This window comes from Monodelphis domestica, chromosome 7 (genome assembly GCF_027887165.1).
Source record: "Monodelphis domestica isolate mMonDom1 chromosome 7, mMonDom1.pri, whole genome shotgun sequence".
In the NCBI taxonomy this organism is placed as follows: Eukaryota; Metazoa; Chordata; class Mammalia; order Didelphimorphia; family Didelphidae; genus Monodelphis; species Monodelphis domestica.
The window spans coordinates 50052705-50341062 of record NC_077233.1 but is presented as its reverse complement, the minus strand read 5'-3'; the positions used below and the strand labels follow the sequence as shown (position 1 = coordinate 50341062).

The 288358-nt window shown below is 35.9% G+C and overlaps 1 pseudogene; it reads left to right on the top strand.

Moving 5' to 3' along the window:
- The first annotated feature begins 64671 nt into the window (after positions 1–64671).
- Positions 64672–263240, top strand: LOC130455585 (NEDD4-binding protein 2-like 2; annotated as a pseudogene).
- Positions 263241–288358: the final 25118 nt, after the last annotated feature.

Genomic DNA, 288358 nt, shown 5'->3' with positions numbered 1-288358 from the left:
AGAAAGAACACTATCTACATTCAGAGGAAGAACTATGGCAATAGCAACACAAAAGAAAAACAACTGCTTGATTACATGGGTTGATGGGAATAAGATTGGGGATATAGACTTTATTTATTTATTTTTTAAAATCCTTACCTTCCATCTTGGAATCAATACTTTATATTGCTTCCATGGCAGAAAAGTGGTAAGGGTAGGCAATGAGGGTCAAGTGACTTGCCCAGGGTCACATGGCTAGGAAGTGGCTGAGGCCAGATTTGAACCTAGCACCTCCTGTCTCTAGTCCTGCCTCTCAATCCACTGAGCCACCCAACTGACCCCTGGGGATATAGACTTTAAATGATCACCCTAGTGCAAATATTTAAATTTGTTTAGCACTGCAAAGAGGTGCAGTGTTAGTAGGTTCTACCTCTCATCCTATGATGTTGTAAACTCTTATCAAAGGATTCACAGATTTCTGACTGATTTAGTTGAAAGGGTAGAGCTCTCTAAGTGTCTTGTGAACTCCCCAACCTAGTGACAAGTAGAGGTGTTCAATTTGGTTGATTAAATTTAAAAGGAGACAAGGGGAGATTCAATTCAATCTTCACACTCTTAACTGTTTCCCCTTAAAGGCAGCTGTAAATTATGGAATTTTTTAATGGAAACAATAATTGATTATTTTGAGGTCATCATGACATTTTCCTCTTTGGGGATACAAGAAGCTTATAGAATATATTCATGGAAAAATACCAACAATAACATTTTTTAAGGTGAAAACTGCCATATACCCCAAAGAATATTTTATCTACCCCCAGCTTTTTTCCCCCTCACTGATAATGAATCTTCCTACCAAAATAAGATATCGTTTCCCTGACCATCGGAAGACAATTCAGCCAACTCCAGGGACATCATTCAAAATCATAGGATAAGAAACTCAATCATGGAAAAGCACTCTCTACCATGCCTTCCCATCCAATAGGATCATAACTCCCTTGTAGAGCAACCTCTTTCTGCTAAATGGACCTATATCTGTGTCCCTTCAATATAGAATAGTCCTCACATGAGTTACATTCTATATTAATGTTGAGTTAGCTTGAGTTGTCTTTTAGGTCACTTTTTTCTCTTTCTCCTTTCTCCCTTTCCCCTTTGCTTACAATAAAGCTTTGTATTGAACTGACTTATATTATTATATGGTATTTTCAGAATTTAAACTCATTGAGGGGTAGTTTTCCCTGATAATTCTGACTAGCTTATAAGCCTATCCTTAGCTATAAATTGAATTCCAGGGAAGGATTTATTCTATTAATAGTCACATCTACCCTAGGGGAGGGGGACACTGTGAGCCCAGTTGTAGATGACATGAAATTTGCTTGAACCATAGAGTGCATGAAAGAGATAAATGTCTAGTAAACCTGGAAAGGTAGCCTAGTATTAAATTGTGAAGTAATATTTAATGCATCGTGATATTGACTTACATTTGCATTATTCTTTCTTATTTATGAAGAACTATAGAACCACATAGAGCCATAGAACCATGAAGGGCCATAGAATTCTGTGACCTAGATAGATTAAAATGATTGTCTAAATTTTAAAGTTGAGGAAACAGATTCAGAACGATTTGGAGTCAGATAACTTAGGTCTAAGTCTGGCTGTGTTTACTTTTGGAAAACTCCTTCCCTTTTCTGGACTTTATTTGTAAAAAGATGTGTAACTAGATAATCCATAGGATCCAGAAGGGTTAAATAATTTGCCCAAGGTCACATAAGTAGTAAGTATTAAATTTGGGACTCATCCCAGGTCTTTTGATGCCAAGGCCACTATTAATTCCATGCTGCCATGCTGCTTCTCCATGGAATCCATCAAAAAAGAGAAATCATCTTCGCTTATGCACAACACTGATTATCTTAATTAGTGCAGGGAATGGAGAGTTTAATGTGCCTCCTGGCAAAATCTGAAGGAAGGAGAATATTTATTCCTACCTGGGACTTTGGCAAGCCCTGAATTTATCACATAGTGGCACATCCCTTTCTTTTTCTGCATGATGTGCTCTTATCTCTATAGTTTCTGTCATAAAAAATAATGCTGATTTTACAATTTAACTGCTATGTTCACATCCTAAAATTAAGAATCTCTTTATTTCTACATTGGTGGATGTAACTAATTAGGACAACTTTTACTAAGGAGGAGTGATGGAGGTCATCAGTGACTCATAAAAGGGTATCAACCAATCAATAAACATTTATAAAATATCTACTAAGTATCATGGGTTATGCTAATCACTGGGATTACAAAATGACAATTCATTCCATCAAGGTAGTCTAATGGGAGAGACAACATGAAACAAATACATATATATATATATATATATGTATATGATATGTATGATATATATATGTTATATATATATATATATATATCTCAAACCATATAAAAGGTAAATAGAAAGTAATTAATAGAGGGAAGACATGATAACTAAAAGGAGTTAGGTAAATTTTGTGTTTCTTTTTTTTGTAGAAGGTAGGATTCTAATTAGAACTTAGAAGAAGTTAGGGATGTTGGTAGGCAAAAAAGAAGAGGGAGAATATTCTAAGCATAGAAGACAGCCCAAGAGAATGACCAGAAAAATAAAGATGGAATATCTTGTTTGTGAAGCATCCAATAGGTCATTATCACTAGATCAAAGAGTAGATATAGGATAGTAAGGTGTAAGAAAACTGGAAAGATAGGAGGAGCTAGATTATTAAGGGCTTTGAATGGCAAATTGAGGCATTTCGTTTTTATCTTGGAAGCAATAGGATAACCCTGGAGTTTATTGGGTTGTGATAGTGGTGAGGGGGTTCAATATGATCAAACCTTCATTTTATGAAAATCACTTTAGTGGCAGAAAGAAGGATGAATAAGTTGTGAAGAAACTTAGACATCTTCAAACTCCCTCACTTTATAAAAGAGGAAAAGATATCTCAGAGAAGTGGAGTTATTTATCAAGATCACACATCACATGAAGAACTGACCTAGGACTAGACTCCAGGATTTATGATCCTAAGTCCTCTGTTCTTTCCACTATCTCATGAAAAATTTCTAAATAGAATAACTGTACACCAATGTAAATTTCTATTTTTCTATTTTTATAACTCTTTTTGGTTTGATTATGGCCTCACTTAGGTAAATTATATGATATTTTAACTTCATCACTGTTGCCCTCATTACAGATATTACAGCATGTTACACACATCCATTGGTTTCCATTCAGTACAACTATTACTGATAGAAAATTTTAAATGCTCCTTAAAGTTTCTACCTAGTGGCTTAAGGGGACTAGAGTCAAGATGGTGGCTTAAAGCTGAAACCACTCCAATAATCCTTCTAAAAATCTTTTAACAGTGCTTCAAAAAGACAGAGACAAAAAACCAATAGAAAGATGGAGTGAGGGGGTTCTCCTACTGAATAAAACCTGAAAGATAGGAAGAGAGATTCTATTTTCATGGGAGCTTTATGGGATAAGGGAAAACTAGAAGCAAAACTACACACAGAAGAGTGCTGGCTGACTACCACCCCACCTACTATGCCAGATTCTGAGACTAGGCAAAGACCAACTTTGGGATCCTGGGACTGTACACCACCAACAGAGCACACCCGACCACAGACCCACCCCCTTGAAGTTCCAGGTCCTAGAACTAGACTACAGTGAGATCCCAAAGTCTGTAAAGCTTGTCCCTTTCAAGCCTTCTGTGTCCTGAAGTCATTATTCCCAGGGGAAAATAGATCCAACTACTGAGATCTGCAAGTGATTAGAAGAGGTGACAAAATAAGTGGTTTTCAAAACTCCCAGTTCAAATGAGCAAACAGCAAAAGAAGCACCTGACCCTAAAAATTATCTATGGCAACAAAGAGAAAAGGAAAGAATCAACAGGGTACAGTGAGATTTAAGCATCCACATGCAAAACTTCAAAGAAAAATGGGAATTGGTCTCAGGTTCTAGAAGAACTCAATCAGTAATTAAAAAATCAAATAAGACAGGTTGAAGAAAAATGGAAAAAAGAAAGGAAAGTAATACAAAAAGAAAACAATAGCCTAAAAAGCAAAATTGATCAACTGGAAAAAGAGGCACAAGTGTTCAATGAAGAAAAGAGTTCCATGAAAAGTAGAATGGACCAAATGAAAAATGAGGATCGAAGTGTCATGGAAGAAATTAATTTTTTAAAAATTAGAATTGGGCAAATCAAAGCTAATGACTTCATAAGATATCAATAAACAATTAAACAAAATCAAAAAAAAATGAAAAAATAGAAGAAAATATGAAATATTTCACAGAAGAAACAGCTGACCTGGAAAACAGATCCAGGAGAGACAATTTAAGAAATTGCAGAGTATTTGAAAGTCATTATTAAAAAAAAATCCACTTCATATTACAAAAAAAATTATCAAAGAAAACTGCCTTGATATTATTGAACAATAGGGTAAAACAGAAATTGAAAGAATCCACAGATCACCTCCTACAATAAATCCCCAAATGACAGCTCCCAGGAAAGTGATAGCCAAATTCAAGAGTTCCCTGGCCAAGGAGAAAATACTGCAAATAGCCAAGAAGAAATAATTCAATTTTCATGGAGTCCTGGTCAGGATTACATAAATCTGACAGCTTCCACAATGAAGGGCTAGAAGGTTTGGAATATGATATTCCAAAAGGCAAGGGAAGTAGGTTTACAACCAAGAATCACCTACCCATCAAAACTGATTATATTCTTTCAGGGGAAAGTATGGTCATTTAACAAAATATATGATTTCCAAGCATTCCTGAAAAACACCAGATTTATCCAGAAAATTTTATTTCTACATACAAAATACAAGAGAAGTATAAAAAGGTAAATAAGAAAGAGAAAAAATTTAAGGGCTTCAGTGAGCACAAATGGTTTATATTCCTATATAGACAGATGCTATCTGGAACTCTTAAAAATTGTTATCATTATCATAGTAGTTAAAAGAAGTATACGTAGACAGAGGGTATCAAAATAAGCTGTTTAGGATGATTCATAAAAAAATTCCAAAACATCTAGGGGTGAAAAAGAGGATTATAGTAAGATAAATGGGAAGAGAGAAGTAAGATGGGTGTCAATTACATCACAGAGGTGCAGTGAGGAAAAACTATTACAGTGGAGGGGAGGATGAAGGTGTTAAAGGGTAATACTTAAACCTTATTCTCATTGGAATTGGCTCCAAGAGGGAAGAACAACCAGATTCATTGAGGTATAGAAACCTATCTTACCCTAGAGAGAATAAGGAGGGGAATAATACAGGGAGTGGTGGGGAGGGAAGTAATATAATAATAAATAATATAAGAGATGGAAAATTTGGGAAATAGTGATTAAAAGATTCTATACAGAAGTAGGAGGAGAATAAGAAGGGTGGTGGTGGGAGGGGGAATAATATAATTGAGGGAAAACTGGGAGAGCAATTAAAATAAAAAATTCATGCCAAGGGAAAGAGTGAAATAAGAAAGGGCAGGATTAAAAGAGGACATCAGGATGGAGGGGAATATATAGTGGGAGTCTCTCGGTGACCAAGAATGACTATTGTCTTTGTGCAGTTTCATCTATGGTGTACCCTCATGTGGCTTTGGAGTCCAAAGGCTGAGGTGCAGAGTTTGTGGCACATGGGGCATGGCACACCAGTTGTTATGGGAGGTACGGTTGTGGCCTGGTGTCGGCGTTCACGTGCAGTGCCGAGACGTCGACGTTGTTCATCTTCAAAGGTGGTGGCGGCATGGTGAATGTGGGTTTGCCAGCTGCTTCTGTCAGAGGCAGCAAGTTCTAGTTGCTTTGGTGTAATGCCAGCCCACTTCAAGTTGGACTTTAGCTCATCCTTGAATCTTTTCTTTGGTCGACCTTGTTTCCTGAGTCCAGCTGACAGCTCACCATAGAATACCTGTCTTGGTATTCGCTGTGGGTCCATGCAGATGACGTGTCCAGACCATCGTAGCTGGGTTTTGAGGACCATGACTTCGATGCTGATGGAGTTGGCTCTGTCAAGGACTTCCTGGTTGGTGATTCAGTCCTGCCATCGGATCTTCATGACTGACCGGAGAGAGCGTTGGTGGAATTGCTCCAACTGCTTCATGTGCTTCCTGTACAGTGTCCATGTCTCGCAACCATACAGGAGTGAGCTGAGGACCACTGCATTATACACATTGAGCTTCATCACAGTGCTTACACCTCTGTGTTGGAGGACTTCGGAGCGCAGCCACCCAAGTGTCTGGCTGGCCTTTTGGATCCTGGCATTAATCTCGTGGTCTAGGGACCCGTCGTTGGCGATGGTGCTGCCCAGGTACTTGAAAGTGTTGACGTTAGAAAGCTGTGTGCCGTCGATTGTAATGCATGGCTGGTTCGTTGGCCTCCCTGGTGCAGGTTGGAACAGCACCTCTGTTTTGCTGAGGCTGATAGTCAGGCCAAACAGTTTTGTTGTGGTGGAGAACCTGTCCACAATGGTTTGGAGATGATTTTCTTGGTGGGCCATGAGAGCACAGTCATCTGCGAAGAGAGCTTCCAGGATGAGTCTCTCTGTTGTCTTTGTTTTTGCAGTCAGGCGGCGAAAGTCGAATAGTGAGCCATCCAGTCGGTATTTGATGTAGACGCCCAGGTCTAGATCCATCACAGCATGTCGTAATACTTGGGTGAAAAATAGGTTGAATAGTACCGGAGCGAGGACACAGCCTTGTTTCACGCCTTTGGAGATGTTGAAGCGATCGGAAGTCTCTCCACCAGATAGAACTTCCCCTGTCATGTCAACATGAAAGAGCTGGATCAGTTTGACGAATTTTGCTGGGCAACCGAGCTTGCTGAGGATCACCTACAATGCATCCCTGTTCACTGTGTCGAACGCCTTTGTCAGGTCTATGAAGACAATATAGAGACTCAGGTTCTGCTCAAGGCATTTTTCCTGCATTTGCCTCACCTTGAAGACCATGTCGATGGTGCTGCGATCTGGTTGGAAGCCACATTGTGATTCAGGCAGGTTCTGCTCTGAAACAGATGACAGGAGTCTGTTGAGTATAACACGGGCAAGGATCTTTCAGGTAGTGGAGAGTAATGAGATGATTCTGTAGTTGTCACAGGCTGATCGTGTGCCTTTGTTCTTGCATAGGGCTACGATGGAGGCATCTCTGAGTTCTGGGGGCATGTCTTCCTCTTCCCATATGCTGGTCAGCACTATGTGGAATGCCTGGAGCGCCTTTCCATTTAAGGCCTTGTACACCTCGGTTGGGATCCCGTCTTTACTGGGTGCCTTACCTGCACTCATTTGTTTAATGGCCTTTTGGACTTCCTCTATTGAAGGAGGGACATCAAGTTGTTCAATGGAGCGGTTTTGGGGGATCTGGTCAAGGACGCTTTGGTGGACTGAAGAGGGTCGGTTGAGAAGCTGACTGAAGTGTTCTTTCCACCTGTTGCTGATGCCTTTTTTATCTTTTATGAGAGTGTCACCATCCGAGGATAGCAAGGGAGTGGTGGTGGGTTTTAATGGCCCACAGACAGTCTTAAGGGCATTGAAAAATTGTTTGTAGTTTTTCGTATTAGCAAAACACTGGATTTCTTCTGCTTTTTTTTTTCCCCACCATCTGTCTTGCATCTTCCTGATCTCACGCTGCGCCGTGGCTTGGAGAGACTTGAATCTGTCCTCTTTAGGAGTAGAGTTTGGGTTATTTTGCCACTCCATAAAGGCTTTGTTCTTTTTGCTCAATAGGTCTTCAATAGCAGTGTTGTTCTCGTCCAACCATTCCTGGTGGTTGCGTTGTTTCAGGCCTAGGGCTGCCTTTGATGTTTCCTTTATTGCATCTCTGAACTGGTTCCATTTCTCGGTTGAGCTTCCAGTGAGTGGTCCCTTGGAAGACAGCTTGTTGTCCAGGCAGGCCTGGAATGTTTGCAAATAAGATGGATCTCTAAGATGACTCACATTGTAAAATGCGCTAACTGTCTGGGTGCTTTTTGGATGGCGAGGCACAATCTGCATTTGAAGAGTTGTTCTAACCAATCGGTGGTCTGTCCAGCATTGGCTCTGGTGATCTTTACATCCTGGATGTCTCGCTAGCGTACAATGATGTAGTCAATGAGATGCCACTGTTTTGATATTGGGTGCATCCACATTGTTTTATATTTGTTCACCATTCTGAACACAGTGTTCGTGATGGTGAGTTCAAACTGAGCATTTGCTGAGTAGCAGTAGGCCATTGTTGTTCATTTTGCCCATGCCATGTTTGCCGAGCACTCCTTTCCATCTTTCATGGTCCTGGCCAATGCGGGCGTTGAAGTCTCCCAGTAGTATCAGCTTGTCATTTGTGGGCACTGAGTGCAGGACGGCACTCAGGTCAGAGTAGAACTGCTCGATGGTCTCCTCTGTGCTGGTCAGTGTTGGGGCATATGCGCTGATGATTGTGGCATACCGGTCTTTGCTGAGAGGCAAATGGATCTTCATGAGCCTCTCGCTGATGCCCACAGGCAAGTCTGGCAGCTGTTTGAGCAAACTGGTCTTGATGGCCAGGCCAACACCATGGATTCTGTCTTCATTTGAGGCTCTACCTTTCCAGAAGAAGGTGAATACATAGAAGAAGGGGAATATATAGATAGTAATCATAACTGTGAATGTAATTAGAATAAAAGCATCCATAAAATGGAAGCAGATAACAGAGTGGATTAAGAACCAGAATCCTATCATATGTTGTTAACAAAAAAAAAAAAACACATACACACATACACACACATTTGAGCCAGATGGACAGGCAGAGTAAAAGTAAGAGGCTGGAGCAGAATATATTGGTTTTCAACCTTTCCTGTATTGATTTCTTTTATTTTTCCCTCACCTTCACTATATCACTGGTTCAGTTTCTGTTCATATATTTCAAATCATTTGTCCAATTCTTGTTAAAACACTGTCAGTGAGGAGGAATTCCAAGTGATTTGGAATGACCTCCAGGAATTGATGCAGAGTGAGAGGAGCAGAACCAGGAGAACATTGTACACAGAGATACACTGTGGTACAATCAAATGTAATGGACTTCTCCTTTAGTGACAATGCAGTGATCCTGAACAACCCAGAAGGATCTATGAGAAAGAACACTATCCACATTTAGAGGAAAAACTGTGGGAGTAGAAAAACAGAAGAAAAACAAATGCTTGATCACATGGGTTGAGGGGGTTATGATTGGGGATGTAGACTAAATGAACATCCTAGTGCAAACATCAACAACATGGAAATAGGTTCTGATCAAGAACACATGTACTATCCAGTGGAATTGCATGTTGGCTACAGGAAGGGTGGGGGGAGGGGAAGGAGGGAAAGAATATGATTCTTGTAACCAAGGAATAATGTTCTAAATTGACCAAATAAAATAAAAAAAAAACACTGTCAGTTATTTTTTAGTCATGTCTGACTCTTCATGACCCCATTTTTTTTTGTTTTTTTTTTTTTTTGTTCTGGCAAAGATACTGGGCTGATTTGTCATTCTTCACCAACTGATTTTACAGATGAGGAAACTAAGGCAAATGGAATTAAGTAATTTGCCCAGGGTCACACAACTAATAAGTATCTGCAGCCAGATTAGAACTGATGAAGATGAATTTCACTCACTCCATGCAGAGTACTCTATCCATTTCACCATCTAGCTTCTCATTTGCTCTGTACAGTTCTTAATTGTTACTATATTGCAGCTTGATCACATGCCATGTATCTCTCCATTATCCTGTGGGTGATCTACAACTTTAATTCAATTCTTTGGAAGCTATGGCATTCCATGATTTGTCATAGAGTATCTTCAGAAGAATACTGATGAATACACACACTCAAGCAGTTTATAAATCAAGTATATATTTCCTTCAGGGAGAATATTGGTATCATTAGAAGTGCTAGACAATTTTCCATAGATACCCCAGGCTGTTTTTTCTTCCTATTCAATGATGATTCCAGTTAATTTAACATTTACAATGTTATCAGAGATGGACAGTATTTATAGACTAGCTTTATTAGATTGTTCATCCAAATGTTTACCAACATCTAGAAAAAGGCATTCCTCATACATTTCCTTTTCCCCATGTGAATAGTTAAATTCTTTGGAGTAACTATGGATCTAATAAAAGAAAATTTGTGGTGTCCTATGGCTTGATGTAATTACTACAATATCATCCTCCAAGAGGAATATTTAAAGGAACACATCACCTACAGGGATTGGGAACAGATCTGTGCTTTTATTGACATTGGAAACTCCTGGAAAGGACCTTCCCTCTGCTAGTTTCCTTTTCTCTACAAATTATACAAGTAGCTCCCAATTACCTGAGAAGTAGTTGATATATTTGAATTTGTACTATTTGAAGTTATAATTAAATATAAAATATGTTCAATCTATCCCAGTGGAAATTTGCAGAGGAGTCAAATAATGCAACCATTGGGATTCATTTATTTGCACTAATTGAGGATTTAGTTGTATTCTTAGAAAGATTCCCATAGCACTGAGAGAAGATGTGACTTGGCTGGGCCTTCTTAATTTTGGTTTTGTTGTTGTTTGTGTGTGTGTGTGTGTGTGTGTGTGTGTGTGTGTGTGTGTGCATGTGTGTGCATGTGTTTATGCATCTATGTGTTTTAAATTATATTTGCTTACCATAAATTCTGTTTTAGGAGATGACCAACTGTCTTAACGAGTTATGTTAATTATTGATTTTTCAAATATATCAAAGCCAACTCCACCCACTCCTATATATGATTCTTTAAAAACCTGGAAGTTATCCTATTCAGCTACCACTTCTCTGTTACTTCCCAATTTCATTTATGATGAAAATAATTAGATGGCTATGACTCATTTCCTCTCATAATTTAATTACCTGTTGATCATTGTACAAAGAGCCCACATTTTGAGAATAAATAGCTGAGTTAATGTTCATGGTCAATCTAAATATCAATTGTCACCACTTGAGAATTAATGATGACAATATATCCATAGTTAAGTACATAGCTTGGGAAATTCAAGTAGTTTTATTTATTAAGAGCATGCCATCAAGTTGGATCTCTTCACTTCAGTAAATGAGCATTCGTTTTGAAATTAGTGATCTAAACATTCACAGAAGTCATTGCTTTTTGCCAACTGTTTTTTTGGCTCATTCTGGATATAAGTCAGTATTTATTTGTTGATTATAACAGGTGGTGGATCTCCTTAAGACGTTCTCATTGATGTAGCTTTTTAATTCAATCCCTGAGCTCTCAGGGTCCTTGGAGAGCCATTATTTCATCCCAAAATGGATCCCAAAGAAGAAAAGTTATTTGTCTGAAATTACACAACTACTCAGGGGTAGAATGGAATGTCTTGACTCCTTGCAAAGAATCACAAGATCACAAATGTGCAGCTGAGAGAGACCTCAGGTGCCATCTTGTCCAACCCACTTATTAGAAATGTAAGAAAGCTGCATTCCTACAGAGCAAAATTGATGTGTCCTAAGTCAACTAACAAATGGCAGAATTGAACATCCAGAATCTCCACACAGAATCATAAGTTTACAAATCCAGTGCTGGTGGGACCTAAGAGGTCACCTAGTTCAACCCTCCTTATTAGATACATAAGGAAACCAAGTCTTAGAAAAGGAAACTGATTTATCTGAGGTCCTACAACTAGTCAACAGTATAATGTAGTGTCCTGACTCCAAGTACCAGTGTTCTTTTTACTATATCATTCTGCTTTTTCTATTTGATATATTCACATTTTCTGGTTATCTTTAGTTCTCACTCTGTTGTTGTCCAGTTCTTCTGTCATGTTGGACTATTTGTAACCCCACATGGGGTTTTCTTAGCAAAGATATTGACGTGACTTGTCATTTCCTTCTCCAGTGGATTAAGGAAAACAGAAGTTAAGTGACTTATCTAGAGTCTCATAGATAGTGAATGTCTGAAGCCAGATTTGAATTCAAGCCTTCCTGATTCCAGGCCAGTACTGTATCCACTGAACCATCTAGCTGCCTCCATTTATCCTTTTGCCAAAGTTTTAATAAAAATAATAATATATGTATTAATAGAGTTGTTTTTTATAACAGTGTTCACATTTTGAACAGGACAGACATGGACACAGTTAATGATCTCTAGATAGAATGATTTTGAGAGTTTAATTTGTAAAAGCAGGAAAACCTACTTTCAGCAGTCATCTGTTACTTTTTGACTGCCAAGAATAAAGAGATATCAGTTACTCCAAAAATACTGAATCATTTAGTGAGTAGTATTGCACTGGGCCAAATTTTATTTGACATCATAATCCAAATAGTCTTCACATTTCATTGACAAATTCTAAAAAATGGCCCCTTTTTCCTTCCCCATTTGTGGATCCAGATTCAGTCAGGGAAATACTATTATGGGTGTCTTCTGCAGTAATGAGGAATATGTGAGTGTGTTGTGGGTGTCTTGTGCCACTTCACATCAGAAAAATGTGTCAGATTTTGCTGAAAAGGGCTGGCTGAAGTGAACACAGCTTCAATGTTTATGTTGACCAAACTGACAAATAGTCTGACCTGATTAGTGTTCTGAGGTACAACAGAGAATTCTCTATGTTTTTTGAAGCCAGAAATGTACCAGTCACACCAAATTAAATAAGCATGGCCTATTGTCATATGACATGAGGTCAGCCTTTACTTTTATACTTAACTTTACCATCAAAATGCTGTGTGACCTTAGAAAGTTTTCTTAACTGCTCTGTTTCCTTATTTCCTCAAATATAAAATGAAGATGATTTCTCAGGTCTACCAGCTCTAAAATTCTTTGAATCTCCTAACTTGGCTTAGAAAGCATTCCATTTTCAATAGTTTCCATTGCATCAATATATTACAAATGAAGGAAAATAGGCCATTTCCAATACTCTGAAAATGAAGGGGCCACAGATAACACAAGAAAGGCCCAAACATAGTTGTTTTTGAGAAATCATATTAAATATGCAAAGTATTATTTGACAGAATAAATTTAAGAAAAATACTAAAACAAGTAAATCTGGTGATGGGAAGATCACTGACCTTCCTTTTTCTCCATGGTAGGGATATTTCTCTCAGGGTTTTGCTACTGGAGCCAGAACCTACAATAAAACACAGCCAACAGTCACATCCCTCATTTGCACATTTAAAGAGAGATTATGGTCTTACAGAAGGGAATTACAGATATTGCTAGCACTATCTGCTGGCCAGTTCTCTCCAGTCATCTCTCCCTTCTCTCCTCATTCTTTTCTAGAGACCTTGAACTCTATTCAAGTTGTGGAGTTGTGGAAGAAAAGCTCCCCCCCCCCCATTCCACTTGTCCAAGAGCTGATATCATCTCAGTTTCTTCTCTTCCCAAACCAGGATGAACTACAAAACTCAAGTCATTTTGAGGCCAGTCAACTGCCCTTTCAGGAGATATTACACATGAGAAACACAAAAGAAGTAGGGATTGGGCTCTCTGATCATAGGGCAGGTACAGTAGAGACAGAATCAAATAAGCAAGCATTTTCATTGGGAAGGCCTTGGGCTAAGCCAAACATAAGCCAGAGCAGGAAGGAACTTCAGAGTTCATCTGGTCCAAACCACTTTCCAAGTAGGGAAACTCATTTGGGAGTTTCAGGGCATACTGGGAAAAGTTAGACCCATGAAGGCCAAGTGACTCACGATGGGGCACATAGCTGGTAAACATCATAAGTAGCAACTGAAATCAGGTTCTTTGACTCTAGTGCTGATATCTTTCCCACTCTATCACATGGATGTGACTCTATCAATACATAATTTTAACACTGAAGGCAACTAGATCCCTTAAAACAATAAAGTGCAAGTTCCACCCGCAATATATGGAGTCAGAGCATCTGGATTCTGATCCCACCTTACTTTACGTTAAATTCAGTGACCTGGATTAAAGCATGTTACCCCTGAGTCCCTCTTCCGTAATCTATAAAAAATGTGTTTAGATGAATAATGTCTAAGGTGTCTTCTAGCTCAAATGTTACTATCTCATCAGAGTTGTTATCAGTTTGAGGAAATACTTAGTTTATTAACACAAAGAAGGAGGTGAGGGTGAGAATCTCTAGTGGCAGGCATAGTTCCTTTCTCTTGTGATGACTGTCCCCCTGTCTTGCCTATTAGCCATTTGGCAGCATGGACCACGATTGCCCCAGCTGCTCTTCTCAGGTCTTTTTGCTATGGCACCCATTTCCTAATCTGTCTTCTTCAACAAGGTCCAGAAGGGTGAATTTTTAGCATCCTTTAAATGGACTCCCACCCAGCCACTGCACAAATACCCATCTGATGAAACTGTTTTTTGCATTATACTGACTTAAATTCCATGGAGACTGTATATAATTAATTATTTATTAGTAAAAATTAGAGAGATTAGAGAGAGAAAGAGAGAAAGATCCCCAAACTACCCTAACTAAGAAAAATGCTTCTGTGCTTTCCTGGCTCCTGCTTCCAGTCTCAAGCAGAGAAATAAATGCTCCAGACAAGGGACCAAGTCTTGTGTCCAGCCAGAGAGAGAGAGAAGGAGGGAGAGAGAGAGACAGAGAGAGAGAGACAGAGACAGAGACAGACAGAGAGAGAGAGACAGAGAGAGACCGAGAGAGACACACACAAAGAGACATAGAGAGACAGAAAGAGAGAGGCAGAGAGAGAGGCAGAGAGAGAGACAGACAGAGAGAGAGACAGAGACAGAGAGAGAGAGGCAGAGAGAGATAGACAGAGAGAGTGCTGAGAGAAAGTGACCCCAATACTTCTCCCTACCCTTTCTTATAAGGCCCCTGATGTCACTCCTTCTGCCTCTCTAATGGACTAGTCTTAACTTCAGTCCAAGTACCACGTCCTGACTTCCAGACATGTCACCCATGGCATGGGGACTTCTGCCAGCCCCTTTCAGCAGTCAAGTCTCCAGGTACTCCCCTGGCACTTTAGTAACATGATTCACTGGAGTCTTGACTCGATGTACACGCACAGGTAAGGACTTACGTTTTATATTAATTTCATGCAACACCCCTGCACCCTCCCCAAATCCAACATCAAATTTAGCCCAGGGAAGATTTTATTTCTTTATGACTCTGGGTCTTCTGTTTTTCTCACCTTGTCTAATTACTACCTCCGCTCCCACCCCCTGCCACCCCGCCCAATATATTGGAAAGCAAAATACTTCAATAATTGTCTCCAATTTCCCTATCCCAAGACAATGTCAGACCACAATCAAGGGGGCATATGCCTTTTCATGCTTTGTGCTTGACAGCGTTAGCTAATAGGACTTCAATTCACACTTGTGTAACAGAAAACAAAATAATATGGATGTGATACATCTGCTACAGACCAAAAATGAGACATAGAGTCACACCTCCACATGCCCTACACTTGTTACCTGCAGGGCCCATTTCCTCTGCTCTTTGAGAGTCAGGAGAGTCCTACACATAGTGGTAGCACACATGCTGTAGAGCATGGGATGCTAATATAGCCATCAACCCCAGCCACCCATTTCTCCATGTCTGAGCAAGAGAAGCCATAAAGCTCATACCTGGAGCCCTTGAGCTGGGACTGACAGGATTCCAATTAACATTTTATCAGCTCCACTTCTCAGCTAAAGGTTTGGCACCTTTCCTTGAAGAGAAAGGGAGGTCTCTAATTGCTGAACAGATGCACTCACCAGCTGCTTGCTCCACGTGGATGTCAGCACCTTCGAGCCTTGGAGAGAGGTCAGACTGAGGCTGGGGTGTCACCCTACTCAGATTAGATATTATAATTTAGAGACTGGGCATGCCACCAAGGCTGTGGGGGTTGTGTATGCTCCAGGTGAGCTTGGTCCTGCATTGGAAAGAGAAAATACATGACCTGCTTCCCTCATCACTGGTCCTTTTCATGGAGGTGAAAGAGAATCCTTATTGGAAGGTTGGAGAAGAGTAGTGAGAAGGTGAGAGAGAAAGGGTATCTAAATAAGGTTTAGAAAAAAGAATTGGCATTTGAGGGGATGATTGACAGGTGCCACAAGGGACAGAGTGGCTTTGGGGAGCAATTTACAAGATATGACAAGATGGAGGAGAGGGATTAATGGTCAGAAGAGAAGAATGTTTCTTTACTCAGAACCCCAAAGTCACATTTACTGGCTCCTCTACTATTCTCTGCTCAAGTGATAGGTCGTGTGAGCTATGGGAGATTAAATTGGGTCTTTACTATCATCAGAAATGAAGTGTGACAGGTTGGAAGAATTTATCGAGTGCCTACTGTGTACAGCATTCATAATGGATACTGTGGGAAGAGATTGCTGCAAGCCAATATTTATAGTTCATTTCATGTGCACATGTTTCAAATCCCTAACTAGATTAGAATCTCCCTAGGCACACACCACAAACGAAAGATGCCAGCAACTGTGAGATAATAAAATCTAATATAATCCAAACCATCTCTGCTTCATGGGTATATCATTTTCCCATCAGATGTTAGAGTCTGGGCAAGTTGATCTCTTGAGGGATCTTCTTCTGTCATGATTTTTCAGTAGGTATTGAAGAGATATAGAGTCAAAAGAGTGACCTGAGTGAAATTTGATTTAGTCAAATAGGGTTTCCCAGAGGAAGAAAAGATTGTGATTCTAAAAGGAAATATGTCTTTTGATTTTCAATCATACTAATTGCCACTGATTCTTCCCTCCTGTGGCTCCCCATCTCCCTCCCACTCCCCACTGCAATGAGCCTTCTCTTGTAATAAAGAAAAAAAAAGAAGTTAAGCAAAGACATTTACCACAGTTGCTACTATTTGTGACATTCCTCCCCTATAACCCCACTCCTCTTCAATGAGAGCATGACTTCATCTTTTTTCCAGAGCAGATTTTTCATTGACATTACAGTCAGTTCTGAAAGAAACCGCTCCAGGATACTGATCAGACAGAGGAATGCCTTCTTATTGAGGTGGTAGGAAAAAGCTCTGCTCTGATTCTCCCAATTGTTGGCACCCTAGCTTCCTAACTGCCTTGTGTTTAATCTTTAAATATTTCTCCTCTATATACACATATGTGTAACGTCTCTCCCAACAGAATGAAAGCTCCTTGAGAAAAGGAAATTTTTCATTGTTTACATTTGTGACTTAAAGACAGTTAAATTGTAGAGAGTTGCCCAAAGTAAAGGGAAGTTAAATGAATCATTTAAAGTTATACAGGTAGTGAGTGGCAAAGACTTGGTTCAGACCCAGTTCTTCCCGACTCCAGTCCTCGTACTCTATTCATAAAACCTTTAGCACATAACTGATTATTTGAATGATGCCCTCAAAAGGATAAAACTGCCATATTAACTTGATACTCCAGGACACAGCTTTCCATATATGACAGAGGCATAAGGTATTCGTAGGTGTTATGGGGTCTTGCACACATACCTCACCCTCATGAACTTTTTATTGTATCCCTTTTCTGCAGCCAATAACAGTACATGACCCAGATTCCAAAATAGACCAGAAAGTGCAATTCAGGTCTGTCAATGATATTGATGTCCTCTTTTTTGGCTTATCCTTTAACTGAGTCCCCTTGCTGAGTGTTTAAGGGTACCTCCACGTATCAGGCACATTCATTGTTAGACTGTTAGAAACTATCTGAATCACTATTATAATGAATCTTTTTTGGTTTTCTATTAATACTTCTCCTTCAGAGAGTCCTCCTCTGATCCTTCTTCATATCATAAAAGTGATCCTTGCTTCCTGAAGGCTATATCAGTGATAAGCAAGCTTTTCCAGGTACCGTCCTGATGGAAAGTATCTAAGTATGGTCCCAGTGAAAGAAACAGCAATGGTGTATGGGGCAAACTGAGCTAAGTGAAGTGGGGCTAAATTACCTACTAGTAAATAAATAGAGCACTTGGTAATGTATTAGTCAGCCTTGGTAATACTTCATACAAAGAAGTGTACAAAGTGGTCCTTTGTTGAATGAGACTCTTCCTTAGCTTTTTCATTGACAGAGGAAAAATATCACAAAGGGAGTAGAAGCTGTGTATGAATATAAATGCTAGTATTATTACTCTAAATGGGAGGTCTCTGTCTAATGATCAAAGGGTGAATGAACTACTGAGGTCCAGAAGGGACTGAAATCACATTAATCTTAACATTCTCACTAGAAATAAAGGTAGAAGTAAATTGCAGTTAAATTAAAGGACATCTTAGAGCAGTGATGGTGAACTTGGTACAAACGGAGTGCAGGGCCCCACCCTTATTCCATCCCTCAAACCAAGTGATGTACCCACCCCACCCCCCCAGAGACCAAGTGCCATACCTCACTCTCTCCACCTTACCTCCTGGGTCCCCCTTACCCAAGACAGGGTGGGAGGAAGCACTCCCATTGGGCTTCTGTCCAGAAGGGTGGGTAAAATGAGGAATGTCCCCAGGTGCATGGAAAGGGAGAGAGGAAAAACTCTGTCCCAAGTCCCTCTGATTTTTTTAGTAATTAACTCTGGTGGGAAACTGCAGGTGTGCCCATACAGAGGGTTCTGTGTGCCTCTTTTGGCATGCATAGCATAGGTTTGCCATCACTGTCTTAGAGGATGTATTTGAAGAAGCAGATAAAGGACTGGGTAAATTTGACTTAATCACACATTTAAAGGCAAAACAAAGCATCATTTCATGGAACATTTGGACAGCTTCAATTTTAATCATCAACTATTATAAGTACTTATAAAAACAAAACTTTGGAAGATTTTAGATTATGTGCCAAATCTGTTATAAGGATGAAGGGAAGAGAAATTCTATGGACAATTAAATGAAATTCCCTAAATAATATCAACTGTAATATTTATTTGGAAAAGGAAATAGGATTGGGAAAAATGGGGATACATGGGAGGAGTTAAGGGGAGAGAGGGAATATTGCTTGGTGAGGCAAGGGAGGGAGATGCCCCCTGCTGAGAGGAAACAGCAGGGGTCCAATAAGGACGGTTTGTTGTTGAATGACTGAACTGATGTTCAACTCCCTCTATGACCAGAAAAGATAGTCCACTTATCTGACTGCGAATTTAAATAACATAAAGTTTAATAACTAGTTGGGATTGCAGTTTTTCTCAGTTTCAGACCTGAGGCCAGGCCCCAGAGGCTGGCAGAGAGTTTGTCCCACTCCTGTCTACTCTCCTGGTTCTAATTCAGAATCTTAGCAGTACACAGAAAGCAAACAAGAACAATTCTAACCTTTAGAAGCCTGTGTCTTTGGGCTGAACCAAGAAGAGCATGCCACTCCAGACTGGGCTGAACAAACTCCCCTCTCCTCCAACACCAGGATGCAAGACCCCCTGCAGGAAGGAAGTGCTAGTCACAAGACCCAACTGCCACTCCCAGTTGGGCCCTTCCCCCACAAACTGTCAGTCTTGTTTCCTTTCCACACAATGTATAATTTGATGCATTTGCATATGGCTGTTGTGAAGATCAAATGAGATAATATATAAAGTGCTTTGAAAATCATTAAGTGCTATATAAATATTATTACTATCATTATAATTTTTAAGTGTTACTATGTAATGTTACATATAGCTGGATAAACCTGAAGACAAAAAAAAGTAGAAATTATTCAGGCATAAAAAATAAAAGAATCAAAGGGCTCTTATATCAGGCTGATTGCTCATCTTATACATTTTGAAGAGTTTCCTTGAAAAAAAATTTAGAAGATTTGGACAATAGGAACATCAAACAGAGATACACACACACACACACACACACACACACACACACACACACACAAACACAAATCAATGCAGCTTATTATATTTAATAAAAAAGGAAGAAATGCCACATTCCCTGTGTAACTAAGTATATAGCTAGATCAACAATTAGCTAAAAATACTAAAAGAAAAAAAGAACAAATATGAAAAAATGATGATTTTCAATGGAATCTCTGTGGTGAACTTATGTGAAGACATAGATATCAGTAGTACAAGACTGATAGTCATGAATGGTCTATGATGTACACAATTGTTGGTGGTATTAATAATTTTGAGTGTATAAATATTTGGGAGTGATATAAACTTTTTTCATTACCTTATCAATAAAATAAATAACAGATATTTTATATGTATAATTTATTTACAAATTACATAAATGTGGTCATGCTAATATATTATATAAATTGTAATATACAAATTGAAATTAAAGAAAAGATGAGGTTAAATTGAAATTTATATAATCTTTGGAAAATGTTATTTATTTAGTCAATTTCGAACATTTTTCCTTGGTTACAAGAATCATATTCTTTCCCTCTCCTCCCCCAATACCTTCCTGTAGTCCATGTGCAGTTCCACTGGGTTTTACATGTGTCCTTGATCAATATCAATTTCCATGTTGTTGATGTTTGCACTAGGTTGATCATTTAGAGTCTACATGCCCAATCATATCCCCATCGACAAATGTAATCAAACAGTTGTTTTTCTTCTGTGTTTCTACTTCCACAATTTTTCCTCTGATTGTGGATAGTGTTTTTTCTTTAAAATCCCTTCTAGTTGTTCTTGATCACTGCATTGCCACTAATGGAGAAGTCCATTACATTCTATTATACCACAGTGTATCAGTCTCTGTATATAATGTTATCCTGGTTCTGCTTCTCTCACACTGTATCAATTCCTGGAGGTCAGTCCAGTTCACATGGAATTCCTCAAGTTCATTATTCCTTTAAGCGCAATACTAAGTGGATGTAGAAAAATCTATTGGGCATCAACTGAGAAAAATAAAGCAGGAGTTACAATCATGATATCTGACAAAGCCCAAGCAAAAACAGATCCAGTTAAAAGAGATAGGGAAGGTAATTACATCCTGATAAAAGCCAGAATACACAATGAGGAAATATCAGTAGTCAACATGTATGCACCAAATGGAAAAGCATCCAAATTTCTAAAGGAGAAACTAGTGGAGCTCAAGGATGAAATAGATAGAAAAACTATACTAGTGAAAGATCTGAACTTTCCTCTGTCAGAACTACATAAATCAAACCAAAAAATAAATAAGAAAGAGGTAAGAGAAGTGAATGAAATCTTAGAAAAATTAGAGTTAGTAGATATGTAAAGAAAAATAAATAGGGGAAAAAAGGAATACACCTTCTTTTGTGTACATTCACAAAGATTGACCATGTAATAGGGCATAAAAGCATTGCAAACAAGTGCAAAAGAGCAGAAATAATAAATGCAATCTTTCCAGATCATAATGCAATAAAAATACTAATTAGCAAGGGTTTGTGGAGAGGCAAATAAAAAATTAATTGGAAATTAAATAATATAATTCTCCAAAACTGGTTAAAGAACAAATGATAGAAACAATTAATAATTTCATTGAAGAAAATGACAATGATGAGACATCCTTTCAAAATCTATGAGATGCAGCCAAAGCATTACTTAGGAAGAAATTTATATCCTTGAGTTCATATATTACCAAATTAGGGAGGGCAGAAGTCAATTAATTGGGCATGCAAATTAAAAAAAAAAACTAGAAAATGATCAAATTAAAAATCTTCAGATGAAAAGTAAATTAGAGATCCTAAAAATTAAAGGAGAAATCAATAAAACCAAAAGTCAAAGAACTATTGATTTAATAAATAAGACTAGAAGCTGGTACTTTGAAAAAACAAACAAAATAGACAAAGTACTGGTCAATCTAATTTAAAAAAGGAAAGAAGAAAACCAAACAGTATCAAAGATGAAAAGGTAGACCTCATCTCTAATGAAGAGGAAATTGAGGCAATCCTTAAAAAAGATTATGCCCAATTATATGATGATAAATATGGCAATCTAAGTGATAGGGATGAATGTTTACAAAAATATGAATTGCCTAGGTTAACAGAAGAAATAGAATACCTAAATAACCCCATATGAGAAAAAGAAATTGAACAAGCCATCAAAAAACTCCCTAAGAAAAAAATCCTCAGGACCAGACAGATTCACAAATGAATTCTATCAAATATTCAAAGAACAATTAATCCCCCTATTATACAAACTATTTGACAGAATAAGCAAAGAAGGAGTTGTACCAAATTTCTATTATGACACAAATATGGTACTGATTCCAAAACCAGGCAGGCCAAAAACAGAGAAAGAAAACTATAAACCAATTTCCTTAATGAATATAGATGAAAAAACCTTAAATAGAATACTAACAAAAAGTCTCCAGCAAATGATCACGAGGGTTATTCATTATGATAAGGTAGGATTTGTACCAGTAATGCAATGATGACTCAATATTAGGAAAACCATGCAAACTAACAAAAATCACATGATTATCTCAATAGATGCAGTAAAAGCCTTTGACAAAATACAACATTCATTCCTATTGAAAACATTAGAAAGCATAGGAATAGAAGGGCCTTTCCTAAAAATAATAAGCAGTATATATCTAAAACCATCAGCAAACTTCATCTGCAATGGGAATAAACTAGAAGCCTTCCCAGTATGTTCAGGAAGGGAAACAAGGATGCCCATTATCACCTCTATTATTTAACTTTGTACTAGAAACACTAGCAGTAGTAATTAAAGAAGAAAAATAAATTGAAGGTATTAAAATAGTCAATAAGGAGACCAAGCTATCACTCTTTGCAGATGATATGATGTTCTACTTAAAGAATCCTAGAGAATCAGCTAAGAAGCTAGTCAAAATAATCAACAACTTTAGCAAAATTGCAGGATACAAAATAAACCCACACAAGTCATCAGCATTTCTATATATTTCCAACACATCTCAGCAGCAAGAATTAGAAAGAGAAATTCCATTTAAAATCACCCTAAACAATATAAAATACCTAGGAATCTGTCTGCAGAGACAAAGGAACTATATGAGCACAAGTATAAAACATTCTCATCACAATTAAAGCTAGAACTAAATAATTGGAAAAACATTAATTGCTCATGGGTAGGATGAGATAATATAATAAAAATGACAGTTCTACCCAAATTAAGTTACTTATTTAGTCCCGTACCTATTGAACTTCCAAAAGAATTTTTTTACTGAATTAGGAAAAAAAAAACATAACAAAGTTTATTTGGAAGAACAAAGGATGAAGAACATCCAAGAAAATAATGAAAAAAAATGTGAAGGAAGTTGGTCTTGCAGTACCAGATCATCAAAACAAAATGGTACTGGCTAAGAGACAGAAAAGGAGGGTCTGTGGAATAGACTTGGGGTAAATGACCTCAGCAAGATAGTCTATGATAATCCGCTCTTGGAACAAAAATTCACTATTTGATAAAAACTGCTGGGAAAATTGGAAGACAATATGGAAGAGATTGGTTTTGGATAAACATCTCACATCCTACACCAAGATAAACCTAGCATGGGTGAATGGCTTGAATATAAAAAAGGAAACTATAAGCAAATTAGGTGAAAATGGAATAGTATACTTGTCAGATCTTTGGGAAAGGAAAGCTTTTAAGACCAAGCAAGAGTCAGAAAAAAATTACAAAATGTAAAATAAATAATTCTGATTACATTAAAATAAAATGGTTTTGTACAAACAAAACCAATGCAATTTATACATATATACATATACATATAAGGGAAACAACAAATTGGGAAAATTCTTTATAACAAAAATCTCTTACAAATGTCTAATTACTCAAATTTATAAAGAACTTAATCAATTGTACAAAAAATCAAGACATTCCCCAATGGATCAATGGGCAAGGGACATGAATAGGCAATTTTCAGATAAAGAAATCAAAACTATTAATACACACATGAAAAAGTGTTCTAAATCTCTTATAATCAGAGACATGCAAATCAAAACAACTCTGAGGTACCACCTTACACCTAGCATACTGGCTAACATGACAGCAAAGGAACATAATGAATGTTGGAGGGGATGGATGCTACAAAGTTGGGATATTAATGCATTGCTGGTGTAGTTGTAAATACAAATAGCTCCTTTCTCCTTTTTCTTTGATATTTTTGGGATATAAACCTAATAATGGTATTGCTAGGTCATTGGATATACAGAGTTCTATAGCCTTTTGGATCATAGTTCAGAAATATTTTCAGAATGGTTGGACCAGTTCACAACTTCACCAACAGTTCATTAGTGTTTCAATTTTTCTACATCACCTCTCTCATTTGTCATCTCTCTTCTTTTGTCTTATTAACCAATTTGATAAGTGTAATGTAGCATCTTAGTTACTTTAATTTGCATTTCTCTAATCAGTAATGATTTAGAGCATTTTAATGTGACTATTAATAGCTTTTGAAAGCTACCTTTAATTATTTTCCATTTGAAAATAATTCATATTTTTAAAAATAAATTTGACTTAGTTTCTTGTATATTTGAGAAATGAGACATCTTTTAGAAAAAACTTGTAAAATATTTTTCTCTCAATTTCCTGCTTTCTTTCTAATTTTGATTCCATTTATTTTGGTTATACAAAAACTTTTAAATTTCATGTGACCAATTATCTATTTTCTTACCTGTAAACTTTTTTTTATTCTCGTTTGTTAATGAATTCTTCCCTTATCCAAAGATGTGAAAGGTAAAATTTTTCATGTTCCTCTAATTTATTTCTGATATCATTCTTTATGTATAAATTATTTATACATTTTCACTTTATCTTGGTATATGTTTTGAGGTGTTGGTTTGTTTCTAAATTTTGTCAAACTGTTGTCTAGTTTCCCCAGTAATTTTTGTCAAGTGGTGAGTTCTTGCCCCCGAAATCATAGATCTTTAAATTTATCAAACATTAGCTCACTATGATCATTTACTACTGTGTACTGTGCTTGTAATCTTTTTCACTGAACACTTCTTTATATCTAAACCACTACTTGATTGTAAGAATACTTCTTTATAATATCGTTTGAAATATGATGCTACCAGATGGCCTTCCTTCACATTTTAAACATTTATTCTCTTGATATTCTTGACATTTTGTTTTTCTGGATGAATTTTCTTCACATTTTTTCAAGTTCTAGAAAATATTTCTTTGGTAGTTTTATTGGTATGGGAATGAAAAAGTAAATTGCCTTTGGTAGAATTGTCATCTTCATAATATAGACTTGGCCTGCCCATTAACAATATTTCTTCAATTATTTAGAGCAGTCTCTCTTTGAGGAGAAAGTATTTTTGTAGTTTTTTTTTTCATATAGTTCATGAGTCTGTCATTTTAAGTAGATGCCTAATAATGTGATATTTGGTGGTTATATTAAATAGAAATTTACTTTGTGTTTCTTTGTACTAGATTTTGTTGGTAGTTTATAGAACTGATTTTTATGGGTTTTAGTATATATCCTTAAACTTTGCTAAAGTTGTTAATTGTTTCAAATGATTTTTTAGTTGATTCCATAGGGTTATCTAAGTATGCCATCATATCATCTCCAAAGAGTGATAATTTTTGTTTCCTCATTGTCTATTTGATTCCTTCAGTGACTTTTTCTTGTCTTGTTATAGCTATCATTTCTAATACAATAATGAAAAAGAATGTTCATAATAGGCATCCTTACTTCTCTCTTGATTTTACTGAGAAGGCTTCAAGTTTATCTCTTTTACAAGTAATATTTGCTTTTGATGTTAAATAGATACTACTTCTTGTTTTATGAAAGATTACATTAATTCTTCTTTTTATGGTGTTTTTAAGTAGATATATTTCTTCAAAAGGTTTTTTGTACCTATTTGAAATAATTATTTTATTTTTGTTGGTTTTTTATTGACAGAAAATTATGCTGATAATTTTCCTAATATTGAAACAAACTTGCATTTCTGATATAAATCCTATCTGGTCATAGTATAAGATTTTTAAAAATAAGTTTTTGAAATCTCTTTGACATTATTTAATTTAAAATTTTTGCATTAATATCCATTAGATAAATTGACCTGATTTAGATATAAAATATTATTTATTTCTTAAAAGAAATCGAATGACACTTCTTTACCCATTTTTTACAGATAATTCATATAGCATTAGTGCTATCTTTTTTTTTAATGTTTGGTAGAATTCAGTTGTAAATCCTTTTAGTCCTGGAGATTTTTCCCAAGAGAGCTCATTTATGACTTGTTCAATTTCTTGAAATGTATTTTCTACAAGAATAATTGGTATTTGAGATGATGATGATGATGATAGGTATCATCTATATAATGCTTTAAGGCTTAAAAAGTGCTTTGCAAATATCTCATTCCCCTTCCCCTCCAACCCTCACAACCCTGTGAGATAGGTACTTTTATAATCCCTATTGTAAAGATGAGGAAACTTATGAAAGTAGATGTTAAGTGACTTACTCAAGATCACAAAGCTACTAAGTACCTGAAGGTGGATAGTGGTACTAAAATCTTGGGTCCCACAATGATGAACTATGACACAAAGCAGGATTTGTTCTTGAGTATCTGGGTTATGTTAACATCAGGGGAAAGGAGGCATGCAGAAAAAGATAACTGGATTTGTAGTCTGACAACATTGATTCTTATTCTGATTTTCCATTCTTTTACTTTAATTTATGCCCTGGAAAACTGACTTACCTCCCTGGAGTCATGACTTTTCTTCCTGTAAAATGAAACAGTTTGATTTCACTATCTCTAAATAACATTCTAAGAGACTAGGAGTTAACTCCTTCCATGTATGATATTTGCCTCTTGGTGAAAAATGACTCAACTCAGAGGAGCAGAACTAATAAGAGGAGATAACTATACTCTTCCAGGCCTTCTTTGATAGTAGAAATCAGCAGGTGCCTGAGTTCTTCCCCTCTTGGCTGATTTCAGGAGACTGGATGTCAGCTTCCCACTCTTTCAGAGAAATAGTAATGATGGGTTTATACTTTATAGTCCTAGCCTCAGATAAGCTATATTTTAAAATCATGTTTATTTCTTTAGCAAAGACACCAGAAGCAGTTGAAAAATACATAGCACTTATTGCTTATGTTTGTTGACTACTTATTATCTAAATTGTTTGCAAAGAAACTGACTGACTGTTCCCCTGGTTAACTTCCCTGGTAAATCATGGATCATTCCTCTTAAAGGTTGGATGGGGAATTTAAATGCTGTAGGGCCATTATGGCCCTTTGCCAAGAGAAGCCAGAATATAATTTGCGTGTCTAGATGGGCAAATCATCATGGCAAATAATGGATACAACAAAGCTATATATCACCCAGGTGCCCCCTCCCATTTTGAAACTGGCTATTGACCCTAAATTAATTCAGGAAGAAGTGTCTAATCAAAGAGGTGGAGCAGCATAATACACAGATGCAAATATGAAATTTGATATACGTATTTAAATCTTGTCTGAAGATTTGTGGACCAGAAAAGAAAATCATGCATTATAAAGTCAGCACCAGGTCAAATGATTAGTTGCTAGGTTAATCAAAAGGAGGGACATTTTCCCAAATTTGATTTGAACATATTCCCCCTATTCATCCTCCATATTGCTCCTTTTCCTATTATTTGCATTAAGATCATAAATATTTCCCTTCCTTTCTCTTTTCTTCCCCCTTCCCCTCCCTTCCCTTCCTTTCCTTTCCCTTTCTTTTCTCCTTTCTCCATCTCTCCCTTCCTTTTATCATTCCTTCTTTCCTCCTTCTCTCCCTTCTTCCATCCCTTTCTTTCTTCTTTTTCCCCTTCTTTTATCTATCCTCCCCCGGCCAAAACATCATTGGCTACTGATAGGTCAATCTTAAAGTTATTTGACATAGAAACATTGATCTGATCCCTTTCTGACCTAAATGCAAAGTGGATGGAGAGCTAGGCCTGGAGTTGGCAAGACCTAAGGTCCAATTTGGCCTCAGACACTATGTGCCCCTGGGAAAATGACTTAATGTCTATTTGCCTCATGTTACTCAACTGTGAGTGAGAGTGATATTAGCATTTTCCTCTCTGGGTTGTTGTGAGGATTAAAGGAAATCATGTTTGTAAGTGCTTAGTTAGCACAGCATCTAGCAAAAAGTAGTCCCTTAATACATTCATATTTCCTTGCTGTTCCCTTTCCCACCTCCACCAAGCTGGGCCAGTTCATCTTTTCTTAAGTCGCCTAGTAGTACCAGACTCCTCAAGACTCATCCTATCAGTACCCAATGTAGTAAAGATGTCGAATCAAATTCAGCCCTGCTGTAGCTCAAATCTCTCAAACTCCAGAGACCAACTAGCTTCAGTCTATCCACTAGCAGAGGTTAAAAGTTTGTACCACCATGCCAAGCTTTTAAATAATTCTTTAGCATGTACCAATATTACCTTTGAATGGCTGCACTGGGGCATGGCATCACTCATGACAGCATTATTCATGAGCCAAATGATTCCTGACTCAAAGAGCACACTCGGGCATTAACCATGGAGCAGAAGGAAGCAGAAATGACAGCAGCCCTTCTTCTTGTCCAGGAGGCACAGTTTCTTAATTGCCTTTCCTTGGAGAAATGGATTAAAAAAAAAAAAAAACAGGAGTGAGTCATCTCTAGACTAGCACGCTGGCACAGTGAAGTAAAGCTTTGCTTATTGCAACCTATAGGTTTCTAAGTCTAGAGCCTAACTTGAACTTGTAGGGTGAGTGGGGGTTGAGGGGAGGCTGAAATATTGCCATTTTGTTGGCCTTACTCACCAATGGTCTCTGAAAAAGAAGTCTATGAACTAATCCCATGGGGTGAATAAGGCAGAAAGATAACTCGTAACAAGAGAAGAGAAAAATGTGGAATTTATAAGATAAAGTGAGTACCTGATATGAATAAATGAATGGATGGATGAATAAGCTTATCTTGAGTGCCCCTACCTTTGTAATACTGTTCTTAGAAAATGATTCCATGTTGTGCTTTGGATCTGTAATCAAAAGATATTCTATTCCTGACTGAATGTATAGTCAATTAAAACTAATTTCCATTTTAGTTATGTCCAAAAAAATATTTCTCTCATTTTGCATTCCAGATCCCTCACCTCTCCAAGGCGAGTAGCATGGTTCTTCAAAGGTTCTCCGGAATCTCATTATGCTAATAAAAATTTAGTTCAATAGTATTCTATCACATTTCTATATAATAACCTGATCATCCTTACCCATTTTACAGATATCTCCCTCCCACCCAGGTTCCTGTCTTTTCCCACACCAAAAAGAGTTAGACTCATTTTTGGTATGCATTTTATTTTTTTTCTTTATCCTAGGACTAATCTCTCCCTTAATTAACTCTTCCTCTAATTCCCCCATCCCCAATTTCCCCCTTCTTCCTATTTCCCTATTGAGTGAAATGCATTTCTTTTCTGTATCCTTTCTTTTGACCACTTTAAATGGATGAGGTTCAAGTGTCAACTTGTTGCCCCATAAATCCACCCATCTTGTTTTTATAACAACTATTTATTTACGTGTAGACCCTGATAAAGTAAAATAATTTCCCCTAAACTTCCCCTCCCTTGCTCTCCCCCAGCATTTTCCTCTTTGCAGAACCACTCCCAGGCCTCATCTAATGGGACTCCCTCCCTCTGACAATGATGTGATTTAGAGGGAATACATGTATCATCTTCCCACATTTAATGTAAGCAGTTAATCCTTGCTTAGTCCTTTAACATCCCTCCATCGTGTTGACTTTTTTAGATTTTTCTTCACTCACATGCTTGAACTGTGAAGTTTCTCTGTACCTTTAGTTCAGACCTTTTATCCCATGTAGTCTTTTATACAGTTTTCCTGACTACATGATACATGGCTATAACTCTCTATTCCCTTTGTTTTTAAGTTCCTTGTTCCTTTATAAATAGTGGCTGGTCTTTTCCCTTTGTAAAAGCATTAGCTTCTCTCTGATAATCCTGTCTAGGACTCCTCTTCTTTGTAGCCATTGTAAAACCAATCAACTATACTATCCCCTATCAGTTCCCTTAAAGGGCATATAAATTCCCCAAATTCTTTTATTCTTTGGAGCTGCCAATCTGAGCATGATCGGGGAATTCCTAGGGATTGGTAGCCAGAATGTCCAGTCTTGGGGCTCTGTGTGGGTTGGGAGCTCACAACTCTGTGTGGAGGCCTTGAGGAAAGTATCAAACCCTTCTCCTTGATTAAAGATATGGTTTTTCTGACTATTTAATAGTTCTGTGTTTTTTCTAGTTTAACAGAGGGGAGAATCTACTTGTTGCTACTGTGGTCTGAGCTCTAGACGTTCTAGACTTTGTATTGGTTCTGTGCAAGAGTAGTTTGCTGATGAATTCTACCCTTAGGAGTTGACTGGAAAGCTCTATTGTTCTGTGAAGATGGGATTAACTCTCCCCTGCACATTTTTAGATTCATTCACCAGAAGCTTATATACCCCATTTATGCTTAAGTGGGGGAAGTCTGTGACCCAAAAGAGGATGATGAATCAGAACCCACTGACTGCATTCTGTGTAGTCCTAAGAAAATTTATAGACTATAATTGGTCCATGTAAAGTAGAGGGAAGGCAGAGGAAGTGATGAAAGGAAGGGTCTTTAAAAATGGCAAGAACTTCCTGTGACCAGGTTTTTCACCTTGGAACTTGACTTGAAGGAACTTGGGGGCCGTGGACTACTCTTGAATTTTCCTTTAGGACTACCACATGGCTGACTCCTTTTATTGTTTCTTTTTTTTTTTCTGGAGGTAAGAGTCTCCAGAGAGGCCCTTCCTTTTGGAGGAGGTCTCCTGGCTATAATCCTTGACTAATTTACCTCTGGGCCCCCTTTGCTGGGCCTCTTAAGCCCTGCCTGGTTTGGACTAGGCCAGAGTAAATATCTACTCTCTCTGATTTTCTTACTTTCATTCTTTTTCCTTTTGTAAATAAATTATCATAAAAAATAATTTGGAATTGGTAATACTTCCTGGTGATCACATTCTTAAACATATTATCCAACCCTTTAATTTTAACCCCTTACATTCTGGCCCTTACAGTTTCAGACTGCCAGAATTCTACCTCTCCTTTCGTCTGGCATGCCCAACTTGTTTTTTTCTCTATAGTATAGTGTAAGATTAAAATTATATCCAATAATGACAAGTATTATATGTTATAAAATTTGTTAATAATCACTTGAAGTAGAAGAAATAAAAAGACAAAAGTAAAAACCTGAGTAAAAAGAACTTTTCCCAGCTACATTCACAGGAAAAGAGAAATAGGAAGGGTTACACACGAACTTTATCTCCAAAAGTTAGGATGTAAGTTGCAAACGAAAGTGGGATGCTGGGAATTGGAGTTCTGGGGAGCAGATTCCAATTTTACAATAGGCTATATGCTGCATATGAGACTTTGTTCTAAGATTGGACTCTACATCGCACCACTGCTGCTACTTGCTTCTGAACTTCTTCCTTTCTCAGTACATTCTGCAGTCCTTCACTTTGCACATCCCTTCCTCTCACATCACCAGATCTGGACCTAGAATTGGTCACAAAGTGACAAAGATTTCAGTTTGTATATCTACTTCTTGTGCTGATGAACAGCGTTTCCCTGATCGTTGGAGTTCTCCATGTGTGGTTTACTGCTGGTTCGACTCTGTCCTCAGCATTTTCTTTCTTTTTTGTCTCCCTTTGCCAAGCTGAGGTAGACAAAGGAAACACTGTGACTTTTTCCTGAACATCCCCAACAGAATTTGATATAATGTATTTCTAGATCTGTTTGGGGGAATTTGTGGAGAAAGTTGATCCACCAACTGCTTCCTTTGACTCCATCATCTTCCAGTCCAGTCCAGAACTAATTTTCAAGGCTATACAGGTAGTGTGTACTTGAGTTACTCTTCAAACTCTGGTTTTCTGACTTCAATAGCTAAAGTGAGAGTGGATAGAACTCTGGTATCTGGTGTTAAGAAATCTGAGTTTAGATTTAGCTTTAGACTCTTATCAGCTTGACAAATCAATCAATCAATCTATGCCTGTCTAAATTTCTCATTTATTAAATGAGGATAATTAAAGTAAATGCTTCCTAGGATTGTTGTGAGGATAAAATGTGATGACATTTATAAAGTATTTTGCAAACTTTAAAAGTGCTATACAAATGCTAGCTATGATTATTAACTATTATGTAATTCTGTGTTCTTCCTACTCTATCTTCCTACTTCTTAATAAAGATCTACTTTCTTTGCATATACATGTATTGATTTGTATAACAGGATACACACAATCTAAGATAGTACTATAGTGACAAAGAAAATAAATGATTTCAAGTCAATGGGGTGAAAAATGATAAAAAATGGACTTCTTTCCCTTGGCTGTGATAACCCATTCCCATTATACTTCATTTAACAATCCAATGTTACATGTAATCTTGAGAATATTAACCTGAAAGAAGCAAAAGAGGATGGCAGTTTCATGTTAAATGCCTTCAAAACTGAAATGAGAATCAGTGAAACAGATCACATGGTTATAACCAGAGGATTCTTGGAGAACTTGTCTCTTCTCCAATTTTTTGCAAAAGAAACACCCAATCAAATCATATCAACAGAGATTGTTAGAGTAGTGAAGGACCTTAATTATCATGTAATGATTCTGTTATTTCATGGAGGAGGAAAGTAAGTACCAGAAAGAGGATTCAAAAATGAATTGAGGTGTTTACAAATCATTCAAGGAAAGAGATGATATAAGAGCTCCTTCTGTGACAAGAACATACTTCCTGTTTATAAGCAAATAGCTTAGAAGGGACCTAGTCTTACCTATACCTGAGTGAAAAATTCTCATCAAACACTTGTTTGGTTTCTAGAAAATCTCCTGCAGTCCATTTTATTTTCAAATAATTCTGACAGTTAAAACAGTTATATTTGTGAAAAAATAAATTATTTCAAATACTTACAGGATCTATCCATTTCTTCTAATTCTGCCTTCTGGAATAAAGTACAAAATATTTACTTACTTGTCCAAGGGACAATATTAAAATAATTGTTTGCAACTGATTTCTAAATCCATGTTCCTTCCTTTCTTGGCTAAGAATTCACACATCTCTCAATGAGATTTTCATATGAAGTGATCTTGAGACCCTTCTTTGATCTTGGTCTCACTAGACATCCTCTAATTTACCACTGACATTTCTAAAATGGGGCACCCAGAGCTAAATACAGTGCCACCTGCCTCAAGCGTGGTTTATGCCATTTGATTTGGCTTTAACATTTGCAAGTTAAAACTCTCTTTTTGTATACATATTCAAATTCCAAAATAGAGCTGTGAGGATATTGATATAGATATGACCTGCAGTGGTGCATATGACAACCCAACCATGTCTGTTCATACAGTGCCTTTTTCCAAGTTTTCCCACACCCTTGAAAATCAAAGCAGATACATTTATTTCATGTGGATTAACATCAGTGAATTTAAATAATTCTCTTTTCCTATTCATTTCCTCTGAGATTATCTTCCATCCACACTGAATATATTTTGCAGATACATAATTATTCATATATTTTCTCCTCCATGAGAATAAGAACTTCTTGAGAGCAGTGAAATCCTTTCTCTTTCTTTTCTCTTCCTTCCTTCCTTCCTTCCTTCCTTCCTTCCTTCCTTCCTTCCTTCCTTCCTTCCTTCCTTCCTTCCTTCCTTCCTTCCTTCCTTCCTTCCTTCCTTCCTTCCTTCCTTCCTTCCTTCCTTCCTCCCTCCTTCCCCCCTCCCTCCCTCCCTCCCTTCCTTCCTTCCTTCCTTCCTTCCTTCCTTCCTTCTTCTTTCTTTCTTTCTTTCTTTCTTTCTTTCTTTCTTTCTTTCTTTCTTTCTTTCTTTCTTTCTTTCTTTCTTTCTTTCTTTCTTTCTTTCTTTCTTTCTTTCTTTCTTTCTTTCTTTCTTTCTTTCTTTCTTTCTTTCTTTCTTTCTTTCTTTCTTTCTTTCTTTCTTTCTTTCTTCCTTTCTTTCTTTCTTTCTTTCTTCCTTCCTTCCTTCCTTCCTTCCTTCCTTTCTTTCTTTCTTTCTTTCTTTCTTTCTTTCTTTCTTTCTTTCTTTCTTTCTTTCTTTCTTTCTTTCTTTCTTTCTTTCTTTCTTTCTTTCTTTCTTTCTTTCTTTCTTTCTTTCTTTCTTCCTTCCTTCCTTCCTTCCTTCCTTTCTTTCTTTCTTTCTTTCTTTCTTTCTTTCTTTCTTTCTTTCTTTCTTTCTTTCTTTCTTTCTTTCTTTCTTTCTTTCTTTCTTTCTTTCTTTCTTTCTTTCTTTCTTTCTTTCTTTCTTTCTTTCTTTCTTTCTCTCTTTCTCTCTTTCTTTCTCTCTCTTTCTTTCTCTCTCTCTTTCTCTCTCTCTCTCTTTCTTTCTCTCTCTCTCTTTCTTTCTCTCTCTCTTTCTTTCTTTCTCTCTTTCTTTCTTCCTTTCTTTCTTTTTCTCTCTCTCTCCCTTCCTTTCCTATAGAATTTAAAGTTCTAGGATTTTGCTTGTACTTCATTTTGATTCTTTAAAGTCTCCTTTCTCCCCAAAGAGAAAGCATGCATGACTATACCTGGCTTCTAGGGTTTCTTCTCTTTGATTAAAGAAATCTAATATAATGTTGTGATTTTCCTGGAACTTAATGATTTCTACCACTACAACTTTTTTGTAAAAGCCATTTTCAGAATTGTACCTTTTCCTGGTTCTTCCATCTCTTAAAGGGTGAAATGATCACAAATAATGCATTGGATAGATGAGAAATCAGGACATTTATTAGATTATTATAATAATATGTGCAAAAGCTGATGTTTGCCAGGCTTAGAACAACAAGAAAAATTAAAATTTCCGTGGTGGAAAGTAATCAGAAAAGAAATGCACAACAAAATCTAGATACAATGAAAATGAAAAATATTTTTATCAATTCAGGGATCTAATAAGCAACTACAACAGGAGACACAAGGTCATTGGTAAATTGTATTATTTGTGCATGGAAGCTTATTTTTAAAAGTAATCATTTTAAAATGTATCTTCAGTTGTTTTATTAAATTTGCTATAATTTACTTTCTTTTTGGAAAACAAAAGTAATAGTCTACACAAAAGTTTTTAAAAGATCATACACTGTCATAGTCCTCTGAGTGAGGATGGTAACAGATGGAAGATATGGTTTGAACTCCACACATTATCTCAGTGAATCAACAAACATTTTTAAACACCTACCATGAGATAGGCCCTATGCTAAGCAATAAAAAGAGGTGAAAGACAGTCCCTGTTTTCAAATATATCACAATATAAAGGTAGAAACAATAAGCAATCATATATATATATACATATATATATATATATACATAAACAAACTATATATGAGATAAATAAGAATTATGAGAGAGAGGGCTGCTGGGTAGCTCAGTGGATTGAGAGCCAGGCCCAGAGATAGGAGGTCCTAGGTTCAAATCTGGCCTCAGACACTTCCCAGCTGTGTGTCCCTGGGCAAGTCACTTAACCAATACGTTGTATTGATTCCAAGACAGAAGATAAGGGTTTAAAAAAAAAGAATTATGAGAGAGAAGGCACTAGACTTGAGATGCTTAAAAAGTCTTTGTGTAAAAGATGAGATTTTAGTTGGGACTTAAAGGAAGTTATGGAAGGCATTAGGAGGAGATGAGGAGGAACATTCTTGGTATCAGGAGATAGTCTGAGAAAATATATAGAACTAAGGGATGAAGTGTCTTGTTCATGGAATAGTAGTCCAGCATTGCCACTGAATTAAAGAGATCATGGAAGGAGGAAAGACTGTGAATATGGGGTAGGGGGGATATCTGGAAGAAATGGGATTTGCCAAATAGTCTCAATATTATTTCTGAGGGAAAAAATGGTCCCACCTCTCCCACCATGCCAGTCAAAGTTTTCATCAAATCTTGATGAATATATGCCCCCAAAACAATATAACTATCCATATTCTTTGATCCAGAAAGACCGCTACCAGGTTTGTATTCCAAAGAGATCATAGAAAAATGAAAATGTTTATATGTATAAAATATTTCAAGCAGTTCTTTTTGTGGTGGGAACAATTGGAAATAAAGGGGATGTCCATTATTTGGGGAATAACTGAACAATCTGCAATATATGGTTGTGATGGAATAGTATTGTGCTATAAGAAATGATGAGCAGGTTGAATTAAAAATATGGAAAGACCTTCATGAACTGATACAAAGGGGAGTGAGCAGAACCAGGAGAACATTGTACACAGTAAGTGCAATATTATAATGATGATCAACTATGAAAAGGCAGCCACTGTGATCAATACAATGATGCAAGATAATTCCAAAGGACTCAGAAAAAAATGTTTTCCACCTCCAGAGCTAGAACTAATAAACTTGAATGCAAATGGAGGCATTCTTTTTTCTCTTTGTTTTTCTCACTTTTTTTGGCAACATGGCTAGTATGAAAATAGGTTATGAATGACTTTGCATGTTTAAGTGATATCACATTTCTTGTCTTCTCAATGGAAAGGGGAGGGGATGGAAGAAGGGAGAGAATTTGGAACTCCAAAAAAATAAAGAACACTAAAATAAATAAAAAATTCATATTTTTAAAAGATTGTGGTTAAACCTTAAGTGTAGAATTAAGTGAAAAGAGTGTATTTTCTCAAGGGGACTTCATTAACTGGATTTTAGGGATGAGAATTGTTTAGGTTTTCATAGAATCAAAATAATAGGCTTAGAGAAGAGTTATGAGAGCCTGGAGAGTTCAACCTCTTTTTTTTTAATTCATGAAGAAACTGAGGTATATATCAGGTAAGTGACATACTGTTAATCATATAATGGAAGTTTTTGTTGGCCTTTTATGGTTGATTTAGTCTCTCCCCCCCCCCCCATCCATCCATCATCCTGGTGGAGTTGAAGATCTTAGAGGGGATAAGGTCAAAACTTGGGTTATCTCCCTCCTCTTCCTGAGAGAAGATCCTTTCCCCCAAGGATTATCTTATTACTGTACCTGATTGTTTCTTTACATATTTTTCAAAATAATTCTTAATTATTGATATTTTTTTACATTAAAGTTCCCAGGAATCTATTTCCTTACCACCTTCTCCTTGGGCCATAAAAGACATCATTTGACAAAATATAAATTTAAAACTCTGTCTTGCTTGTTTCTGTTCATTAGTTCTTTATCTGGAGGTGGACATACACAAGTTATTCTTCAAACAATCGTGTTGCTGTATATAATGGTCCCTTGGTTCTGCTCATTTTGTTCTTCATAATTTTATGTAGGTCTTTTCTCATTTAAAAAATTAACTTGATCATCATTTTTTAGAATACAGTATTTATCACAATCATATGCCACAACTTGTTTAGTCATTGCTAATTGATGAGGTCCTCTCAATTTCCAGTTTTGACACAACCCAGAGAGAACTACTACAAATACTTACAGCAGATAAGCTCTTTTCCTTTTTCCCAAATCATTTTGGGAAACCAAACTGAATGGTATTCCTGAATACTTTATGGTTATTATGTTTAACACAGGTGAATGAGTAGGAGCATGCTTTACAATGTGATAACTAATATTAGAATAATTGCACCTTTGTAGTTGTTCAGTTCTGCCTTTTTTGTGGTTCCAAGGACCATATTCTTCTCATGGTTTTCTTGGCAAAAATAGCAATCATTTGTCATTTTCTTCTCTAGTATATTAAGGAAAACAGAGGTTAAATGACTTGTCCAGGGTCACACAGTTAATACGCATCAGAGGCAACATTTGAACAAAGGTCTTCTTGACTCTAGGCCCTGTGTTCTATCCATCAAGCTATTTACTATTCCTAATTATTTCAATAAACATATGAAACATTATTTCTTTCCATCACCATCATGGCAATGGAATAAACAAGGAAAGAATATTCCCCCTCAGTAATGATATGAATCTTTATATTCTTAAAGCAGAAAATGAATGGCTTCAGTACTTCAGTTCCCATAGTGACAGGCTTAATTTTCCCTTAGAGTTTTCTCTAAGTATCACATACAGAAAGTTGGATCTGTAAGGAAGCTTTTCATAAATTTGCATGCACAAAGAAATGAGCCATTAGGACATCAAGTTCACTTTCCAAAAACTGCTTTAACAACTGTCCTCTCTCTTTCCTGGCCACTTAAAGGAAGTTTCTTTAAAAATACATCTGGTTGAAATCTGCCACTAATTTCCTTTGCCTTTATACATTCCATGAAAGGGTTCGTATATGTTTTTGGCCTTGGTGATGATCTTTTATTTACCTGCAGATAGATTTAATGGACTTAGCATCAGGAAGACCTGGGTTCAACTTGAACTTCTAACATGTATTGCTTCTAAGATTAAAAACAAGTTTCAAATCTTTTGAGCCTCAGTTCTCTCATCTGTAAAATGGGAATTTTAAGAACTGTAGTGTGTACCTCCCTAAGGTATAATGGTCAATTTAAAAAATGCTTTTTAGATCCTGAGATGAATAACAATAATTTGACCTGTTGTATGATAATGTTACATATACTAAGATATACAATCATACAATGTAAATACATATGTAACCAAATACTTTTATTAAATTGCCAAAACAACCCCACAATTAGGTATTTTGCCTATTTTTCAATAGTGTATAAACCACTAAGTATCCCCAGCACTTATCCACCTCCAGAGAAAGAACTGTTGGAGTCAGATGGATGTGGTTCAAAGCATACTCTCTTTCACATCAGTGTATTTATAGTTTTATTTGGGGGTTTTAGTTTTGTATGAGTGTGCTCTTACAATAATGACCAATATGAAAATATTTTACATGATAATAAAGATTTAATTTAATTTTTAAAAGTATCCCCAGATACTGTCCCAGGACTTATTCTATCTGACTTTTACCAAAATATGAGAACCAGGCAAAGAATAGCATTAATTTCTGAAATAATTTTAAGTGTCCTTTAGGTTTCTGTCTTGGGCATCCTTCACATATTGCTCTAGGCTACTACACTTGTATTGATTGAATTGCCGTATTTTAGCTGATAATTCTCAAATCAACTTATCTTGCCCCAAACTCTTTTGCTGACCTCCAGTCTCACATCTCCAACATTTTTTCAGATATCTTGAACTGGGTTTCCAATAAATATCTTAATCTCAATATGTCTAAAGTAGAACTTTTCTTTTCTTCTAGACCCTCTCCCCCTTTTTGCCTGTCCCAATGCTGTAAAAGGAAACACTGTGCACCAAATCCCTTACTTTTGCAACCCAGAAGTCATTGTGGATTCCCCACTATTTCTCACCTCCTGCCATGTTTCATTTTTTGCAAAGATCTGTTGATTTCACTTTTCCAACATTTCTTAAATATTCTCTCTTTTTTTCTTCTGATCCTATCATCATTCTACTTCAGGTCCTTCTCATCTCATTGCTTGATTACTGCAATAGTTTCCTGGTGGTTCTGCCTGTCTCACCCCATTCCAATTCAGATTACATTCAGTAACTGACATAGTTTTCCCAAAGTGAAAGTCTGGCTACTGACTTCTGGCTTCCTTTAAGTACCAACTAAATCACCCCCTACTACAGTAAGACTTCCCCAACCCTTCTTAATTCCATGTCTTTCCCCTCTAACTCCTGTTAATTATTTCCCATTTATCTTGTATATAACTTGTTTTAAGTATATTTGTTTGCATGTTGTTGTCCCCATTAGATTACAGACTCCTTGAAGTCAGGGTTATCAGTTGTTTTGTTTTGTTTAGTGTCCTCAGTGCTTATTAGTAAATTTCCTGGCACTTTGTAAGTACTTAATAAATGTTGACTGAATGTATATGGTTTATGTCAGTGATGGTGCACCTATGGAATCGGTGCCAAAGATAGCATTTAGAGCACTCTCTGTAGACACATGCTCTCACCCCAGAGTTCGTTAGTAGAAAGGCAGAGAGTCTTGGACTGAGCTGCTCCCTTCCCCTTCTCCACCATGCCTCATGACATTTTTTTTCACATCATTCATCCCTCTGCCTAAGAGCCCAATGAGAGCACACAAGTGGTAAGGTGGTCTGCTCACAGGTGGCAGAACTGGAGGGGAGCAGAGGACTCAAGCCACTCCCCTCTCCATCTCTACACTTGCTGAGAATCTTCCTCACTTCACCCACCCTACTACCCAGTACCCCAATGGAAGTGCTTTCTTTCTCCCTCTCCTGTATATAGTAAGAAGTGGGGCAAGGCACACTCAACACTCAGTGATGGAGCAGAGCATGGCACTGGTCTCTAAAAGAGTCACCATCACTGCTATAGATTATATAATGAAATTAATAGAAAATGTGTCACTTATTTGTAGGTTACAAAAAATGTTCTTCCATTGAATACCTAGAATGAAACAATCAAGTGGTCAGTTATATATTAAAACCTTCATAAATTAAAATTAATAAAATAATAAATAGAATTTATTATATAACACAAATAATTACATAAATTTAACTAAAATTATATACAATATATAAATATATATTTATAAATGTTATACTTAAATTATATTGAAATAAATAAAAATGATAAAGAATAAAATAATTAAGACCTAAACTATAAATCCTTCCCAAATATTCTTGAGAATTCAATAGATAAACAGGTGAACTAGAACAGTATCAATATGACAACTTCTCCATCATTACCTTGTGCTGTTCTGAGGCTCAGTGTTTATCGATCTTGTAGAATGGTAAATCATGTAGAATGGTGAATTGGACCATCATCTTGTAAAACTCCTTCTTTCTCATATTTCTTACATCTGGAAACCCCCATTTGAAAGTACAGGCCCTCCTTTGAGCCACTCATCAAATGCTACCTTTAAGAAAATTCTGACCTTTCAAAAAATGTGTCTTTGCTCCATATGCAATGGAGAGTATTGATTAACTTTAATCATCAGGGAGCTTCCCACTGATCTGATAACAGTGTGTTTTTTGTGCTGCTTCTTTCTTATAATTGATGCAATCCAACCTCCATGTGTTTTTTGAACAACATGTCAAGGTACAATATGAATTTTCACCTTCAAAGGTTTCAATTTGGAAAAATGACACTTAGAAATGTACACTGAATTAACTTAGGTGCCACCAGCAATAGCAAGTGTACATCATATTATAAGATAAATAGAAGCAATGTGATGTTGGGTCCTGGATCTGTGGAGGACTACTTCAAAGTCCCAGACTCTCATTTAATAATGGAGCTCTATGGATCAATGCAAAGTTGCCTTTAAGCAGACTCAGTTTGTCGGCTATTCCCTGGGATTTCTCCTTTTCCTTACCATTCACTAGAGACTTAGAACCAAGCCAAATTGTAGATTAGATCTGTCAAGGCTTTGTCAACAGAGTCCCTGGCACCACCACAGGGATTATTTTCTGAAGCAGAGCTCTCAATCATTTTGGAAACTACACAGGCAGAGCACACCTGTCTCTAGAATTTGGCTCTAAAATTCCTAGGGAGAGCCATAGTTCCTAATTCTGGACTCACTGGTCCAGCGCTCTATAACTTAGATCACTCACATATGTCCTAACTATAACAAGTATCCAGAGGACAACTTCTCTCTGTTACTCAGATGTCTGTACCTGAGCGCAATCACCAAGACTTGCAAGTGAATTCACACCTCTTCTGCTGTCAGACACACTCCCTACATCACAGATAGCTCTGACAAAAATCCCCACCCACACATCATACCCAAAGACACATTCACTGTCCATATTAAGCAACTTCCAACATCTCAAATCCACTCTCTACAACTCTTCTCAAATTCAATGAATATCAGCTGCCAGGACTCATCTCAATATCCTTCTCATTCCAGCAACCCATTATGCCATTGGTGGCAGTAAACTTATGTAACTCAGTCCAAAGTTACCCTCCCACAAACCTAACCAATGAAATAAAAGAGGAATCATTCAACATCTCATCTTCAGTTTCCTTGTTTGTACAATAAACATGTTGGACTAGGGCAGAGGTTCTTAGATTTTGTTGTTTCATATTGTGTCATAGACCCTTTTGGCAATCTATTAAAGTCTATGGACATCTTTCTCAGAATAATGTTTTTAAATTCATAAATTCTAGAGAATAAAAAATGAAGCCAATAATATTGAGATTATCTATCTATCTATCTATCTATCTATCTATCTATCCAACTGTCCATCAATTTATCTATCTATCTATTTATCTGTCTGTCTGTCTGTCTGTCTATCTATCATCTTTCTACAATACATGAACTCTTGGGTTCCTGCTAGATTAAAACAATTGTTCTTCAATAGTTAACTGACTGATATCTAACACTTTTCACCAAATGGAAGGTCTCAACATTAGTTACGTAGCCTTTTTCATTAAAAAAAGGGAATTCATGGATGGCTTTTTTGAAGAAATCTCCTATGAAAAGGCAAAAAAAAGAAAAGAGTCTGGTAGCAAATTTATGGAGGAACTGAAGGTACACATGGAAATACCAGACCATTTGCAGCTGGTACTGCATAACATTGACATGAGTATCTCAGTTCTAGATGGAATTTTTCAAAATAAAGATGTCAGCTTAGGGAAAGGATGATGGAAATAATTGCTGTGAATGTGCATCTACTGGAAAGCACTGCACTCTTATTATTTATTTTTTTTTCTTGTTTGGTACCACAAACACCTTGTGTCTTTGTGGATGTCTTTTTTCATGTACACTGTTAGAGTTAAGCTGTCAGGATTGTCAGATTGTGGAAAGTGTGCAGTGTAAGGCTTTTTAGTACTCGATGATGCATGAATCCAAATTATACAACATGAATAAATCCTTTCTGGGGGATATGTAAATAAATGCATAAATGCCTTTAATATTTAATTCACTTGTTCCTAATAATATTTGTTTGCATAGGAGATAATAAAGTTTAACAATTTCTAACCTCGTAAATGAGGATAATCCCTAAGAGCTGATATTAATATGGAATTCTTTAGGAAGTAGTTATCTCAGTTTCTAAGTATAAATATCTTGCCCTATTTTTGTCTTGAAAAAATGATTTTATAGGTACTTTAACATTCTTTAAGGGAGGCGAATATCCCTTTCATCACTGGAAAGAGACTACTTCAGGGCCTTAGATAATTTTTGGAACTCCTATGACTATTATAATACATAACTTTTCTTTAGAATATCAAGCAAAATATTGTGAAAAAATACAAATGAGGGGGCCATAGGGACCACATCTCAAATGTTTTTATACATCTGTGGTAATCAGATCTAACTGATATAGTTATTTTTTAAGTAGATCAATGTAATGGAAGAGATAAGCAAAAAATAATAAATCAAAAATAGTATCCCCTATTGGCAGTAATTACATTAAAAATAATGCCTTACAGAAAAATAAGATCAAAATGAATTTATAACTTGATTACAAAAAGTTACATTACACACACACACACATGCACACATGTATATACATACAACCTTTCTCAGTTTTAGACAAACCATTTTACTTGCAAAGAAACAAAATGCTTTCTTTTAAAGAAGAGAAATGATGAGAAGAAAGACAAACACCAAGGGTCTGAGGCCCTGGAGATTTTCTGAGCTTCTAAGACATCTGAGGAAGATCAGTGGATTTTGTCAGACACTAGAGAGAATTCCAGTTTTCAAAAACCAATAATAATGGGACTTGCAGGTATATGAAGGCAAGGATTTAAGAGAGGTTCTGAGATGGTGGCTGATAGCCTCCCTAGTTTCACCTACATCTTTCATTCTCACCCTCAGATTGATCTGCAAGGCCTTAAGGAACATTCCATCGAATAAGGAAAGTAGGACTAGTAATCAGTGGTAATATTAATTAATTAATATGATAACCACCGTAGTAATCAGTAGTAATAAATATTGTCAGATGCCTTCAATGAGGATGAAAACAGGACCAAAATCAGCTAACTGTACTGATGGCAAATTAATTAACTTGAAAAGGCTACAAGCCAAGACTAAATTGGAGGAATGATTGTGCATTCAATGAGGCCTCTGAGAATGAGACATAACAGAGCATGTATCACTTCTCTGTTGTTTGTGATAATTTTATCCTGACAATTAGTATGAAGAAAACAGAGGCTCTGCACTAGACAGGATGACAATATTTATATGTGGAACCATCCATTATGGCAAAAGGAAAAATTTTGAATAGATCATTTACCTTGGCAATATACTTTCTAGGGATGTCCACGTTGATGGTGACATTTATGTTCCCATTGCCAGAACTATCTCAGCATTTGCAATGCATGCCCACATCAAAGAAGGTGTTGTGATCTCTGAGTAAAGTAGAATTATAGTAGATCAAAGAAACATGATATGCACAGATTTGGATATCTCCATCCCAAATACTCAGCTGAGATATTTGTGCCAAAACTGTAATAGATAATTCCAAACTCTTATTGGTCTGACCAGCCACAGACATCCAGAGTTTCTACTGATCCTGGTTCTCTTTATGTATGAAGGACAACAACCAGCCAATCAACCAACCAACCACCAACCAAATTGTAGTAGTAATATTATTATTATTAATAGTAGTAGTAGTAGTAGTAGAAGTAGTAGTAGTAAGTAGCATTTAAATAGTGCATACCATGTACCAGACACTATGCTAAGTACTTTATAATTTTATCCTCAAACTAACCCTGGGAGAAAGATGCTATTATTATCCCCATTTCACAATGTTCTCCTGACTCATAGGCTTATACAGTCTCATGTCCAATACTTGCTCAGTACCTTACTTTATGCTCCAAATTGCTCAGTCCATCCAGCCACTAATGTCCTTATAGACATCATTTAGTTGACCTTTCTTCCACATCCATTTGGCATTCAGAAATTAATTCCACAATGCTGTCCATTGTCTATATCTACATCCAATTGCATTCATCTCCAGTAGTAAATTTTTTTAAGAATACTGTACTTCAGAGAACAATGTTTATTTTCATTGTTAAAAGAGAAGAGAGGAGAGGGAAAATGATAGGAAAATTGAAACCTGAAAGCATTTTAAATTCACTATAGCAACTGGAAAATGACAGGAAATACATCATACCATTGTACATTTGAGGGAACTGAGCCAGAAGTTAAATCATTTGCCCCTTGCCCTGGGTCAGAGGCCTAGTGAGTATTTAAGGCTGCATTTGAATTCAGTCTTCTTGACTGAATTCATAGATAGAGCACACACAGTGCTCTATCCATTGCACCATCTCCATCCCAGACAGTTCCTTTGTGATTCTGTTGGATACTGAAGCAGTTTGAAAGGACAACAAATAATAATAGGAAATTTGAAAGGAATATGATATCCTTGCATAACTGGCTGATGTTAGGTATTTCTCATTAGGACTATTGCAATAGCCTCCCAATTGGTGATATTACCATTAATTCCCCCCCCTCTATAATCCAGACTCTATCCAGTTACCAAATTTATATTTCTAAATCACTACACTAATAAGAGAAATAATAACAAAACCAGATCTTCTCTTTCTATTCTTATTTCATATTATTCCTCATTATACATTCTCTATTCCAATCATGTCATCCTAGGATTTTTATCTTTCCTTTTAAATGCTTCCCCCACACTGCCCACCACATTGAGAACAGTGTGGAGGCAAAGGACTGGAAATTGAAGAAACACCCATTTATTGAGGTATGGCTCAGCAAATTGTGATGGAATAATACTGCCCCATAAAAATGATGAGCAGGTAAATATTGGAAAATCATGGATAGGTTTACATGGAATTATGAAGAGTAAAATGATCAAAGCCAAGGGAACATTATATATAGCAACAGAAATATTGTTTGAAGAATGACTTGTGCATGTCTGCCCCAGAGAAATAACTAATACAGCTCCTGTTATTGGGAGACCCCAAGATGGCTGAGTCCACTCAGAGCTGTATATGCCTCTGAGTTGAAAATCTCAGAGCCCCACAAGCAGGATCTTCAGGTAAAACTTCTCTTAGGCAATGTTGGTAAAGCAGTAGGTATAGCTAGATCTCCTATAAGATGTTCTCTCCAGCGAAACAAGAACCTCCAAAGTGTGACAAGGAAATCACTTTAAAAGACTGATATATATTAATTTAAGGTCACCAAGGAATTCAGCTATGTAATTCCTAAATGGAAACTCAAGTCAGCAGTCAACCTTTTATGGAGTTTTTAATTACAAACAGGAGGAAGAAAGGTATTAGAGAGAGAGAGAGAGAGAGAGAGAGAGAGAGAGAGAGAGAGAGAGAGAGAGAGAGAGAGAGAGAGAGATTGAGAGAGAGAGAGAGAGAGAGAGAGAGAGAGAGAAGGGAATAGGGCTTAAATACCCCCTCTGTTTAGGCTGGGCCAAAAGGCCCAAGCCCTTAGATAGCTGAGGCAAAGAAAAGAGATCAGTCCCTATCACTCATGTGACCAAAATGGAGAAACAGTCTCAGGGGCCTCCACCTCCAGCCTCCTTCAGAGCAAGCCCTCCTCTCAGAGCAACCTCTCAGAGCAAAACCTCTCAAACCACCCCCTAGTCCTCATACCCCGCTATCTTTAAGGAAACCATCTAAGTTCCCTCCCCTCATTTCTCACATCTACCAATCACTATCCATGTCTTCCATGTGCCAATGGTGGCTCTAGCTTAACCCAGGACCACCCAGAGGTCTGCCCCTTTGCACATGTCTGTTGAAAGTCATATTCTCAAATAATTAAATTTTGATCTATGCCGCAGCCCTTCCTAAATCCTTTTACTCTGAGTAGGGTGGAGATTGTATTTTCTAAGACCTGGTTCTGTCATTCCAAGTATCTCTATTGTATTAATTCTAAAATCAATCATGACTCAAAGAACTTCCTGTTCTATGCTTAAGCATAGGTCAAAGCCCTTTCCATTGTTCAGCAAAAGGTTTCTGTCCTAAAGCAGTCCCAAGTAGGGAGGAGAAGGATCCTCCCATGCCAAGGGGGTTCACATTCCAATAGAGTTCTTACTATCAGTAGGAAATTTTTTCCAAGTATGGAACTTTCCAATGGTGAAATTTCCAACATTCACAAGTCTAAGAAATTTTAAGGTTTACAAAAGGCAGTTCACAGATTTCTTCTCCCACAAAAGGTAAGTTAGGAAAAGCCCAGAAGAAAGCAGCCTTCCTCTCCCAGCTTAAGACAGGAAGTGACAGTTGCTCCCTCAAACAGTTTCTTTCCTCCAGCTCCCTGTAAATTCCAAGATCCCTTCCAGGATTCTTAGAATGGGCTCATTCTAATAGCTCTGAAGACAGCATCCAATATTCTTAACCTTAATCTTAACCTTATCAAAATTTATCTTTCTATAATCCTATTCTTATAATACATAATTATATCTTTTTGTTAAATGATGCCTTCTCTTATTAGGGGAGGGAAAGGAGAGAGGGAGTTTATGAGTATTTTAATGTAACAAATAAATAAATAAATTTAAATAATAATGGCAATTAGACATAGGAAATGTGATTGTATGCAGCCCTAGAGGAGTATCTAAGACCATCTCTAAATCTCAACCTTCTGTGGAGTTGAGAAGCAGAATACAATTAGGAGTCAAGTCAAGTGGACCCATGTTTCCAATCCAGGAGCAACTTGAGGACATTCTAAGAGTCTATATGTACACATACATTTGTATGATTCAATGTCAATAACCCTCTAGAAGGAATACCTTCATTGGAAAATTGAAGTAGGTGATGTCTGAAGATTTCCTCCTTTTAGATATTCTGAATGTAGGAATCCTGACCATCTCCTTTACTTACAGAAAGGAAGTCTCATTAAATGAAATTCCTTCCCTCAGGACACACAGCTATTTATCTCAGAGTCAGTGACAGTAACAAGGTATGCTTAATCCTGGGGATTTTTTGCCAATCTTAGTTATTTTTTTAATTCATTTTTTATATGATGATAATGATAATGGTACCTAAATTTTACATAGCACTTACTATGTGGTGTGTAAGGGGTAGGCAGAGAGGATTAACATCTTTGATCTTTGGGCTTGGTAGGCCCTTCTCAGGGCTAATTCTTAGGTGTCTACCTTTCACCCAATTCTCATCTGTGGCTCCAAAAAAATGTAGTGTGCACAGTTGCCATATACTTGTTAAACTACCCCAATCATATAAAGACAGCTTTCAGTGGAATGGGCAGATTAAAACAATTTGTTCCAATGGCCATGAAGAAAGCAAAAGCAGGTTCTTTCGAATGCTCAGAGGTAGGTCAGACATCAAAGATGCCAAGGTGATCCACTGCACTCCCAGGACATCACCACTCGATTTGACTTTTGTCTTCCAATTGGACCTAAATGACTTTAAAAAAGAGTGAAATCAGCTACTTTGTGCAACTCTGCCTCACTTAAATCCAATTCACATGCAAATCAGAATATCATCCCATGATGCCATTAATCTTCTTCAAGAATGAAGGACAAACAACTATGTGCTAGGCATAGTTCTAAGTGATTTATAATTATTATTTCACTTGCTCCTCCCCACAACCCAGGGAACTGGGTACTTTTCTTACCCCTGATACTGAGGCAAATGGAGGATAAATAACTTGCTCAGGGCAAATAAGTGTCTGACACTATATTTGAACTCAGATCTTCTTGACCCCAGGCAAAGTACTATACCATTTAAGGACCTAGGAGCCATATTTTATTTTTAAAAACTCAGATTATAAGAGCAATATGAATTGGAAGGAATTTCATCTCAGATGGTAGAAATGGAGGTCTACATATAATGTAGTATAATTCCAACAGAAATGATATCATAAAAATTTAAATGGTTCAGGGTGAATTGACAAATGTTAATTATGATATTAAAAGAAGAGTCCAATAAACTTTTTTTAAATTAAAATAAGCTAACAAGAAATGATCCAACTAAAACACACACACACACACACACACACACACACACACATATATATATATATATACATATACACATTATGAGATTTGATCATTTCTCACAAAAAGTCCAATTTCAAAAGGGTTTTTGGATAATGGTGTTTCCTACACATTATTGGTTTTGAGTTGGCCATTTATAGAATTAGAATAGAAACAGCCTGGTCTTACAGCATTTATGTTTTAATTGGGTCAAAGATTCTGACATCTATTTTAATCTAATTAAATGTACTGAAATACACAGAGCACCTTAAACTGAAGAGCAAAGTAATTATAACAAAACATTTGACTTTGATATTCTTGTGATAGTCAACTGTCCAAGATTTTAAATTATAGGGAGGTAGCAATCTGCACTGGTAGAGAAAGTTCCCTTAGCTGATGTTAATTAAATCACAGGTTTTGTGAAAAAAAAAAAAAAAACTAGTAATTATTTTGAAAAAAGTGAATTGGATGGTAATTTTTTTCTTCTTCATCCTTCTCCTCCTCCTCCTCCTCCTCATCATCATATTGACAGCTCATTGAACCAAAAAGTGCTCATTAATAACTATTGGCACTTAATCACTAGAGGCAATTTGAGCTTCCATTTCTGCATCTGTGAAATGTTGAGGAATATATACTTATGCTATCTAATTTATGAAATTGTGTTTTGAAAACTATAAAGTGGCATACAAATTTGAGATTTAGTGGTGACTATACCCCCCTGAGTCATCTCTGGTGGTACATCAAAGGACTCTGTCTTTGACTTTCTCCTCTTCAAAATTTTTATCCATACTACCAACTCACAGAATGTAATTTCTGATATTTGACCTACATAATGCAAGTGAACTTATTCACATTATGCAAAAGAGGAAGTTGAGCTGAAAGAGCTAAAGTGATAATACATGGAGCCAAAATATCAAGGTTTTGCTGCTGAGATTTGAATATGTTTCCTTTGCCCTCACCCCCATCCCATGCCCAGGGCTGTTTCTAATCACTGAGTTGGATGTAGACATTCCAGAAGAGGGCAAGAAGAATGGTAGGAGGAGCAAAAACAAATTCAAACAAAGTGGTTGAATGAAAATCAACATATAAAAAGGCCTATTTCAGTGGAAAAAAAAAAACTAAATCAAGAGTTGGCCAATCTGTTATTTTCACTAATTATGTAATATTAATTTAATAAATTTATTCTTATTTTCTTAACCTATAAAATGAAATAACTGGTCTAAATGAAATCTTAGGTTCCTCTTGGGGCTAGTTGTCTGTGGTTCCAAGATTTTATGAGGGAGTAGATTAATTACACTTCACAGTGTGGGAAATGGTATGGGTTGAAAAAAAACATTAGAGATCATTTCAGAATTCCTGAATTTGAGTCCTAGATTTGCACACCATTACCTATATATCTGACACTTCATCTCCTTGAGATATGGTATCCTATGTGTAAAATGAAAATAATAATTATCACCCAACTTATGGTTTTGTTGAGAGGAAATTGCTTTGTAAATCTTAAAGACCTATACCCCAGGGATCTACTACTATGAAGGATGCTTTGGTGAAAAATAAGACTCTCCCAATAATGGGAACTGCCCAGTGATAGAATAAGTCTCCCTATGCATTAGTGAGCTTGTGTGCTCTAGTGTGTTCAAGCAAAGTCCAGTTGTATTCTAAGGCACATTCTAAATTGTAGCTGTCCAATTCCTTTCTACTTTTGTGAAAATATACTTAACTCTATTCTAGCTATTATCAGAGTATAGGTCTAGACTATGTATCCATTTTCCTATACACAGACTTGGTGACTACACAGGAGTAAACCAATGAAGTTAGCATAAGTTCATTTTCTAAATTCTAAGGAAAATCTTATTTTTTTTTTATTAGAGAACAAAATCTTTTTATGTTTGTATTGTATCTCAGGACCTAGCACAGAGTTTAATAAATAGTAGACACTCAATAAAATGAATAAATGGTTGTTGATTTGAATTTCAACAACTATCTTAAACTGGAAAAAATAATGGTATTAAATTGGCCAGATTGCTTAGTTTTTTTTGAGATTTTGAACAAAGACTTAATATAAACAAGAACTTCCAGAAGTCGCTGAATAAGTAATAGATATTTTCTTTGTGTTCTCTAAAATAAGATGAAATAAGCTACAGAAGGGTGTTTTCCCATGAGTTTTACCCAATTCTAAAGATAAATTGCCCTTAAGTGAAAAAAATCATCTATGAGGTATAAAACTAATAGTTCTTTTTTTTTTTCTGTGTCATTTAAAAGATGAAAGTGCTATGTGTTAATTATCTTTTTACCTCCTTACTTCTTATTGTAGATTATTATGTCAGCACATGAAATCAAGGTGATACTGTAATGCAGCCTGTTAAACTTTACAGGAAATCTGCAGTCATCACTCTATTTCTGCCCAAGGCCCTCATTAAATGAACTTATCCTAACTTAGTTGATTTACTCCTGTATAATCACCAAATCTGTTAATGGGAAAATTGATAAATAGTCCAGCCCTATTCCAAGATAATACCTAGAAGAGGGTTAAGGAGATTTTCACAAAAGTAGAAAGGAGTTGGACAGCTTCAGATAGTATAAAAATATTTGTACTTAGGTAAAAGCAGTGAAAGTCTTGCAGAAGGACACTGAAATTTAGAGAGGACAAACAACCAACAAATGGTCTCTTTAGCAGTACTATTAGGTTAACTAATCCTACTTTCTGATCAACTTAATTGCTTAAATTATATCTTTATTTACTTTCACAATGATGACTTGAGAATGAGATCAATGTTGTTCCCCCAAGAATGCATATTCTTTAATCCTAGGTGCCAACATTGTTAAATAAGGAGTTCAACATATCTTTTATCATAATTCAGAATTGACCACAGAGATGAGTCACAATTATATAACCATTTGGTAAAATTTGAGGGGCTTTCATATGCCTTCCCTTCAAAATAGCTCATGCATACATACTAATGTATGAAATTCCACCAGTAAGGATGCATTATTTGGCATAAGTCTATAATCATTTATTTTAATTAAAATACTCAAAACCATGATGTCACTTTAATCTCACACCAAAATAATTTTAACTTTACTTTTCATGTAAGTTCTGAATGTCATATTGGCAGAAAATTATCTAAACTTAAGATTCCTAATTTTCATTTATTAGAATTAAGAGGAATTGGCAGAGGAACTATTCTTCTGTGTGGACTGTTATTACAAACCTCCTACTCCCCTGGTACTTTGCTTCATTCTTGAAGGCAAAAGTTGAATGTGACACACATTTGTCAAATACCAATTAGTAGGTGAGAGGCAGTGTTACAGAAAAAAATAAGAATTTACCTTGTGGGAGATCCAGGGAGTAGCCAAGATGGTAGAGTAGAGGAAACACCTAAGATTTCCCAATATTCTTCTCCAGAAAACCCTAAGATAACACTTCAAGGTCTCTATGCCAAAAAGATAAAAGTATATATACAAAAAATATTTATAGCTGCTCTTTTTGTGGTGGCAAAGAACTGGAAATGTAAGTGATATCCTTAAAATAAGGAAAAGCTGAAAAAATTGTGGTATATGATGGTGATAGAATAATATCAGACTATCAGCAATGATAAATAGATTCATTGCAGAAAGAGCTATGTGAACTGATTCATAGTGAAATAGGCAGAACCAGAACATTATATACAGTAACTACAATACTGTGGAACAATCAAATGTAACAGAGTACTATTAATAGCAATACAAGGATCCAGGACAATTCTGAGGGACTTATGAAAAAGAATGCTATCCTCTTCCAGAGAAAGAAATGTTGGGATAGGAATTCAGATGAAAACATATGATTTGTCACTTATTTATTTGAGCATATGTTTTAGGGCTTTGGTTTTATAACATCACTTATAAAAATGAATGATATAGAAATGTTTTATGTGATAATATATATACATATAGCCCAGATTGAATTGCTTGTCAGCTCCAGGAAGGGGAATAAAAGAAGTGAGGGAGAAAATATGGATCATATAACTTCAGAAAACATATGTAGAAATTTATTATTAAAATAAAAAATAACAATAAATCTTATATGAAAAAATAGTAAAATAACACCTCAAATAGAATTCTGGAGCAGCATATCCAACTGCTAAGAAAGAGACTTCAAGGGACTCCTGTGCTAACACTGAGTAAAAAAAAGGGCATTGTTGGGAAACTCTAATACCCATATCCAATTCTGAATCATAGTTCTAGGGTCGAGAGGAGTCCGTACTGTCTGAAGGGAACAGTGGCCCTGAGGAGGAATATTGTTTTTGGTCACAAGGGAAGTGTCTCAATTTTTTTCCTAGATCAGATGCAATGGAAGCACCAAAAATTTTAAAACCCTCAGAATTATCTCTGAAAACATAATTGTAAAAAAGCCTAAAGCTTAATAAAAGAATTGAAAATTGAAAGCTTAATAAAAGAAGCACAAACATATAGGGGAAAATAATAATTTGAAAAGCAGATATGGCCAAGGCCAAATGGAAAAAATACAAAAGCTAACTGAAGAAAATTATTTCCTAAAAATGGAATCCAGCAAGTGAAAGCTAATGACTGTCAGATATTAAGAAATAATATTATGTGGAAAGGTGGTGACTCAGTAGCTAGAGATTCAGGTCTGGAGATGGGAGATTTTGCAATCAAATTTGGCCTCACACACTTCCTAACTGCCAACACACTTAACTAAAATTGCCTAGTCCTGACTTTTCTTCTGCCTTATTATTGATATCAATTCAAAGAGAGAAGGAAAGAATTTCTTTTTTAAAGAAACACTAAAACAATGTCAAATTAGTGGGAAAAAAGAATATTTGGAAAATGTAAAACATATCATCAGTAAAACAACTAACCTAGAAAACAGGTTGAGAACAGAGAATTAAAGAATTATTGAACTATCTAAAAGCCAAGAATAAAGAAAAAGTCTGGACATTATATTTTAAGAAAATAAAATGAAAATTGCTCTGATATTCAGATTTTGGAAGATAAATTGGAATTGGAAAGAACTCAACAATTATCACCCAAAACAGACCCCCAAATAAAAACTCCCAGAAATATTATAACTAAATTCTAGAGCTGCCATTTTAAAGATAAAATACATCAAGCATTCAGAAATAAACCATTAAAATAAAATGGAGCCACAGTCATTATAACACAAGATTTAGTAATCACCACCTTAATGGATTCAAGAACTTGGGATGAGCTATTCTGGAAGAATACAACCAAGGATAGTATACACAGTATAATTTTTCATGGGAAAATGTATATTTAATGAAGCAGAGGCCTCAAGTATTCCTGATAAAAAGAACAAAAATATAGAAATTTTGACTTTTAAATTCAATACTCAACAGAAACACAAAAAGGTAAACATGAAAGAGAAATCAGAATGGACTCAGTAAGGTTAAACTATTTATATATCCCTACACCAAAAGATAAAACATGTAACTCTTGAGAATTTTATCATTATTAGGTCAGTAAAAAAGACTATACATAGAGATCACAGGAATTTGTTAATTATGTTGAGATGATCTAAACAAAATGGGCATGTGGAAAAGAGAAATGCACTGGGGAAAAATAGAAGGGAGAACACAAATGGGGGGAAATTATCTTACAAAAGGGACACCAAAGGAAGATTTTCACAATGAAATAGAAAATTATGGTCTCAAATTTTATCTCTCACCACTAGATGAATAGAGTCACAAAATGAACAAGAAATAAGTTAAAGAGGTGAAAAGACTTTTATAAAATTGAGATATAAATTACTGGACAAAATTGAATGGGAATGGAAAAGAGGATACTGCTTTTTAAACTTTATATTGCAGAACCCCCCAAAAAAGTTGACCATGCATTAGGGTCACAACCTCACAACCAAATGAAGAAAAGCAAAAAATATTAAATCTTCCCTTCTCAGACAATAATGCAATAAAAATTACATTCAGTAAAAGTCTTTGGAAATACAGATTAATAATGATTTGTTTTTATTCAATTTTCTTAAACATATAATTTCTATTTATATAATTTATAATAAATATATAATTTAATTTAATTAAATATATAAATTTTAAGTGATCTAATCCTAAAAAAAGTGGATCAAAGAACAAATCATACAGTCAATAATTTAAGAGAATGATGCAAATGAGACAATATACTAAAATTTGTGAGATGCAAACTAAACAATACTTAGGGGAAATTTTATATCTCTAAATGCATAAATTGGTGAAAGAGAAGGAGTAGAGCAATAAATAATAGGAAAAAAAAACAAATTTTAATCCCCAATTAAATGCCAAAACAAAATATTGAAAATCAAAAGACATCAAAAAATTAAAAGTTTAAAATGTTATCTAATAGATAAGTCTGGGAGATTTTTTTTTATTAAAACAAAACAATAATATAGATAAATAATTGGTGAATTTGATGTGAAAAAGAAAGAAGAAAACCAAATTACTAGATGACAGTCTAAGTTAAATGGATGAATATTTACAAAAATATAAATTTCTCAGATTAACAGAAAAATAAATAAAAAACTTAAATAATACTATCATAAAAAAAGAAATAAAGAAATTCACAAATAGATCCTGTAAGGAAAAACATCTCTAATATCAGATTTACAAGTGAATTGTAACACAAATTTGAGAAATAATTAATCCCAATATTATAAATAGATACATGATTTGATAAAAAAGGGTCCTACTAAATTCCTTTTATGAAATAGACATGGTTTTGATAAATAAAAGAGGGGTGAAGGAAACAGGGGAAAGAAAGAAAGCAATAGATCAAATTCTTTTATGAATAAGGAAGTAAGCATTTTATATAATATTCCAGCAAAAAATTAAAACACTTCTAAGGTACCATGTCATACCTATCAGATTGGTTTATATTTTAGGAAAGGAAAATAATAAATGTTGGAGATGGTGTAGGAAAATTGGCACATTAATGAACTGCTGGTGAAGTTGTGAACTAATCCTGGATTATTTCTGGATTATAATTTGGAATTATGTTCAAAGGTCTTTAAATTCATTCACATCTTTTGATCAAACAATAACACTACTAGGTCTATATTGTAAAGAGCTTTTTTAAAGGAAGAAAGGATCTATTTGTACAAAAATGATTATAGCAGTTCTTTTTGTGGTAGCAAAGAATTGGAAATTGAGCGGATGTTTGTCAATTGGGAAATAGCTGAACAAGTTGGGATACATGATTGTAATGGATGATTTAGCAAAATTCTGGAAAGACTTACATGAACTGATACAAAGTGAAGTGAACAAAACCAGAACATTGTTCATAGTCACAGCAATATTGTATGATGGACAATTAAGAATGTGTATAAAGTATTTATATCAGCTTATTTTGTGTGTTGGCAAAGAATAAGAAACTGAGGGGATGCCCACCAATTGGGAAATAGCTAACAAGTTGTATGAGATTGTGATATGATAAAATGATGCATAGTATGGAAAAAGCTTTTATAAATTAGTAAGATTTATATGAACTGACGCAAAGTGTAGAAGAACCAGGAGAACTTTGTGCATAGTAACAGTGATATAATAATGACCAATTGTAAAAGATTTAGCTGCTCTGATCAAGACAATCCAAGACAACTGAAAAGGACTCAGAATGAAAAATACTCTCCACCCCCATAGAAAAAAGTGATAAATCCTTTTTTTTAAATTTTCTTTATGTTTTTGAACTTTTTTCAACATGTCCAGCATGTGTTTTCCCTGACTTCAAATGTATAATCAATGTACTATTGCTTGCCTTTTCAATAAATGAGAAAGGACAGGCAGGAAGGAAGAAAATTCACAACTTAAAATAAAAAAGAATATTAAAATGACTAATAAGTTTATTTTTTAAAAGAATTGGTTTTTGAATAAAGACAGTATAAATTCTGGTCTTTCACATATTGTTGTGTGACTAGTCCAGTCATTTAATCTTTTAATGCTCCAAAACAATGATCTAAAACTCTTCCAGATGAATAAAGTTTTCTGCCAGAAATTTCATCACAGCAATGAATTGTCACAGGCCCTGACACTCTCTCCCTGCTCCCCCCCCCCACTCCTGAAAGTAGCTGTTATTCAGGAAATAAAAGCATATACAAACATCATAAATTATTTACATACACTAAAAAGAAAACTAAAATTAGAGAACCTCCCTCAAAACCATAAAGAACTTTTTTTTTCCCTACAATCAGGAGACATATAGCAATAAGTTCTCATATGGACCCATTGACTGGAAGTAGATCTTAAGATGGATACCATTACAAATATGGACACTATCCATTAGTTATTTTTTTTCTTCCCACTTTGAACCCTCAATACTGATTTTCTCTGTATGTTTAACCCATACCTGGTTTCCCTTTCTACCCAGGGTAAACCTGCCTGTTCTGATCCCAATATTACTTTTTGTAATCTGTAACATATCTGTTCTCTGGTTTAAATTAATGCACTAAAGTCTGATGCCATTCTTACTCTTATTACTTAGACTCAATTCTTAGTCCTAACTTGTCCTTTCCCTATGGACTTAAATGCAGCTTGTTAGTTAGGTGTAGCGCCAAATTTCCCTCAGCACTGGTCCAGTCAAATAGTTTTGTGATCTACCCTATTCTATTCCCATTGAGAACCAATTTGTTACAAATTTGATGTTGCTTACTAGGAAAATAAAAATAGCAAAAAGTTTTGGTTCCTTATCAGGAAATTGGAATGTAAGTCACTTAACTGGATGACTTAATTGACAAGGTGAGCAAGGGGGAGGGAGAAAGATGTGGTTGCAAGGCAAAGATATATAGAGGTTCAGTTGCTGCTGTCCCTGGTACAGGGAAACCTTTTAGCACAGACCTTTCTATTCATTAAGTTGGAATAAAAAAAAAGACAGTAAAGTATGTTCTTGTTTAAAACCCTAGTAATGAGTCATTCATCCTTTAGGCAGGCTCAAACCTTCCTGGTGCTTCATCTCATTTACTGAAGTCATTTACCTGTCATTGGCCTTCCTTTAATTCAGCCTTTATGAAGTAATGTGTTTTCAAACCCTTGGTGAAAAGAGCTTAGGAGAGACAAAGATGCATTACAGAATCAGAGTGCAAATCACTAGTTCTTGAAACATAATAGAGAAGATCTTTTCTCTATGTTAATTACTTTATCATGCACTAAAGGTACATGATTGAAGTCAGAGAACAGTCCCAAGTCATCAATGAATATGGAAGTATTCTCCTTTTAATAATGAAATTAAGAAAATAATTTATTGACTGTTTAATGGAGAGAAGCAGAGAGGAGAGGAGGGAAGGGGAGAGGGAAGGGGAAAGGTAGGGAGAAGGAGAAAGGACAGGATAAAGGGAGAGGAAAGAAGGAGGGAAGAGAGAAAAAGAGAAGAGGGAAGTGGGGAAGGAAAGAGTAGAGGAGGATTTGGGAGTGAAGAGGAGAAAAGAGATGAGGAAAGGAGATGATAGGAGGAAAGAAAAGGAGAAAAGAGAAAAAGAGAAGAGGGGACTTTGAGATACACCTCCAGTTAGTAACTGTAGAGAAGTAGAGAATGTATAATGTAGAAAATAAAGTAGAGAATGATAATGATCCAATAAAAGGAGATAAAATGCTCAGATCAAAAAAGGACAGTACCATAAAAGCCAGTGGCATAAGTAGCAATCAAGAGGGAGGGGCTAATAGACAATGTGAAGAGTGTTAAGGATGAGGATTAAGCAAAAGTGACTGGACCTAGAATATATCAGGTGCTGCTTGGTTATTTTCACTTTGTGCTCTAGGACCTAGGGCAGTGATTGCAAACATTTTAGAGATTGCATGTCATTCCTCACCCCCAAGACCACTTGCCATGCCCTTTCCTACCCCTTACCTCACACAGGGAGTGAGAAAGCACTCCCATTGGGCTGCTGGGCAGAGGGGCAAATGAAATTAAAAAATGTTATCAGGCACAGTGGAGAAGGGGAAGGGAGCAAATCCACCCTCTGCCTTTCTAGTAATGGACTCAGGTTGGAGGAGTAGAGTGTTCCCAGAGAGAGTGCTCTGTTAAATTTTTGGTGCCCATGCCTTAGGTTGGCCATCACAGGCCTAGGGTATCTCAAGTACCATTTCTCTGTGCCCTAGAATTCTCCTATGCTATCATGTTTTTGTAAGTAACACAAAAATGTAAGGTATTCAGATTCCTTTGTAGTTGGAACATTGATTAGTTGAGGCATGATGCAAACTGAAAGGAGATTACAGTGTCTAATTTAATTTATGAAAAATATTTGCACAGGCATTATATATGAAGAGGAAGACTGGGCAACTGTTAAGATAATCTGATCATTGTAAATCAATGGAGATTATTCAAGTGAAATAAAATAATAGCAGGATTCTCCTTCCCTCAAGCCCCTTACCTTTCATCTCTCCTTTAACTATGCCTGAAATCCACCAAGATTACTTTTATAGTAAGAGACATCCATGCCATAAGGAAGGAAAAAAATTCATTAAGCCAAGAAATGTGTACTGAATGAGGAAGCCAACAGCCTTCCAAGCTTCTATCGCAATCCTCAATGTCAGCACATTATAGTTAAGAACTCCAAAGCTACACATCCAGATATCTATTTCCTTCTGGCCTTTACCCACAGTTCTTTTCTTTAATAAGGCTTGTGACGAAAACTTAATTTGGTTTAAAGTATATGGTTTGTACATGTGATGTATCGCATATTCCAAACATAGGGCCAGGTTTGTTTTAGGAAATGAAGATTAATAAGGAGCAGCTGGCACATTAATCACCTTTGCTGGGTAGGAAAAAAAGCACACATTTAGAGAAAAATGTGTAGTCTCATAAAATATGTGTGAAGCAGTAAACCTCTGATTCCAAATTAGTTAAGTTTCTAAAGGCCATAAACCATTTTTAGTACTGCTTCTATCTTTCCAAAATATCCATTTGGGACTTTTCTAGTCTGTTCACAGAATCTCCTCAACTGCATTCTACTAAAAACAATCTAAATTTTCTCCTGTTTGTACAATGTGTGTCTATATTAATAAAGCTAATCTTACACTATAATTCCTTTCTTTTGACAGTATCAACATAAGACTATAATTGCTAAAGTGTTACAATAATAACAATTCTACCAGTATTACTAATAGCATCTTTCTTGTACCAAGTACATTTGTGTCCTGCTGTGCCATTTTCAGATAGTGTACATACAAGTCATCAAATTCTCAATTTACTTTTCAAGAAATTCTTCTTCAGTAGGCTGATTTTAAACATCATATAAAATTGGAAACTTTGGCTCCATAGAGAACATCTCTTCAGCAAGTCCTGATGCATCTTCTTTATATGAGATAGGATGTAAGATGGCTGTGGAAATGGCAGAGAGACTATCAGAACAAAGTCTAGAGCAAATCTAAATCCACTGTTATTGTTGCACATCATTTAGTTTTAAAATTAGCAGTGGGGAAATAAGGATTAGTTGTGAGTATAAAAAATAGGCAATTCTCATGATTTAAAGTAGGAAATTTAGCATGAACAAAGTCAGTGCAGCATTACACATTGGAAAGATTACTGGATTTGAAAATCTTCCCCTGACTTTTATTACTTGAGTGACCTCATTAATCTTATTATCTTCTACGAAAGAAAAATGCCATATGGGAAAAAAAGTTTTGGTCAAATATCTAAGATAAAGGTCTTATATTTAAAATATTGAGAATTAAGACAACTATATAAGAATAAGAATTTTCTAATTCTTGAAAACAATAGAAAACAAATAGGCTGAAGAAGAGTTGGTTTACCTAAATAATTAATGAAATAGTAAGACAGAATCTAGCCTCCCTTAATTAATTCATGTTGCCTCATCCAGAGAAAAATTACTTCTTTAGTTACTAAAAGGATGGATAGATGTGATTGGTATGCCAAAGTTAAGATTTTTTCTCTACATTAAAATAATCTGAAGAACAGGAAGTATTACTATATTGGAAAGAAGCAATGTTCTGACCTAAAAAAAGAACAAAGACTAAAAGAGAAGATATCTGGGAAAGTGATAATTCAGTTTAACCATTTGATTCAATGTCATGTGGGAAGAGAATTTAACTTCTTTTTTCCCCAAAGCTAAATGGCAAAATCAAGAGGAGTGGGTGGAAAATTGTGGCAAAGCAAATTAAAATTAATTCTTATGACAGGAAAAAAAATCTTGGGAATTAGAGGAGTACATAAATAGAATAGTTTGCCTTAGAAGACAATGGGTTCTCCTTCATTGAATAACTTCATAAAAATTATAAATAATGGGTATAGATTCCTTTAAGGTTTAAATTGCCTGCAAGTTCTTTCCCAAATCTAAAAATTTGTTATTCTGAAAGAATTAAAACCTATTTGCAAGTATGTAAAAATGATTCCCAACTACTAAAAAGGAGAAAAGCAAATTAAAATAATCCTGAGGTTTAATTTCATACCCAGAAAATTTACAATGATGCCAAAAAGGAATCATTCTGATTTTTTCCTCTTTTTTTTTCATTTAAATCCTTACCTTCCATCTTGGAGTCAATACTGTGTATTGGCTCCAAGGCAGAAGAGTGGTAAGGGCTAGGCAATGGGGGTCAAGTGACTTGCCCAGGGTCACACAGCTGGGAAGTGTCTGAGGCCAGATTTGAACCTAGGACCTCCCGTCTCTAGGCCTGGCTCTCAATCCACTAAGCTACCCAGCTGCCCCCTTTTTTCCTCTTTTTTCTTTAAATAAGACTATTTTTGTATAGAGTGACATTTTGAGAAAATGAAGGAGAAGAACACTATAAAAATAATGGTGATATAAAAACTGAAAATCAATAATAAATATATTTTTAAAATATTATTTTATAATTTTTAAAAGCATATTTTTAAAGCATCAGTAAAATAAACATTCACAATAACACTAGAGGTGATCACAGTTGCAACATCTTCATTATCATCTACATGGTTTCCCCATACCTAGTATCTTTCCCCTTCTACACATTTCATTTTTCAATTACAGAACCATTTGAAGAGGACTTCAGGAAAACTGGTTCAAAAAGAGGAAGCAACTACCATGTGATAAAGTGAACTTTCTATCACTTTAATCTTAAATCAGAGGATAAATAGTCAATTTTGGGGGAAATCATGAACAGGGCATTCATGTAACATGAAGAATTAAACCAAGTAATCTCTATAACCTTCTAAGTGTATTCCAGCTAGCAGGGTCTTAGCTAAATATCTGATTGTATGATCTAATAATATTGGTCCTCAATGAATGGATTATATATATATATATATATATATGTATTTATATATAAATACACCTGTTTCAACTCTAGTCTACTCCTTTTCTTGCTATGTTTTTCAAGATTGCTGGATGTTCATTCTAAAGAAGGTACAAGTCTGTGCTAGAGCCAGCTGGTTCATGAAAGCCAACTGGAAAATTTTGGTGCTAGAATTTACACCTTGGAACACAGAAAACATAAATTAAGGCTTCATTTATTATTTTTGATTGTCCACACTTAAGATAGTGATGAAAAAAAAGTTGGTCATTCAGATTAAGCTTGTAAGTGTAGAATGCATGCTGTTTTATTTCATTTTGGAGAGCCAATTATCAGCACTGCAACTGAAGTACTTGAGGTCCAAAAGATGGTTTTCCCAAATAAAGGAGAGACTGATCTTAGGGAGTTGGCACACTTGGTATTTCTATTGTCCTGGGCCAATCTAATCAAAGGAGAAAGAACTAATGAATAGAAATAAGCAAGATAAAGTTTCATTTATGCATGCATCTTTTTGTGAAATGATGCCTTCTCTAATGGGGAAGGAAAAAAGGGGAGAGAGTGACCTGAGTTTTTAATATAATAAATAAACTTACATTAAAAATAATCAATGACCTTGAATAAATTGGTACATGATTAAAAAGCAAACAATAAACTGGGGAGAAAATCTCTCTGAGAAAAGTTTTATTTCTCAATTAGAGAATTGAGTCAAATCTAAAAGAATACAAAGCACTCCCCCATTAACAAATGGTCAAAGGATATGAGCAGACAGTTCTCAGATGAAGAAATAGAAATTATCTTTAGTTATATGAAAAAAAAAAGTTCCAAATCACTATTTATTAGAGAACTAAAAACTAAAAGAACTCTGAGGTACCACATCACACCACTCAGACTAACATGACAAAAAAAAAAATGAAAATGACAGATACTAGAGGGGATGTGGAAAAACTGGAACATTAAAACACTTCTAGTCGAGCTGCTAACCAATAAAATCATTCTGGAGAGCATGCCCAAAGGGTCATAAAACTATGCTTATCCTTTGACCCAGTAACACTACTACTAGGTCTGTATCCATAGAGATCAAATATAGGGGAGGAAAAGAACCTACTTGGATAAAAAAAAAAAACCATTTATAGCAGTTTTTCTTGTGGTAGCAAAGAACCAGAAATTGAAGGGATATCCATCAATTCGGGAATGTTTGAACAAGTTGTGGTATATTATTTTAAGGGCACATTTTTGCACCATAAGAAATGTCAAACAAGGTGATCACAAAAAACCTAGAAAGACTTATATGAAGTAATGCAAAGTGAAGTGAACAGAACCAGGAGAACATTGTACACAGTAACAGCAATAAAGTACAGATCAACTTCGAATGACAACTATTCTCAGCAATGCAAGGATTCAGCACAACTCCAAGGGACTCACGATAAAAAATGGCTATCCATTACTATTTGGGGAACTGACAAAGTCTGAGTACAGATTGAACTACACCATTCATCACTTTGTTTCCTCTATGAATTTTTTTCTAATGTAGCTGTGTCTTTTTTCACAATATAATGACATGAAAATGTGTTATATAATAAGATATGTACAATCTGTATATTACTTGCCATCTTGGGGAAAGGGGAGGAGTGGCAGAAAGGCAGAGAATGTAGATCATGAAATGTCAGAAAATGATTATTAAAAATTGTACCAACATATAATCTTGAGAAAAAAAAACTTAACAAAACAACTGATGGAGCCTGCATGCAGATTGATGCAAACTATTATTTTTCACATTATTATTTTTGTGTTTTTTATGTTTTCTTCTACAATATGACTAATGAGACCATGTATAAACCACACCAAATTGACTACCATCTTGGGAAGTGGTGGGGAAAGTGAGGGAGAGAATTTAGAACTCAAAATTTTAGAAAACAAATATTAAAAATGATTTTTACATGAAATTAGGAAAAATAAAATATTTTGAAAATAATATATCACATAAGATATAGAAAAAGACCCACCTGTAAAAAGAAGTAGGGGAAATGCCTTCTAGCTGCTCCTTTTTTTATAATTTCATATCATTAGGTATTGATGGTTTGGGGGGTTATTTTTTTTTCCATCTATATTGTAATCATTATGCGAATGGATTTTCCAGTTGTCTTTGCTTCACTTTGAATTAGTTCACGCACATAGGATCTTAATATGTGGTCACAAACTTATGTGAGAGCATTTTGAGGTAGAAGGGACATTAAAGAAACCATCTAGTCCTTTCCATTTTATAAATTAGGAAGCTGAGTTCCAGAAAAGATGGATGACTTGTACAAAATGCCCAAAATAGAAAATGGAAGACCCAATACTTTCACTCCAGACATTCTTACTTTAGATTCCAAGTTCTTTAAACAAATTAGGCATGAGGGTAAGCCATAATTAAAATGAAATAGGGTTTGAAAGTGAGTAGCAGGTCTTTGTTGTACACTTATTGACTCAGTTTTCAAGTTTAAGCATAAGGAAATGGGAACGATATTGAATTTGAAGTAAGGGAACTCAATTCAAAATAACTTTATGCTACTTGGCAAGTCTTATTTCCCACTCTAGATTTCAATTTTCTCATCTGGAAAGTAAGAGCCTTGACCAAATGACTTCTGAGGATCCTTTTGATTCTAATATATAGTTCTAGGATCTCTTCCTGTCAGTGTTCAGGGAGGCAGTAGAATGTTTCTACATGAATTAGCTTTTGTGTTTCAGAACTCTAGGGTCAAACTGGGCTCAACCACTTATCATAAAGAGCAACGTCTACAAGCTCCAGGTAGTTTAGATTTAAAATTGTTTCTGGTGCCTGGCTGTCTGTGTACTCTAGGAACATACTTTTTCTCATCTTACTGGAGAGAGAATTTCTTATTTGGTTTCTATTTTTCTTCCTCCAGCCCCAGTAGGATAAATGTCAACCTTTATTCTGAAGCAAGTACAGGACACTTTTCACATGAATGAGTTGACAGAAGGATATAACCCTAGGGATGGCCACCATGTTGCAGGTTCTGAGACAAATTAAACACAAAATAGAGGTGAAGATAGCATTTTGGAGTGATGTTACAGCCATTAGAAAATTGAAAATGGAAATGGAAAATTCAAGCTGCGGACAATGTCCCTTTGCTGCTGCAGAATGCCGGACCATTGTGAGGGCTGAAGGTAGCACCTATTATATCAAATGTTTGGGGTATGAAAGGAATATCAAGAAGGACTTTAATGTTGGGCAGCTACTTGGCACAGTAGCCAGAATGCCTGACATAAAGCCTGGAAAACCTGGTTTCAAAGCCCACTTTAGATATTTTTAAGTGACCATAAGCCAGTCTCTGTCACACTTCTGTCAGCCTCAGTTTTCTCATTTTTAAAATGAGAGATAATAGCTAGCATCTATGTTGTAGGATTATTGCAATGATAAAAAAATATAAGATAGTATTTTTAAACTACTTGGAAAAGACTTGAATCACCATATAAATGTCAAATATTATCAGCATCCTGACTGACTGGTCTTTAGCAATGAGGAGCTCAGTGAAGTTCTGAATATTGACACAAGTTCATTTCACTATTGTTCTATTCACACTTGTCACATGAATGATGATCAATCACATTTGGGATCTTCCCGAGGCCCTTCCTGGTTTTCAAATGCAAGGTGACCTCCCAGAAACCATTCTTTTCTGATAATTTCCAACAATATTTCTGGTTTCTCTTGCCTGAGATTTCAATAGCCTCATGTTGGGGAGAGAAAAAAGGTTTAGGAGGCTGAAATAGAGAACCTTATTCAATAGAAGGAATGAATATGATGACTTGGATGACTTATCAGCTTTTCTACCAAGATGGAAATGAACTGAAAAGAGAACAAAGAAAGTGAAAACCTCTTGTATGTCTAGACACTTTTAACAGAAGAGATAACTATTGAGTTTCCTGTCATGTAGGCTATATTAGTTTTTTCCCCTATAAAATGAAATATAATTATTCTTTTTCTTAAATTGCCTTCTTTCTTAGAATCAATACTAAATATCGGTTCCAAGAGAGATAGCTATAAGGACTAGACAATCGGGATTAGGTAACTCTCTCAATGACACAGCTAGAAACTGTCTGCAGCCAGATTTGAACCCAGGACCTCCCATCTCCAGGCCTGGCTCTCTATCCATTGAGCTACTCAGGCACTCCTAAATATAATTATTCTTGAGCTTTAATCTTTTCACAAATGAATGTTTGTTGAAATGAATGTGAATAAAATGGTAATTGCTTGTTTTAACAAGCAAGATTTCTGTTCACACAAGTATAAAATTCAGTTCCCAAAGGTGACAAGAATTCAGGCATGGTCATGTGGGGTACTATGGCTAGTCAGAAGCACAGGAGATACATACAGCTGAATCAGGGCTACATCTTTGCTTAAAAGTACTTTCCACATGGGGATATGATTGGATATGTAGACTCTAAGCGATCACCCTAGTGTAAATATTAATAATATGGAAAAAGGTCTTGATCAATGACACATGTAATGGAATTGCTCACTGGCCACAGGAGAGGGTAGGAGGAGGGGAGGAAAAGAACATGAATCTTGTAACCATGGTGAAATATTCTAAATTAATTAATTAAACAAAAAATGAAAAAAAAACCTAAAAAATATTTTCCATGCTGCCAAGTCAATATATATTTACTAAATTTAACACTGAAATATTTATGATACAAAGTGTGCACTGCTCAGGCCTATTGACTTGCTTTCACAAATGAGTCTCGTCTTTTGTTCAAATTGGAGCCTAGATCGCCATATTGTCTTGAGTAAGGTTTGATTCAGAATAAGCATAAATATACCATTTATAGCTGATTTTCCTTCACAAAGCAGGCTTTTCCTTTGAAACATATATTCTCCCCCTAAAAATTTGACATTGTCGTGTTATTAACTTTATAGTCATGTAGACATGACCCCCTAATTTTGAATTCAGTTCAGGATAAAAAAGTACCCTATTCCTCTAATATCCAGACCCCAGCCTAACAGATATAGAAAATAAATATATGACTTAAATATCAGCCATGATTTTCTACTCTATTGGCATTTACTATAACAGCCACATCGTGTTTTCACCAGAAGCTCATACAAACTTTCTAGAGATGGAAAAAGAACATAGATTCATTGATGGATTATATAATTATCCTCATCCTCAATTGATCAGTTTGGTAAAGTTACATTTTTTTATTTGGATTTTGGATTTGGAGTTTGTTACTTAGAGTTGGTAAACTTGTTTTGTTTGTATAGAACAAATTCTACACATATATGTGTATATATTATACCTATGTCATGTGTGTTGTATATACAGATATATGCACATATGTGAAATTGCATAAACTTCATTTCTATTCATTTAAAACATTGAAAGAAGAGCTCTATAAGCTTTCCCAGGTTCTGCCCAAAGGGTCTATGAAACAAAAAGGCTATGAATTTTTGCCTCCAAATGAGAAATTCTAATTAGAGCACTAGCTTTGATATTACCAGATCATATTGAGTTTAGTTGAGGATAAACCACTACCCTGTTTCTCTAATATCCAGATCTCACAATCATACATGCACGCCTACAGGAAATAAATATATAACTGAAACTTTAATTAATGATTTTCTGCCTTCTCTCATTGAACAGATTAAATTCTTGTTACATAAATATAAAAGCACAAGAACTGATAAATAGAAACAAGAACAACATAGTTTTATAGATGCATATATTTATTTTTTAAATGATGACTTCTCTCATTTAGGGAGAGGACATAGGATGAGAGATATCTAGAAATCTAGTAATAAACAAATAAATAAAAATATAAAATATATTAAAGCACTGCTTGGGGCAAAATCATAGGCAACACCATTCATGTTCATTTTCCTTCTCCATATTGAAATTACTTTATTTGGGTTTGTATGTTCTTTACATATATTGGCAATTTCTCTATAAATCCTTTAGGAAGTAAGATCATTGAAGTCAGAGACACTTGTTTTGTCTTTGTATTGGCAATATAATATAGTATTTTAGACAGAATGGTTGCTGTCCTTCATACATGGCATCACAGTCAAAAACTGGACTTAATTGAGGCAGAGTTGTGCAAAGTCATCACCCTCATGCTCTTCCAGATTCATTGAGGTCTTGTGGCAAGGCAAAAGGCAGAATAACTGGGGATGGTTCAGGATAGAGTGGATGACCTTGGCTTCTTTGATGAATTGATTGATTCATGGAAGAAACTATTTCAATTTTGTATTGGCAAACCTGGTCTTCATCACAAGATCTTGTACATAGTAAGAAATTCATCAGTGTTAATTAAATGGAGTACTCAAAGATAAAATATCTCATGAATTTCTTATGATTAAAATCTCCATTTGAAATCACTAAAGCAGTATGGGAATTTTAGAAGGTGCATATGTGTAAGGGGAGACCAGAAACAAAAATTCAAATATAGTCATTTTTTTTCTGGCCTCCAAAGTGTAAAGTATAATTACAGAGTACCAGTTACAGCCAACAGTAAACCAGACAATGGAAGAGGCCACTTGGGAAGAGATGTAGCTATAATAAACCAAAGAACTGTGTGTAGCTATGAATTTCTCAGAAAGCTATCCTTGAGATAAACTGAAGATTTTTCTCCTTTAAACTGGTCCATTCACTCTACTATATATAACATGCAGACTTTTTACTCTTAGTGGAAAGGGAACCAACTAGTTGAGTGACTTTGGGAAAGTCATTTAGATTTATATATCAGTTTATTTTTCCAATGAGATGACAATAATGATCTCTGCTTTAAATCATAAATATGTTTGAAGAACGAGTTTTTGATTGTTAAAGCTTTCTGCCAAATAGAAATAATGTATGAGGCATTATCACTGCTTTGTCATTACCAAAAGCATATTATTGTACAGAATAAAAGATATAAAAGATGTTATTAAAGGAATGTGCAACAGAAGAAAAGGATAGAATGGTCACAAAGCTTCCTCCATTGGTATCCTCTCTATGTCAAGGGAAGAAGGAAAACCTTGATATGTAGTATGGATGATCCCCCTATGATCATGTATGGGAGAAAGTGGATTAGAGTCTCACAAAAGACAGTTAGAGTCATAGGATATGAGTTTGGATTCTAGTTTTATCATTTATTGAATGACCATTACAAACTGCATGAACTTTCTGAGTCACTATTTCCTTCTCTGTAAAATACGATCCTTATGGTAGGTCACCAGAAGTTCCCTTCTAGGTCTATATTTATGAGCCTATGAGGGCGAGGAGACATGTGAGTTAAGATTTATATTACTGGAGAGAAGATACATATCAATGTGACCAGTGATTCATGAAACGATTGAAATATTTTTAACTACTATTACACAAATGGGATAGCTAAAGAGTGGCAAAATGGAGAGAATGCCAGGCCAGGAGTCAGGAAGGTTGGAGTTCAAATCTAGCCTCAGATTCTAGCAGTCTGAGAAAGATTGAGTAAGTTACTTAACCCTGCTTACCTCAGTTTCTACATCTGGAAAATAATCTGGAAAATGAAATGGCAAATCACTCCAGAATTTTTGTCAAAAAAACCCTAAAAGGAATTACAAAGAGTTGGACATGACTGATACAACTGAACAAAAATTACACAAATGCTAAAATTCACATATGTGCAGTTGAAGAGGCAATATGAATTATTGGTAAGCAAAAAATAAAGTGCTTTCTGCTTTGAAATACTTAGAATATACAACTGAAGTAGAGGGTTTCTTGATATTATTGGGCTTTGTAACCTTGTTATAAATGTGCATTAGACCTATATTTATTTTTTAAGAGAAATATGCAAAAATATGTAGAACTATATATAAAATTAGATAGAAAAAGCAGTGAGGTAACCTGTCAATGTGAGTTAGAATATACATGTAGTGACTTTTGGATTTGAACCTTATCTATGAATGTCACACTTAAGAAACTGATTAATTGTTTTTTGTGTGATATAAAAAAGTTCAAAGAAAAACTATAAAGACAACAAAAGTTGCCTTCCCAGCCTCACCCTCTCCTCTTTTTTGCCATTCTTCTTCTGATTCTAGTTCATTATTAGGTTCTTTTCCATTCCATTTTCTCAGGCTATACCTCTGCATCTCACATTCTGCACAAAAGATTTAACAAAATACTTCCATTCTGATAAGATTAATGTCCCAAAACTTTATTTTTGCTTTTTTATTTTAATTTTCATAATAAAATTGGCATGCATCACTAGAACAATCAGTAGGATAAACTACTTCATCACATTGCAGAATTGCAGAACAGAAGGAAAGGATTGTTCATGAAATTGTGAATCTTCATTATATAGAGGACGTTTTGCTTTTCTCAAATCATATCTACACTACTAGAATGTTCAACCCAGAAATCATAGAGACTAAAGTCATTTTAGAGATTAGGAAACTAAAGCTTCTAGAGAAATGAGAAGATCATGCACAACTAACTTTCCGAAACCCCAAGACATCTTCAACAATAATTTAGTCTTTGCTCATAAGGTCTACCTCTGAAACTATCCTGATACCTGTAGCATTTTAATATAAAGGTGAGTTTGTGTAGGCATGCATATGTACACACAAAGTACAGCCACATAAACATGTATAACCTATACAAATACCTATAACTTTGTATGTATCCATAGCAATATACATGCATGTATAGATTACATGTATGTACTTCTTAGGGTTTGTTTCCCTGCAATGGGATCTCTGGGTCAAAGGTTGTAGAGATGACATAAATTCTCATTAAGCTATAATATCTTATTAGTCAATGTTATCAATCCAAAGTAGTTTGATTCAATTTATGAACTCTGTTAATTCCCTACTATATATAACGAGGTGGCACAGTGCATAATAAAGCCCTGGACTTGGATTCAGGAAGACTCAGGTTCACGAGTTCCAATACAAGCTCAGATGCTTATTATCTGTGTCCCTGGGCAAATCACTTAACCTTTCTTGCCTCAGTTTACTCATTTTTAAAATGAGGGAGAGAAGAATATTCCAAACCACTCTGATATTTCTGCCAAGAAAACCACAAATGGTGTCACAAAGAGTTAGACACAACTGACACGACCGAACAGAAACAACATGTGTAAAGAACTATGCGAGAAATTGGAATGAGATAACCAATAAGGCTCAGTAATGGATCAGCAATATTATTTGACATAGGAAATTCCAGGATGGGGAAATGCCTATTAAAGCAGATAGAATTCTCTGCAACTTATAGAATTAGAGTCTCCTGAGTCCCAGAGCACTAGTCATTAGGAATTTAAAGACAAAAAAAAATTAAATATCCTCTATCTTTAAGTAACTTACATTCTATTGGAGGGAAAAGCATGTAGACATGTTAAATAAATGCAAAATATATAAAAGTACATTAGAAGATCTTGGGGTGGGGCAGAAGTCATAAAAAACTCAGAGGGCATCAGGAGAACCTTTTTGTGAGGCAGCACTTGAGCTGAAACTTAAGGCAGGCTAGAGATTCCAAGAGCTGAGAATGAGAATGGAGAGCAGTGGTGGCATGGGGGAAGGACTAGATGGCAGATTTCTCAGCACATCAAAAGAGATATTTATTCATGTTTCCTTTAAAAGTTTCAAAAGGAAATCATCATTGAAAATCAGTAAGCATGTATATGCCATTTAAGATGACCTGAAATCCTACCTAATATAATTCCTCATGCAGAAACTTTGAGAAATATCAGATGTCTTGATTAGAGAACCTTCGACCCACATATCAATTTTGTACAATAGACTGTTATTACCTGGCAGATGGAAGATTGATCTCCTGAGCTTATCTGGGGGATGAGAGGTGACAGATAAGGGTTGTTGGCAGGAGGTCATCTCACCATCGCCTCTTTAGATGTCTGGAGCTGGCCTTCCCCACTGGATGGCGACACTGCTACAAAAACCAGAATTGAATGTCTGAGCTCAGCAAGTGAATTGGGAGAAGTGATGGCATTTCAATTTAGTGAGGGCTAAGATCACATCACTCTTTGTTAAACTGAGAATTTAAGGAAGTGACGCAGCTGCTTCTGAGTATCAATATGGTTTCTGGATCATTTAAGAATATTTAAATATTTACTTTTGAGCATTTATACCTGGATTATATAGATTTATGATAAATTGCTCCTCACATTTAAATTTTATTTTCAAGATTATTCAGAAAGTGTAATGAATGCGTTTCAGATTCCTTGTCCTGTAAGTTATCCTTAAATATACATAAATTAGGCAGCTACCTACATAACGTGAACTGAAAAGTAGATAAAAAACATTTCCTGTCCAAAGATTGCCACTCATTTGTCATTCAGTCTATAATTCTACACTTAGAGATTCATTCCTTTATTATAAAGTAAAACCACCTCTTTTAAATGGAGAACTCTCTTGGGAAGTGTAGCATATTAAGCTATGACTCGTTAATTTTATATTATAATAAATTATTACCTTTTCTCAAGGATTTCTGTGGTGACAGTTATCTAAGAACATAACAGTAATGGAATGGCATTTTGATGGAAGAAATGGGACAAAGATATAATTTGTTAGTATGTGACAGGCTGAGCTCTGGGATACCTCAGCAGGTAACTATGTGCCTTTGGAGTATGAAGAAATGTAATAGAAGTGGGAACACTTTAAGGGGCAGTGGAAAGATTCTGAAAGGTAAAGAAGAAATTGTTTTCTACTTAACAATTTTGACAAAGGCTAATTCTATTGTTATTTAATCATTTTATAAAAGAGTTTTTGTTTTTCATGTTTGTTTCTAAAGCAATGGGCCTTAGACATCAAAATGAAATGAAAACTATATTTCCAATGGGAGCAAAATCTTCCCTAGTTGCACTGCTGCCTACCAACCTTGTTTGTCTTTGTTAAAGGGGATGCTCTGAAGAATGAGAATTGGTTTTCTCTTTAATAGTGGCCAAATCACTTGATCAGGAACATCCCATCCCCTTCAAGTCCTTAACTTATTAGTCTGAAGTCCCTGTGGGGAATCATTCCTCCCTTTCATATGTGGTTCAATATCTCTTACAATTACCCTAAGACATTGAAATCTTCCTTTCTTCAAAAGATTTCTTCCTTTTTTCTAAGGAATGAAAAGAAGAGCCAAAAGATTTTGAAGAAAATCACTTCAGATTGTGGTTATGACAGTTTCCATATTTTCTTCCTGGTCTGACCATACTTGTTCTTTTCTTGGAGTCTCCTCTGGTAGTTTTTGAAGGATGAAGAAAGATTTAATCAGTTTCTAATATAACTGAAACTAATCTTCAATTATTGTTGAGTCCAACTCAAACTTGTTCCTGGTGAGTAAACCAAAAAGGATATACTCTCCTCAGTGACTTACCTATTTAATGAAACTATCTTAAAAGAGGAAGGAAAAACAAAATCAAGAAGCTGCCTGGACTATATAGATAGAGTTCACCTGAACTGGCATAACAAAGTGAAATATATTCTCTTGTATAAGTACTGTGAAGTCCCATAATATTCCTCTGGAAATGTATAATGCTGATTATATTTAAAAATTTAAAATAAATTAAATATGGGAATAATAACTGAAATGATGTAGTAGACAGTAGGCTTATGATCAGGAAAATCTGAGACTAATTCCCACTTTTGACACTTAATAACTGTGTGACCTTATGCCTGTTATGGCAAACCTATGTCAAGCATGTCAGAACAGACACATGTAGTCATTTTTGATGACACACAGCTGCATGAGAGCTCCTCAGGGCCCTGGAGCTGCCCAGTGATCCACACACCAGTAGCTGTGGCCATTGCAATGGCTATGCCCCAGCCTGGCCCAGGGTGGGGGGAAGGGCTACTCCACGGACTGTCCCTGGGGGCAGGAGGAGAGCAATGGGCAGCACATGTCATTTGGCTGGGGCACGTGGGGCTCCCATGAGGGCAGGGAGGAGGAGCACACATGCTCTGCTCTCTCTTGGAAGGAGTGCATAAGGACAGGCAGGCTGGGGTGGGGTGGGGCAGGGTGGGGCCAGACCTGAGGAAGACTGAGCAGGGCTCTAGCCCATGTGCAAAGGTGGAGTCCCTGGAACAGATTACCAGACACTTTTAGCACCCTGAAAAATATAGCAATGGCTTTACTCACAATTTTCCCCTCTACATACTTTTGTGAGACCTTATTCTCAGCATTTAATAATACCAAAACCAAAATAAGAAACAGATTGATAGATGAAGTTAGTAGTGCTTGCTTGGGTTTGAAGTGTACAAAATACCAACCTTCAATTGAAGATTTAGCCAATGAAATTCAGCAACAAAAAAGTCACTAATAGGCAGGTTAGTTAAAGAATTTCCCTTCCCCCTCACTTATCTTAGTTCAAGGTATCACACACAAGTTAAATAATTTCAAGACCAACAAAATAAACTGACTGAAAGATGCACAAAGATGTCACTAATGAGGTAAGTTAAATAATTAGTTTTTGGTTTATTAAATTGTTATATATTACAACTATACATTTTTATTATTTAAACTATAAATACTACAAAATTATGTTTTTTTTCTTGAAGTGACACACTACCCGAGTTATGTTTGATTTTTTGGCAAATCTTGACACACCAAGCTGAAAAGGTTGCCCACCACTACACTAAACAAAGCATATGCTATATGCTATATGCTATGGTACTATATGCTATATATATATATATATATACTATATACTATATGCTATATGCTATGGTTGAGCTGTTTTTCAGTCATATGCAACTCTTTCTGACTCTACTTGGGGTTTTCTTGGTGAAAGTAAGGTCTAGCCATTTCATGAGTTGCTCAACAGCTGAGAGGGCGATGCAGCAAAGCTCTGTGGAGTGCTTAGGGCGTGTTGGAGCACAGACAACATGACCATCCAATGCAGCTGAGGAAGTCTCCAGACGTAACAATTTTTTCGTGCCACTGGACCCAGGCTTCAAACGCCGAGAGAGTGGGATGGTCTCTGTGCATCGGCTTTTCCACTTATATCTCTTTCACGCCCAAGTATCTTTGTGCACACTCATCTATCCTAACCCCGTCCACCCTCTTCAAGACCTGCATCGATGGGGGAGTGGCAATGCAATAGGTGGAGGTGACCACTGGCAGTTGTAGTCACCATCATGTACGTAGGCGGCCCACGGACCAGTGGTCACTCGGCCCTGTGGGCAGCAGGGACGTTCAGCAGCATCCTGGGCTACTGAGCAGCCCTCTCTAGGATAGCACTGCTTACCCTAATCAAGGGAGGGGACTAGAAAAGGTGTCCCAAACATTGCCTGCCCTACAAACACCCAGTCAGCACACCGCGGCTGGCGGGTCATCCCCTTTAAGCGGTCAAAATCAAAGAAAAAATACAAAGACACTCCTACTAGGAGCATGGAACATCAGGACATTACTTGACAGAGAGAATACCCCAAGACCTGAGAGAACAGCTCTAATCGGTAAAGAACTGGCGCGATATAACATCGACATCGCAGCCTTAAGCGAAACACGCTTACCAGAAGAGGGATCACTCAGCGAACCCACCACTGGATACACCTTCTTCTGGAAAGGTAGAGCCTCAAATGAAGACAGAATCCACGGTGTTGGCCTGGCCATCAAGACCACTTTGCTCAAACAGCTGCTAGACTTGCCTGTGGGCATCAGTGAGAGGCTCATGAAGGTCTGTTTACCTCTCAGCAAAGACCGGTATGCCACAATAATCAGCCCATATGCCCCAACACTGACCAGCACAGAGGAGACCATTGAGCAGTTCTACTCTGACCTGAGTGCCTTCCTGCACTCAGTGACCACAAATGACAAGCTGATACTACTGGGAGACTTCAATGCCCGTGTTGGCCAGGAACATGAAAGATGGAAAGGAGTGCTCGGCAAACATGGCGTTGGCAAAATGAACAACAATGGCCTACTGCTACTCAGCAAATGCTCAGAGTTCGAACTCACCATCACGAACACTGTGTTCAGAATGGCGAACAAATATAAAACAACGTGGATGCACCCAAGATCAAAACAGTGGCATCTCATTGACTACATCATTGTACGCCAGCAAGACATCCAGGATGTACATATCACCAGAGCCATGAGAGGAGCTGAATGCTGGACAGACCACCAATTGGTTAGAGCGACTCTTCAAATGCGCATTGCTCCTCGCCATCCAAAACACACCCAGACAGTTCGCGTATTTTACAACGTGAGTCATCTTAAAGATCCATCTTATTTGCAAACATTCCAGTCCTGCCTGGACAACAAGCTGTCTGCCAAGGGACCACTCACTGGAAGCTCAACCGAGAAATGGAACCAGTTCAGAGACACAGTGAAGGAAACATCAAAGGCAGTCCTAGGCCCCAAACACCACAACCACCAGGACTGGTTCGACGAGAACAACACTGCTATTGAAGACCTATAGAGCAAGAAGAACAAAGCCTTTATGGAGTGGCAAAATAACCCAAACTCTGCTCCTAAAAAGGACAGATTCAAGTCTCTCCAAGCCATGGCGCAGCGTGAGATCACGAAGATACAAGACTGATGGTGGGAAAAAAAGGCAGAAGAAATCCAGCGGTTTGCTGATATGAAAAACTACAAACAATTTTTCAGTGCCCTCAAGACTGTCTATGGGCCATTAAAACCCACCACCACTCCCTTGCTATCCTCTGATGGTGACACTCTCATAAAAGATAAAAAAGGCATCAGCAACAGGTGGAAAGAACACTTCAGTCAGCTTCTCAACCGACCCTCTTCAGTTGACCAAAGCGCCCTTGACCAGATCCCCCAAAACTGCTCCATTGAACAACTTGATGTCCCTCCTTCAATAGAGGAAGTCCAAAAAGCCATTAAACAAATGAGTGCAGGCAAGGCACCCGGTAAAGACGGGATCCCAACCGAAGTGTACAAGGCCTTAAATGGAAAGGTGCTCCAGGCATTCCACATAGTGCTGACCAGCATATGGTACTGCAACGAAGCTCAAAGTGTACAACGCAGTGGTCCTCAGCTCGCTCCTGTACGGTTGTGAGACATGGACACTGTACCGGAAGCACATGAAACAGCTGGAGCAATTCCACCAACGCTCTCTCCGGTCAATCATGAGGATCCGATGGCAGGACCGAATCACCAACCAGGAAGTCCTCGACAGAGCCAACTCCACCAGCATCGAAGTCCTGGTCCTCAAAGCCCAGCTACGATGGTCTGGACACGTCATCCGCATGGACCCACAGCGAATACCAAGACAGGTATTCTATGGTGAACTGTCAGCTGGACTCAGGAAACAAGGCTGACCAAAGAGAAGATTCAAGGATCAGCTAAAGTCCAACTTGAAGTGGGCTGGCATGACACCAAAGCAACTAGAACTCGCTGCCTCTGACAGAAGCAGCTGGCGAACCCACATTCACCATGCTGCCACCACCTTTGAAGATGAACGACGCCGACGTCTTGCCGCTGCGCGTGAACGCGGACACCAGGCCACAACCGCACCTCCGTAACAACAGCCGTCCCAGGCCCCATGTGCCACAAACTGTGCGCCTCAGCCTTTGGACTCCAAAGCCACATGAGGGTACACTGTAGATGAAACTGCACAAAGACAATAGTCATTCTCTGTCACCGAGAGACTACCACTATTAGACACCGAATTCCTCCCAACCCCCATTCTTTTTTTTTTTTTAAACCCTACCTTCCATTTTGGAATCAATACTGTTTATTGGTTTTAAGGCAGAAGAGTGGTAAAGACTAGACAATGGGGGTCAAATGACTTGCCCATGGTCACCTAGTTGGGAAGTGTCAGGTCAGATTTGAACCCAGAACCTCCCAGAACCTAGGCCTGACTCTCAATTCACTGAGCCATCCAGCTGGCCTCCCCGCATTCTTTTAAAAATGAAGGATCATCTGTCTTCCTTTCCTTTGCTAAATGTAAGAATCCTCTAATACTATGTACTGTGCCTTCTTCTCTCTCTCTCTGTCTCTCTGTCCCTCTGTCTCTCTGTCTCTCTGTCTCTCACTGTCTCTCTCTCTGGCTCTGTCTCTCTCTCTCTCTCTCTCTCTCTCAACTTCTGCTGAAATTCTTCTGAACTTCAGGCCTAGATTACTAACTGCCTTCTGGATGTATCTACCTGGGTACTTCATAGATATCTCAAAATTAACAGATTCAAAATTTCATTCTTTTCTATTTCTTTCAGATTCAAATATTGCTCTAAACTTTCTTATTTATTTTTATGATAGCCCCACCATTCCAGTCATCAAAGTTTGAAAAGTTAGATACTAGTTTGTCTTTTCTCTCCCTCTTCCATAACTGCTGAAATTAAAAATTTTGCCAGCATTAGCTTCATATTGGATTTAGTGACATGTCCAAAGTCTGCTGCAGGAAATAAATGGCAAAACTGACATTTATGCTAGTTTTTATAATTCTAAATTCAAGGCTCTTTTTACTATTCCAATTTCAATAAGCCATTTATATTCTCTATCTCCCTACAAGATGACGATGTATCTCCTAATAGATTATGTATTTTCTAGTAGAATATAAATACTTTGAGGAAAATGATTTTTCCATTTTTGTCTTTGTAACTCCATTCTCTGGCCTAAGCACTTCACAAATACTACTTGAATAGAATAGAATTGAGATTTGATCCCAGGTTTCCTCATTCAAAGCACAAATGCTCCATCAAATTGGAGGCATTACCTTTGGAATGCGTGCTTCCATAGTGTGAAGATTGGATTTGGCTCTCTCTTGATTGTAACAATGAAGGTACTTAGCTCTTCCTTTATTGGGAAGACTGAATTGTAATCCCCAGTTTATTTTTAGATTTTAATCCCCAAAGTTTTAACTAAGTATTTAAAGTAGATCTACCCATTTTAACTACAAAAAGGTGTTAACTGACTACAAAAGGTGAACTAACCAAAAAAGGTGTTAAGTAACCACAAAAGGTATAACTAACTACAAAAGGTGTGAACACCCATTTCATATATTGAGTGGGCAGTGCTGGAGAGGAGCATCTGCTGTGATTGTTAGACATAAAATTAAGGGGAGGTGACACAGAAAAAAAAATCTTTAAATAGAGGAAACAGAGGCACATGGATCAATCAAGAATTCAGCCACTCGGAATTGGACTGGATAGAAGTCACTCAGGCTTAGAGTCACTTAGGCTTGGAGTGAAGAAAAGTTACTCAGAGGAGAGAAGAATCAGTCACTCAGAGTTGGTCTGGAAGACAAACACTCAGACTCGGAGTCTCTCTCTCTCTCTCTCTCTCTCTCTCTCTCTCTCTCTCTCTCTCTCTCTCTCTCTTTCTCTCTCTTTCTCCTCTTTTCATTCTTCCTTAATATCTTCCTCTATTGCAAAAATAAACTACTATTAATTCCATTTATTTGAGTAATTCATTTTGGGATTTGGAAATTAAATCCCTGGCGACCACCAATTTAATAATTCAGTCAAAAACATGAAAAAATCTAAAAATAGGCATTTGGTAAGGATTCCCTGGAATCTCACTACAGAAATCACAAGATTTATGTAATTAGGCTGTTGTTAACTTTTTTTTTTAAACAGAAAGACACTTACTTTGCATTTGTTTTGAATATGTGCACTTTTCCAAATACCATGGCATTTTACTTTCAAAACAAAAGTCAAATGTCAAAAAAGGCACCTCTACAAATACATGTATTAAAATTTTAATTTATAAAGTGCAAACAAGATCAGTTGCCAGGGAGCTGCTGCCAATATCTATTTTGCAGACATGGAGAATGTAGGTGAACCTTTTCTGGTCCACACCTGCATTTATTTGCCACCTGATCCAGAATATGATATGGTCTCAGAACTACAGACAGGGCTTGGCATCAATTTCCTCTTTTTTATGTTTTTATTTTTTTTTAATACCTTACTCTGTATTGACTCCAAGGCTGAAGAGTAGTAAGGGTTAGGCAATGAGGGTTAAGTGACTTGCCCAGAGTCACACAGTGTCAGAGGTCAGATTTGAACCTAGGACCTCCTGTCTCTAGGCCTGACTCTCAATCCACTAAGCCACCCAGCAAACCCCTCTATTGCATCTTAAAAATTTTTTGTAATTGTTTAGTTCCAGGGTAAATCTCAACATTTTTGCAAAGATAAAAATGTAAGTTTAATGATTTTGCATTACTTGTGTTAAAGAATTGAGGAAGTAGAATTATAAACGTGATTGTAAGCATAGATACTATCTTCTTTTCAACACTCATTTGAACCCTTCATCCTTTCTGTGGTACATAACATTCCCTCCAACCATGACACTAAGTATTATAGTTCCTGTTCAGAATGCAGACATTGTAGAAGAAAATAAAGTGTAAGAAGAAAATGCCAGTTTGGGAAAAACTCAATGCAGAAGAAATGAGGTAATATTGTACTCCAAAATGTATTCTTTCTACCCCTGCCTCCTTTAGATGTGTAATATAAATATATGGGTATTGGTAAAGATAGTAGTAATTGGTTCACTTCCCTGCCATCTCACTGACTTTCTGGATGACCATGTATATCCTAGGCATCAGTTTTCCTAGCTGTAAAATGAGAAGATTGTATTAGAAGAATCTCAAGATGATGATTCCTTTCATTTTGGGATAGTCTATGATTCTAGTAGTAAATGTTGACAACATGAGTATGATGATCTTGACTGTACAAGGCATCCCTCTCCTCTGGTATATGGGTGGTGCTGAATATAGAAATATAGTGTAAAAAATAGACTTGAATACAGGACTACAATCCCCATGAGCCTTTGCTCCACTTCCCCAGAATGCCTTGTAATCTCACCTGGGCCGAGATCTAGAAGGTATTTAAGTTGATTCAAAGGCTTTTGAGGCTCTCTTGGCTCTTTTTGGACTTCCATTTGGAGCAGGCTCGTCTCTTGCATGATGTGAGGTTATTTTGTCTAGGCCTCTGGCCTAGGCACATGTTTCTTACTTGTATGTTCCTTAATCTTTAGCCTTTAATAAACCTCTAAAAAATATAATACTCCTTGCAGAGAGAAACTAATTTCTACCTGCCTCAGTCTCCCCATCTCACCTAAATTTTAACTGTTACAATAGCCCTCTATCATGGAATAGGAACTATGGAAATAGATTTCCCAGTCAAAGTAAGGGGGATGATTTTAGTACCTTATGAAGAATGAAATGAAACCTCCTTTCTTAGAAGATAATAACAGGATCAAAGATTTAGAATGGGAAAATTTAGGACATGATCTAAGAAGTGTTTAAAAAAAATTAAAAGAACAAAGGGACAGATGTACCCCAAAGGAGGCTTGTACCCTTAGGTAAGGAGAGGGAGAAGAAAAGAGAGGAGAACCCCTCTTTCACAAAGCACGGTTCAGGGGAGACAGCGGATATAACGGGTTGGCTCAGAGAGAGGAAAGGGGGTTTGAAGATTTTCCCCCTTCTGCCTGCCCTCCTTAGCTAAAGCGGCTCTCCCCAATTTTCTCTTGTCCCTCTTGTCCCACCTCCACTACTCAAGACCCAAAAGGGTCTCCCCTTGATCCCTCTCACTCACATTCAGCTTGGGGAACAGATAACTTTTAATATTAAATCAATCAGGTAATACAAAAGGAATAATGGGCAGGGAAGAATGGGAAAAGGAAAGTGGGGAGAAGGGGTCCATATCTCTATCTAAACCCTTTTCCTCCCTCCTCAAGTTTGGTGGGAACTTGGGCCTTGGCAACCTGAGCCCCCCCGGAGAAAAAGTCAGGTTGACTTCCCCCTGGGCAACAGGAGTTGAGGTAAAGTCTGCTAAGGTTTCTCTTCAGAAAGTCCCTTCAATTCTGAAGTGTGTGGGGGGGGGAAGATTTCTAGTCACCAGCAGGAAAAATGGGTAACCATCAGGAGAAAGTCTTTATCCACCTTCTCTCTTCAACATCTCAAGACAGAGAGACCCTCACTGTTCTCCAGCCAGTCTTCTCTCCTCAGGAAATTCACTCCTGGGGCCCCTCCCCTGTGGAGGTGATCAATTTCATATACTCTTCAGTCTGCCACTTTTTCTTTAGTGCCAGCCCCTATCACAGAGGTCAGGGAATCCAATATACTCATTTTGCAGATCAAAGCTCCAAGACCCAGAGAGACAGGTTAAATTCTTTGCCCATAGTAACAGAAATAGTAGAGCTATCTCATAAATATGAGATATATAGAGAAACATGAGATTTCTATCAATTAATTGTAAGGAAAGTTATCAGAACCAAAAGAAATATATCTATGTATGTAATTACTATAATATTAATGTTTACAATTTCATATATGAAATATATCTTTCACATTAAATTCTATTCTGGGCTAGGCAATGGGGGTCAAGTGACTTGTCCAGGGTCATACAGCTAGGAAGTATCTGAGGTCAGATTTGAACCAAGGTCCTCCAATCTCTTGACCTGGTTCTCAATACACTGAGCCACCCAGCTTCCCCTACTAATAATACATTTATGTTTAACAAATTAATAAAGATAAACTAATGAGTAACCAAAAGGCATTTTGATACTATTCTATGAGAAAATTTCTATGGGAAAAGAAAAAAATACAAAATCATAGCTATACAGGTTCACTTAGCTAAGAAAATTAGAAAGATTATCACTCCATACATAACAAGCTTTTATGAGGTCTAAAATAGTAACATCTTCACTGGTACTTCAATCCCTTAGCCTGTCACTCAAGTCAATGTTATATTCATTTTGTCTTCTTGAGCACTATGGCAATTCAGGTGTATGATTAAATTGTTTTTATTTATTGATAAAATACCTTTCATCACTAATTTATTGACTTATACCCCAACTCAATTAAATATAATTTCTAAATAATTCCAAAAATTTTTCTCTCTCTCTATAGTAGTTACTTATATACAACTTATTAACAAATGAGGTCAATAATAAATCAAAGATGTAGGCAACAACTTATATTAACAATGAAAAGGTTTATACTTCATATCAAATGCTAAAAAGCACTGTACAAATTATTCTCACTTCTACAAACACAATTTTATTATTCATTTCAGTCCAAATGATGATTACTTTGTTAGGAGTCTCATATATTGAACTAATATAAGTTAAATTTGGTCTCAAGAAAGACTGGATAAGTCTTTTTTCCCCCTTTCCTCTACTGAGAAATTTCAGGAAACAATCTTGCCAGAAAATATTGCAACTGTCATTTCCTCACCAACTCATCATAGAATTATTTTTATATTTCTATATGGTACAATAGTTAAGAAGGTTCTCACTAGAACCAAATTTATCCTTATCTTCTTTCTCTCTGTCTTCTCTACATTTGATCTGATAGATTCTTATAGATAAAAATTATCCTGCACACTCTTCCTGATTCCAAAGGTGTAAATACTTTATGGAAGACATTTTCAATGGCTTCTAACTGCCAACACAAAGGCTTTTCTCAATTTCCCATTTCCATTTCCATTCCTAAACATCTATCTTTCCTTTATCTTTGTGGGAAAATCTAGTAAAAAGACTTTACTTTAACAATGATGAAAAAGTAAAGCAATGATTAATTAGGATGCCAAAACCATCCCAGAACTATCATTGGAATATTTACCCTTTCCTCAATATTAAGGTGGGAAACCATAGGAACAGAATGTTGTGTGCACTATTAGCAATAGTTGCCATATCATTTGATATTTCTTTCAGTCATATTCTGAGCTGATTAACTAGTTTGAGCTCAAAGAGTAGTCGTTAATACTTCAATGAAAAGTAGTAGACGTTCTCCGGTGAAGTACTTAAGGGACATATAGATGGGCCTATGCAGTTTTTTTATCACTGATTTGGATGAAATGTATAGTGTACAGTCATCAAATTTGCATGTGACATTGAGGTGGGAAGACTACTAACATACCAGATGAAAAAATAAAGTTCTAAAAGGATCTTGACGGAACAAAACATAAAGCTGAACCTAATAAAATAAAATTTAACAGGAATAAGTGGAATATCTTGCACTGAGTGCAAGATAAACCAACTTTCCAGTTATGGGATGGGATATACGAAGAGATATCTGTTAATCTGAAAAGAAGCTGGAGGCACTAGTAAGACTGAAAGCTCAACCGAAATGTGTTGTGGTAGCCAAAAAAGCCAGGGCAATCATTAACTACATTAGAAAGGGTTTTGATTCTAGGAACAGGGTGTTAATGATCCCACTCTACTCTGCCCTTATCAAATATCATTTGGAAAATTGTACTCATCACCACAGTTTAAGGGGGTGGGAAGGAGAAGATAGAGCGCACCCAAAGGAAGGCAACCAGAATGCTGAAGGGTTTTAAATTCATGACATAAGAATCAGTCATAGGAAGTGAACACAGTTAGACTGGAGAAAAGAAGATTAAAAGGGCATGGTATTTGTTGAAGTATTGGAAAGGGCCATCACATGGAAGAGACATTAGGCTTGTTCTGTTCTAACAATTAGAACTGTCCCAAAGTAGAATGGATCACCTTGAAAGATGGTGGTTTCCTCTTCCTCTTTGGTCTTTTTGTGGAAGCTGAATGAATACTTGTTGGGTACATTTTATTAAGATTTCCTCCATGTTTGGATTGGACTAGATGGATGTTAAAGCCACATATTTTGTGATTCATTTTTCTTTGATACAAAGGAGCACTCAGTGGGGATTAGAGGTATATTAAGGAATGGCTAGCATATTTTAAAAAAATTCCCCCTAAAATGAAACACATTACTTTTTAACCTCTTTGGAATTTTGGTTAAAATAATGCTGGTAGTATTTATAGACATTTGAGTTTTCTTACCTAAGGTTCATTCTTTGTGGAACACCAGAAAAATTATTCATACAATAGCAAGAGCTTTTAGAACTAAAAAGGACTCTGTTGATCAGTACATCTATTCTAATCTCTTCAGTTGACAAATGAAAAAAATATTCTCCAGAGATTTCATTTATCTTATGCAAAGTCCAAATAATAATAACAAATAAAATAAATATATTTTATTATATAAAATAAATAAATAAAATAATAATAAAATAAAAAACAAATAAAAATAACAGAGCTAGACCCCCCATTCTCTTGACTTTATGTTAGAATATGACACTCTTATCTTAAAATAAAGGGATCTGGTTTCAAATTGACCTATGAATCTTTCTACCTGTAATCACTTTCACTGAATCACTTAGCTTCCTTGTATTTGTTTTTTGTTTTTTGTTTTTTTCCATTGGTAAAATGAAGATTTTGTGTATGATATTGACAGAGACCCTTTCCAATTAGTATTTATTTCATTTCAGTCAAAGCTTGAATATTCAGAGGTCTCCAGCCTCACAGAATGAGAATTTCCTGATTTTGTGAAAGTAAATATATTTATGGATCACTGTTAAATAGTAGAACTAGAAAACATTATCCTGTGTCCTCAGATGTTATGGTTAATTTTCAATGACTTAAAAAATCTGTTTTTTTTACTGTGTCCAATCCTCAGCTGAAGATGTGTTTAATTTTATAATCAGATGGAGAGGAATCAGCACTGACTGCAAAAAGTAAGCAATGCCAAAGTGTGGATTCACATAATATGCAGAAGAATAATGTAACTATTTCCTATTACATCAAATTATGTAATGCTTCCAGTATTGCTAGAACTAGTTATCAAAATGGATAACTTTCAAGATATACCCATTTCTTAATCATGCATTAATAATCATAGTACAAGTTAGGTTTTTCAAAATTCTGTTAAAGTTTGGCAAACTAGATTTCATTTACTTTAGTGTCTTTATAGGTATCATTAAAATATTTTGACAAATCCATAAAAAAAGACAAAATACACAGTGGCCTGTCCAAGGAGACACTAACTTTTGTATTGGGTTCCTTTTTAGGAAGTATGTAGGTTAGGAGGACAGAGGAGGACCAAAGATCCCACTGTATATTTTGACAACTTTAATTCTATCTCTCCCAAACCTCTTACTGAAGCAAAATACAAGGGAGTGCCCATATTTGACATTCTCTACCATACAGATTTTCTTTTTTTTTACTATTTAAATTTTTTTCACAATTTTTAAATTTATTTATTTTAAAATATTTTTCCATGTTTGTGTGTTTCATTTTCTTTCACTCCCCTCTCCCAGAGCCAACAAGCAATTCTACTGGGTTGAGCAAATGTTGTTACTTAATACCTTTTTCCATATTATTCATTTTTGCTATAGAGTGATTTTTTAAGGCATAATTCCCAAATCACATATCCATATTGTGACAAGGAAATCACTGATATATATTAATTTAAGGTCGCCAAGGAATTCAGCTATGTAATTCCTAAATGGAAACTCAAGTCAGCAGTCAACCTTTTATGGAGTTTTTAATTACAAACAGGAGGAAGAAAGGTATTAGAGATAGAGAGAGAGAAAAGGGAGAGAAAGGGGAGAGAAGGGAATAGGGCTTAAATACCCCCTCTGTTTAGGCTGGGCCAAAAGGTCCAAGCCCTTAGATAGCTGAGGCAAAGAAAAGAGATCAGTCCCTATCACTCACGTGACCAAAATGGAGAAACAGTCTCAGGGGCCTCCACCTCCAGCCACCTTCAGAGCAAGCTTCTCAGAGCACAACCTCTCAGAGCAAAACCTCTCCAACCACCCCTCAGTCCTCAGACCCCTCCATCTTTAAGGAAACCATCTCAGTTCCCTCCCCTCAGTTCTCACATCTACCAATCACTGTCCATGTCTTCCCTGTGCCAATGATGGCTTTAGCTTAACCCAGGACTGCCCAGAGGTCTGCCCCTTTGCACATGTCTGTTGAAGGTAATATTCTCAAATAATTAAATTTTGATCTATGCCACAGCCCTTCCTAAATCCTGTTAGGACTGAGTAGGGTGGAAATTGTAAGTTCCAAGACCTGGTTCTGTCATTCCAAGTATCTCTATTGTATCAATTCTAAAATCAATCATGACTCAAAGAACTTCCTGTTCTATGCATATGCATAGGTCAAAGCCCTTTCCATTGTTCAGCAAAAGGTTTCTGTCCTAAAGTAATCTTAAGAAGGGAGGAAGAGGACCCTCCCATGCCAAGGGGGTTCACATTCCAATAGACTATCAGTAGGAAATTTTTCAAGTATGAAATTTCCCAATGGTGAAATTTCCAACATTTATAAGTCTAAAAAATTTTAAGGTTTACAATATATACATGTAATGAGTGATGCCATATGTTTTGCTTTTGCATTACTACTCCCATAGTTCTTTCTCTCAATGTACTTTTCATTCTTTTATTTTTTTCCTTTTTCTTTCAAAACCCTTACCTTCCATCTTGGAATCAATATTATGTATGGGTTTCAAGGCAGAAGAGTGGTAAGTGCTAGGCAATGGGGGTTAAGTGACTTGCCCAGGTTCACACAGCTAGGAAGTGTCGGAGGTCAGATTTGAACCCAGGACTTCCCATCTCTGGGCCTGACTCTCAATCCACTGAGACACCCACCTGCCCCCTAGCATTCTTTTACATAAATACTTTAGGAGTGTACTGGTTTATTGCATTGCTTCTAGTAGCAAAGTCCATTCCACTGGATTTTCCCACAATACTTTATTTTCTGTGTACTATGTTCTTCTGGTTCTACTCATGTCACTATGCGTCAGTTCATTGAGGTTCTCCCAGTTCATAGGGGAAGCCTCCAGTTCACCAATCCTTACAGGATAATAGTATTCCATCACCATCATATACCACAATTTGTTCAGTCATTCCCCAATAAAGGGACACCTCATTTTTAAAATTTTTGTCACCATGAAGAGCATGGCTAAGAACATTTTGGTAGATGTATTTTTTTCCCTATTAACTCTTTAGTGTACAAACTCAGCAGTGGTATTGCTGGATAAAAGGGCAGGCAGTCTTTAAAAGACCTTTGGGCATAATTCCAAATTGCCTTCCAGAATGGCTGGATTAATTCACAACCCCATCAACAATACATCAGTGTCACAATTATGCTACATCCCCTCCAACATTTATTATTTTCCTTTACTAGATGTGAAGTAGTACCTCAGCATTGTTTGCATTTCTCTAATTATGAATAATTTAGAACACTTTTTCATGTGCTTATTGATAGTTTTGATTTCTTTATCTGAAAACTTCCTATTCATTTCCCTTGACCATTTGTCAATTGGGGAATGGCTTGATTTTTGGTACAATTTACTTATCTCTTAATAAATTTGAGATATGAGACCTTTGTCAGAAATTTTTGTTATAAAGATTTTTCCCCAGTTTGTTGCTTCCCTTCTATTTTTTTTTTTTTGGACAGCAACTTTTTAATTTGATGTAAACAAAATTATTCATTTTACATTTTGTTGTGTTCTCTATCTCCTGCTTGGTCTTAAATTATTTTCTTTCCCATAGAACTGACAGAAATACTATTTTATATGCACATAATTTACTTCTAATTTCCCACTTTATATTTAAGTCATTTACCCAACCTGAATTTATCTCTTTATAGAGTGTGAGATGTCGATTTAAACCTAATCTCTCCCATACTGTTTTCTAATTTTCCCAGCAATTTTTGTCAAATCCATGGGTTCTTGTTCCAAAATCTGGGATCTTTGGGTTTATTGAACACTATCTTGGTACTGTCATTTATTTCAAGTGTATTCCATTGATCCACACTTCTATCTCTAAGCCATTCACATATAATTTTGATCATCAGTGTTTAAGATCTGATAAAACTAGACCTCCATGCTTCAAACTTTTTTTTGCATTATTTCCCTTGATATTCTTGATATGTTGTTCTTCCTGATGAACTCTGTAATAATTTTTTTTTAATTCTATAAAAAAAGTGTTTTTGTAGTTTGATAGGTATAGCACTGAATAAGTAAATTAATTTAGGTAGGATTGTCATTTTTATTATATTATCTCATCCTACCCAGGAGCAATTTATGCTTTTTCAATCGTTTAGATCTAGTTCTATTTGTGTGAAGAGTGTTTTGTAGTTATATTCGTACAATTTCTGAATTCATCTTTGCAAGTGGATTCCCAGGTATTTTATCTTGTCTAGAGTAATTTTAAATGGAGTTTTTCCTTTCTAATTCTTGTTGCTGGATTTTGTTGGAAAAATATAGGAATGCTGATGGTTTTTATGGGTTTATTTTGTACCCTGCAACTTTGCTAAAGTTATTGATTGTATCTACTAGTTTTTTTAGTTTATTTTCTTGTATTCTCTAGGTATACCATCATGTCATCTGCAAAGAATTATGGTTTAGTTTTCTCACTGCCTACTTTTATCCCTTCAATTTCTTTTTCTTCTCTAATTACTACCAATAGCACTTCTAGTACAATATTAAATAGTAGTGGTGATAATGGGCATCCCTGCTTCACCCCTGATCTTATCGAGAAGGTATCTAACTTATCCCAATTGCAGATGACACTTGCAGATGGCTTTAAATAAATAATGTTTATTTTTTTTTTGAGAAAAGGCCCTTCTATTCCTATACTTTATGGTGTTTCAATAGGAACAGGTGTTGTATTACATTAACGGTTTTTGCTGCATCTATTGGAATAATCATGTGATGATTTCTATTAGTTTATTTATTGATATGGTCAATTATGTGGGGTTTTCATAATATTAAACCATTCTTGCATTCCTGGTATAAATCCCACCAGATATTAGTAAATAATCCTTGTGATAAGTTGTTGTAGTCTTTTAGCTAGTAATTTATGTGATATTTTTGCATAAATGTTCATTAAGGATATTGGTCTACAGGTTTCCTTCTCTGTTTTTGGTCTTCCTGACTTGGGAATCAGTATCATATTTGTATCATAAAAAGAATTTGATAAGATTTCTTCTTTGACTATTTTGTCTAATAGTTTGTAGAGTACTGGGATTAATTGATCCTTAAATGTTTGATAGAATTCATGTGTGTCAGCTATTGGGTGGGGTTAGGGAGGAGGGGAGGGAAAGAACATGACTCATAATCAAGGAAAATATTCTAAATTGACTAAATAAAATTTTAAAAAAATAATTCACTTATGAATCCATCTGGCCCTGGTGAATTTTTTCTTAGGGTGTTCTTTGATGGCTTGTTCATTTTTTTTCAGATATGGGATTATTTAAGTATTCTACTTCTTCTTCTCTTAATTCAGGCAATTTATATTTATTAATATTCATCCATTTCACATAGATTATTTATTGCCATATAATTGGGCAAAATAGTTCTTAATAATTACCTTAATTAGCTCTTTATTAGAAGTGAGATCACCCTTTTTGTTCATGATACTGTTAATTTGGTTCTCTTCTTTCTTTTTCTTAATTAGATTAATCATATAATTTATTTAATTTTTTTAAATATCAGCTTCTAGTTTTATTTATTAGTTCAATAGTTCTTTTACTTTCAATTTCATTCATTTCTCCTTTGATTTTTAGGATTTCCAATTTGGTCTTTATCTGAGTGTTTTAAATTTGTTCTTTTTTTAAATTTTTTTAGTTGTATGCCCAATTCATGAATCTCCTCTTTTTTTTGTTTTTTTTTTGTTAATATGGGCACTCAGGGATATAAATTTCCCCCTGAGTACTACATTTGCAGTATCCCAAAAATTTTGATACGTTGTTTCCTCATTTTCAATTTCTTCAATGAAATCATTGTTTCTATGATTTCTTCTTTAACTGTTCAGTTTTAGAGAATCAGATTATTTAATTTTCAATTAATTTTTTATTTGCTTTTCCAAGTACCCCTACTAATTATACTTTTATTGCCTTATGATGTGAAAAATTGAACTTATTATTTCTGCTTTTCTGCATTTGTTTGCAATGTTTTTATGCCTTAGTACATGTGAATGTACCATGTGCTGCTGAAAAGATGTATTCCTTTTTATCCCTATTTAATTTTCTCCTCAAATCTATTAACCCTAATTTTTGTAAGATTTCATTTACATCTCTTACCTCTTTCTTGTTTATTTTTTGGTTTAATTTATCTAGTTCTGATAGAAGAAGGTTCATGTCTCCCACTAGTATAGTTTCACTATCTATTTCCTCCTTGAACTCCACCAATTTCTCCTCTAGAAATTTGGATTATATACCATCTGACACTTCTTCATTGTCTATATAGTCTTTTATGAGAATATAATTACCTTCCTTATCTCTATTAATGAGATCTATTTTTACTCTGGCTTTGTCACATATCCTGATTGCAATGTCTGCTTTCTTTTTTTTAGGTTATGGCCATTAAATTCTGCACCAGCTCTTATTACCCAGTGTGTGTGTCTACCTTCCCCTTGTGTGAATCTTGTAGACAATATATGGCAGGACTCTGCTATCTGCTTCCATTTTATGGGTGAGTTCATCCCATTTATACTCAGAGTTATGATTACCACCTTCTACACCAATGTTTTGCTTTTAATCAGTCCCCCCATTTCCCTACCCTTATTTTCCTTTCCTTCCCACCCCATCCTTTCTTATTCCCCTCTTATTTCTCTTTCAGGTATATTAATCACCACCACCCAACCTTTCCCTCCCTTTAATAGTTCTCATCCCACTCCCCCCCCCCTTTGTTATTCCCTCTTAACTTCCCTGTAGGGTAAGATAGAATTCTATACCCCAATAAATATGGCTGTTCTTTCCTCTCAGAACTGATTTTACTGAGAGTAAGATTTGGTATTACCTATTACCATTCCCTTCTTCCCCTTCTTATAATAGTTTTCATCACACACACACACACACACACACACACACACACACACTAAACACATTTGTCTTCTTATGTGGTATCATTTACCCTATTTTTCTTCCTTCAAGTTTCTCTTAGTTCACATCCTCTTTTTTTCATTCCCCCCCATTTTTTAAATATCACCTTAAACAACTTAATACCACACTCTCTGCCTATGAATAATACTTGCATCTACTATGATAATGAAAATGATTTTTAAGAGTTACAGATATAATTTTTCCATATAGGAATACAATCAATTTGACCATCCTGAGGTCCTTTTTTTATGGTTCTCTTAAATTTTATATTTGAACATCAAATTTTCCTTTTAGTTCTGGTCTTTTTCTTAGGAATGTTTGTAAATCTTCTATTTTGTTAAATGTTCATGCTTTACCCTGATACCATATAGTCAGTTTTAATGGGTAGATGATTCTTTGTTGTAGACCCAATTCTCTTGACTCCCTGAATATCATATTCCAAGCCTTGTGGTCCTTTAGCATAGAGGTTTCCAGATCCTGTGTATCCTACCTGGGGCTCCTTGATATCTGAATTTTCCCTTTCTGACTGCTTGCAATATTTACTTCTTGGCCTGGAAGCTTTTGAATTTGTCTATAAACTTCCTGAGGTTTGTATTTTGGGAATTTAATGGAGGGGGTGATCTATGGATTCTTTCAATATCTATTTTCCCCTCTCATTCAAGAATATCAGATTAGTTTTCTTGGATAATTACTTTCAATATGCTGTCAAGGCTTTTATTTTGTTCCAGGATTTCTGATAGACCAATAATTCTCAAATTGTCTCTCCTGGAGCTGTTTTCCAGGTCAGTTGTCTTTTCAGTGAGATATTTCATGTTTCCTTCTATTTTTTTATTCTTTTGCTTTTGCTTTATTAATTCTTGCTTTCTCATGAGATCATTAGCTTCTACTTGCCAATTCTAGTATTTAAAGACTGATTTTCAGCTATAATCTTTTAATTTTCCTTTTTGGTTTGGTCTATCCTGCTCCTCATGGCTTCCAGCAGGTCAATTCTGAGCTCCAATTTGCTTATCACTTCATTTCATTTCTGTGTCTCTTTTTCCATGTGGACAGTTTTGTCTATTAAGCTATTATTTTTCTTTTTGTATTGCTTTCATTTCTTTTTCCCACTTTTCTTCCCATTTTTGCCTATTTTTCTTACATGGTTCTTGAACTGTTTTTAGAGTTCCTTGAGAGCTTGTGAACAATTTCTATTGAGGAGGTGGGTGGATGCGTTTGCTTGTTTGAAACTCTCTGATGTTGCTTCTGTATTTTACTCTTTTTCTCCATAGAACTTATTTAGGGTCAAGAGTTCTTTTTTGCTGCTGCTTATTTCTTTTTTTTCTCCATTGGTTGATTGGGGTTCCTGCATATTGATTGCTTTCTTTCCTTCCTTCTTGCAAGGTTTTGCCTTGGTAGTATTTTCCCTTCCCAGTCAGAAGCCTGAATGAGGACAGGTAAATATGAGATGTTCTGTTACTTTGAGACTTTGTAATGATTGATTGGAAGGAGACTCAGAAGGTTCCTGCTACTATACCTCCAACTAAGCTCTGTCTTCCCATACAGACTTTCTCTTGTCCTCTCACTATCACCCTCTTACCTCTCCAAAATCTAAGGCAAGGTTGGAGGAATATAATATTTGAGTTCAGTCAAGACTGGTGGAATAAAAGTCTAGTCCATTTTAAAAAAATAGAAATGTGCAACCTTTTTGAAGTGCAGAATAAACTAGGATGTTTTTTGTGATGGCTTAGGCTTTAGTCTTATCCATGGTTCCATTATGCTTGCTAGTGTCCCCTCCATTTTATGGAATCTGATGAGCTAGAAACTTTCCTTTCCCATGCTGCTTCACTATTTGAAACATTTCCCTGACAGTGATATCAAAATTGAAAACCAATCAGAGGTGCTTGAAAAAGTCTAGGCATCTCCCTGTGATATATCTAGACCTCCTCACTCTTCTTAGAATACTCTCAGACCCAGGAATCCTACCCATCAAATCTAGGTGAAGTGTCAAGTGCTAAATTCAATTGTCTTAGTGCTGAAGGTAGTCTCAAAATTACAAGAACAAGAACAAGAACAAGAAAACATTATATAGACCCTTTTTTAAGGTTTCAAAGTTCCTTTAAACTGCTATCCCATTTGATCCTCACAGAGCTTTGTTAGTTAGGTATTATCATCATCACTATTTACATACGAAAAGATTAAGGCTTAAAGAGGAGAAGTCACTTACCCATGGTCAAAGAACTAGGAAATATTTGAGGCAAGATCTAATATCTAAGGTCTTCCAGACACAAAGTTGAGAATGTACTTAGATGTTTGTGCATATATCTACACACACATATATATATAGAGAGAGACTTTTATGTGTTATAGAAATGCACACATGCATGTTTGTATATGTATACACACTTAAGTACATAGATTTTATTGGATTCATAAGTTCACAAACACAGTTACATGAATAAATATGTATATATACTTAGAGAGACACATCTTGGGCAGATACTGCAAAACAAAAGTGAATTGTGCCCAAAATTGAACAGGAGATGGAAAGTAACATGTATTGCCTTTGAGATATTGCAATGATCTTTTATTGATCATGACCTTCTCCTTGAAATGGAGACCTTTTTGAATATTAGTATTTATCCAGTGATGGAATATGGCTATGATTTTTAAAAGAATGTATTCTTCAAAAAATGGAATGAAGGTTCACCCAAAAGGCAACAAAAGGGCACATGGTAAAGTATGATTTATAAATAAAGTATTTCAAAGAAGAAGCAGTGCACAGAATAACATCAAAGAGATGGAAAAATAAATAAAGGAAAAGGGCTTATGGCAACAGTGAGTAATTATCTTCTCTAGAGATGTAAGGAGAAGGAAAAGAAAGGTGCCCAGCATGTTGAGTGGACTTCCTAGGATGAAATTAGAATATAATACAGATAAGAGTTGCCTAGAAAAGTCAAGGTTTGAGTTCTATATGGCTGGAAAGAAGAGTTAGCTCTGAATGACCCCAGATCAAGAGACTGATAATTAACCACTGGCTCTCCAAAATAATTTCCCTAAACCATAAAATACTTTTGGATTTAATGTGTATTATTCATATTTTTTCCATCACTTTTTAAAAGTCTAGATGACTGACAAAACAGTGAATCAAGTCTTGATTTGTAGTACTTCCCAATTTTAGTGATGAAGACATGATTATTTTGTGATTAATGAAATAGAAGATGTTTTAATTCAAACATTTTCTAGCTGTGCAACTCTGTACCAATCACTTAAGCTGTTTGTTCCCCTGTTTCTTTATATGGTAATAATGAGAGACATGTACTCAATGGCCTTTAATGTCTCTTCCAGCTTGAAAACTAGAATTGTATTCATTAAACCATGAAGATAAATCTATAATTAATTGAAAAATTGATGATTATGGAATTTAAGTTTCATAAAAACACTACTATTTTCTAATGAAATCAACTCCCCTTTGTTCTCCCCTTTGAAGCTTATGGATGCTATGGATTCATCCATTTTATTGTAAAGAAGAAATTAGACTCCAGAGGTTCTCATTTCCCCACAGGCTAATGAGGATGTCAAGGTAAAAGAGAGCATACTAACATAAATCTATGCATAAGGGACAATATTTATCTCCTTCAGTCACTTGAACAAGAATTTATTAGGAAACAGAGAATATACTTAGTCATAGTATAATAGATTTAGAACTGGAAGAGAACTTAAAGGCCATCTATTACTTCTTTGTAACCATGAAGAAAACTCAAAGAAGAGAAATTAAAGGTCATATTGGTACTAACTGGAAAAGGTAGGAATCAAACAGAGGTTCTCTGGCTCACTCTGAATTCCTTTTTATCCCCCTACAATCCCTCCTCTTTCAGTTCATCTTCCCCTGAGAATTGGGCAGAATGTATTTCAGCAAACATTATTATTTTATAGACTACATATATAAATCCATAGGGAAGGCTTTTGACATTGCAAAAATACTATTTTAATTTAAACCTCATAGAACCAACTCTGGAGTGTTCTTTTATTATCTATAGTCCTTACATTTTATTACTCTTTTAGCTTATTTCCCCTAGCTTTATCCCAAGCCCTCTCTATATTTACAGGAAGTGGATGATGGGAGCGGGAACAAAGAATGAGACCATGATCATCCATAAAACTTCAGCTTTGGATACACCCAAAGAGGTAAATATTTGTTCAAGTTGCCCTTGTTCCATGGAATAGTATTTTAAGATTTAGCTGTCACACAGGGTATTCAAGGAGAAAGTTAAAGAGATACAATGTATATCTCAATCTTCCTTGTGCAACAATCTCTTAATAATCCTCAATAGTAAAACTCTATTTTGTCCCACCACCTGCTTAAAAGAAGACAGTGATACAGTGAAGTTTTATAGCAACAAGGGCTTAAGGATATGGCCATAGCCAACTATCTGGAAGGGTGTGGAGTTTAGATCTCTAGAATAAGAAATTAATGCATCATTTTGGATCACCAATGTAGCCAGGGGTGAGCATTGGGGTGGTTAGAATATGAATGTCTTAGACATATTTTTCTTAACTCTTGTCTTTTGATCTTGCCTGTTGACAAAAAGACAATGATTTCTTAATAACTAGGAGGATCCTTAGATGGGCAGGAGATTATTTTTCTTATTGTTATGAGTAAAAAGCTGTCCATATCTATGTAAGCTAATGGGTTACTACCGATACTTTACATACCCATGGTAACAGATAGATATTTACATGGTTAACAGAGAATGTCCCATCTCGTATGGGGATTGGAAAATGATGACATCTTCCTTATTGGAGGATTAGAGGGTATGATGCAAGAGCTTGTTGGGGCTTCCAAAGGAAGAGAAAGCTGGGGATATTCTAGAAAGGTGTGTGGCTCTTTTACTCTGGGGTCCTATGAATGGGTCCTATCAATAGATCCTATCATATCTATCTGCAATTTATGTGACTGAACTCCACAAATATGTAGTAGGAATGGAAAAAGGGTAGTTTTCCTGTGATCTGATGTATAATATGAATAGATAAATCTACATGAACTCCATGGATTAATAAAATGAACACTGCCACCCACAAAAGGGTCAGATGTAGAGAAGAGAATCCAACTTTTCTACAGGCATAGAGTATAGAATTATTCCAGAGATTTCTGTGGATTTACCACAGTGTTTAGAAGAAATAACTTATCTGGTTGATATCACTTCTCTCATCACTGTAGATGGGTCAAATAACTGAACAGCAACACTGACTAGTGGTTAGATACAATTTTTTGTTCTTGTTTTCCTAATCCATTCACCACATAATTCATCTGCCCAAAGAGTGTGACATATGCATATACATGTCTGTTTGTTTATTTACACATGCATATGTGTTGGAATATATGTATATAAATATAGCATATATATTAATATCAAAGTCGAGGATTTTAGTATATGTATTATATAGATATGAGTATAGGTATGTGTATAGATGTATATATGTATACATATATCTTATTATGTATATAGGAGGAGTTTTGGTTGGAATTTTGGTAGTCAGTTTAGAATTAGCTATGAATCATTTTAAGCAAATTTTCATTTTTCTCCAATTAATATAGATAATATGAAGGGGTCCTAGAATTTATATTAAGATTGATCAGCATTCATACATTGATGGCTATAGTAGCTCTTTAGTATATATATATACATATATATATATATGTATATATATATATATATGCTCCTTTTACCAGTGCAGAATATAACCTTTTCTCCTTCCTTCCTTCCTTCCTTCCTTCCTTCCTTCCTTCCTTCCTTCCTTCCTTCCTTCCTTCCTTCCTTCCTTCCTTCCTTCCTTCCTTCCTTCCTTCCTTCCTCCCTATCTTCATTCCCTTTCATGTTCTCTTCTTTTTTTAGATTACATGCCATTTCTTAGATTACATACACAGATACCTATAATTTTTAGTAATAATTTTCTAAAAGTTTGTGATTCATATTTTTCCCACTCTTCCCTACTTAGCAAAAAAAGAAGGTAATATGATATAGTTGTATATATGTTATTATATTAAATATTGTGAAGATGGGATTAACTCTACCCTACTCATTTTTAGATTTAATCACCAGAAGTATACACATTCCACTTTACACTTGAGTGGGGAAGATGTGTGTGCACATGTGTGCTAAAAGTTTGTGACAAATCTGAAACAACTGACTATCCCCTGGACAGTCCTAAGAAAATTTATAGACTATAATTGGTCCACATAAAATGGAGGACGGCACAGGAAGTGACACGAAGAAGCTTCTTTAAGAGTTCTGAGTTCAAGTTGGAGGCTGGTGAAGAATCTGCTTCGTGGACCTGAGACCCTGGACTTGGTGAGACTGTCCTTAAATCTCTCCCTTTGAACTACCACATGAGTGAGTGAAAAGGCTGAGTCTTCCCTGATTTTTTTTAAACCCTTAGCTTCTGTCTTGGAATCAATACTGTTTATGGTTCCAAGGAAGATAAGTGGTAAGGACTAGGCAATGAGGATTAAGTGACTTGCCCAGGGTCACACACCTAGGAAGTGTCTAAGGCCAGATTTGAATCTAGGACCTCCCATCTCTAGGCCTGGCTCTCAATCCACTGAGATACCCAGCTGTCCCCTTCCCTGATTTTCTGAAGGGACTAGCCTGCAGAGATGCACCCTCTCTTGGGAGAGTCTTTATGGTTCTAAAACCCTTGTTTAATTTACCTCTGGGCCCTTTTTGCTGGGGTCTCTGAAGCCCTGCCTGGTTTGAACCAGGCTGGAGCAAATATCTACTTTTTCTGATTTCTTACTTTCACTCTTCCTCATTTTGTAAAATAAACTACCATAAAAGTAATTCAGAATTGAGTAATGATTACTTGCAACCACACTTTTATAAATTATGTCCAACCCTTTTATTTTTGCCCCTTACATTCTGGTGACCATGAAAGGACTTGGTTATATCAGCTGGTATTTTAATAAATGTAAGAATTAAATTAATATCAAATATTTCAAGTATTATATTTTTTACATTTATTATCTGACAAAATAGAACCCCATGACTACGTTTATACCTGCTAAAAATGCCCACTCCACCAAAGCCACCAACAGGAAGTAAAAGAGGGCTAGACGTGGAACTCCAACCAATTTATATCCTTTCTATGTCAGCACGTAACAACAGGAAGTGAGTAAGGTGCTGGGAATTGTAATTTTGCTGGAGGATCATAGTTTTTAGGGTAACAGATTCAAATTACATAATATTCCATATTCATCATGGTGTGAAATACTATACATATTGTCTACATTAGAGAAAACATGTAGGAAATAAAGTGAGGAATGGTATGCTTCAATCTGCATGTTCCTTCAATGGTTGTAGATATCCTTTTTTGTCATTAGTCCCTTGGAGTTGTCATGAATCTTTGTATAGTATATAATAATTAAATCATTCAAAGCTGATCATCACATATTGTTACAATGTACAATATTCTCCTGGTTCTACTCACTTTACTTTTCATCACTTCATATGTCTTTCCAGATTGATGGTTTTTTTTCTTCTGATCATCTTGTTAGTCATTTCTTATACCATTACAATCATGTACCACAACTTGTTTAGACTTTCCTCTGTTGATGGAAGTTCCTTCAGTGTCTAGTTCTTTGCCAGCACAGAGAGATCTGCTATAAATATTTTTTACAAGTAGGCCCTTTCTCCCTGTCTTTTATTTCTTTGGGATATAGTAGTGGTATTGCTTGATCGAAGGGTTTGATGGCCCTTTAGGTCTGGTTCCAGATTGTTTTCCAGAATGGTTGTATCAGTTCACAGCTCCACCAATGGAGAATTAGTGCATCCCTTTCAACATTTATCATTTTCCATTTTTGTCATTCCTTTTGTCAAAGGTGAGGGGGCACTTCAGAATTGTTTTAATTTGCATATCTCTAATAGTGATTTGAGGCATTTTTTCATAGAAGTAAAGATAGTTTAAATTTCCTTTTCTGAGATTTGCCTGTACATATCTGACCATTTATCAACTCTGAAATTCTTTATGTTCTTAAATAGTTCTCAATATATTTGAGAAATGAGGTCTTTCATCAGAGATACTTAACATAAAGATTTTCCCCCAGTTTGTTGTTTGCCTTTTAATCTTGGTTGTATTGATTTTATTTGCATGCAACTTTAAAAAAATAATGTAGTCAAAGTTCATCGTTTGAAACATAGCTAGGTAAGATAGATGTTAATTTTTTGCCAGTTAGTGTCTACCTTGGTAGACAAAGAAGCTCCATGAGGAGCACTGTTATATAGAAAATTTTAGTATTAGGGATTAATTGATTTCATACCTTATTTTTTTAACTCCTATTCCCACTTTTTATTGCCTTTCTCTACCTCAATAAATTTAAATTTGGCAATTTAAATATTAGAGTTGGATCATACTGTTTCCTGAAGTCCATCTAAAGCCAGTAAATAGTTTGCAACAGACAGTTATAATTACTAGAACAGCTTGGTCCATACCATCTTTAGTTTAGCTATAACAGCTAATTAATAATAGTCTAGTTTTCAATACACCAGCTACTATTCACCTATTACACTCTTGATTATAGAAATGCAAATTAAAACAACTCGAGATAATTTCATCCTTGTGGGGTTGTGACCTGATTCAATCACTCTGGAGGACAATTTGGAATTAACCCAAAGAGCTATAAAATTATGCACTCATTTTGATCCTATAAAATCACTACAGGGTCTATATCCCAAAGAGATAATAAAAAAGGAAAGGGACCTGCTTGTACAAAAATATTTATAACACCATTCTTTTGGTAGCAAAGAACAAGAAACTGAAGGGATGTCCATCATTTAGGGAATGGCTGAACAAATTGTGATATGTGTTGGTGATAGAATATGATTGTGCCATGAGAAATGATGAGCAGGATGATTTCATAAGGAATTGGAAACACCACATGAACTGATACAAAGTGAAAAAAGCAGAACCAGGAGAACATTGTACATAGCGACAATGATAATGTGTGATCAACTGTAACAGATTGCTTCTCTCAGCAATACATTGATATAGGACAATTCTGAGGGACTTATGACAAAGAATGCTATCTTCCTGTAGAAATAGAACCGATGGACTCAGAATGCTGATCAAAGCATGTGATTTTTCACATTAGTTTATCTGGGTTTTGGTTTTGGGATTTTGCTTTTTACAATTATTCTCTTACAAAAATGATCAATATGGAAATATGTTTTGCATGGTAAAACATGTGTAACCTAGAATGAATTGTCTGACAGCTCCAGGCAGGGGGAGTGATGGCAGGGAGAGAGACAATTTGGAGCATATAATTTAGGAAAATTTATGTGGAAATTTGTTATTACATGTAATTGGAAAAATAAAACATCTTTATAATTTTAAATGAAATAAAAAAAGAAATTGAGACCCAGAAGGGGAGAAAAGATTTCCCTAAAATTGTGAAGCTAATATGTGACAGAATCATGATTCAAATCCAAGACTACTTTTCAAATTAAGAACTATGCCCATTACATCACTCTGCTTGATCAACTTTATGACTCCTAAGTCCTATTGGTATTAGGTGAGTAGTGCCATATATCTCATACAGAGAACAGTATATGCATAGTTAGTTAGGCTATGGATTAAAATGTCCATTTGGAAGGTGAGATTGAGAGCTGAGATAAAATAATGGTTCTAAGTGATATATGATATTATATGCTATAGAACATTTCAAGAAAAATTTTAGCATCATAGAAAAAAAATCAAACTTTCAATACAACACTTAAGTTTTTTATTCTCCTGGAGAATGTTGGGAGATCTACTTTCACTGAATATTAATGAAGCAAATTAGTGCAGAAATATCCTACTGTGTCTCAATTGCAGGAATTAACATGACTCATTAGACTCCTGTTGATTAAAAATGTGAAAGTGGGTTTTCTTTCTTTTAAATCTAATTAAATAAATTTGACAGGCTTTCTTGATTCCCAATTGGTTAAAATCTCCCAAGCTTGACATAAAAGGAAGATGTAACTTCCTCATAAACAACATTTACCAGTTTAGATTTTGGAAACTTACTCTTGGGTAAAGCAACAAGAATCAAGTAGATAGCTGAACACTAGACATGTGGCCAGCATCCTAGATTGTAACAAAAAGAAAGAGAGAGAGAGAGAGAGAGAGAGAGAGAGAGAGAGAGAGAGAGAGAGAGAGAGAGAGAGAGAGAGAGAGAGAGAGAGAGAGAGAGAGAGAGAGAGAGGTGCCAGTCACATGGTTGCACATGCCCTGGATAGAAGTGCTAGATTGGATGCAGTATGATTTCAAGAGGATTCTAATGCTACACAAGCAACAGGCCTAGATTTAATTCCCTGTTACACAGCTTAGCCATAGTAAGAAATGATACTGACTGGAGGTGACTTTTTTTTGCTGTCCACTCTGATTTATATGCATCCATATAGACCTGGTTGAAGACTGTGGCTGAGGAGCTTATCATCAGAGCCACAGTACAGCAAGGAAAGACATCTATTTTTATTTCTGTCCTTTCTTTTCAGTGCCAAATAAAACCTTCCAAACCTTAAGTTGTACAATTCTTTGCCCAGTTTATAACCACATAAATGCAATCTATTGTGGCAGTAAGCATGGGGATATAATAAAGACCTGAACAAGGCCTGACTTGAGGCATCTGGGGAAAAAATGAAAAGGGGAATTGCTTTCCTCTCTACTTCTCTTCTCTCTTTTCTCACCCTCTACAACATCCCGTGTTTTCTAACCCTTCCTTCCTTCAAGTCCTCCAGAAAGAGAAATGTCAGAAGCAAGATTGATGCGAGGAAAGGACTGATAGGAGTATTCCACTATGATTTTCATCTTTAAAAAATAAATTTTATTGATACATTTTATGTTACTTTTGTTTTTATGTCACTTACATTTTTCAATGTCATCCTTCCTCCATTCCTCTCTTGAAGAGCCATCTCACATAAAAAAATAAAGAAGGGGGGAAATTAAATTCAGCTAAACTTTTCAACATAGCAAAACTAAAACAAAAACAGAGCCTCACTTCTGTAAAGAAGTCAGTGAACCTTCTTATTCCTTTTCTTTGTGGTCCAGCTTGGTTGTTAGAATTTCACAACATCCCATTTTGTGTTATGATGTTGTTATTTTCCTTTATTTTCACAGGATTCAAATCAATGCGTACATTTCCATTCTGGTTCTGCTTACTTTAAACTGCATCACAATGGGAATTTTCTCATGTTTCTTTGTATTAGTCATTCACTATTTCTTACAGCCAAGGGAAATTCCATTTTATTAATGAATCACACATTGTTTAGTCATTGCTCAAGTGATGGTCATAGATTGATTCCAGCTCTTTGATTACAAGTAAAAGTTCTTCTACAATATAAGTTGTTTTTATATCACCTTAACTTCCCACAGCATCTCTTCCCAAAATCCTTCCAAAAAGCCATCTTTTAAGACAAAACATAAAAGAGAAAGAAAAAAAACTTCCCCCAAACTAATATACTGAAATATCAAATTTTCCACTCCCATGGATATCTACTGTGACAAAGAAGAGGAGAGAGTTTTCTCTTCATATTACTTCTTGAAGGATAAATTTTATTATCATTCTTCAATTTTTTATATTGAAAGTATTTTGTTTCATTTTACATTGCGATAATTATTTTGTATATTATTCTCTTTGTCCTTCTGGCTTCATTTTGTATCATTTCAGATATTTTCCTCATGTTTCTTTCTATTTTTATGCTCTTTATTAAGCAGTACAACATTGTATTACCTTCATGACCATAGTTTCTCAATCAATGGCAATCTGGTTTGCTCCTAATACTATACCATAAAAGCTGCTGCTATAAAATTTTAGCATTTATGGTTCTTTTCTTTTCATCTTTGACTTTGTCAATGATTATGTAGTCAACAATATAATATCTATTTTAATGAGCATGGCCACGTTAGACTTGTCCCCTCATAATTCTAAAGTGCTTTCAACAATGCTTGGGCCAATTTGAATTTCCACCAATAAGACATGAATGTACTCATTTTTCCATGAGCCATTACTATGATCATTTTTACATTCCACTTCCAATATTAACTATGTGCCATCTTGATAATTTGTTGGATTTGAGTTAAAACTTTATTTCTTTTGATTTATATTTATCTAATTATCAGTGACTTGGACCATTCTTTCCTATTGTTCTCAAATTCAATTCCTTTGTGAATTTTTTGTTTTGTATCTTTTGATCTCCATTATCATTTTCATCCAATCAACAAGTATTTGGTTGCCAAGAGAAGTATGACTTGGGCCCTGATTTCATGGGGCCAGGTAAGCCAGGGCTGGACAGCATCCATGAAAAGGCAACCATATTAAATACTAGATAATTAAATAGTAATCATGATAACTCAGACATAAATTCAACTCAATTAAACTGATATACTTACATACTATATATATTTAAATATTTCATGGATGCTATTTTTTTTTCCTAAAAGACTGCAAAGGCCTTGATGGAGGTCTTGAACTTTATGCTTTTACCTTGCACTCAATTGATTTTTTATTATTTGGGTAAAATTAATTATGGAATTTCCTTTTCAATCCTCCTACCCTTATTCATATGGGCATCATATTGGATCCTAAGGATAAAACAACAAAAACTGAAAGAAACATAAAATGTGTTTCATATAAATGTATTAAAATTTTCATAAATTTAAATTCCACTGTGACTGGTCCAACATGCCCACAGAAAATGAAACATAAGGAAATTCTAAGATATTGTTATAGAGGTTTCTTCCACCTATTCTCCTGACCAACTCCTCTGTGACTTAAGAATTTTAGATCTTTGCCTGGGAGCACTAAGAATTTAGGGAATAAATTACAGCAATATAGCTAGTATTTCTCAAAGGCAGCCTATGAATCCCTGTGTTACAAGTTCCAGTGTCTGTCTTCCATCCAATATACTCCATTGCCAATGAAAAGTAAGACAAAGCTATTTTAATCAGAATATAACAACTTAGAATGGATAAGGGTTGGAAAAGACCTCTTATAGGAGAAGACATCTGATCTATGCTTTGGGGAAAGGGAGAGATGTCCTTGATTAGAGGTGAGAAAAAGTGCATTCTAAAAATAAAGACCACTGTTCAAAACTACAGAGTTGGGAGGGAAAAACTCCTAGACCAATTTGACTGGAATGCAGAGTATATGACCAAAAGGGAATGAGAAAGAACACTAGGTAGATCATTGAGAGAAGGTTTGGAACAATGAAGGACTGGCTATGTTGGAAATGGGACTTTAATGAATCCCTACTCATTTTGAGCATTCAGTAGAATTCAGAGTCAGAGGGAAAATAATTAATTAATTATAATAATGCTAGCCTACATTTCTACAATATGCACCAAGCACTATGTGAAGTACATTCTTTACAAATATCTCATTTAATCTCTACAATGACCTTGGAAGGTAATTGCTATTATTATACTTATTTTACAAATAAAGAAACTGAGTAAAGAAGAAGTTAAGGGACCTAATCAGTCAGAGTCACACAGCTAGTAAGTATCTGAAGCCATGTTTGATCCCAAGTCTTCCTGATTCCAAAGCCTGATGTTTTAACCATTGTAATACTTAACTAAGCAATTAATTCTTTACAAAGAAGTAATAGGAATATTATATCCCTCATTCTATCCATACGAAATTCCATAATTTCAGAATGGAAAGTCATGTCAGTAGCCATCCAGTCCATCTTACATTTAACAATAATCTCCACTGCAATAAATACAAACAAGTGATCATTCATCCTTTCCTGGAAAAGTTCTAGCAAGTGGAAGTTCACTATCTTCAGAAGGGGCCTACCTCCCTTTTCATATAGCTCTACTTATGAAGTTTTCCTGGGACAAGCACTGAATTTGACTTTTTTACAATTTCCACTCTCTTTTAGGCCTGCCCTCAATCCTTTTGCCTTAATCATAAGACAAGTGACACAAGACAATATTATTCAAAAAGGTCAAAAATTGTGTCTGTCTGAAGTATCATCACATTTTTTTATTTCTTTACAATTATTTTGGCCACAACATGCAAAATTTGATGAAACATGCTAGTTGACCATTAATCTTATCATCAATACTGGCATTGATGAAGAAAATGCAGCTTTGGTGATAATTAATAGTTAGATATCCTTTTTTAACTAAGTACTGGCTATTAATGAATAAAAATAATTATACAGCATGTTCTAATTTCAATGCAATATGTAAGTAGATAACAAAAGCCACAATTCAGATTATTTTTAGGGGCTATTATTATAATAAATGTTTAGTATGGAAGGATCATTATTTTCAAAAGAATATGAGAAAAGTAGAATTAGTATGTTCATTCATTGCTAGAGTAAAACTTAATGACTTAATTATCACTATGAGGAATCAGGGTTTTTTAAATTGAATTAAGAATTTCTAAGAACATAGATTGTGTGAACATTACTGTGAACATTGAATGGAAAACTGATATGGAATATAGTAATTTCACCTTTTGGGGTGATCCAAGAAAATCTAGATTTCAAGAATAGTAATAGTTGTTATTTCTATTGTGCTTTTTGTTCTGCAAAACAGTCATTGAACTTTTCCTCATTTGATTCTTTAAAAATACCTATGAGGTGAATAATGCAGATTATACTTTTTTTTTTTCATAGATGAGGAAATCTTATAGGTCCACAGAGGTTATGTGACTTGCTCATGGCCATACAACATTTTAATCTGTAAAAATAAAAAATTGATTAAATTCTATTTTGCTAAGACTAAATCAAGCTAGATTTAATAACCCCTTTAGTTTTGTTCCCTTGTAAATTTTACCTACCACCCACATTCTGGAGAAACTTTCCTAAGAGTTAAGCTTTTTTTTTTTTTTGACTTGTAATCACCTCTGCTTTTGTAATCCCATTTATCACCCAATTTCTGGAGAAACTTGATTAACCTAAAATGTCAAAGCTCATCCATTTAAACTATTACAGTAACTCTAGATCATCTGGGAACCTGTGTCTTATGGTTAGAATCATAAGTCTTAGCTATGGTTAAGGGGGTTTCAGTAGGAGAGGGCCTAATGATATAATCCCAATTTTAACTATGTCTTTTATAGTCAATCAGAAGAAGACATAGCTCTATTGCTCTAGATTTTTCTCTATAATCTCACTAATTATTATAAAAGGCCCCATCAGTACATACTATCTCTTTGGTCATTGAGAGACGCCTTTAGTCCAATTTATTAGTTACTACTAGCCTAACTAAAAATTTAAAAAAAAATCACTATGCACAGAATTTTGTACTTTAGTTCACCTTAATTTTCAAAAAATAACAAATTGATGAATTGTCCTGAATTCGAGGCCAGAATTCTATGCACTATGCCAAAAAGGGATTGTCCAATGAACATTTGGAACAGAAATACTTTTTCCCCCCAAATAATAGAATTTGTTAACCACAGGAATGTGACAGAGATGGCATGGGAACTAGGGTCTCTGTTTTTCTCTAAAGAGTCACTAGAAAGGTATAAGCAATCTTCCCCAAGAGCCCTATCTGTCTTATTCAAAGACATCCTCACTGTACTGTTTCTGCACTCATCCTCTGTATATCTTTGCCACTACTTCTGCTGCCTCAGTTTCTGGGAATTATAGTAGTATGAACCTCATAGGGTTGTAAGGATAAACTAAGCTAATGATTGCGAGGTACTTGACCAAATCTTAAATCATTCTACAAATGCTTTTAGTGCAAAGCACAATTCCTGGAAGACAGTAGACATTTTATAAATACTACTTAAATGATGATTTCTCAAGTCTATAGGAAGCCTTTTATTCTGGAAACTTCATTTGGACTTACAGACAGAAAATCCTATTTACTGAAAGAATTTCTTTTATACCCATAATGCAAGTGACTTCCCTTCTAGATTCTCTCATTTTATCCCATATTTATCTTATTCTTACACTTTTGTTTCCATTATGTATCATAAGCTCTTGGAGGGCAAGAAATATCTTTTGCATTTCTTTGTATCTCCAGTTCTTAGCACAGGGCCTGGCACATAGCAAGTATTTAATAAATGTTTCTTGACTTGACTTATGGACTGTGGTCAGAATCTGCTTCATCTAGACAGCTTCAGCACTCTGAAGGTAGGCTATCTCTGCCTTAATTGCATTTTTTTTTTCATACAGTCATCCTACCATCTAGTCTCTCTTCATACCACTGGGGATTGACTTTTTCTAAAGAGCTGAGGAGGCAGGTTTAATCTATTGCCATGGATTGATTATAGCTGCCAATAGTAGGAGGTCATTTAAGGGAAAAACCTAGAGTTGGTAGAAAAAAAGAAAACATTCTCGGGGTGAGCCTGCTACAACATCAGTGGTTTAGTGGGGCAAGCAATTATCCTCCATGTCCTTTTTTATCATTAGGCCTCTGCCTTTATTGTTTGTCAAGATACTACAGGTATTGTTTCTGTTGTTTCTCCTGGCCTGATTGAGCCAGCTGGAATTTTCTTCTCATTCCTTAAAAATGAGAATGGATTATAGAAGTGGCTGCAAACAGCCATTTGGTGAAAAAAATTGTAAGCCAAATCCCTTGAGCAACTTAAAGTAATGGTGAAAGGTGGGAAGAATGACCTAACACATACATGTCTTTTGCTAACTGGGCAAGTGATTATCGCCAATTATATTGTACCATGGAGTGGGGACACCAGGGAACTCTAGAGGACACAAAAGCAATGCTATTTCTTAGGGGGACTAATAGTCTAGACAGGGGAGAGTAGTGAAATGAATTATTCATTTGTGTTGAATGCCATTTGGGCAGAATATATGCTTCCTCCTTGTGATTTCTTTTCTCTTTGGTCATATTTTTGACAAAAAAAATGCTTTGGAAGAAAAGTATAATTCTCTCTGTCTCTCTCTCTCTGTCTCTCTCTGTCTCTCTCTCTCTCTCTCTCTCTCTCTCTCCTCTTCCCTTGCTTTCTCTTCAATAGCTCATGCGTCTACATTTATTGGTATACATGGTGTATTACCACCAAGAGAATGTAATTCCATGAGGGTCATAATTGAATGGTTTCATGGTTTAAGGTTTCTCTTTGTATCTGCAGAAACTAGTGTAGTGTCTTGAATATAGCAGATATTTTGTCAGAGCTTGTGAAATCAGGTTGGATTTTACTGTGACAAGAAATAAAATATATTTTTCAAGGCCATATAGTGTAAGTGAAAGCAGGCTGTAGCATCTGGGCAGTCTATATTTTTCATTAATTGTTTAGTCTGTATTTTTTCTCTTTTGCGATCAAGAGGATGCATTCTCAACACCTCTCTCAGAGCAGAGTAGATATGTAGTCACAGACTAACCAAATAATGTAATACTCATATAGAGAACTTCCTTAGGCATCATCCAAATCAACCTCATCATTTTACATATTTGGAAACTAAGGCCTAGAGATGGGAAATGACTTACTTGAGATCTCACAAATTGTTAGTGACATAGCCAAGGTTTCTTACTCACAAGTCAAATCTTTTCTTCATATATGAGTGCTTTCCCCCAGAACCAAGACATCTTTCCTTGCTCTAGACTTAACTAAAGAGGAGAATTACATGCTTCCCAGTTTGTAAACACTGAGGAAGTAGTGATAGAATTACCCTGCATTATTTCAACTCATAAGTACTTCATCTTTCAACATCCATCTTTTCTCCATCCATTCATCCTTTCCACAAATAAATAGGCATCAACTTGTCAGTGGCTAAGGATGCAAAGGACGTTATAATTTATAGCCAACACCAGATTCAGGATGACTTGTTATAAATCCTCTAACACTGGCATCCTCTCTCTGGTGTTGGATTAAGGATGGGTAGTTGTGAATTCTAGTCTTTGACACTTGATACATATTTGACCAGTTACCCAACCTCTCTAAACCTCAGTTTTCTCATGTAAAATTATTATAGAGATAGTTTGGTCAAGTAGAGTGCAATCTGTGAATCTAGAAAGCCTTAGGTTCAAATCCTAACTTTGTCACAAAACTAGTTGTATGGCCTTGGAGAAGTCACTGACTTCTAAGTCTAAGTCTAAGTCTAAGTCTAAGTCTAAGACACTCTAAGGCTCTAATTGTAGAAAAGGCACTAACACATATCGATAAGGGAATATTCCTTACCTAAGAATCCTTTAGGGTCTGTGCTATTGAAATTGCAGATCTGTTTATTATGTAAAATGAAAATATTTTGAAAACCTATTTCTCAAAGCTATTCAACTGAAATGTTCCAATATCAGACATTATTATTAATAAATTGATAAAATGTATACTTCTCAGTAAGTACCAGCAATTAGTGGTTATAGTAATAATAAAATGAATCTGGGACTATCCGGGACTAATATCACACAATAGTTTCATGACCAGTGTTGGTTATTTTAGAGATCAGAAGCTATTTTGAGTTTTGAGGGGGAAAGAGACACACATTTCATAAAGGAAGGACAAGATGTAGAACATCCAGTTTCAGGACAACCAATATGATGAAATAGCTTGAACTCATCCCATTATAAGGTTAGAATTTGCTTCTTTAACTTGGAGAAGAAACTCAAGGGGAACTTGATGACCATTTTCAGGTATTTGAAGGGATGTCATGTGGAAGAAGGATTAGATTGTTTCTATATAGTTCAAAAATAAAGAACCAAAATTGATGAAAAAAAAGTGACCAAGAGGAAAATTTTAACTTGATATTAACAAAATTCCTAATAATTTGGACTGTCCCAAGGTAGAATAGGACACAGTGATTTCCTTGTCATTCGAGACCTGTAGGTAAAGACTTTATAATTGTATCAATATGTAATATGGATAAAAATAAAAATATAATTTAAAAGACTTTACCATTTATTATGAATGTCATAAAAGATACTTTCTTGAATGTGTTGAAGGAGACGGTCATTGAAGAACCTTCCAATTGTAACCTTCTGTGATTCTATAATCCCAAGAACTAGTACATATGGCAACTCTCCATTTTCCATGTGAAGTTGTGCTAGGTCTCAACTCCATAGACCATTGTGCCTCTTCCATGATAAGATGATCACTGTACATCTCATTATTAATTATTCAGTTTTTGATACCCAGTGTATTTTCAGTTGAGGGAGCAAGGTGATCCTGATGATAAATTACTGAGTCTAGAGAAAGAAAGAACTGAATTCAAATCTAGTCTGAAACATTTACTAACGACGTGAACCTGAACAAATCACTTAATCTTGTTTGCCTCGACTTGTTTACCTCATCTTTGAAATGATCTAGAGATGGAAATGTCAAGCCACTACATTATCTTTTCCAAAGAAACCCCAAATATTGTTAAGGAAAGTTGAACATGCTTGAAAAAAACTGAGCAACAGTAAATAGGGAACAAAACCAGACTTCTTCAATTGTCTCTTCCAACTTATGGGAGCACTGGAGGTTGGGGTAATAAACTTCTCCCAAATGCTTTCTTTATAGAGAGCTCTAAATTTTCATAACTTTCTAGGCAACTTTCCATTTTTCATCAGCATTTCTGCTTGGTTTGAATTCTATGAAACATCATATACCTCATGGCCTTCCCCTCTCCTTTCCAGCTTCCTTTTGTGTGTTGTCTATCCCAATAAAAGAGTGAACTTTTTGAAGACAAGGAATTTTCTTGTTTTTCTTATTTGTATCCCCAGCATGTAACATAATGCCTGGCACATAGTAGGTACTTATTTTTTTTAATTGAGTGGTTCAGGGTTTATGAGCAAGTGAGTGGGAGTATAATATATCAGCTATTTTTTGACAAATGATGCATTATATTGTAAATGAATACATATGATCATGGAAGCTTTGAATAGGAAACTATATAAGAAAACGATTCAATGACTGGATAGAGGAAATAGAGTTGCTGAGATTTTCAGTGCTAGTTTAATAGTATAAATGGTAAGTGCCAAGTGATCTCTTGTCTAAGGAAAATAATGTTTCTAAAGTCAGTGGGATAGATTGCATCCTGGTGTTCCCTCCCCCCAAAAACAACAATAACACATTTGTGAATATAAAGCATAGTGATGAGATGCTCTTAATCACATTTAGCCTTAAATCAATCGTTTTCATACATATACTATATGCTAGGCATGGTGATATTATATCACCATTTTGAATCAAGTATTGATCAAACTTTTTTGTTTCTTTTAATAAGAAGGGATATGAGAGTATGTGTGGGGATTAACACAGAAGGATACTGGGAAATTGTGCTCTGACTCAACTACAGAGTCAGGCCATCCATTCACTAGCCACTAGGAAAGGTTCAAAGTTTAGATGAACTATATTTCCACATAGGTTAAGTGGAAAGAAGGTAAGATGAAGGGAATCTAATTTCTTCCTAAACACATTTGAGCCCATCAAGGACTCAAAGCATTCATACTCAGTATTATAACAATGAATCCTTCCTGTGCATTTCAATAATCAAAGGTACTCAGGGTAAGATGGTAGAGAAGAAAAAAAAAAAGATTATTGTCCATTTCTATTTACCCTTGCACCAGACTCTAATCTTCCTTCCTAGACAGCAGAAGCATGAATCAGATTATTCTCCAAACCCTCCTCCATTCTATCTCTTCTCTCAGAACCCTAGTAGGCAATTGAAGTTAATCTGATAAACAACTCTACAACTGATGTTAATAGCTGAGAAAAGCATAATGTGATAAATCCTCTGAGATAATGTTAGCATTTTTTCAAGTGATTTTAATGTTTTAATACAAAGGGAATCCATAATAGTTGGAATTTTAAGTGCCATAGAAAGTGAATGAAAGAGATATTTTAGAATGGTTGGGGTCTTTTTGAAATCCTGAAACAAAACTACATATGTAGATTCCAACTCTTCCTATCATTATGGATATATAATTCATGCAACATTTTGCATTTTTAAAAGTAGGATCATAGATTAAGAGCTGGAAGTCTTAGTGGCTTTCTAAATTATTTCTTTTAAAAATGAGATAGAAAGTGAACAAATTAAAATTCTCCAGATAAAAATGAAATTGGAAATCATAAAAATCAAAGGAGAAATTAACAAAATTGAAAGTAAAAGAACTATTGAACTAATAAACAAGACCAGGAGATGGTACTTTGAAAAAAAGGAATAAAATAGATAAAGTAATGGCTAATCTAATTTAAAAAGAAAAGAAAAGAAAATTAACAGTATCAAAGATGAAAAGGGTGGCCTCACCTCTAATGAAGAATAAATTAAGGTAATCATTAAAAATTATTTTGCCCAATTATATGGCAATAAATATGACAATCTAGGTGAAATGTGTGAATATTTACAAAAATATAAATTTCCTAGATTAACAAAAGAAGAAATAGAATACTTAAACAATCCCAACTCAGAAAAAGAAATTGAACAAGCCATCAAGGAACTCCCTAAGAAAATATCCCCAAAGCCAGATGGATTCACAAGTGAATTCTATCAAAAATTTAGAGAACAACTAATTCCAATATTATACAAACTATATGACAAAATAAGAAAAGGAGTTTTACCAAATTCCTTTTATGACACAAATATGCAGGAAGACCTAAAACAGAGAAAGAAAACTACAGACCAATCTCCTTAATGAACATAGATGCAAAAATCTTAAATAGAATACTAGCAAAAAGACTCCAGCAAGTGAACACAAAGATTATTCACTATGATCAGGTGGAATTTGTACCAGGAATGCAAGGATGGTTTGATATTAGGAAAACTATCCATGTAATTGACCATATCAACAACCAAACTAACAGAAATCATGACTGTCTTAATAGATGCAGAAAGTCTGAAAAAACACAACACTCATTCCTATTGAAAACAATAAAAATATAAGAATACAAGGGTCTTTCCTAAAAATAATCAACAGTATATATTTAAAAGCATCATCTTCAAATCTGGCCTCAGACACTTCCCAGCTGTGTGACCCTGGGCAAGTCACTTGACCCCCATTGCCTAGCCCTTACCACTCTTCTGCCTTGGAGCCAATACACAGTATTGACTCCACGACAGAAGGTAAGGGTTTAAAAAAAAGCATCATCAGCAATGGGGATAAGTTAGAAGCCTTCCCAATAAGGTCAGGACTGAATCTAGGATACCTCTTGTCATCTCTATTATTTAACATTGTACTAGAAATACTAAAGGTAGCAATTAGAGAAGAAAAAGAAGTGAAGGGATTAAAATAGGCAGTGAGGAGACTAAACTATCACTCTTTGCAGATGATATGATGATCTACTTAAAGAATCCTAGAGAATCAACTAAAAATCTGGTGGAAATAATTAACAGCTTTAGCAAAGTTGCAGGATACAAAAAAAAAAACAAATAAATCATCAGGATTTCTATATATTTCCAACACAATGCAGCAGCAAGTTAGATAGAGAAATTCCATTTAAAATCACCCTAGACAATATAAAATATTTAAGAATCTATTTGCCAAGATAAACAAAAGAATTATATCAACATAACTACAAAACATTTTTTCACACAATTAAAACTAGATCTAAATAATTGAAAAAACACTAATTGCTCCTGGGTAGGATGAGTTAATATGATAAAAATGACAATTGTTCCCAAATTAATATGCTTATTCAGTGCCATACCTATCAAACTACCAAGAAACTTTTTTAATTAGAAAAAATTATAACAAAGTTCATTTGGAAGAACAAAAGATCAAGAATATCAAGGGAACTAATGAAAAATATGTGATGGATGGGGTCCTAGCAGTACCAGATCTTAAACTGTACTATAAAGTAGTGATCATCAAAACAATATGGTACTGGCTAGGAGAGAGAAGGGAGGATCAATGAAATAGCCTTGGGGTAAATGACCCCAGCAAGATAGTGTATGATGAACCCACAAATCTAGCTTTTGGGACAAAAACCTACTGTTAAAAAATTGCTGGGACAATTGGAAAACAATACAGGAGAGATAAGGTTTAGATCAACATTTCACACTCTATAAAGAGATAAGTTCAGAATGGGTAAATGACTTAACTATCAAATGGGAAATTAGAAGTAAATTAAGTGCATATAGAATAGTATTTATGTCAGATCTATGGGAAAGAAAAGAATTTAAAACCAAGCAAGATACAGAGAACACTACAAAATGTAAAAGGAATAATTTTGATTGCATTAAATTAAAAAGTTTCTGTGACAAACAAAATCAATGCAACCAAAATTATAAGGGAAGCAACAAACTGGGAAAATATATAAAATAAGATAGAATTATAACAAAAACCCCTGACAAAGGTATCATTTCTCAGATTTATAAGGAGCTAAGTCAATTGTACAAAAAATTCTAGCCATTCCCCAATTGACAAACGGTCAAGGGGAATGAATAGGCAGTTTTCAGATAAAAGAATCAAAAGTATCAATAAACTCATGAAAGAGTGTTCTAAATCTTTCATAATTAGAGAAATGGAAATCAAAACAACTCTGAGGTACCACCTTACATCTAAAAGATTAGAGAACATGACAGCAAAGTAAAGTAATACATTTTGGAGGAGATGTGGCAAAATTGGGACATTAATGCATTTCTGTTGGGGTTCTGAATTTATCCAATCATTCTGGATGGCAATTTGGAACTATTCCCAAAGAGTTTTAAAAGACTTTGCAGCCATACCATTGCTGGGTTTGATAATAGGGAAAATATGTGTACAAAAATAGTTGCTCTCTTTGTGGTGGCAAAAAAAATAAATATATGAAACTAGAAAATGAGAGGGTGTTCATTGATTGGGGAATGGATGAACAAATTGTGGCATCTAATGGAGTTAGAATAATATAGTGCTGAAAGGAATAATGAACTGGAGGAATTCCATGTAAACTAGGACTCCAGGAATTGATAAAAGGAGCAAAGCTAGGAGAATTCTGTACATAGAGACTGATATATTGTGGCACCATCAAATGTAATGGACTTCTCTACTGGCAACCATGCAATGATCCATGACAATTCTGAGGGCATTATGAGAAAGAATGCTATCCACATCCAGAGAAAGAACTGTGGAAATGGAAATGCTTAAGAAAAAAATATGTGATCGATTACATAGTATGGGATATGATTGGGATCGGGATATGATTGGAGATGTTGACTTTAAATGATCATTCTATTACAAATATTAATAATATGGAAATAGGTTTTGAACAATGATACATGTAGAACCGGGTGGCATTGTTTGTTGGCTCCAAGAGTGGGGAGGCAGAAAAGGCAGGAAAGAACATGAATCATGTAACCATGCAAAAATATTCTAAATTAATTAATTAATTAAAAATAAAAAAAATAAAATGAAATAAATGAGATGAAAGGATCTCCACAGGAAGGGTAAATGACTTTCCTATGGGTAGACAGATATTAAGCAACAGAAAAAGAATTGAAACTCAGGTTCTCAAAGGAAGAATTAAAACTCAGATTCTCTGGCTCCATGTCCAGAAAATTGGTCTGCTTCCAATTGGGCAATGCCAAATTCAGCAATCAATTAAAAAATCAAAACATTATGATACAATTTTATCAAAGTGTGTTAACTATGTCCATTTTTGTCAGGGTTGCAGTCATATTGAGTCACATCTTGTCATTCCCCCAAAAGAGCTAACATATGATTCAATGCAGCAGTTTTTAACTAACCATGTGTTATGTGCAAGGCAAGGTGTTAGGCACTACAGATTCGAAGACAGAATTTTAAATCTTCCCTTCTCTTCCCTCAAGGAGCTTTCTACTTATCAAGTCATACATGGCTTCATGATGTCCAGTGCTATCCAATTTCCCTTTACTAATTGACAAGATATTTATTGACTACATCCCAATACATGACAGTCTATTCACTGTGCCAGCTAGCTACCCCTTTAAGTAGTGAGTCATTCATTATTAGAGATATTTCATAAGGGGCTGGATAAGTACTTCCTGGGGATATTTCATATGCAATTTCTGCTTTGGAAAATGGTTGGTGTTTATGACCTATAAGGTAAATAACTTAAGGAAAATAATGACATTAATAAGCTGTAATATGTCCAGAATAAAGCAACCAGGTTGGTAAATTGTTTCAAGTCTGTATCATATGAAGACAGGTTGGAGAAACCAAGGATGTTTATTGCTTGGAGAAGAGAAATGTTTGGGTTGGGGTGGGGAGGGAGAGTAGGATGAAATAGTTGTCCTTAAATGTTGGAAGTATTATCATGGATAGAAGAGTTTAATCTATTTATCCCATAGGATAGAGCTACAAACAGTGAATGAAAGCTTCAAAGAAGTAAATGTATGTTTTTTAATCGAGGATTTTTTTTAACAATTCAAACTGTCTAAAGATGGAAAAGGCTCCCTTAAGAGGCAAGGATGTTCCCCCCTCTTTGAAGACTTACAAGCAGGGTTTATATGACCACTCTTTTGGTATAATAGAGATTCTTCTTGAGGATGGGTTGGATAATATGGCCCCCAAGGTCCCTTCCCATCCATCTGCCAAATTCAATGAATCTACCCTGGGTATAAATAAGTCACATGTGAGACACATTCAAGCCAGTTTGACTGAAGGCAACATTTTGTGTTGGCCAGTTGGGAGAGATAAGCAAGGCTACACAAGTTTCCATACATGTGTAAAATTTTGTTTCTGTGATGAAGATTGGGCATATTCTCAGGTGTCTGCCTACCACAAAGCAAAATTAAACAGGTGGGGGCCTAAAAGGCAAACTCAGAATCCTGCATATGTTTTGTCTCTTTGCCTGAGGGCCTGGTGCCTGAAATGTGGATAGCAAAACAATCGCCAAAGGCTCAGAGCCATCAAAAGAGCTATCGCCAAGGTCACTCAAACTAGGTAAGTGAATGTTTCCATTCTCCATCTGTCCTTTTCATGGTAACTGTTCTACTCCCCCAGGAGGGAACACAAGTGTGCATAGTCCATCTCCCATGGAAAAAGGCCATATAAACACCGACTGTCATCATTTTGCCCACATTTAGTTAAATATGGCAGTAACTCCAACCTCTGAAGGAACTCCAGTCTTCTGGCTGTAGTTCAGCCCTCGAACAGCAGTAACTTAAAAGATGTCATGTGGCATGTACTAATTAGGCATGCCAAATCCATTAAAAACCCAAGCCAGAGCACTTATGCAATTAGTAATGATTTGGCCAGTGTCCACACTTGCCAGATGGCCTCTCTGAAACCCCCATGTTCTTGGAGAAATTGTGCACAAAGGCAAAGAACAGATTTCCTATAAAGTAGTGATGGAAACTGAGGGTCCAATCATATGACCAGAAGAAACAATATGCAATAGCCAGGTGAGTTTCATGGAAATCTTATAGATAAATAGGAATCAATATGATGCAATGGAAAAAGTCCTGGAAGGAGAATCAGGTGATCTAGATTCTAAATCCTACTGTGAAGAATAAGAATAATTACTGTTCACTTAGCTTTACAAAGTGCTTTATTACCCTTCTCTTATCTAAGAGCATAATCTCCTCAGCATTGGAGACTGTCTTGCTTCTTTGTCTTTGTATCCTCAACAACTACTACTATGCCTGACACATAGTAGGCATTTGACCAATACTTGTTGATTGTTAATCTTCATAATGACTGTGTTAAGAGGTATTGCACAAATCAGTTCCATTTCAGAGGCAAAGAAATGAGACTCAGGGAGGCGATGTCAGCAATACATGATCACTTAGCTACCAGGGACAGCTCATGGCTCAATAGATAAAGAAGTGGACCAACAACAAAAAAAAGTGGACAGATTCATGAAAAGCAAAGCAAAATTAAGTGACCAGAATCAGGAGAATGTTGTACATAGTAACAGTGATAAAGTATCAACTGTGAATGACTTAACTATTATCAGCAGTGCAAGGATACAGGACAACTCTAAAAGACTCATGATGAAAAGGCTATCCACCACCATAGAAAGAACTGACTAATCTGAATGCAGACTGAAGCATTCCATTCTTCCTATTTTGTCCTCCATGAATCTTTCCCTAGTGTAAGTCATAAGGATCTTCTTTCACAACATGATGAACATGGACTATATACTGTATGATAACACATGAGCAACCTTTATCAGATTCCCTGCTGTCTTGGAGAAGGAGGAGGGAGGGAGGGAAAGCGAGAGCATGGATTGCAAAGTGTCAGAAAAAGATTATTGACAATTGTACCAAAATAATCTGGAAAAATATTTTTAAAAATTTTAAATTAACATAGAGGATTACAGAAGTTTAATATTGCCTTAGACCCTCAGTAACTGTGTGACACTGGGCAAATGACCTCACTACTGTTGGCTTTAGGATCTATAATTGTAAAATGGGGATTGTATAATAGCACCTATATAGAAAAGTTGTAAGGATTATATAAAATAGTATTTAAAAAATGTTCTTAACATAGTTCTTGAAACATAGTAGATGCTATACACAGACATAATTTATATATACATGTAAGTATATATACTATTAACTGTAACTGTGTTCACACACACACACACACACACACACACACACACACACACACATATATATATATATATATATATATATATATATATATATATGTACATTGATTCCCTAACCTTTTCCTATTGTATTACTGATTTGGATTCCTCTCTTTATAACTAGTTTACAGACACATCAGATTAGAATGCCATTCTCCATGCTTTAAAAGTACATTTACCTTTTTTTAATCCCAAATGGTTTTTCACAAATTTACTATTATTCACCTTCTTAATCAGTCTTATTTCAAAGACATTTTGCTACTTATTTCCAAATTCCAATCTGTCCTCAAAGCATGGATATTTGACATTTCAAATAGAGAAAGGAATATGTCACAGGATTTCTAGAAGATCCTCACAGAGGAGCTCCTACCGTACATTAGGTAGTGATCATATTATTAGAAAAAGTATATCCTTGCAAGTAAACTACTTTGGAGTGGAAGGCATTTGTTTTTTCTTCTTTTCTTTCATTAAATTTTTAATCTTTTTGAAAATAACCTTTTTCCAGATTACAGTGGTACAATTTTTCAATAATCATTTTCTGACATTTTGGATTCCATGTTCTTTCCTTCCCCCCTTCCCATCCTTCCTCCTTTTCCAAGACAACGGGTAATATGATGCAGGCTGTCTAGGTGTTATTATATGATGCATATTTCCATATTCATGTTGTGATAAAATAAACATAACACATTAGAGAAAAATTGAGGAAATGAAGTGAAGAATGGCATGCTTCAGTCTGCATTTAGACTCTTGGTTCCTTCTATAGCAGTAGAGATCATTTTTCATCTTGAGTCCTTTGGAGTTTTCCTAAATCCATGAGGGTGAACCTATAACATGAGTCAGCACTGACATTTGTAGCCATTTTCAATGGCACACAACCACATGTGGCCACATACAGAGACATATGGGGTCACATGCCGAGAAGGATGCAAATATTGCAAAATTATGTTGTTTTTTTTCCTCGAAGTGGCACACCACCCTTGTTATGCTTGTTTTTTTGGTGACTTTTGACACACCAAGCTCAAAAGTTTGCCCATCACTGGCCTAGATCCTTGCATTTCCCATAATAGTTGTCATTCACAACTGAACATTGCATTTTATCACTCTTGGTTCTGCTCCCTTCACTTTTGCTGCATCTAATATAAATCTTTCCTGGTTGGTTTTTGTGATCATGACATTCATTATGTTTAGAAGACACTCATTTAATATTTAAGTTCCAATTTGCTTCTTAAAAAAGTATCATTGGTACATGAAAGCTTAATTTAATCCAACAAGCATTTATAAAACATATATATTGGCCAAGTACTAGGACCAAATGAGAAAAGATGCTGAAAGTGTTTTTCAAACCTTAATGTAACATGAATGCTGAGTGTTGTGGTAAGTGGTCAAAAAGACAAAATGAAAGAAAGAATTACATTACCTTACAGAATTCCATTGTACTTGGGGATAAAATAAAGACAAAATAATTTGAGGAGGAAAAGAGTTCAGAAAGCTGGGAAAGGGAGGTGAGCTTTGAAGGACAGTAAGAATGGTGAGGAAGGAACATATTTAAGGTATTTAGAACAGTTTAGGAAAGAATACAAAAGTGAAGAAATGTCCAAATCAGGAGACAATCGCATCAGAAGATGTGCAATAGGGAGATGTTGTCCAAAATGCAAAAGAAAAAGATAAAATAAATCCTGACACTCATTTCCTATCTATGATTGTATAAAAGCTACTTCCCATGCCTGGAATGATTTCCCACCTCACTTCCATCTTTGGCCTCCCTCCAATGCACAACTCAAGAGCTAACTCCTACATTAGCCCTTTCATGATGGCTCTAGTTAGAACATTCCTTCTCTCTCCAAAATCCCCTGCCTATATATATATGTGTGTGTGTGTGTGTGTGTGTGTGTGTGTGTGTGTGTGTGTGTGTGTGTAAAGAATTTATACAAATATATATTCTACTTGTATTTGTATAAAATTCTTATATCCATTTATCTTTGTACATGGTGTTTCCAACTAGTAAAATATAAGTTTCTTGAGAGCAGGGACAGTTTTGTTAGTGTTTTTAATTCTTATCCCCTAGGCCAGTTTCTGTTAGGTGCCTTATAGATGCCTGTTGTTCATTTATACTCTCTTCCCCCCAATATTTGCAGAAATCTCCTGAGTGCTTTCAAAACTGGAAACTGTTCCCATCCAATTTAAGGAAGCAAATCATTTGCCTCCCAAACTAAATTACAATCTCATCTCACTGATTTCCAAAGTCAAGCATCAGTGGGTTTTGGAAAGCCTGTCCTTCGCAGTAGAAAACAACTTAAGATAATTTCAGAGGAGATAAATAACTCTGGGATAATGTGTTCAATATGGGCAAGGAGATGAACCCAGGTGATGTTTGAAAGAGTCATAGAGAGCTAGTGAGAACAAGGTAAGTCTACATTTTCCTCTCCCACTCACCACTCTTACCCCAGCCAATTGTTTCAAAGTTTATAGCCTCTTAAATCTGAGTTGTTTTCAAATTGCATATAATGACATATACAATGAAAAAGAAGGGATAAGAATCAGTTAATCAACCAATTGACAAGCACTATGTATTCATTACCTACTGTGTGCCATATATAATTCTAGGAAATAGAAATTTGGAAATTAAAATTTGTCTCTGCCCCCTCAAGGAACTTATATTCTATGAAGAAAGATACCATCTTCCTTAAATAAGTAAACATAAACCCAAGCAAATATATATATATATGTATGCATACATATGTATATATGTATATATGCTACTGCCTGCCCTACCATTATTTATAAATAGCATACTGTTTATGTATATTATATAACACTTATTATTATATATATATATGTATATATAAGACACATAGGTGACACAGTGGTTAGAGTGCCAAGCCTGAAGTCAGGAAGACTCATCTGTATTACTTTAAATGTGGCCTTTGATACTCACTAACTATGTGATTCCCTGGGCAAATCATTTAACCTTGTTTGCCTCAGTTTCCTCATCTATCAAATGAGCTGGAAAAGAAAATGGCAAACCACTCCAATATCTTTGCCAGGAAAACCCAAAATGGTGTAGGAAAGAGTTGTACATGACTGAAATGGCTGAACAGAAAACAAAAATATGTGTGTGTGCACAAATATGTGTGTATGTACATGTGTATGCATGTGTGTATATATGTATGTATATGTGTAGGATGTATGTATATTTGTTGATATAGTGGGCATTAGCCTCCGAAGGGGGAATATAAGGGAGGTCTCTATTTAGAAGGTGGAGCTTCAACAGAATTTTAAAAAGAAATAAAGAAGTTTAAGAAATGAAGTTTGAAAATATTCATATTATAGGGAGGGGAAACATCCAGAATTCAGTTATTTCTAAAGAATAGCATCTTGCTGATTCATGGATGTAAAGTCAATGAGCAAGGAGGATTTGACATGAGGTCTTTTATGCAACCATATTTCATTGGGTAGACCACAGATATTCTCTTCTCATGGTTTTTTGGAGGCTGCTAAGGAAAGAGGAAGAATATTCAGCCATGTAAAAGATGTCAACTTCTGTGAGAGAAATGTATATTCAAAGAAAGTCAATGAAATTTGAGGATATGCCACATATATAGGATAGTCAAGCCTCCTTTTAAGGGAGCAAAATTTGAAAATTTAAAAAGGAAAAGCCATCCTTGTTATTCTGAGCACCTAATAGGACCCCACACATAATCAGTACTTAATAAGTACCTGATGACTGCCTGATGCTTTTTTAATAGCTAAATTTTGAAAAATACCTTATGGAGCCATTCTAAGTGGGATACCTGCCTTGACAGTTTAGTCCTTTTAGTCCTCCACCATAGTGGATCTATGTTTCTTTAAAAAATTTTTAATTAACAAGATTTTCTTTCTCCCGAGGAAAAAAAGAAAGACAAAACCATGGTAACCAACAGGAAGCACCCAGTTTTGCCCAAGTTAAAAGATATCTATATCACTTGCAATAAATCTTCTGTATTTGTTGTCTCCCTCTGGATGTGAGGTCCTTTTGTGTACCTCACACAGCACAGCACTTCACACAAAATAAGTATTTTAACATGATTATATCATTCATTCATTAATTTTGGGAGTTATAGGATGTGTTCCTTCTCCTGCAACCATGTTCAAAATTTCCATCATCATTGATTTGGCAATGATTTCAATGCAGTGTGTTAGATGAATGGATGATGAGAATAGCAGAACAGAAAAGATAGTTTCCAATCTAGGAACACTGCCTTTCATTGCAGTATGAACCTTACAGCTGTCCCTTGCTTTGGATTGCTGTACCAAATCCAGCAAGGAGATGAGTCTCTATGAGGAAGCAGAAGCAATAGCCCCTCCCTTTAAGGCATCCCTAAATAATATTTTTTTGTATAAGAACAGAAGTCTGCCTTCTTATTATATGTCTGAGTTTGGATTCCATTCAAGAATTATAAAAAGGTTTATTCCATCAAGGATTTTTTAGACAGAACTGGCCTCTAAGGATAATGAATCAGTTGAACACATATGTAGTATTATTTGAACATTAATGTGAGTAATTTTTTGCCAAGAAATGTCAGTCAAAAATTGCTTACTATTAGGGGGCAGCTGGGTGGTTCAGTGGATTGAGAGTCAAGCCTAGAGATGGGAGGTCCTAGGTTCAAATCTGACCTCAGCCACTTCCTAGCTGTGTGACCCTGGACAAGTCACTTGACCTCCATTGCCCATATTGATTCCAAGACAGAAGGTAAGGGTTTAAAAAAAATTGCTTACTGATGTTCCAGGTATTAAACTGGGTGCTGGGAATACAAGCACAAAGAATGAAATAATTCCTACATGCCATTATTTTTCATGAGGATGAAAGATTATATATATACATATATATGTATATATATGGACATTCAGACAGAGAGAAATTATATATTTATGTATATATATATGTATATATAGATACACAGAGATAAACTGATAGGGGCATCCATATACATATCTATATATCGTGTATATACCTTCATGGTGTGACACATACTGACATTCTCAGATCACATATATAGAAGCAATAGCTCAGAGATGTGAAAGACCTTCCAAAACATGCCTCAGTTTAAAAATGAAGCCAGCGACACAAGGGCTATGAATGCTTCCCAGGAGATACAATTCCCTACACTTTCCCATATCTCCCTCATTGCTGAAATTGTCCTGAAATCAGTCAGTACTAGCCTCGATTGTGTTTGGTAGTTCTATGAACCATCTATTTCCCTTGCGACTCATCTCCAAGCCATGTGATGCTCCTGTTGAATAGGTGATAAGATGTAGGCAGTTGCTGTGAAATATTTCTTTTAATAGATGTTTCAACTACCCAGAAGACATGCAGTTTTCTTACAAAATAGATTTCCAGCATTTGCAGGATATGCACAAAATAGCATTTCACTCGCTCAATTTTTTTCTGTCCTTCTGACCTCCAAGTCCCCAGAACTGTTTTAATCTTAGCTCATTAAAAGTTAATACACACTTGGATTGGAACTATTCATTGTTTCTGTCCCCTTTTTTGGAATGGTGCTAGAGTACAGTCTGTGTTTTAATGGTAGATACACTGCCTGCAAGAGAAACTCCATCATTTCCAGGTTTACCTATGTTCCAGTTACACAGGCAGATTGCCATAATCAATAATCGATCATTGATAAATGGAAATCATTAAAAAGAATACAGATTCAAATGTCAGCTCCAAAATGGATGCCAGCTATTTGTTGTTGCTTAATTCTGTCAGGTTATGAGGTAACAACGAGAAATTGCTTTCCCAGAACCATTATCAGGTCAGGGGAGGAGTACTAAACATTAATACTGAAGCTGTGGAAGCCTCAAAAACTTGTCTACAAAGCAAGCTTTAAGAAGGGGGAAGAAAAAGAGATTAGAAAGCTAAACTTCTTTAAGCAAGTATTGATAGGGTCTATTTATTTCTTTGACCACCATTTCTTGGGTCTTATGCTCTAGAAATTGGGGGTGTCATCCTGGGATTCATCAGACCCCTAAAACTGATAGTTATGTATTGTTTTGGAACTACTCCTACTGGGACATCGAATAAAGTGGGATTGAGGGTGGGGGTAAAAGAACAGGAAAAAACATGTTTATTAACATTGTTCAATTTTACTATCAAGGTAGTGGTCATGTACATTAAGGATATTCAAGGAGGGAAGTAAAGGGAATAATCATTCATTAAGCACCTTCTATGTCACACTGTGCTAAATGCTTTACAAATGCACCCCCCAGAAGATATCCTCTAATACTTCCAACTTCTTAAGAAAAATGTCTATAGCACCACACTGATGGATCTTTCCTTTGGAAACCAATGGCTTTTCCCATACCACTTGTCCCATAACAATTTGACTTCATTAGAAAATAAATCAACCCTTTTGTTTTATGATGAAATAATGGTTGGATGGATATTAGTAAAGATTTATTTCTATTAATACAGTAACAACTTCTGGGGCATTCAGTTTAGCATCTACTGTATGATAAGAGAAGCTAATTACACATAATTATGAGCATTTTAATAATTATTTAGGGAAAAGGTAGTGTCATTTCTATAGGTCATGACCACAATGCTAGCTAGTCTACACATAGGGGAAAGAATTCATTATTCAGAGTTATAAGTACAGTGTATTTCAAGAGAGAAGTATTAATTAATATTCCTAAATTTTTGTATCATTTTTCCTAATTACATACAAAACAAAACCAGAAGAGAAGCTTGTGTCTCTGAGTCAAAGAAAAGCCATTTTTAACAGTGACCAACTGATAGAAAATCAAGTATGTTTACTCAATGGAACTGAATTATATGTCTGTTTTTTTTAGTAATAAATACTTTCATCAGCATACATAATGACAAACATATACATATCATTAAATATTATGTCAAATTCATGAATTCTTTTATGCCATTTAATCAAGCCATCTGCCTCTCTAATAAAATGCTATGATAATATTTGAACAAAATGGATTGAAATAGAAACATTTTACTTCAATACCTCGTAGTGGTATGTCCATAACTTTGGGTTCTTAAAGTTGATGACAAAAGATATAACCTCTGGGAGATCATAAATATCATAAATGATATATTTAGAGATTAAAGTAACCTCCAAGATCATCTAATCTAAGCCTTTTGATTTATAGATGAGGAATATGAGACCCAAAGAGGTTGTGATTCCCCATTGTCATGAAGAGAGTAGAGTGCAGAGGTTAGATTTGAACCCAGGTCCGCTAACAGCAAATCTATTCCTCTTTGTTCTACACAATGATTCCTATTGAGTAGAAACCTAATTATAACTGTGTGTTTCTTGACTGATATCCTAGTCACTTGTGAAGATATACATCTCCAGACGTCTGGATACTAGACAGGTGGAAAATTTTATCTCCCAAGCCTCCTTACATAAAATGAGGACATAACTTAAAAGGATGCTGGGAATGTAGCTCAATTGTGGCAAATTTTCCACCTGCACATTACCAAGCAACAGAAATTTGATGGCCAAATCATGACAAACATCTGCCAATGTGGGTAAGAGAACATCCTGAAACATGCTGTTGATATATAGAATTGTGGATTGCCTCATTTTGATTAGAGGAAAAGTATTTTTATTATAGCCAAGAATATATAAGAACACATTAGTACCAAAATCATTTATAAAGTGTCTACTATATTCAAGTACTAGAAACATAAAGACAAAAATGAAACTGTTACTACTTTCAAGTAGCTATCATTCAACTGGAGGACTATATCATATACCTGGGGAGAAAAACATATAATTTAATTTAAAGGATATTAACTAGGGATGGGGTGATCAGGAGATGCTTTAAGAGGAACTGGTAATCAGCCTCATCTTTGAAAAACGTTATGGATTCTAGAAGATGGGGGTAAGTAGGAAGCCTATTTCATGTGTAGCAACATTTTGAGCCATCCCGCCTGGAGGACATAAGTGGGGTGATCATTAGCCCTCTATCAGCTCAATACTTTTATTCATTCTTATGACTAGTTCAAGGGAATCAAGTAGTATGTTATGACATTTCCTTGGTGATTACTAAACCAGCAACAATGATCAATTAAGTCTGTTCACTAACCCCAATTTATTTAATAATAAATCAGAGAAACCATTTTTTCTCACAATCACCCTCTTCTCTCCCTCCCTCCCTTCCCTCTCTCTCTCTCTCTCTCTCTCTCTCTCTCTCTCTCTCTCTCTCTCTCTCTCTCTCTCTCTCTCTCTCCATATATATACATAGCTAGATATAGATTTTTACACCCAGCCAAGGGCAGACTTCATACAATATTTTTGGGAAGATGGCGGTTATCAAGAACACAGATACGGTGGGACTGGGTCTCTATAAAACAAATGAGTTAATATATCAATCAAACATCAGTTTTTAGCTCAATTTCAAATTTTTAATTAGAAATTAATTTGTTTTAAGAAACATGGATACTGATATTGGTGATCTGAATCAAAGTCAGCATTAAGGAAGGTAAAGTACATCGTTAAAAAATATTATTCCACTTGACTTGGCCTGCAGGTATAGCTAGGTCCAAGCCTGCTATGACCCAGGGTTCACAGACTTCCATGTCATCAACTCTAATCTCTTGGGCCATGATGTCTGTGTGAGCCATAGCCACAGGGACCATAGAACAAAATAGGTTTAGAGCTAGAAAACATTTCAGAGGTCATTGAATCCTACTTTTACATTTTGCAGACGAGGAAACTGAGGCTCATCAAAGGCATCTCCGAGGTCATCTTGTCCTATTCACACATTTCACAGATGTGGAAACTGATATTCTGTGGTCCTTAGAGTTTAAGTGATTTACTAAAGGTAATAAAAGCACATAGGAAGTGCTTAATAAATGTTTGTTCATCTATTTGACTTAAATCAAGCTTCATGTCTTTCTTTCTCTTCAGAGTTTCCAGTGCGGTGCTCCTTCCACAACAACCCAGGGCAGAAGTGGTACACAGGGGTCTTGCTGAGTGTGAAGTGGTTACTAGGGCTTTGGAACACTGAGCTGAGTGGCCAGAGGATTTACTGCTGGGTTAGAAGCAGCAGGGCAAATCTGTCTCAAAAGCTGAGGTTAGTGCTAGGATCAAATTGAATCTGAGGAGGGAGGGGAATGACATGGCCTGGGGGTAGGCTGTGAATCCTGGGATGATGGAGAGGGTTTGAATTGCATACAGTTTACACAATTTTCCATACAGTTTCTTTGCCTGTTTTCCTGCCCCCTTCCATCTCCCTCTAAATTGGCTGTAGCTGCATGACTCCCTACTGCCACTGGTAGCATTCCTTGCTCAGAAAATGGCTTCCTCTATACAGAACAAGGCAATGTTATTCATGTGCATGAGGGAAGGCATTTAAAGGACTGTTTTCATCCACAGGGTTATTTCATAATGAAATAAATCATAGCAACCCACCATTGGGTACAAAGCTATTGTACTGGATAATAGATAGAGCATTAAAAAAAAAATCTGGTATCATGATTTTATTGATATAGGAAACTTCCAGTGTGGAATGTCCTTTTTCTAGTGTAAATCAACAACTCATTCTTCTTAAAGAGTTGTCTGGGGTACTGGCTCCGTTCATAGTCATTCGGCTAGTCTATACCAGAGAGAGAACTTGAACCCAGGTTCTTTTGACTACATCAGCCTTCTAACTTCTACCTACTGAAAACAATGATTGAAAATAGAATGACAGACTTTTCTAGTTAGAAGGATCCAGCCTTTCATTTTATACTTGAAAAAACTGATGACTCTAGAGGTGAACTGGCTTTCCCTAGGTCACATAATGTGGTCGTAACAGAGCTCAGGCTACCAGACTCCCTTGGACTGATTCTGTATTGATGCCTGGGTACACCCTGGAAGTAACTTTTAAAAATAAATTGGAGTTTGTCTTTTCATTTGCCTCTTTCTCCTAAATGCTGACTGCAGACAAATTCCAGTTAATTGGGCTTTCGCTTTAGATGGGTGTTGGGTAATTGATCGTTTACCATTCTACCGCTCAGCACTGCGCCATATGCAAATCCTATAACTGCTATGTCAAGATGATGATTGAGAGAGATGAAATCAAATGAATGAGAGGGAAGAGAAGAGACATCTCCTCCTGACTGCGTCCTATGTGCTTGAGAAAACGTGTGAATGAGAATCTGAGCCCATTTTCACGGAGAAATGGGACGATTTCGGTCTCCATAATTGTCCCTCTTACATCGCTGGGATAAGCCAATGGTAGATGTAATATTTGCTCAAGATATCTTACTCATCGCAAATAATTCATTTAAAATTTGAACAGAGTTACTTTGGCTATCCTGGGAAATAAGTCTGCAGATGTTACATCTAAGCTGCAGGTGGCTGGAAAGTCACATTCTTAATATGGAATACACCTTTGGATTTTTCTCCCAACTGCTCATGAAGTATATTGTGCCAACTTCAAGAGTTCCTGGTGGTGAATTTTGACATAATCCATCATCGACTGCACTGTCCTATCTATATGAAGAGGGAGCCTGGGACCTTCAGTTCCTAAGCTGTGTGATGAGTTGTTCTCTCCCCCACCCCCTCCCCAAGTGATAATGGTTTGGGCTCTGAGCTATCCCTGCTTTGGGACCTGGTGCTGTCCTTCCCACATCTCATGATTTATGCATTTAGGAAACAGCTGGCAAGAAGAGAGGATGCAATGTGTGACCTTGGAGTAAAGCAGAGTTTATTGTCTCAGAAAGGAATTAAACTCTCGACCTCGGTCTCAGAACTATATTTTAGCTACCAGAAGACCTACCTAAGCAATGTTGGCAAAATTATTTTTCTCTTCACTTTCAGTTTCTTTCTGGTGTTCTTTCATTTACCAAGTATGTGTTAAGTGCCTACTATGTGCTGGGTGTAGGGAATATGGAAGAAAAAGAGACAGAAATAGGTTTTGCTCTCTAAAATGTGGTATTCTATTTAAGTATCTAGACACAGAAATAAGCTAATATAAAAACGTGAACAAAGTAATTAAGGGAAGCTAGGAGGTGCAGTGGATAGAGTGCAAGACTGGGAGTCAGGAAGGTTCATCTTCTTTGGTTCAAATCTAGCCTCAGACACTTATTAAGTTGTGTGATGCTTGGCAAGTCACTTAATCCTTTTTGCCTCAGTTTCCTCATCGGTAAAGTGAGAAGAAGAAATAAATGGTAAATCACTCCAGTATTTTTGCCAAGTAATCCTCAAAGTGGGGTAGCTAAGAGTCAGACATGACTGAAATGATTGAACAATAACAACACAATATATCTACAAACTTTATCTTAGAATTTTTACATCATCTTCTTGAGAAAAAATGTCAGAAAGACTTGAGTTCACATTTTGCCTCAGATACTTAATTGCTATGTGAACCTGGGCAAGTCATTTGACCTGTGTAAGCCTCAGTTTACTCATCTGAAGAATGGGAATGATAATAGCACCTACCTTCCAGATTTTCATGAGAATAACATATATTGTAAAATACCTTGCTACATAAATGAAAACTGGTTCTTGTGAACCTTTATCACTACCTATTTTAACTTGATAATCTGTGAGCTAGAAAAAAAAAAAAAAACCTCAGTGACCATCTAATTCAACTCCTCTGCCAGGCAAACCAACGATTATTCAACTATGAAGGCCTCTCATGCTGTGGACCTTACTTTCTACAGAGGCAGCCCAATTTGTGGTGGCACAGAACTAAGTATCAGTAAGCATCTCTATAGACTAAACATCCTTAGAATTTGCAAATTCTCTTCTTATTTCTACCCTCTGGCACCCAGGAAAAGCAGACAAATCCTTCTCCCATACAACAACCCTTCAAACGCATGAAGTCAGTGATTATGTCCTTTTAAAATCTTCTCTTCTGTCAACTAAACTAGTGGTTGCCTACCTATGGAATTTAGACCCCTAGGGGGCCTCAGTATTATTACAAATGATCTGAAAATCCATATGCAGGATAAACAGCAGAGATTTTGACCTTTACTTAGCTCTAGCAAATATGCAGCCTGACAACATAATAAATACGCAAACATACCTGCTGTAGCCAGAGTAAATAAGCATTTGTCCACATACTTATTGCTACTTTGCAAATGTGGATAGATGTGACGGTGATAAACTACAAATTCATTGAAAAGAGCTTTTACATCAATCACATCATCATCACTGTGTTGTTTTCTCAATCAATGGGTGATCACTGAACAAGGTTGACAAGGTGAGGATCACATATTTCTTTTCATAATAAAAAGCTAATCCTCATAACTGGAAAGACCAGGAGCCGTTGGGCTAAAGATTTCCAATGACTTTTGCCAATCACTGCATAGTTCGGGGTTCAATTTCCCTTTCTTGCTCTCTTATGCTAGCTTATAACAATCCTTCCTAAAACATATGCCGGCATTAGGTCCCAAACTACAGTGGGGGTTTCCCCCACCTCCCTATCACCAGGCTACTGTACTTCTATTAAGTCAGCCCAAGAGCACATTTATTTTTTTAAGAGTTTCTAAGACCTCCTTTTAAACATCTAGTCCCCTAAAACTGATTCCCCCCACCTCATTTGAGTTATTGCCTGGTTATATCTCTTTGGTATTATTCTTGTTTCTTTTGTTGACTTCTATAACTTCAACTTAAAGTACACTAGACTTTTTTTTATTCTCCAGGTCCATTGGTATAGTTCATTAACAAAACAAAAATAGCATCTACCTTCCAGATTTTCATGAGAATAACATATATTGTTATAAAATATCAGGAGAATGACTTACTTGTGAGCCAGACATTTCACCCAGGACAGAGCCAAAACATTCTGTACAATCTGAGCAGTGGAGCAGTTCTTAGATTTTGCTTATGTGAGGGTGGGAGCACACCAGTGTTATAATTAAAAATAAATCTTAGAGACTTTTTAACAAATGTATAATTATTTATTAGTAAAGAGAAGGAAAGAGAGAAAAGTTACCAAGCTGTCCTAATGACCCAAAATCTCTAACCAAAATGCTAGTCTTTAGTTTGTGGATTCCTAGCCTTCATGGTCTCGGGGGCCCAGTGTTTGTGGTGCACACTTGCCAGAGATGGCTTATATAGATAAGGACTAAGAATACTCTCCAGAGAGAGAGAGCTTCTTCCACAAGAAAAATGATAGAGTGAGAGAGAGCCCTCTACTTTAATTGCTGGCTTTTTAAGCCTTGTCTAAACCAGTGGTGGTGAACCTTTTAGAGACTGTGTGCTATGCCCTGCCCCCCAGAGATCCCACTCCCTAACTGCATGCCCCTAGGCATGACCCCCCCCCTTCCTCTCTTCTTTGCCCTTATTCCTCCTGTCTTAAACCACACAAGGAAGGGAGAAAGTGTTCCCATTGAGCTGCTGGGAAGAGGTGTGGTTAAAGTGAGGAATGTCCTCTGCAAGGGTAGAGATAACTTAACATAAATTTTCATCATTATAAATATTATTGCTGCTATTTTTTACTTTAAATGTATGTTGTTCTTTTAAACCCGTACCTTCTGCCTTAGAATCAATACTGTATATCAGTTCTAAGGCAGAAGAATGGTAAAGGCTCGGCAATGGAAGTTAAGTGATTTGCCCAGGGTCACAGAGCTAGGAAATGCCCAAGGCCAGATTTGAACCTAGGACCTCTTGTCCTCCAGATAATTTTATTCTTAATAAATGTTTTCTGATTGATCTAGAAAAGCACACCCACAAATATATGCAAAAGAGAGCATATAAACATATTATCCTACAAGCCACAAAATAAACTGATGAATTCCAAAAGTTAATCCATATACCTCAGATAGTATCACTTGAAATATGAATTTTAGTATGGGGAAATGGGGAAAATAATAACAATTGCCATACAAGATTCTGAAGATGAAAAGAGATAACACATGTAAAGTGTTTTGCAGACCTTAAGTAATACATATATATGATTGATCATGACTATAATTATCATCCCACCCCACCCCAAACCCCGCCATTTAGTATTTTTGGTGGAAATGCTGTGCATCTGTGATGTGTTAAAAAATCACCCCAAAATAACAAGGACAAAAAGATCATAGGAGCTTAGAGTTTGAGCTAGAAGAGATTTCATGTGCCATCTTGTCCCGTTCCCTTGTTTTCCATGTGAAAAAAAGGATGACCCAGGAAGGTTCAATGATTAGCCCAATGTCATGTGGGCAGCGAGTAGATCACAAACTCTGAGCTAGACTCCAGAGGACTTCTAGTCCAACTTGTTTCTTTGATAGAGGAGGCTGAGTCCAAGAAAGGAGAAATGACCATGAAAGTCACACAGATCATAAGGATATAGTAGGACTTGATCTTACTTCCTAACTTCCAGAAAGTGTGGTTGCAATGGAATTATGCTATGAAGTCTTCAAATGAAGCTATTTCAATGTCTGGTTCATCTGAATCATTGCTTTTCTTCATACATCTATTTTTCAACTTATGTTAGATTTTAGAAGGCATAAGACAAACAAACACACTACCACTCAAACTAGAGACTCTAATACCTCACCATTGAATGGTGATGCTTCTGGGTTCTTAAAGGCTATGGCAATGGAATTCAAACACTGGTAGAACTTAATAAGCTGAAATGTCGTCAGTTATGGAGTCCAGGTGACATTTGTCATCTGAAAACCTTACCCAGGTGGCCACAGAGAGATGAATTTTTCAACAACAATATATCTCAAGGAATGTCATCAGGCCACAAATAGCTTGTGGTCTACTTTGGTGGAAACAATAGCCACACGAAGAAAATGAATGATCCTGGAGGCAAGTAAAAACGATTTATGACTATGTTCAGAAATATGGGAGATCAAAGATGTGGGTCCCAAGCAGAATACAGTGGAAAATGTAAGAAGTTTTGTTGCTGGCAGATTTGTAGGGTAAAGGCAAGGAAACATAATAATAATAATAATAATAATAATAATAATAATAATAATAAAATATACTTCAAGGTTTCTGAATTGCTCTAGAGATGTTAACTCATGTGATGTGGAATGGGAAGAAGGTTCATTGAAGGTCCTTGTTGGTGTGAGTTTTAAGTAAGATACAAAGAGTTGTTTTCGGGGAGAAAGTACTGGGCTGCCATGCCTATACCTTCTTGAGAATGGGAATATATTTGCACACTTGCCAGGCCACAAATGAAGTCCCTTCTCCCTCCTTTTCCTCACATTCCTCATTTTTCTATAGGTAATCCTGTGTAGTATTACCTACAGTTTGGCTTATTTTCCTATTAATAGATGCTTAAAGGGAGTAGTGATTGTTAGGCACTTTTTAAAAAATTTCTTCATGCATGAGAGGCTTAGCCTTGGGAGAGGGGATGGGACTGTATCAAAAGCATCACCTGAGCTCTGGTTGCTCTGCCAATAATTCTTCATTGATTTAGCTAATGTTTTCCTTCATGAATTCTGGGGGTGGGGGATGAAAAAGCATTTACTAAGTACCTACTATGTGCCAGGCACTGTATTTAATACTTTATAAATGAGATTTCATTTGGCATCTACACAACAGCCCTGTGAAGCAGGTATTATTCTCCTCATTTTTAAATTTGAGGAATTTGAGGGAGACAGAATTCAAGCGACTTGCCCATGTTATTATATCCATTAAGAGTCTGAGGACAGATTTGAACTCAGGTCCAGTGTTCTATCCCTGGAAGAAAGAACACAGACGTGATTTATCTTGTTTACTGTCCTTTTAAGTAGTTCTTCTACTCTATTAGTTGTCACTTTTAATTATCTTTCATAATCTACCTTGCCTGATTTAAAGCTTCTGAAGGGAAAGTTTGAACTGACTTAGTTTAGGCTTGGCCCAGAATTGCCCTATAGTTTTCCTAGCCCCTTAAAAATCTAATATTATTTTTATCATTCTTTTCCTTTAAAATTTTGAGTTTCAAATTCTCTCCCTCCTACTCCCACCTCCCCACACAGTCCTTTCTTTTTTTGCCCCTGCTTTTATTTTTATTGGAATCAAGGAATAGAATAGTAATTGAAAGCAGCGTCCATATCTCAGCCTCTTCATAGGTCCTGGGGCTTTTGCTACGTGGTATCCCAAACTGGATATGAAGGAAGCAATCCAACAAACCTAGGTTTCAAGAGAATTAGAAGAATTTCTGTAATTCCCAAACAGATGGTTATCCTGGGTCTGAGACCTGCAATGTAAACAGGAGAAAAGAGGTCAGATAGGCAGTATAAAGGGGTGAAGGGGAAGGGGAATGAATTGAGGTTCTGACTTAAAACCCTACTCCATAAAGAGCTTAATCTCTCCTTTGCCTGAGAAATGATTATGGACTCCTGTGCCCCAAGAGATAGTAGCAGTGATGGAACAGAGACTTAATTGATAAAGTTCCTGGCAGAAAACAGCTTGATAAAGATAAGAGCAGCAGATATCAAGAATAGGGACCGAAGATGTGATATCTGTCAGAGAGTAACTTTACCATCTCAACAATGGACACTGGAAGCTCTGTAGGATGAGAGATGGGAGCTTGACACATCCACAAATGTTCTCTGACTCCATAAAATCCTCTTCACATGACTTTCATGTCTCTGCCCTATCCATACCAAGTGATGATGTGGTAAAGAATACCCTATGTGTGCATGGAGGGATCTTTTTACATCATTTAATTTATTGTGTTATTTAATTGAATGTCCTTTAAGCCAAAATAATGTGCCTTCTTTTTAGTCTGACAAAAGGAAACACATCAGTGGGGGCTTGTAGACTGATTGTGAAAGGATATTGACCCTTAGAGAGCCTTGAATCTGGGGTCATTTTCAAAATCTTCCCATAAGAGAGGAACCCCTGTCACTACATATTTTAAGTAATATTGTCATGACTTTAAGGTTTTGTAAAGATTAAAATTAATATACAATAACTAAATATTATTATATTTTATAAAGTTTTATTAATAACTAAAGCAAAATAACTGTCTGAATTCAGCCTGGTTACAGGTCAAAAAAAAAAAAACATGGGAGGAGCATACATACATTTAAATACCAATAACATGATCTCGTCAACGTGGAGACACAGGAGAGATTATAGGGAATTTTGGGACATAATTAAGGACTTCTGGGGAATTAAGTCAAAGGTTAAAAATCTCCATTTATACAGTTTCCAGTGGACTGTACATATTATTATTATTCAGATATTTTTGGTCATGTCTAATTCTTCATGACCCTATTTGAGTTTGTTTTTTGGGAAAGATTCTGGAGTAGTTTGTGATTTCCTTTTCAACTTCACCACACAAAAGGAACCAAGGCAGAGTTAAGTGACTTACCCAGGGTCACACAGTGTCCAAGGCTAGATTTATACTAAGAAAGATTAGTCTCTGCCACCACCACTGCCCCTAATTCCTATATTCTCCCTATTACCATTGTACAATTCTTTCCGCATTCTACTCAGGGAAATGTTTGATTGGTGTCAGGTGCAAAAGATATTCATTAGCCAAATATTTTCTCCTGACCTTGATTCTAGCTCTAACAATTCATTGCAGGGATTTGCATTATAACCTTCCTAGACAGGGTTACAAATAGCTATCATTTACTGAGTTGGGGCTTTGTTTGTCATAGATATTTCTTTCTTTCCTTTTTTTTTCTTCATCTTTTTTCCTTACTGGCAAGGATGCTTACATTATATTGAGAACAATGATATACCTAATTTGCTTCTGCAAATGGGACCAATTAAAATAACTTAACAAAAATGACAAAGACTCTTACATAAGTTATGGGTAAAAAAAGGAGAGATAGCAACTCTGTTGACTCACTTGTTTTCAAGATTGCAGAAAGTCGGGAAGTTTAGGATATAATTAGTATAGACAAACTACTTTAAATTTTATGTTCAAGTTGACTAGTTGAGATAAAATTGTTAATAAGAAATCAGGAAAAAAGAACAATATGGTGCTATCACTATCCTAATGTGCAAAAATTATATAAAGCAGTAATAAAAGTATGTAGAAAATGTATGTGAATATATAGTTCCTCATGACTTTCTGTTATATAGGATGTGGATATGTTTCTATTTTACAGGTAAGTAAACTAAGGTTCAGAAGAGTGAAAGGGAGCCAAGGTAGTAGAAAGAGAGAGGTCTGATTTGGGGATGGGTGGGAAACAAAACTTTTGGCCAAAGCTTCCTATTTTCAAAATGAAGAGTATGGACTAGGGATACTTAAAAGATTACTCTACAAGTCTAAATCTGAAGACTATGATTTACCTAGAGACACGGAATGTTTTAGTGGCAGCCCTCAAACATTGGCCACAGTTTATGACCCACCACTGCATTGTCAGCCTCAGTTGGAAGTTGATGCTAATGTTGGAGGGGGCCTGGGAGTGCTCTAGTGAGCCTCAGGCTACTTCCACCATGAAATGACTATTAAGAGTATTTGTACATTTACTTAAATCCTGGATGACTATAGCTACCAAATTGAAGGGAAGACTACAGAATGAATGCTGATGGTTTGCCTCAGAGCAAGCTGACTCTTATAGTTAGTCCATTTGTAGGGAATTATGTATGATGAGAATAAAGATGGATCTACGGTCAATAAAGATTGTGGACTTCATTGGACATTAGTCATGGACACTTAAGGCTCCTGGGCATTTGCTGTATCAGTTGCCCTTGGAATATGCCTAATTCTATATTCATTCTGTCAAGGACCCAGTATCTGTAGTCTGAGGGAAGATACAGTAAAGAATAAACATTTCCTCCAGTATCATTGGACATTGTGCCCACAATATTCAATCTAAACTGGTGGAAACAAAAGTTTAAAAAGCAACAAGTAGACACAAATCTCTCTCTCTCTCTCTCTCTCTCTATATATATATATATATATATATATATATATATATACATATGAATCCCAAGAGCCACATATTGATTTAATTTTTAAAAATAGTATCACCTGTGCTTTTGTTATTTTAATTGACTTTGCTAAATATTTTCTAATTTATATTTATATTTTATATTTTATTTTACTTATTTTATATTCTACAAGTCTAAATCTGATGACTATGATTTACCTAGAGACATAGAATGTTTTATTTATATTTTATTATATTTTATATTATATTTATTATATTTTAATCTGGTTCAAATGGCACTAGGGAATGTTGTGGGAGGTTATATTCAGGGCCAATGGCATGTTTGACACCTCTGCTGTAAGCCATTTGGAGGTCCACCCCTCAAGCCAACATGTGAGAGATGTGGGTGATTCTGCAGATCAGATATCCTAGTACCCTTGTCACCAGGCTACTTAATCCTAAAATCTCAGTTAACAAAGAGTCCAACTAGCCGGAAGCTTATTTATCAGGACTGTTTTGTAAAAATTAAAATCAGTCTCAAAAATACAAATATTATATTTTAAATATTTATTAATGATCATTAGAAATCGAGGAAAAAAGAGGGATACAAAATAAAGACCACATGCCCATGGCTAATTAGTCTATTTAAAAGCCCCAAGCTTACCACCGCCATCATGCTTGCTGTAAGCCAAAGAGCCTGGGACCCTCCCCATCCTTGCCTGATATCCCCTTTCTACAGGAAGTATGTAATGACAGGAAGTTGGTGGGCTCCCAGGAAATGTAGGTCTTTTTTTAGGATAACAAATTTTTAATTATACAGTTTTCAAACTTTGACATATCGAAGGAGGAAGCATATGATACCAAAATCGAACTCACTCACACAGAGTATTATTCAACAGCAATTATAATCTCAGGTGCTGCTACATTCCATGACCCTCTGACATATCCACATTGCTGATTTATTTCATTAGGGCCTCGGTCACTCTTTTAGGACACATGGAGGAACCCATGACTTTTCCAGTGTTTTCCACTCAAAAGAACCCATCAGGCTTTGGGGAAGAGCTATAAAACACTTAAAATCACTCTGGCTAATTGCAATGGCTGCCCTTTGAAAGCATGCACAAGGGTCCATGCTTGAGCTCCAAACTAGGCCAAACACATTTCCTAATATAGGAAGTTTTGTTTGACTCCGGGAAATATTCCTTTGGTCTTTGGGTCTTTCTATCTAGTGGCCTACATTAGTAAGTCTAAGTTGCCTTTTCAAGTGAGTTTTTATCCCCAGTTCTTTCCCCCAGGCCTATTGCTAGATAAGTACATTTCTGGTTGCTTCTTCTTGTTTATTGGACTTTCCTTTTACCTTATTGCTTCATTTATTATTGGCAACGCTACTTTTCCCCTTTGCAATTCAGTGTGAGGTATTTTTAATCTACGATTGGCACCATGAAGTTTTCTTGGGAAAAAACTCTTGATTCCCTGTGGCTATTATAATTTTTATTTATGGCTGTAATAACTCTAGAAATACCCTGGATAATCCTTAAGAGGACATTATCCATTGTGCTATTTCCTGAGGTACTGAGCCTACATATTAAAGCTAACTTATTTCTTACTTTCGTGTCTTCCCAAGGTAAGAATATTTGAGGTTGGTGAATTATATCAACAGAAAAAATTGTGTATGTGGGTGGGATGTTCTCTTTGTGCTTATCTATAGATTATTCAGTGCCTAGATATACTGGATGAAGGATGAATATCTTACTGGTATCATGATGTCCCTAGTAAGGGCAGCTGGCAGAAGATATTTCAGATGTGTTCTTTCCATCATTATTGATTCAGACAGTGATTGAAACAAAATGGATATAAAGTGTTTCTAGGGTTGGGAATCAGAAGACTGAACCCCATATCCTTTCTCAGATTTCCCTACTTATGTTATATTGGACAAATTGTTTAACCTGTCAGACTCAGTTTGGTCTTTTATAAAATGGAAATAATAGCAATTAACTCAGAATGTTATGATGAGGTTGAAAGAAAAGAATATGTCCAGATGCTTGTAAATGACTATTACAACCAAGAATGGTCTCTAGTGCCAAGATATTGGTTTCAGTGATTAATAACCAAGTGATTCCACTGGTATATGGAATCTCTACACTGCAATTTCCCTATCTTGAAAAATTACAGATCCATAGAATAGTATATATAGAAATTTATATATATATATATATATATATATGTGTGTGTGCATATATATAGTTAAGCATTTATGCATGTGTACCCCATTTTCTTCAGTAAGATGAATATTTCAGTGATTATTAGTAGTAGTTCCTAATATTTATATAGCAATTAAAAGTATCATCTCATTTGATCTGGAGTAATAACATTCCACTAGGTGTTAATAACACCCCATTGGGAAATGATTGCCCAACTAATAAGTGTCAGAAGAAAGATTTGAATTCATGTCTTCCTGACTCAAAATGTAGCACTCTCTCTATTGAGGTGTAATCCTACTTCTCCCTCTTTTTTTAAACCAGTGAGCAAAATGAGAATCAGAAAATTTAAATAACCTGCTTGATATCACCAAGCTAACAAGAATCAAAGCTGGGGTCTGAACTCAGATCTTCTAATGACAATTAGATCTTTCAGAGTTGAAATGAATTTCAGTTAAAGAAGTAGCAAAATACAAACATTTGTTGATAAACTATATATTTTATTTCTAGTGTACTAAAATTTAGTGGGATGGTTTCAGTTCCTCCCTGAAAGAGAAGTCGTGTCCTGCTTCATCCTTTGATTTTTTCATGTATCATATATCCAAGTTGTGCTGAGTATGCCTATGTGTATCCTGGTGTCCCAAAAAAGGATTGCTTTTTTGATTTTCATTTTTTGGTTAGTTTTTTTTTGGAGCAAAGTTAATTTTAAAAATCAGTTTGTTTCTTTCATGAGCAACAACCATATACTTATGGGCTGGGTATTCAGCAAATATTCACTCTAAGATAGTCTTTTAGTCCCCACTCTACTTTTTTCCCTTGTGTCATTGTACAAATTATATAGGGGAATAAAACCTCTAAAAATCTTAGAACAGATACATATTAGTTGTTTGATTCTTGGGAAATAATTTAAGAACTTTGTGTCTCAGTTTCCTCAATTGTAAAATATCATAGTTGTGAGAATCAAGTGAGCTATCCTTTGACCTAGATGGTGTCTGAGTTCTCTTCTAGCACTACATCTAGAATCTTACTTTCCAGCTATCTTCCAACTCCAATTTAATAATCCTATATGCTATAAAAAGGATTTAGTAATGCCAGTCGAGAAGGGCGCAATACCAAGACATCTGAGCCAGAAATCACATTAGATTTGTAAAATGTTTAGCATAGTGACTGGCACATAGTAGACACTTAATAAATACTCGTTACTCCCTAAATACACATCAAGATGATGATGATATAAGTGGTGATGATGATAGACTTTGAAGAATGGCAGAGTGAAAATAATTTGCATTTGAAGTTAGTGGATCTGGGTTTGAATTTCATCTCTGATATTCCCTGTGTGACCTCAGGTAAGTGCTTTAACCCCTCTGAACTTCAATTGCCACATCTTTAAAAATGAAGATGTTGGAGTACATAAAGACTCGTAAGATCCTTTTGAAATTTCAATTATATGTTGTAAGAAAAGTGTGCTATTTATTAGGTAGAAAATTATCACTGAGTTGGTCCTATTCCTCATTCTGCTTGCTGATTTATCTTCCTTAAGATCAAGAGGTACATCTTTTAAGCTGTTTTCAGTAATGAGGCAGAAGATTTACTAAAACAACAGGAATAATGGAATTTTTTTGGTATGTATTAAAAGCAATAATGGAGCTCACATTTATCTAATCCTTCAGAATATGCTTTATATCAACCCTTTGGAGAAGGTATTACAAGTTATATTCTCATGATTATGCTTCTCACTTCCACCCTTTTAAATGCTTTGTTTCTTTTCAGGCTCAACTCAGATACCCCTTCCCATGGGAAGCCTATGCTGCTCCTCTCTATTTAATGTCCTGTCCCCTCCAAATTCTCTTCTAGTTATTCATCTGTTTACATGTAATATCTCTCCAGTAGAATGCAAACTCAGGAGACTGCCTTTTGTTCTTATCTATATCACTGGGGCTGGCTACCTCAAATTGTACCCAGTAGGTACTTATTAATAGATTGTTAAGATGAAACAGGTTGTATAGCTAAGGAAATAGATGCTTAGAAATACTTGCCCAACATCACATATGTAGCACATATAGAACCCCAATTCTCTTATAGTCTTTTATAGCCCATTGCTACGACATGGTTTCACACTCAGATCTCTTGGTATTGATTCCCATCTTGACCAGCATTACTATAATATTTTTATAAGTGTACAGGATCCTAAAATTGGAGGTGGGAAGTCCTAGGAAAGTAGGATCCTAGATGAGAACTGACACCATCTTGTTCAGTTGTATTATTCAGTCATTTTTCAATCATCCAATTGATACCTGTGGTATCTTTGGATATATTTTAAGGGGCTTAAAGATTTTGATGGTTAAAAAAAGTCTCTTTTTCAATATAATTGGTTTATTTGGTAATCTTCTTTATTTTATTATATTAAAGACATTTTTTTTTCTGAGAAAGGCTCTATAGCTTTCACCAGACTGCCCAAAGGATCCATGAAAAACACAAAGAAATGTTAAGGACTCCTGATTTATTCCAACCCCTTCATTTTACAAATGAGGAGAAACCTTAGGCCATGGATGTTAAGGGACATGGTCAATACTTAATAGGTATTGTCAGAGGAGGAATTTGAACTGAGGTCCTTATATTTCAAATAAACAATGCATAGTCTACTGTATTGAATCTTCACACAAAACTACTCAGAATTATGGGAACATTGCTCTAACTCTATAACCATTCACAATAAGAAAACTTCTTCAAGCCATTTCCAAATGGGCTTGATACCAAAAGGCTAGTCGACATTTGCTAGTATTCTATCTGTCTAGCTCTTTTTTTTACCTAAAAGTCTATATTCTTTAATATAGTAGACCTGCTGATAAATAAGCAAGAGTTTCTAGGAGAGGGTTTATAGTTCTTCCTAGACAAAATATCATCTTTGGGGATTTTCCCATTAGATAGCATTCAGGCTAAAAGCAGAAGGAGTAATGAGTAATTCCTTTCAGATTTTCATTTGTCTAGGATCTCAAATAGGATTCTCTTCTACTTTCAACTTAGTAGTCAGTTCTTTGCAGCTTACTGCTTTAAACAGCAATACTTCATAATTTCTCTGACACTTTATCCATTTTCTTCTGCTTCCATAACTCAATGAGAAATAGGAAAGTAAATAATAGAAAGGAATCCCTTTCAAAATGATTGTTAGAGAAATAAACAAGCATTTGTTTTGTTAAATCTCCAGGTGATAGCTGATCATTCCCCATGCACCTCCTCTCTAAACCTTTTTCTCCTGATTTTTTATCTGTTCTTTTTAAAACAATTGGTGTCTTTTATTTCTATATGACTTTCATTTATTTTTTCCTAAATAGAAAATGCTTTTCCTGAATCTATTGAAATAATCATATGGTTTCTGTTTATGATATTGATATGGTCAATTAAACTGATGGTTTCCCTAATATTAAACTGTACCTTGTTAAATTTATTTTGTTGGACTTAATATTACATTTGTGGTTGCCAGGGATTTAATTTCTAAATCCCAAAATGAATTACTAAAGTAATTGGAATTTATGGTAGTTTATTTATAATAGAGGGAAGATATGAAGGAAGAGAGAAAAGGGGTGGAGATAGAGAAAGAAAAAAAGCTCTGGCTTCCTTGGAACCAGTTAGAAATACTAAGGCCCCAGCCAGGGGAAAGGAGTCTCAAGACAATGGGCCTTTCTTGGAGGTTCACACCTCCAGAAAGGGCAAGGAATTAAGTCAGCCTTTACACTCACCACGGTGACCATCTAAAAGAATAACAGTCTGAGGTCTCCTGCACAAGCTCCTCCAGGAGTCTAGTTCCACAGCCAAGTGTCTTCCCTCTATGGAGGAAAGAATTTGAAAAGACTGCAACAAGGCTGGGAAAGCAGAGACTCCATAACTGTCAATCAAGGAGAATATTTTATTTGGATTGAGGACTGGAAAAGAGTTAAGAAGAAGGAGTCAAACTGAAAATTCTTGTTCTCTTTGCCTTTGAGACAGAAAGGAGAAGGGGTCTCTTGGCTTGGGGACAGAATGAAAGAAGGACAAAAGTCCAGCTCTGTCTGATTTCTCTGCTGTGTTACAGTGACTGTTCTTCCAGACCTGTTAACCCATTTTCCCAATCTGAACTGTATTCCACCATTCTCCAACCTAGGAATTATTCTAGTGTTAGGGAAACTCCAAACCTCTTTCCTTCCATTTTATTATCTTTCTCTTCTTCCCAATAAACCCCTAACTTAACCTTAAAGAAGAGAAATAGTATTTTGAGACATCATAAAACTCACCTTGAGTTGATTTAGAGAGATCAACAGAGAAATCAACAGGAAGGGCAAGGAAGAATGGAGGAGGGACAAGAAGGGAGGAAAATCAGGGAGGGTAAATGGAGGAAAAAGGAGGAAGTTATCACTTATCATTCAAATAATCCTTTATTACAACTCCAAGTGTGAGTGTCTGTCTTTCAGTCTCTCCTCAAGTGTTTATCTTCCAGTCTCTCCTCCAAGTGACTCTTCTCTTCATTATTCATTGATTCTTATGTGCCTTTGTTTCCTCTATTTAAAGACCTTTTTCTCTTGTCTCACCTCCCCAAAATATTTATGTCTACCAATAACAGCAGATGCTCCTCTCCAGGACTGCCCACTTAATGTATGAAATAGGTGTCATACCTTTTGTAGTTAGTTTACACCTTTTTGTAGTTAAAATGGGTAGATCTACTTTAAATACTGAGTTAACACTTTGAGGATTAAAATCTAAAAATAGACCATGGATTACAATTTTATCTTCACTATCAAGGAAGATCTTAGTACCTTCATTGTTCCAATCAGGAGATAGCCAAATCCAATCTTCACAACCTTCCATACTGGTAAAAAAAATCCACCTGATATGGTTTAAGGTTCTCATGATCTAAGGCTATAAACTGCTTGCTAATATTTTATTTAAAAATTTTTGCATCATGCTCATTAGGAAAATTGGTTTAGAGTTTTTTTCTCTGTCTTAGCTCTCCCTGGATTAGCTATCAGTACCTTTTATTGTGTCCTAAAAAAGAGTTTAGAAAGATTCCCTCTTCCTCTATTCTTCCAAAATGTTTATATAGGATTGGAGAAAGTTGTTTTGTTTTGTTTTGTTTTTTATATTTGGTAGAATTTTCTTGTGAATCCATCTGGATTCTTACTGGAAACACTGGAAACTTAGGGATTTCTTTGATGATTTGTTCAATTTCTATTTCTGTGATGGGGTTTTTCACATATTCTATTTCCTCTTTTGTTAATCTGAGTGGTTTATATTTTTGTAAGTATTATTATTTTCTGTAGATTTTCAGATGTATTGGCAAATAGTTGAGCAAAAGATTTTCAATGATTTCTTTAATTTCTCTTCATTTGGATATTATTTCACTTTTTCCATTTTTGATACTGATAATCTGGCTTTCTTCTTTTAAAAATATAATTTAATCAATGGTTTGCCTATTTTATTTATTTTTCCCATAAACTTAGCTCCTTGTCTGATTTATTAGTTCAATGGTTTTCTTACTTTCAATTTTATTTATCTCTCCTTTTTTTTCCAGGGTTTCCAATTTAATGTTTAATTGGGGATTTTAATTTATTCTTCTAATCCTTTTAGTTGCATTCTCAACTCATTGATATGCTTTTCATCTATTTTATTGATTTAAATATTTATATAAATACATTTCTCCCTAAGTATAGTTTTGGCTGTGTCCCATGAATTTGATATGTTGTCTCTTCATTATTTTTCTCTTTAATGAAATTATTGATTGGTTCTATGATTTCTTTTTTGACCCCTTCAATATTAACCAGAGGTTTATTTAGATTCCAGTTAATTTTATTCCTTCTTTCTGCTGCCCTTTGTGAATTTAATTTTTATTATATTATGATTTGAAAAGTAAACATTTAATATTTCAGCTTTTATTCATTTGGTTGTAAGATTTTTATGACCTATTATTTGGTCAATTTTTGTGAAGGTGATATATACTACTGAGAAAAATAAAGTATTTCCTTTTCTATTCCCAATAACTTTTCTCCAGAGGACTATCATATCTTTTCAAAAGTAATATTCATCTCAACTTCTTTCTTTGGTTTATTTTTTGCTTGTATTTCTCTACCTTTGAGAGGGGAAGTTTGGGGTAGTGTAATAAAGACTATTTGAGTGGTAAATAACAACTAATGATCAGAGCTGCTAATCTCCTCCCTTCCTCCATTCTCCTTCCCTTTACCCTCCCTGGATTTACTCCCTCCTTTCCCCTCCTCCATTCTTCCCTGCCCTTCCAATTGCTTTTTCTGTTGGTATCTCTAAATCAACTCAGGGTGAGTTTTATGATGTCTCAAATAAATACTCTTTCTCTTCTTTAAGATTAAGAAAGGGGTTTATTGGGGGGAAAGGGAAAGATAAGGAACTGGAAGGAAAGAGGGTTTGGAGTTTCCCTAACACTAGAATAATTCCTAGGTTGAAGGATGGTAGAGTATAGTTCAGATTGGGAAAATTGGATAACAAATCTGGAAATTCAGTCCCTATAGCCCAGCAGAGAAATCAGAGAGAGCTCGACTTTTGTCCTTCTTTCTTTCTGTCTCCAAGGCAAAGAGATACAGATTTTCAGATTATCTCCTCCTTTCTCAACAGTCTTTTCTGGTCATCATTGCAATTTGAATGTTCTCCTTGAGTGACAGCTCAGCAGCCCCAGATTCTCCTGCTCTGTTGCAACCTTTTCTCATTTTCTCTTTTCCACAACATCACAGTAACCTTTAGTAAAGTTTTACTATTTTCTCCTGCACCTAATGTAATTTCTCCTTTAGGAATCAATATGCTACGGCATTTGGTGCATGAATGTTTAGTATGATACTGTTTCATTGTCTAAGTAGCCTTTATCAAAATAGAATTTCTTCCCTTATCTCTTTTGATTAGATACATTTTTACTTTTCCTTTGTCTGATTATGGGATTATGCTTTTTTCAATCCTCTCCTTTTGCATTTTATGGGTGAGTTCTTCCCATTTACTTTCATTGTTATGATTACTAATCATGTATTTCCCTCCATCTTAATTTCTCCCTGTTACCTTTCTCTTTCTTTTCATCCTTTCCCTGTTCACAGATGTTTTGTTTACAACCACCACTTCTCCCAATTCGATCTTTTTGGTCTGTCCTCCCCATTCTCTTATTCCCCTTTCCCTCTTACTTTCTTATGTGGTAAGATAGGTTTCTATAGTGTAGGTGTTACTCCCACTTTGAGTTAATTCTGATAACAGTAAGGTTCTAGCACTGCTTATACCCATTCTGCTCCACTATTTTGACTCTTATGTATCTTTGCATGTGAGAAAATGTAGTTCCTTCTATCTCTCCTTTTCTCTTCTCCCAATATGTTCCTCTTTTTAGGCCTTAGGGTTTTGATTTTTTTGGATGTCAACCTATCTTATTCAGCTTACTCCTTTCTTTCTTTCAATGTATACTCCTTTTCATTGTTCTAATAATCATAAAGGTCTTAAGTACATACTTTAAATATATTGAGTACTTTAAGTACCCTAAGTATCTAAAGCATCACAGATAACATAAGTATCTCAATTATCATCTTTCCAGGTACAAATGTATCAAATTTGATCTTATTGAAACCCTTAAGTTTTCACTTTTCATTTTTCCTATTTATGTTTCTCTTGATTGTCAAACTTTGTCATTGCATTTTCTTTACTGCTCAGGGTTTTTGTTTTTGCTTTTTTTTTTTTTTTTTGCCAGGAATGCCTGGAAATGCTCTATTTCATAAAATGTCACCTTTTTTCCCCTGAAGAATTATGTTCAGACTGTAATCCTATATGAGATTCTTGATGGCAAACCTAGATCCTTAGCCTTTTAGAATATTAGATTCCATGTCTTCTAGTCTTTTAATGTAGAAGCTACCAGGTCTTATGTATTCCTGACTGTGGCTTCACAGTATTTGAGTTGTTTCCTTCTGGCTACTTGCAATGCTTTTTCCTTGTCCTGGAAGTTATGGAATTTGGTTTTAATATTCTTGGAATGTTTTATTTTAGCGACTCTTTCAAAATAAAATTAGAGGATTTTTTGAATTGTTATTTTCCCCATTCAGATATCTGGGCAATTTTCTCTGATGATTCATTATAATATGGTGTCCAGGCTCTTTAAAAAAAACATAGCTTTCAGGTATTCTGGTGATTCCTAGATTATCTCTCTTGGATCTATATTCCAGGTCAGTTGTATTTTAAGTGAGGTATTTCAGATTTTCTTCTATCTTTTTCAATTCTTTTGATATTGCATTTTTGTTTCTTGATTTCTTATGGAGTCATTAACTTCCATTTCCTTAATTCAGTTTTTTGTGAATTATTATCTTCATTTAACTTTTGTTTTTCCTTTTCCATTTGACTGAATCTACTCTTTAAAGAGTTGGGGTTTTTTTTTTCCATTTTTTGGCTCCATTTGTCCCATTCTGGGATTTAGTGAACTATTTTCTTTATCATCACCCCCCCACCCATTGTCTTGAATCTTTCTATCACTTATTTTATTATTTGATAGTTTGACTTTTTTTCAAGTTCTTCTTAGAACTCTTTTGGGATTCAACATCCTTTTTCATTTTGTTTTGCTGCTTTACATCCTTCTTTTTTGGGGGCATTTTTGTCCTCTTCTGGGCTTGTATTTTGATCTTCCTTATCAGAAAAAGTAGCTTCCTAAAATTAGGTTTTGTTCTTTGTCTTTTGTTCATTTTTCTAGTTATTATTTTCCCCATAATTGACTTGTTTATCTGATGATGTTCTGCTCTGCTTCTTGGGTAAAGGAAGCAATGTTCCAAGTTTGTAGTGTAGCTTTCTCTGTTGTTTAGGGACATCTGGTTGTATTTGAGCCCCATAGTGTTCACTTTGAGGAGATAGCATGCTTGGCTTTGAAGGATGCTCCTGTTTATTTTGTCCAGTTATATTCAGCTCTGCTTTTCCTGTTGTTAGTTCCCCTTTGCCTTGTGGGTTGAACTGTTTCTTTCTCTGCTGGTTAATTGCCTCAGGCCATGTGGAAGCTTGTTGGCTGATCCTCACTCTGCTATATTATTGCCTATGTGTTTTAGGTTGCTCCCTACTCTGCTGTTTTGATGCCTCAAGCCACCTGGAAGCAATTCCAGCTATTCCTCATCATTCTTATTCCAAATGTTAATCTACTCTCCCTTTTTACACCTCTGATATGTGTCCCTCATGCTTACCTTTATTTTGAGGTGATTTCTTTTCTTTTTTTTTGTTTTTGTTTTTGAAGGATTTGGTCTAGTGGAGAGTCCTTTACCCTGCCATCTTGGCTCCTATCATATAACTAAAGAGGTAATTTTTTGAAACTCATCTCGAGGATGGAGTTGGGTCATAGCAAAATCTTAATGTATAGCATTTCTATGTTCTAAGAGCTATGATTTGCTCAAATAAATGTACAAGTTTAAATTATAATGAGTTGACTGTTAAGCAGAGTTTACTGTTGAAAACCCATTTCCATGCTTAAGTAAATTCCTTTGGGTCAAGAATTTGAAGAGGGATTCCTTTATTAATCCTGTAATTAACTTTAGTTGACTAAGTTGTGCCATGAATAGAGCACATCAAGAAGACCTGAATTGAAATCTGATCTCAATCACTTAAAGTTGTATGACCTGAGCAAGTCACTAAATCCTGTTTGCCTCAGTTTCTTTGTAAAATGAACTAGTGAAAGAAATGGAAAACCACTCCAGTGTCTTTGCCAAGAAATCCCCAGATGGGATCCTGAAGAATAAAATAATATAGAACAATAACAATCTGATTTAGATTTCCTGGGCCTTCAGTTCCATCAGGCTTCCTGCTAGGAAAATGTTCTTATATACCTTTTTCCTCACCTGTAAAGTATATGGTATTGTGGATAGACTATGGAGATTAGCACTCAAATCACCCTCATTAAATAGGCACTAGGTCTCTCTGTGTCTGGTGGACCATATTCTGTCAGTATCAACTGTAGCAGACAATACATAATGAAAGAAGTTTCTATAGGTATATCTATTACTTTATAGATCTTTCAAGAAAGGGTATATTTAAAGAGCCAAGCCTATTCTAAGCCATGAAAGAAATCTCCCAGTGCCATGTCACTAGCTTTTTCCTTCCCTTATTTTTCCTGTGTCCAGAGACATGGCATAGGATAATGACTTTGCAATTACCCATAATGAGATTTCTAAAGATACCTTTACATTTTCTTTTATTTTGACAGGTCACTCAAATTACATGGGATTAAAGAAAACATGAAACCTACTAAGAAATACAATCATCATAATAAAAGAGTCTATCTAGAATTAAAGATTACATACTATCAAAATGCAAATGATAGTGAAAGTAATAATTCATTTGGAATACCAAATATAGAAAGAAAACATGGAAAATTATTGTTTTGTGCCAATATGTGAAAGAGGATGGCTAGTAGAAATTATATGATGAACCAGAATACTAAAATGATGAGGAAACAAGAAATCATACCTTAATGGAATTATAATTTAGTAATTAAATAATATTTCCACAAATGATAATATAATATTAATAATATAAATAATTAATAATATTTAAAAATAAGAATTTTTAATATTGTGAAGAGTTGATTTATGAGACTTGAAATTCAGTATTTGATGTCATATAAGAGAGTGGTTAAACTTATTCTACTTGGCACCAGAGGATAGGGCTAGAATAAAAAGGTTGAAGGGAGATTGTTTTTGGCTTCCTGAAATGAGCAAAAAGAATCTGGAGACCTCAATGACCTGGAAATGAAATATAATTCAACACTGATATATGGTATCCAAAAATGAATGTGATCTTAGCCTGCATTTGGAAAAGAGCTAATACTCGTGATTTATTTTCTCAACCAGTGAGAATATTATTTTAACTTCTGCATACTAGACTTAAATAAGACTTTTAGTAATGTAGAGTGAGTTTTTGGAAGATTACCATGGTGGTAAAGAATGTCAGTAATAGGCCAAGTGAAGACAAACTGAGTAATGTATAAAAAATGGAATGGTCAGGGCAGAATGCATATATAATCTATTTTCAAGAATTTTTAGACCTGTCATTGAATTAAAACTTGTTCTTTTGGGAACTATTGGATAGTAATTGAAAGCAATGAATGGAAATTGTAGTCAATTCTACCATATATTATCTATAATAAACACATTAGAGTCAGGGTACACAGAGGATAAAGGTAGGAGACTGGAGCAGAATTTATTGATCTCCAACTGAGACAAAGAAGGCAGCAGTGGCAGTCATGATCTGAGACAAAGCTAAAGTCAAAATAGTTTGATTAGAAAAGGAAGGAAATTACATCTTATTAAAAGGCAGCAGAAATAATGAAGAAATATCATTACTTAATATATATTCACCAAATGGTATAGTATCCATATTTTTTAAAGGAGAAACTAAAGGAGCTTAAGCAGGAAATAGATAGTAATATTATATTAGTGGGGGACCTCAATGATCCTCTATCAGAATTAGATAAATCAAACCAAAAAATAAATAAGAAAGAAGTAAGGAAAGTGAATGAAATATTGGGGGAAAAGAAAGCAAATCGATATCTGGAGAAATTGAATTGGGTTAAAAAGAATATACCTTCTTTTCAGCAGCAGATGGTAGATATACAAAGATTCACCATGTACTAGGATATAAAAAGATTACAAACAAATGTAAAAAAATAAATGCAATTTTTTTCAGATCATAAAGTAATAAAAATCATAATTAGTAAGAGCTTATGGAGAGGCAAATTTAAAAATAATTGGAAACATAATAATCTAATGCTTCAAAACTGGTGAATTAAAGAAAAAATCTTGGAAACAATTACTGATTTCATTGAGGAGAATGACAATGAGGAAATAACACATCAAACTCTATGGCTTACTGACAAAGCAGTACTGAGGGGAAAAATTATATCCCTATCTTCCTACATCAAAAAAATAGAGAGGGAGGAGATAAGTGAATTGTATTTGCAACTTAAAAAGCTAGAAAGAGAACAAACTAAAAATCCCAAGATAAAAAGCTAAATTGAAAATCCTAAAAAATCAAAGAAGAAATTAATAAAATTGAATAGAAAACTAGTGAACCAATAAATAAGACTAGAAGCTAGTACTTTGAAAAAAACCAAATACAATAGATAAAGTACTGGTTAATCTAAAACAGAAAGAAGAGAATCAAGTTAACAATATCAAAGATGAAAAGGGTGATATCACTCCCCTAATACATTTTTAATTTTAAAAAAATTTCTTTTTTGCAACCAGTGCCTTTGGAGAGAAGTAGATTAAATCACAAATCCTTTGCATATGTAAAAGAAACTGGGGATATATCTGGAAGAAAAAGAATAGAAGCATCCCTAATATTTAACTGGAGTTTGAGAAGGTAAATAAATGTGCAATAATTTAAGGAAAAAGAGCACAATGACAACATGGTGGATCCCAAAAGATCTCACCTAAAAGTAGACCTTGTACCAAGCCTGGAAGGGAAAAAAAACCCTTCAGCTTTTAGAAGGTGGGGGGCAAGGAAGTAATTTGTTCCCTGAATGGGTATAGAGAAAGGAGAGAGAATCTTGACTTTTGTGATATCGAAATCATTTTAAAAGACTGATATATATATTAACTTTTGGGCACCAAGGAATTCAGTTATGCAATTCCCTAAATGAAACACTCAAGTCAGAATGGAGTTTATGGTGGTTTAATCACAATGGGAGTAAGAAAAGGGAGAGGGAGAGGAGAGAAGAGGAAAGGGAAAGAGGTTAACTCAACCTTCTGGCAGAGCCAGAGGGAGTTTAGTCCTGGAAGGCCAAGGTAGAAAGGAGAATCAGTCTTTGACTCAGGTGATCAATCTAAAGGAAGCTGTCTGAGGGCCTCCTCCCTGCTCAAGCTCCTAGCACAAACTGCCGCCCAGCTCTGTCCACAGGAAGTGAGCGAATTCCAGAAGCTGCTTTCTACGTCACTTCCTCTGCCTCACAAGTGCCAATGGTGGCTCAAGCTTGGCTTAGGACAGCGCAGGTGGGCAGTGAGTCATCTCTTGATTTGTCATTAACTACCACGTGCCCATGCAATGTGGGTGTACAGAATTTTTGGGGTGCTATACCAAGCAAGATGGAGATTCCAAAACTCACACTTTGGATAACATCTATTGTGCTGGTTTACCATAAGGTAAACCAGGAAAAAAATCAGGAGAGGTAAGAGCCAGATAATGAGAGTAATAAATGAAAATACATTTATTAAGAACTTATTATATAGGAGTAGCTAGGTGGCTCAGTGAATAGATAACTAGGCCTGGAGTCTAGAGGACTTGAGTTTAAACCTGGTCTCAGACACTTCCTAGCTGTGTGACATTGGGAAAAATCACTTAATCTCAATTGCCTAGGCCTTACCATTCTTCTGCCTTGGAATTGATTCTTAGTATTGATTCTAAGATCATTTTTTTAATAATTTATTATATGCCAGATGATTCTATGCTATATGTTGAAGAGAAACCAAGTCCCTCGCTTCAAGAATCTTACATTCTAAAAGTAGAGAAAGATAACATACAAAAGGAAGCTAAACAAGTAGGAGGAAGAGATGAAGGTACCTGTCATAGGAACATGTTAGATAACGTCTATAGGGGCAGGAGTTCAGCTTGGAGAATAATGAAGATATGGTGGGTTTTGGCAAGCTTTTTTAAATGGAGGTATTAGGAGGAAATGAGGATAACTGAGTAGTGGAGTAGATAGAGCACTGGTCTTAAAGTCAGGAAGACCTGAATACAAATGTGGCTATAGGCACTTACTAGCTGTGTGACTCTGGACAAGTCACAACAAGTATTTGCCTCAGTTTCTCATTTTGTAAAATGAAGATACATTGGAGAAAAATGGTAAATCACTTTAGTATTTTTGCCAAAAGAAGCTCAAGGGGCCACATAGAGTTGGACATAACTGAATGAGTGAATAATTACATCTGAAAGGAACCAGCCAGTATGAAGGAAAGTTCACAAGAATAGAGAGGGTAGTCTGAAGGGTGGAGTGATTTTCCAGTGTGAAGAGATTCGAATGTCATGTTAGAGAAAGTCTAGAATACAGTCTATGGGGTAATGAATCAGCAACTCTTTTATAACTTTTAAACTTAAAAAGTTGTCTGGAATCCTAAGTGTTTAAGTGAATTGTTGTTCACAAGGAAGCATCCAACTAAGTGGCAGGGGCTGAATTTGAAATCAGGTCTTTCTAACTTCATACTAAAATATACTGTCATTTGCTGAGTATGTACATTTTTTAAGTTAATTACATAGGAATGACACATGACTTTACCTCCCTCCTTCTGCATATAGTTAGTGTATCACTGAGGTAATAAAGTTGTGTCTATAGAAAATAAATGCTTGAAGACTATAATATTGTGTATTATTTCTACATTGAAATAAAACAAATTTTCAAGATAAAATCAGTTAAAACCTAGCTTTTTGGAGAAGATGGACTCCAATAGTCCATCTTCTTCAACAGCAATAATCAGAATATTACCTTTCACCTGAGCCCAAATACTTTAGATCAAATTCAAAGGGCTTGGTAACATGGTTTTAAAAGTCTATGGAAATGAGGTAACTTCTGGATAATGTGAGTCAGAAAGAGATCTTACTGTTCTTCTAGTTATCCATTTCACAAGTTATTCCATGATCTCTGTTCAGTGTTCAACCAGTATAGGAAATTGGAGTTTAAAGATTGCTTTAATTTAAACTTAAATGGAGGAATCACTTCTTTATCTTGGGGAATTTTATTGAAAGAAAATGTTTTCTTTTTTTTTTTGTAACAGGGCTCCAGACAACAAATTTAGTTGCACAATTAAGCTAATTGAATTCTTCAGATTGCTCAAAAGCTAATCGTATCATCCCATTTTTCCAGATCATTAGCTAATAACTGAAAAAAAAAACCCTTTTGGTTAAAGCATATACGCAGTGTCATTAACTGAACTTGTATTCTATCTTGTCCTCTGATTTGAGAAAGATTTGGGTTAAAATCACTTAACTATTTGTACTTATTGCTTTTACTGAAAATGGACATGACTATATTGCCATTCCTCTAAATGTTATAGTCTTAATAGATTTTGGCTATTTTCTGTGTACTTCACAGATGAACAACACTCTAAAAATAAGCTTTTCTTCTGTTCAGGAATTGATTAGGTCTTTTATTGATAACCTAGGAATTTTCTCTTGTTGGCCATTCAAATAGAGGGAAGCCCTTTTCCTGGACGACAAAGGAGTTTAAGAAAACAGATATCTCTTTTCCAATAATTGCAAAGTCTTGGTGAGGCTGTATCAAATGTTTTAGGAATTCATATAGATATCAGTATAGGCCTTCACTAGAATGAATAATTGAGAGCTGGTTATAAAATAATAGTTTGCTTAGAAATGGAGACCCAATTGATCAATAATACTTGTGAAACTGTGAATCTTAAATTTTCTCACACTCTACCTTGGAACATTATCTTAAGGTTATGGTTAAGGTTATTCCCCATTTAAACAACGAAGGTACTTGATCAGAATGTATTGGGAATTTTACATTACTCCACCCATATTTAGGCATACCTTAAGGGGAAGATAAAGTAAAACTCCTTACTGAACAATGAAAAAGTACTTAACTCATACTTATAGTGAGGCCAAAACCTTAAGCTAGGTCTATTTTTAGATCTAATACAAAAGGGTGCTAAGTACCTATCAAGGTCAAATTAATCACTAAAAGGTCAGGCAACTTGCAAGGGGCAAGCTTAGCAAAGAGGTGTTAAGTACTCAGAAGATATAATATACCCAGAGAAGGTGAGAACTAAAAACTAGGAATGGGCTGTCCTAGGAAAAGTGTCTAATGTGATTGGTAGACATGAAAATTTAGGGGAGGTGACACAAGAGAAATTTCTCTTTAATAGGAGCTGTCTAAACCAGTTCAGCATAGTTCGATTTAATTCAGCTTTGGAAGCTGAATTGGAGGCCAGGATTCAGAGGAGGCTGCTGGGTCTCTGAACACTAGAGTTTTTCTTGGAAAGATCTTGTGGTGAGTGATTAAAGACTTAGTTTCTCTCTTTTCCTACTGTAAAAATGGACTTGAATCCAGGACTTCAATCCCCAGAATTCCTTGCTCCACTTCCCCAGAATGCTTTGTAATATCACTGAATTCTCACCTGGGCCGAGATTGAGAAGGGGTATTTAACCTGATTGGAAAGGCTTTTGCAGCCTTTCCTGTTTCTGCTTGCAAGCAGACGTGGCTCTTTTCATAATGTAGGTGAGATTGTCTAGGCCCCTGGGCCTAGACACGTGCTTTCTCATCCTGTATTTTTTTTTAATCCTTAATCTTCAATAAACCTCTAAAAATATAATATTTCTTACAGAGAGAAACTAATTTCTACTTCTATCAGCTTCCCAAAATTTTAATCTTTACACTACTATTTCCTCTTACTATCTCTTTCCCTTTCCTTAATTCCATGATTTGTATTAATTAAAATCTCCATAAAACCCAGCTGACTTAGGTATTTCATATTTGGGAATTTTTCCCATGGCAACCACTTATTTTTTATTTAATTCAAGACACTAAAATTCTCTTTACAGTTTTGGCAATTCAAAGTCTTGAACCCATATTTTTGAGGTCATAAAACCCAATGAAATTGCTTGTTTGCTATGGGAGGGAGTGGAAGGAGGGGAGGGAAAGAACATCAGTCATGTAACCATGGAAAACTGTTCTTAAATAAATAAATAAATAAATAAATAAATAAATGAGCTTTAAAAAAAGAACTGGAAACCCAGATTGTATGTATGTGTGTGTCTATGTCTGAATGCCACATGCACTTATGTTGTATAGAATAAGATGAAAGAGAAGTATGAGAACATTGATATGATCTAGAACAATGGGCTTATAATTGCCAGCTCTCCTTATCGTGAATGGAATACGTTGTTGCCAGTGGTAGTTTTAAAACTATGTACCCCATCTCTTAAATATCAACATAATATCGCAGATATAAGGCATAGAAAAGTCCCTAGAAGACTTAATTGTCCTGGTCATCAGTCATTCCTATGTTGTCCAACAGCAGAATTTAATTCTCCTCATCACACCTTGATTGCCAAAGATATTTCTGAGAGTGACCTAATCACTCCCAAGAAAGGGGATAACCATTATCTGAATTAAGATATCGTAAACTGATCAGAGCTTCTAATTATGTCTTTTGTTGTAGGAATTTGGGTAGTTATATTGCCTTCTCGGTATAAAAAAGTACCCATTCCTGTATTCTCCTTGAGTTACCAAGTTTCAGCTCCATCTAATTCTGTATTTAATTGGAGCAGAAAATTAATGATAGCAATAAGGAGCAATACGATGATCTAAATGGGATCCTAACTCATTTTCTGTGATCTCTAGGCCCAAAGCACATACAGAAATTTCTCTCTGTGCCAATTGTTTTAAATTTCTTGGCTCAGAACAGTAATGGGGCACATATAGTCCTGAGGCCTTTCTTCTTGAACTTATTATGAACATTTACTCCAACATTCAGGATTATTTGACTTACTACCCTTCTAAATACAGTGAGCGACTAAGAAACATTTAAAGAAATAGCCCAAAGAATTTAACATCGCCATTACTTTGGTCCTTTGCAACAATTTTTGAATGTGTCATATTTACTGATACTTGACTCTTTTCTGATTTTCTAATTGAGCCTGTTATGCCCTTTGGCTTTCCAAAAGGGGATCTATTATATTAATATTTTTACTGAATATAATTCACACTTGAAATCATTTAAGGTATTCAGAGCATTTTTTCCATAGCAACCCAAGTACAAGTAATAATAATGATAAAACTACTATTTTAGAGAACAATGAAATAATGCTCAAAAGGGTGGAGACTTTCTCAGGGTCACCTGGTTGTATCAGTCAGTATTTAAACCCAAGTCTCCTAATTCCAAGTCAAGCTTGTTTTTTTCTTTTTCATATATAACTAGAAATCAAACTATAACCTAAAAAGAAAAGATCCTCTAGCCCCTGAAGAAGACAAAAAAATATATAATTGTATACATAGTAGTCTTCAGTCCCAGAATACCACTTAATAATGAATGATTGCAGTTTGAATTGTCATATATTGTGGCAAACTTTACTAGCTCTACATAAATCAATCTCTTAGGAAATATTCTGTAGCCATGGCATGTATTCATATAAGTTAAGGTCTCTGGAGAAGATATAGCCTCTATAGAAAGTGAAATCTCAATGGCAAGTTTCAAAGAAGCAAATGATAACTGACAGTGGGAGTTCATCTCACCATTGACTGATCCCTACCTGGTGCTTAAATGCTGGAATTCCCTCATTGCTTGACTCCATAGACTTAGTAAAACAAAATATGCTGTACTCCCTCATCTGTACAAAGAACACAATCTCTTAGACCTAGTCTCAAGTTAAAAGATATCAAAATAAATAAAAGAAAACTTAAATAAAATAAAGGAAGTCAAGAACCCAATAAACTTTATTGATTTAGCTCCTTCCCTCTGCAGAAACTCTCTTCCAGCTCTCTCTTGTAATTGCACTGGGCATGATCTTGCCACTACAGCAGAGTAGGATGAGGTGGAAAGGGGATGGGAGAATGGAAGGGGAGTGAAGGTATCCATTGATTTTCTATTTAGCTGTGAAGGTATGTACCTATTACAGGCCAAATATATCCTAACATCAAATAGCAGGAAGGAATAATTATCCATTTTGGTTTGTTTCCAAAAAGAGTATCTAATTGTTAATTTACCTAATAAGAACTGATTGATCCCAGCTTAAAAGAAGCAGGCTTTGCCTTTTACAAGTGTTTTTGCATTTCCTTTCAAGTTATAAATCTCTGGTGAGGTATTCCTATGTAAGTATGTCTGATCAGTGGCAAAAAGCATGATGTCAACTAAAATTTTGGTATTGAAATTGATACTTTAAAAAAAGAATTGGAAATAGATTTTCTAATTGTTCTTACCTGGAGACTTTAACCAGCATTTATTCTTAAATTTTTATTTATATTAATATGTGTACATATATAGCATGTGTATATACACATATATGTACAGATATATAAACACACAAATATATGAATATAAATGTTCTTCATATCTTCACACTAGTCATTTCTCCTTAGATTGTTCCCTGTCCCCCATCACCATCATAGAGCATTGTCACTTTAAAAAGAAAATGTTTAAGCAATAAAAAGAATATTTCTGACAGCACATACCACTTTCTATATCCACATACCTCCACCTCTCTACTGAAATGAAAAGAATATGCCACATTATCTGCACCCTAACAAAAAATTCATTACAGTTCATCAGACTGATTTTCTTTTGATGTCATCATTTACATTATGATAGTCATTCCAACATTTACTCTTCAGTTAGAGAAGATTTACTGTCATTCAAAAAAGTATGAAATAGGAATTAACTCAGGCAGTTAAACACATCTCAGATCAGCCAGCAAGTAGATGTAGTTTGGGCCCACCTTGAGGCAGCTGAGAGCTATGAAAAAGGGGCCTTTTTTTTAATAGTTAAATATGAACTATTATCCTCATTATTATTGTTATTCCTTTTGGGAAAAATCTCTTTAATATTCCTGGGGCACTGCTGGGACTGGGGCTGGATGAGCAGATGCCATCACAGGCAGAGATGAAGCAGATCCAATAAGTCAAACCATTCTTGCAAAGCAAGGAGGTCTCAGTAAAGAAAGGGGGGTAAGGGGTCAAGTAAATCTAGGAGATGGGGACCGAGAGAAACCTCAATAGGAAAATGAAGGGAACCTACTGGTAGTCTCTCTAGATCCTCAATGAAAGGACAGATAAGCAGGCTTAATCAGTACAAGATTAAAATATAAATATCTCCAATGGCCAACATTGACATTTTTAATGATGATGCACGAGCATCCGTTTTTAATGTGAGGTCCTCTCTGGAATGAATAAATTGTTGCAGCAAGTTCATTTCATATCTTTCTAACAGATTAACTGCTTGTCTGAACTCCTGAAATAGGAATGATGAGCCTCTGAGGAGATTAAGGGGCTCCCTGATTAGCTCATCTGTTTTAGTCTGTGATAATGAGAAGTTACCACTGAGCTCAGGAAACGCCACTTCCTCCCTCCAGAGGGGCTGCAATTGACGTTTCTGGTCCAGTGGCAGATGGGTCAGAGCAAAACCTCCCTCCCTTTGAAGCACACTCTGCATAAAATCTGTGCAGGGCTTAAAATATGACTGTGGGGAAAGATAATAGTTAAGCATGACAAAGGTGATAGTAAGAATAATGGACAGACACCTTTGTGAAGTCCAGGTTCTTTTCAAGGAGCTGAAACTTATGAAGACAGCCATTTCCCCTCCACCCTTTGTGTCTGTCAGAGTCACTGTGGCCAAGAAGAAGGGTGTGAATAAGGACATTTGATCTGTGAACTTCCAGCCTACCTTAGGTGGTGACTCTGTGATGTCCAAAAAACTGGTCAGGTCTAGGAGAACTCTAGTCATGAGGAATCTTGGAGATCAGGTATGTCATATTGTATCATGTTATGTTTCATGGACCTCTGGCAAAGAAGATTAAGCCTATAAATGCTCTCTCATATGATGCTTTTATATGTATAAAATAAAATATATAGGCTTACAAAAGAAACAAAAAATTAACAGATTTTTATATACATATTATGTGCATGTATGAATATGTACATATACATATTAATATTTATAAATGGGAAGAGCCCATGGATTCTTCCAGGTCAAGAACAGTTGATATGAACCAACTCCTTCATATTTTAAATTTTTGTTTCCTTTTAAAAAAAGGTTTTTTAAAACATTATAGACATTATGATAAACTTAATGGTACTCAAAAATAACCATATTCCAGGGGGTAGGTATGAAAGGAGAGGAGAGGAGAGGAGAGGAGAGGAGAGGAGAGGAGAGGAGAGGAGAGGAGAGGAGAGGAGAGGAGAGGAGAGGAGAGGAGAGGAGAGGAGAGGAGAGGAGAGGAGAGGAGAGGAGAGGAGAGGAGAGGAGAAGGGAAGGTAGAGAAGGGAAGGCATAAGGAGAAAGGATCAGGATAAGAGAGAGGTAAAGGAAGAGGAGAGACAGACAGACAGACAGATACAGAGAAACAGAGAAAGAGAGTTTGATGGATTAGAGTGAAAAAATAGCTTTCTTTTTCAATACCTTGAGGTATATGCTCAGTAATTGAATCCAAGATTTTGAAATGTTTCAATATTTAGTGACCTCATTCACATCATATTCTGGTATGCATGCTTTTTCATAACCCTAAAACAATGGACTTTTTTCCCATCTTTTGTCACGTTCAACATTTTTTGCCATTCAGGAGGTAAAGTATCAACATTATTTCAATATCTATTTTTCACATTTGCAGCCTAAGGTAATTTTTCATAGTTTTATTGATAGTCTAAAAATCTTTTGAAAATTCCTTCTATCTTTTGAAAACTGACTTTTTAGGTAATAACTACTATAGAGTTCTATCAGTTCTTTATATGTTGATATTCATTTCCTTATTTTATTCATTTTGTTCATGCAAAACTTAAAGATTTTATGTTGTTGAAAAGTATATTTTATTTTCCTAAGTATGGCCTTTTCTAAGTGCTCATACATTCTAAATATTCCTAATTTTTCTACTATTGATTATTATTTCCTCATGATTCTCTTTTATTATTATTCCATTTAAGTTTCCATGATACCATATTCCTTTAAATCATTTTCAGCTGTTCATCTTTCCCATTATAGATTATCATTCATGTTGTTCCTCCTTCATGTGATTGCACCCTGAGTCTCAATCATGTGGTCTATTTTCTCTCTACAACCTCTCAGTGATATCATGAGCTTCCATGGTTTCCATTATTGTTTCTCTGCAACTAACTCTGATCTATATGTGCAGTTATAGTCTCTCTTTGGACCGCTAATAATATATCAAGTATTTATATTTCATAGATGAAGAAACTGAATCTTAGAGATGTTAAGTGATTTTTCCCACAGTTAGATGGTGCATAAGGCTGTATTTGGACTTAGATTTTCCTGATTACAACTCCCATGTTCTTTCCACTCTGCCATCTGGGTTCCACATCACCAAAAACCTACTGGACATTTCCAAATGAATGTCTCATGGGCATCTCAAAGTCAACATAATAGGTCTTGTATTTCCCTCTAAAAGATGCCTCTTTTCTCAATCTGACTATTTTTGTTGAAGTCTACTATACTTCTGTCCCTCAAGTTTTCCATTTTGAAGACAAGTTTTGATTTTAACTCTTCCTAATTCCTGTACTGATATCCACTGGCCTAGTTCAAGCTTTTGTCCCTTACTGAATTATTTCAATAACTTCCTCATTATTCTTCCAATTTCAAGTATCTTCTTGTATCAATTCATCTTACACATAGCTGTCAAAATGATATCCTGTTGGGTGATATATGAACATATCATTCCCTTATTAAAAAGCCAATAGCATCATAGAAATTCAGATAAAATACCAAGTTACACAATTACTGATTAAATATATGCATTCTTTGGTGATCTCTATCCTTTTTTTTTGGTCAAAAATTATCTTCTTAGGGGGCAGCTGGGTGGCTCAGTGGATTGTGAGCCAGGCCTAGAGACTGGAGGTCCTAGGTTCAAATCTGGCCTCAGACACTTCCCAGCTGTGTGACCCTGGGCAAGTCACTTAACCCCCATTGCCTAGCCCTTACTACTCTTCTGCCTTGGAGCCAATACACAGTATTGACTCCATGATGGAAGGTAAGGGTTTAAAAATAAAATATCTTCTTAGATATAATTACAAGCATTTCTCATTATCCTCTTTTTTCTTTCTGTTCTTTTCTTTCTTCTTCTCCTTTTCCTCTTCTTCCTCCACCTTATCTTCCTTCTTTCTCTCTCTTATTTAAGCTAATTATTCATTTGTAAATTATTATGCTATATGTGGCAATTTGAGAATGCAAACCTCAGTATTAAATGTTTGTTCTTAAACATGAGTGTAATCAATCTCATTTTACAGATGAGGAAACTGAGGAACTATAATTTAAGGGACTAATAATCAAAAAGTTGATAAGAAGAGAGTGATGCTTCAATCTTACCTCTTTTAAATTCAAATTACAGTGTACTTTCCATTACAACAATTTCTCAATATAACAATTTCCTTTAAGAGAAATAAAATAGTACTAAGTTTGGAGTCAGTGAATGGGTTTTAACTACAGCTTACTATTTATTACCTTTGGGACCTTGATCAAACATGTAAAACCAGTGGACTTATGCATCAGCTATGGGAGGGGGTTGGGGGGAAAGGAGGGAAAGAATATGAATCTTGTAACCATGGAACAATATATTTAAAAATTTTCCAAATTAAAAAAAAATAACTTGGTCAAGTCTTTTAATGTATCTGTAACTTATTTCCTCATTTGTGAAAACAAAGGACTGGAATCATTGACCTCTGAGCTCTCTTCTAATTAAAAATTAAGAATCATATAAAATATCTGAAATTTTGGCATCATAGAAGTAAGTAAATTAATTTTTAAAAATCATAGTAATGTTTCCATAGTAAATGTCAATCCATATTAGATATACAGTTGTATTTCTATATAGTACTTCTATTCTAAGGCTAAGTGGCTGAATTGTACACAAATATCACAATTTTTTAAAGGAGAGAATGATTTTCTTTAAAACCTTATCATTCAGGGGCAGCTGGTTAGCTCAATGGATTGAGAACCAGGCCTAGAGATGAGAGGTCCTAGGTTCAAATCTGGCCTCATATCTTCCCAATTGTGTGACCCTGGGCAAGTCACTTAACCTCCATTGCCTAGCCCTTACCATTCTTGTGCCTTGGAACCAATACACAGTATTGACTCCATGATGGAAAGTAAGGGTTAAAAAAAAAACCCTATCATTCAATAAAGTGAAGGTATAAACCATTTTTACATGCCAAAAATCTTCTTTATTTTATATTTCCCAATGAATGCTAATGAGACATAGGAGCTCAGACTGCCTACGGCAGGAATAAATATTCCACAATGTCAGTAATTAATTTATGGCAAAAGATAGTCTGTCTGGTAAAATGAATTTGTGAAAGCATCTGACTCCTTGACAACAGAGATTTGATGTGGAGAAAGATTTCAACTTATGACAAGTACAAAGTTGAAGAGAGGTTTTAGTACCAACCAAGAGTTCTAACCAGATAATTTAGGAAATTTTGTACCTCTGTTTGACAAGGAGTTTGCATATTCTTTTCCCTTGGACTTTCTGTGTAACATTCTCGTTGAACAAATTTAAAGCATATCAGATGAAGATTTCATGAAAGTGCTCACCTGAAAACAACTGAAAAGATGCCATCTAGACTAAGCAATTGTTTGCCAATGCCTAAACAGAATGCCTGATTCAAATATCTTGGGCATATAGTTAAGGAGGCATTAGTATTACAGTGTTATTGAGTTCTCAAGGATGTTGCCAATGGACCACAAGTTCTTGTAAATCCTAACCTGAAGAAAAGGCTTTGACTTTTACCTTTTCAATAGAAATTCGAACCTAGCTAAAGAGGCTCACTCTAAGTTTGGCCACAAGGTGATCATGACAACTTGAATAGGCAGCATGGTTCAGAACACTTATTCCTGAGTTTAGAGTGCAGGACATGGCTTTGAATCTAGGAGTAGCCATTCACAATATAGATAGATGTAGGCAAGTCACTTAGCCTCTCTGATCCCAATTTTCTCATCTGTAAAATGAGGAAGGTAGAGTCTTACTTTTGGCTTCAATAGGGAAAAATGTGGGAGGAGGTATTGGAAAAGATTAAAGGGTTTGATGAGAAGTCATATAAGTGAATTGAGAGAGATTTAGACCATTGATATACATCAGAAGATGAATGTGGAGAGAAATAACTTAGCAAAATTTTGTGAAAAATTGAGGAAAATTTGAAGGAGAATAATCTCCATATCCAGATTCTATTTGTATGTTTAAGAAGAGAAGGCCAATTAAGAGAGATATAAAATATGAAGAGGATTAGAGAGTAGAATCTGAAAAGGGAAGGAGAACCTCAAGGAAAAGAAAAGGTAGAAGGCAATATGAGGAAAAATGGGCTAGAAAATAAAAGAGGAATGATTGAAAGTTAAATTTAATTCATGAGTTCAGGCAAATTAACTTAGTACAAGCCTTGAAGCAGAGCTTCCTGTAAGTTGTTGACATTAAAGAAAGGAAGTTTAGTGGAGTTGTCAAGTTATTAAGCAAGGTAATCAATTTTAAAAGTTTTAAACAAGTTCTCAGGACTTTATAAATATCAACAAATAAGAAAAAGGAGACAGGACATCTTAAATGACATGAAGAAAAATATAGACTGGACAGTTGACTTACATCAAGTGGGAAATGTTATTATTTATGCTTTAGCCTTATGGTTTCTGTCTGTATTGTAAATGTAAGACTATCTCATTCCTGGAGAAGACTATGAAGAAATTTATGGAATGTCTCTCCATACTTCTGCCTCTTAGGAGAAATAAAATGTTCCTAAAATAAACATAAATGAGGTTTTAACAAAGAAAAAGAAATTTGGCAGAAGAGGTGAACCTGGACCCTTGAGAGGATGTAGGAGATTAGAAGAGTGTCACACAGAGAGGTGAAAAGGAAGGAAAAGGACAGCTTTACAAATGTGTAGTTTAAAAACAGACTGAAGGCTCTTCCTGAGGAGAAAGGAACTAGATGTTCTGGAGAAAATGACGTGGATATTCTGTGAAGTAATCAAGAATGAACTTAAGCATGTTGAATAAGCCTGTAAATTAGGACTACAAAAGTTTAGAATGAGTTAAGACCAAAGGACAACAAAAGGAGAGGATAATTCCTTTTGTTTTGTTTAGCAATACCAGGAGGAAAAGAAGAATCAAAGTAAAGGAAAACCTTGGACTTGGGGTGGATAGGATGATAGCTGACAATAGAGACAAGGCAGAGATGTTGAAGTCTTAGTATTGTGCTATTATCTGTTTCAAGGGAAATGGCCTATGTGCTAGGACCTATGTAAAATACGAAAGACTAATAGGAAAAGTAAGGAGTTATTATTAATGAATTCATGTCAATGGAAATGTATCTTTAATACTGAAAACATTGGCAGATATAGTTTATGAGCTACTCTTATATTTGAAAGATAATGAAAAATGTTGATATTGCCTTATGATTAAAGAAGAGCAAATATCCTGATTTTTAAATAATGAAAAAAAAAAGAGCAATACCTGCAAAGTATGGACTGGTAAGCTTGATTTCAGTACCTATAAATATCCTAGAATAGATCACTATGATGAACATTCAGAAAAGGAAATAGTGATTGCAAAGAGTTACCGTGGCTTTTTCAAGAACAGGACATGCCCAACTAACCTCACTGCCAGTTGTGAAAAGGATGACTAATTTAATAGTTGAGTCAATCAACAAGGTCATTAGAATTCATTAAATGTCTATGATGTGTTAGGCACTGTGCTTAGTGATAGGGCTGCAAAGAAATGAAAAGAAAATACTGAGAATTTTGCTGAGGATAGTTTACCTGGATTTTAGTAACTCTTTAGATAAAGCATTTGATACTACTCTTGTGGGGAAGATGGAGAGATTTGTACTAGTTGGGAATGTAGTTAGATGTATTGAAAACCAGTTTGAAGGTTGACATTGGTTCAATAGCAATATGACAAGAAGACCTCATTGTACTCCAGCAATATGTGCTTGCTCCAAGCTGCTTACCATCCTTATAAATATATTGGAATGAAAGCAGAAATTTTGTGCTCATCAAATTTGCATATGACCCTTAGCTGGAGGGCTATTAACACACTAAGTGATAGGGTCAGATCTAGTCATACTAGAGCATTTGGGCAGATATAATGAAGTGGAAGTAAAAAAAAAAGATTAGAAACTTACAATTTTGTATTTAAAAAATCAAATTCACATGTATAATATAGATGGATAGGATAATTTATTTGCTGTCAGGAATATCTGAAGTAAATTCCTCTCTCACTAATCAGCTATGTGATTCTGGGCAAGTAAACTATCATCTCTTTGCTTTCATTTGCTGATGTATAAATTGGGGATAATAACTGTACCTACCATTCAGGGCTGTTATGAAGATTACATGAGATAATGCAAGCTACATGTGATATACATGTCAGTCATCTTTATTATTTTATCATCCTTGCTGAAATTAACTTAATTAGGCTTTGCCTATTGTTTTAACTCATTGATATAATTTTGTATTAGGACTTTATTATCCAACCCTTTAACCACTTTTAACTCTAGTTTGATGCCATTTGAAAATGTGATAATCTTGTCATCCCTTCTTTCATCTAATTCGTTAGTAAAAAATATTGAATTGAACAAAATTGTTGCATTAATTCTCTAAATGTCAATACCTGAAGCACTCTATAAGTCATGGTGCACATTGGCAAAAATCTATTAATGACTACACTTAAAAGGCATTCACCCAATTCCAAATGATATTATTGCACATGGCAGTAAAGGATTTAATTAATTAATCAATCAATGGTATTAGTCTACATCTTTCTATCTTGTCCCTAGTCGGGAACCAGTTCTTTAAACAATGGACCTAATTTGTTTTTCTCACCATAATCCCAGTGCCCACTAGGGTGCTGCAATAAATGCCTTGTTAATAGACTTGAATTGAAGTGATAAGATCCTTTCTCAAATGTTGTACTGAAATCCAGGTATTTTATATGGCATTTTCTTGACATACTATTCTTGTAATCATGAATATATATATATATATGTATATATATATTTGTTGTGTACATATACAATATTGATGGGAATTATTATATATACAGAAACTTGTATATGTGTTTGTATGTATATATGACAAGGGTTCCATGTATCTTATATTAAATATATTTAAAATAAAATTAATTTGTATAAACTTTCAAATGTTTTAATTTAATTTTAAAATCATTTTTTAAAATTTAAAATAAACATATATTAAATTCTATATTTATAATGGCCCCAGAAGACAAGAAACATGGTAGGAAGATTCAAGGAGGCAAATGTATGTTTGATATAAGAATGAGCTTTTGAACAATTACAGCTACACAAAACTAAAATGGGTTCTTTCAGCAACAATTAATTGAGGAGTATATATTAGGTGCCTATTGTGTGTAGGTAGAAGGAAGAGAGGTGACTCTATGCAGGGATTCAAAGAGAAGTGGGATGGTAGTTTCTGGTATGGGTTGTAGAAGAAATTCTCATTTGTATACTAGTTGTACTAACTGCTTCAGATGTTCCTTCTAACTAAAGTTCTGTGACTTCATAAAAAATATCCAGAATTTAGGGGGTCATTATTGAATTGAGAGAAGCATCCTCTATCCCAGGAGAATGTAAACTTCTTGAGGACAAAACAATTTCATTTCTCTCTCTCTCCATCTCTCTCTCTGTCTCTCTCTGTCTCTCTCTCTCTCTGTCTCCCTCTCTCTCTCTCTCTCTGTCTCTCGCTCGCTCTCTCTCTCTGTCTGTCTCTCTCTGTCTCTCTCTATCTCTCTCTCTCTGTCTTTCTCTCTCTCTGTCTCTCTCTGTCTCTCTGTCTCTCTGTCTCTCTCATTCCTTAAACAACACAAACCATAGAGATGCTGGCTTGATTATTTACTGTGACTTGTTTTTTGGCTTGAACCTAATCTTCAATTACCTCTTTTAAGATATTTCTGAATTTAGAGAAGACCTAAATTTGTTTGTTGAACATATTTATAATGACAAGATTATACTACTACTACTACACAATGGTTTAAATATTTCAGCCCTTGTCTACATGGTGTAACAAGGGAATCACTTTAAAAGACTGATATATATATTAATTTAAGGTCGCCAAGGAATCAGCTATGTAATTCCTAAATGAAAAACTCAAGTCAGCCGTCAGCCTTTTTTGGAGTTTAATTACAATAGGAGCAAGAAAGGAATTAGAGATATATATAGAGAGAGAAAGGGGAGAGAAGGGAATAGGGCTTAAATACCCCTTCTGTTTAGGCTGGGCCAAAAGGCCCAAGCCCTTAGATAGCTGGGGCAAAGAAAAGAGATCAGTCCCTATTACTCACGTGTCCAAAATGGAGAAACAGTCTCAGAGGCCCCCACCTTCAGCTTCCTTCAGAGCAAGCTCCCCTCAGAGCCCAGGAACCACACCGACCAAAAAACTCAACCACCTCTCTCCCAGTCTCCAGACCCTCCTATCTTTAAGGACACCATCCAAGTTGCCTCCCCTCAGTCCTCACATCTAAAAATCACTCTTCATCAATTTCCCTGTCAATGGAGGCTCTCGCTTAACCCAGGACCGCCCAGAGGTTTCTGGCTTTTGCACATGTCTGTTGAAGGTCATATTTTCAAATGATTAAATCTATACTCCTTTGCTACAGCCCTTTCTAAATCCTGTTAACTTGAGTATGGTAGAGATTGGAATAATTAAATTTTGATCTAGGCTGCAGCCCTTACTCAATCCTATTAGGACTGAATAGGGTGGAGTATCTCCATTGTATCAATTCTAAAATCAATCAAGACTCAAAGAAATTCCTGTTCTATAGGTCAAAGTCCTTTCCATTGTTCAGAAAAGGGTTTCTGTCCTAAAGTAATCTTAAGAAGGGAAGAGAAGGAACCTCCCATGCCAATGGAGTTCCCATTCCAATAGACTATCAGTAAGAAATTTTCCAAGTATGAAATATCCCAATGGTGAAATTTTCAACAATTATAAGTCTAAGGAAATTTGAGGTTTACAATCCCCCCTGATGATCATTGGGAGACTAGTCTCCCCATTGATCATTTAACATAATCATTTTGTAGTTCTAAATTCACTTCTAACTAAAGATATACACAATATTCAATTTTCTAAGAGAAATTAGAATAGTGAGAGAGGAAATAGAAAAGAAAAAGAAGCAAAACCAATGTTTGCTAGGCGCATTGACAGAAAGCCAAATTAGGGGCAGTCCCTTTTGGCATAAATGTTACAATAAATGTTCAATCAAAAGTTCAGTCCAATCAATCACATCCAAAGTTCATTCTTGATCTTCTTGATGAAGTGTAGGTTTTTGGCATCTTTCTGCAACAGTTCATTCTCTGGATATAAAAGTTTCAAGCTTCTTTCTTGAAGATCTTTTCTCGAACAAAATCAAAATCTTTGAAAATTTTTTATAACAGTAAAATCTTAAACAAAATTCTTGGATTTTTATAAAAATACAATCTCAAACAAAAAAAATTCAAAAATTCTTAGATTTTAAATTAAAATACAATCCCCCCTGAAGTAAGTATTAAAAAAAAAATATCAAGTTAAGCTCAGAATGCAATGTTCAGGTATGGGGTTGTATGTGTCAATTATCAAAAAAATATAAAAATAATCAAAAACATAAGAAAAATTCAAAATAGGCCTTGTATAGGTCCAATTTAAAGTAATTTCTATCCCACAAGTATGTAGGACAGAATGCAGTAATATTTCACTTAGCCATTTGTAGCCAAGACTACAGGAAGTTACCATAATATAAGAAGGAAAGAATTAGAATTTTATTTTGATGGGGAAATGTCATTCCCTTGTCTGATTTTTTTCCTTCAGAGATATAGGGAGCCAGCATGATAGTCAAGCTTTTTACTTGTTTGAGTACTTCGAAAAGAGTGTAGATACAAGGAAGTCCTACGACTTAAACATAAGTTAAGCGTCGCAACCTCGAGTCTCACTTTAATATTTCTAGTGTGCTCTATTGTCACTATTCAGGTTTAGTCTGTGCTCCTTGTTTTTATCCCTTTTCCTGGAATCAGACACAAACATTAATCACAGTCCTATAATATTTTATCAATAAATGGCAGGTTCCCATAGTTTAAAGCTTTTAGGCATATATTGATATTATAGCAAGAGTATATATATTAACTTGTATTACTGCAGGGAAAAAATATTAATATTAATTATGTGTACCTTCAGTACAAAAATGAGAAAAAAAATCAAATGTTCTGATCAAAAAATAAAAGAAAAGAAATAAGAAAAAATAAGAAAAAAATCAGTAATTCAATATATTCTTGAAAAAAAAACAGCATCCATTTGTCTATGGATTATTATCTCCAATTCTTATGATAAGATAGAGTCACAATTCATATGATAAGATAGAGTTAATCAGTCTCAGCAGAAGATGCTTTCTTCACATGTGAGCAGTGAATCTAAGAGTCTCTTTCTCCAATCTTTATAGATGTTGGAGTAGTTAATAATATTTGGAATGGTCCTTCCCATGAAGGTTCAGTTGCTCCAGTTCGCTTGAAATTCTTGATATAAACTTTATCTCCTGGGTTCAGGTCATGCAGAGAAAAAGTCTAATGGTCCAGCTTGTACTGCAGTTCCAGATTCATGAAGTTCACGTAGTTTGTGCTGTAACTCCTGTATATAGGAAGCAATAGTAATATCTCCCCCTAATAGCGATGTATAAGCCGGGGAGAAAGGCTTAGCCTGTATAGGCGGATGTCCAAAAAGCATCTCAAATGGTGAAATATGTAAGTCTCCTCTAGGCCTGCTTCTAAGATAAAATAGGGCCAGAGGGAGAATTTCAGGCCATTTTAAATGGGTCTCAGTGCATAATTTGCCAATCATAGTCTTAAGTTCTTTATTCATCCTCTCCACTTGGCCTGAGCTCTGGGGGTGATATGGAACATGGAATTTTGGAGTTATCCCCAAGCAAGAATATATTTGATTTAAGACAGAATTGGTAAAATGACTCCCTCTATCGGAGTCAATACGTGCTGGTAGGCCAAAACGAGGAATAATTTCTTTTAAAAGTATCTTTGCAACAAAATCTGCTGTGGCTCGGGTCATAGGAAATGCTTCCGGCCATCTGGTTAGTTGATCTACAATTACTAGACAAAATTTATAATGTCCAGCCTTTGGCATTGTTATGAAATCTATCTGTAGGTGTTCAAAAGGTGTGTAAGCCAGAGGACGTCCCCCAAAGGCTTTTTCACGATATGCATGTTGGTTATATGCCTGGCAAATAGGGCAGGCTGAACATACTTTAGAGGCTACAGTAGTTATACCAGGGGCTATCCATACTCTCTTGACAGAGTCCACAATGCCCTGGGTGCCAAAATGACCATTTTTATGAATAGATTGGCAAATTTGGTTATAGAAACTTCTAGGGAGCAGGGGTTTTCCTTCAGGTGACACCCATACTCCATTAATTTGTTTTGCTTTAAATTTTTGTTTCCATTTTTCCACTTCCTTTTCATTATAGGAGAGTGATAAATTTAAATTATCAGTGGTTGTTAATGTTAAAATTAATCCAGGTCCTTCTATGGCTGCTAGTTTTACAGCGGCATCTGCTCGGTCATTTCCTCTAGAGACAGGGTCAGAGCCACCTGTATGGGCAGAGCAATGAACTACAGCTAGGGCTTTAGGCAGTTTGAGAGCAGAAAGAACTTCATTAATAATTTCTGCATTAGCTATGGATTTTCCAGCTGAGGTTAAAAATCCTCTTTGGAGCCATAGCATACCGACTGAGTGACAAATGCCGAAAGCATATCTAGAATCCGTATAAATTGTTGCCTTTTTATCCTTGGCAATTATACAAGCTTGTTTTAGAGCTATGAGTTCTGCTCCTTGAGCGCTAATGTTAGAAGGTAGTGAAGCTGACCATTCAGTGGCAAATTCTGAGACTACGGCAGCTCCAGTGTAACGTATGCCATCCCTCATAAAAGAGGAACCATCGGTAAATAAAATCAGATCTGCATTGTCTAAGGGAGTGTCCAAGAGATTATCTCGAGGCTTTTCTGCCATGGACACTAATGTTTCACAGTTATGTAGTGGTTCTCCTGAAGTAGGTAAATCTGGAAGCAAGGTGGCAGGGTTAAGAGTTGAACAGTGTTTCAAGGTAATATTTTCACTATTTAATAAGGTTATTTCATACCTTGTAATTCTCTGATCCGAGAATGCCTGTGTTCTATGTTTTACCAATAATGCTTCAATCTCATGTGGGCACATTATTGTTAATGGACATCCCAATACTAAATCAACGGTTTTTGTTACTAGTAAGGCTGTAGCAGCTACTCCTCTAAGGCATGGTGGTGCTCCTGCTGCTACTGGGTCTAGTTGGGCAGAATAATAAGCAATTGGGCGCTGAGAAGGTCCCAAAGTCTGAGTTAACACACCAGAGGCTACTCCTCTTCGCTCATGCACATATAAAGTAAATGGCTTGTTGTAATCTGGGATGCCTAGAGCAGGGGCAGACATGATAGCCTTTTTCAAATCTGATAGAGCTGACAAGTGTTCAGGCTCTAATTTGAGGGGTTCAGGAACCGAATCCTTTGTTAATGCTATAAGGGGTTTAGTGATTTCCCCATAGCAAGGAATCCATTGTCTACAAAACCCTGTTGCTCCTAAAATTGCTCTCAGCTGTTTCTTAGTGGTAGGAGCACTCAATTTTTGAATGTTCTCAATTCGTTTTGGAGAAATATAACGAGCACCTGCAGTCAAGATGAATCCCAAATATTCTACTTTTTTGGAGACACCATTGAACTTTATCCTTAGAGATTTTATGTCCTCTTTTGTGCAATTCCAAAAGAAGGTGTTTGCTATCTTCTTGACATGTTTCTGCATCTGTTGAAGCCAAGAGTAGATCATCTACATATTTGATTAATTTGCTATTTTTAAATGTTATATTGTCTGTGTCTTGGCTCAAAATTTGCTCAAATAAGCTCGGACTTTCGACATAACCCTGTGGCAGCCAACACCAGGTATATTGTGAGCCCTTCCAGGTGAAAGCAAAAATATGCCTGGAGTTTTCATGCATTGGTATGGAAAAGAAAGCTGAACACAAGTCTACTACTGTAAAGTATGTAGCTGTGCTAGGAATAGATGAAATAATAGTATGTATGTTAGAAACTACGGAGTGTCTCTTTATAACGTGATTATTCACTGCCCTTAGATCCTGTACGAATCTATAGAGGTGCTTGCCATCGGGCCCTTTTTTTTGGTTTTTTAATTGGCAGGATGGGCGTGTTGTATTCAGATTTGCAAGGGATTATTATTCCCTGTTCTATTAATGAGTTAATAACTGGTGTAATACCCTCAATTGCCTCCTTTGAGAGGGGATACTGAGGGATAGAAGGAGGTGGGCTAGATTTAGTTTTTATCTGCACAGGAACAGCAGATTTAAGTAAGCCTACGTCAGAAGAAGATGTGGCCCAAAGAGACTCCGGTATATCTTTAGGTATTTCAAAAATGGAAGGTTCTTTTGCCTCCTGGTTTTCCGAGAGAAGTACAGGGAGTAAATTTAAAGATTCCTCTGGTACTTCTAATGATAATGAGCCATCTGGGGAGCAGGTTATTGTGGCTCTGAGTTTGCATAGAAGGTCCCTCCCCAGCAAATTTAAAGGGGAGTCAGGCATCAAAAGGAAGGAGTGTTGTACCTCTAGGGGTCCTACAGACACCATTCTAGGAGGAAGTCTTTTAACTCTTTGGGTTATTCCTGATACTCCCATTACATTCTCTGAGCCAATAGAATAACATTGTAAATCAGGTGTTCTCTTTAATACAGACCAGGAAGCTCCGGTGTCTAATAGACAATCATAATAGGTGTTACCCACTTTTAAGGTAACATGGGGTTCATTAGTATGGGGAGGGCAGTGGATAGGGACAACGGGTAGTAGGACATCAGGGTCTGGGAAATCAAAGGTTGTATCCTCTGATTCCTGTGCCCCAGCCCCCCCCGGGCACCATCATTGTGTTTGGGATATTCCTTGGGCACCCCCCTGAAGGGCACCTCTCTGAGGGTCATTAGTACCTCGAGTAATTTTTGGACGAGCGCCATTTCTCATATATTGTTGAGTATTATCATTAAAATTTTCTTCAATTTGAGCATTGTCATTAAATTCCCAATTCCTATTTCTATAATTCTGGTTTCTAAAGTTCTTATTTCTATATTCATTATAGTTATTTCCATAGTCATTATTATAATTTCTAGAATTCTGGTTTCTATAACCATTATCATAATTTCTATAGTTATTATTTCTAAAACTATTATTAAACTGTGTATTCCTTCCAAACATCTTAAGAAAGGTTCTACATTCCATCATTTTGTGGCCCTTCTTCTCACAGAAGTGGCAAGTAATGGATTGATAATTGGATTTCTGGAGAGGGGCAATTGTCGTTGGTTCATTATCATGCCCACTTTCTAATTTAGTTATCCTATCTATTACACATCTCATTTTTTTCTTCATTTCCTCCATGTCATCATTATTCTCTTTCTCCTTTTCTTCGTTTCCCTTAAAAACATATATAGCTGTTTTTCGCAATTCTTCAAGGTCCATATCTGACCATCTTGGGCATTGTGTTTTAAAATAATTTTTAATTACTTTGCAAGAATTGTTTACAAAGATTCTTCTAACTTGTCTTAAACTATTCTCTTTATTTAAGTCCCAATCTAAGTATCTGTCCCCAAACTCGATAATTCTGTCCATAAATCTGGAGGGTGTTTCGTTTTCCTTTTGCTTAATTTTTTCCAGTTCCATCCACTTATCTGTACTGTCCGCACATTCCTTCATGGCCGTGAGGATGGCCTCTCTACAACGGTATAGTTGTAGATAGTCCTCAGGATTATTATAGTCCCATTCAGGATCCTGAGATGGCCAATGTGCTGCATTACGCCCCCGGGTTTTGTTGACATGAGCAATTATTTTATTTTTTTCACGTTCACTTAAAAAAGCCTGTAGTAAGCTCTCAATGTCCTTGTAAGACGGATTATATTGAAAAAATATGTCTCCCATCTTTTTTGTTACTATAAAAGGATCTTGTTCATATGTGGGGATATTTTGTGTAAATTCATTTATTTCTTGGGGAGTAAACGGTATCCTATGTCTTAAAGTCACCACATCCCCATTTCGTCCTATTTCAGGTACTTCTCTTAGAGGAAACAGGCCTCTAGTTGAATTTTGCACCTGTGGGTCAGTTTGACAAGGACAGGTTTCTCTAGGAGGACAAGATCTCCCTTGCATTGGAATTTGGTTTTCTGTAGGAGAAGGAACATGAGAAGCTGGGATTGCAGGGGAAGGGTTTTGGGGATTAAATTCAGACAAGATTTGCACTACACGAGAGAAGCAGTCTGTTAACTGGGCTATAGGGAAGGTGTTTTCCATCTCTATTTCAGGGAAGGAAATTTCCTCATTCAAAGGTTCAGAAACAGGTCTGTTTCTGGTAGAGTGGGTGTTTGCCCATTGATCCTGTAAGAAACATTTTAGATCTTCTAATTGGGCTTGCATTTTATCCTCAATTTTTCCTATTTTATCTTCCATATCTCCCATTTTATCCTCAATATTTCCTATTTTATTCTCAATATTTCCTATTTTATCCTCAAGTTTTTCTATTTTATTCTCAATATTTCCTATTTTATCCTCAATTTTTTCTATTGTATCCTCAATTTTTTCTATTTTATCCACAATTTTTTCTATTTTATCCTCAATATTTTCTATTTTATCCTCAATATTTTCTATTTTATCCTCATTTTTTTCTATTTTATCCTCAACATTTTCTATTTTATCCTCAATATTTTCTATTTTATCCTCATTTTGTTTTATTTTATCCTCATTTTGTTTTATTTTATCCTCAATATTTTTTATTTTTTCATCTCTAAATATAGTATTGAGGAGTACAAAAATGACAGTACCTATTAATATAAAAATTTGGAGGTATCCTTCATTCCTCAATGCCCCTACTTCTTCAGCTGCCATATAATTGTCAAAGAATGTAGTACTCATTTTTATATGTATATTTTGTAATTTCACAAAACACGTGGGGAGCAGGGCAAAGCAACAAACTTTCCACAGGGTTTTTTTTTTTCTAATCCAGGAAGTTGTTCCTTAAGGGAAAGGATATTTAGAAACAGTTCTTCCAGCCAGGACTTTAGAGTCCTGTTGCTGAGATTTAAAACAGCTGTTTTCTGTCTATCAGTCACACAGCTGGGAAGTATCTGAGGTCCGATTTGAACCCAGGACCTTCTGTCTGTAGGCCTGGCTCTCAATCAGCTGAGCTACCCAGCTGTCCCTTAAGATTAAAGGGAAGAAAAAGAAAAAAAAACTGCTGATTCCAATTTAACTTAAGGAGAAAAGAGAAAAAGTTTTTTATACTCACGTGTTCTAGCAGCTGTGTCTTTAAGCCAAGTTTTTTGTTAAAAAGAAAAAGGACTAAGTGGTGAGACGGTATAGTAAAAAGGCAAGGAATTTCAAAAGTTTTATTGAGAGGATTCTTTAGACTCCCGTGTGGTCAGCCACAATGTAACAAGGGAATCACTTTAAAAGACTGATATATATATTAATTTAAGGTCGCCAAGGAATCAGCTATGTAATTCCTAAATGAAAAACTCAAGTCAGCCGTCAGCCTTTTTTGGAGTTTAATTACAATAGGAGCAAGAAAGGAATTAGAGATATATATAGAGAGAGAAAGGGGAGAGAAGGGAATAGGGCTTAAATACCCCTTCTGTTTAGGCTGGGCCAAAAGGCCCAAGCCCTTAGATAGCTGGGGCAAAGAAAAGAGATCAGTCCCTATTACTCACGTGTCCAAAATGGAGAAACAGTCTCAGAGGCCCCCACCTTCAGCTTCCTTCAGAGCAAGCTCCCCTCAGAGCCCAGGAACCACACCGACCAAAAAACTCAACCACCTCTCTCCCAGTCTCCAGACCCTCCTATCTTTAAGGACACCATCCAAGTTGCCTCCCCTCAGTCCTCACATCTACCAATCACTCTTCATCAATTTCCCTGTCAATGGAGGCTCTCGCTTAACCCAGGACCGCCCAGAGGTTTCTGGCTTTTGCACATGTCTGTTGAAGGTCATATTTTCAAATGATTAAATCTTTACTCCTTTGCTACAGCCCTTTCTAAATCCTGTTAACTTGAGTATGGTAGAGATTGGAATAATTAAATTTTGATCTAGGCTGCAGCCCTTACTCAGTCCTATTAGGACTGAGTAGGGTGGAGTATCTCCATTGTATCAATTCTAAAATCAATCAAGACTCAAAGAAATTCCTGTTCTATGCTTAAGCATAGGTCAAAGTCCTTTCCATTGTTCAACAAAGGGTTTCTGTCCTAAAGTAATCTTAAGAAGGGAAGAGAAGGAATCTCCCATGCCAATGGAGTTCCCATTCCAATAGACTATCAGTAAGAAATTTTCCAAGTATGAAATATCCCAATGGTGAAATTTTCAACAATTATAAGTCTAAGGAAATTTGAGGTTTACAATGGACTTCTATGAACATGAAAGAAAACCTTCCCCTTTCATGAAAAGATAGGAAGCCAGAAATCAATTGGGAGTGATATTTCTCCTTGAGTGATCAAAAATCATTCTACATTTAACATTTTGGGCCTCATTTCAGTAATATATTTTTTAAGAGATCATATGTGTGTGTGTGTGTGTGTGTGTGTGTGTGTGTGTGTGTGTGTGTGTGTGTGTGTGTGTGTGTAGACATAGTCTGCCTATAGAGACCATAGCAGACAAGGATGCCTCATTTAATCAGACCAATCCTGACATCTCCCATTTAGTTTAGGGGCCAGGTGTAGATGCTGCCTTGGTTATAATTACTTTGGCTAATATGAAAGTAGCAGATAATTTAAATTTCCGTGTTTGACAACTTAGGTCAACCAATTGCAAACATTAAAGATGGATAATTTAACAGAGCTCAGAGCTTTCCAATCCTCTTTGCCAGACTCAGATTTCTAGGCCTCTGACCTCTGGGCATAACATTACTTTCTTAGTAGTATCATATTTAAAGATTATTTTTAGTCCTCTAAACTTTTCAGCTCATAGTTTATTTTGTTGAGTTGAAATGACACAAATGAAAGGTCAATATCTCTAAAAGCCAACTTTGGGAAAGATGAGTTTCAGCTACCTGGCTGTCATTACACAAGCCCATCTGTCTCTGCTGCTTCTTTGGCTATGAAAAACTAGATGCATTATGCATCTCTGAATATTAGAGTGGTTATATAACAGACTATAAAGACTAGAAGACCAGAAATAATTATGATAGTGTTTCCAAGGACTCTTCCCTCAATTTTAATGTCAATGAAGATGATTTTCTGAGCATCATATGGGTTGGGGAATCTAATTTAAAAAAAAAATTCTCCAATGATTGGCACCAGCTGGGCAAAGAATGATGATAATATTAAACATGGATTGGCAAGAACTGTTCAGATCCATTGGCCAATTTAGGAATTCAGGAAATTTCTATGAGAATGGCAAGAAGTTGCACTTTGGAAATATAGAAATACAAGGCTTTCTATTTTGCAATATTTTAAGTTTTTCTGGTAAAATTTTAATATTAAAAGCATAACTAAAGTTAGTAATATAACTAGTGAATTATTTGATTTCTCAATTAAATAATTACACATTTAAAATAAATTCAGCTGATTAATTTCTGCATTAAGTGTAGGTTCCATTTTTATGAAGTTAGGGGAAAATTTCATAAGAAATGAGTAAGCTTCACCTGAGCAAAACCTGCCTTCCTAAAAAGAAAATAATCATTTGGAACTTGCAGTATAATTGTTTAAAAAGCCAGATTTTTCTAAGGCTATCAATTCCATGAAGATTCAGCTGAAAGGGTCCCTCCTGCAGGAATCCATTCCTGATCCCTCTTGCCCCAAACCAGTATATTAACCGTGATGTTACCTTAATTTGGTCTGAATGGATTTTGCATTTGCCTATAATATATAATTGTGCCTGGTGTCTCCCCCATTCGAATGTAAGCTGCTTGAGAGGACCCATGACTTTTCTTCAGTTTTTGTATCTCTAATATCTAACAGTCTGGTACATACCAGGAATTAACTGGAAAGGAAAGCTATAAGCATTTAGATAGCACCTCCTTTGTGCCAAATACTGTTCTGAGTGCTATACAAATATCTCATTTGAACAATAGATGCTTGTTGTTGGATTGGATTGGTTGATTTTCTCTTATGTTACTTTAAATTCTTGTAATTGTCAGTATTCTTTTAGATTTTTTTATTCACTTTGCATAAATTCATAAAAGTGATTTCCCTGAAGTCTTCACATTCATCATTCATTATGACACAATAATAATAATATTGTACTACATTGATATGTTACATTTTTATCAGCCCCTTTTCAATATATTGGGCATGCATTTTCCTCCTATCTCTTTGTCATCACAAATTACACTCTTATGAATTCTTTAGTACATATAGGTCTTTTCACAACTATTTTTAAGTCCCTAGAGGTTAGTCAAAGAGTTTAAAGGATATAGTATATTGTCTTACATAATTCAGAATTGATTTCCAGAATTTTCCAATGCATAACTTTATCAACATGGAGTTATAATTGCCTTCCAAGAGTTGCTTTGATACTATTTCAATAGTATTTTTACATATATTAATAATTCATTAATTGTGAGGCAATATCTCATAGTTGCTTAAATTTTAATTTCTCTAATTTTAATACCTTTGAAAAGATATCATTTTATAGTATCTTATAATATTCTTTTGAAAACCACACTACTTATCTTCTTCACTACATGAGGATTTATATATAATTTTAGAGACTTATCTCCTACAACATAGGTTTTGGAGGTTCTATTTTTATAAGAAATATGATAAGCCAATATTTTCCCAATATGTATCTTTTCTTTTAATTCTAGCTTCATTGAATTAAGTCTTGTGAAAATGATTAATACTATAAAATAGATCTTTTATATTATTTTGTAATTTCTTATATAAATTGATTACTCATAAAGCATTTCTTCATTTGAATTTTTGTTAAATATAAATTCTATTTTTTTCATAATTATAAAAGGTATGTTGTTCTGTTATATATATATATATATATATATATATATATATATATATATATATATATATATATAATTTTAGATGATATCCATTTGGCTAACAGAGAAAGAAAAAAAATAGACTAATCATGTGGAAAGAGTGAGGCATGACAGATGGATAGCCGGAGTTTTCCACTTATTTCATCAAGACTTTGGGCAAAAGCGAGGAAGGCCTTCAGCAGATTGGGTGAAACTTTTGGGAGGACTTGATGAGTGTTGTATATGATGAGGAGTCTTGGAGTTGCTACAGACTTTATCATTAAGAGGTAACTATCAAGCAATGGATCATTTCAAAGTTTTTGAACATCTATTTGTATTGTATAGGCAAATATGTTTTTTTTTGACAGATTGCTTCATTTGTTTTTCTATTTGTCACTGTGAAGTAAATACTCCTTCTTATAGTTGCTTGTTTGCTTACATTTTTGAAACACTAGTCTAATGTATTATTCCTAGATCCTAAATGTCTCATTTAACTAATTAGATTCCCCCCTACCCCATTCTTTATACATTACCAGAATGTTTTGATAATTTCTTACAGGTAATATCAATATCATTTGAGTTCCATGTCGATAGGCTATATGACAATTTTTTATTGAAAATTTTGCCAAAATTCTTCACCTTAATTTCCTAATTTTATTATTTTCTTTAATTCCATAAAGGATTCCCTTGCTAATTTGATTTATATGGCTATTACTGAAGTGAAATGGCACATTGAAATTTAATCTAATTATTTTTGTATTAATTACTTCCACAAATAAATCAAGTTGTATTTTTATGTCTTATGTATGCCTTCTATGATAACTTTCAAATATTAAAAATATTAAATTATTGTTTTAAGTTGAATTTTTTCTCCCTAGAACTTTATCTTACAGCTAAGTGTCCCAGAGTAGAGGTGGCTGGATCAGAATTTATTGTGCATAATCTGATTTTTTTTAAATCTTTACCTTCCCACTTAGACTCAATACTGTGTATTGTTTACAAGGCAGAAGAGTGGTAAAGACTAGGCAATGGAGGTTAAGTGATTTGCCCATGGTCACACAGCTGGGGCATCATTTGATTTCTAAAAAGCAGGTATAGCAATCATCATCTCAAATAAAGTTAAAGCAAAAATAGAAATGATTAAAACAGATAAGAAAGGAAACTACATATTGCTAAAAGGTACTATAGACAATTAAATACTGTCAATACTAAACATAAATGCACCAGAATGGCATAGCCTCCAACTTTTTCAAGGAGAAATTCAATGAGTTTCAGGAGAAAATAGACTGTAAAACCATGCTAATCGCATACTCAACAATACTAGTAGGTTACTTCAACTGCCCCCTTCCAGATCTAATTAATTAATTAATTAATTAATAAAACAAATAAATCAGAAATAAATGAGGTTAGTGAATGATTTTTTAGAAAATCTAGAACTATAGAACTTTGGAGAAAATTGAATGGGAATCGAAGGAATATACCATCTTTTCATCAGTACATTGTTTTTCAGCAATACAAAAATTGACCATGTATTAGGGCATAAAAACTTCACAGCCAAATGCAGAAAAAGAATACATATTTTTCAGATCATAACACAATTGAATGAAAGAATGAATGAAATGATGAAAGAAAAATAAAAATTGGAAATTAAATAACTCAATGCTAAAAAAATGGATGGGTCAAAGAACAAATTATAGAAACAATTACTAATTTCATCAATGAGAATAATAATGAAGAGATAACATATAAAATTGGGGGGATATACTGAGAGGAAAATTTATATCTCTAAACATATCAATGGAATAAAGTAAAAAGCATATTAATGAATAGGACATTCAACAACAAAACACTAGAAAAAAAAAAGCAAATTTAAAATTCCCAATTAGAGATGAAATTTCAAATCCTAAAAACGAAAGAAGAAATTAATAAAATTGAAAGTAAGAGAACCATTGAACTAATAAATAATGGTAAGAGTTGGTTTTATTAAAAAAAACAAATAAGAGACAGAGCATTGGTTAATTTTATTTTTAAAATTAAAGAAGAAAATCAAATAATCAATATAAAAAATGAAAAGGGTGAACTCATCACCAATTGAAAGAAAATTAAAGCAATCATTAACAGCTAGTTTACCTACTTATATGCCAATAAATCTGACAACCTTAGTAAAACAGGTGAATATTTACAAAAATATAAATTGCCTATATTAATGAAATAGGAAATAAAATACTTAAATAATCCCATCTCAGGGGGGAAAATTGAACGAACTATCAAAAAGACTTTGACAAAATACAACACCCATTCCTATTAAAAACACTTAAAAGTGTAGGAATAAATGGATCATTCCTTAAAATGATATGTGCCATCTACTTAAAAACATCAGTATATGTTATCTGCAATGAGGATAAGTTAGAAGTCTTCCTAAAAAGATCAGGATTGAAACAAGAATGCCCATTATCCACACCATCACTGTTATTTAATATTGTATTAGAAATGCTAGGTTTAGCAGTAAGAATAGAAAAATAAATTAAAGAACGTAGACAATGAGGATACTAAACTATTACTCTTTGAAGATGATGTGATGGTACAATTAGAGAATTCTAGAGAATCAATAAAAATCCAGATGAAATAATTAATAATTTTAATAATTTTAACTAAGTTACAGGATATAAAATAAATACTTGTTCTTTCTACATATTACCAAGAAAGTTCATAGGCAAGAGTTAGAAAGAGAAATTCCATTTAAAATAACTCTAAATGGTGAAGATTGGATTTGGCTATCTCCTGTTTATAACAATGAAGGTACTTAGCTCTTCCTTTATTACGAAGATTAAATTATAATCCCCTATATATTTTAGATCTTAATCCCCAAGGTGTTAACTCAGTATTTAAAGTAGATCCACCCATTTTAATCACAAAAAGGTGTGAACACCCATTTCATACATTGAGTGGGAGGTCTGTGACCCACATGTGAGAGAATGGGCAGTCCTAGAGAAAAGCGTCACTATGATTGGTAGACATAAAATTTAGGGGATGTGACACAAGAGAAAAAGGTCTTTAAATAGAGGAAACAGAGGCACATTGAGGGATATCAAGATTCAATCATTTGGAGTTGGACTGGAAGATAGACACTTGAGGAGAGACTGGAAGACAGACACTCAGACTTGGAGTGAAGACACTTGGCTGTGGAACTAGACTCAGGAAAGGCTCATTCAGGAGACCTCAGACTGCTTTCTTTTTATACTGTCACCATGATGAGTGAAATGCTGACTTTGTTTCCTTGCCTTTCTGGAGTTTTTAACCTCTGAGAAAGGCCCATCTTCTTGAGACTCCTTTCCCCTGGCTGGGGTTTAGAATTTCTCTCTGACTCAGAGGAAGCTGCAGCTTTCTCTCTCTCTCTCTCTCTCTCTCTCTCTCTCTCTCTCTCTCTCTCTCTCTCTCTCTCTCTCTCTCTCTCTCTCTCTCTCTCCCCACTTTTATTTTTATCTCTTCCTCAATAATATATTCCCTCTTGTAAACAAACTACCATAAGTTCCATTTACTCTAGTAATTCATTTTGGTATTTAGAAATAAAATCCCTGGCAACCACCAATTTAAATATCCATGTCCAACCAAAATAAATTTAACAAAACTATGTAAAATACCTGGGAATCTACTTGCCAAGGCAAACCTAGGAATTCTATGAACAGAATTAAAACACTTTTTACATTGTCACATCTAAAAAAATTGGAAAAAATATTAATTGTTCATGGCTAGGTCAACCTAATACCATAAAAATGACAATTCTACCTAAATTAATTTACTTATTCAATGCCATATCAATCAAGCTACCAAATAATTATTTCATAGAAGTTGAAAAAACAGTAACAAAAATCATCTGAGATAATAAAAGGTCAAGAATATCAAAGAAATTAATTAACAAAAAATGTGAAGGAAGGTGACTTAATAGTACCAGATCTCAAACTGTACCATGAAGCAGCAATCAAAATATTCTTGTACTGGCTAAGTTGAATGGTAGGTCAATGGAATAGATTAGACATACAATACTCAAGGATAAAGGACCTTAGCAACCAATGTTTGATAAATTCAAAGAACTTAGCTTTTGGTGTAAAAGTTATTATCTAACAAAAACTGTTTGGAAAATTGGAAAACTGTATGACAGAAAGTAAATATAGATTATTCACACCCTACATCAGCATTGGTGAACCTTTTAGAGATCACATGCCCAAACTGCACCTTCAAGATGTCTGTGAACTTCCCATATTACCCCAGACAGTTGTAGGAGGAAGTGCTAGCACTGGGCTGCTAAACACAAGGGCAGAGCATGTGAAAATTGTCCTCTGGTACAGTGGAAAGAAGGAAGAGAACAGCCCTCTCCAGCACTCCAGGGTATGCATGCCACACCTTCGCCAACATGGCTCTATTCTAAGAAAAGGTCAAAATGGTTATATGATTTACTTGTAAAGAATGATACAATAAGTAAATTATGGATCATAGAATATTTTACTTGGTATTCTATGGAGAAGGGGAGAATTTAGGAACAAACAAGAGATAGAGACCATTATAAGATATAATATGAATAACTCTGAATATATTTGTCAACCTAGAAAAACACAAAACCACTAAAATAGTTACAAAGAACAAGTCTTTAATCATGACAAATTCATACAACCACCACATAGAGTCATAAACCCACACCACACAGGGCCAAGCTCTGGGACTCTGGGAATAATGTCTCTGGAAAAATGCACCAAGAAGGGGAATGACCATTGTGGGAATTTCCAATGAACCAAAGGAGTTGGGGGTCTTATATACACTTTGAGGAGGAAAGGAAAGGAAGGACAACTGATTGGCTTAGGAGGCTATGAAAGGAAGGTTCCAGCTAGGGGCTAAACTATCTGGAAGAGTCATAGATATAATGAGAGAAATTTCTAAGACAATAGGTATTTAAAATTTGATTATCTCTATCACTCCTATTCAAGGTGATTAATGGGTGCTTGAATGTTATTGTTCAATCTGGGACAAGGGTCAGTTTGGGTGTTACTTGAAGGCAAGTGCCCAAGGGACAAAGGTAAATTTGGGGGTTCCATAAAACAAAGCCATCATGTTAAATGAAAAGGTTTTTTGTATAAACACAGCTAACAAAATCAAGATTAGAGAGAAAAAAACAAACTGGGTGAAAATTTTATAACAAATTTCACTGATAAAGGTCTAATTTCTCACCTCTATAGAGAGCTAAGTTAAAATTTATAAGTATATAAGCCTTTCCCAATTGACAAATGGTCAAAAGATATGAATAAGCAATTTTCAGATGAAGGAATCAGTGTTATAAATAGTCATACAAAAATGTTCTAAATCCCTCTTGATTAGAGAAATGCAAATTAAAACAATGTTGGGTACTACCTGATTCCAATCAGATTGGCCAATATGACATAAAAGAAAAGTGTTATTTGTTGGAGAGGATATGGCAAAATTGGGACATTAATGAATTGCTGATGAAGTTGTGAACTGATCCATTCATTCTAGAGAGCAAATTGGAACTGTGCCTAAAGAGCCTTAAAACTGTGATCCAGTAATACCACTACTAGGTCTGTACACGAAGGAGATAATAAAAAAGGGGAAAGGACCTACTTGTACAAAAAATGTTCACAACAGCTCTTTTTGTGGTGGCCAAGAATGGGAAATGGAGGGGATGTCCATCAATTAATGATCAAATTGTGGTAACTGATGGTGATGTAATACTATTGTGCTATATGAAATGATAAACAAGATGATTTCAGAAAAAGCGGAAAAGATCTGCATGAACTGATGCAGAGAGAAATAAGCAAAACCAGAAGAATATTATACATAGTAGTAGCAATATTGTATGATAATCAATTGCAAAAATTTGGCTGCTCTAAGCAATGCAACAATTTGAGACAATTCTGAAAGATTTATGAGGGGGAATGCTATCCACCTCCAGAGGAAGAACTGTTTTATTTGGATAGATGTCGATCAAACATACTATCTTTTACATCAGTGTATTTATGCTTTTATTTTAGGTTTTTGGTTTTGGATGAGTGTGCTCTTACAACAATGACCATTATAGAAGTGAGTTTTGCATGATAATTTAAAAAAAAACCTGGTTTTATTCTACTGTCAACTTGGCAAACACAGAACCACTACAGTAGTCATAAAACCCAATCTTAAATCAGGAAAGAGACAGGTTCTTAACATTCAGCTGCCACACAGAGCCCAATGCTAAAAACATACTCTGGGGTTCTGGGTACAACATCTCTGAGAGAATCACAAACAAAGATGATTGCCCTCAGAACAAAGAACATAGGAATCTTATATAACTTTGGGGGAATTAAGTACAGCAAATATACACTGAGAGGTGATAATCAGGCTTGGGAAAGAAGCTGTAGCCAGAAGCTGGGGTACCGTGGAGTGGTCTACTACAATGGATACAAAAAAGCAAAAAAGATGGCTCCTGCATAGGTGTTGGCCTTCTTGGGAACACATATCTGATAGTAGTAGTAGCAGTAGTCTCTCGGTGACCAAGAATGACTATTGTCTTTGTGCATTATCATCTACGGTGTACCCTCATGTGGCTTTGGAGTCCAAAGGCTGAGGCGCACAGTTTGTGGCACATGGGACCTGGGACGCCAGTTGTTATGGGAGGTGCAGTTGTGGCCTGGTGTCGGCATTCACGTGCGCAGCGGCAAGACGTCGACGTTGCTCATCTTCAAAGGTGGTGGCGACATGGTTAATGTGGGTTCGCCAGCTGCTTCTGTAAGAGGCAGCGAGTTCTAGTTGCTTTGGTGTCATGCCAGCCCACTTCAAGTTTGACTTTAGCTGATCCTTGAATCTTCTCTTTGGTCGGCCTTGTTTCCTGAGTCCAGCTGACAGTTCACCATAGAATGCCTGTCTTGGTATTCGCTGTGGGTCCATGTGGATGACGTGTCCAGACCATCGTAGCTGGGCTTTGAGGACCATGACTTTGATGCTGGTGGAGTTGGCTCTGTCGAGGACTTCCTGGTGGGTGATTCGGTCCTGCCATCGGATCCTCATGATTGACCGGAGGGAGCGTTGGTGGAATGGCTCCAGCTGTTTCATGTGCTTCTGGTACAGTGTCCATGTCTCACACCGTACAGGAGCGAGCTGAGGACCACTGTGTTGTACACTTTGAGCTTCATTGCAGTGCTTACACCTCTGTGTTGGAGGACTTTGCAGCGCAGCCGCCCGAGTGCCTGGCTGGCCTTTTGGATCCTGGCATTAATCTCGTGGTCTAGGGACCCATCGTTGGCGATGGTGCTGCCCAGGTACTTGAAAGTGTTGACGTTAGAAAGCTGCGTGCTGTTGATTGTAATGCACGGCTGGTTAGTTGGCCTCCCTGGTGCGGGTTGGTACAGTACCTCTGTTTTGCTGAGGCTGATAGTCAGGCCAAACAGTTTTGTTGCGGTGGAGAACCTGTCCACAATGGTTTGGAGATTATTTTCTTTGTGGGCCATGAGAGCACAGTCATCTGCAAAGAGAGCTTCCAGGATGAGTTTCTCAGTTGTCTTTGTTTTTGCAGTCAGGCGGCAAAGGTCGAATAGTGAGCCATCCAGTTGGTATTTGATGTAGATGCCCAGGTCTAGATCCATCACAGCATGTCGTAATACCTGGGTGAAAAATAGGTTGAATAGTACCCGAGTGAGGACACAGCCTTGTTTCACGCCATTGGAGATGTTGAAGCGATCGGAAGTCTCTCCACCAGATAGGACTTCCCCTGTCATGTTGACATGAAAGAGCTGGATCAGTTTGACGAATTTTGCTGGGCAACCAAGCTTGCTGAGGATCACCCACAATGCATCCCTGTTCACTGTGTCGAACACCTTCTTCAGGTCTATGAAGACAATGTAGAAAATTAGGTTCTGCTCAAGAACATCTCTGATACAATGGGGGAAACTTCTAAGACAAAAAGGGTTCTATCACTCCTATTCTGGACATGTAATGGACTCTTGGTGATCCCCTGTTTAGTCCAAAGCAAGGTCAATTTGGGACATCCTGTAAAGGCAAATTCCCAAGGAACAAAGGCAAACTTGGGGGTTTCCAGAAATCTAAGTTGATACTATTATCTTTGATTCTTTCATATCTATATTTTTTCTCAATATCCTACCTAGATCCATATTTTCTTTCTTTCATTTCCTAAACATTTTTTCTTAATATGAAACAAACACATTCAGGTTACTTACAAATTTTTTTTTATTTTCTAAACCTTTGGGTAATTTGGCTAACATTCAACATTAAAGTACTGATAATATTGTTTTATGGAACTTCAAATTTACCTTTGTCTCATGGGAACATGCTTTGTCTCATGGGAACTCTCAGACTGATCCTTTTCCCTAACTGAACAGTAAGCCATCAATCATCCATTAAGCACCCTGAATAGAAATGAGAGAGATACTCAAGACTTAAGTACCCTTTTTGGTTTCTTGGTTTCTCTTATTGTATTTGGGCCTCTCCCAAATGTCCTAGGTTCAGACTATAACCTCTTTCCCAAGACCCTATGTAACTGGTCAGTTGTCCTTCCTTTCCTATACTTCCCAAAGTATGCATAAGACCCTAAATTCTCAATTTGATAGAAATTCCCATGATGGAGATTCCCATCCATGGTTAATTTTCCTGGAAACATTGTTCTGAGGATTTCAGAGCTTAGCTCCTTGTGGTATTGATGTTGTGTGTGTGCATGACTCTGTGTGGTGGTAATAAGAACATTGTATCCCTTGTCCTGACTAGAGACTTTTTCTTTTGTAATTTTGGTGGTTCTGTGTTTTTCTAGATGGACAGTACATTAGTTGTATATTCTTAACATTTCTGTAGTTTACTTGACTATGGTGATGTTAAACAAAATAGATTTTCCCTGTTAGAGTCTTCAGAGATTAGCTATGCCAACTTGGAAAAACACTGAATCCCCAAAGCTATTACAAAGAATACATTTTTAATCAGGGCAAGGGAAACAATGTTCTTATGGCTTCTACACTGAATCACAAGCACACGCAACAAAACCATATTGAGCTAAGCTCTGAGACTCTGGGAACAATGTCTCTGGGAAAAACACCAAGAATGGATAACTTTTCCATAGTGGGAATTTCCATTGAACTAAAGACTTGGGAAGAAGGGGGTCTTATATACACTTTAGGGAGTATAGGAAAGGAAGGACAACTGACCAGTTACATAGGGACTTGGAAAAGAGGTTGTATCCTGAGGCTAGAGAATCTGGAAGAGGCCCAAATACAATAAGAGAAGCCAAGAAACCCAAAAAGGATACTTGAGACGAGAGAGCATCTCTATCACTTCTATTCAGAGTGCTTAATGGGAGCTTAATGTATGCTTGACAGCTTATTGTTCAGTCTGGGACTAGATTCAGATTCTTCAAGGCAGGTTCTGGTGGACTGATGGTAAGTTTAGAATTTCTTAAAACAAGGTTATCAACACACAATGTGAATTACCTAAGGTGACATTTTAAGTAAGTCAACTGGGGCTTATGTCCAATATAGTTGGGAGGGAAAGCACTAGATTAAGTCCAATATTTCCTCTATAATTACACTCTCACCCAATGGGGATGAAAAGAAAGCCTTGGGAATCAGGGCGAAAGCTAAGACAGGAACTGACATTAAGGAGCTCTTTAGAAGAGCCAGAGAGAAAACCAGTGCCAGGAAGGGCTTCTTTCTCAAGAATGACAAGCTCCAATGCTATATTAAAAATAAAAGAAATTTATTAAGTTGAATGAAAACTATATTGAGTTGAATATATATATATATATGTGTATATATATATATATATATATATATATATATATATATATATAGAGAGAGAGAGAGAGAGAGAGAGAGAGAGAGAGAGAGAGAGAGAGAGAGTTGAATAGGGAGTTGGGAGGCAGGTACAGGTAGGAAATTGCATCCCTGAAAAGATGGGTATTGAGATTATTACACTCTTTTGACAACAGGGGCTACATGACTAGAGATGTGTTGATGAGGTGATGTTACTACATAATCAGGGATGGGGTGATGCTTTGTGCCCTGAAGACAGTAGGAGTGACCTGAGCAGTTCTGAAAGTGATTAGATGTTTTAGATATAACTCAATGCTTATCAGAGTACAACTGGGAGAAACATAGCTATGCTTGTCAAGAAGCTAAAGGGAGAGGCCAAAGGGAATGTCTTTCTCAGAAACTCCATTCTTATCACTTGGTCCTCAAAGTTGCCTTCCTTTGGCCAGCACTGTAAGGAAAAAGGAATTCCTTAGGTATTCTTTAATATGGGGTATCTGTGAATTTTTTAGAGCTATCCAAGAGAAACCCTGGATCCCTTGCCAGAGCCTCTAAAAGATCAAGGTTCTTGACCTTTAATAGCTTCCTCCCTTGATTTTTTTAGCTCTGAGTATTTCTCTGGCTCTCCTCTCTGTCTGGAACATTCTCCTTCCTTTGCTCTGAATGTAGACCTCCCAGGCTTCCTTTAAGTCCAAACTAAAATTCTACTTTCTACAGGAAGCCTTCTCTAACCCCTCTTAATTCCAGTGCCTTTCTTCTTTTAATTATTTCCTATTTATCCTATAGATGTTTTGCTCTGTATATATTTGTATATTGTCTCCTGCATTAGAAGAAAAGGACTGTCTTTTGCCCTTTTTTTGTATTCACAATCCTTTGCACATAGTAGGCATGTAATAAACATTTATTGAATTAAATTGAATTAATGTTCCCATGAATTCCAAGATACCCCTCCTTACTATACAATAAAGTGGTGTTTTGGAGAATTTAACAGCAATACATTTTCCTTCCCATATGGTGAGAATGTCAAAGACTTTTAGAGATTGTTCTACTTTGATTTCCATTTAACTTAGTGTAGCATTGGTATTTAATCATCTGTTTCTCTTTGAAAGAAGCCATCTTTTCACCCTCGATTACCCTTCTTTTTTTTTTTCCCCTAGTAAAGACATCTATAGAAGAATGTTTAGAGCCTTTAAAGGCTGAAATGCAGTTCAGCTTTCTTCTTCCTCCCTTCCTCAATTATGGACTTACAACTGGGAAGGCCTGAATTGTGGGCTCCAGTATTGTATTGTGCTTCTACTTCATTATAAGCTCTAAGTTCAAATGAGCTGGCTTACTTCTTTTTTCCTCCATTAACATCTCCACTCCCATCCCCATACCTTTTCATAGGCTGTACACCATTTTAGAATGTCCTCATTCCTTACCCACACCTCTTAGAATATTTAGTTCCCTTCAAAGTATAGTTTAGTCACTACCTACCACAGAAAGTGCTACTTTCGGGTATCCTCTGGGCTTGTGATGACTTATCTTATTTCCAAGGGACAAAAACTTCATAAATGTTTTTCCCTTTTATCATCAGTTTGTGTTATAATTTCTCGTTCATAGTAAATAATTACTGTTTTGGATTTATTTTAATAAATGAACTGGAGAAATCTTTTTTTTAATGATGACCCTTATCTTATAGAGGGAATAAATAGCCAAGCAAATTGCAGCAGATATTAATCTTACCAAGCTAACATTGCTTAATGTGTATTGTGTCCAGCTAAATTGGGCTAAAAATCAATACCTATATTTAATAGCTTATTTTGCTTGGATCTAAAAGTAGAACTCAAAGCAATGAATGGAAGTTAAAATAACAAACATTTTGACTTAATACAAGGAAAAAATTTTATGTGATTAGATCTGCCACAAATTTTGAAATGCTGATTCCAACTAAACCCAACTACTTACTAAATGACGTCCAACAGGTACCTTCATTTCACAAAGCCTGTTTTCTCATTCAGGGATGGATTATGATAATGCTTGGCCCTTCCATCTCACAGGATTATTGAAATTAGTGTTTCATTCAATTTTAGGAAAGAATGGCTCTTTCTAAATCCTCACACTCTAGGTATGAACATGTAGGAGTTAAATTAACATGTAATATTTCAAGTATTATATTTATAAAGTTTATTATCTGAAAAAATAGAACCATGTAACTAAGTTTTCTATCTGCTCAAAAAAGCCCACTCCACTAAAGCCTCCACAGGAAGGAAAAAGAGCGCTAAACATGGAACTCCACGCAATTTATATTCTGTCTACATCAGCATGTAACAACAGGAAGTGAGTAAGGTGCTGGGAATTGTAGTTTTGCTTGAGGATGGGGGGGAGGGGGGGTTTGGAGTAACAGATTCAAATTACACAAAAACCAGACCTTCTTTATAGACCATCTCAGCCCCATGGGAACCTGCATGATTTCAGGAAAGTTGTGACTAAGTTCATATGAGGATCACAATGATTTTTAATCTCACCTACAAAAGCAAAATTAAAATATTGTCACCTATCTATGCTTTTAAAGAATTAATTTGTACATTTTAATATCAATTTCATCATTTCCAATTATTTTCATTTTTTAACCAGGAGTGTTAACTAGGTACTTATGGGAGGGTATTATCAATTTCGAATGAGAAAGAACCTGGGATGCAGTTGAATCCATATCCCTCATTTTAAAGATGAGGAAACAGGTTGAAAGAGATTGAGTGCTTTTCTCAACATCACACATTAAATACCTGTCTGAGAGAGGACGTTTTCCCATGGAAGGGACTTTCAACCCATGTTTCATGACTCCAAGTCTAGAATTCTAGCCACACTTACATTTAGTTGTCTTTAAATTCACTGGATTGAGATTGAGGGCCCCTCTCTAATATCCCATATAGGAGGTAACATTTTTAATAGCCCAGTCCTGTCATTTGGCATTATTATGGCAGATAATATGATGAACTAGAGGACAAGCCTTGGGCTTAAAGTGAGTGTGTTCAAGAATAGACAATGGAATGTCCTTTAGGAAATGAGAAGAAATGTACATCTTTAGGTTTCTCAAACTGTGTCGCATTCTCACTTTACACTGTGTGATATTAATGTGTTACTCCCTGGAGTTATTTCAAAGCCTCCAAGTAGTTATTGAATGAAAATCTATAGTGTTGCCTTTTTGTTCACAATGCATCACTTTGCTCCTCTTAATGAATGAATCTGAGGCAAAAGTGCCAAATTTGATTTAAAGACCTTTTTCTGGTCTCCTATTAAATTTCTTGGTTCTATAATAAATGTTAGTTTCTAGTTGCTCATAAAGGTATTTTATAGTGGGACGTTTTGTTATTATTTCATTATTTTCTCAGTTGCAAGAAAGATAACTTGTGATATCTTTCCTTCTCTTCTACACTTGTCTTCCATGTGCTTCTAGGGGAGGAAAAAAAAGGAAAATATATAAAAATAAATTAAACTACTATGGTAAAAAATCATATTTAGAAAATATACATGAATTCTGACTCCTAGGCTAAGTCTGAAAGCTAGAATAGATCTAAAGCTCTAGTCTATTACTTTTTTTTTCTGGTGTTACATATGTTAAACAAGAAATAAATTTGATTTTGGACCTTTTAGTCTTTCAGGTCCTTTTCCTTTTTGAAAACAATCATTACTACACTCAATGAACAACATCATAAATGTAATATAGTAAAGACAATACCTCAGAAGAGACAAAGTAGGAAAAGAGACTGAGGAATTATGGATATTCTTTCATTGAGAAGTAATGACAAACTTCCTTGCCTCACTGCCAATGACTATTAATATTATTAGCATTCTAGGTAAAAAAAAATCACTTGGATACCTATACAGTATTATTGATTTCACAGTTTAAGAGAGATTGTTATACAGCATTATAACTAAAGTGAATAAATCAGGTCTTTTCCCCTAGGGTACTGAAATTGATGAGGGCAAAAATGTAGCATATATGGTTCCTGTCACCCCCTATTCAATCCACTCCATTGGTTTTCCTATTGCCATAAGACAAGAGTTCTTACTCTGAGGTCCATCAACTTTCTAAAGTATTTTTGATGAACATATTTAAATAGGATTGGTTCCCTGCTGTTCTCTTGTATGTATCTTAAAACATTATTCTGAAAAGGAATCCATTGGAGATTCTAGACTGTCCAGAGAATGCATGACAATAAAGCCTTGAGATTTTCCACTATAGCATAAAATACAAAGTCCTCTGTTTAGCTTTCAAAGCTCTGATTAACTCAGCAATAGCTTATCTTTGAAACCTCACTAGACTTTCTACCTCTCACATTCATGCTTTTGCCAAACATCATCTCTTTGCTGCTCACATATGATACTCCATCTCCCTTGCACATAGCAGCCTTCCCACATGCAATCTCTCCTTAGCATTGTCTCATAAAATTCCTCTTTTCCTTTAAGATTAATGCAGTGGCTTCTGGTACTTCCTAATTGTGTGACCCTGGGAAAGTCACTTAACCCCCATTGCTTAGATCTTACCTTGGAAGAATATGTAGTATTGATTCTAAGATGGAAGGTAAAGGTTTAAAAATGATGCAGGTCAAGAATCATCTTCTGCATGAAGCAGTCACTGATTCCAATTGTTAATTCTCTCCCTCCTTGACTATCTTATATTTAACTATTGGGTATGTTTTCATCTATTCATTATGCTATTATGTTACATGTGTGTGTTGTCTACTCCTTTTAGAATGTAATTTCTTTCTGAATAAGATGTTTCATATTTTGTACTTTTGTTCTGAGTCCAGCATATTGCCTGATACATGGAAGGTGCTAAATAAATATTTGTCATTGGTTGATTCAGCAACATCAATGGCATTTTACCATATCTAATGCCTACTCCGACTCACCAAAATTTGTTTGACATTTCTTGTATTTTTCCACATCATGAATTAAAGAGTTGATTTAAAAACCCATTTTCATTACTTACGGCATATACTAAAATTTGTTGTTATGACTATTCATTGGAAAGAGAATATGCCCCTCTCTTCTTTAGGTGAATAACATTCCCACCATTAAATTAATATATTCTATCATTTGAGCTTTAGGGGATTTTGGAGTTTGCCTAATCAAACTCAGGGCAGCAATCTTTCCTGACCATGAAGATAATTTAGTAAGAAGAGCCTTGAACATTCCATCAACAAACAAGAATTGAATCCTGAGCAATTTGTCACTCATATCATCTTTGGCAAGTTGTATTCTCCTTTGGTGTTGTCTTGTGTGCAGAAAGAGGAAGTTTTATTAGATGATCTCTACAATGTCTTTCATCCTAAAAAGTATTTTATCAATTATATAGTCTATAGTAATACTTTGAGAGTGTGGTGCATCTTTCATTTCATTGATGTAGTTACTCTTTTTGCCTGACCAAATACTGGAGAGTCAAATGTATTTCTGCTATTTAGTCCATGTTCATTTCTTCCCATAAATATTTGATTGAGGAGCTACAAAATGTGCTAGAGGTCTTTCTCCAGGAATTTAAATGTCTTCTGGATACCAATACAATGCCTTGACTGCCCTTTTGTAGTTCTTTTTTTGGGGGGGGGGTATTTCTTTTTTTTTCACTTTAAACATTATTTTATTTGGCCATTTCCAAACATTATTCATTGGAAACAAAGATCATTTTCTTTTCCTCCCCCCCACCCCCTTCAACCACCTCTCCCATAGATGCACGATTCCACTGGGTATCACATGTGCTCTTGGCTCGAACCCATTTCCATGTTGTTGCTATTTGCATTAGAGTGTTCATTTAGAGTCTCTCCTCAGTCCTATCACCTCCACCCCTGTAGTTAGGCAGTTGCTTTTCCTCAGTGTTTTTACTCCCACAGTTTGTCCTCTGCCTGTGAATAATGTTTTTTCTCCCAGATCCCTGCAGATTGTTCAGGGACATTGCATTGACCCTAATGGAGAAGTCCATTGCCTTCGATTGTACCACAGTGTATCAGTCTCTGTGTACAATGTTTCCCTGGTTCTGTTCCTTTCACTCTGCATCACTTCTTGGAGGTTGTTCCAGTCTCCATGGAATTCCTCCACTTTATTATTCCTTTTAGCACAATAATATTCCATCACCAACATATACCACAATTTGTTCAGCCATTCCCCAATTGAAGGTCATCCCCTCATTTTCCAATTTTTGGCCACCACAAAAAGCGCAGCTATTCTTGTGCAAGTCTTTTTACTTATTGTCTCTTTGGGGTGCAAACCCAGCAGTGCTATGGCTGGATCAAAGGGCAGACAGTCTTTTATCACCCTTTGGGCATAGTTCCAAATTGCCCTCCAGAATGGCTGGATCAATTCACAACTCCACCAGCAATGAATTAATGTCCCTAATTTGCCACATCCCCTTCAGCATTCATTACTTTCCATTGCTGTCATGTTAGCCAATCTGCTAGGTGTGAGGTGATACTTTAGGGTTGTTTTAATTTGCATTTCTTTGATTATAAGAGGTGTAGAACACTTTTTCATGTGCTTATTAATAGTTTTGATTTCTTTATCTGAGAACTACCTATCCATGTCCCTTGCCCATTTATCAATTGGAGAATGGCTTGATTTTTTGTACAATTGATTTAGTTCTTTATAAATATGAGTAATTAAACCTTTGTCAGAGGTTTTTGTGAAGATTGTTTCCCAATTTGTTGCTTCCCTTCAGATTTTAGTTACATCGGTTTTGTTTTTACAAAAACTTTTTAATTTGATGTATTCCAGATTATTTATTTTGCATTTTGTAACTCTTTCTAAGTCTTGCTTGGTTTTAAAGCCTCTCCCTTCCAAAAGGTCTGACATGTGTACTATTCTGTGTTCGCCTAATTTTCTTATAATTTCCTTCTTTATGTTCAAGTCATTCACCCATTTTGAATTTATCTTGGTGTAGGGTGTGAGGTGTTGGTCTAAACCTAATCTTTCCCACACTGTCCTCCAATTTTCCCAGCAGTTTTTATGAAATAATGGATTTTTGTCCCAAAAGCTGGGATCTTTGGGTTTGTCATATACTGTCTTGCTGAGGTCACTTACCCCGAGTCTATTCCACTGATCCTCCTTTCTGTCTCTTAGCCAGTACCAAATTGTTTTGATGACCACTGCTTTATAATATAGTCTGAGATCTGGGACTGCAAGACCCCTTTCCTTTGTATTTTTTTTCATTATTTCCCTGGATATCCTTGATCCTTTGTTATTCCAAATGAACTTTTTTATGTTTTTTTTTCTAAATCAGTAAAGAAAATTTTTGGAAGTTCCATGGGTATGGCACTAAATAAATAAATAAGTTTGGGTAGGATGGTCATTTTTACTATATTGGCTCATCCTACCCATAAGCAGTTAATGTTTTTCCAATTGTTCAAGGCTAGTTTTAGTTGTGTGGAGAGTGTTTTGTAGTTGTGTTCATAAAGTTCCTGTGTTTGTCTCGGCAGATAAATTCCTAAGTATTTTATTTTGTCTAAGGTAATTTGGAATGGGATTTCTCTTTCTAGTTCTTGCTGCTGAGCAGTGTTGGAAATATATAGAAATGCTGATGACTTATGTGGGTTTATTTTGTATCCTGCAACTTTGCTAAAGTTGTTGATTATTTCGATTAGCTTTTTGGTTGAATCTCTAGGATTCTTCAAGTAGACCATCATGTCATCCGCAAAGCGTAATAACTTGGTCTCCTCCTTGCCTATTTTGATGCCTTCAATTCCTTTATCTTCTCTAATTGCTACTGCTAGTGTTTCTACTACAATGTCAAATAATAGAGGTGATAATGGGCATCCTTGTTTCACTCCTGATCTTAATGGGAATGGATTTAGTTTATCCGCATTGCAGATGATATTAGTTGATGGTTTTAGATATATACTGTTTATTGTTTTTAGGAATGACCCTTCTATTCCTATGATTTCTAGTGTTTTTAATAGGAATGGGTGTTGTATTTTATCAAAGGCTTTTTCTGCATCTATTGAGATAATCATGTGATTTTTGTTGCTTTGCTTGTTGATGTGGTCAATTATGTGGATGGTTTTACTAATATTGAACCAGCCCTGCATTCCTGGTATAAATCCTACTTGATCATGGTGAATGATTCTTCTGATCACTTGCTGGAGTCTTTTTGCTAGTATCCTATTTGAGATTTTTGCATCTATATTCATTAGGGAGATTGGTCTATAGTTTTCTTTCTCTGTTTTTAGACTGCCTGGCTTTGGAATTAGTACCATGTTTGTGTCATAAAAGGAATTTGGTAGAACTCCCTCTTTGCTTATCATGTCAAATAGTTTGTATAGTATTGGTTAGTTGTTCTTTGAATGTTTGATAGAATTCACTGGTGAATCCATCAGGCCCTGGGGATTTTTTCTTAGGAAGTTCTTTGATGGCCTGTTGGATTTGTTTTTCTGATATGGGATTATTTAAGAAATCTACTTCTTCTTCTGTTAGTCTAGGCAATTTATATTTTTGTAAATATTCATCCATATCACCTAGGTTGGTATATTTATTGCCATATAGTTGGGAAAAGTAGTTTTTAATGATTGCCTTAATTTCCTCTTTGTTGGAGGTGAGGTCCCCCTTTTCATCCTTGATGATGTTAATTTGCCTTTCTTCTTCCCTTTTTTTAATTAGATTGACCAGTAGTTTGTCTATTTTGTCTGTTTTTTCAAAGTACAAGCTTCTAGTCTTGTTTATTAGCTCAATAGTTCTACCACATCGATTTTATTAATTTCTCCCTTAATTTTTAGGATCTCTAGTTTGGTTTTCTTCTGGAGGTTTTTAATTTGTTCGTTCTCAAGTATTTTGATTTGCATTTCCAATTCATTGACCTCTGCCCTCCCTAATTTGTTAATATATGCACTCATGGATATGAATTTTCCTCTAAGTACTGCTTTGGATGCATCCCATAAGGTTTGAAAGGATGTCTCACCATTGTCATTTTCCTCAATGAAATTATTAATTGTTTCTATGATTTCTTCTCTAACTAACTGATTTTGGAGTATCATATTATTTAATTTACAATTAATTTTTGATTTGGCTCTCCATGTACCCTTTCCGATCAAAAATTTTATTGCCTTGTGATCTGAAAAGGTTGCATTTATTATTTCTGCTTTTCTGCATTTGAGTGCCATGTTTCTGTGACCTAGTGTATGATCTATTTTTGTGAATGTGCCATGTGGTGCTGAGAAGAAGGTGTATTCCTTTTTGTCCCTATTTATTTTTCTCCATATGTCTATTAACTCTAATTTTTTCTAAGATTTCATTCACCCCTTTACCTCTTTCTTATTTATTTTTTGGTTTTATTTATCTAAATATGATAGTGGTTGGTTCAACTCTCCCACTAATATGGTTTTACTGTGTATTTCCTCCTTCAATTCTCCTAGTTTCTCCATTAAAAATTTGGATGCTATGCTATTTGGTACATACATGTTGATTAGTGATATTTCCTCATTGTCTCTACTCCCTTTTAACAGAATATATTTACCTTCCCTATCCCTTTTGATCAGGTCTATTTTTGCTTTGGTTTTGTCAGATATCATGATTTCAATTCCTGCCTTCTTTCTATCAGTTGAGGCCCAAAAGGTCTTACTCCATCATTTAATTCTAACCTTGTGAGTATCAACCCACCTCATATGTGTTTCTTGAAGACAACAAATGGTAGGGTTTTGGGTTCTAATCCAATCTGCTATTTGTCTACATTTTATGGGTGAGTTCATCCCATTCACTTTCAAAGTTATGATTGTCACTTGTGGATTCCCTGGCATTTTGATATCTTCCTCTAGTTCTGACCTTTCTTCTTTAGCTATATCCTTTTGAACCAGTGATTTACTTTAGTTCAGTCCCCCTAGTCCCCTCCCTTGAGCTGCTTCCCTTTCTAGCCCCTCCATTTTTATGCTCCCTTCCCCTCCCCACTCCTTCCCTCCCTTTTTATACTCCCACCCCTCTCCCCCTTCCTCTCCTTCTCATATGAAAGTTCTTCCCCTCCCCTTCCCATGTGTATCTTTGTATGGGAAAGATTATTCTATTTAGTCCCCCCCCCATTTCTTGAAGTAAATGTTAGTATTATCAACGATTCCCCCCTCCCTTTTTCTTTCTTTGCCCCCCTTTCACCAAATCTTCTTGATGCCCCAATCTTTCCCTATGCATGATTCTTCTAACTACTCTTATGATTCATACAATTTTTGAGAGTTACACAATACATTTCCCCACATATTAATATATATATAATTTGATATAAATGTAGTCCTTATAGAAGAGAGTTTGACTTAAAGAAAAAGATAAGATTTATCTCCTTTTCCCTTTCTTTCATATTTACCTTTTCATCTTTCTTTTGCTTTCTGTGCTTGTATATCAAATTTTCCACTAAGTTCTGGTCTTTTCTTAGCAAATGCTTGAAACTCTTCTATTTTGTTGAATGCCCATACTTTCCCCTGGAAGTATATAGTCAGTTTTGCTGGATAGTTGATTCTTGGTTGGAGACCCAGCTCTCTTGCCTTTCTAAATATCATGTTCCATGCTTTGCAGTTTCTTAGTGTGTTAGCCGCTAAGTCGTGTGTGATCCTTATGGGAGCCCCCCTATATCTGAAGCTCCTCTTCTTGGCTTCTTGTAGGATTTTCTCCTTTTCTTGGAAGCTCTTGAATTTGGCAATTACATTCCTGGGGGTTGTCTTTTGGGGATTTAGTATAGAGGGTGTTCTATGAACCCTTTCTATTTCTATTTTGCCCCCTTGCTCCAGAACATGTGTGCAATTTTCTTCTATAATCCCCTGTAGAATAGCAGCGAAGTTTTTGTTTATCTCTGTTTTTTCAGGCAGACCAATATTTCTCACGTTGTCTCTTCTTCCTCTGTTTTCCAAGTCTGTGACCTTTTCAGTGAGATATTTTATGTTTTCTTCTAATTCATTAATTTTTTTTGGCTTTGCTTTATTGATTCTTGCTGTTTTGTAATCTTGCTGTCTTGCATTTGCTTAATTCTGGTCGTTAGGAACTGGTTTTGCTTTTCAGCTTTGTCTGCCCTTCTATTAGATGCTTCCAGATCTTTCTCCCATTGTGAAGTCTTGTCTATCAGACTGCTGATCTCTTTCTCCCATTTTTCTTTCCAAAAGGTTTCCATCTTTTGGGCATGCTCACTGTCTTCCAGTTGCTTAATTCTGGTCTCTAGGGACTGGTTTTACTTTTCAGCTTTGTCTGCCCTTCTATTAGATGCTTCCAGCTCCTTCTTCCATTGTGAAGTCTTGTCTATCAGACTGCTGATCTCTTTCTCCCATTTTTCTTTCCAAAAGATTTCCATCTTTTGGGTAAGCTCCAGTTTGAGATCTTCCAGAGCTTGTGGATAGTTTCCATTTTGGGAGGCATGTTCTGATTTTGTTTGAATTTCATCCTCATTCTCTTCTTTTCCTTGGGTACTCCCTCCATAAAAGTTTTTAATAGTCACTTTTTCCCCCCTTTCTTCTTGGAGGCTTGCTTTTGGGCCATGTGAGCCATCCCTTTGGTGGTTTTATTCCACTTTTTTTTTGGTCTGGGGTCTGGGTGATATGGGCGGGTTTTCTGTGAATTTAGGTTGCCTCAGACTAGTTCTTCCCAGCCTCCAAGGTTTCTTAGAGGGAGGGTCCCTGTGTTCAGCCCAACTTCCCAGGTGTTCAGCATGACCCACCCAGGTGTTCAGCTCTGCCCAGGTGCTCTGCGAAACTGCCCCAGAGTTCAGTTCCACAGCCCCCTGTGCTCATCGCAGGATTCTCCCATGAAATTACCCTGAGAGGTTGTTTCCTTGCAGTCTTTAGATCCCAAGGACCCTGGTGTGTCCCCCCAGACAGAGACACTCCTCACTCACTCGCTGTCCCAGTGAGCGCTCTGATAGCTTACTCTGGTTTGTTGGGGGGGTGGGGAGAGGACAGGCTCAGTTCACATTTTTGTTCAAGCTTTTCCTCCTCCTAGTGTGGAAATGTTCAAACCCCCATGTACCTTCGTTTCTGTGAGGTACTGGAGAGTCCCTCCGTTCTTCCAAAGGTGATTTTTATGCTCTTTTGAGGTAGTCTATTTCATTCGGTGACAGGGAGGTGAAGCGAGTCGCGTCTAGATTGCAGCCATGTTTACCCGGAAGTCCCTTTTGTAGTTCTTAATCTTGCAGCACAACTGACCTCCTTCTTTTGCTAACATGACTCAATAATATTTTTTACCACTTCCCACATATGAGTCCTCAATAGCAATATGCTTCAATCTACCCGATACATCTCTACTTCTTTCACTTTGAATCCTATATAATTGGGATTCTTTTCAGGCTCTTGGGTCCTAGAGACATGGAGCACTATCAATAGGACAATGCTTATATGAATAAGATAGGCTCTCAATGGTGGGAAACAGTTTAAGCTCATGGAAATTTTGCTACATAATTTCCCAGATATAGTCCAACACAGTGTCCTCTTTCTATTCAAATCTGGATCCTGCTTAATGCCCATCTGCAATCACTATCTAAGGTAGTTGTGCTGATGAAAGAACTCATTAGGGTCCCTTACTGAACTATATGTCAAAACTGGGCATTGCACATAAACCATTCTCTTGATTATTTCAATGTAACTTCCTATACTAATCAATATTTAGTCACCTTTTCTGATGAAACTCAGTAATGTTTGGGGAAAAATGAAAATAGGCTAATATAATCTATAAATAGGAGCAAGTGCTAACTTCACTCTCTTAGGAATTCCACTTAAAGAAAAAAAGATTTGAAAAGACTGGAAAAAAATTATGGATGGCTTAAATAACCACAATAAAGGTACCAACTATTGACCTATATTTTTTCACTTTATAAAATTTTATGAGAATGATCTTCTTATTCATTAAGGGTATCCTTTATGAAAGATGAGAAAGGAACAGTCCCATTCTTATGGGTCATTTTCTACAACAGCCACACATCTTTTGTTACATAACTGACTGCCACATATATAGGGTACATGATTAGTTTTGGGTTTACTTTTACTTATAAAAAAAAGAATAGGTAGTGAAAAATATATACTTAAAATCTTTTCAACAAATTTTCTCAAGTACATCTGTTAGATTTTATGATTTCTTGATAGATGTAACCATAAAAATAATTGTAGTCTTCCTCAGATTATCAGCATAAAAAGATGCATAAAAATATGCCCGCTAAAATTTTTTCATTAGTGTCATAGATATTAAGTTGTACAAAGTCTATGTCCTCTGATGGAAAAAATATATATAAAGATTCTCTAATGTAAATGGATGCTTCAGTGTCTTTTTTATTTCCTCTATGGAATCAGCCTAATAATTCACATTGAAATCATAAATCACATATATATGTTACTTGAATATTTAAAGATAATTTTCTTCACAACCACCCTAAGAAGGAGGAATTGAAATTGTATGATCATGGCCAGTTTACAGTACAAGATACTGAGACTCAGAATTTAAATGATGAGTATACTCACATAACTATTAAGTGGTACTTGAACCCAGTTTATTTACTCCAACTCTAGCACTGTCATGTAATGTAAATTTCAGTCCTTGAAAACACCAAGTTAGGCAAAACTTTTCAAGTAGCAATGGACTCTGTTGTAGCAGTTATAGAAGTTTCACATAGGCAATGAAATTCATAGTGGTATAATGAGATTTTGTGACTTCATGGTGAGATCTGGCTATAATTTTTTGGATGTTTAACAGGATTTCTTTCCATTAACTATGAAGAGAATTTATACCCCTCTCCTAGGGTTGTACATATAATATTGCCTCCCTGCATTCCTGGAGTTTGTTTATATCACCTAGGTTGATCACCTATGTATGTCACCTAGTGTAGACTAAATGACTCTTAATTTGAACCTGATGCAAAAAGAGATAATAACAGGGATGAAGGAGGGAGTGCTTGCTTTCTCTATCTCTGGTGTCGGGCCAAGGATGCTATTGCTTGGAGATCATGCTGGAAATCCCCATGTGGGCGATAGATTATGATATTTTACTCTATCTTTCTACCTATTTCTCATCTTTTACCTACCCAAGTAATTCTAAAAAAACTGTATTAAATTAAGAGGACCAAACTCTTAAATTTTCTATAACATAACAAAATTCTATTTTATCTCCTTTCCAACCCTTGTTAGGGAAAAAAAAGCTTTTGTAATAAATAAACATAATGAAACAAAACAATTATAGCACTATTGTTCATAAATTTTCATAATATTATTATAATACAATGTTGTTCAGAGCAACCTAACATAAATTTTCTATAGTAAACATTTTTTGGACTGCTTGCATTTTTTCTCAAGTACCTGATTTATCTCTAGTTTTTGTTTTTTTCCAGAGAAGAAGTGCCTCCTCTTAATATTTTACTCTTTCCAGCATTGGCCTAGAATATGATATAATATCCTAATACACTTGGGCAACAATCACTTAAAAAAAGAAACTTGGGCTGTCACTTGCTCTTTGTAATTATCACGAATTCTCATTTGTTTTGTTATTTCTTTGGGGCCTAGAAAAGTCCCTTGGCTGTGTTCACAAAGAGAGGATAATTTAGGTAGGCCATATAAAGAACTAGATCATCATTCCTCATCCCATCTTCATATCCAGAGGCCAGAAGGATAGTCTAGTTTGCTTTTAGGCAAAGGCTTCTGTGAGTGACTTTGCAATAGTGTTTGGAAGCCATGAATGGCATTTCTGATGTCAACCAAGTGCTTTTCAACCTCAGATGAAAGGTATTATATGAGGACAACAGATGCTTCCCACTTTTAGCAAATTTCATTTAGGCCTAATGCACTTCAGCTGAGAGGCTCTGTGACTTCTTAGAGATTTACTTTTTGCTTTCAATCTTAGACTGGAGAGAAAATGAAAAGGTAGAGGAGGCCCTTCAGCTTGCCTTTGTCCATAAAGTTTACAACAGAAAGTGCATTTTCATTTGGCAGAAGGGCTGGGATGGCACTCAGGAGGTATTGCTCTTTTCCTACCTTACTTGCTTTGTATTCAATGGCATGTTGCTACCCATCTGTCAGAAAGTCAAATGTCATTCCCTATGTCAAAGCATGATCCTATGGCTCTCAAATTATGAATCAACAGCTGCTTTTCCTGGATTGTATTTCAGGGACGTGATTTGTTTCCCCTTTATTTAATCCTAGTGAAAAGACTATTATGAAAAATTATATTTCTCCAATATTATAGCATCAAAATTGGAGAAATATAAGGGACCTAAATGAGAAGTTATCTAGTTCTAAACCTTCTTATTATAGATGAAGAAAGTACTGACCAAAGAGATTAATTTCCAAAGGTGACATGGGTAATTAGCACTAGAGGTAGGATATGAACTAAAGTCCTCTGACTCTGAAACCCTTTCCTTTCCCATTTATGTGCATTCATATGTCTTACCTCAGACTTCCTTCCTCCAAATTCAAATGCTGTCTGAAGTATTTGCCATAGTTGGAAAAGCATTAGACTCAAAGCTAGGAGAGATATGGTTTTAAATCTTCCCTACCACTGCTTAAGTGGCCATGGATAAATTACTTAATCTCTCTGAATATCTATTTCCTTATCTCTATAATGGGCCAAATGATCTAACCCATCTTGTGACTAGATGTCTCTGTTATGCAGATGGACTGTACCTTATTCTATATTATTCTCCCATACCGTAGCCCTGCCTCTTTTCTAGAACCTATCATATCTGCAATCTTTCTGGACTAAAATGTAGAGCTTCTAAAGAGGGATTTTCTCACAGACTCTCAGTGAGTTCCATCTTTTTAATACATTCTTTTCCAGGATATATTTGAGCAGGCTTGAGATTTGTATAATCAGAATCTGTTCCCCAGAAACTCTTTCCTAGCTTCCCATGTTCTTTTTCATGTTACTGGCTAACGTATGGAGGATATAAGTTTTGTGGAGCTCTGCCCTCATTCTTTTTTTTCCCCTAATCTAAACTGGGAAATAGGGTTTTACTTGGGCTTTTATTTTTGACCTTTTTATTTCTTCTACTTCAAGTGATTATTAATCTAATAAAATATAACATTTGGAGTTATTGGATATTGATTTTAATATTATAGATTGCATAGAATTACAAAATTGTAGAAACCTATGTAAGGAATTGAATTTTAGTGTTTGAGGTGATAGGACCATAGCAGTATTTATTTATCTATTTCTATTTCCCCTGGCTTTGGAGAAGAAAAATTAGACACTCAGTGATTAGATAGGAATATGATTGGAATACTTCACCATATGCCATGAAATCAGAAATGAGGGTTTGACTAATGTTTTGCAAAAATAGCATCATTCAGGCATGCTGGGGGACCCATCCAAAATTGGTCAATGGGTTGATTTGGGAAGAAGTTCTCATTCTTTTCTGAGACAATAAGAGGAACTCAAACATTATTGGAAATCTTAGAGTGAATTGAGAAACAGAATTAAAACTGGGAGAACTGAAACTAACTAAGGGTCTTAGATACCACACATCCTGGGATTCTTGGTAGTTTCCTTTTCTTTTATATTGTAAATAACATAAAATTATATTATTCTACTAGCATTATTATAATTATTATTCCCTATTACACTGGAAATAAGGTTGAGAAAATTTATTTTATATGTAACAGTTTTTGATTGAAGGGCAAGAGGGAGTTAATTCTAAATAAATCATCCATTTATGGTGGCAATAGAGGAAGAAGGTTAGTTGGTTAAAGTTGTGTATTACAGGTCTCTGAACTGAGGTAATCAAGCAGACTTTAGGGACCAGCAGGGTCCAGAAGATTGAGTACTCTGATTTAGAATTCAATAACTGGGAAAGAATTTGAAAACAGTGAATGATGAAAGCTTTGGGGCCACTCCAATAAAAAAGCCAACTACATAAGGAGATGGGATTGCCTTTCTTTTTCTTTTTTAAAACCATGTACTAACAAAACCTAGCTCAGCCTGGGAAGCATTTAATCAGAAAGGACAAAAGTTTCTTTCTTATGTCTTAACACCCAAACAGGTCCTCTGGTTTTCATGTCAAAGGGACAGACATTTACAATATAAAAATCAAGCTTAGTCTATCCAACAATATCCTTGTCATCAAAGGCTTCATCACTTTTGTTTATCCTCTATATCTTCCTCTGCTGACTGGTAGGTCGCTTACTCCTGGCCCTATCACAAAATCACTAGATCATAGATGTAGATGTAGAATGACCCTTAGAAGCCATCTTACCCAATTCTCCATCCCTCTTCTTCACAAATGATGAAACTAATATTCAGATAGGTTCGATAAGTTTCCTAAGGTCATACTGGGAGCATGTGTTGAAGCACTTACCTCTGTAAAGAGCAGTGGTCTTTCTGGAATCTTCTGTGGATTCTTTCTCTCTCCATATTTAGAATCTTGACCAGAAACTTCTAACTTCCTAGATAATATCTGTGATGACAAGTGGGGAAGTAATCTGAGATAGACTCTACCTCCCCACCTTATTCACCTAAATCTTTTCTGTTGTCTTGAGTAACCCTGGTTTGGGAAAATGATCTACTAGGAGAGAGTGATGAGAAACTGGCATAACCTGGGATCTGGAGTAATCTGGAGTAATCCTCGTATGTGACTATTGAAACATTTTTCCTTCATTTTCTCTATCCCATGACCTCAAGATCTTCTTAACCCTGTAAGAAGGACCCTCCCTTCTGGAAATCATTTGGCATCCTCCTCTTTCAAGTGATTATGAGCTTGATACAATTATACTGTTTTCCCCTCTCTTCCCTACCTCTTCCCTACCCTGCAGTGGAACAAATTAAATGTTTTCCCTTGTGTGAGGTAAAATGTGCCTGTAATAAGGGCTTATTGCTTTGAACATTCTTGGTTGTTTTGCAACTTTTGTTGAAATTTCTAAGTCCTCAAAATGCACCTAAAATGAGATGGGATATTACATCAGAAGGATGATGCTCCAGCACTGAGTGGGATGGCAGAGGGAGAGTGTACCAAGCTGAGTAAGAGTCCACAGATGCCCAAGGACAAAAGAAATGCAAAACCTTTACCCCTCTGCCATGGCTTCCTTCCTATATGTCAGCTTATATACACAAGACACATAAACATATGACCACATATTGGAAGTTTCTTGGTGATACTGATAATTCTGGAATCCAAAAGGCTTACCTGGGTCTGAATCACTATTCACCAAATCTTCCTAAAGGTTATATAATAATGGTCTATCTAATAGCTACCATAACCCATCAGTATTCTTCCACTTTATGTAAAATGTGCCCTTCCACAGGTCTGAATAGACAATAATTTTCCCATCTGTGGCTGGCCCCACTACTTTTCCAAGTCATGATGGGAATTAAACTAGTTAATATATATTCAGACACATCCCCCCTCCTGAAACTGAGAATTTTAATGAGTTTAAAGAGGGAGAGACTTAATACTTGGTAAATATCTACTAGATGCAAGAACATGAGGCCTTAAAACATCTATACCTATAATTTAAGGTAAAAAATCTTAATGAAGAAATTCCCACTAACAAAGCAGCTCAGTGACTATTTTGCACTTTATAAACTCAGTAAGATGTCTGAGATCACAATGACATTCTGTTTTTAAGGTGGGTCATGACGTGAAGTTTTTCCTCATCCCATTAACTATGTCATGATGCTCTTAACTACTGAACTACAATGACAATAGTCTAGTAATATATAGGAGTGACAGTTTTTGTCTAATACGTAAATTACCAAAGGATATGAACAAGCAGTTATAAAAAAGAAGAAATGTAAATGATTGATAGTCACATGAAAATATATTGAATCATTATTAATTAGAGAAACACAAATCAAAAACAACTGAATTTTTTTTTCTTAAACTCTTATCTTCTATGTTAGAATCAATACTGTGTATTGATTCCAATGTAGAAGAATACTAAGGGCCAATCAATGGGTGTCAAGTGACTTGCCCAGGGTCACAAAGCTACATAGTGTCTGTGGCCAGATTTAAACCCAGGATTTCCCAACTATGGGCCTGACTCTCAGACCATTGAGCTACCTAACTATCTTCAACCCTGAATTTTTAACTCTTATCTCTAAGATTGACAAAATACAAATGGAGAAAATGACAATTGTTGGAGGGGCCATGGAAATATAGGCACATTTATTGGTACATTATGTGAATTGGTCTAACTATATCTAATTGGTCGATTATATAAATATAATTGGCCTATAATTTAATATAACTATAATTGATCTAACTCTATAAAGTGATTTGGAACTAGGCCTAAAATATTATTAAACTGTGGATTTCTTTTCATATCTATACCACTACTAGGAACATGCCTCACTAGGATGAAAGGAGGAAGAAAAAGGCTTATGTGTTTATATATCTAACAATATCTGTATGAATATGTGTGCATACACATATATATGTACATATATGTAGACTATAATATGTATGTATATATATATATGTCTTTGTGCTTATTCCTACACACATATACATACATAAACATATTTGAGTAGTTCTTCTCTCTTATAGCAAGTAATTAAAAACTTAGTAGATGGCCTATCAATTGAAGAATGGCTGAATAAAGAATGGAATATGATTATACTATATTATTATTATTCCATAAGAAATAAAGAAACTGATTTCAGAGAAGTTAAAGGACTTGCCTAGTTCACACATCAATTTTCCAGCAAACCAGAACTAGAATCGAGACCTTCTGACACCCAGGCAATTTGTCTTTATGTATTAATATACTTTAAGGAATACTATAAACACATGCATATGTACCAACACATTTATACATGTATGTACAAATATGCACATATATGAATATATACACACATGTATCTGTACATATAAAATCCCATTTTTCCACAATAGGGTAGTTGTTTTGTGTTTTTTGCAATCTGTCTCTAAAATTATCCTCTCATTCTCTCTTGAGAGAAATTTAGGAAACTACATTTGGATTCTCAGAATGGCTGTGTATATGTTTTGGCATAAAGTCACCCAAACATCTTATTAAAGCTCAGTTTTCCTCTCTCTGCACCTCACTGACTTGCATCCAATAATGATTGGGAGACCATGAAGGAGAGGTGCTTGGAGCATTCTTTAATTCTGAGCATCCCCAGTCTAATAACAAAGCCATTATCCCTTTGTACTAATTGCTCACACAAACTACATCTAGGTTATGACTTCATTCATATTTAAGTCCATCTGTTCCTTGAAGGGACACTGTAGCTTCTGCATGATGCTTCGGTATCATGATTGCACTTTGATGGGTAAGAAAACAATTTCTCATTCTTTCCCTGCATTTGTAAAGCCTTGTTTGTAAACTTGACATTTAGTAGAAGTCCTTGTCAGTTCATGTAAATTTGACAAGCATCTAAAAATCCCCTCAGGCCAGACATTCCCTTACTGGAGCAAATTTTATACAATCAAGGCATCGTAGGTCTTGTGCTGGTAAGGAAGTTCAGAGACCATTACATACAACCGTTTTAGTTTAGAGTCAAGGAAATGGAGACCCAGGAAGCTTAAGTCACTTAGCCAGGTTACCCAGAAAGCCACAGAGGTAGGATTTCACCCAAAATCTTTTGAAACCAGAAGCAATGCTCTTTCCACTGAGCCACAATTCAGCCCAAACCAAGAAGCATTTATTAAGTGCAAACTTTGTGCCAGATTTAAGGCAAATAGGAAATAAGTGATTTTTTTTTTTTAGGTCACACAGATAGAGTCTGAGGTCAGATTTGAACTTAAGTCTTCTTGACTCCAGGCTTAGATCTATCCACTGAGCCATCTAGCTGCTTCCATTAGTCTATTGGAAAAGAAAATGGCAACCTTTCCAGTATCTTTGTCGAGAAAACCCTATGGACATCACTGCTGTGCTATTTTAGAACCATAGATAGTGTGTTGGACCTGAAAACAAAAAGACTCATCTTCCTGAGGTCAAATCTAGGCTCAGACAGAAGTTGGGTGACCTTGATTAAGCCACTTAAGCCTATTTGCCTCAGTTCCTCATCTGTAAATAAGATGAAAAAGGAATTTGCATACCACTCCAGTATTTTGGCCACAGATATTCCAAATGGACTCAAGAAAAATCAAACAATGCCCGAGACAACTCAACAACAGCAACATGAACCATTTGGTGGTTCTCTGCTAGGTTCTGGGAATTCAGACTCCAAAGAAACAGTCCCAGTTATAGCAAAATGCTTGGCACATTAAAAAAAGCACAATTTGTTGACTGTGTGACTTAAGGACCTGACACGTTACTGGGTAGAAATATGAATCACATGCCAGACTATATAATCAAAGATATAGACTGATGTGGGCAAAAGAGAGCTGACCAAAGGGCCCTCCCTTAGGAAGGGGAGAAGAGTTTCAGTGAGGCTATTAGTCAGAGAGAGGGAACATGGAGAAGGGTGACCATGATTCCAGAAAGCCCTTAAGAAATGCAACACATATCAGAGAGGGGAGTTTCAGGCATTGTGAAAAGTGATTTGCACCATGAGGGCATTCTGGCATCCTTTGAGTCAAATGAGTGGGTGTCACCTGACTTGAACCTTGAAGGGAAATAAATATTCTAATGAAGAGTAAATGCATCGTAGTTATGGAAGCATGATGTTTGAAAGCAAAACAGAAAAGTTGGTATGTCAAATGCATAGGACACCAAATTAGCTAGATTAACTAGAACATAGATTTGTTAAGTGAAGAGGTATGAAATAAAGGATGGCAGTAAAAGTGAGTAAAAATGAGACTGTGAAGGACCTTGACTGTCATACAAAAAAATATTTGCACTTCATACTGTAGGCAACAGGAAGCCACTTTTTAGAGGTACAGAGGAATGATGTAATCGGAATCCATACCTTAGTTTAAAAATTGGGACACTTTTGTTAGAGATCATTTGGAGAGGGGAGAGACAATCAGGAGAATTAGGAGTATATTGCAACACCGAGGAATCTCACTGGGCATCATCAATCATCAGCAGGGGGATAGTATGTTAGACTTATGATGTTAAAGGAAAGACCTTTATAGGAGTTTCAATAATGTATTGTGGGGTTAGTTCTATGTTTCAGTGCAACAAAAAACCACTCATTCAGTGTGCTTTAAGAGATGCAGTTTCTTCTGTATGCAATTTTTTAAATAATTTGCTTATTTGTTTGTTTGTTACATTAAGAAACCCAGTTAACTCTCTTCCTTCCTCAGCCCCCCCCCCCACCAGTGAAGGCATCATTTGACAAACAGATATATCCATATATATAAAACTATGTCTCACTTATTTCTACTTATTAGTTCTTTGTTTGGATGTAGATGTATACAAGTCATTTTTTCAAACACTCTTTCTGGTGCTATATAAAATGTTCTAAGTTCTATTCATTTCACTCTTCATAATCTTGTTAGGTTTTTCCATGTTTTACCAAAATTAACCTCTTCATTATTTCTTACAGTACAGTAGCATTCCATCACAATCATATGCTGTAGTTTGTTTGGTCATTCCTCAATTGATGGATATCCCTTCAATTTCCATATCTTTTTGCCACCACAAAGATAACTATTGTAAATATTTTAGAATAAAGAGATTCTTTTCCTTTTCCCCAATCACCTTAAGAAATAAAGTTAACTATGATATTACTGGGTCAAAAGATATATACAGTATTCTAACTCTTTGGTCATAATTCCAGATTATTCTCCAAAATGTTAATATCAGTTCATAGTTTCATAAGAGTGTATTAATGTTCTAATTTTTCAAATCCCCTTCAACATTTGCCATTTTGTCCTTTCATCATTTTACTCAATCTGATAGGCATGAGAAATCTCAGAGGTTTTTTGATTTGTATTTCTCTAATCAACAATGATTTAGGACATTTTTTTCATATGTTGATATATAGCTTTGATCTATTCATCCAAAAGCAGTCTGCTTAAAACTTTTGAACAATGGCTTCGGTTCTTATATATTTGACAAATTTTTCTATATATTTTAGATATGAAATCTCTACCTGAGAAACTATCTATAAATTTTTCCCCATTTTACTGCTTTCCTTCTAATATTGGCTACATTACTTTTATTTGTATAAACTTTTCAATTTATTATATTCAAAAATATCCATTTTATATTTTACAATGATATCTACCTCTTGCTTATTCATTGTAACATCTCCTTTATGCCTCAGTAATGTATGCATTTAGCAAATGATATAAGATATTAGTTTATATCTAGCTTCTGCCAGACTGTTTTCCAGTTTTCCCAACAATTTTTAACAAATATTTCTTTCTTATTCTGAAAACTTGGATCTTTACTTTTGTGAAACACAAGGTTACTATAATCTTTTACAGTTGTTTGTTGTATGTCTGTTCTGTTCCAGTGATCTACTTTTCCAATTCTTGGGCAGTACCAGCTAGTTTTAATCATTACGGCTTCATAAAATAATTCAAAATTAGGTACTGCTAACCTTCCTTATACATTTTTACTGGGCATTTCTTTCAAGTGTCAAGAATAACACCTTAGTTAAAAATAGGGTCTATAAGACAGGACATCATCCTGGTGAAATATTAGTATCCAGAGTATATAGGCATTTAAGATAGGACATTTCATGAATTATTTCTTCTCTGTCTCTGTCTCTCTCTTTGTCTCTCTCTGTCTCTGTCTCTGTCTCTACCTCTCTCTCTCTCTCTCTCTCTCTTTCTCTCTCTCTCTCTCTCATACTTGTTCATAATAAAATACTCAGATGATCTTAAAGTTTACTGATGTGAACAGGCTGGTATTGGTTAGCTGCTTATTGTCCTTAATACTCAAAAAGCATCAACATGATCTCTCACTGGGTGATGTCTTTCGACTTGTGCATAAACTGACTTTAAGTGAAGCAGAGTTGAACAAAGTTATTTGCCTCATCCTCTTGTTCAGTCATCACAATTCAGTTGCAAAGCAGAAGTCAGAATGACTGGTATTGGCTTAAGATGAGGTGGATGACCTTGGCTTCTTTGATGTATTACCAGGCTCTAAGCTCTCCATGGTGTCTACTTCTGCGACCTCCATGGATGTTGGAACAAATTGTTTTCATCTGACCCTTGTGCCAGAGGAAGTCTTGCCATACTTGTGGCAGACACCCCTCTTTTTCACCAAAGGATTTATGACCTTTTGACTACCCTCAACTTGATTTTAACCCTATTGCTGAGAAGGTTTGCCAGGGTGTAGGCACTGCACAAGATTCTGCTTCTTGGAGTCACAGATGAGAGATAAGTGGCAGATGGACCTCAAAGAAACAAAGCAGCCCTGAAAATGACTCAGAAACCCTTGCACAAGTGGTAACAGTTGTCCTTGAATATCCTATATACATCTCACTATGATACACATAGTGAGAATTATATGGCTATTTATGTTATAGATTTGAAATCAGGAAGACCCTCATTCAAATTTTGCCTCTGATATGTATCCTAACCACTTTGTGTCTTTTCATCTACAACATGGAAATGGAAATAGCACTTACCTCACAGGGTTGTTGTGAATATAAAATGTAAAGTGCTTTGAAATTTAAAAGTATAATATAAAAATGAACTATTACTAATAATATAATTTTGAGGTTTCAAAATAGTAACTATTATTTAAACACATCTGGACTAAATCACATATATTAATTCTTGAACATTATACAAGCTATATTTCAAAGTGGATACTAAATTGGCTTCTGAATTTACTTGGACTTTAAATCTAATCAATAAAGTTAGATTTAATTTGAGTTTGAGGGCAAGAGCTGTTGATTTTCTTTGTATATGTGATTAGCATAATGTCTGGTGCATAGTAGGCATTGAATAAATGCTTGGTAACTATAAACAAACATTTGTTCCGTGGCTACAATGTGCAAAGTACTGGGACAGAAATACAAAGCTATGCTCCTGTGAAAAAAAATTGTATTTATAAGAGGAATCCAACATATAAAAAAGAAGTGAATATGTGATAAATTAAGGAGAGAAATTCCAAAGGGAGGAATCAAGGAAGCATAGACTGTCATTTGTTCTTGCTCTGAAGTTCTTTTTTTAATGGTTAGTCCAATGCTCTTATTTTATGGCTCAGGAGAGAAAAACTAAAATAGCCAAATGATTTGCCCAAGTTCACACAGTGTATTGTATCTGAGCAATCTGCAACAGTGATTTACTATTTACTAGATGGCTAGGTGGTACAAAATATAAAGTTTAGAGCATGGAGTTAAGAAATCCCAATTTTGAATCTTGCTTCAGACTTTTAGCTGTGTAGTGCTAAGCATGTTATTTAAATTCTCTGTGCCTCAGTTTAGTCATCTGTAAAATGTGAATAATATGCATAATGATAGCATATTTAAGTGAATAATGCCATAATAATGTGCATAATAATAACATCTGTTTGCTCATAAAGTATATTATAGAATTTTTCTAGAGATGGCAGTTTACCTGATTTGCATTCCAGTTTGCATTTGCTGGACTTTAAAGGTCAGTGAAGACTAACAGATGAGCAGCCCATTTGTTCTATTGACATCTACATAATTTCAGAAGACCTAATGGATGACCTCCATCAGGTTGAGTGGACTCATGTGGAGCATTAGCATTAAGACATACATGAAAGTTGAATAGGATGATCAGCCATAAATGGGTCATGATCTGCATTATTTAAAGACTCTCACTTAGAGGAAATGCTGAATTAATTGAGTTATTTAAGACTTTGGGACCTCACAAGCAAATGCCTAGAAATGGCAATGACCCCTACCCAGTAGGTCTATTCCCTTAATGAATTATGTCATATGTTCTAAAAGCCAAAATTGTTCGGTATCAGATTTTTAAAGTGTGACCTTTGAGAAGGTCTAGGTTCTTCAAAGCCCACTTTCCCAGGGAAGGAAATTCTAATTATTCTTCTCTACCTATAATAGACCCTGTGATTATCAACTTATCAAATTAGTTAGTATAATTGGAAACTGTATACTTTACTCAGCACCATCGCATGAGATAAACATAATTTAAAACTTTTACCAGTCTCTTGAAAAAAAAATTGTCTCAGGATGAAAGATGGAATCACAAATCAACCTTAAGGTGTATCTTGATGCCCTTTAATAATGTCCCAATTTGGTGAAAAATCCATCAAGGCGTTTTAAAGGTATCACTGAACAGACAAACAGGAAGACAAATGTGAAATGCTGGCTTGTCAAATTGAAAGATCCCTCAAGTTGTTAAGAGCACAAATCTCTTCAGATTTATTGTGTGAAAAGTAGCTAGACCACTAGGCTGCTCCTGCCCAAAGACTGCCTTTGGTTGGGTCATATTTGGCAACACTAATAAATTTCTTGCTTCATAATAATAATAATATATGTTTATGGAGTATTTTGTACACAGGACTTTGCAGTCATATCATTTGATCTTCATTACAACTCTGTAAAAGAGACAAGGCAGATATTGCTATCCCATAGTAGAGAAGAGGAACTGATAAGAAGAAAGGCTACAGTTAAGGATAAGATTACCTTTTCTTTTGAGACTTTCCCAAGGTAACAATAATGAAGTCACACATATGTTGGCTATCCTTTAGTTGGTTCTCTTTTCTTTTGAAAAAACTAAGCTGTGACTCAGACCCTGGTCTTTACTTCCAATGCATTCCTTACTTTATTATAAGCAATCTTTAAAAAAAAAATTGTGTTCACACAGTGTTACCTGATATCTGTTAAAGAAATGAAAACCTTAGTGAAATGTATTAGTTGCTTCTTAGAGTGAATTTAACTCGACTTTCTTAATGAAGAGGTTTGCTATGTGTTTTTTTCTCCCATCATCAGTAAATTCTGCAATTTAAGACCCAGAATTGGGCATCCACAGTTCTGAATTAGTGACCAGAACAGTGACCTGAGCAGTCTGCTCATTTCAGCTGTCATCATGATGAATAACAATAACTGTGGTCAAGTTAATTGTGAGTAGATCCTCATCCATCTTTCTGGACAGTCAGCATGAACTAACCATGCCAATGAATATCCATATTAACAGGTCTTACACTGAGTACCTACTTCATATTGAGCACTGCCTTAGGTGCCATAGAATATATATGTATTTTTTTTTCAAGAGAGAGAGAAATAATTTGGCCCCTGCCCTATTTGAGTAGACACCTATCCATCTAAAATCAATGATTTGATCTCTGTCAATTTCTAATCAGTATTATCAAGTTTAAAGTGACTCCACATGGGTATTCATTCTTTTCCTTGTATCAAAGGATATATACATATATTTAAGAGATCATAACCAGCATCAGCTCAGGCATTTCCTCAGCTGAGACTTTCTTGAACCATTAAAATAATAGATGTGGTCCCTAACTAGATTCCATAGTTATTTGTTGCAAATGACTCTCAGTATATCATAGAAAGACAAAACTATGGTCATTATGCTCTACTTACTGTCCTTGGTTAACTAGAGTGACATTGACATGTTCCAACCCAAAATAGATATTATTTCCCCAGATTTGGGGGAGGATTAAAGCTATGTTGAGACATGTTCTCCTTCTTCAGAAGTTTGCATTCTACCAGGGAAGACAGCAGAGTCACACACACAATAAAGATCTATAATGGTCAACGTGAGATTTGTTGTAATGATATATTTTAGATTTTTCCAGGCTAACACTTCAGAGCTTGTTGTGCTTCTTTCAGGGAAGGCTGCCTGCACTTTAGTTAAGCTAACACATCAACAGTGATGAGTGGGCTCAGGCTTCATCATTTAGATAGACAAACTTCAAGGATAACCCTTTCCCAATTGTAAGAATTGTTCTATTTGTAAAATAACAGAACAGAAGTAAAGTCACAGAATTTATGGGGGGAAGCACTATCCAATATGCCTTCTTCCTTTGAGAGATAAGAAAAAAAATGAGCTCCAAAAAGGTAAATGACTTACACAAGGTCACACAGTAATTGAACTTAAATCAAACTATTCATATTATATTTTTTAAAAAGAAGGGAAAAGGAGAAGAAGTTAGCATGATATAACAAATAGAGGTTGGCCTTGCAGTCGGGAAGAACTGAGTACAAAATCTGTTTTTGAAACAGTCTAGTTAGAGCATTTAACTTCTGAGTGTCCCAGGACAATTGTCATAACTCTAAGTTACAGATGATCTTCTAATCCACCTCAGTATAAGAAAAGTCCACACCAGGAATTCCTTTAATCAGTGCAATAATAAATATGGATGCATATGCATACACACACATGTATGTAGATATTTGTATGCAAACCATAGATGTGGAGAATTTCATGAATATTTGTAGATATGCTTTGTTCTAAATTACACACACATGCACACATACATCTTTAAACTTAAAGAAAGACATATAAAAATACAATATTTTAAATATCACCTTAAATATAAAATAAATAAAATATAAATAAATAGTAATTGCTAGGTATAATTTGATGTACCTCAGTCCTCTCTAGCTTGTAAAAGCCAATGTGTATGGAGATATATAAGATATAAGCAAGTTCATTCAAGTTCATTCAAGACATGGTAGATTTTAGATCTGCTAGAAGTACAAAAGATTAAATGTAGATTTTTCTCCAAATGACCTTATTAATGTAGTTGAAAAAGGCAAGATGAAAATATAAGAAAATATAAAACAAATTGCTAAGTCAAGCATTATAGATCATAGGTGCTTGAATGCCTCAGAGAAACTAAATTATAGGTACTGTTTGACCAAAGGGTCAGGATGGAATCCAGGACAAAGAGAATTGGGATTGAGGCAGGGGATCAAAGGAAGGAGTAAAGCTGTTGGGATGACCTAGATCTTGGGAGTTAAATGAAACATGATGGTGAGACAGAGAAACAGGTCTGAATAAGGAGAGGATCCAAGGGCAATGAGTTTGGGGAATGCAATGTCTATAGAACTTTAAAGTCAATGAGCTGCAGTCATAAGCCTTTGAAAGTCTTAAGCTTGACTCAAAGAAGTAGAGAGTATGTGGACAAAGGAAAAGAGTGAAAAAAATGAGCATGATACATCTTTGAAACAGTGAAAAGGTTGACCTGGTTAAAGCAGAGAGTGAATATTGGAAAGAGTGGAAAAATACATATTCCATCCAAAAACTGGATATCTTCCCACCATGACAGCTCCACTGGGCTTCTATACCTCATTGAGCTTACTGCTGTTAGCCATCTCTTGTTATGGCATTAGGGAGTGGTAGAAAGGTCAATGAATGTTTTCTGGGACTGTAATAGAAGCTTGAAGGATGGTGGATTGGGGGAGAGACCCTAGAGCAAAATAAATCTCAGGGCTATGTGGACACTATTAGAGCAGACATGTATATTTTCAACTTTCATTCCAAGAATTGTTTTCAATTCTTTTCATTCTGGAACAACAGCAGTATTTTAGGTTAGACAGAACCTTAAAAAAATTCAAAGCACTCAAACAAAATGCAGAGGAATTTAGAATTCACCCATGGGAAATTAGCAGGACAACCTGCTTACTGACTTTTTACCCCTTAAATTTATCCTGAGACCCCATAAATGAAAGATTTTTGCTCCCAGTAGTTTGGTTTTCATTGTGGTCTCAGTCTGTAGAAACAATCCAAGTCAAGTGAAAGGAATGGAGGGGGGAAGGGAGAAGGAAGAATACAGAAAAGTTTAAACTGAAATGAAAATTCCAGCTCAGTGATTTGATTTCTGTTTTCTTTCAATATAAATCTTATGAATCATACCCAGCATTTTCTCTTTTAAAAAGCAGGAAAAAAAAAAGGATTCCTCTGTAATTGTAACCATTTACATTCAATGCAATCACAATGGAGGAGCTTTATTATATTACAGAAGGATGATTAATATGTGCCAGAGATTAAAGATTGCATCTCTGCAGGTAGGGCCTTTTCTATGTTCTGTCATTTTCCTGATTACAAATGCATACCAATTATATAAACAGAAAAAAACCCTATCTTCTCTTATGCTAATTTTAGCTTGGCCACCTGCACATTAACTCATTTTGGATTAATTGGTGAAAGGTAAATTATAAAAGGTTTGCTAAAGTGGATTTCTGTCTTGTGCATCCACCCCTTCATCTTTAAGAGCAGTTTACTCTACCTTTATTTCAACTTTATTGTTCTATTATCAGAACTATTATTATCTTTCTTAATCTGCATTTTTAATCTTCATAAAATTCTAAGAAAAATAATTGTCTCATTAAAGGTATTTTTGGGGTTGAGAGAATAGAGATACAAGCCATATCTTCCTGAGGCAGCCTAATACATAAGAAAAATAGTATAGCATCATAATAAATACCTATAAATTTGGGCTAGCCACTATTTACATGTCTAATTTAATCTGTTCATTCCAAATAATAGTGATAATTTCTTCTTTTTTGATGTTTGAGAGTCATGAAATGTTTTCTTCATAACACTAGGAGAACAGATGATGCAAGTATGAGCTACATTTTATAGATAAAGAAACTGGAACTTGTAACTTTATTAAATAAAATGTTCCATGCTCCAAGTTCCAAAGAGACAAAGATGGTTTTTGACCCCAAGTATCCTTTTCCCAAGCCTGGCCCACTTCCCATTTTACCACCAGGATGCTTCCAAAATTGTAAAGACTATTAAATATCACCACCAGTTACATGAAGTAGTTAAGAGACAATCAATGGGGAGAATACCAAGCCTGGAGATTCTTGTCTTGGGTTCAAATTTAGCCTCAGACACTTTCGAGCTGTATGTTCCTGGAGAAATCACATAACTCCAGTTGTCAACCCCTTACCACTCTTCAGTCTCATAACCAATATATCATATTGATTCTACGATGAAAGGTAAAGGTTTAATTTTTTAAGAGATACAATTAGTCTTCAAATTAGGAAGGGATCTATTTCAAATATGATCTCTTTCATAATGACTGTTTGACTCTGAGCAGGTCACCTAACCTCTTAGTTCTTGAGACAATTCTTAAAATTAAGTTGCTTACATGAGAAAAGTGTAATCCATCATAGATTTATCCTAAGCCAACTCTCCTGAGCATAGTATTTATTGTTTATATAGCCTCTGGGAAACAAAACACAGGCTTTGGATATAGTTGTCTTCAGTTCAAATGATCTCAATTACTCAGAGTGCTCTGGCAAGATACTTAGGGTCAGAGGTTTGAAAATTCTGAGCTGTCAATAAACAGACGGTGTTTCTGAGGTAGAACTGGGAGTAATAAGAACAAAACAAAGGAGGAAGATAAGTTAGAGGCAAAGAAAGTGAACTAGAAAGGAACTAGAGATTTGTAACTTGAGGTGCTTTCCAGGGTACTGACCATTTATTACTTTTCTCTCATCTTACTTTCCTGAATTTCCATTTTCCTATTTTCTTCCCTTCTCTATCTCAAGGGGATAATAATGTTAATTTTAGTAGAATGTAGGTCTGTTGCTTCTACTACAGGGCATTTTCTTACAAAGTGAATTATGTGCAATTATCCCTTGAATAAGTTGATCCTTTCCCCTAATTCTCCTAGTAGAATTAGCATCAACAAATGACAATCCTTCCCCTTATATTTTATACAAGTGAAGAGCAGCTTAAACTATGAAACAAGTTTTTTCAAAGACTTCTAGCTTTTATGGGTGGCAACTGAAATCAATAGTCAAAGGTAAGCATTCTCAGTAGCTAATGAAAATTTTGGATGCCAGCATTAGTTTCCTCAAGAAAACATTTTAAGACTAGCTTCACTGCCCAGCTTGTTGTATGGCATTGTACAAATCATATCACTATTATGGTCTTCAGTTTCCTTAGTTGTCAAGTTAATGGATTGGGCTAGCCAATATCCATATCCTCTCTCAATTCTGGTGTGCTATTTTCTTCACTATAAACCCAGAAAAATAACTATGCCTTTAAAAATTCTATTGTAGAAATATTTGTGACTGACAGATAAAGGGGAAAAATAATGATATCATGCAGAAGAATTTATGAAAAAAATATGCTTCCCACCCCTTAGTGATAGAATAAAGATGCAGATGTTTTAAGAAATGCCCACTGTGTAAATGTGTATGACTTGACTATACATATTTTTGTCAAGAGAAGATTTTTATTTTGTTGTAGGGTAAGAGTTGAAAGGAGTGGGTAGGCAGTGATAGTGATGGGGGAAAAAATGAAAAGATAGGAGAATCATCAATTAAACATTTAAAATACACAAAAGAAAGAAGTTCAGAATGGAAGACAAAAAAAGGAGTAAGTATGCCTCTGTGATAAATATAAAATAAATTTAATACCCAGTTAGAATAATAGTCCTGTTTTTTATTCTTTATATTTTGAAAATCCCATTTTTAAATTTAAGTTCTTAATAAAAGAGGAAAGAAAAACAAAAATAAATAATCAAGATCTACCTAAGTTGAAAGTGATTTTCTTTTCAAAGGTATTTAAAAACTAGCATTTAGAACACTAGCCTCATGGTCTAAAAAATCCACTTACACTATTCACACCCAGTCACATTTATATGATAAATATTCATCATAGCATGGCAGAAGATCCTTAGAATTGGAGTTTAAGGACCTATGGTCAAATTCTGGTTCAACTTACTGTGTCACCTTTGGATTCATTTCATCTCTTTGCACCTTACTTTTTCATCTGTAAGAAAGGCAATGATTGTATGTTCTTTAGATTATGCTGTTATCTTTATCTAGAATTTTCCCATCATCCACCTTACCAACAAAATTCAAACCATTGTTTAAGGAACAGACTGTCATAGGAATCTTTTATCATTCTTCCCTCAATCCCCAACTCAGAGTTGATAATAATCACTCTCCTTTAATATTCTAGAGCTCACTGTTTACCATTCTCCTATTTATTACAGTCTGCTTTATATGGCAGTTATTGGTGAATATGGCTTATCTCTCCTAAACATTTCTAAGTATCTTGAGTCTTTTATTCTTTAGTTCTCCATTGTTGTTCTTCAGTTAATTCAATCATGCCAAACACTTTGTTACTTCATTTGGGGTTTTCTTTAGGTAAAGATATTGGAGTGGTTTGCCATTTTATTCTCCAGCTCATTTTGCATATATGGAAACTGAGGTAAACAGGTGTAAATGATTTGCCCAGGATGATATACCTTGTAGGTGTTTGAGACTGTAGTTGAACTCAGATCATCCAGACTTTGGGCCCAGTGCTCTCTCCACTATGCTAACTGACTCCCCCAATAGAACAGACTTTAATGGAAAAAAAATTATACTATGTGTTATTTGAATATTACCACAAAAACTACAATCCCCAGCAAAACTATGATTCCCAGAACCCCACTCACTTCCTGTCATTATGTGTTGATATAGACAGGATATAAATCTCTGACCCTCTTTCCTTCTGGTCAATGGCTTTTGTGGAGTGGGGATTTTGGAGCAGATAGCAAACTTAGCCACGTGATTCTATTTTGTCAGATAATAAACTTCATAACATAACACTTGAAGTATTAGACTTTAATTTAAATCTTACACTATGTTTCCTGAGTACTTTGTTTTGTTACAAGGGTGTTGGTTATTCCTTTTCTTCTTGGTAGGAGATTGGGTGGGAGGGAGAGAAAAGAGATTTTGTTCAGTGAAAACTTAATTTAAATAAATAAATACTTCTAAATGTTGTCAACTTGAAATCTAGAGACCCCAATTCTGCCCCAGTTCCCTGAGAATTCACCAGAGGGGAGTGCTAGACTCAGCCCTTTCAGACTGAACAATGGACTTTAAGGTACTTAAGGATCCCAGGCCAGGTGAAACTATAGATCTGATCACATGTTAAGCACCCTTTTAGTCTTAGAAATTTCCCCCATATTATCAGAGATCCATTCCCAAGAAGACCAAAGCCCAAGCAGGGACCATCCTTTTAGTATGCATTGTAAATAGACCACTCCCACTAGCCTCTGATTATGACCTCACTCTCTAGTCTGCTTATAACCTGTCAGTGTAGATTTGATGTCCTGAGTTCCCCAAAAGTTATAAAGCATCCCAAGTTCTATTGATCTTTGGAGAACCTTCTAGTGTGTTGATCCTCCCAAGAGATACTATCCCCAGAGCCCCAGGGTGTTGACTCTGTGGAGTTTGTGGAGTTTGGCTCTGTGATAGGGGCAAATTACTGGGTCTATCTCTTTCCTGATTAAGGACTTGGGTTTTTTCTGGCTACTTTAGTAGTTCTGTATTTTTACAATGGTATTGCATTTCCCCTCCAATAGTGCTAGTAAAGTTCATGTTACTGCATTGCTCTTCAAGAAGGGTGAGGTCATGGCTGACTATAATGGATATTCTGAGAACTCCAAGTTCCCCTTTATGTTCAAGAAAACTGAATTTTCTAGCTCTGATGCATACTATTTCCATAGTCAAACAATGTTGAAGTCAATCAGAGAATACACCTAATCTCTAAAATATAACTCCTGATGGTAGACAGAAAAAGAAAACAAAACAGAGTAAATTGTGATTATAGACTATCAACTTGAGATATAGAGACCCCAAGTTTGTAGCAATTTGGATCTGAAGACCCCCAAGTTTGACCTTGTCACATGAGAGTTTCAGACTAATAACAGACCTTACTAGAATTTTCTGGTCCCAGTTAGGTGGGGCTAATTGGCCAATTCAGATGTTAAGTGCCCTTTTGTCCTGATAGTTTCTCCCATTGTATCAAAGTCCTTTCCCAAGCTACTCCAACCCTTGACTGCATCTTTCCCTTTTGTGTCCATTATAAAGCATCAGCCTCTCCCTGATACTTCTCATTTTTTGTGGCCTTTGTAAGGCCAATCAATCATACTTTCCTGCCCCCACTTTCCCAAGAGATATATAAATTCCCCAAATTCTATTGTGCCTCAGAGCTATCATCTCATGAGGTGATTCTCCCTGGGATACTGTTTTGCCTAAGTGCCAGGGCCTTCAGCTCTGTGTGTTGTGGGGTGCGTGATTCTGTGTGGAGGACTAAATATTGTACCCTATCCCTCTCCTGATTAAAATCTTGGTTTTTCTGACTATTTAATATTTCTGTGTTTTTTCCAAGTTAACAAGTCTAAGAGGTCCATCAAGACAGAGTTGGTCACCAAACATTTCATATCCTATATGTGTATTTATCTGTCTGAACAGATTAAATTTGCATCTTAAATGTTTTTGCAGCATTTCCTTGATGGGGAATACTCTCCTAGAGTAGAATGATTTACCATTTTATCTTTAGCCCTGAAGCAAACTGATGTATTGTCTCCTATAGCCAAAATCTGAGATATGTGCTGGGCATGAGGAAGAACTGGCAGATGGCTTCAACAGTAAACTCTCTCATCTGCTATTGAGCTAGTCAGTGTGTCTATCAACACATTTAGTGTTTTGTCCTGGGTGTTTACTCCACCATATCCTCAATGGAACTTTGTTGTTTGCAAACAGCCAAACAAAACAGAATTTCCATTGTTTACATATTCCTTTTTAGGATTGATCTTCTTATTCCCCAAGGCAATTCTGAAATGCTATATGTCCAAAGTTTCTTTTTGCTCTGTAATTCCTAAAACTGGACTTTATTTTTAAAACATTTTAATCAACCCTGATTCCCTTAAGATCTGTACTGGGGAATGAAGTCTTTGCTGTATTAATCTAAAATAAAAGGAATTGTTTCTAATAGGACTCAAAATGTGTATGAACAAACTCAACATTTGGCTTATGTTTTTTTTATGAAGAGGGAATATTTGTTTTTTGCTTGTTATTAATAGTCTAAATATAACTTGGTTTGGGTGCTTAAATCCTAGAATCCTGAATCTAGAAATACAGAATTACTGAAATGAAGCAGGAAAGGGAGAACTGTGTCAGTACCAGATGCAGTGACAATATCAGCATAGGTTAAGGGAGGATAGATACTCTTGAAGTATAGGAAGCTCTGAAAAATTTCACCTGGTTATCTAATGCCTGCAGGAGTACAATTAACTATAAGATACTTAATAAATTGAAGTGGGTCACTTCATAAAATGAGTCCAGACACCCAGAAATTCAATTATGGGAAACATTATTTATTGATTAATGAAGAATCTACCAGCTGGGACAGACTTCCCTAGTGGAAGTTGCATCAGACTAACATTATAGGATGGTTTATATAGGTTACAAGATACAAAGTTATTTCCTTTCACAATGAGTTCTTATTTGCGAGTCAACAACCTTTTTATCACAAACACAGGTATATGTGGTCAGAGACAATACTTAGATTATTCAGGGGTTGTTAATTTTTACATGTACTTAATTTACTTATCTTTAGTTAGCTAAGTATTACCTTGCATTTCATCATGACCTCTTTGATATTCCTGAAATTCCTTTGTTTCTTGACCTTCCTAATTCTCATCCCTATTCTAGCCTGCAACAGCATAAGCTGCTTGATCTCCTGGGGGGGGCGGGCAGGGCTGGGTCTGTTTCCTAAAAAATTCAGGAAGGGATTGATATGCTTTATCAACTTCAATTTTATTATCATCTGTAACAGCCAAAACATGGTTGCCAAAACTATGAATGTTAAAAACTGTAAATGCCAAACTCTAAAGGTTTTGGCCAAATTGTAAAGGATCATTTTTAGTGTGTTTTGCCTTAAAATCAAAAATAAGTGGTCACCATGGGAAATTCCCAAATATGAAAATACCCAAGTCAGCTAAGATTTATGGAGATTTTAATTAATATAAATGAAGGAATTAAGGGAAGGAGAGAGAGAGAGAAAGAGAGAGAGAGAGAGAGACAGAGAGAGAGAGACAGAGAGACAGAGAGAGAGAGAGAGACAGAGAGAGAGAATAGCCAAGTAGTAGAAAAGGGCCTAGGCCAAAATGGCCTAGGCCTGACCCTAAGGGAGAGTGAGTCAGTCTTTATCACTCACTACAAGATCCTCTCCAAGCAAGCTCCAGTCCTCCACTGAATCTCCTGAACTGAGTTCAGAGTCTAACTCAATCCCGAACTGATTTCCAATCCAAACTTCAACTAACTAATTACTTTTTACCATTTCCTTTTAAAGAAATTTTCTCTTATGTCACCTCCCCTAAATTTTCACATCTACCAATCACAGTAGGTACTATTTCCCAGCACTGCCCAATCTTAATTCTCATTTTCTTTGGTTCTCACATTCTCTGGTTAGATTAAATCCTTTGAGTACTTTATACCTCTTTGTGAAGCTTGCCTTTTATAAGTTGCTTGACATTTTAGGTACTAATTTAACTAATTTAACTAATTTAACCTTTAATTTAACTTTTGTATTAGATCTAAAAATAGACCTAGCTTAAGATTCTAGCTTGACTATGCCTTAGGGACTTTTCATTGTTCAATCAGGAGTTTGCAACTTTATCTTCCCCTAAGGCATTGTCTGAGTAGGGTGGAGTAATTTTAAAAGTTCCCAATACATTCCTGATCAAGTACCTCCATTGTTAAAAATGAGGAATAGCTTAATAAAATCTTCTAAAGTAGAGTCTGAGTAGTTTTAAGATTCACACTTCCCTTATTCATACTGCTTCAAAGTCTTACAGCATCTAAAAGCCCTTGGAGATATCTGAATTGGCTGGCATTGTACTGGCACCATTAAGATCAAGGATTATATGATTTCTGGAGAAAGCTGGGAGACAATTACTATGAAATAAACCTGCCTAGACATTATGTTACTGGAATCTTAAGGTCCTTTCTTTTGGTTCCAGCATCATGAACCTCACTGTGGTGCTTCCTGCTTGAAAATGTAATTGATGTAGGCACATATAGCTCCCCACCTACCATCAAGTGTTTTTCACCTTTAGGGCAAACTCTATTTTTCTTGAGGAATGCCTATTTTGGAGTTTGTGGTCTCTCATAAAGTAGAGAAATGAGATTCAATAGAAATCTTCCATCCAGAAATATAACTAAGGTGGATGACCAGCAGTAGCCTAAGGATCCCCAAACTAGATGGCTCCAGATTACATCTGTCCCTTAGTAACTATAGCAGTTAGCTGCTAGTTAGCAAGAACAAATTGGGAAAATTACAAAACTTTCAGAAAAAAACTTTTCCAAGGGCTTGCCTTGATTCCTCCACCAACCCTGCAGTGAGGAATCTAATAGCCTTGGGTATGGGGTTTTTTTCATGGCATTCTCCTGTATTCCTATGATTTTTCCCAATTATTGTTCTGTATGCCACATTTAAAGGGATGTGAATTTCAAAACTACTCAACTCGGTTCAAACCATTCTTTAGAGAATGGGATTTGGCTATTTCCTGATCAATAACAATAGAGATACTTGGAATGACAGAATCAGGTCTTGGAAACTACAATCTCCACCCTACTCAAGGTAACAGGATTTAGAAAGGGCTGCAGCAAAGCTCAAGATTTAATTATTTGAGAATATGGCCTTCAACAGACATGTGCAAAGGGGATAGAACTCCGGGTGGTCCTGGGTTAAGCTAGAGCCACCATTGGCACAGGGGAGACACAGGAAGTGAGGTAGAGGAGAGCTCAGGAGTGCTGGAACTTCCTGGGTGGAGGAGAGTGTGGTGGTTGAAGCCTGGTGCTTGGAGTGGAGGCCCTCAGACTATTTCTCCATTTTGGTCACGTGAGTGATAGGGACTGATCTCTTTTCATTGCCTCGGCTATCCAAGGCCTTGGGCCTTTGGCCCAGCCTAAGCAGAGTGGGCATTTAAGCCCTATTCCCTTCTCTCCCCTTTCTCTCTCTCTCTCTCTCTCTCTCTCTCTCTCTCTAATACCTTTCTTCCTCCTGTTTGTAATTAAAAACTCCATAAAAGGTTGACTGCTGACTTGAGTTTTCATTTAGGAATTACATAGCTGAATTCCTTGGCGACCTTAAATTAATATATATCAGTCTTTTAAAGTGATTTCCATATCACAGGGAGATCCAGGTCTTACAATTAGTCATGTCTTCCTCTATAACACAGATGAAAAACTTGGCTCTAGACCCTTGAAGATACAAGAGGAAAGGCACCAAGAGGAGAAAAATCAGTGAATACAGGACATTTACAAGAGGGTTGCATCCAGAATTTCTGCATCTGTTCATGCTTGTAGAAATCAATAGCAATCTCTTCAGTACAGGGCAGCTCATGAAGTGCATCTCATTCCTATTATTTGCCCTTCTTTCCAAGAGGAATAAGAAACATCTCAGAAGGAAGAAGGGGTCCATATACTTAACAGAGAATGTTTGGCCTATAGTTTTACTTTAATATCAAAGAGGGCAAAAAATTTTTATTAAAGGATAAAAGTGTCATTTCTCAATAAGGAACAATGGATAGTTATATGAAAGAATTAATGATGTATTGGCATGGGCATCATACCCCCCCCCCAAACTCAGGCAAACTGTAAGGAGGGAAATTCTTTTGCTCCCTACTGTCCTTGTGACTCCTAACCCAATAACATCTGATAACTTCTATAAGATCCTGAAAGAATTATCATCCTTGGATCATCCTTTAAATTTGATATGGACAGAGAGATATACCTCCAGGCTATACCTTGTAATAAAGGATTATTTGATTGATAAATGATAACTAAAGATCAGATCTGCCAATCTCCTCCCTTCCTCCCTTTTCCTCCCTTTAGTCTCCCTGGTTTTTCCTCCTTCCTTGTCCCTCCTCCCTTCTTCCCTGCCCTTTCAGTTGATTCCTCTGTTGGTCTCTCTAAATCAACTTAGAGTGAGTTTTATGATGTCTCAAATAAAATACTGTTTCTCTTCTTTAAGATTAAGTAAGGAATTTATTGGGGAAGAAGGGAAAGATAAGGAAATGGAAGGTAAGAGTGTTTGAGGTTTCCCTAAAACTAGAATAATCTCTAGGTTGGAGGATGGTGGAATATAGTTCAGATTGGGAGAATGTGTTAACGGGTCTGGAAGTTCAGTCACTGTAACACAGTAGAGAAATCAGAGAGAGTTAGAGTTTTCCAGTCCTCATTCCAAATAGAACGTTCTCCTTGACAGTTCTGGGGTCTTTGTTTTTCCAGCCTTGTTGCAGGTTTTTCAAATTCTCTCCTCCACAACCTCAATACCATCAGACTGTATTTCAGATATCCATCTGTCCCCTAAACTATGAGGGTCACCCCCTATGCTTCCAGGCTATGAATCTTAAAATTTCTCAGACTCTACCTCAGAACATTTGGTTAAGGCTATTCCCAATTTTAAACAATGAAGGTACTTGATCAGGAATGTGAGAACTCTAACATTACTCCACCCATACTTAAGCATACTTTAGGGGAAGATAAAGTTGTAAACTCCTTACTGAACAATGAAAAGTACTTAACCCATACTTAAAGTAAAGCTAAAACCCTTAAGCTGGGTCTATTTTTAGATCTAATACAAAAAGATGCTAAGTACCTATGAAGGTCAAATTAATCACTAAAAATTCAAGCAAGATTAGCAAGAAGTGTGAGGTTGTAGTCTACCCAGAAAAGGTGATAACAAGGTGTGAATTAAGAATGGTCAGTCCTGTGAAAACGTCTACTGTGATTGGTAGATGTGAAAACTTAGGGGAGGTGACATAAGAGAAAATTCTTTTTAAAAGGAGGTCAGAAAGGCCTCTGAGGGTTATTCAGCCTTGGAAGCTGAAGTGGAGCTCAAGAGCTGAACTGGAGGGTCTCTCTGAACACTAGAATCTTGCTTGGGACAAATCTTGTGAATTAAAGACTGACTGGTCTCTTAAAGCTCAGGCCTAGGCCAATGGCCTAGGCCCCTTTCCCATTATTTCCTCTTACTCTCTCTGTCCCTTTTCTTAATTCCTTAATTTGTATGAATTAAAATCTCCATAAAACTCAGCTGACTTGGGCATTTTATATTTGGGAATTTTTCCCATGGCGACCACCTTATTTTTGATTTAACTCAAGACACTGTCTTGAAACCATATTTTCACAGTCAAATTAATCAGGCAGCCACTCTTTTTAACTGTACAAGGCAGACCTGGTCAGATGACCAAACCCCCATCAAGTGCCTGAGTGCTTACCACTCTAGAGTCACCATGACATAGCATTGATATTGTGGGGTATAGAGGTGTACCCCTGGGGTTCAGGAAGGATACCTTTTGCAAGAATTAAGACCCCCAAACTTAGCTTAAAAGTAGAGAGATTTATTAGTAATGTTGAATTTTCTGCCAATAAGACAGCATGAGTGGAACAACCTTGGAGTTGCTCCCAGAATGCCTCCTTTTTGTGTTTTTCTAAATATTCTTCGGACAGCAGCGGGGGACATGACTCTGGATCAAGGGGTTGGGGGGAGGAAGTTAGCCCGAAGGTATGGGGGTGGTTCTCATGATTTGGAGTATGAATGAATGAAGTGTTTCTCTTTGTCCATCTCAATTTAATGGAGCAATCAAAGGAGGGTAATCTTCAAGATTAGGTGTTTTGGTTGTATTAAAACACCCTTGCCCAAGAAGACTCCACACCTGGGCAGGGATGATCCTTTTAAAATCCATTGTAAAGGGCCCCTTCCCTTAGACCCTAACCTCTAGCTATGATTCTTTTTCCAAAGTTGAATGTATTTTGTCCTTATAGTTTAACACTCCCATTTCCTTGTAACCATTGTAATGTCAATCAATCATATTTCCCAGTTCCTCAGTTTCCTAAATGGTATATAGGTTCCTCAAATTCTTTTGTTTCTTGGAGCAGTCATCTGGCACTCCCAGGGATAATGTTCTTAGAGTTTAAAAGTTGTGGTGTTAGACTCTGAGTAAAGGGCTGTGAACCTTAAAAAATTCCCAGACCCTACTTCATAAGATTGGATTAAGACCATTCCCCATTTGGTTAGTGAACTCTACTTAGATCAGAAATTAAGACCTCTACTCCACCCTACTTAAGCCTGCTTTAGGGAAGAAAACTCCTTGCTGAACAACGAAAAGTACTTAAACCCATACTTAAGCCATGCCTATTTTTAGAACTATTACAAAGGGGTGCTAAGTACCTATAAAGGTCAGGCAACTTGTGAACTTACAAGGAACAAAGAGGTGAGAACTTACTCAGAGATCTTAGTCTACTCAGGTGTGGATTACTCAAAAGTTTAGTCTACTCAGGTGTGAATTCAGAATGGGCTGTCCTTTGGAAAAACGTCTACTGTGATTGGTAGATGTGAGAACTTAGGGGAGGTGACATAGGAGAAAATGCCCTTTAAAAGGAGATGAAAAACTCTCTCTAAAAACAGTCAGCTGGGAAGGGCTGCCTTGAAGGATCTCTCTCGAGACTCTCTCGGGGACATTTCAGATTGAGGATTGAACTGATGATGGCAGCTGAGATAGAACTAGAATCCTTGCTTGGGCAGATCTTGTGGTGAGTGATTAAGGACTGACTGATCTTTTCTCTTAGGGTTTAGGCCTGGGTTGGCCAGGACTGGCCAGGGCCGGCTTATCCTTTTCTCATTATTCCCCTTTTTCTCTCTCTCTCCTTTTCTTTAATTCCTCATTTGTATTAATTAAAATCTCTATAAAACCCAGCTGACTTGGGTATATTTGAATAATTGGGAATATTTCCCTGGTGACCACCTTATATTTGATTTAAAAACAAAACACTGTAGGGAAAACATATTTCCTGTGGTCACAACTTACTCATCCACTCTTTATATCTATCACAATTTATATCTTCCACTATTTTAATCACTACAGTTTCTGGCCTTCAACCATTTTAATTATTACAGGGCCAAATACTGGACTTATCCCTATCCTGATTAAACAGTGGTTTTTCTGACTACTTTGGTAGTTCTGTGTTATTTCCAAGTTAACAGCCTTAAAGATATTCATCAGTCTGATAATACTGCCAAACAAGATAATATCAAGCTCTCCCACAACACATCAATGAAGGTAGCGTAGTTGACAAACTACTGGATTTGGAGAAGGAAAAAGCTGGTTTCAAATCCCTCCACTGACACATGCTTGCTTTGTGACAATGGGAAACTTATTTAATCTTTATATTTAAAAGTATTCTTTAAGATTCTGCCATAAGAAAGTTGTCAGCAGCAACACTAATGTTCTAGGGTTTCTAGAGAATTCAGATATCCTATATATTTCTCATGTTCTAGGCCATTTTACCTTGGAACTTAAACCTTCCTGATCACTCTGGGGTCTTTGCCCCCATCCTTTCTTTTAAAACCCTTACCTTCTGTTTTAGAATCTATACTATGCATCAGTTCTAATTCAGAAGAATGACAAGAGCTAGGCAACTGGAATTAAGTAACTTGCCCAGCGTCATAAGGCTAAGAATTGTATGAGATCAAATTTGAACCCAGGGCCTCCCATCTCTAGGCCTGTAACCCATCCTTTTTAGTGTGATAAATTAATACCATGGATTCAGCATTAGAGGACCTGGGTTTGACCCATGGCTCTGCAACTTCCAATCAGTATGCCTTTGGTTCTTTATTTGCAAAATGAGGGTGTTGTACTAGACTATCTCTAAGGCCTTTCTTGCTTTAAATATCCAATTTTTAACAATTATTAAGTACCTCATATGTACTTAGTGTTTATTATGTATATAAACTAAATGCAATATAAATTAAGTATCTTGTAAGAGGTAGTTTGGATTAACAAATATTGGTATCCAAAAGTATATACAAGGAGCTTCCAAGAGAAGGGATGAGTCACTTATCATCAAAGGTCTTTAAGCAGAGGCTAAACAACCATGCATGCAGTAAGATTTAGTAGCAATTCCCTTCATGTATGGATTAGACTAAATGAGTATTAAATTCTCAATGAATTCTCAAATTTAGTAACTCTGGGGATAATAAAGGTGCCTCCAGTGACAGGCAATGTGAAAGAGTAGAGAGAATCAGTCAATAAACCCTGGGTTAAACCTTTGCTTCTGTCACATAATGACTGTGTAATGCTACTCACTAAGAGTAAGATACTAGATTGCAGAATAATTGCTAATCTACAGTTATAGGAGGAACTTCTTCACCTGGAGTTTCCATTGTTGTTGTTCAGTTGTGTCAAACTCTTTGGGGTCTCATTTGAGGTTCTCTTAGCAAAGATACTGGCATGGTAAGCCATTTCCTTCTCCAGATCATTTTACAGAAGAGAAAATTGAAGCAAACAGGGTTCAATAGTTTGTCTAGAGTCACACAGGTGTGAGGTCAGATTTGAATTCAGAAAGGTGAATCTTTTTGACTCTAGGCTTGGTACTGTGAATCTTAAAAACTACTCAGACTATACTTTAGAAGATTTGATTTTAGCTATTTCCTTATTGTAACAATGGAGATACTTGGTCTAACAAGTATCAGGAATGTATTGGGAACTTTTAAAATTACTCCACCCTAATAAGACATACTTTAGGGGAAGATAAAGTTGTAAACTCCTGATTGAACAATGAAGGTACTTAACTCATACTAGAGTGAAGCTAGAATCTTAAGATAGGTCTATTCAGACAATTCCCAGCTGTGTGACCCTGGGCAAGTCACTTGACCCCCATTGCCTAGCCGTTACCACTCTTCTGCCTTGGAGCCAATACACAGTATTGACTCCAAGATGGAAGGTAGGGTTTAAAAAAAAAAAGATAGGTCTATTTTTAGATCTAATACAAAAAGGTGTTAAGTACCTGTAAAGGTTAAATTAATCACAAAAAGGTCAAGTAACTCACAAAAGGCAAGCTTAACAAAGAAATGTGAAGTACCTCAGAAGATATAATCTAACAAGAGAAGGTGAGAACTAAAGAGTGGTGAGAACTAAGAATGGGCAGTTCTGGAAAAAAGTGTCTACTCTGGTAGACATAAAAATTTAGGGGAGGCGACATAAGAGAAAATTCTCTTTAAAAGAAGGCTAAAAATCAGTTCAAGAGATTATTCTGAACTCAGTTCAGGAGATTGAGTTCAGTGGAGGACTGTAACCCAGCTTGGAGATGGTCTCATGGTGAGTGATAAGACTGACTCCCTTACCCTTAGGCTCAGGGAGGCCAGTTTGGCCAAGGCCTTTAACTACTGCCTGGCTCAGCCTGAGCTAGAGCAGTTTAAATTAATTCTCTCTCTCTCTCTCTCTCTCTCTCTCTCTCTCTCTCTCTCTCTCTCTCTCTCTCTCTCTCTCTCTCTCTCTTTCTCTCCCTTAATTCTCTCTTAATTCCTTCTCTCTATATTAATTAAAATCTCCATAATTCACAGCTGACTTGGGTATTTTATTATTTTGGAATTTTCCCTGGTGAACAATCATTTAGATTTAAGTCAAAACACTAAAATTATCCTTACCGTACTCCAACAACTGTGCCAGCTAGTTGCATTCATGAATTGCATCAATGAAATGATAGGTGCAGTCTAAGGATCCAACTCACAATCCTGTGACTTGATCCTTTTTTTAACCACAAATTCATAGAATCATTTAGCTAATGGGGACCTTAATGAAAATTATCTTTAACCCTATTACTATCCAGCAAGTTATCACTAGGATTATTATGATCAGGTGGAATTTATATCAAGAATGCAAAAGTGATTTAATATTAGGAAAACCATCCATATAATTGACCATATCAACAACCAAACCAACAGAAATCACATGATTATTTCAATAGATGCAGAAAAAGCTGTTGACAAAATACAACACTCATTCCAATGTAAACACTAGAAAGTATAGGAATAGAAGGGTCTTTCCTAAGAATAATAAACAGTATATATATATATATATGTATATATATATATGTATATATATATATATATATATATACATATATATATATATAATCATCAGCAAACATCATCTGCAATGGGGATAAGTTAGAAGCCTTTCCTATAAAATCAAGAATGAAGCAAGGATGCCTATTATCACCTCTATTATTTAACACTGTACTAGAAACACTAGAGGTAGCAATTAGAGAAGAAAATGAAATTGAAGGGATTAAAGTAGATAATGAGGAGATGATATGATGGTCTACTTAAAGAATCCTAGAGAATCAACTAAAAAGCTAGTGGAAATAATCAACAACTTTAGCAAAGTTGCAGGATACAAAATAAACCTACATAAGTCATCAGCATATTTATATCATTTACAGCACAACTTAGCAGCAAGAGTTAGAAAGAGAAATTCCATTTAAAATCACCCTAGACTATATAAAATATTTAGGAATCTATTTACCAAGCCAAAAACAGGAACTATATGAACACAACTATAAAGCACTTTCCACATAATTAAAACTAGATTTAAATCATTGGAAAAAAACATAATTGCTCCTGTGAAGGATGAGCTAATATAATAAAAATGACAATACTACCCAAATTAATTTACTTATTTAGTGCCATACCTATCAAACTACAAAGAAACTTTTTAATGAATTAGAAAAAATATAACAAAGTTCATTTGGAAGAACAAAAGATCAATAATATCATGGGAACTAATAAAAAAAATTATGTGAAGGATGGGGGCCTAGCAGTACCAGGTCTTAAATTGTACTATAAAGCAACGGTCATCAAAAGAGTATGGTAATGGCTAAGAGACAGAAGGGAAGATCAATGGAATAGACTTTGGGTAAATGACCTCAGCAAGAAAGTATATGATAAATCCAAAGATCCTAGCTTTTGGGACAAAAATCTACTATTTGACAAAAATTTCTGGGAAAATTGGAAAATAGTATGGTAGAGAATAGGTATAGATCATCATCTTACACCCTACACTAAGATAAATTCAGAATGGGTGAATGACTTGAACATAAAGAAGGAAACTATAAAGTAAATTAGGTGAACATAGAATAGTATACCTGTCAGATCTATGGAAAAGGAAAGATTTTAAACCCAAGAAAGAGATAAAGAATATTATAAAATGTAAAATGAATAATTTTGAATACATTAAATTAAAAAAAAAGGTTTTGTACAAATAAAACTATTGTAACCAAAATTAGAAGGTGTGAATTTTAAAACTATTCCACCTAATCAAACCATTCTTTAGAAGATGTGATTTAGCTATTTCCTGATCAGTAACAAGGGTGATACTTGGAATAACAGAATCAGGTTTTGGAAACTCTACATTCTCCAACCTACTCAGTTTAACAAGATTTTGAAAGTCTGTACCAGACCTGTATAAAAAAAGGACATACCTCTGGGCTGTCCTAAGTCAAGCTAAGTCCTCATTGGTACAGATGAAAGGCAGAAAAGTGATGTAAAAATGTCCATATAAAGCATGTCACTTCCTGATTCTTCCTCTTTCTCTGGAGAGATGACTTTGTCTGGTGGAGTGCTAAGCATTCCGACATCTTAGAGTGTTGGATGGTAAGTTTTGCCTGGGAGCTGATTTCAGGTTTGGGCATCTTAGCTGAGCCCCTTTGGATGTTAGGCTGATTCCTTCATCCTTCATACTCCAAACCCTTACTTCCTTATCTCCTGAGGAGAGGGAGAGAAAAAAACCTACTCCATCTTCTTCTACCTTCTTCTTAATCTTCTCCACTATCAATTAAATCACCATAAAATTTGGCAGCTCAATTGGGGATTTTATTATTTGGGATTTCCCTTGGTAACCATTTAAATTTAAATTTTTTTCAGTCTCAACCATAATTTCGCCCTTTACAAAGGGAAGAAACAAATTGGGGGAAAAATCTTTATAACAAAACCTCTGACAAAGGACAAAGGTCTCGTTTATTAAATTTATAAGGAGATAAGTCATTTGTACAAAAAAAAACAAGCCATCACCCAATTGATAAATGGACAAGGGACATGAATAGGCAGTTTTCAGGTAAAGAAATCAAAACTATCAATAATCACATGAAAAAGTGTTCTAAATCTCTTATAATTAGAAAAATGCAAATCAAAACAACTCTGAGGTACCACCTCACACCTAGCAGATTGGCTAACATGACAGAAAAGGAAAGTAATGAATGGTGGAGGGGATGTGGCAAAATTGGAACATTAATGCATTGCTGGTGGAGTTGTGAATTGATCCAACCATTCTGGAAGGCAATTTGGAACTATGACCAAAGGGCTTTAAAAGACTGCCTGCCCTTTGATCCAACTATACCTCTGCTGGGTTTGTACCCAGAAAAGATAATAAGGAAAAAGTCATATACAAAAATATTTATAGCTGCACTCTTTGTAGTGGCAAAAAACTGGAAAATGAGGGGGGTGTTCATTGATTGGGGAATGGATGAATGAATTGTAGTAGAGAATACTATTGTGCTATAAGGAATAATGATCTGGAGGAATTCCATGTGAATTGGAACAACTTTCAGGAACTGATGTAGAGTGAAAGGAACAGAACCAGTAGAACATTATAAACAGAGATGGATATGCTGTGGCACAATCTATTGTAATGGACTTCTCTACTAGCCGCAATGCAATGATCCACGGCAATTCTGAGAGACTTATGAGAAAGAACAATATCCACATCCAGAGAATGAACTATGGGAGCAGAAACCCACATGATTTGATAGGGATATGATTGGGGGTGCTAACTCTAAATGATCACTCTATTCCTAATATTAATAATATAGAAATAGGTTTTGAACTCTGATACACATAAAACCCACTGGAATTGCTTATAAATGAGGAGATGAACCTAGAAACTTTGAATCATTTTCCCGAGGTCACTCAACTAGTTAGTTGCATAACTACATTTTGGAATTCAATTCTCTTTGTTCAAAATCCATTTTTTTTTTTGCAGTATAGTGTTAAATTTTGTTGTGGTTGGACTGAAATATTTAATTAGTGGTTGCCATGGATTTAATTACTAAATCCAAAAATGAATTATTCAAGTAAATGAAATTTATGGTAGTTTATTTTTACAATAGAGGGAAGATATTAGGGGAGAGAGCAAGAGAGAAAGATCTGGCTTACTCTGAGCCAAGTAGAAATTCTCAGGCCCTAGTCAGGTGAATGGAGTCTCAAGACAATGGGCCTTCCTTGGTGGTTCACACCTTCACAAAGGGCAAAGAAACCAAGTCAGCCTTTTCACTTACCATGGTAACCATCTAAAAGGAAAGCAGTCTGAGGCCTCCTGCACTTGCTCTTCCAGGGGTCCAGTTCTGCAGCCAAATGGAACATCTATCAATCATAGCAGATGCTCCTCTCCAAGACTGCCCACTCAATATATAAAATGGTTGTTCACACTTTTGTAGTTAGTTATAAACTTTGTGGTGAGTTAACAGCTTTTTGTAGTTAAAATGGATAGATCTACTTTAAATACTGAGTTAACACTTTGGGGATTAAAATCTAAAAATAGACAGGGGATTACAATTTAATCTTCACAGTAAAGAAAGAGCTAAGTACCTTCATTGTTACAATCAGGAGATAGTCAAATCCAATCTTCACAATACCATGTTGGCTCCTAATTCACTTATTTGTATTTTGATTTATCCTTCCTCCCTCCTCATTTTGCATCATCTTGTCTTCCTTTAATTTCCATTTTGATTCTTATCAAGTGTCTATATTAAGGTTTGCTCAGTCTATGGAAAGGCAGACCTAGGCTAAGCTTCACAATCAATCAATATCAACTAATCAGTTATCAATAAATATTTATTAAGTGGCAACTATATGACAACCATGCTAAGTATAAATGAAAAGCTTGACACTATAGTGGCAATAAAAATTTACTTGGGAAGTATAATTCTGCTCACAAATATACATAGGGTCTTCAAGGTATCCCAAAATGGATTGATCTGATAAACTTCCCAATTGCCTAAGCTTTCTTCCTGGATTTTGTATTTGTTTAACTCTGTGCTGTTATCATAGAAGCTAAGTACGTAGAAGGAAAGCCTGAGTCTTATTTTTATCTTATAGACATTCACTTGGAAAAAATCTTTATAGAGATCCTCTGGTGGCATCTTCTAATTCTATAACTGAAGTGTTGAAATTGAGGATGAAGAAATTGAGTGATTTTTTTTAAGTTATAATATGGTTAAGTAGAAGCTTTAGGATTATAGTCATAAAATTGGAACTGAAAGGAACCTTAAATATCCTATAATCTAGCACCATTCTCCCATTTTACAACTGGGAAAACTTAGACCTATCAAGGATAAGGGACTTTCCCAACATCATACCCATAGTGAGTGGCAGAATCATGATTCAAATATAAGTCCCTTTTATCCAAATTATTCATTTTTTTTTGCAAAGGAATGATATCCCCAGGGCTCCTGGCATCCCAGCTTGTATTCTTTCTAGGAAAAAAAATCCCATTTTTGTTGACTTGATTGTCATGGTACCATGTGCTGAGGGCTACTTTAGAGACAATCTTGATTCTGATTCTGATTCTGATTCAGGGAGAACTGCCTCAAGTAAAGGTCAGTGTACTAGGGAAGGGGATGCAGGAAGCATCATGTGAGCTTAGTTAGAAGCCTTTGGCTTCTTTTTGCAAGAGGTGTCAACAATAATAATCTTTGCCTCTTCTGGTAAAATTTTAATAACTTTGGGTAATTCTGGACCTTCTGCAGACCTAAATCATTCAGCTTGAAATAAAAGTGTTTATTGGATAAGGGATGAGTCCACCTGCTTTATCACTTGCAGTTTGACCCATTTGAACTCAAAAAGCATTTGGGTGGAAGTGGTTGTCCAAACTTAGCAGCCCCTCTTAAATTATGTGAAAATGGATATTGAAAAAACAAAGCAGACATCAAACGCACACATGTGTGCATGTGCGCACACACACACACACACACAGGCAAACATATGGATTAGATGTCTTTGGGAAGCCATGTCACCTCTATGAGAAACTTTGTTGAGAAGTGGAAGGAGAAGAAAAATAGATAGAGAGAAGGGAAAGGAGAGACACTAATGAACTACAAATGAGTCAGATGTCTACCTTTAAAAAAATTAAAATGTATACAAAATTTCAAGTATAGAGCTTAGCTTCTCATCCTTTCAAAATTCTAGGAATTCAGGGAAACATTAATGAGCATCTAGACAAAGTGGTGCTGATCCCAAAGAGTCATCATAACTCCATCCATTTTTGTGCATACCATTTTCTGGCAGGTATGAGCTTGTAATTGCTGACTGAATTCTCTCTCAGGTTCACCATGTATATTACATTTTTTTTCTCCTGAATGGACTCTTATGAATGTTCAATACTCTTCCATAAATGAATTCTTTGCCACACTAATGACATCATTAGGGTTTGTCCCCTATGAGGATACTCTACGAAATTGTCATAGTCAATACTCATCTCCTTTCCTTTTTAGGACAGGGCAGTTAGGTTGCAGAGCAGAACAATGTTGAATTGTGGCATAGTAGATAGTGTGTGTTGTGTTCAGAAAGACATGAGTTGGAATACTATTTCAGCTGTTTACTTGCTATGTGATCTTGAGTAAGTCTTATACTCTGGAAACCTGATTTTCCAAATATATAAATTCGAGGCAATATAACCAATGCCACCTACATGTCAGTGTGCGTCAAAGCCAGAAATCAAGCCTGTCACTCACAGTCTTTTTCTATTTCCACTACAGTAATAGTCTTAGAATTAGAGATGTGTGTTTCTGTGTGCATGAGTGTGTAGAGTACATATTTGTATTCCTATATTTGGATAATGTAATATAAGCAACAATTTAAAGTTAAAAAGGCTTTTGTTCAAATTCTGTCATTGAAGTTTATTAAATAAATGGATTATATGTTTAATACTGTTTGAATAATTATTTTATCTGAAGCCTAGGACATTTCAGCTCCATATGGTTTCCTCTTCTACTCTAGTTTAAGTTAAATATAAGGTAAGTACAGGTACCCTTTCCATAATGTGGCAATTAGGGCCAAGGCCCCTAAAATGTGGAAAATCCTAGTAGAATTTTCTGACCTTCCCTTCATATAAGAAAAGAAGTCTGACACTTTGTTTTCTTTTATGGGTATTTCCAGTGCCTCATATGCATTTATGAGTTACTAAACTTTTAAAGATAACTCTACATTTCTAATCAGCTGGTTCTTATGCTCTTTTTGCAAATTTTAACTTTTTTACTGATTTTTCTTTAAAAGAATAATTATACTTATTTATGGTATTAAAAAATAAAATGTGTTGATATTATACAATACTATACATATTTTATCCAATTCTGACTTTCTAAACTTCTTCTGTGTTGTCTTATCTGCTGGCCTTTGAGTGTCCTCTGCAGCATCTCCAAAAATTCCTTTTTAATTTCTTATTCTGATCTGTGATATATAGAAACAATGATGAGGAAAGTATACCTATATACCACTTCAGTATGCTCAGTCCTCAGGGAAATTGCCAATATATAAGTAGAGGTTTGTCTCTGTGCCTTAATTTACATTTATATTTATTATTTATGAACCCTTGCACTCTTTATTATGGTGAAGAAGAAATTCAGATTACTGGGGAAATTTGAGTAAAGAATTAGCAGTGTTGATTGAGAGACAGGCATTGGGAATGGGAACCGAGGAAAGAGAAGCTCTTTTCTTAGAACTTCCCTTATTACTTGAAGAGATGGTCCAACTAGTGGCATACGTTCATATATCTTCTGAGGTGTCTTTAAGGCCATTGACCTACCAGCATTTCTTCTTTCTCTGCCACAACTCAATCATAATAATAGTGATGATGATGATAACTTTTACTATGTGCCAAGCACAGTCCTAAATGCTTTATAATGATTATCTTATTTGATCCTCACAACAACCTTTGTAGTTTAGTGCTATTATTATTTCCATTTTACAAATGAGGAAAGTGAGGTAAACAGAGATTAAATGCCATGCCCAGGCTCACACAGCCACTAAGTGCCTAAGACTGGGTTTGAACGTAGGTCTTCCTGACTACAAGCCCAATTCTTTATCTTGTGCACCAGCAAGCTTTTGCTGGTTTCCCTAGGGCTGCCAGTTCTACCAGTTGTCTCTGGATGTCCTACTGTTTCTACACAGAGATGACCCTCCCCTCTTATTCTCCATTTACTCTTGCTTTCAGTTAAGCTCTTCCCAAATCCTCTTACTCTATCTGAACAGGGTTCTGGTTGCCCTTACATCTGATTGACTGATTTACAAAGTTAATACTTTTCAAGTGAATTGGGACCATCAGAAATCAAGGGACCTTCCCAGCCTTACAGAATGGAAGTTACTTGATCCTCAGTTTCTTCATTTGTCAAATGGGGATGATTATAACACCTACCTCACCTGATTACCGAGGTGCATCTGAGAGAATATATGGAAATAAATGGAAAGTAATTTCAAAACTGTAAAGCACTATATAAATTCCAGCATTTATAATTTCATGTACATGTATGCATAACATACACGTATAATTTATATATACAAATATGTCTACATGAAAACATCAATATTTTAAGAAATAATTTCTCTTTCTTTTGGCCATGACTTTCATAATTTGGACAACTCATGATGTGAAAATCAAAAGTAATTTATTCTCTCCTCTCAGGGTCTAGGGAATATTCATGGTCACATAGTATTTCTGGGAAGCATATCTAGGTCTTTCTGGCTCCAAGGCTGGTCTTCTAATCTATTACACTAATCTACTATTTCTATGTATATTTAAAAAACCACAATACAAAATATATTATGACTAATTGTGAGCTCATCAGAAATGCATAGAGTTCTTAACCTCCACTGCCTAGCCCTTACCACTCTTCTGCCTTAGAGCCAATACCCAGTATTGATTCCAAGATGGAAGGTAAGGGTTATAAAAAATAAATAAATAATGCATAGAGTTTGTCAGAATAATTGAATGAAACTGATTTTCTTCACGTGATAATATACAATAAAAAAAAACTGTTCCTTGTTAGCTATCCTTGTCTTTCTGTATACATGGTATCTTCTTTCAGTTCTCTGAGATATATGCATATAAGATACAAAGGAGTGAATAAATTCTGTAGCTCCCAAATAAATCTAATCTATCTTCCTAACTCTCCAGGATTCTTTCAGATATAAACATATATTTCTAAGATTCCATGAACATCACATCTTGCTTTTACACCAACCCTTCCGGCCTCAATTTCTATTTCCCCAGAACTCTACCAAAGCCGGCCAACTTAACACATTATGCCATTGCATCTCAGTTTTTAGATCTAGCTGCTTTCCTGGTGAAAATATGATTTACACATAGGCAAAGAAGCCAACCACTTAGATGTTAAGATCTTCTTGAAAATAGGATAGGTGCTGTAACCACCAAAGTGCCAAATGATAGTATCTCACATCTGAAATTCCATGTTTAAAAATCTGTTCTTTCATGGAAGGCATTGGCATTAACTAAAATGCCAATGACTCTGGTTACCATTACCAGTCATGCACACTTCAAAAAAGTAAGCTCATGAGATCGTTCCTTGAAAATCATTTGGGATAGAAATCTATAATTATCAGCAACTGGGAAAGAAGGTAAAATGGAGGAAGGTAAAGAGTACAAAAGGCAAACTTGAGTCTGCCAAATTTATTCCACAACTGGAGCATCTTTCTTCAGACTTTTTTTTTAAATAATATTTTATTTGATCATTTCCAAGCATTATTCATTAGAGACAAAGATCATTTTCTTTTCCTCCTCCCCCCCCCCATAGCCAACGTATGATTCCACTGGGTATCACATGTGTTCTTGATTTGAACCCATTGCCATGTTGTTAGTATTTGCATTAGAGTGTTCCTATAGAGTCTCTCCTCTGACATGTCCCCTAAACAGCTGTAGTCAGGCAGTTGCTTTTCCTCAGTGTTTCTACTCCCACAGTTTGTCCTCTGCTTATGGATAGTGTTTTTCTCCTAGATCCCTGCAGATTGTTCAGGGACATTACACCACCACTAATGGAGAAGTCCATTACGTTCGATTATACCACAGGGTATTAGTCTCTGTGTACAATGTTCTCCTGGTTCTGCTCCTCTCACTCTGCATCACTTCCTGGAGGTCGTTCCAGTCTCCATGGAATTCCTCCACTTTATTATTCCTTTTAGCACAATAGTATTCCATCACTAACATATACCACAATTTGTTCAGACATTCCCCAATTGAAGGGCATCCCCTCATTTTCCAATTTTTGGCCACCACAAAGAGTGCAGCTATGAATATTCTTGTGCAAGTCTTTTTACTTATTGTCTCATTGGGGTACAAACCCAGCAGTGCTATGGCTGGATCAAAGGGTAGACATTCTTTATCGCCCTTTGGGCAGAGTTCCAAATTGCCCTCCAGAATGGTTGGATCAGTTCACAACTCCACCAGCAATGAATTAATGTTCCTACTTTGCCACATCCCTTCCAGCATTTACTGCTTTCCTCTGCTGTCATGTTGGCCAATCTGCTAGGTGTGAGGTGATACCTCAGAGTTGTTTTGATTTGCATCTCTCTGATTATAAGAGATTTAGAACACTTCTTCATGTGCTTATTAATAGTTTTGATTTCTTTATCTGAAAACTGTCTATCCATGTCCCTTGCCCATTTGTCAATTGGAGAATGGCTTGATTTTTTGTACAATTGATTTAGCTCTTTATAGATTTGAGTAATTAAACCTTTGTCAGAAGTTTCTATGAAGATTTTTTCCCAATTTGTTGCTTCCCTTCTGAGTTTAGTTACATTGGTTTTGTTTGTTCAAAAGCTTTTTAATTTAATGTAGTTGAAATTATTTATTTTACATTTTGTGACTCTTTCTATGTCTTGCTTGGTTTTAAAGTCTTTCCCCTCCCAAAGGTCTGACATGTATACTATTCTGTGTTTACCCAATTTACTTATGGTTTCCTTCTTTATATTTAAGTCTTTCACCCATTTTGAATTTATCTTGGTGTAGGGTGTGAGGTGTTGATCAATTCCTAATCTCTCCTACACTGTCTTCCAATTTTCCCACCAGTTTTTTTTCAAATAGTGGGTTTTTGTCCCAAAAGCTGGGATCTTTGGGTTTATCATACATTGTCTTGCTGAGGTTGCTTGCCCCCAGTCTATTCCACTGATCCTCCTTTCTGTCTCTTAGACAGTACCAAATTGTTTTGATGACTGCTGCTTTGTAATATAGTTTGAGGTCTGGGACTTCAAGGCCCCCATCAATTGTGTTTTTTTTTCATTGTTTCCCTGGATATCCTTGATCCTTTGTTATTCCAAATGAACTTTTTTATGTTTTTTTTTCTAAATCAGTAAAGAAAATTTTTTGGAAGTTCAATGGGTATGGCACTAAATAGATAAATAAGTTTGGGTAGGATGTTCATTTTTACTATATTGGCTTGTCCTACCCATGAGCAGTTAATATTTTTCCAATTGCTCAAGTCTAGTTTTAGTTGTGTGGAGAGTGTTTTGTAGTTGTGTTCATATAGTTCCTGTGTTTGTCTCGGCAGATAGATTCCTAGGTATTTTATTTTGTCTAAGGTAATTTTGAATGGGATTTCTCTTTCTAGTTTTTGCTGCTGAGCTGTGTTGGAGATATATAGAAAAGCTGATGACTTATGTGGGTTAATTTTGTATCCTGCAACTTTGTTAAAGTTGTTGATTATTTCGATTAGCTTTTTTTTTTTGGTTGAATCTCTAGGATTCTTTAAGTAGACCATCATGTCATCCACAAAGAGTGATAGCTTAGTCTCCTCCTTGCCTATTTTGATTCCTTCAATTTCTTTTTCTTCTCTAATTGCTACTGCTAGTGTGTCTAGTATAATGTCAAATAATAGAGGTGATAATGTGCAACATTGTTTCACTCCTGATCTTATTGGGAATGCATCTAGTTTATTCTCATTGCAGATGATATTAGCTGATGGTTTTAGATATATATTGTTTATTATTTTTAGGAACGACCCTCCTATTCCTATGCTTTCTAGTGTTTTCAGTAGGAATGGATGTTGTTTTTTATCAAAAGCTTTTTCTGTGTCTATTGAAATAATCATGTGATTTTTGTTGGTTTGCTTGTTGATATGGTCATTTATGTGGATGGTTTTCCTAATATTGAACCAGCCCTGCATCCCTGGTATAAATCCCACTTGATCATGGTGGATGACCCTTCTGATCACTTGCTGGAGTCTTTTTGCTAGTATCCTCTTTAAGATTTTTGCATCTATATTCATTAGGGAGATTGGTCTATAATTTTCTTTCTTTGTTTTTGACCGGCCTGGTTTTGGAATCAGTACCATATTTGTGTCATAAAAGGAACCCTCTTTGCTTATTATGTCAAATAGTTTGTATAGTTTGGGGATTGACTGTTCTCTGAATGTTTGATAGAATTCACTTGTGAGTCTATCGGGCCCTGGGGATTTTTCCTTAGGGAGTTCTTTGATGGCCTGTTGGATTTTATTTTCTGATATGGGATTATTTAAGAATTCTATTTCTTCTTCTGTTAGTCTAGGCAGTTTGTATTTTTGTATATATTCATCCATATCGCCTAGATTGATGTATTTATTGCCCTATAATTGGGCAAAGTAATTTTTAATGATTGCCTTGATTTCCTCTTCATTCGAGGTGATGTCCCCCTTTTCATCTTTGATGCTGTTAATTTGCTTTTCTTCTTTCCTTTTTTTAATTAGATTGACCAGTACTTTGTCTATTTTGTTTGTTTTTTCAAAGTACCAGCTTCTAGTCTTATTTATTAAATCAATAGTTCTATCACTTTCTATTTTAATGATTTCTCCCTTAATTTTTAGTATCTCTAGTTTGGTTTTCTTTTGGGGGATTTTAATTTGTTTGCTTTCGAATTTTTTTATTTGCATTTCCATTTGTTTGATCTCTACTCTCCCTAGTTTGTTAATATATGCATTCAGAGATATGAATTTACCTCTGATTACTGCTTTGACTGCATCCCAAAAGGTTGGAAAGGATGTCTCACCATTATTATTTTCCTCGATGAAATTATTACTTTTTTCTGTGATTTCTTCTCTAAATAAAAGGTTTTGGAGTATCATATTGTTTAATTTCCAATTAATTTTTTATTTTGTTTTCCACGTACCATTACTGATCATTATTTTTATTGCCTTGAGATCTGAAAAGGCTGCATTTATTATTTCTGCTTTTCGGCATTTGAGTGCCATGTTTCTGTGACCTAGTGTATGGTCAATATTTGTGAATGTGCCATGTGGTGCTGAGAAGAAGGTGTATTCCTTTTTGTCCCTATTTTTTTTTCTCCATATGTCTATTAACTCTAATTTTTCTAAGATTTCATTCACTTCTTTTACCTCTTTATTATTTATTTTTTTATTTGATTTATCTGAATTTGATAGTGGTTGGTTCAAGTCTCCCACTAACATGGCTTTGCTGTCTATTTCTTCCTTCAATTCTCCTAGTTTCTCCATTAGAAATTTTGGTGCTATATTATTTGGTGCATATATGTTGATTAATGTTATTTCCTCATTATCTAAAGTCCCTTTTAACAAAATATAATTACCTCCCCTATCCCTTTTAATCAGGTATATTTTTGCTTTGGCTTTATCAGATATCATGATTGCAACTCCTGCCTTCTTTCTATCAGTTGAGGCCCAGAAGGTCTTACTCCATCCTTTAATTCTGACCTTGTGAGTGTCTACCCACCTCATGTGTGTTTCTTGAAGACAACATATGGTAGGGTTTTGGATTCTAACCCAGTCTGGTATTCATCTACGTTTTATGGGTGAGTTCATCCCATTCACATTCAGAGTAATAATTGTCACTTCTGCATTCCCTGGCATTTTGATATCCTTCCCTAATTCTAACCTTTCTTCTTTAGCTCTAACCTTTTAATCCAGTGATTTACTTTAAATCAATCCCCCTAGTCCCCTCCCTTGATGTTTCCCTTTCTAGCCCCTCCCTTTTAAATTCCCTCCCCCTCCCCCCATCCTTCCCTCCATTTTTGTGTCCCCCCCCCCTTGGTTTTCCCTTCTCCCTACCCTTGTTGGGTAAGATAGAATTCAAGATTCCAATGGATCTGGATGTTTTTCCCTCTCAGAGTTGATTTCCCTGAGGGTAAGGTTTAAGTAAAAACTCTCTTCCTCCCCTTCTTATAGGAGTTTTCTTCCCCTCCCCTTCCCGTGTGAATCTTTATTTGAGAATGGTTATTCTATTAGATTTTTCTTTTCCCCCTATTTACACATTATATTTTCTATATATTAATATATATAGATTGATATAAATGTAGTCCTTATGGAAGAGAGTTTGAATAAAAGAAAAGATAACAATTTTCTCCTTTTCCCTTTCCTTCATATTTACCTTTTCAGGTATTCCATGCTCTTTGTTTTTCAATATCGAATTTTCCACAGAGCTCTGGTCTTTTCTTTGCAAAAACTTCTATTTTGTTGAATGCCCATTCTTTCCCTTGGAAATATATAGTCAGTTTTGCTGGATAGCTTATTCTTGGTTGAAGACCCAGCTCTCTTGCCTTTCTGAAAAGCATGTTCCATGCCTTACAATCATTCAGAGTGGAACTTGCAAGGTCTTGTGTGACCCTGATTGGCATTCCTTTATATCTAAATTGTCTTTTTCTGGCTTCTTGTAGGATTTTTTCTTTTGTTTGAAAGCTTTGGAATTTGGCAATTACATTCCTGGGAGTTGTCTTTTGGGGATTTAGTGTATAGGGTGTTCTGTGAGCTGTGTCAGTGGCTGTATTGCCCCCTTGTTGTAGAATATCTGGGTAATTTTCTTTGACTATATCATGTATTATGATGTCAAGTTTGCTGTTTATTTCTGGCTTTTCTGGAAGTCCAATTATTATTAAATTATCTCTTCTTCCTCTATTTTCCAAGTCAGTCACCTTGTCAGTGAGATATTTTATGTTCTCTTCTAATGTTTTGATCTTTTGGCTTTGCTTTATTGATTCTTGCTCTTTTCCCTGCTCGTTGTCTTCCAGTTGCCTAGTTCTGACATTTAAAGCCTGGTTTTCCTTTTCAGTTTGGTCAAACCAGTTTTGTAGTCGTGTGAAACTCTTTTGCATTAATTCCCACTTTTCCTGCCAGAAGGCTCCCATCTTTTTGATCATTCCTGATTCAAATTCTTCCTGATTTTGTGGAGAGTTTCCATTTCCATTGGAAAGTTTCAGAGGATTTGCTTGTGTTTCCTCTTCTATCTCCTCTGTATATTGTATTTTTGCTTCATAAAATGTGTCCAACGTTGCCCACTTCTTGTTTTTCTTGTTGTTTTGAGGCTTTTCTGTGCTGTTTTCCATCTCTATCTCATTGAGAGGGGCTGGCTCTTCTTTGATCTGTCTGGTGTTCAGTGGCTTTAGCCCCAGGCAAATTGTCTGTCTTCCCCAGGAAGCCAGGAATTGTTGGTGTTTAGGTGTTTCGGTGTTACTGCCCTCCTCAGTTCCCTCCCGATGCTTCTCCGTTGCCTTACTTCTACACTCTGAGCCTGGATTGGCACTCTCCACGAGGTGTTTCACTGCCTTTGTTGGTCAGCCAAGACTGCACTCTGAGGGGGAGGGGCTGTGGCTTTCTGGAGCTCCAAGGGCTGGTGATTGGATTAACTTCACCTGGGTTGTAGTGAGTCTGCCCTGAGGCAGGGACCTTCCATGAGACTCAGATGAAAGGATCTAGCCAGGGGGCTATAGGCTCACTCCTGTCTCTCTCTGTTTCCCTGCTGTCTGTGTTGGGTGCCCCCGCGTCTGGGTCAGGTTGTTTTCAGGGTGAGGCCTTTAGAATAGCTGGCCCTGGGGCCCTTTTGCCGGCTCTGAGGTTCCCGCTGCTGCCTCAAATTCAGCGCTCTGGGTTGGGGGGATGGGACCTGGCACCTTCCTTCTGCCTACCCCTTAGATCCAAGTGATCTCAGGTTCTGGCTTTTGGGGGGCTGTACCTTTTGATCCAGGTCCAGGTCCAGGAGGAGGAGGGTTCCTGGGGTCCATTCTGTTGTTTGTTTTGAATTTTGGGGCCCTAGGAGCATTCAATTTGAGATCAGTAAGGAAGGGTTTCTGGAGGTCTGAACTTTAGCTTTCTCTAAGCTGCCATCTTGACCGGAAGTCCCTCTTCAGACTTTTTAAGTACCAAATTTGAAACTTTCCAAAAGGTTTAAGCTCTGGTAGCCATAACTCTGCCTTCAGAATTTAGGGGAAATTCACTATGTTTTCCTTTGGAGGAAATAACACAAAGTAGAAAATATGTATTATTGGACAAAAATAACGTTGACCTGAAAGTCAAGAAAATCAGCATATTACAGTGAATAGAGAGTTGGCCTCAAACCTAGGAAGTTCTGGGTTCATGTCTCACCTGTGATACATACTCACTCTGATATTTTCTTTTTAACCCTTACCTTCTGTCTTAGAATTGATGCTAATTTTCAGTCCAAGATATGAGTGGTAGGGGCTATTCTAAGGAGGTCAAGTGACTCACCCAGGTCACTAATTAACCTATGTAACAAGGAAATCACTTTAAAAGACTGATATATATTAATTTAAGGTCGCCAAGGAATTCAGCTATGTAATTCCTAAATGAAAACTCAAGTCAGCTGTCAGCCTTTTATAGAGTTTAATTACAAACAGGAGGAAGAAAAGAATTAGAGATAGAGAGAGAGAGGGAGAGAGAAAGGGGAAAGAAGGGAATAGGGCTTAAATAACCCTTCTGTTTAGGCTGGGCCAAAAGGCCCAAGCCCTTAGATAGCTGAGGCAAAGAAAAGAGATCAGTCCCTATCCTATGGTTCTGGTACTCTTGGCCAGGCACTTAACCTTCCAGCTTTCTAGACAACAAGTTAAAACCATAAAGCTCAGAAAAGGTTCTGACATGAAGTTTCCTCACCAGGAAATTGCCAAAGCTAATGAAATCACAGGTCCACTCTTTATCTCCTTTAGGGAACCAAGGAAATTATAGCTGTGCAATCTAGCCGCAGACCATTTACCTGAAATCCAAGTAACCCCTGTTAATCCAATAAATGTTTCTGTACAAGGAAGTGTTGTTCGGGCTTACTTCTTAGCTCTTTTTTTAAAGTCCTACCTTTTCCTGACCCATCTATTGATCCTTTGATTTCTGACCTAGTCTCTATCCTACACTCACCTCAAAAAGTCACTGAGAATGAACCATTGACACCTGGAAATCATCTCATTTTTCAAACCCTCCCAAAACCCATTTCTCTTCTATAATTAAATATAAATGGGACCGTGTTAATAAGGATCTTATTAATGAATGTAATAGAACCGTTTTTGTAATAGTGATACAAGTAATTGGGAAAGGTTTTGTAGGGGTGGAAGGAGAATAAATTCATTGGCTCATAGGCATCAGGGCTTGAATAGAATCTATAGCTATAGGCAAACTATTCAATATTATAAGTTGTTCTCTGAATAATAGTATCTGAGTTGAGTGGATGATGTGGTTGCTTATGGAGTCATTCACAATACTCCATTGACCTCTCCAGCTTAGTCCCTGAGACTCATTTTCAGGATAAATATTATTGACAACAAAGATTTTATAGGTATCTGCTTTGTGGAAAGTGTTGTGGTTATTTCAAAGATGTATAATGATATCATTGCTTTTCTGGAAATTCCAGTCTGATTCTTGAAATAAGATGTGGGGGAAAAAAAGATCCTAAGTGGTAGGATGATGTATGTGCCAGTGAGTGATACATAGAAGTGCAACGGGAGTTCTGAAGATTAAAATATCATATCCAACAATAAGAGGCAGAGAGGATCATGGAATTGTGAGGTCAATCACCGGTGTATAGTCAGTCTGAGTCATCTGATTGATGCGGAAAAAGCTGATTGAGTCTTTTTCAAAGAATTGATTGACTACTCAGACTAACTCTGTTGTGAGGAAACAAGCTTTATTATAAGAGAGTATAGTAATAGAATGGCTGTAAGTCAGTAAGTAAGTGAGGTAAGGTAAGGAGGCAAGTTGTTGTGGAAAGTTAAAGGAAGTGACGGTAAAGGGGTTTAGGGGTTTTCAGGAATGCTTTTTATCTTGAATAGTAATAAAAGAAGGGCTCATTTGTTTGGGCAGTTGTTGCCTTCTATTTCTAAGGCACTGATGTCACTTTACCCATGGTCCACTTTGGTTGTGTGTCTTTAGCCATGATTCACTCTGTTTGCCACTGTGGGAGGACACTAAACTATAATGAAAATGGGGTGCTAATGCTATGTTAAATGACTAATGTTTGGTCAAATTTTGCCCTTTTCTGCAGAGACTCTAAAGAACGTAGAGACTGTAGAAAATGAACATTTCTTTAATCTGGTTCTATGTGAATGGGAAACTGAACCATCTGTACTTACTATCTAAAGACCCCTTACCATGGACCCAGGTTATGTCTAAACTTAATGTGAGGAGTTTTCTCATTAATGTAAATCTAAGAATCTCATGTTGTATCTGAAAGGTGGTTCCATATTAATCCATCAGTTATTTTTTCTATGTCCTTTTGATTGTTTCCACCCATTTGGCAGGGTGTGTGGGACATTTCAGCCCACATTCCACCACCTTCTTTCCTTTCTCAATAAATTTTACTCCTTTCCTGTGGATATTGCCTATTATTAATCCTTTAGGCAAGATTCCAATCTCAACCCTCCCCCCACTTCACTGTGACCTGCACAAACAGCCTGAAGGAGATGGCAGTCCAAAAAATACCCTGAGGCATGTACACTAATCCCATTTCCTTTAGGTACTGTAATGAGGAGGACCTGAGTTGGTACTAATCCCATCTCTTCATTTCCTCCTCTTTGAAAGCTTACATCCTTCAGTACTGTCTTGCCCTTATATGCAAGTTGTTTACTCCTATCTATTAAGGCAGCACACAGTTTGTATTCTGGGCTGGCCAAATCCAATCCCAAGCAGGCATTCTGTGCTAAATATAATCCTTTTAGTTTTCTTTTCCTGAATATTCCTCATTCATCATGGCAAAGCCCAGACTAACACTTTGTCTTTTTTGTTTGTTTGTTTGAAAGATAATTCATGGAATTTGTGACTGATTCAATGACATGTATAAAATTCATCCTACCAAATACAAACTAAATAAGTTTGAAACAATTAAGCCACCTCTCACTCAGCCCATTATTTTGAAGTTATTATTAAGGACTTTTAGTACTGTAGAGGGATTTGAACATTAACCATACGTACAAATTAGGGCAAGAGAGCGTTCATAAAGAAACAGAAAGTCCTAAATATGGCTAGGAAGACAAGGATTCAAATCTCAACTCTAGTAATTACTTCAAGGGACCTTGAACAAGTTCCTTCAGTTTTCTGAATTTGAATTTCCTCTACTGAAAAATGGGAGGGTTGGGCTACATTGCCACTGAGGGAGGTCACTATTTCTAGATTTAAGATTACAAGATCCTGTTGAAACAGTGGCTGCCAAAAGGCAGGTAACTGTAAATTCTTCCCATGTAGTCTCATCCCTTTACAGCTGGAAAGGATCTGAGAGGCACTACAATTCAACACTTTCATTTCACAGATGAAAAAACAGGCCCAGAGATGTGGAATTTCTAGGAAAATATCATGTATTTACATAAACAATAGAACTAGGAATCAAATCTAAGTCCTATGCCTCTAAATCTATTGATTTTTCTAACCTATCACATTGAAGAAAGGACATAGAAGAGAAAGGCAGAAGGGCTGGTATAGAGTAATCCATACACATTAAGAAAACAAGGTACCTAAAGAAATTTGGCAAAAAAAGAGGCAAAGCATTATAGAATCTTAGAGTTGGAAGGACAATAGATGTCATCTTCTCTCCCCTTCCATTCCCATCCATTTAATCCCTGCTACTTGGCCATTAAATTCCTTAAATCTCTCTATCACTAATTCAATGTTTTTGGTCCCATTGTTGAATAACTGTGGTTGTTCAAAAAGTTCTCCATGTTACCAAATTTATCTTCTGTGTAGGTGCTACTCAAGAAAGTTAGATTTGCTCCCGTAAACAAGTCAGAACAACTCCAATACTTCTATTGACCGAAAACTAGCCATTATAATATAATAAGTATAATATAATAACAGTAACTCACATATCTTTAGCCCTTTATGAATTATAGAATCCCTTCCTCATAACAAACCTATAAAGTAAGGAGCTCCAGAAGTATTATGCCAATTTTATAGAAGAGGAAACTAAAACTTAGAAAAATTAAATGGCTTTCCTATGGTTACAAAGGCAAGGTAAGGTATTAAATGGAACAACACTGTCAGGTCCCACATTGCTTCTCTGTTGAAGGGCCAATTAAATCCTCACCAGGAACCTCCTATTTGAACTATAGAAGGATGGATAATTAAACCAGTTGCCAGGAACACCTGCTCTGCTCTATTTCTTGTGATCCAACTTTGGCACATCCAATATTCTGGCCCTGGACTTCCTCAACGTTTGCCTTGCCAATGTTACCAGCTGATCGGACTGGCTTGCTACTGCACTGAATCCTATTTTTTCCCCAAGCTCTTCTACTCCTTGATGCTTTCAAATAGTATGTTAACTTTGCCTCATTCCCCTGAAAGTTGTTCCTACTGTGGCTTACATAAAGCATTTGTGGATCTGATCCCCTTCTCTGTCCTGAGCCAAATGTCTTTGGCATTCGGTGTTCTAACAGCTGTTTCTGAGACTTCAAGTTACTAGTCTTTCACCTGTTTCTGGCTTTCTGAGTCTTCCTTGTAAGCAGGCTGATATTTTGTATGCCAGAAGGAGTTGCTGAAGATCAACATCTTTGAAGCTTGGACTTTCAACCAGGGGAAGATTAAAATTTATCTTGTGATTGCCCAAGGTCTAGTGGCAGAATTCAGATTCAAACTCAGGTCTGCTGATTCTAAATCCAGTAACAATGGTCAGGTATGGTTACAGAAACCCAAAGGAGGAATGTGTTACTCAGCTCCAACTGGAGATGTTCAGGACTCAGTTGTCCAATTAGACATACATTTTGACATGGATAACATAACACTTTTTTTTTTGACTTCTAGGAATATTTGCAACAGAAGTTGCTATTGTTGTTTTTAGTGGTGAGGGTCATGGTGGCATGTTAAAATTTTTAGTGGGGAATAGATTTAGATGGGAGAAAGGATTTAGCAATGATGTCAGAAAAAGAAAAAAGAAGAGGATCACTGAAGCATCTTGATTCAAAGATGGGAACCAAAGAAAAAGCAAAATGAATAATGGACAAAGACAGACATGTTTAAAAATGAGCTGTTGAATTTAATATAGTCTTTAGAAGAACGTTAGCTGTATTTTAGAGACATTTGTGTTTCATCTACAATCCCTTTTTATCTTCTACTGCGTTTAAAGAAGTGTATATTGTATTTGATAATCATTAAAATAAAAGAAACAAGAGAAAAAGAGAGAAAAGGGAAAAAAGAAGAAAACAAAAATGAAGGAAAGAAGGAAAAAAATTAGTGTTCTGTTCAAAATATCAGTTTGGCAATGTCTTTCTTCTTCCTTCCATTCTCTTTATGCCACAGGCATTACATAAGTTGATCTTTGGGGTAAATTGACATGGGGTCACAACATAACCATGCAAATTTTAAAGATGTACGTTTTCCTAAATCACAAATGCTATTTTCACAGTCGATGTCTTCATTGGCTAGAAATGAAAAAAGGATGACCAATTTGCTGGTTATAAATATGTTTTTTTCTCTACCATTCAAAGGTAAACTCTTTGAGAGCAGAGATTGCTTTTTTTTTTCCTTTGTGTCTCCAGTACTTATCACAGTTGATTAGTACATATACTTCATGAATTCTTATTGATTGATTTCTTTATTGATCATCATTCCTTACTATAATAGTCCTTCACATGCACCATCCTATTAACTATTATATGGTGGTTGAAAAGAGAACCCCACCAATTGTCTATAATTTTCACAAAATATTCTCCTCTTAAAGCAAGCATCTGCATGGTCATTTTTCTTTTAGTCCCATACCAAATGCAATTGAAACAAAAAAAATAATAGAGTGAAGAGAATAACAACAAAAGAATTTTAAATTTTGCTGATGGCTTCAAAATTGCTCTAATGAAAACATCAGATGATAAAACCTACCCATTTGGGTTGCCCATGGCCTAATAAGGCTTCTATTGTGGACTTTTCATTTTGCTGTTATCCTCAAATAGGCGGCACAGGAAATAGGACCTTTTTAAATTGCACAGATGTCTCAGCCTGGTAAATTAATTATTGAACAGTCACTACCAAGTACTGCTGACATGTGTGTAGCTTGACAAGCCTGCTATAATATCTGACTCTTCTAGGAAAGTAATTCTATGAGGGAATTGCTTCTGAAAGAAGTAGGGAGTGGATTCACCCAGGTGACAACTATGTCATGGCAATCAATAGAAGAACTACAAAAAATCAAATATTAATGAAAGATGGATTTGACCATACCCACAATCAGTAGTTTTTGTAAATGCCATTTTACTCCCACTGTCCGCTTTCCAATCAGGCCTGAGTATGAGCTCAGTGACACTAAACTCATGGTGACATTTCTCATTTCAATTATTTCCTGAAGCACTGTACTCCTCCTCCTTCTCCCACCTCTTGTCAAGAAACTCAGGGAACATAATGAAATACTCTATCAAATATGGAGTTGGGGCTTGGGTAAGTAAGCAAGGCGAGAGCCTTGTTGATCTTTCTGAATGCAGAACATAACACTTCCTAATTTGAAAAGCCAGCAGGAGACTTTGTGGGGGATATCAGCCTATACAAAAACATCATCAGGATAATTTAACCTAAAAAGTGTAGGTACTTGTATTGAGCAAAATTAGCTGCTAATTATTTGCATGTAGGCAGCTCTCCACATAAAAACCTCATAATCTGGATACCGGTACCACACCGTTGGTTCTCCAAGGTATATGTGGTCATTTACTGAGTAGATTTAGTAGAATTGTTAAGAACCCACTATTTGATTGCCCATTTTACAAAATAGCAAAACCATGGGAAGGGAACTAGTGAAATTCATTGAAAATAATTGTTTAGGATTGTTTAGGCAAAACAAGTTGATTAGCTACTGGATTGACCTCACCATCTCAACTATGTTGAACAGTTGGATCAAATTACAGATTTTCCAGTTGAATTGATTTGGTCAATTCCATCAAGAGAGTTGAACTAATTCAGAATATTTGCAACTTGTCTTCAGAGAGTTTCATGTATCACTTCTTCTCTTGTATGGGACAATACTAAAAACTACTAAGACTCAGACTGTCAGTGAGCTTGCTAAGTTTGAGATACCTTAGGTTTACATTATTTGGTAAAAAAAAATCCAGGAGGGTTTTATTCTATCCAAAAGTTTGACAATTTATAGAAAAAAAATTTAATTAATCTTGGTACTTTCTTTTTTAAACATTATTTTATTTGGTCATTTCCAAACATTATTAATTGGAAACAAAAATCATTTTCTTTTCCTCCCCCCCCACCTCTCCCATAGCCAACGCACGATTCCACTGGGTATCACATGTGTTCTTGACTCGAACCCATTTCCATGTTGTTGGTATTTGCACTAGAATGTTCATTTAGAGTCTCTCATCAGTCATATCCCCTCGACCCCTGTAGTCAAGCAGTTGCTTTTCCTCGTTGTTTTTACTCCCACAGTTTATCCTCTGCTTGTGCATATTATTTTTTAGATCCCTGCAGATTGTTCAGGGACATTGCATTGACACCAATGGAGAAGTCCATTACCTTCGATTGTACCACAGTGTATCAGTCTCTGTGTATAATGATTTCCTGGTTCTGCTCCTTAATCTTGGTACTTTTTCAAAGATGTAGGAAGTGTATGGTGTTAGGTAAGCCTACATGTCAGTCATCTATAGCATCATTCATTTGACAACTGGGGAGATGAGAGTTATCACTTATTTGTCCTTCATTTCCAAAAAGGAACAATGATATCATAGGGGGAATATCTTGCCTCATGAATGAATTGAATTTAAGTAAGGCAGAGTTGCACAAAAATTTGAGCTTCATTCCACTGGGGAAAGTTTTCCCATGCTTGGGATTGCCCATCAGTTACCCTCAACCTGGTTTAACCCATCTTCCCAGATGGTTTTCTAGAATGTGGCTGTTGCACATACTATAATCTTGGAACCACAAGTGAGAGTTGAGTGCAAGATGGATACCAACGATGGATGAACATCACTGAAAAGGGCTCAGCAAGCCCTAACACAAGAGATGCTAGTCCTTCTTTTTACAAATATGAGGGTAGTATTGCAATGGAAAGATGGTTTCGATGGTCAGAGAATAGCATGTTTCCTTAAGCCGAGCAAATAGGTAATAAAAAAGATGTTGCCTAAGGTTATGGACAGCTTTTATCATAAAGTAATTTTGATATTAAACTCTGTGGGAATATAATCAATGTCTCTCGTGCTATGGAGACTATATATACAACCTTTCCATAACATTCAGTTCAAGTAACCAAAGCTCTTATTTGGACCTAAAAATGGGAAAATTTAAATTATGATTTTGCCCCTTCTGTTCACTTTATTCAAGATAATACCAATTTTATTTTAAATTTTATTCCTGATTAACTTTCCTGGTAAATGTTTTGGACACTTAGCTTGCTTGTATAGATCTCTTATCTAAGCTACATAATAAGGCGTTATGATGCCAGTTTACTCTCTCTTTTATTTTTATTTCTTAATTTTCAGTTAGGTTTATTACCTTTTTAAAAAATCATCTCAAGAGGTCAAAATTTTCCCAAAGTACAAATTAAAATACATGTTCCCAATTGATTTTTAATGTGTGCTCTAGTGTGTTGATAGCTGACTTTAAGGCTAAGAAAAACCTTGATTAAAATATTTACTGTGCTATATAGAAGCCATGTGACCCTGGGTAATGCACTTAATGACTCAGTATCCCAGACAACTTTCTAAGATTATAAGTTATTGAAAAAGGTACCGATCTCCACTGATAGCAGTAGTTTTCTTTTCAGGAATTCTCTATACCAATAAGAATGAAGACTTAGTCCAATCTGATAGTTATATAAGGGCCCAAAGGCTTGAATGTGACCTCTGTTACTGCTCCTCTATATAAAATCCTTTTCTTTCTTAAAAGTTGAGATATAAGAGAACAAATTGACTAATTCAATCCCCCAAATGGAATCATACAAAAATTCCAGATAACCATAGTGACTTTTTGGGCCTTAATTCTTTGATAATTTTGATAATTCTTTTTTTGGGGGGGGCTTAATTCTTTGATAATTTTCTTTGATAGACTAGATTTTTGCCTAGGATTTCTTCTTGAATTTGTAGATAATAATATCTCAAGTATAATTAAGGAATTGAAGATGTGTAAATGGTACAAAAGATGAATTACGTCATCTACAATGTGTCAGACTCGTACTTCAATGCATCAATGGCCTCGTCAATGTGGTTATTGTTCCTTGTGGTGTAGAGCATAAGCCATATATAAATTTTTAGTCAATGTGACTTCTTTTAGTGCATTTCTCTAAATTCTCCAAGGCACTTATGATTTAGATTTTACTCTAGAACTTTTGATACATTGTAAATATCTTGGAATTCATAGATCGTCCATTGGTTATTTCTGACCTTCATTACATAAAAAATTCAATCTATCATTGGAAAAGGATATGGTCTTTTCTGTCTTCCCTTACATACCCCATACTACTATATAAAACACTGCAGGTATGAGGGCTTGCTGAGCCCATTTCATCTTCCTTTGATAATTACTTTCTACCAAAGTCTACCCTGTGGCTTCAAGAAGCTATAGCATGTATGGTAGCCACATTCCAGTAAAACTTTCTTAGCATGCAGGCTAAGTCAGGTTGAAAGTAACCAACAGGTATTAAACTCCTTGGTGAGTTAGGGAGATGACGACTCCAAGCATGGGAAGACTTCTGCTGTTAGGATGGTTAGATGAGAACAGTTTGTTCCAGTGACCTTGAAGGCAGCTGAAATAGGCACTGTTGAGTGCTTAGAGCTTGGTCAGACATCAAAGATGCCAGGGTCATCCACTGTATCTCAGACTATTCCCAGACATCCTGAATTTCGTCTTGGCACTGGACTTCAGTGATTCAGAAAGAGAAAATGAAGCTGACAACTTTGTGCAACTTTGCCTCACTTAAATTCAGCTCATGCACAAATCAAGACATCATTCCATGTCATTGATCCTTTTTGAAAATGAAAGTAAAGGGAGGGAGTCCTCAGAACTAACTTGCAGCCACTAGCACTGAGAGTCAATACTTCCCAGGTTTGCTTTTGTCCTTTATCACAGATGCCTTATCATGAAAATTAACCTAAGTCTCTGTGATAAAAAAAAAACTAGCAAGGGAAACATGCAATAAAAATCTGAAATCAGTAGAAGAGGCTTATATTATTATATTCCATGATGGTGATGATCATTTTCACAGATATTAAGAGAAAACAGAGAACACCTGGATACTTTTATCCATCTTTGATAACAAGGAAAATGGAAAAATTCAGGAGAACAAGATGGAACATACAGATTTGTTGAAACCTTTGAGGGATATGTAAGCCTTTAAAATGGACCAGATATTGAATCATTTCATTCAGAAGTCCTAAAGGATTCAGACCCTACAGTAGAATCCATGAATATCAGCAAAGTATCTAGAAAAGACTCTACTTTTCTGATAATAGTAAAATCCAAGTTTTCTATCCCACTTAGTGCAGAGGAAGTGGAAAAAGCAAAAGCAAAACTTTCATAGGATCTATTTACAAAAATTCTGAGGAAAATAAATGAGGTTAAAGAAAGCATCACCAAAAAAAGTTACTGGTGGACTGGAAAACAAACAGAGCCCCTCTTTTAACAAATTGGATATAGACAATGAGCTATTATCTTTTACAAAGAAATTTCACAAAAAGTTTTTTACAAAGTTTTAAAGATTTACATATTTAGAAAGCTTCACAAAGAAATTCATGAGCTTGAGAGTGAAAAAAGATTTGGAAAGTAATTGTCAGGTATTTAATGCCCACTCAGGATCAATTTAGTTTATGTTTTCAAGGCCTTTATGATGAAAACTTAAAATCTGATGATGACAAGGACAAGACACTTGGTTTAGTACGATACAATCATCTCCTGGTGTTGAGCAATATTTTAGTAATGAACCAGATAGTTGGAACACTGAATAGCCAATAAATAGACAAGTAAAACCTACATTTTTAAACCACCCAGTTCCTTCCTTTAGGTCTAAATGGCAACCATTAGAATCCTCTTTAGTTCCTCATGATGTTTTTCCTTCTGGGTTCAATTATCATTTAAATGTTCAAAGATTTATCCCCTCTCCATCTCTACCACCAAATATTTTCCATGATCAAAATGTTAAATAATGTGAAATGTCAATGGATATAATGTAAATGTTGGCATCACAAATTAGAATTGTCCAACATTTGATCAAACAGACATTCTGATTGTGCTGAGAGTAATAGTAGCACATGTGAACTTTGGATTCACTCCACTCTGCTTAGTCTTTGGAATTTTAGCAACCAAAGAATATACACACCCCCACTTAAAGATTAAATGTGGGGAGGATGGCCTATGACCGCCATGTGCTAGCAAGTGACAAATCAGAAACAACTGACTGAACCATGGGCTGTCCTAAGCCAAGCTTAAGCCACCATTGGTTCATGTGAGACAGGAAGTGATGTAAAGAACTGGCTATATATTTTACATCACTTCCTGTGAAAGCTCTCTTGGCGGTGTTGGGAGCTTTTGCTGGTGTTTGACCTGCTCCCGGCTTTGGAGGACTTTGGCAGTGGAGATCACTGAGAGGAGCTCTGTAGCATGGTTTAGGTGAGGCGGTTTCCCTGAAGGACCTTGTTGAGTGAGAAGGCTAAAGCCTCTTTCCCTTGACCTGCTGAAGGCACTATCTTGGAGGAGGCCTCCTGGCTGGAAGTCGAGTTAGATTTAATCTTCTGAGAAGGCCCCTTGGCTGAGGCCTCTGAACTCCCCTTGGCTTAGGCCAGACCGGAGAAAATCTTATGCCCTTTCCCTCTTCTCCTTTTTCTTAATTTATTCCTTCTATTGTAAGTAAATCAGCATAAAATACCAAACTGACTTGAGTATTTTATTGGGATTGAATTTTAATCCCTGCCAACCAGTAATATAATATATTCAGTAAACATCCCTAAAATTTACCCTTAACACACACAGGCCTCTAGAAGTTAATGCAATAAGCAAGATGGACAAGAGAATAAAGGTTTCTGTGAAACAAAAAGAGAATCTTGGGAATACCCTTCTCTATACCAAATGGGAAAAAAAATAAAACAGGCAAGTTTTTAAACCAGTCACTCAACAAGGAAAAACTAAACAGGCTACTTGTCTTTTTAAGAGGTCTGCCTGGGTCAGGGAAAACAATACTGACTTGTGTTCTGTTTGGTCAGAATCATGGTAGCATTGTACTTAGCACTGAGAATTATTTTCTGCATCAAAATGCATACATGTAATGTTAGACAACTTGGTGATGCCCATAACTGGAACCAGATCAGAGCCAAGAAAGCTATTATCAGAGAAGATCTCCAGTAATAATAGATAACACTAATACTCGTTTGGGAAATGAAGCCATATGTGGAAATGGCTACAGGCAAAAGATAGCAAGTGGAGTTCCATGAACCTGAAACATGGTGAAAATTTGAACCTAAGGAATTAGAAAAGAGAAATAAATATGGAGTGTCTCATGAAAAGATTACTCAGATGTTGGATCATCATGAATATAAAATGTCTATCTCTATTGTAAGAAATTCAGTGAAATCTCCATGTAGAAGATTTGAGAGGCTTTGAAGACAGGTGGAGAAGCTCTCTAGACTCATCGAATCAGTTATATGTTACAAAATCACTAATATTCCATTAGCTTTCAACTTAAATGAGCTTGTGGCTTACTCTTTAAAAACAAATTAAGACTTTCTGGGGATTTTAAAAGAGTTTCAACTCTAATAAAAAAAAGAACCATCATTACCACACAGTTTGTTTCCAGAAAACTGTTTAAATTTTAAAATGTAAATAAAAAATAGTATATAAAATTGTGCATTATTTTAAAATAATTTTCATTTTACTAATTTTGATTTAAGTAAAATACTTGAATACTGTAATGTGAAAAAAAAGAAAATAAAGGTCAAACAACAACAATATACATATGTATGTATATTTGTGTATGTATCCATATACACATTCATGTATTCACATAGATGTACATATATAACTGATGAGATACTTTGTGATGCTTCTCCATCAACATTTTTTTTTATCATATGATATGCTACTCTTTGAATAATCTCCCACTTTATTTCTTCACTGCTCTTTTGATTTCCCTCTTACCTTCTGCAATGTCTCTTCATTAGTCTCCTTTTCTGGATCATCAGCTATCTCTTGATCCCTAATTATGCAAGACTTAGGGCTCTGCTCCCGGTTTCCTTCTTTAATCTTCTTATACTCATTCTCATGATCACATCAGATCCCATGGGTCTCATAATGCAGATTAACTCCCAGAACTATTTATCCATCTCCCATTGCTCCCCTGACATGAGGCTCAATTCCACTATCCATTCTTCAACTTCACCAACAACATGTGCTGACCAAGTGCTACCAACAGGTAATATACACAAAGCCCTGGGAGTGACTTTGCCACTAGACTATAAGCCCTACTTCTAGCCCAACCTTCATAGACCCTATCTAGGGAAGCAGGTTCTATGGATAAAGGGTCTATCATTTCTACCAACTATTATACATGGAGTAGGGAAATGAGTCTAGATGAAGTAAGAAGGCCTCCTGAGAGAGAGATAAATGGTAGCCCATGATAGACAAGCCAAACCACCACCACCCTGAATACCATATTCTCTGAAACTTGCTATAGTCTAGAACCTTGAATCCAAGAGGCTTGTGAATTTCAATGCTTCCCAACCTAGTGTCCATAGTCATTATTCTGGGAAGCAATCCCTGTGGAATTTTAACATGGCAATTTCTCCTGAAGGTTTGACACCTTCTATAGCTTCTGAACACCCAGAAAGTGAAGTTCTTGTCACTGAAACCCTTGTCAAATTGCTTATGGCAGAAATAAATATCATTTTATCAATGGAAATTGTATTAAAGAGCCATCATTCATGTCTGCTATGCTACCACACGCTAAGGTTAATGAAAAAGGCAAGGGAAGGTGAAAAGAGGAAATAAATATTTATTAACCACCTTATAGATGCCAGTTCTGTGCTAAGCTCCTAACAAATATTAAATCTTTTGATCCATGGGACCTTTAGCTAATGTCCTACTGAAGCCTACCATTTGTATTGTTTCTCCTTTTAGAATATGAGCTCACTGAGAACAGGGATAGTGTTACAGCTTTGTTAAGTTTATTTTAATTAGAATTTGTTGCTTAGCTGTGGACTCAGTCTGTGACTTGCCAATTTGTGTATGACTACATAAAACGTGCCACCCATCCCAAACCATTATTATGTTATGGATCTTTGCTTGATTTAGGAATTTGTTGTTGTTTTCTCCTCACAGATATTGTTACAAGGGAATCACTTTAAAAGACTGATATATATTAATTTAAGGTTGCCAAGGAATCAGCTATGTAATTCCTAAATGAAAAACTCAAGTCAGCCGTCAGCCTTTTTTGGAGTTTAATTAAAATAGGAGCAAGAAAGGAATTAGAGATATATATAGAGAGAGAAAGGGGAGAGAAGGGAATAGGGCTTAAATACCCCTTCTGTTTAGGCTGGGCCAAAAGGCCCAAGCCCTTATATAGCTGGGGCAAAGAAAAAAGATCAGTCCCTATTACTCACGTGTCCAAAATGGAGAAACAGTCTCAGAGGCCCCCACCTTCAGCTTCCTCCAGAGCAAGCTTCCTCAGAGCCCAGGAACCACACCGCTCAAAAAACTCAACCTCCTCCAGTCTCCAGACCCTCCTATCTTTAAGGAAACCATCCAAGTTGCCTCCCCTCAGTCCTCACATCTACCAATCACTCTTCATCAATTTCCCTGTCAATGGAAGCTCTCGCTTAACCCAGGACCGCCCAGAGGTTTCTGGCTTTTGCACATGTCTGTTGAAGGTCATATTTTCAAATGATTAAATCTATACTCCTTTGCTACAGCCCTTTCTAAATCCTGTTAACTTGAGTATGGTAGAGATTGGAATAATTAAATTTTGATCTAGGCTGCAGCCCTTACTCAATCCTATTAGGACTGAATAGGGTGGAGATTTATTCCAAGTATCTCCATTGTATCAATTCTAAAATCAATCAAGACTCAAAGAAATTCCTGTTCTATGCTTAAGCATAGGTCAAAGTCCTTTCCATTGTTCAGCAAAAGGTTTCTGTCCTAAAGTAATCTTAAGAAGGGAAGAGAAGGAACCTCCCATGCCAATGGGGTTCCCATTCCAATAGACTATCAGTAAGAAATTTTCCAAGTATGAAATATCCCAATGGTGAAATTTTCAACAATTATGAGTCTAAGGAATTTTGAGGTTTACAATCCCCCCTGATGATCATTGGGAGACTAGTCTCCCCATTGATCATTTAACATAATCATTTTGTAGTTCTAAATTCACTTCTAACTAAAGATATATACAATATTCAATTTTCTAGGAGAAATTAGAATAGTGAGAGAGGAAATAGAAAAGAAAAGAAAGCAAAACCAATGTTTGCTAGGCGCATTGACAGAAAGCCAAATTAGGGGCAGTCCCTTTTGGCATAAATGTTACAATAAATGTTCAATCAAAAGTTCAGTCCAATCAATCACATCCAAAGTTCATTCTTGATCTTCTTGATGAAGTGTAGGTTTTTGGCATCTTTCTGCAACAGTTCATTCTCTGGATATAAAAGTTTCAAGCTTCTTTCTTGAAGATCTTTTCTCAAACAAAATCAAAGTCTTTGAATTTTTTATAAAAGTAAAATCTTAAACAAAAGTCTTGGATTTTTATAAAAATACAATCTCAAGCAAAAAAATTCAAAAATTCTTAGATTTTAAATTAAAATACAATCCCCCCTGAAGTAAGTATTAAAAAAAAATATCAAGTTTAGCTCAGAATGCAATGTTCAGTTATGGGGTTGTATGTGTCAATTATCAAAAGAATAGAAAAAATAATCAAAAACATAAGAAAAACTCAAAATAGACCTTGTATAGGTCCAGTTTAAAGTAATTTCTATCCCACAAGTATGTAGGACAGAATGCAGTAATATTTCACTTAGCCATTTGTAGCCAAGACTACAGGAAGTTGCCATAATATAAGAAGAAAAGAATTAGAATTCTATTTTGATGGGGAAATGTCATTCCCTTGTCTGATTTTTTTCCTTCAGAGATATAGGTAGCCAGCATGATAGTCAAGCTTTGTACTTGTTTGAGTACTTCAAAAGGAGTGTAGATACAAGGAAGTCCTACGACTTAAACATAAGTTAAGCGTCGCAACCTTGAGTCTCACTTTAATATTTCATGTGTGCTCTATTGGCACTATTCAGGTTTAGTCTGTGCTCCTTGTTTTTATCCCTTTTCCTGGAATCAGACACAAACATTAATCACAGTCCTATAATATTTTATCAATAAATGGCAGGTTCCCATAGTTTAAAGCTTTTAGGCATATATTGATATTATAGCAAGAGTATATATATTAACTTGTATTACTGCAGGGGAAAAAATATTAATATTAATTATGTGTACCTTCAGTACAAAAAATGAGAAAAAAAATCAAATATTCTGATAAAAAATAAAAGAAAAGAAATAAGAAAAAATAAGAAAAAAATCAGTAATTCAATATATTCTTGAAAAAAAAAACATCTATTTGTCTATGGATTATTATCTCCAATTCATATGATAAGATAGAGTCACAATTCATATGATAAGATAGAGTCAATCAGTCTCAGCAGAAGATGCTTTCTTCACATGTGAGCAGTGAATCCAAGAGTCCCTTTCTCCAATCTTTATAGATGTTGGAGTAGTTAATAATATTTGGAATGGTCCTTCCCATGAAGGTTCAGTTGCTCCAGTTTGCTTGAAATTCTTGATATAAACTTTATCTCCTGGGTTCAGGTCATGCAGAGAAAAGTCTAATGGTCCAGCTTGTACTGCAGCTCCGGATTCATGAAGTTCACGTAGTTTGTGCTGTAACTCCTGTATATAGGAAGCAATAGTAATATCTCCCCCTAATAGCGATGTATAAGCCGGGGAGAAAGGCTTAGCCTGTATAGGCGGATGTCCAAAAAGCATCTCAAATGGTGAAATATGTAAGTCTCCTCTAGGCCTGCTTCTAAGATAAAATAGGGCCAGAGGGAGAATTTCAGGCCATTTTAAATGGGTCTCAGTGCATAATTTGCCAATCATAGTCTTAAGTTCTTTATTCATCTTTCCTACTATTTGGAGAGGAGAAAAAAAACTGAAAAAGGTTAATTAATATCAACAAAATCAATACAATCTAAGAAGAATCATCTTTATTATACTGGGAAGTTCCCTGGGCACCCTCCTGAAGGGCACCTCTCTGAGGATCATTAGTACCTCGAGTAATTTTTGGACGAGCGCCATTTCTCATATATTGTTGAGTATTATCATTAAAATTTTCTTCAATTTGAGCATTGTCATTAAATTCCCAATTCCTATTTCTATAATTCTGGTTTCTAAAGTTCTTATTTCTATATTCATTATAGTAATTTCCATAGTCATTATTATAATTTCTAGAATTCTGGTTTCTATAACCATTATCATAATTTCTATAGTTATTATTTCTAAAACCATTATTAAACTGTGTATTCCTTCCAAACATCTTAAGAAAGGTTCTACATTCCATCATTTTGTGGCCCTTCTTCTCACAGAAGTGGCAAGTAATGGATTGATAATTGGATTTCTGGAGAGGGGCAATTGTCGTTGGTTCATTATCATGCCCACTTTCTAATTTAGTTATCCTATCTATTACACATATCATTTTTTTCTTCATTTCCTCCATGTCATCATTATTCTCTTTCTCCTTTTCTTCGTTTCCCTTAATAACATATATAGCTGTTTTTCGCAATTCTTCAAGGTCCATATCTGACCATCTTGGGCATTGTGTTTTAAAATAATTTTTAATTACTTTGCAAGAATTATTTACAAAGATTCTTCTAACTTGTCTTAAACTATTCTCTTTATTTAAGTCCCAATCTAAGTATCTGTCCCCAAACTCGATAATTCTGTCCATAAATCTGGAGGGTGTTTCGTTTTCCTTTTGCTTAATTTTTTCCAGTTCCATCCACTTATCTGTACTGTCCGCACATTCCTTCATGGCCGTGAGGATGGCCTCTCTACAACGGTATAGTTGTAGATAGTCCTCAGGATTATTATAGTCCCATTCGGGATCCTGAGATGGCCAATGTGCTGCATTACGCCCCCGGGTTTTGTTGACATGAGCAATTATTTTATTTTTTTCACGTTCACTTAAAAAAGCCTGTAGTAAGCTCTCAACGTCCTTGTAAGACGGATTATATTGAAAAAATATGTCTCCCATCTTTTTTGTTACTAGAAAAGGATCTTGTTCATATGTGGGGATATTTCGTGTAAATTCATTTATTTCTTGGGGAGTAAACGGTATCCTATGTCTTAAAGTCACCACATCCCCATTTCGTCCTATTTCAGGTACTTCTCTTAGAGGAAACAGGCCTCTAGTTGAATTTTGCACCTGTGGGTCAGTTTGACAAGGACAGGTTTCTCTAGGAGGACAAGATCTCCCTTGCATTGGAATTTGGTTTTCTGTAGGAGAAGGAACATGAGAAGCTGGGATTGCAGGGGAAGGGTTTTGGGGATTAAATTCAGACAAGATTTGCACTGCACGAGAGAAGCAGTCTGTTAACTGGGCTATAGGGAAGGTGTTTTCCATCTCTATTTCAGGGAAGGAAATTTCCTCATTCAAAGGTTCAGAAACAGGTCTTTTTCTGGTAGAGTGGGTGTTTGCCCATTGATCCTGTAAGAAACATTTTAGATCTTCTAATTGGGCTTGCATTTTATCCTCAATTTTTCCTATTTTATCTTCCATATCTCCCATTTTATCCTCAATATTTCCTATTTTATTCTCAATATTTCCTATTTTATCCTCAAGTTTTTCTATTTTATCCTCAATATTTTCTATTTTATCCTCATTTTTTTCTATTTTATCCTCAACATTTTCTATTTTATCCTCAATATTTTCTATTTTATCCTCATTTTGTTTTATTTTATCCTCATTTTGTTTTATTTTATCCTCATTTTGTTTTATTTTATCCTCAATATTTTTTATTTTTTCATCTCTAAATATAGTATTGAGGAGTACAAAAATGACAGTACCTATTAATATAAAAATTTGGAGGTATCCTTCATTCCTCAATGCCCCTACTTCTTCAGCTGCCATATAATTGTCAAAGAATGTAGTACTCATTTTTATATGTATATTTTGTAATTTCACAAAACACGTGGGGAGCAGGGCAAAGCAACAAACTTTCCACAGGGTTTTTTTTTTTTTAAATCCAGGAAGTTGTTCCTTAAGGGAAAGGATATTTAGAAACAGTTCTTCCAGCCAGGACTTTAGAGTCCTGTTGCTGAGATTTAAAACAGCTGTTTTCTGTCTATCAGAGTCACACAGCTGGGAAGTATCTGAGGTCCGATTTGAACCCAGGACCTTCTGCCTCTAGGGCTGGCTCTCAATCCGCTGAGCTACCCAGCTGTCCCTTAAGATTAAAGGGAAGAAAAAGAAAAAACTGCTGATTCCAATTTAACTTAAGGAGAAAAGAGAAAAAGTTTTTTATACTCACGTGTTCTAGCAGCTGTGTCTTTAAGCCAAGTTTTTTGTTAAAAAAAAAGGACTAAGTGGTGAAACAGTATAGTAAAAAGGCAAGGAAAAAGTTTTATTGAGAGGATTCTTTAGACTCCCATGTGGTCAGCCACAATGTTACAAGGGAATCACTTTAAAAGACTGATATATATTAATTTAAGGTTGCCAAGGAATCAGCTATGTAATTCCTAAATGAAAAACTCAAGTCAGCCGTCAGCCTTTTTTGGAGTTTAATTAAAATAGGAGCAAGAAAGGAATTAGAGATATATATAGAGAGAGAAAGGGGAGAGAAGGGAATAGGGCTTAAATACCCCTTCTGTTTAGGCTGGGCCAAAAGGCCCAAGCCCTTATATAGCTGGGGCAAAGAAAAAAGATCAGTCCCTATTACTCACGTGTCCAAAATGGAGAAACAGTCTCAGAGGCCCCCACCTTCAGCTTCCTCCAGAGCAAGCTTCCTCAGAGCCCAGGAACCACACCGCTCAAAAAACTCAACCTCCTCCAGTCTCCAGACCCTCCTATCTTTAAGGAAACCATCCAAGTTGCCTCCCCTCAGTCCTCACATCTACCAATCACTCTTCATCAATTTCCCTGTCAATGGAGGCTCTCGCTTAACCCAGGACCGCCCAGAGGTTTCTGGCTTTTGCACATGTCTGTTGAAGGTCATATTTTCAAATGATTAAATCTATACTCCTTTGCTACAGCCCTTTCTAAATCCTGTTAACTTGAGTATGGTAGAGATTGGAATAATTAAATTTTGATCTAGGCTGCAGCCCTTACTCAATCCTATTAGGACTGAATAGGGTGGAGATTTATTCCAAGTATCTCCATTGTATCAATTCTAAAATCAATCAAGACTCAAAGAAATTCCTGTTCTATGCTTAAGCATAGGTCAAAGTCCTTTCCATTGTTCAGCAAAAGGTTTCTGTCCTAAAGTAATCTTAAGAAGGGAAGAGAAGGAACCTCCCATGCCAATGGGGTTCCCATTCCAATAGACTATCAGTAAGAAATTTTCCAAGTATGAAATATCCCAATGGTGAAATTTTCAACAATTATGAGTCTAAGGAATTTTGAGGTTTACAATATGCATCATGACAATCCATCCATGCACACTCTCTGATTTTATTCCTCTTGTGACCAATTTCATCAACTAGTCAATAAATTATGTGATTTTTTTTCTTGATAGAAAGTATTACATAGGGAATAAATTATTGGGTTTGGACATAGGAAGACCTGATATCAAATTCTGTCTAAGACATGTATGAATTGTATGGCTCTATCTAGGCAAGTGGCTTAATCTCTTTATTTTTAGTGGAGGAAAAAACCCTCACTTAGGTGCTCCCTTTATCAATGAAATCATAGGTCCAATTCTTATTGCTATCCATAGGTACAGAACTCCTTCAGAATAATTGGTATTTCAGGATTCCCCAAATTGGTCTCACAAGACCAATTCCAATCGTGAGAAAAACTCTCAAGCATCAGGTACCCTTTGGCTTGATTGCCTTAACTAAGAGTTTCCTTTGGGAAAGTTTGTATATATGACTCATGAATAGATGATGTCTGGGTTTTTACAAAGATGTATATAATAAAGGATCACTGTACCCATGCAAAGTACATTTTATATATGGGACAGATTTTATCTTACACCATAGAAATGTAAAAGCCCAAAATGATGTACAGCAGTTCTTAAATATAGAAAATATGTAATGCACTCACCAGTAGTTCATAAAGAAACCCTTCTCTTTTATATCCCTTTTTTAGACCAAGGTCCTAGAGTCCTTCTAACTAACCAGAACCCCTTGGGCTATATTTCTTTTAGAGGGAATTGAAATTGTAATTGCTAATAACATAGCAACTTGACATTCTGATGAAATCCTCGATATTCCACAGGGCTATACTGGGTGCCCCATATACTCACAGAATTTCTGCCCTGTGTTTTGGACTCTCTCCCTCATCACATGTAGAAGACAAACATACTTTAGGACCAATGACAAGAGAAACCCTTTTCATAAGATATATGCTATCTAAAAAACTCACCACAACAATGGGGAGCAAAATACGAATCTTCTGTTCTTCCATGTAATGGTTTTCCATTTCTTACTTGCCCTTCCATATAAAGGGACTAGGAGAGTTATTGTCTCTGTAAAGACACATTATTCAGGAAATACTTTCTCTTAAAGTCTAGATTCCTTAATTCTCAAGGCACTGGTAAATTTTGAGGCAAACCTCAAGTTTGGTACTTTCTAAGAAACCATCCTATTGTAAGGAGTCTATATTCCATGATCATGCTGCTTAGGGAATTAAAGGACATCCCCCATCTTGATATAAGAGGTAGAGTTCATGCTTATTGTCTATGAGTTTCCTCCTTAGGCTATATGGAAAAATATATGTTTTCCTCTGCCTTGAGACCCTTTAGACACTCTTTAATAATCTATCACTGTCATAACTGCTATTACCTCTTAGGTTTGGAAAGTCTGCCTGTAGAAACTCTCCTACTAGTTGGTGCAGTGGATAGAGTAGTTGGCCTGTGGTCAGGAAGATGAGTTCAAATGCAATGTCATACTTACTAGATGCATAACCCTGGCCAAGTCTATTCATTTCTGTCTGTCTCAGTTTTTGTTGTTTTTCTGCTACGAAGTGAGGATGATAATAGTACCTACCTCACAGGGTTAAAATGAGGATCAAATGAAATAATATTTGTAAAGAACATATCACAATGGTTGGTATATAGCAAGTGATTAATGTTTTTCCCCCTTTCCAGATGAATGATTATCCATGTGCATCCTCTTCCAGGCAGTCTTCCAGAAAGAGCCTGACCACATAAACAGCTTTCCACTAAAATTCAGGACCCATTCTCACTCAAGTCCTTGTTTTTTTTCAGGTTCTCAAGATGATGTAAAAAGATCTGTAATGGTAAGTGTTTCCTCAAATGAAGTATATCTATGGGTTCTCTTTTATAATCTAGCAGGGAAGTTGCATCCTTTGAATTGAAAGGGTCCAAGTCAAGAGAAACATGTTGAAAATTTAACTACAGGAAAATTGTTCATTTTCCCCCAGGTGCTGATACTAATACCCTGGGAATAGAGCTGAACCAATCAATTCATCTTTCAGTTCCTCCAATCATAGATACATAATCAGTTATTACCTTTTCCGCTGATAATAAGGTCCCAATATGTCCCAATAGAAATGTGTACAACATTTAAGGAGAAAGGGTCAAAATAAAGGCTCACTTCTTTCAAAATCAAGTTTATCCAACCAATTGGGGAATTCTCCTGATCAATCCCACTTAACACTTCTAAATCTATATCTTCAGCCCTGACTCGTTTCAAGTTCCATGTGTACATTTCCAACCAATAGTGGGATTTTTCTTTTTGGGTATCCTAATGCCACATCAAACTACTCAAGTTTCAAACAAAATGCTTCATCTTCCTCTGGCCTAGAAATAGGCTACTCCTCTCCTTTTTTATTGTTCAGTCATTTCATTCATTGCCCTTTGTGATCTCATGCAGGGTTTTCTTGGCAAAGATGCTGTAGTGTTTTGCCATTTTCTTCTCCAGCTCATTTTGCAGATGAGAAAACTGAGGCAAATTAGGATTATATAACTTATCTAGGGCCACACAACTAAAGGCCAGATTTAAACCCAGGTTTTCCTGACTCCAAGTTCAGTACTCCATCCCCTGAGCAACATGCCTCCCCTTCTTATTTCTATAAATTGTTTCAATAGTATCCCAGGCTTAGATACTTAGAATTTTCTCTGTCTTCTTTATTTCCCTGAATTCATATTGTTGATTCTCTATAAACCGTGAGGGAAAGAACATGGACAAGGAAGTAAAATTAAGGAGAAAATTTGGGGGGAAAGGGGAAAAATGAGGTTTATGGTTATCTCCTACATACCATGGAAAAATGTATTCCCAACAGAGAGGAAAGAATCAAAGTATAATGTCCTTATAGTTCATAAGCATTAGTTCTACCAGAGAGAGAATTAACAATCTCCCTCTAGCTAAGCCATTTAAGAGCTGCGATAATTTGGGCTCAGATACCCCTCATCAGCACATCCACTCCCATCACCATCTCTCCATGAAATTGATTGGAATGCATCTTCCTTTCTATTTTAATGTATTTCTCATTGCCTCGATTTAATTTATTTTTAAAGGAAAGCTCACTACTGGCTTTACTTAAGCTCTTAGGAAGCCTAAAGTTGAATAGGTCTCTTTTTGTACTTTGAAGAAATAAAAGGGCCAAAGAAATGAGCTTGTTTGTCAAATGAATGGATAGGATATTTCTCCTTAGCCTTCATTCAAATCCAAGTCACATTTTCTGTGTCACTTTCTATATATCAGGGTATTTTCTTTTCCAGATTGGAAACCTGGAGAAAGTAAGAATCTTGGCCCTGAAAAGGAAACCAAGCAGGTAATCAAGAAATCAAATATGCACAAGGAATGGAGACTCAGAGAAAAGCAAGTTCAACGTGGCAGATAATTTGCTTCCCACACACTGCTTTACTGACTGCACAATAAAATACATTTCAATCTGAATTGCTTCCTAACTCCAATCAGCTTTAATTTAATAATACATATTCAGCAGAAGTAAACATTTCAGATGCCAGGGAAAGAAGTATAGATCCACGTATATTTATATTGATATAAGACCCTAAATATAGTCTTTACCACAGTCTGGAAGAGAAATTATGCCTCCTCCCTGACCCAAGACCATCTGCAAATAAAATCTTTTCCTACTTTTAGCCATTTACATGGCACTGAAGCCTAGAAAACCAGAATTCATTTTCTTTCTTTTTTAAAATAAATTTTATTAAAGTCATTTGTTTTATGTAATTTCTCCAAATAAGCTTTGACAATCATGAAAAACAGTGAAAACAAAACAACAAATACAGGGTCAGCAGTCAGTCACTAAGTATTTATTAAGCACCCACTGGGTAATACGCACTATGCTAAGTATGAAAGAGACAAAAAGATTCAGTCTCTGCCCTCTCTGAGCTCACAATATAATACAGAAAACAAGCAAATGTATATTTACAATCAAGCTATAGACAGAATAAATGGGAAGCAAATAAGAGATAGCACCAGAATTAAGAAGGGTTTATGGAAAGCTTTTTATTTAAAAAAATTTTAAACCCCTATGGGCTAGGCAATGGGGGTTAAGTGACTTGCCCAAGGTCACACAGCTAGGAAATATCTGAGATCAGATTTGAACCCAGGACCTCCCATCTCTGGTCCTGACTGAGCCACTGAGCCATCCAGCTGCCCCCGAAAGCTTCTTTAATGAAGATGGCATTTTAGTTGAGAGCTGAAAGAAATTAGGGAAGCTGAGGAGTAGAGCTAAGGGAAGAGAACATTTCAGGTATGGGGAAAGAGAAAGAAAATGTGTGGAAGTGAGAGGTGGCTTGTATTGTTTGAGGAACATACATACTTCACAAAATTCTTAACAAGTGAAAAAATCATGAATTTGCTGAGTCTAACACTAACTTTCTGCAATTTTCTTTCATTACCTCAAGGGACACATGAAACTCAAAAGTTCAAACTATGTTATAACTGATGAACTATCCCTCTAGATTGAAGATACAAGAAAAAAAAAGCAGCCTATCAACTACTATCTGAAAACCTCCCTGATGGAGAGAGATTTTCAAAAATTGTAGTGCATATATTAAACACTGAAGAAAATTGGAACTCATGGAAAAACAGAGGCTGTGCAATCTTTGTGAAAGAAAGACTATCAAACTCTAAGCCTACCAGAGTCAAAGAAAACATTTTTCTGTTTCTTAAATTCCTTATATTCATCTTTTCATCCTGATGACTTGTTAAAATGTAGTCTTTTTCAAAATTAACTCCATCATCATTTTTCCTTTATTTATTAATAATATTGTATTTCCTGCAACTCATTACCATTTTCTGTAAGTTAGCAAAACTATGATAACACTGAGATACTCTGTCAAATTTTACACTCCAGACTCCAGTATCTCAGTGTTATCATAGTAAGCATTAGTTCTACCAGAGTAATTTGATAAAGAAAATCAGAACACAAAGACAACAAAGAAGTCACTAGTACTACATCCATAGCCTTCAAGAAAAATATAAATTGCTCTCAAGCACAAAAATAATTAGTGGAGTAGCTCATAAAGAAATTTAATAATCAAATAATAGGGGAAGAAAAAATTAGGGAAAGAAATGAGTGTGATAAAGGAAAATCATGAAAAAAGTATGAACTGTTTTGCAAAGGGGGCACAAAAAATACAGAAGAAATTAATATCTTAAAAACCAGGATAGATCAATTGGTAACAGAAGTACAAAAATCCCCTGAAGAAAAGAACTTTTTAAAAATTAGAATGGGACAAATGGGGGAATAAAGATATACAAAAATTCATGGAAGAAAGGAACTTAAGAGGAATAATTGACCATTTGTGGAAAAAAATTGAAAAATTCACTGAAGAAAAGAACTCTTTAAAAAGTAGCATTGGCCAAATGTAAAAGGAGATGCAAAGGTAACTCAAGAATATAAAGATTTAAAAATTAGAATTTTTCAAGTAAAACCTAATGACTTCATGAGACATAAAAAAAAAATCAAATTCCAAGGAATGAAAAAATATGAGAATATGTGAACTATCTCATTGGGCAAACAACTTATCTGGAAAATAAATCAAAGAGAGTTTATTGGTAAAATTATTGGACTACCTGAAAGTAATGATAAACAAAGAGCTTAGAAATTTTCTTTTAAGACATTATCAAGGAAAACTGCTCTAAAATGCTATAACCAGAGAGTCAAATTGAAATTGAAAGAATCCATTTTTCACCACCTGAAAGAAATATCATAAGTAAGTCCCAGGAATACTTATAGCCAAATTCTAGAACTCCCAAGTTAAGGAGAAAATATTGTAAGCAGCCAGAAGGGGAAAAAAACTCAACAGAATTAAAAAATAATGGAGTCACAATCAGGATACCACAAGATTTAGCATCTTCTATGTTAAACCACTGGAAGGTCTGGAATACAATATTCTAGAGAGCAAAGGAGTTAGGACTTCAAAGGAATCATTTACACAGAAAAACTGAACATAATGATTCAGGGATAAAATAGATATTCAGTGAAATAGAGGACTTTCAAACAATGCTAATAAAAAAAACTCAGAGATGAGTGGACAACTTGACTTTCAAATACAAGACAGAAGAGAAGTATAACAAGGTAAACAAGAAAGATGACTAAAAAGGCATTCATACATGCATAGGAAGATGATTCTTGTAACCTCCTAAGAACTTTATCATTATTATGGCCTTTAAAGGAGTATAAATAGACAGAGAACAAGGGTGTGAATTTAATATGTTTGGAAGATATAAAAAAAATGAAACTAAGACATGATAAAGATTAATACATTGGGAGGAAGGAGAAAGGAAAAATAGAATGTGGTAAATTATCACACATAAAAGAGACATGAAAGAATTCTTACAGCAGAGGAAAAGATGGGAAAAGTGGGGAGGGGAGCACACAGCCTTACTCTTATCAGAATTGATTCAATGAAGAAAGAACATTTACAATCAATATGGCACAGAAATCTATCATGCCCTACAGAAAAGTAGGAGGGGAAGGAAATAAGAGAAGGTGGGGTGGGCTATTAGAAAAGAGGGAAAATTTAAGGAGATGGTGGTCAGAAACTACATAGGAGGAAATGGAATAGAGAGTAATACACAGTCATCATAATATTGCAATTATTTTTTTTTACAAATATCTAATAAAGGCTTAATTTCTCAATGAATAGAGAAATTAGTCAAATGTATAAGGATACAAATCATTACCCAATTGGCAAGTGGTCAAAAGATATGAACAGGTAGTTCTCAAAGTAATTAAGGTTCTCTATAGTTTTGCAAAAATGCTTCAAATCACTATGTAAGGGGAAATTTAGGGGTGTTTGACTAATATATTATCCTTATGGTCACCAGGGATTAATCAAAATCCCAATAAAAATACTCATCAGTTCAGGAATTTTATGGTGGTTTAATTAATATAGAGGGAAGAAATTAAGAAGAAGAGAGAGGGAAAAGGATATAATATTTCTCCAGCCTAGCCTGAGCCAAGGGGAGTTCAGAGACCTCCAGGCACGAGGCCTCCTCCAATATGAGGAGCCTCCTAGGAGGATGGTGTTTTTAGGGAAGGTAAAGGAAAAAAGAAATCAGTCTAAACTCTGAGAGGGCTGAGGGAAGACACCTCACTTGACCCATGATATTAATCTTCTCCCAGTCACCGCATCAAGGACACTCACCACCAGACCCAGACAATAGCTTCAGTCATGCCAAAACACTAAGACTTCCAGCACGCTGCCACCAGCCATGTCTCCACTGTGAAAGAGAGAGCCACCTCTCCTCGAAAAAGAGCTCAGAGAGAGGAAGTGACACGAAATATATAGACTGTTTTTTACATCACTTCCTGCATATCACATGTACCAATGGTAGCTTAAGTTTAACTTAGGATAGCACAGGGGGTCTGTCAGTTGTTTGTTTCTTGTCCATTGCTAGCACATGTCTGCCATAGGCCATCCTCCTAAATACTTAATCCTTAAGTAGGGGTGAAGACATTCCTGATTGCTAGACTAAGCAGGGTGGAGTAAATCTAAAATTCACAGCTATTAATTAGAGAAATGCACATTTAAACAACTCTAATGTACCACACTCCACACATATCATATTGACTATATGTCAGAAAGGGAAAATGACAAAACTTGGAGAGGATGTGAAAAAATTGAGATACATATTGATGGGGGAGTTGAGAAATGATTTCACCATTCTGTTTGTTAAGATTAAAAATTAGTTTCTCTGCTAAAGGTATTATATTTTTATGAGGTTTATTAAAGATTAAGAAATAAAGAAAATACAAAATAAGAAAGCATGTGCCAAGGAGAGCCAAAAGGCCCATTCAATTTCACTTACACTACATCTTGAGAGATGCGTGTGCTTGGAATCGGAAGCAGTGAGAGAGAGAGACCCAAAGTAAGCGCAGAGTCAGCTTAAATACAATTTCTGTTCTTGGCCCAGGTGAGCACCTCACCTGGGATTATGGGGAACTCTGGAAGCTACCAAGGACTTCTGGGAATTGCAGTCTGGTGTTCAAATCTCCATTTTTACATGGTGTGCAATATGGACCTATGCTCAAAGGGCTATAAAACAGCACATACCCATTGTCCCAACAATATCATTAGTAGGTTTGCATACCAAAGAGATAAAAAGCAAAAAAGGGAATAAACTGTATGTGCAAAAATATTGGAAGCTGCTCTTTTGGTGGTAGCAAGGAATTGGAAAGGAAAAGGTATCTCTTAACTGGGAAAGGCTGAGTAAGTTATATTATATTAGTATAATGGAATCATAATAGTGCTATAAGAAATAACAAGCATGAAGATCTCAGAAAAACCAGGAAAGACTTATATAAATTGGAGCTGGGTGAAATAAACAGAATAAGAAGAACACTGTACACATTGATAGGAATACTGTATAATGAATAACTGAAGATACTGAGGCTCAGACATTTTAAGTGGGGCAATTAGATGTCTTAATAGTTTGAGAGACAATCCTAGAGATGGTAGGTCTTAGGTTTAAATCTGGCTTCAGATACTTCCTAGGTGTGTGACCCTTGGCACAGTCATTTAACCCCCATTGCCTAGCCTTTAGTGCTCTTTCTTCTGCCTTAGAACCAATACACAGTATTGATTCTAACATGAATTTATTAAAAGTAATGCTCTGTGACTTACCCAGGTCCCATAGCTAACAAATATCTATAGCAAGATTTGAAATAAGGTCTTCCTGACTGCAAGCCTAGTATTCTATTTTCTACTCCACATAGAATTAAAAATCTTTAAGGTTTACTTTTTCCTTGGAACACGTTCAGCATTTTATACTTATCACATTCAATGACATTTTGATATTATTCGACAATTCTGTGAGACAAAGAAGCTATCAAATACGCTGTCATTATTATTACCATTGGTATTATTAATCATAAAAGAGCATACCACTAGGGGAGATCTAGACTAATTACAACTTTGATGTTCAGCTGCCTAGATTAGTAAGTGGCTTCTTGGATCCTCCAGTGACTGCCAAGTAGTTGGTGAGGAGTTTACCTGAGATTTCAAGGAAATGAGAGTGTGCATTACTTAAGGAACTGTGATCACAGGGTCTGGAAAGTACTTTCTCTTTCCTTTTTATCATAACAACCAATGAATACCCCTTGCAGAACTTCCTACAAAAAGAATAATTTCACTAGTTCATGAATGAATGAAAAATAATGGATCAAATGTGTGGAGGGGGCTAAACAATTAGATTTTTTTTAAAAAAGGAGAGAACTTGAAGGGATCATGCTTAATTTTTGTAGGATTAGTATGTCTGCTTTGTCTTTTTCTTTTTACCTGCTTGTGCTTATGATTAGGAGAAATGACTGTCTTGAACTGAGGTGCACTAAAAGGGCATGAAGCCAGTCATCTCTTCTCTCCCTAAACTTTATAAGTTGAAAATAGAGATGACATTTATAGAGTGCTTTAAGGTATACAAAGGACTTCTTTTATATCATCTCATCTGAACTTCACAATGACCCCATGACGTAAGTATAAGGACTTTTATCATCTCCATTTTACTTATGTGACTCAAAGGGGATGAAGACTTGTCCAGAGTCACACAGCTTTTAGATTTCCTCAATGAGATTTGATCTCATGGCTCTTCTGACCCATATTCAATATGCTTTTCACTCTACTTTCCCAGGGGAGGAAAGATGTCTATGGTGACCCATCCCATTTTAGACACTCCTGCTATTAGAGAAGGAAAATAAAATTAGAATTTTAGAATAGCTTCCCCCACACACATTGACTTTTCTTATGCTCTTGTAATGTGTGACACAATGCATCAATGTTTATGAGACCCAATACACTGGGTAAACTTATTCCCTTCCCCTTCCTTCTCCATACCTTTAAACTCTCTGCTGGAGACCCATAGTCCCTGAAATGCCCCTTGGACCCTGATTCAGTGATTCAAAGGGCACCTACAAAGGAGCAAAGAGTAGTGTGTGTGTGTGTGTGTGTGTGTGTGTGTGTGTGTGTATGTATATGTATGTATATATATATATATATATATATATATATACATATATATAAGCCTTGTCAACTAACCACTTTTTGCCTTAGTTCCTATCCTTAAAATAAGAATGTAAATTATAATCAGTGATCTTTATGTCCTTTCTCAGTTCTACATCTATAATCCTATAATGTAGTAAGAAAAGGATTGAGTTTCAAGTCAAAGGATATAGATTTGATTCCTATTGATACCATTTACCTTGTGATCTTGGATATGAAAGTCATATAAACTCTTTGGATCTCACTATTTTTATTTGTAAAATTGAATGATATGGTATTGAGGATTATTGGATTAATAAATCTACAAATGAGAAGGACCAGAAAGGTTATTGAGTCTAATATCTTCATTTTACAAATGAGGAAAGAGAGATCCACAGAGGGTAATCATCTTACCTAAGGTCACCTTAGGATAAGTGGCAGAGGTTGAATTTGAATCCACATCTTCTGATTTCCAACTCATCCCTTAAATTTACCTGTTGCATGGTAGGGTAGTAAATGAAAAAACAAGCTTTTTGCCAACAGTAAATATGTAGACTTATCTACAAAATGAAATGGATCATTAGAAAGAAGAGAGATACATGTGTTTTGTCATTTCTTAAGAAGAGCCTGTATGTCTGATGATCAAAACTAAGAAAATTTTATGGGTAAAATGACATGTATTTATCTTTCCCTCTGCAATGTTGACTTTTGTTCTTTTAGTTAATAGTCGGGTCCAGATACTGACTTTGTCCCTGTGCTTGAAGAAAGACATTTTGTTGATATTGTATTACTGTGCAGTCATTTTTTTCAGTTGTGTCTAACTCTTTGTAATCCCTTATTGTGCATTCTTGGCAAAGATACTGGGGTGCCTTACTATTTCCTTCTCCTACTCATTTTTCAGGTAATCAAACTGAGGCAAAAAGGTTAAATGACTTGACCTGAACCACCCTGCTAGTAAGTGTCTGAGACCAAGTTGGAACTCAGGTCTTCTTTACTGTAGGCCCAGTACTCCGTTCCCTGCATCACTTAGCAACCCCACCAAAAAACTTTGCCTCATACAAAGCTAGTGCCTTCTGCACACTTTTGACAGATCTCTCTCTTTTGAGGGAGCAGAAGACCTAAGCCCTGGTGGTAAAGCTATCCTGTAGAGGCAATATCTTAATGATGATCAATAGTGTCTTTCAAACAGGAAGCTAGAAATGTGCAAGTTGTTATTCTAACCCAGTATTTCCAATTTTCCTTAACTGAATACTTAATTGATTCGAAAGTCAAGAGGTTAAGGATTTATATGGATCTGCAAGATCTGCAATAGTTTTATAGAGTTAGATGGTGGCTTAGCTTTAGTATGAGAGGGTCTGTTATCAACATATTTACCTGATGTTTTTTTTCCATTCTATTTTAAGTTATAATTTTTTGCTACCACCATTTAATGCCACATGACTGAAGGCTAAATTGCTTGGTCTTTAGGAGAAAGAAATAAAACTGGATATTTGGTGCATGAGCATTAATTTGTAAAATAGAACAATAACCAATTTGAAGTTTGGGAGTAGTTAGAGGGTGTTACAAATAAATAATCTTGGAGATGGCAAGCTATCATGCAGTAATAGGAGGGAAAAAAGAAAGAGTAGACAGGTGCTGAAACCCAGATTTGTCTTAAGCAAGGATGTCTGGGGAACAGAGTCTCCCCAGAAGGAGTTCCAGCCAGAGTCAGCCTCCCAAGGGACGTCTCAAGAGATCTTCAAAGGGCCTCCTCCAAAAGGATCTATCTCCAAGGATCTTATCTCAAGCCTCCTCTCTCCAAGGATCTAAGGATTCTTTGCTCAAGAGATTCCTTTCCTTATATAGGGTTTTTTTTTCCTATGTCACCTCCCCTAAGTTCTTCCATCTACCAATCACCATAGATGTTTTCCAAAAGACAGCCCATCTGAATTCCAGCTAAGTCGACTAATCCCCTCAGTAAGTCTGAACCAGAGAAAACACAGCTGAGTCAACTAATCCCATCAAGAGAAAACCTGCCCGACCTTTTTAGGTACCTAGCATCCCATTGTATCAATTCTAAAAACAGGCATGGCTCAAAGAACTCCCTGCCTCATCATAAACATAGGTCCAAGTACTTTCATTGTTTAGCAAGGAGTTTTCTCCCCTAAAGCAGTCTTAAGTACGGGTGGAATAGAGGTCTTCCCATTTCTGATCCTGGTGAGTTCTCACATCAAAATGGGGAATATTTCCAGTAGGGAATTTGTTCCAATGGAGGATTCCTCAATGTGGAAATTTTTAACATTCACAAATATGAGAGATTTCAAGATTTACACAAGGCAAACCCATGATTCCATTCTTTCATTTCTTCTCTAGCATGGTTTTTCATCATTATCTTTATTCTCCTACTAATCTTGAATCTTTCACTATTTACTAATTGCTTTCCTGCTACTTACAAAGAATGATTATATCTCTCCTGTGCTCCAAAATCCTTAACTATTCTGTTAGCTATTTTTATCTTCCCTTTTAAAGAAAAAAACTATTTGAGAAGACTATCCATAAGTGCTTCTACTTCCTTTTCTCTTACTCTATTCTTTACTCTATGGTCTATTTATGGGCAAAGTTCATTTCCTTTTTTAATCTTCATCTTTCTTGACATCTCTACAGTTTTTGACATTGACCATCAATTTCTTCTTGCTATTCCTTTTTTTTCTGATCTTTGTGACATCATTCTCTCCTTGCTCCTTTGCTGGCTATCTGAACCCTCCTCAGGTTCCTTTGCTAAACCAGGCCATGTTGGCTATTGGTAGGTATCTCCCAAGTCACTCTCCAGGCTCCTCTTTTTTTCTTTCTCTATACTATTTCCCCTAGTGATGTCATCATCTCCCAGGAATTCAGTTAGCAACTCTATGCAGATGATTCTCAGACCTATTTATCCAGTCCTAACCTAGCTCAGGATGACAACTTCAATTGTCTATAGGACATAACTGAGTGGATATCCTCAAGACATCTCAAACAGAATATGTTCAAAACTCTACTCATTATATTTCTCCCTGAGTCCTCAACTCTTCTTAATTTTCCTATTATTCTCAAAATGGCAGCATCCTCCCACTAACCCAGTCTTACAATCTATGTCATCTTTGAGTCTTTATTCTCATTCATCCTCCTATCTAATTGGCTAACAACTTTTGTTAATTCTACTTTCATAAGATCTCTCACATATGTTCCCTTCTCTCCTCGACACTAGCATAAACATGGTATAGAATACATCATGGAATTGCATTAAACAAATCAAAAGTATCTGACTGAAATGACTGAATTGGTAAAAAAAAAATACAGTTTGTTAGACTGAATTGAGGTGAATTACTCATCTTTATCCCATTCCGTAAACTTTGGTGGCTCCCATTACTTCCAAGATCAAATCTAAAGTATTCTTTATAGGTTTTTTTAACCCTTTACTAGCCTGACCCTCTTGCCTTTTAAGACTTCTCATACCTCACTTGTATTTGAAGAAGCAATCAATGTTACAATGGATAATATGCTGGGCCTGGAGACAAGAAGACCTGAATTCAAATTTGACCCCTGGTTAATGAACCGTGTGATCTTGAATAAGTCATTTGAGTTCTGTCTGCCTCAGTTTCTTCAATTGCCAAATGGGAATAATAATAGCACCTACCTCCCAGAGGATTGCGAGGATTCAATGAGATAATGTTAGTAAAAAGTGCTTGGTACAGTGACTGACACAAAGGAGACACTGTATATTTATTTTATTCTCCCTCAACCACCCTGAAACATTTTGTGATCTAGCCACAATGACCCTTCTCCCCTTGCCAAAAAAAAAAAAAATCCCTTTAGTACTTATTCTATGCAGGATTCTCATGACATTAGTATATACTTATAAGTATTATAATATCTTGTGTGTAAATATTATATTCAATGAACTTCAAGTCCCATCTGAATTGGTTATTATTAAGTTAAAATTATTATGAACTGATTGAGGGGAGAAATACCTTCATCATTCAACAAGTTCAATTTCTGGACAAGCTTTTAGGCAGCATGCCTTCCTTTCCTTCTCTCTATCACTTAGGAGTATCTGGAACTTATTTACCTCCTTCATTCCCATTCTGACCAAAGAGGATTAGCTATCTTTTGAATGATCTTTTATCTCTGAGCATTTGTATGGATTGTCCTTGATGCCTGGAATAAACTTCCTCCTCATCTCTGCTTATTAAAATCTCTGGTTTCCTTCACAGTTCAGCTCTGAAGCTACCTTATGCCTGAAACTTTTCCTGATCCCTCCATTGGTTATTGGTGTACTCTACCTCCTGAAATGATTTTGTATGTACCCATCAGTATACACATTGTTTCTCCTCCTAGTTCCATTGCTCAGTAGTTTAGCATTCTGGAGGCAATTAATATTTGTAGAATTTAGTTGAATTGTTTCTTTTGGCAAAAAAAAAAAAGGTTTCTCAATTCAGTCTGGGCTGAATGCAAACCAACAAAATTGAAAAAAGGGAGGTAAGCAGGTCTTTTCAATTTCTTTTTGTTTTCTAGGGGGTTTGTGTGTGTTTTTGTGTGTGAGATGTCAGATAGTCACCTCAATCTTTCACTGCACTCACAAAGCCTCCGGATTTAAAAGATAAGCAAGCTCTTTTTCAACTGGAGTAAGGAATATAAAGGACAGCCGCAGTAGGGAGGAATGCCATTTCAACCTTGCCCATTCAGGTTTCTCAAATGTGAAATAATGCTCAGAATCAGATCACTTCCCTATAATCTTGTCCTGAACAAATATTAGCTGCCAAAAGAGCCATTTGCCAGATTGACTTACCTGCAGGCTTGTAAAAGTAGACATTTACTAGCTACATTATGACAAATTGTGGGTATATTAGAAATCATCATGTGTGTGCTATTTAAATTGTAAAAAGCGAGAAGTGAGATAAATACATGGATTACTTTGTAAAAGACATGATTGGGAGATAGAAGGGAAGAAGAGCACTGTCTCAGATGATAGATAATCTCACTAGGAGTAATAGACTCTCATTAAAGCTGTTTTTACACAAAGTGAGGAGTTGAAGCAATCTTGCAAATAATTCAACTTTTTAAAATATCCTGTTGAGAAGAATAAAGTCATTCGGGTCTGACTACTCCAAACCATTTGTCTATAATGCTTTGATTAAATTGACTGGGTAATCAATGCTCTACTTGCCCTGTCAATTCAAATTTATTTGAGTAGATTTGGGTTCTAGTCTCAACACTGTCACTTCTGGCTGTGAAAAGTTGGGAAACTGAGGGCTGGAGAATAAAACATTGCTTTGGGGAAACAGGTCTGCATTTGCACTCAGAGAACCTAAGGGTGAATGCTACCTTAGCCACGTGCTATCTGTATCAACCTTGGGCAAGCCATTATATCCATATTGACTTTGCTTTCTCTAAATGTAAAATACAGGAATTGGGCTTGATGGATAACCTCTCTGGTCCCTCTAGAGAGGTTCCTTCTAGCTCTAAGATTCTATGATTATTTATCAGATGACAAATGAATTAATTTGCTGATTTAAGTAGGTTATTCAAGACTGCCAAATCCGGATCAGACTTGGGGAGGGAGAGATGGTGAAGCTGCAGAGAAAACTATAAAACATTTTTCATTTTCATTGAATAAGCAACAGCTGAGGTTCATGGTGATATTAGGGATGACTACATCAGTGCTGTCCCATACATAACTTCTGTCTCTCCAGGAATCAACCAGTAGAAGTATCTTTGAATAAAGCAATTATTCCACTCCTGAACACAGCACACTGTCAGGAACATATATCTACTGAATTTAATTCAACTGAAAAGATACATGGAAGGGGTAGTTAGATGGTTCAGTGGATAGAAAGGCAGGTCCAGAGATGGGAGGTTCTAGGTTCAAATAGGAACTCAGAAACTTCCTAGCTATGTGACCCTAAGCAAGTCACTTAACCCCAGTGGTCTAATCCTTACAACACTTCTACCTTGTAACCAGTATTTAGTATTGATCCTAAGATAGAAAATAAGTGTTTACCAAAAAAGTATAGATACATGGAGATCAGATGCTTTTCCTTCCATCCTTCCTTCCTTCCTTCCTTCCTTTCTTCCTTCCTTCCTTCCTTCCTTCCTTCCTTCCTTCCTTCCTTCCTTCCTTCCTTCCTTCCTTCCTTCCTTCCTTCCTTCCTTCGTTCCATCCTTCCTTCCTTCCTTCCTTCCTTCCTTTCTTCCTTCCTTCCTTCCTTCCTTCCTTCCTTCCTTCCTTCCTTCCTTCCTTCCTTCGTTCCATCCTTCCTTCCTTCCATCCTTCCTTCCTTCCTTCCTTCCTTTCTTCCTTCCTTCCTTCCTTCCTTCCATCCTTCCTTCCTTCCTTCCTTCCTTCCTTCCTTTCTTCCTTCCTTCCTTCCTTCCTTCCATCCTTCCTTCCTTCCTTCCTTCCTTCCTTTCTTCCTTCCTTCCTTCCTTCCATCCTTCCTTCCTTCCTTCCTTCCTTCCTTCCTTCCTTCCTTCCTTCCTTCCTTCCTTCCTTCCTTCCTTCCTTCCTTCCTTCCTTCCTTCCTTCCTTCCTTCTTTCCTTCCTTCCTTCCTTCCATCCTTCCTTCCTTCTTTCCTTCCTTCCTCCCTCCCTCCCTCGTTCTCCCACTTAAGTACTTGTCTACCATCTGATTGATTGGACACCTCTCTACCACCATCTTTCTTGTTTTATTGTAGTTACTTTTTCCTAACTATCTTAAAGCAGGAATGGAATCAGGGCATTTATACAGAGAATGATCATTATGAGTAGTTGAAATGCAGATTTTCAAGAAAATCTCAACTCAAAACTTCAGATCAACATTCAGTTTTTCACTTACAATGAAAAACTAATAAAATTTGGTGGAATATACATATATATGTACATACACATATATTTATCTGTTCATAAATTCCATTTTTACTTCCAAATAAGGTAATCAAGATTGCATTTTGCTCCTCTTTAGCCTTTGGTTCATTTATTTTACTTTTAAAAAATAGACGACTTTTTCATGTAATATAGAATATGAGAGCTGGAAAGGACTTCAGTAACCATAATATCCCAAC